The 242,238-nt window shown below is 41.4% G+C and overlaps 6 protein-coding genes and 1 long non-coding RNA gene across 15 annotated transcripts; 3 read left to right on the top strand and 4 right to left on the bottom strand.

The window, feature by feature from the left end:
- The first annotated feature begins 7,852 nt into the window (after positions 1 to 7,852).
- Positions 7,853 to 27,894, top strand: Fbxo40 (F-box protein 40). 2 transcript variants are annotated; one of them, XM_060370353.1, is made up of 4 exons: positions 7,853 to 8,107; positions 20,240 to 20,269; positions 22,106 to 24,028; positions 26,259 to 27,894. In XM_060370353.1, exons 2-4 carry the CDS (start codon positions 20,267 to 20,269, stop codon positions 26,469 to 26,471), a joined length of 2,139 nt encoding a protein of 712 aa, XP_060226336.1. In that variant the 5' UTR covers positions 7,853 to 8,107; positions 20,240 to 20,266; the 3' UTR covers positions 26,472 to 27,894. The 2 variants fall into 2 exon arrangements, with proteins under 2 accessions (XP_060226336.1, XP_060226337.1); XM_060370354.1 differs by lacking the exon at positions 7,853 to 8,107 and adding an exon at positions 16,246 to 16,381.
- Positions 27,895 to 30,661: 2,767 nt separating this feature from the next.
- Positions 30,662 to 55,395, bottom strand: Hcls1 (hematopoietic cell-specific Lyn substrate 1). Its single transcript, XM_021661755.2, has 14 exons — positions 55,260 to 55,395; positions 53,121 to 53,204; positions 52,530 to 52,603; positions 42,887 to 43,016; positions 41,229 to 41,339; positions 38,767 to 38,821; positions 34,909 to 35,019; positions 34,281 to 34,336; positions 33,613 to 33,682; positions 32,821 to 33,032; positions 32,253 to 32,369; positions 31,603 to 31,828; positions 31,397 to 31,459; positions 30,662 to 31,201 (listed from the first exon to the last, which is right to left on the bottom strand). The coding sequence occupies exons 2-14, from the start codon at positions 53,202 to 53,204 to the stop codon at positions 31,068 to 31,070; spliced, it is 1,443 nt and encodes a 480-aa protein (XP_021517430.1). The 5' UTR covers positions 55,260 to 55,395; the 3' UTR covers positions 30,662 to 31,067.
- A 2,810-nt stretch (positions 55,396 to 58,205) lies between these two features.
- Golgb1 (golgin B1) lies at positions 58,206 to 113,400 on the bottom strand. Of its 4 annotated transcripts, none has more exons than XM_060370349.1 (22): positions 113,255 to 113,400; positions 105,156 to 105,256; positions 103,675 to 103,827; positions 103,355 to 103,507; positions 101,160 to 101,288; positions 96,649 to 96,774; positions 94,720 to 94,842; positions 93,121 to 93,234; positions 89,365 to 89,767; positions 87,734 to 87,846; positions 85,629 to 85,743; positions 82,958 to 83,031; positions 73,863 to 79,012; positions 71,084 to 72,971; positions 66,292 to 66,470; positions 65,241 to 65,403; positions 64,213 to 64,350; positions 62,906 to 63,049; positions 62,570 to 62,667; positions 61,752 to 61,886; positions 59,628 to 59,733; positions 58,206 to 59,448 (listed from the first exon to the last, which is right to left on the bottom strand). In XM_060370349.1, exons 2-22 carry the CDS (start codon positions 105,246 to 105,248, stop codon positions 59,314 to 59,316), a joined length of 9,732 nt encoding a protein of 3,243 aa, XP_060226332.1. In that variant the 5' UTR covers positions 105,249 to 105,256; positions 113,255 to 113,400; the 3' UTR covers positions 58,206 to 59,313. The 4 variants fall into 4 exon arrangements, with proteins under 4 accessions (XP_060226332.1, XP_060226333.1, XP_060226334.1 ...); XM_060370350.1 differs by having other exon boundaries at positions 94,720 to 94,827; XM_060370351.1 differs by having other exon boundaries at positions 94,720 to 94,824.
- Positions 113,401 to 118,682: 5,282 nt separating this feature from the next.
- Positions 118,683 to 165,273, bottom strand: Iqcb1 (IQ motif containing B1). The gene is made up of 15 exons (XM_060370345.1): positions 165,148 to 165,273; positions 164,617 to 164,686; positions 161,939 to 162,051; positions 161,562 to 161,724; positions 158,665 to 158,794; positions 155,161 to 155,254; positions 153,778 to 153,877; positions 142,774 to 142,952; positions 138,869 to 138,978; positions 137,250 to 137,359; positions 132,002 to 132,144; positions 129,763 to 129,911; positions 124,434 to 124,565; positions 120,016 to 120,172; positions 118,683 to 119,212 (listed from the first exon to the last, which is right to left on the bottom strand). The coding sequence occupies exons 3-15, from the start codon at positions 162,036 to 162,038 to the stop codon at positions 118,983 to 118,985; spliced, it is 1,797 nt and encodes a 598-aa protein (XP_060226328.1). The 5' UTR covers positions 162,039 to 162,051; positions 164,617 to 164,686; positions 165,148 to 165,273; the 3' UTR covers positions 118,683 to 118,982.
- Positions 165,274 to 165,342: 69 nt separating this feature from the next.
- On the top strand, positions 165,343 to 195,315 carry Eaf2 (ELL associated factor 2). 4 transcript variants are annotated; one of them, XM_021664602.2, is made up of 6 exons: positions 165,374 to 165,559; positions 168,919 to 169,013; positions 180,638 to 180,774; positions 184,186 to 184,331; positions 190,151 to 190,408; positions 195,143 to 195,315. In XM_021664602.2, exons 1-6 carry the CDS (start codon positions 165,454 to 165,456, stop codon positions 195,187 to 195,189), a joined length of 789 nt encoding a protein of 262 aa, XP_021520277.1. In that variant the 5' UTR covers positions 165,374 to 165,453; the 3' UTR covers positions 195,190 to 195,315. The 4 variants fall into 4 exon arrangements, with proteins under 4 accessions (XP_060226329.1, XP_021520277.1, XP_060226331.1 ...); XM_060370346.1 differs by lacking the exons at positions 190,151 to 190,408; positions 195,143 to 195,315 and adding an exon at positions 189,055 to 189,956 and having other exon boundaries at positions 165,343 to 165,559; XM_060370347.1 differs by lacking the exon at positions 180,638 to 180,774 and having other exon boundaries at positions 165,518 to 165,559.
- Positions 178,784 to 205,572, bottom strand: LOC132648550 (uncharacterized). Its single transcript, XR_009586967.1, has 4 exons — positions 205,466 to 205,572; positions 204,851 to 205,016; positions 184,155 to 184,282; positions 178,784 to 178,890 (listed from the first exon to the last, which is right to left on the bottom strand). It is a non-coding gene; the product is annotated as an uncharacterized LOC132648550 (long non-coding RNA).
- Positions 205,494 to 236,460, top strand: Slc15a2 (solute carrier family 15 member 2). 2 transcript variants are annotated; one of them, XM_060370344.1, is made up of 22 exons: positions 205,494 to 205,801; positions 207,946 to 208,033; positions 208,654 to 208,795; positions 213,805 to 213,897; positions 215,105 to 215,204; positions 217,237 to 217,327; positions 217,592 to 217,669; positions 221,613 to 221,695; positions 222,063 to 222,149; positions 222,319 to 222,408; positions 222,501 to 222,545; positions 223,911 to 223,943; positions 224,726 to 224,814; positions 226,118 to 226,199; positions 226,643 to 226,777; positions 227,554 to 227,718; positions 227,865 to 227,911; positions 229,482 to 229,592; positions 230,214 to 230,310; positions 233,620 to 233,766; positions 234,352 to 234,456; positions 234,776 to 236,460. In XM_060370344.1, the coding sequence occupies exons 1-22, from the start codon at positions 205,664 to 205,666 to the stop codon at positions 234,950 to 234,952; spliced, it is 2,223 nt and encodes a 740-aa protein (XP_060226327.1). In that variant the 5' UTR covers positions 205,494 to 205,663; the 3' UTR covers positions 234,953 to 236,460. The 2 variants fall into 2 exon arrangements, 1 of the variants encoding a protein (XP_060226327.1); XR_009586966.1 differs by lacking the exons at positions 224,726 to 224,814; positions 226,118 to 226,199; positions 226,643 to 226,777; ... (5 more) ...; positions 234,352 to 234,456; positions 234,776 to 236,460 and having other exon boundaries at positions 222,260 to 222,408.
- Positions 236,461 to 242,238: the final 5,778 nt, after the last annotated feature.

The following is a 242,238-nucleotide window of genomic DNA, read 5'->3' as shown; positions in this document are numbered from 1 at the left end:
TGAATACTATTATAAAGAAGTTAGAAATAAATTGCTTCAAATGCCAACATCTCAGGCTCCCCTTGGTTTATGCTTAGGAAATCACTTTTAGCCAAATAATAACTGTTAAGAAAACATTACCATTAAATACACGTGTTACATATGACCTGATTAATATAAAAAGAATGTTTTATTTATAAACATATTTTCATCTAGGAATCAGTGGATCACAATAAGCGAACATTGACTTTATACTAAACCCATTTTGCTTGAGTAGCTTTCCAAAGAAGGAAGAGCATGCCAAACACAGGGAGAGAATGGCTGATGTTCTAAAATAATTAGGGTACAACAACTGTGGCGTTGAGCCAAATGGGGAGTTAAATTTGATTTCTTCTTTAGAGTAATGGCTTATCAGAATTGCTGTGCATTCTATTATCGCATTCATTGTGTTTTAGTGAATAACCTTTGTTGGGTATCGTTTGTTGACAAAGCAAGTCATCAGTTAATCTGGTTCATTACTGTTTCATTACAGCTAGAATTTGATGCTGTTTACATAATCAATAAAAATGAAGTGTAAAACAAAAGGTTAAGTGTTTACACCACCAAGCAGCGTTTGCTTCTATCACTGTCTATGGCGCACTGAACTTTGTAGTCAGTCCCTTCGGAAGATTAGCACTAGCAGCCCAGAAACCTGAGCGTATGGAAACTTCTCTCCACTTCTCCTAGCCTGGAGAACACAGTTGTTGATCATAAAAGCTTCGCCTCAGCATGTGTCTGCACTGCTAAAGGCTGCATTTTATTATATTATATATGGACATTTATTATATATAACTACATTGTAATGCTACATACATCTATGTGTTATGTACATTGTATTATATAGACATGTTAATACATCATATCGACATTTTCAGATTTAAGAGAATAAAGACCATAATGAATTCTCATGAGTTTGTCACACAGTCTTCACAAATATTTCTTCTCATTCATCATGTTTTTTGGAGTTCATCCTGGCATGAAATGAGCTAGTCATTGGTTCCCTTTTATCACTGAGTAACATTTCACTGTGTGGACATACCACATTTTGTATAGTCATTGCCCAAGGGCAAATGGACTGCCCTCAGGGCTTGGCTCTCACAAACACTGCTACTATGAATAGTTGTGCACACATCCTTTTGTGGGTTCATGCTCTCATTTCTTTTGGGTAGATTTCAAGGAACGGAACTGCTGAATCATGAGTCAAGTTCACGCTAAACTTTTTAAGAAATTACCAGATTGTCTCCCCAAGTATTTTATATTCCTGCCCCAGCTTATGAGGTTTCAAATTCCCACTCTCTCCTCACATACCCTTTAATACTCTTCATGAAAATATGTTTCAAATCTTTTGTTCATTTTGTTGGTGCTGGTGGTGCTGGTGGTGGTTTTTGAGACAGGGTTTCTCTGTGTAGTCCCTGGATGTCCTGGAACTGGATCTATAGACCAGGCTGACCTTGAGATCTACCTGCCTCTGCCTTCTGAGAGGTATGTACCACCACCTCCCAGCTCTGTTGTTCATTTCTAACTGGGATGGTTGTATTGTTATTTTTCAGTTGAAGTCGTCTGATACTGCTCTAATTTGCTTTTCTGTTGCTGCGGTAAAACACTGACCTACAAAACTTGGGAGAGGGGGAAAAAGATTTATGTTATCTTACAGGCTCTAGTCCATCATCAGTGAAGCAGAAACCATGGAGGAATGCTGCTTACTGGCTTTCTCATCTGGCTTGTTTGGTTATTTTTTTTTTTTAATGTATTTGGAATTAGCCAGCTGGGCTTGATGTAGATGCTTCCAATTCTGCTGGCAGTATCCTGAGTATCATGATGGGGAGGCAGCCAAGCACAGGGCTTCTTCTCTCCACCAGGTCTTATCAGGTCATTGACTTTGGCCACGCAGGTGTCACTGAGTTTCTTCACAGCCTGTTTCATGTGGTGGCTTGGTGGCCTTGACTTCCACAATGGTCACAAGTGTGTCATTGTAGTCTCTCTTGTTCGTGGCTGACTCAGTGGTTACAGGGACCTGAGGATGAGGTCATAGTCAAACTCTCTCTCCTGGGCCCTCTATTGTCAGGGTCTGGGCTGCAGGAAGGTGGGTGACAGCTGAGTCTTTCTTTTGCGGCTGTGGACAACTTTCAGCACTGCTTCTTCACCGTCAGACCTCAATGCCCCCTCTCCTCCTACTCTAAGGTTGGTTCCAGAACAATAGACACTAAAGCAACCAAATCAGATCATTACAACAAAGATTAAGCTGGCTTTACCCAGAATGTCGACCAGTCTTCCTTCCCCTCTTTTACTCTCAGAGTCCTACAGTTTCCTTCTGAGGATTGAACTCAGGGCATTCCATGTGGTAAGCAAGTATTCTAGCACTGAGCTAAATCCCAGCCTGCCTGCCTGCATTCCTTCCTTCCTTTTTCTCTTTCTTTCTTTTTTGTTGCTGTTTTGTTTTGTTTGGAACATGGCTTAGCCCTGGCTGGCCTCAGACTCATCACAGACATCCACCTGCCTATGCCTATGCCTCCTGAGTGCTGAAATTAAAGGTTTATGCCACCATGTCTAACTCAGTCTTTTGTGTCTATCTGTCAGTGTTCTTTGATTTCTGTGAAAAGCCTATTCTTGTCCCCTCGTATAGCTCAGCACAGCATGATCAGCCACAGGGACTCTCAGGAGAGAGGCCTCTAGAAGGCCAGGAGACTCCAAAGTTCCTCTCACCCAAACTACCTTAAAGTTTTGACAAGAGGGACAGAAGATTTAGGGGTCATTTACTTTTAATGACTGGAGGTTGTAAGGTTCTGTTTCACTCCTAATCTTCAGTTTATAGGCTTTCCTCATGGGATTTTCAGTCGAAGTTTGAGGGAATCCCCGTCACTACTGAGTTTAGTACAGTGTGAGAGTCGAGACACAGAAGAACTGGAGGAACCAATATAGGAAGACAGAGATTTTTTTGAAGAAGCAATGTCTGGGAAAACTAACAAAACTCAATAGTCTTTTAAATGGTGCTCGGTATATTTTCTAGCCACATTAAAAAAAAAAACCATACAGAACCAGAAACATTGTGAATACATGTAATCAAATGAGAGATTCTCAATAAATAATATGCTGAAAATGAAATAGAAAAGGTTTTGAATACAAATCATATGGTGTCATAAAGTAATAATTTTTAAAAGAGATTATAATGTACAAAATATATTCTTCAGGCACAGAGAAATGAAATTGGAAGTCAATAGCATGAGAAAATCTGGAAAATCACAAGTGTGTGGGCAGTAAGCAGCATGCTCTATCAGGGACGCTGGAGAATGATTCGAAACGCGTGAAAACAGAGTGTGTGCAACCTCCCTAACTCACTCTCAGAAGGAAGTTATGGCTCCAAACAACTGCACACAGGAAGGATGGCATCTCAACGCCTGTCAAACTAAACATTAAGAGAAAATACGGGATTAGATAGAGATCAAGCATTATAGAAAATGACCAGGCAGATGGTGGTGATGCTCACCTTTGATCCCAGCATTGGGAGGCAGAGGCAGAAGAATCTTTATGAGTTTGAGGCCAGCCTGGTCTACAAAGTGAGCCTAGGACAGCCAGGGTTACACACAGAAACCCTGTCACAAAAAAAAGAAAGAAAAGAATAGAAAAGAAAAAAGGAAAGAAAAAGAGAATGACCGAGAGAGATAATTAACTTATGAAAGATACAATTTTAAATTTATATACAGTTAATAGTTTATACACAATCTAAATGAAGCAAACGTTAACAAAAGTTTGGAGAGACTTGAACAAATATAAACTCACAATATGAAATTGCCACACAGCAGTCTCCATAATGAAAAAGTCAAGTGGAGAACAATTTTATATGAATGGAAAAGATTTAGCTACATAATTAATGATGTAGCAAAGAGTATGCCAATTTCCACATCCAGCTGTGACGAGTGCACATTCCCGGAGATAGGGATATAGCTCGGCAGGGGCTTGCCTAGCATGATCGAGCACTAGCTTTGATTTCAGTACACTACCAAGGCGAGCATGGTGGCACGCCTGTACAGTCTGAGAAGTTCAGGATCACCATCAGGTACATAGTGATTCCGTGGCTAGCCTGGGCTACTTGAAACCACAGTTCATGGCAGGCCCCACACCCAAGAGTAGTAGGACAACTAGACTTGATGGAGGTTTTCAAAAGAAGAAGAAGGAGAAGAAGAAGAAGAAGAAGAAGAAGAAGAAGAAGAAGAAGAAGAAGAAGAAGAAGAAGAAGAAGAAGAAAAATCACACTTGGATGGGTGGAGAGGTCAGGGCAAAGAATGTGGATACGGGAGGAAGCGACAGGAGGAGGGTGAATAGGATCAAAATAGAGAGTATGAATTCTCAAAGAATGAATAAAATGTTTATAAATGTATATATACATAGATAGATAGGTAGATATAGACTCTTTTCAAGCACATGCTAGACCACAAAACCAATCTTAGCTCAATTAAATGAGTAACATATACAAGTAGCTTTCCTTAAGCACAGACAGCAAAGTTTACAGAAACTATCATTTGTCTTTCTACTTAGAAATTAAATATTAACTGAGGAAGGGCTGAGGATGGTTTTACAGTAGGTACAGGGAGTCCCCCTGAAACCCCTGTGTTCACAGCTTCCCCCAAGATCAGCACCTTTCACCGGAGAGACACGTTTGCTATGATGAAGCTATCTGACACATCCTCATTCAAAATCTCTAGCCTACATTGGGCTCCCTCTTAGTGTACAGCCCATGGATCTGACAAATATGCAGCACTACATATCTAACACTGCAATATCACACAGACTGAGTCCTCTGCCTTAAAAGTCTCTGCTGTGCCTACTCATCCCTGTTCATTTGACAACCACTAACCCTTTGTCTGGCCCCAACATCTTGCCTTCAAATCAAAGTTTTTACCTGAGAAAGCCAAAAGGGTATAAAGCAAACCGCAAAGGAAGCAGAAAGAAGCAAGTACAGACCATAAATAAGTGAAATATAAGACAAGAAAAAGAAAGCAAAAAAAAAAAAAAAAAAGAAGAAGCCAAAATTTGGCTGTTTGGAAAAATCAATGGGCTCACAAATATACACTCTTACTGACTAAAGGAGGAGAAGAGAAAGGAGAGAAGGGAGGTGAATAAAGCTGCTGAACCCGAAATGAAATAGGAGCTGTTACCACCAATTTCACAGAACTTAGAAGCATTTTAAAGGAATCCTGTTGCCAATTCTATGCCAACAAATTCAGCGACTTAGATGAGGTGGACAAATTCCTTGAAACATAAAACATCAAATCTGACCCAACAAGAAGCAGAAATTTTGTAACTAAGGCTAGACAAGTGAAGAGATTACAAAGACTCCCCACAGAGAAGACCCTAGCCCCATGTGACTTCACTAGTAAGTGCCACCAAGTATTTAAGTCTTTAACCATCTCTTTCCAAAAACTAGAAGAGGAATGTGCTGGCTATTCTTGGAGGTCAGCTTAACTACATCTGAAATTAGCTAAAATCCAAAAATGTCTGGGCATACCTGTGGGTTTGTTTGGTTGGTTGGTTTGGTTTTTGGTTTTTGTTATTGTTGTTGTTGTTTTGCTTAATTAAGTCATTTGAAATGGGAGGATCCACTTTTAATCTGTTTTATTTTTTGTTATATGAAGATACCCCTTTAATCCAGTTCTTTGGAGGTAAGAAGATTCAATTCTAACCTGGCCACACCTTCTGCTGGAAATTTTACATAAAAGACATGGAAGAGGGAAGCCCTCTCTCTGCCTGCTTCGTCCTGCTCTCCCTAGAAAGTTCATTCAATCACTGGCACTGGAGCTTATTTCTTCAAAAATCTGGCATATATTGAAAACCAGCTGAGACATCCAGCCTCATGAACTGAACAATTACTAGATTCTTGAAACTTCTGTAAATAGGCAGCCACTGTTGGATTAGCTGGACCACAGCCTGTAAATCATATAGATGATAGATAGATAGATAGATAGATAGATAGATAGATAGATAGATAGACTCAGTCTAAAAGTTCTGTTACTCTAGGAAACCCTGACGAATACACAGGAACACTCCCTAACTTGCTCTACGACCCCAATACTGACCCAACACCACACCAAGCAAAGGCATCCCAAACAGGTTACAGAGTAGGTGCAAAAATCCTCAATAAAACACACTAACACATCAAAGCTAGCAACACAGGTGTGCTGGATAGTTTTATGTGTAGTTGATCCAAGCTAAAAGAACCTCAGCTGAGAAAGTGCCTCCCTAAGATGGGGCTGTGGGCAGGCCTGTTAGACATTTTCTTACCTGGTGATTGATGTGGGAGATTCCAGTGTATCATGGGTGGGGCCATCCCTGGACTGGGGGTCTTGGGTTCTATAAGAAAGCTGGCTGAGCAAGCCATGGGCGGTAAGCAGCATTCCGCCACGGCCTCTGCAGCAGCTCCTGCCTCCAGGTTCCTACACTGCTCGAGTCCTGTCCTGCCTTCCTTCAGCGATGGACTACGATGTGGAAGTGTAAGCCAAACAAGCCTCCCCAGGTTGCCTTTGCTCACAGGATTTCATCACAGCAATGGTAACAGAGCTGTGCACCAAACCAAGTGAGGCTTCCCCAAAAATGGAGGTTTGGGTCAATATACAGACGCCGGTCAATGAAATACAAGAGGTACAGAAAAACCAGCTGGTAAAAGACCACAGCCTCTCATGATGAGAACAATCACTAAAAAACTAAAACTAAGCTACCAATTCCCTGCCTCAACCACCAAAAGCCATCTGAAAGATCCACAGGCAACTTGTACTCGACTGTGAAAAAATTCCACAGGTGACGTATCAACTTACCAATGGAAGAGCCCGCTGTCCCAGACAAGTCAGGACAACCACTGTTGCCACTCTTGTTCAATGTAACACAGGACAATCCAGGCCAGGCCTGGAAGGGAAGGAAATACAAGGCAACCAGCCTAGAAAGGAGCTAAGAGTACCTCAATTGACAGAGGCGTCGTCTGCAGACCATCCTAACTGCATTACAAACCCAGCAAAGTCTTTGCAATACAAAATGCATATAGAATATGTTGTAATTTTTGTCTCCTGGCTTTTCACCCAGGTAAGTTTACCTACACAAACAAATGTGCAGGGAAGGATGGGGTGGAGGGGGGATTCAGAGACTGCCCATCACAGCAGCATTTGAACACATTTTTTCCCCTCAAGATATGTCCACAATCAAATAGCAGCTAGACTAAACATTTTATATGTAGCAGACATTATGTGTTATTTTAAGAGAGACAGAGAGATGGAAAGAACTGTTTTGAAGAGGATTAATGCAGAGAATACTAAACTATCAGAAGTCCTCCTTCTAGCTCTGAGCCTTATGATAAAGATGAATCGTTTACCCTCCCTGATCCTGTGTCTTTTCGTCTGTAAAGAGGGTCTTGTATTAAATAATAGCCAAGCCTCCTACCACCTTTCTAATTATTCTCTTTGGACTTACTCTCTGCCTGGTTTCTGAATGACAAGCCGTCCCTTTCCCAGCCACCAGGAAAAGGCAGGGGCCAGAGGAGGACAGACGCTGGCCTGTCAAGAGAAGAAATGGGAGAAACAGGAGCATGACACATGTCACTCGCACAAGTCACTGCTCCAGCCAGTGAGGGGCTTGGGTGGACGGCAGGGTTATTATTAGAGCAGGAGCCCAGCTGCCTCTCCCCCCAGCTCCTGGGCACAGCTGGACCTGCCCACGGCACCCGCAGGACTGTGGCTGCGCTGGCCTTGCCCTGACCCTTCTTTCAGAAGCTTTCCTCCTTCCTCTGGTGAGAGAAAGCCCGTTGGTATAAAGCCCTACTTCCCATTGGCTCTCCTCGGCCATTCCAGCACTTAGACGCCGGGTGTTGATAACATACAGACTGTGAAGTCGTAAGCTGAGCCTGGTCACATTGCCCTTGCGATATAGTTTTATTTTTAACTTTGAAACACTTGAACTATGTCAGTTGATGTTTTCTGCCTTTCGCTTGCCTTTCCAGCAGAACTGGGTCCTCCGCTGCAGCGGGCACACCGGCAGCCACCCCTAGACCTGCTTGCTCGCTGTCAAAGCGCGGGTAGCTGCAGATGCTGAGTCAGCTTGTACCATTAAGGTAAGATTTTTTCAAACCCGGGCAGGTGCCACCCAGGCCATTCAAATGATAAACATGTGGACCAGACCGAGGCTCTCTGAGCCCTTAGGGTGGGTTGTTGAACAAGCTTAGCTACGCACCCGGTGATGGGGAAAAGGTTGGTACTGGAAAGCCCCAGGCAGGTGTAAACTGTTTTGGCTTTTAAATCCTACAGCAGCTTACAGGGTCAGCAGCCTTCCGCCAGCTTAGCCTTCTGTTCTACAGTCAACTGGGGCAGTTCAGTGTTATCTCAGTCACACACTGGTGAGAGGGGAGGGCAGCTGTGTGATGAGCAAAGAAGGGAAGACCCGAATTGGCCCAAAGGCTGCAGTGCTTTCTCCAATCACCTTTGCTGTCCTAACTAACTGCAAGTCATTGTCACCAGGCTTAAATTCCATCTGCTGTGCCACACTGCAGGCAAGCATAACACAGCTGTACTTCCCCGAACTCACTGTCCATGCTCTACCTGAAATTTGAAACCCCCTTCCCCCCCCCCCAACAAAACTGCCCAAAGGCAGCTCTTTCCTGCCGGCTTCTCTTGAATCCAAAACACAGCCACGGAGGTTAAGTGAAACTTATACACAAGCTGAAACTCATATACAGGCTTAGGGCACCCCGACTCTAAACTGTGGCAGACGTGAGGCACGCATACCCAAAGCAGCAGAAGCGAGGTGATGAAAGATACCCATGGACTTAAAGGCTTAGGAAGGCAGATAGATTACTCCTAGTTCCTGGAATAACTAAATACCTTCCCAGTGCTGCGACCCTTTAATTCAGTTCCTCGTGTTGTCATGAACCCCAACCATAAAGCTATTTCGTTGCTACTTTATAACTGTGATTCTGCTACTGTTATGAATCCTAATGTAAATATGTGATAGGGAGGATAGCTGATATGCAACCCCACAGGTTAAAAGCCACTGCTATATCCTGTTGTGTGCATGAAAAAAAGTTAGCAACAGCAAGAGGCCCTGTCTATTTTCTTATATTGCTCTGGTTCAGAGTTCAGCTGAGGTCATCCTGGGAAGTGGCCTGAGCAGAAAAGGATCTGAGGCGTTTGGGTTCAAGCCACCGATGCTGAGTCAAGGAGAGTAAGGGTAACTACTCGGATGCCCTAACTTCTGGTTCCTTGTCACCCTCTGTAGCCTCCACTGTACAGGACTAACCCCAAGTCAGTCCAGGAGTCCAAGTTGGTCTCCTACCCTGTTGCTCAGGCACAATCAGTTTCACTGTGGCCTTGTCCTGATTTAATATTACCACAGTTTCCAAGCCCTGAGTCACAAATGGATGCTGGGCTGCAGTCCCCATGAGACTCAGGTATGTTAGCTTGGAAGTCATCAGGGAAACCTGACAGCTCGCCCCTTCCCTCCAGTTAAGTACTTTCTGAGCCAGCACCACGGAGGGTTATAATACTGATCTCAACATATACCGCCTGTGAGGATTAAATACTAACAAGTAAAAAGCTTTTAAGGCAGAGTGACTTCTAGAAGCAGACCGTAATGTCGACAGGATCTGGGGGAGCTTGTTGTATTTTAGGGTATGGTAAGGTCACTGGAATCACAGCCTAGAAGCTCGTGAACCACATGTGGGGTTTACCTGCAGATGCCCAGGTGGGTTAATCTCGAGGGCAAAGAGACGAATCTAATGGTTAACTTTACACATTTTCTCTCTCTACGTAGCAGGGAAGCGGGTGAACAATGAATAACTAAATGGCTAACTGGTTGGTGAGAAGCTTAGAAAATAACCCTTATGCCCTTTGCCCTTTAACTTTGCCACTTTCACTGAAGCTGAACAGAAATCAATCATTATTGTGAGCGCTGGCCACATGAGGAGTCAGAACAGTCACACCTATGATGGGGGCTTGAGAGGCCCATTTGCCTAAAAATATCTCCCTGACATCAAACCTGTTTGCCACTAACTTTAATATCACAGTAACACATGTTCAAATTATCTGTTAAGCCCATTCTCTCTTGCTTGATTTAAATCTGTTGTATGACCTGCTGTATGCGTTGTCGGCTCTGTCCCCATGGCACCATCTGAGCTCTTAACATGCGCATGGTGGCTGCGTGGTGCTAAGAATTTCTACAGATTTAACAGGACATCTAGGAACCTGTGACTAGAAGCAGAGAGTGTCAGAGTACAGTCAGACACGGTCCTTCTGAACTTCAGAGTGCCCTCCTCTGGAAACTGGAGAGGTAAAACTTGGACCATCGACATTGCCCAGGGATTATGGGAAAATCTCAGGCTTCCCTCCAGTCTAGTGAGCTCTGTTACAAAGACGGCTGCAGAAAACACTATGTACACAGAAGTCAGAGAAGTCCTACAAGAGGGGGTTTCTGGTTTTCTATCTGGTCCAAGATGTCTGGTTCAGGCATTCCAAAGAACAAGGCCTGGTGACAAGTCTGGCAGCACTCAGCACATGAGTTCCAAGTCAGACACCCCTCAAGTGTCTCCTACTCAATGCAGGCTTCGTTTGCCTAAGTTGAAAAGCTTTCTCCTCCTGCCTCCCCCATCTTTAATGAAAGACTTAAAAGTGACATATAGCCAACATCACTACAGTTTCTCCCCAAATTTGCTTCTAATATTCCCCGAGGCTTTTTTGGAATGTCATTTAGATTAAGGTTTTTAGCATAGTACAATTCAATCCTACTTCATAAACATCAGTTGAGGAGAACCTACAACCGCCATTTTACCAAACCAGCATAATCCCTGCCATTCCAAATATTTGTTCTTAAGCTTCTTTATTCTTTATATGTTTTTATTCTTAAGTATTTGAAGGTTCTGTGTTAGGGATGCTTTGCTCCAGCTCCTATTCTAGTATGTTCCCTGGGACATATTTGTGTCCTTCATTAATATTCTGGTCAGAGGTTGTTCCACTGCCTGGATATACCTGTCATCTGCTCCAAGTGGCTCATCTAACCCTCTCTAACCATTCCTAGTGGCAAAGGAATCATATATATATATATATATATATATATATATATATATATATAAAAATATAATATAATATATGATTATATATATTATATAATTGTCCCCTTTCCTTTTCTCTCTCCAAGCCCTCCCATGCACACACTCTTGCATTTACTCAACTACAAGTCATCTTTTTAACTTTTGCTCTTTCTCTCTTTCTCTCTCTGTCTCTCTCCCCCTCTTTCTCTGTCTGTTGTGGGTGTGTATATTTCCAACCTGTCCAGTTCATATAATGATGTTACTGTGTATACATATGTTTTCAGGGCTGACCATTTGGTATTGGATAACCAACCTTTGGGCTCCTCCCTCTCAGTATTCCTTAGTTCCCTTTGTGTAGTTCTTTGTGTAAGGTTGAGGCCTCCTAGCTTTCTGCCTTCCATGATAGCATATCTACTGGTTTTCTCCTTTTTTCAGGTCTGGATTGTCTTGTTGTTTATGCAGCCACACTGATGAGACTTTATGGGTATAACTTCTCTGACATTTCTAAAAGACACAATCCTGCCTCAAACTTCCTATTCCATTGGCGATTAATCTTTCCACTCCCTTTTCCACAATAATTCCTGAGCCTTAGGTGCAGGAGTTGTACTACTTGAGACTGGGCTCCACACCCCTGCGTTTTGATCAGTCATGGCTGCTTGTAATGATCTCCATCTGTCTTAGTTACTGTTCTACTGATGTTTTGTTGGTATAAGGAGACACCATGGCCTGGCCAAGCATTTAGGAGCTTACATATGGTTTGAGGTTAGTTTGTGACCATCGTAGCAGGAAGCATGGCAGCAAGCATGTGGGCATGGCACTGGAGCAGCAGCTGAGAGTTTCACATCTGATCTGCAAGTTGCAGGCAGAGAGGGTCAGAGACTGGGTCTGGCTTGGGCTTTTGAAATCTCAAAGTCCAAGTCAGGAGCCTGACACAGAGGACCTCTGAAAGGCTCTGCCCTGCAGATTATCAATGCAGATGCTGAGACTTATGGGCAACCTTTGGGCAGAGTGCAGGGAATCTTAGGAAAGAAGTGGGAAACAGTAAGATCAGGAGAGGACAGGAACTCCACAAGTAGAGCAACAGAACCAAAAAATCTGAGCACTTTCCTCAGACTGATACTCCAACCAAGGACTATGCATGAAGATAACCTAGAATCCCTGCACAGATGTAGCCCAGGGCAGTTTAGTATCCAAGTGGGTTCCATTGTAATAGGAACAGGGACTGCCCCTGACATGAACTAATTGGCCTGCTCTTTAATTACCTTCCCCTGAGGGGGAAGCAGCATTACCAGACCACAGAGGAAGACAATGCAGCCACTCCTGATGAGACCTAATTGACTAGGATCAGAAGGAAGGAAAAGAAGACCTCCCCTATCAGTGGACTTGGGGAGGGGCATGCATGCAGAGGGTGGAGGAAGGGAGGGATTGGGACGGGAGGAGGGAGGGAACCACAGGGGGGATACAAAGTGAATAAAGTGTAATTAATAAAGAATTAAAAAAAAAAGAAATCTCAAAGCCCACCCTCAGTGACACACCTCCTTCTACAAGGCCACCCCTTCTCCTTAGGGAGGAAGCTTTCAGGTCAGTTCTAGCTTGAGTCCTTTGGGTCTTCTGTCTAAAAGGCATGGTGTGTTCAGTATGGGGACTTACCTTCTACCTCAGGGGTCAACCAAGGGAAACAGCACTAGCCTACAATGCTTTGGGAGTCTCTTGGACAACGCTGACCAACAACTCAAAAGAGCTCTTCTCATGCCTGGACGTAGGTTTTGTTTTGTTTTAGTCCATAGCTCTTGAGAGGAGTATTGTTAATGCAGATGGAATTTTTTCATTCAAAATTCATATATATATATATATGTATATATATATACAGACATATATCATAGGGGCTTTTAAGTAGACAGTTAATAACTCCTTTTAACTTTTCCACACATCCTTATTGTTATTTTATTCCTCCCTCATTCTTCTGCACTTATCTCCTTTCCTTTCTCTAATTAAAGCCTCCCCATTTTTCACGTTCCCCCTTCGGATCACTTGTACCCTGCAATTCCCCTCTCTTTGCTTCCCCACTCCTCACCTCCAAATGACCCCTTTTACTTCCTTGGTTTTTGCACTTACTTTATGTTATGTGCTCACACCTGAAGATTTGGAGCTAGGAACCTCAGATAAGAGGGAATATGAGAGTTTTGTCTTTCTGGGGCTGGGTTACCTCTCTCAATATGGTCTTTTCTAGTCCCATCCATTTACCTGCTGCAAGGCTCATAAGTTCATTTTTCTTTCAGGCTGAAGAGTAATCCATAGTGTAAATGCACCAGATTTTCATTTTCCATTTGTCAGCCATAGGACATTTAGGTTGTTTCTGTTTCTTAGCCATTGTTTATAGGGTAGCAGTGAACATGGGTTATCAAGTATTTGGGAGTAGGATGTCGGTTCCTTGGGCATATACCAAGGAGCAGTATAGCTGGATCCTATGGTAGAGTTATGAGTTCTCTGAGGATTCTCCATGTTGGTTTTCAGACTGGCTACTGTCCCACCAACAGGAAAAAAGGTCCTCCTCTCCCTACATCTTCCCCAGCATTCGTTGTCAGTTCTTTTGTTGGTCTTTGCCATTCTGACTTGGGTAAGGTGAAATCTCAAAGTTGTTTTGATTTTCATTTCCCCACTTGTTAGGGATAATGAGCACTTTCTTTCCTTCTTTCTTTTTGTTTTGTTATTTTTTTTTTTATGTGGATTGGTGTTTTTCCCGTATGTATGTCTGTATGATGGTGTTGGATCCCCAGGAACTGGAGTGACAGACAGTTGTGAGCTACTCTGTGGGTTCTGGGAATTGAACCCGGGTCCTCTAGAAGAGCCGTCTCTCCAGCTTGAGGAACATGCTCTTGATGAACAGGGCAATACGGATAAGCACTAAAGGTTATGAACTTCATTCTAGGGAAGAAAGAGGTTCCCTGGGTTATCTTTATGGCCTTCCAGAACGGTCCATACCTTCGAGACAATGAGAGTCCCTAGATACCACATCAAAGGCCAGCGTGTACAATTTGCCATCTGGCAGTACTTAAGAAATGCTTGTGGTGACCTGTTGGAGAGAGAATGAGAATTCCCATTCTTTAAAAAGTTAGGCAAGATTTTTTTAAAGTGAGGTTCAAGGATTATTAAGACACCCACACTGTACGACACTGGAGCAAGGAGAAACTGGAACCTGAAAGATCAGCCAAGGGCTACAGAGATGACACAATGAGAAGAGACGGTGCAATGGGCTAGGGAGGTAGCCCCAAAATATCATTCTCTTCCACGAAGGATTGCAAAAATGGAATGGTTTTGTGATCCCAGAACATGAGCTGATCCCCTCATGTTCTGAGCCCCATTTGATGGATGAATCAATTAGCCTTTGGGATATAGCCAAGTACCTAAGTAATTGGAAGGAGCATTAATTGGCTTCTCTCATACTCAAGTTGTCACAGGAGCTTCTCTGAAGAGCTAACATATTAACTGAGATACAAATACCAGGAAAGAGCTCATGATGTAGGGATGAGGGGAGCATGGTCCTGGTAGAAGGAGCAAGGGTGTATCCCCTGCTGGCATAAGTGACAAGTCAAAGCAAAGGGCACAAAGCCGAAGGGAGATGAGAGGGACAGAGACAGTTCATGCATGGGTTTGTCTACCATGGGAATGACTTGACAGTTTCTTCCTTGTCTTGGAAATGGCTGGAGGTGTTAAGCAGCAGAGTGGTGTCATCATTTTATAAGTTGTTAAAGTTATTTATTTTTTTCTTCTGGGAAGGATGGATTATGGAATGTGAGAGGGAGAAGTGAACCTGATTATATAGCCGTGATACTAGAGCAGATGACAGATTGCAGGGTTTGGACAATTAGCAGTGATGCTAATTGTAGATGTGAGCACAGATAGAGTTGCCTACTGCCTTCTCTAGGTCTTTCATGAAGACCATTCACCTTGCAGGCCAGCCTAGGCTACATAGCAAGGCTGTCTCAAGAAGAAACATAAAAGCCTTCTACTTGTTTCCACCTTGTGTTGTAAGCACTGTAACAAGCTTCCTGCAATTCAGTGATTAGCAGATCTGAACTTCCATAAAACTGGTGATAATCAATGGGATAGATTCAGTAGATTTGGGGTCAGAAACAAACAAGACTTTTTACCAGTTCTCAGACAAAACTGCTCCTTCTGTTTGGAAACCTCTCCTTAAAAGCCTTAAGAGACACTGTTCTATGTGCCTTGCCTTGCCTTAGCAACTTCATTACTTTCTAATGAAAGTATGCCAGCACCAGCATCTAGTTAAACTACTATCCCAAACCTGCCAGGTTCTATCTATCTATCTATCTATCTATCTATCTATCTATCTATCTATCTATCTATCTATCTTAGACAGGGTCTCTCTTTGTAGCACTAGCTGTCCTAGAACTCACTATATAGTCTAAGCTGGCCTTGAACTCACTGAGATCCACTTGCCTCTGCCGCCTAAATATTGCGATTAAAGGTGTGCACCACCATACCCAGCTCCTGCCAGGTTCTAAATACTCAATTTCTTCATAGATATATCCACTCCTTTAACGCATGCCTGCAGCCACCAACTTCACTCAGACTATATCTAATACAGCCAATAAAGTTGAGTACATGTAAATCTTTTTCTTGTTTGTCCTTCTCAAAGGGAACACAATGTAGGACCTGATTGAAAGGCATACAAAAATATCTCCTTGGAGACAGACATATTTCCTGTCTAGCTCCTTTCTATTCTGGAAGGATTACACATGTGAACCCTCTACTGTGCCCACTCCAGCTATGGCCTTGTGTCCTCCTCCTATGATGGAGATGGACCACAAACATCTCTGAGAAACACAGTAGAGTGTTGGGTTTGAAGCCTGAAATCTAGATCTCTTTAAGCCTGGGATTCTTGTTTGTAAACTGAAGATGGCCACACCCACCTCATATGGTTGTTGTGAGGACTAAATAAGATGTTATAGATAAACACCAAAACCTTCCTTCTTGTGCCAGCTAATTTTATGACACAAGCTAGAGTCTTCAGAGACTGAGAAAATGCCTCCGTAAGAGCTGGCTGTCAGAAACTTTCTTAATTAATTATTGATGAGGAAGGGCCTATCCCATGGTGGGTGGTGCCATTCTGGGCTGGTGTTTCCGGGTGCTATAAGAAAACAGGCTGAGCAAGCCATGAGGAGCAAATCAGTAAGCAGCACCCCTTCACGGCCCTGTCTCCAGGTTTCTCCACTACTTGAGTTCCTGTCCTGACTTCCTTTGATGATGAACAGTTCCATGGAAGCATAAGCCAAGCAGGATGTGGTATGTGATGTCTTTCCTCCCCAACTTGCTTTTGGCCAGGGTGTTTCATCATAGCAATTGTAACACTAAGACACTTCTCTGCCTCTGTGATACTCAAAACAGAAATATCTTCAGTCCAGCTAAGTCAGACGAACTCCAAAGAGGAGAAGCATCCAGTCACTGAGCATAGAACCAGAGAGGATGAGAGCAGCTTTCTTGTGTCACAAGGCAACTGATGTGGTATCTAATTTGATTAATTTGAGGCAACACTCATTATATGAAACTCACTGTGCAAATCTTCCTGGCCTTTGGGGGTTTCTTGAGATGAGTGATTTTCAGTACTATGTCAGGAGAGCCCCAGGAAATAATTTAGAGTATCAAGAGTTCTGGATCGACCCTTATGCCAATGAAAAGAATTTCCCCCAAGTATACAAAAAAAGGTTAAAATTCCTTTTTTTTTTTTTTTTACATCGTTAGGTTATGTCTAGCTTTTTCCTTTCTTTTACTGCCAAGCTTCTCTAGGGTGATCTTTGCTCAACACTGGTCCTATCTCAAGGTCACTCAGCTGGTGTTATTCTAGAGTGTGGAATGAGATCTTTAAATAGTGACATTTAAAAGGCATGAAGGGAGCATCTTTGTTGACAGCACATTCTATTTTCTCTTAAAAATATTTTTTCAAACAACCTCACAGGGCTAGAGAACGGCAAAGCTTTAGTAAAGTCTCACCTTCACTGATGGTTCCTAAGAACCATACTCCAAAACACTTCAGGGGAAGGTTGGGCTTAAAGCCCATCACAGTGCCTGCAGCCAAGCATGCCCTTGCTGGTAAGCAGAGGTCTCACTCCTGAAGTCCGGTGAACTAGGCAGACTGTTTTTCTTCCCAGAAATCGAGGTCAGCATTGTGACTAGACAGGCCACCAACATGAAGCCAGAAAGTCCTGGTGTTGGTAGCTTTTTTTTTCTCACACGCTCACACCCTGTGCGTCCAGGCTCTTTTCTACCTGAAAGCCAGAAGGGATCCAGAGTCTTCCAACCTTATTGGTCAGCTGCTATTCTGAACAAGAAGCAGATGGTGTCATTCCTCCTGACAGGCTACAATCCTGTCATCATGAAAGTCTGTGCCTCTCCCCTCTTATCGAGCACCAGTTTCAAATGGGCAAGAGTCCCACGGCTGAAGTGCCACACGAGCTGTGTGGGGATTGCTCATGAGCACACGGAGCCATGGCAGTCATCGTTCTTTGACGCGATAGAGGTGGCATTACTCACCTTTTCCTTTATATCCGTGACAACATAGTCCTGATTTGCTCAACCTTCTGGTCTCTCCTCTGGCTGCCCTTCTTCCTAATGTCATCAAAGTGGTCACACATGCCTTGTTATCAATAGTTCGTGTCTCGGCTATCTTTTCTGTGTTCTCATTTCCCACTTAGAGCTTTCTCTCTCACTTGGGTGGTTCCCACATCATCTTCATCATCTCTGCATCCAAGTTCCTCTTCTCAAGGCAAGATTGCCATCACCTTGAACAATTCGTATCAGACTTGTTGGACTCATCTTGCCTCCTCAAATAGTTCCTTCATAAACTTCTGTTTCTCTCAAAAATTGTGGCTAATCTTTCTTTCTCTTGGTTTAGAATCTTGGCATCAGCTTTAACTCATTTCCACACCCCCAGTCAGAAACCAACCAGATTCTCCCCTTATAATGTCTCCCGTCTGCTTCATCTTTCTGTTTCTGTTGTCTTCAGTATCACCCCTGCAACTTCATCATATTCTCTACCTTATCTAGCTCCTCTTACTCCATCCCAGCTAGCTCCCAGATCACAATGTAAAATGTCTCTTTGTTGTGTACCAAATAGTTCCAGATTCCTTAGTCTAATATTTAAGAATTTCTACACTATGTCCACCACAGACTTTCCCCTTAGGAATGATCTCAAACACACCAAGAGTCAATCTGCACATTAAACTGGTGTTAGGCAATCAGTTAGCTGGACCATTGCATTACAAAAAAAAAAAATATATATGTTCTTTGAACATATTCTATTCTGCCTCAGTCTATCATAGTTCATTTTGGTTACTATAATAAGACACCAGAGGGAGGCTAGGTAACTTATAAACAACAATATGACAACTTATTTCTCACTTGCAAGTCCAAGGTAGAGATTGTGGCAGATTTGCTGTGCTTTGAGGGCCTACATGCTGGTTCACAGCTGTCTTCTTTTATGTGCTGATATGACAGAAGTGATGAGGGTCCTCTCTCCCAGACCCCTTTTATGAGGGCACCAGTTTCACTCATGAAAGGCCCTGCTCTTCAGACCCAATTGCTCCCCAAAGATCTCACCTCCAAATATGATCACATTGGTGATTAAATTGCAACATTAGAAACTCTGGTGGGCATAACATTCAGCCATTAATGCAGCCCAACCCTCTCAGCCCTCTGACTCTGTCCAGCTTCTTTCTGGCTCCCATACCCTGTTTTTCTGCTACCCTCAGCCTATTTGAGGTTCCAAGGTGCAGATTCATATCATGTCATGTCTCCTGGTTCAGGGTGACAGGAGAGTGGAGCACCCTGGGATGCTCCTCCATGATTACTCAGTGAGCCTGGTGGGGTCTAGAATGAGGGTTCAAGATAATCAGATCAAGACAAAACCATCCAAGAGGAGGCACAAACTGTCAAGGTTGGCTAACAATTGCTGTAGGGGTACGTAGTGAGTTGCTTATTGTATATGTTTGTTAACCTTTTGTATACATTGAAAGAATCAATGGGAGAGAAATCACCCACAACAAATTACCTAACGCTAAATAAATAAAAAATAAAGTTCTGTTCCTTCTGACTTTTGAGCACCAGCCTCCCAGCTTTGCCCCAGATGAACACACAGCTGGAACTGTCCTGCTGATTCCCTAGACAGGAGGTGGAAACTCACTTGCCTGTCTCACCTATCCTGTGTATACTTTGTCTTTGTCCAAATAGAATGTTGTTTTCAATTGAATTGATTGACAAGACTTAAAATTCTAAGTGTTGTTTTGATATATTGTGTAGTAAAATATATTTTGCACTATGATGAAATAAAGAATACTTATTTTATAAGAGCAAATATGTAGGTTACATAAACATTGTCCTAAAATTGTTATGTGTTGTTTATCCCTCTCAGTAGCACTATGAGGTGGGTATTGACCTCCTTCTCTTTTATAGAAGGGCAATGGATTTAAGAGAGGTTAAGAAGTGTTCCCAAAGCCTCATAGCTACTGGCCTGTAGAGCTATGGGACAAATCTACGTAGTTGGTCTCCCGGCCACTCCACTGAACTGAGCTCACAGAAATCTCTTTCCCATCTTTTCTTGAGAACAGAGAAGATACTGCAACACATTTTCTCATAGACGCAAGCAACCAAAGCTGAGTAACTTCAGTTCACCCAAAGGCAGAACAGCTTCTGTTCTGTCCCCACTGTAGCATGCTTCTAGAGTTTGGGCGATTTGACCCCTGACCTAGCCCCAGCCCAGATGTAGACACTAGATGAATGGCATAGGATAGGTATGCCCCAGGTCAAGCTGGACATCAAGCTGGTGCCTCGGTAGACGAGAAGCCCCATAGGGAGGCAGATGAGCCTGGGGCTGGATGGGTAACTGAAGGTATACAGTGCATCATTGTAAGAGCCTGGGCCAGCATGGCCTGACTCGGAAACTTGACTCCACACTTAGCAGATGAATGAACTTGGGTAAGTTACTTAGCTTTTCAAGTCTCCACTTTCTTAACTGAAAAATGAAGCAATTCCTCCAAGGTGGTGAGCAGGATTAAATGAGAGTCTATGTGAAGTCTCTTTAGCCCCAGATCATATAAATAACTAAACACTTTCCTTTAGTGATAATTCATATTTTCATATTTCCCCTAGACTTAAGAAGCCAGAAGTTGGGAAGACATGGTAAGTACCAGGATTTTGTTGGAGCTTCATTGTGTAAAGCTCCAGGTCTAACTCTGTTTATCCCAGAGCCCAAGCCAATGTCTATAGATGTGGCTGTGTGGGTTAATGATATTTATCTCCAAGAAATAGACACCGACTAAAGGCAGCGTTGAGGAACATTCGTAAAAATGAATTGCTAAACACATAGAACTAATAAATGATGAGATAGAGATATAAAGTACTCTGGTGCAGTCATTAGCCATTGTAATATCTACTGAATTATTATGCAATGTCAATACTATTTTTAAACTAAAGATAAAATATTAAAAATGCCAACAATAACCTAAGTGGCAGACGGCCCCATCATTTAGGAAGTATTACTGAATACTACAGTGGCCTATGTCCAGAGCTGGATGTCAGCCGGGAAAACGTGAACAAAACCTCCTGGAAGGTCCTGTGGAATATTGGCTAGATGAATGGCAGCACACTCACACTCAGGAGTGTCACTTTCACCTTCACGCTGAAGAAAGTTGGCAAAGAATAAATTCTGTTTTGCTGTTGAATTACATTATCTACAAAAATATAATCTCAATATACTGTAGATCAAAATGGAAAATAAAAAAGAAACAAAGACTCCAGAAGCTATATAAATGCATATCTTCATGACCTTAGGCATACATTTTAAAATATTTTAATTAGTTCTTAAAAAATTTTATGCAACACATCTTGATCATATTTATTCTTCCCCCATAGGCTCCTACATCCACCCTTTCCACTTTTTATGTCCTCTTTTCTTTTCATCTTTAGAAGAGATTATCTCACAAAAGTAATAAGCATAATGAGAAATATTGGTAACTTGAAATTCAATAAGATTAAGAAACGTTAAGGTTTTTTTTTTTTTAATCTAGTCTCATGTCTTAAAAAAACAAAGTGCAAAATTTTATTCAGAGTTGTGCTGGTTAGTCTTATGTTGACTGACACAAGCTAGAACAGTGCTTCTCAACCTGTGGGTCACGACTCCTTTGGGGGTCACACAGCCCTTTTACAGGGGTCACATATTAGGTATCGTGCATCTTAGATATTTACACAACAATTCACAGCAGTAGCAAAATTATAGCTATGAAGTAGCAATGAAATAATTTCAGGGTCGGGGTCACCACAGCATGAGGGGCTATATTAAAGGGTTGTAGCATTAGGAAGGTGGAGAACCACTGAACCCCAGTGTCCTGAAAGGAGACTCTCTATTAAGAAAATGCCTCCGTAAGATGCAGCTGTGAGGCATCTCCTTAATCATGGGTGGCACCATTCCTGGGCAGGTAGTCATGGGTTGTATAAAACACCAGGCTGAGCAAGCCAAGGGGAGCAAGCCAGTGAGCAGCACCCCTCCATGGCCTCTGCATCAGCTCCTGCCTGCAGGTGCCTGTCATGCTTGAGTTCCTGTCCTGACCTTTGATGGTGAGCTGTGACATGAAAGTATAAGCTGAAGAGACCCTTTCCTTCCCGCGACTTTTTTTTTTTATGTGATGTTTCATTACATGAATAGCGACCCCAAGACAATAGTATTATCAATGTGTTACAAATCACCCATAATACATTGTTGAAAATAATAGCTGTCAAATGTAGTCTTACAGTCAGGTCTTCGGGCTCCGTTTTAAACACACACACACCACTTACATAGCACAAACTGCTAAAAAGACTCCCCCAAAGTTCTGTGCTCCCAGTTGTCTGTGCATTCAGGTTGCCAAGGTGGTCTTAAAGAGACAGAAGGTAAGGGCCTTAAAACTCACTGTAGGAGCGCGTTCAGCCCCCTTCCCCCACTCACCTGTGTCCTCTGCCTTTGTTCCCCGCTGTGTCCAGGGCCGGGCACGCAGGCCTCAGCCTGCTCAGCACAGGCACTGTGAGGGATGTGTCAACCGCCACTGCCACGTCCCGGTGGAGCCCAGCGTCTCCTGCCTGGTGATAAGCTGCCGCCTGCTCTGTGGTGCTACCTTCCACATGTGCAAGGAGGCCGAGCATGCGCTCCTCTGCCCTCTAGAGCAGGTCCCCTGCCTCAACTCCCAGTACGGCTGCCCGCTGTCCATGGCGCGCCACAGACTGGCCAAGCACCTGCAGGCGTGCCCAGCCAGCGTGGTCTGCTGCTCCATGGAATGGAACCGCTGGCCAAACGTGGACTCGGAGACAGTCCTTCACGAGAACATCATGAAAGAGACCCCCAGCGAGGAGTGTCTGGACACAGCCCTGGCCCTCCGGGACCAGAAGGTCCTCTTCAGATCCTTGAAGATGGTGGATCTTTTCCCAGAAACCAGAGACGCCACCGAGGAGGAGCCGGCCGTGAACGGTGACACCAGCTGGGAGGAGACTGGGGGCGCGGTGGGGGGAGTGGATGGCAGGCCGGGACCACACCGTGGCCTGCCGGCCACCGACGGGCAAGCGATGGAGCTCAGTCAGGAGGAGCGAGCCGCCTTGGCGAAAACCAAAGAAGGGATGGACCTGGCGAGGTTCGGCGAGTGGGAAAGCATGTTCAGCAAGGAGCATGCGGCCTCCGTTTTAACAGGCTCCTCGGCCGAGAGTGAAGACAGGAGCGGGAAGGCGGCTGGGAAGGGCCAGGGTCCCGGTGATGGTGGTGGTGGCGCAGGGCACGCCGAGGGCTCTGCGGAAGGGAGAGGACCGCAGGAAAGCCAGAAGCCCCGGGATCTTCCCGCCGCCATGGAGATGACAGGCCTGGCCCCCTGGCAAGACGGTGTCCTGGAAAGGCTGAAAACAGCCGTGGATGCCAAGGACTATAACATGTACCTGGTGCACAACGGGCGGATGCTCATCCACTTCGGCCAGATGCCCGCTTGTACCCCCAAGGAGCGAGACTTCGTTTACGGCAACCTCGAGGCCCAAGAGGTGAAGACGGTTTATACCTTCAAAATCCCCGTGAGCTACTGCGGGAAGCGAGCTCGCCTGGGAGACGCCATGCTGAGGTGCAGACCAAGCGAACACAAGGCCGTGGACACTTCCGATCTGGGCATCTCGGTGGAGGACCTGCCCAAGTCCGATCTCATCAAGACCACCCTCCAGTGCGCTTTGGAAAGGGAACTCAAGGGCCACGTCATCTCCGAATCCAGGAGCATCGATGGACTGTTTATGGACCTTGCCACCCAAACATACAACTTCGAGCCGGAGCAGTTTTCCTCGGACACGGTGTTGGCCGACCTCCTAGGTGCTGCCCAACCCGGGGGCCTGCACGTCGAGCTCCACAGCGAGTGTGTGACCCGAAGACACAATAAAAGCAGCTCAGCTTTCACTTTCACCTGCAACAAATTCTTCCGCAGGGATGAGTTTCCCCTGCACTTCAAGAACGTCCACACAGACATTCAGTCGTGTCTCAACGGCTGGTTCCAGCATCGATGCCCGCTGGCCTACTTGGGGTGCACGTTTGTTCAGAACCACTTCCGCCCCCCTGGGCAAAAAGCAAAAGTGATCTACAGTCAGGAGCTGAAGACCTTTGCCATCAAGCCAGAGGTTGCGCCGGAGCTGAGTGAGGGACGGAAGAGCGACCATCTCCCCGGCCGCGGTGGGAAAAGCCTGCATTCTCTAACCAGCCTGCCCCTGGAGGTTTTACAATATATTGCTGGGTTTCTGGACAGCATCAGCCTGTCGCAGCTGTCCCAGGTGTCTGTACTGATGAGGAACATCTGTGCCACTTTGTTGCAAGAGAGAGGAATGGTCCTCTTGCAATGGAAGAAGAAGAGGTACTCTCATGGAGGCACCTCCTGGAAAGTCCACAGTCAGGCAAGTAAACATCTGTCACTCATTCGTTCAATAAATATTTATTAAGGGCTCTCTTGGGGACAAGTGCTGTACCGGGCATTGGGAAGGGTGCTGGAAAGAAGACTCTCTCAAGCTCAGTCTAGCAGGAAAGGCAATATATAAACAGGTTCGGCAGTACAGATGCCAGTGCCTGCTTATGTGCCTTTGTGTGCCTTTCGTTTGCTCACTCATTCATTCCACACTGGCTCTATTCTCCACTCTTCTCCACCACAGACTTCTCTCCGCAGCTGGCCTCAGCTGGCTCCCCTGCCCTCCAGCTTCTCCTTAGGCTAATCCAGCCTGAATGTTTCAGTGCTGAAGGGTCCACTCTCCTCAGCCCACCCCTCCCCTTCAAGACGCCACAAAGTGGCTCTGTCCCTCAGCCAGGTGGGTGTCCACAGCAGGTGACTTGTTCTACACAGCTGCTTGTTCTGGCTCTACTGAACAGCTTCCCTCTTTCCATGCAACTCTAGGCTTCTAGCTTCGGATATTGCCTCCAGATTTGTAAACCATCCCCTTCCTTCAATCTTACCCCCTTCCCCCCCAAAAAAAAAAAAACCCCAAACACCCCATTGAGTGTATCGATTACTCCCTGCTTGGACTCTGATTGATGTAATAGACAAACAAATTCATCTCAGTCTCGTGCCAACAAACCTTTAGACACAGGTTTTTTTTGAAATCGTATATGAGTTTGGTTCATTGACTTCCCATGGCTGCATTGCCTATTTGATATAAAACACTGCAGTATATAACGCAAATAATCTTTTCCTTCTGTTAAACCATGTTCCTTTTCTCAATTGAGTCATCTTCACTGAGTTACAACTTCTACAGAAGCAAGACATCTAATTTGTTATCTTGAAAGTGTTTGTAGTATCTTTTCCCATGGCAAACGTGTTGATAATATGAATATAAGATGTCCATTTACATCATTAATATCACTGTTGTGTTTGTCCCTAATAGGTAGATCTTCACAAATTGGTAGGGAGTATTTAGAGTTTGTATCTATTTTTATAAATTATATCCAAAGTATCCTGTGTATTTTCCTTAATTATTCATTAAGCAGTCCTCCTGGAAAAATAATTATAAGACTCTCTTATGTATCTATGCCTGTATTTGTGTGTTAAGGACCAGCTGTCACCAACCACATTAGTGATAAACATTTGTGAGAACTGTTTACTGCCTCTAGAGGTAATCTAAGACCAGCACATCTCTTTCTCAAGCACAATCAGATGTCAATAATTTACCTTACAAACAAAAAATCCTTACTTTTTTTTTACTCATATTTGCCCCAAATTCAAATATTTCTGGTCCACTTTGGGATCTAACTTGGAACAGGCTAATTTCCTTGCAGAAAGGGAGAATGAATTTACATGAGGCTAAAGGATACTCATATGAAAGTGGCTTTTTAAATAAAATGGATAACAGTTGCCCAGGAACAATGATCAAATATGGTGGTGGAGCAGTCAGGCCAAAAGGGCATCAGTGTGTCCAACCTCAGACCCTCATAACAGGTGACTTTGCTACCCCAACCCATATTTTAAAAATATCAATGTTTGACCGAGCGCCATATTCACCAAAATCTCCTTTGAGGTCTTTATTCTAATAAGACCCTTCTTTGCTAGGATATTGTAATTTTAAGTCTTAGAAAACAAACATAAAGAAGGGACATAAATGGTAAAAGAAATGTATTAACTTATGTAACCAAAACATCCAAAGACAACAGCTCCAGGTAAGGCTTAATCTAGCATCTCAAAAATGACCTTTGTTCCTCGTCTCCTCAGTTCTGCGGTACTGGCTGCATTCTAAGCTAGCTCTTTCTCAGTGGCCCTGGCAGCTGCCTTGGGTTCCTCAGACCCCAGCTTCCTCCTAGTCCAAGTCCCAGAGCAGAGCCCCAGGTATGGTCACGGTGACTTAAACCGTGTGTCTAGAATTAACACCTGCTGCTCACTGGGGTGCTGGGGAAGGGGTGTCAGTCGTTTTGCTATCAGGCGTCACAAACAACTACAAAGCTGGCTGGGAAGACTACTAATTAGCAAGGTTCTAGACATTAGATGGAGGAAAAAGAACTCATGAATGTCCCAACAGTCTCTGGGCACTGGGGAAGCTGGACGCAGGGGCACAGAGCCACCTCACACACTGTCCAGATCGTGCCACCTCTGAGCAGGCAGGGCTCACTGCCTGCACTCACCTGTGAGCTTCTCTCTCCTGACAGATCTGGCAGTTCAGCAGCCTCTTCTCCAGAATCAAGAGCTGGGAGTTTAACGAGGTCACCTCCATGTCTGAACACCTGAAAGCCTGTCCTTTCAACATTGTGGAGCACAAGACTGACCCCATCCGTTTGACCAGCATGTGCCAGCCCCAAGAACAGGCCCAGAAGAGCTTAGTGTCCACGTTTAGGGCCCGACCACGGGGCAGACACACCTAAAGATTTGCACACCATGGCTCCTGGCTTCTCAGAGTTATTGAAAGTAGGACAGTATGGTTTCAGGATGCCGCTCTGAAACCTGCGTATCTGCTTCACTGGGTCTAAAGAATGTGAAGTCCTTCAGGCCTTACCAACTACACTAGGAGAGTAGTTTTCTGAGCTATGGCTTGTATGATAGTGACACACACAAACAAACACACACACTCACTATATCCTTATCTTATTCCTTTCTTATTTTCATTTCCTAAAATAGATCAGACTGGGGAGAAAATAAGTAACTGAAAGCCATTCAATAAATGAACCCAAATCCTTAATTCTGTAAGCAGCTTAGACTGTGATTCTACATTGAGCTGTCCAGTTCATAAACCACCTTCAAGTTCTTGGAGTAGACAATACAAGGACACGGTCTGAGGTGCAGTGTTCTCCCAAGGTGTCTTGAGTAGAGGGAACATAGCTGGAAGGTTCTAAAGCTTTGTCTGTCTTGACAACTGAGGGCTTTTAAAATCACCCTACTGTATCAAAGCCCAGATGGTTTCAGTGCAACCCAACAGAATGGACCACACTGGGTAAACCCAGCAGTTTCAAGGCAACCCAACAGGATAGACCACACTGGGTAAGCCCAGCCGTTTCAAGGACACCACAGGACAAAGCAGAATAGCTTGTTGTACAAAGTTTTGGCAACACACAGAAAGAACATCTTTCGAATGAAGAAAAGGCCAAAGGTCTCTAAGAGCAAAGTAGCTCCCAGCTGAGAGCCACTGTCGTAAAGGATGGTACACCAGCAATGGTAAGTTAGGATGCACGCACTCTTTAATGTGACAAATCTGATCTCACACAGTTACTCGGTGGCCATAATTCAACGCAGCTCTTACTTGTTTGCTAAATAAGTTTTAAACATGTGATGATGCTAAATTGAGAGCCAGATGGAGCTGATCTACCCAATATGGTTTTGTGTCCCTGGGCCACAGTGTAATATGTCCTCCCTGCCCTCTTTAGGGAAACGTGAAACCAGGAACGTAACTTATCTGAGGTTAAGCTTCCCTTCCCTCAGTTGGTACCATTTTCCAGCAATCCTAAAAGTTCTCAAGCTAAAGGAAAGCAAGGAAAGGGGAAGGCAAGCATCCTAGGGAATCAGACAGCCAATAATTCAAATGATGAAAGAGCCTCGCCAGTAAGAGAGCTGGTGTCTGGGCATCTGTGTCTTGACCATGGTTCAGAGCTGATATAGATGAAGAAACTGATGCAGATGAAGAAGATGGTATATATGAAGAAGCTGATAGAGATAAAGAAGCTGGTGCCTTTGCAAAGGGTCCGGAAGGCAGCAGAGCAAGTCCATACTGAAAGTGTGCTCATTCTCTGCTTTACTCTTCTCATGCTATTGTTAGCACAACGCTATTATCTATGCCTACTCTTTAGAGTTTCATTTGTGTTTTACCACTGTTTTGTGAGTCATCATTTTCTAAAACTGAAGAGGGTTCTTTAGGATTTTTATCCAGTGAATATAAGTAACCGAAAACAGCTAAACAATGAGATGGGCAAAAGGGAAGGGAGTTCTTCTGGCGTCAGTTTGGTGCATTTGGAATCTGGTTCTTGCCTCATGGTAGAATGAGGTTCTCAAAGCCTCTCAAGGTTTCTTATTAGAGAAAGAGGGGAGTTCAAACCATGAACTCTTGTGTATCTAGGACTCCTGATACACAAGCCAGGAACTGCAGAAACACAGGGAGGGCCAGAGGACATGGCTCTGCCACCATAAGCCACACTGCTGGAGGCGACCTGGCCAAGGAGAGCAGTCAGGACACACTTTCCTCCCCCAGTTTCTATCTCAGGGCAGTATTTAGATGATTGACATCTACAAACATTTTTATAAGGGAATTCGTAATTTATGCCGAAGGAAATCAAGACACCCCAGGCACTCCCTGGTCCCTATAAATACACTCACTTTGTGTGAAGAGTACAGACCTAGCAAAAGGGACCTTTTCTGAGATACCAGGCTTGAGAGAAGCAAGACAGCTCCTCATGGCTTCAGTTTAAGCAGTAGCTGAGGAGGGTGAAGAGGGCTGTACTGCAAGCATAGAGCCTGGACAGGAAGATATCTATGAGCGGAAACCTGTGACCAACATCACCCTCAAGAAAGGTAGCCTAGAGGTGCAAAGCAGCTGAGTGCAGCAGGGGAAGGCTATAGGACTAAGCCCCAAATGACCTGTGGCCTCAGCAGCATAGGGACTTGAGAAGGAAGCTTGTCTTACAAGAAAAGGTCAGATGGGAAGCAAAGTGAGAACTAGAGATAGGTTTAAAGCAACAACAAACAGCGCTGTACAAGCCTAACGGACGTGTGATGCCAAATCAAACTGAAACGGAGAACAGTTTTATGTATCTACGATGACTTATCTCAATGTCTTTCTAACAGGAAATAAAACCTTTTCTGCACACTGAAAGGAAAAAGGAGTAACTCTTGTAAGTTAGGTCTAGAGACAGACTTATGACTCAGTGCCATAAAAGTCATCATTAAAATCCAGCAGTGTTGGTCTTGAAGAAAGGCCAACCAAAAGTCTAGACTATGCGGAGCTCTGGAAAGGAGGGGCCGCCTCTAAGAGGCCCTGGGGCTGCTGTGATCTCAGCTATGAATCGTAGTACTTCCATCCAAATGCCTTTCCTTTTTTGGGAGCTGAAACCAATGTCAATACCGCTAATGGCTTTGGCTACTATATCTATCAACCAACAACGCCCTACTTCAGTCCCTGACTTTCGCCTGGATTGTATGCCAGCATCTTCCATCTCTGCCTTTGCTGGGGCTGGTTAAGGCCACTTTGCCTCCCTCGTCCCTGTATTGTGCTTGGGGAGCCATGTTTTACTCACTATGGCTACCTGCATGTCCTCATCTCTTCCTACCCGTTCCCACTCTGGACTACACGGAAGCCTCATGAACTTTGTCCATCTATCCTTTCCTGAACATGGGTTCCAGTCGTCCTGGTATCAGGAAGCCTGGGTCTTCCCGAGGCCCTAGGCACTCTTCGACCTCACCTAAATTTGTTCTTTGGTGTTATTATTTTCTTTTGGGCAACCTTCCCTTCCTACTCCCAATCTGTGCTTCTCCCTCAAGAATTCCCATGTGCCAGGAGAGGGGGGAGATGGCTCAGTGCTTGCCTACCAGCCATGAGGACCCAAGTTCGACCTCCAGAACCCATGTGAAATGCCAGATGTGGCAGCTTTTGCTGACAATCTTGGTCCTGAGGAGGCAGAGACAAGAGGCTCCCTGGGGCTCCCTGGCCAGCAAAGCCTAACTGGGGAGCTCCAGATCAAAGAGAAATCCTGTTTAACAAGGGTGGGTTGCACTCCTGAGGACAGACAGCCAACGTTGCCCTCTGGCCAAACACACGTACACCTGAACACATAAGTGTGCCTGCACACACACACACACACACACACACACACACACACACAATCATCAATCATCAAGTGAGGAAAAGGTCTGGTTGTTTTCCCAGGTAGGAAGCTAACCTCATACAACTGCAAAAGCCGGTAGAGGCTGAACCACCTTAATCTGGCTGTCCCCTGACTCCGTTATTCCATATTGATGACATTCACAAGTGTGACTGACACAAACCTAGACATATAGGAAGAAAAATTTTAGTTGCGAAAGTACCGATGTAAGATTCCCCCATAGGCAAGTCTGTGGGGCATTTTCTTAATTAGTGGTTGCTGTGGGGAGGACCCCGCCCACCGAGGGCCATACCATCCCTGAGCGGGTAGTTCCAGATGGGATAAGGAAGCAGGCTGAGCAAGCCATAGGGAGCAAGCCAGCACGCCTCCCGGCTTCTGCTCCAGCTCCTGCCTCTAGGTTCATGCTCCGAGTTCCTGCCCTGACTTCTCTCAGTGGTAGACTGTGACCTGAGAGCTGTAGGCTGAAATAAACCCTTTCCTTCACAAGCTGCCTCTGGCCGTGTACTTTATCACACCAACAGAAACCTTGACTAAGGCTACAGGCTTGTCTGTTTTGAACTGGGGCTAAGTTACAGCCAAATGAAAAGGCCTATCTCCAGACCTCCAAGGCACAAGATTTGGGCAGTGACGAGAGGACCACATCCTCATGGCCATGTTAGAGGGGTCTTCTGGGTGTACCGGAGAGAGGGACAGAAGGTCAGGGCCAGGGAGGCCTGTGTTTAAAATCACCACTTAGCCCAGTACAAAGCTGAGCTGTAGTCTCACTTTATTTTTAGTCTTAGGACTAAACAGAAGGGCAGTTCCAATTTGTCTCTGATGGGAAAAGAAAAATGAGCAAAACCGTAACCAGGCAGATCAGGCAGCCTAGCGAGAGATTCCCTCTAAGCTAGCACATGGGGAATCCCGTCAATCGAGAGGGAAGAGAGCGGAGCTGGAGTGCTGTTGATGGAGGCAGGGTTGAAAGATGATTCCATGAGCTACCCCAGGGATGAGTGGACACAGAGCAAAGGCTGGTTCAACCCAAAGCTCTTGACGAAGCAGGAAGGGGGGGACTGCCAGAACCTCAGGCTTCCCTTGTTCTTATCAGGTCCTTGCAGCGGAACTGTGGAGTGGGTAGAGGGAGGCAGTGCAGCAGAAGACAATGGGCTCCAGTCCCTAGAGGAGCTTGACATAGTTTGCAGGAAAGAGTCCAAAGTGGCCATGGCAACGGCCCCGCCACCAGCCTTCATCCACCATCTCAATGTCAGTGATGATATCGTCTGGGTCAAAGGAAAGCTCATCGCTTCCCTCTGGGGAGGAAGTTGAGGAGACATTAGGATGGTCCCACAGGAACCCCTCTATGCCTCCCTGTGTCCACTCTAAGCCTCAGGGAAAGAAACAAGCCTGGTCTCCTGGGCCCTTTCTTGACCCGCAGAATCCACCCCTTTTCCTACGTATCAGGGGCCACCAGGTGTTCCAGGCCCTTCAGGTGGCTTCGAACTTACCTCCTTGGTAATCATACAGGGCTATAGCAGAGGCACCCAAATCAGCAGCCCCAGCTGACGATCCTGAATAATGAGAAATATAAACATCAACACGGAGAAGGGAAACAGATCCTGTTGGGCGGAGGGGAGAGTCCTCCTCCTTCTCTGCTGTCCCCAAACTGACCAGATTTGGGAGGAGCTTTCCCCTCCCCATTCGCCCCACTCACCAGCCTGGTAGGACAGAGAAGGGGTGTCCAGGGGCTCCAGGACATCCTCGTAGTCTCCCTCTGCTTCTTCATCCTGCTGATCTAACTCTCCAACATCCTCATAGTCATTCTCGGGTTCAGGTTCAGGTTCAGGCTCAGGCTCAGGCTCAGCTTCATATATAGGCTCTTCCACCACCTGGAGGCCTTCTGGAGTCCTAGGGGGCAGCGCTGGGGGCTCTTCGTTGTCCTTAGGAGAGACGTGTGGACCAGGGGGATTCAATGATGGCTTCACGAGGTTGCTAACACCCTCACCAGCAACCTCTCCCCTGCCGTTTGGAAGCCTTTCTTCAGGAGTAGTCTGTTCTTTATTCCCCAGCCTCCTAAAATGCTCACCCCCTCACATCAACTCCCCAGAAATGACAGGAGGGGAAATCAAGGTGTGAGAGGAGGGTTGTGGAAAGCAAGGCAGAGGCTGTGGAAAACCAGGAGAACATAAAAGCGAAAGCACACTATTGGGCTACCACAGCCAGGAGAACCGGCTGTCCAGGCCTGCCCAGGACTGGGGAGTTTCCGGAATGCGGGACTTCCAGTGCTAAAACCAGAGCAGGCAAACAGCCCTCCTTCTTAAGACGTGAGAAGATGAGTCAGGACAGAGAAGCTCTGGGGCTTACCTCCAGGGGAATCTGTGGTGGACTCTGCCTCACAGGCAAAGAGGGTACAGTGTGGTCTCTTCTGCTCCTCACAGGCTCAGGTTCTGGTGGTGGGCGAGTCTCTGCTGGAGGCCAGACCTGAAGAACAAGGCATCTCTGCACCGACCACACCCACCTGCCATGTTCTTTCTTATACTTACCAAGAACCGCCCTCCCATCCTGCTGGTCCAGTACAATACAACCCCCAAGATAGGGTCCACACTGGAGGTGTTGGTGGCTTCATCTTTCGTTGGTACAACAATGACTACCTGTTGCAGCTGGTGACCTGTCGTCTTAGATTTTAATAGAGACCCTAACAGATAAAGTCTATAATCTTGGTGGCTTTGGTTTTGATTTTTGTTTTCTTTCCTTTTCTTGACTTTTGGCTACATGAGGCCAAGTGCACATACAATGGGTTCTGCTCAATGAGGAGGATGCCTGCCTTATTTATTTATTTATTTACTCATTTATTTATCTATGCCTATCACTTGGGACCCTGAGATGCCTGTCTGGGAAAGAGACCCTGGACTCTCACTAGCCAGGCACTCACCTCTGAGGAGATCTTCTTAGGCAACGGGGCTGGCAATACAGGCTCTTCCACAGGTGCCGGTGGCTGCTGAGCTTCTCGGCTCATCTTGACCACAGCCTTTCGCTCCTGCTGCTGCCTGGCCATCTGCTGCGCCTTCTCTTCTTCCTCTCGTTTCCTCTTCTCCTCAGCCATGGACTCAAATTTTGCTTTCAGCCCACGAGCACCACTGGAAGCTACACACAGATGGAGAAAAATTAAGGGTGTCCTGGATCGTGAATAGAGAGGGGGTGACAGTACTTGTAAAAAGGAGAGAACTTGGTTAAATATGCAGGAGGAGAGAGGATGAGAAGGAGACCAAGGAGGGGAAGGTGCAGAGGTAGTGAGAGAGAAACAAGGCTTGGAGATCCTACAGCACTGAAGCCCACAGTCCATATGACAAAAGACCATTTGTCCTCTCAAAATTAAGAGTTCCCGAACAGGCATTTTTCTCTGTCCATATTTTTTAAACCCATGTGCCTCTACCCACCACCATCCTATTCCCCATCCCAAGGGCCTACTCTCTCTGTCTTTCCCAGTAACTCCTTACTCTTCCTTCTGTGTGTCTCTGCCCCTAGTTTCTTCCCTAAGGCCACGCCCCTCACCACCCATTGGTCTGAATTTTATAAGAGACAGAATCTGGAACTATGCGAGTAGGGATCTCAATTTCCTTGGCTGATCTCAGTAGTCAAGGGTGTACAAGGGATAGTCCGGAGGAGAGAAAGCCAGCAAAGAAAGAGGCTGGAGGCGACAGAGATGGGAACGGCGAAGACTCACCAGCTTCTACAGGAGTTGTCTTCTTATAAGCTGTGGTCGGGGCCTCCATCTCATTGAAGCCAACAGCACTCTGCAGGCAGAAGAACAGTGTTTATAGTGTGAGCTAGCAAGAGGGTACTGACCCACAAGGCAGTGCTCGGGGGTGGGGCCACCCTGGGGGGCATCCATAGCCACGTAGTAAGCAATGGTTGGACTGGGTTCTCCAATATTGTCTGGTAGACGACAGAAGGGTAAAAGAACTCCATTGGTGGGCTCGGCTCTCCCTTTGAAAGACCAATGGACTTACAAGCTCATGTTTTTCAGCCCAGTTACCTAAAAGGAAGCAAGGCCCATGCTTATGTGGGAAAAGGAGCTGGTGAACACACAGGACAGTGATATTATGGAGCAGGGAGAGACTTAAGATATGATTAAGAAATTACTGAAATGTCGTCACATCCAATTTCCCTAGTGTCTATCTTTCCTCTCTGTCTCTCTGACACCCTCTGCTCTTCTCAGTTAAACCTCAGGGTGCGGAACTCATGCTCCTTAGGTGTTAGAACCCAGCATGCCAGGCTCAGGACCCAGCTCCAAGAGTTCCATTTTCCTTCTGCTTCTCTCTTCTCTTGCCAGCCTCTGTACATCCCTGTTACCACAGAGACACTCTTGAGACCGTGGTGTTCTGCATTTACCTTATCCACTCGGTCTTTCTGGATTCCATACTGGCCACCAAATCCCTTGGCATAATCTGTGGGAAAGAGAAATTTGAGAGTGAAAACAGGAGATGAGAATTCTGGGAACAGGGAGGTACAGGAGCAGCGGGGATTATGAGACAAGAGTATGGAAGGTGTCAGAGAAAGGGGGAAGAAATGCCAGAGGTCAGAGAGAGACATGGATGATGGAAAGAAAAGAAAAAGGGTTGGGGTGTGGGGGAGATTGGGAGAGAAGGAAGAAAGAGGTGACTACCAGGGTAAAACACAAGGAAATAAATAGGAAAACTAGGTGAGCCCTCCAGCCATTCCTGCTGTGTCCCTGGAAAGAGCTCTGTCCCTCCCTGAGGCTGGCCTGTGAGACTCAGGTCAAGCTACCTCCTGCCCATCACCCAGCCTGGCTCCACTCCTTCCTCAGTCCCCTTTCTTCCTTGCCCCTTCTCTGCCCTGCTTCCAATCCTGCTGTCTATTCCACACATGGTGACGCCCCTCACACCCCTCCTCTCCTCATCTGCCTCTGTATTCTGGGACCCTAGACCAGCTTTCAGAAAGGAAGGAAAGTGAAGGCTCTCTGCTACCCAGTGACCTCCCTCCTCCCAACCTGACTTACCTGTCTGAGACTCGTGCTTCTCCGTCTCTCCCTTGTAGTCATAGCCTAGAGCTGCTTTGTCCCGTTTATCCTTCTCTACTCCATAGCGGCCACCAAAGCCACGAGAGTAATCTGCAATACACAGGGAAGGCCCAGAGGCCAGCCTCAGCCCACTGGAAGAGGTTAGAGAGAGACTTCTGAAGGAACGAGTGCAGAGTGACAGGGAAGGGCAGGGAAGGGCTCGGGCCTCAGAGACAGGTGAGCTACTTTAACATGCACAGCACCCTGACTTCCAACCCAAGATGAGAGGACCGCCTCCATGTCTTCCCTTCTTCAAGGAAAGGCTACGCACGGAGAATGTGAGAGGCAGACATATCAGCCCTGTGTTGCTTCTCCACTGCCCATCTCTCAGAAAACAGCCAAATCTCAGCCAAATCTAGTAATTTTGTAAGTAGTGAAGCTCGGAAAGAAGGAAGAGGGAGAAGAGAAGGAAGAGATGGAACTGGAACAAGAAGAGGAGGAAGGGGTGGAGGAAGAGGGTAGGGGAGGAGGATATGATACTGGCTCCAGAAAGAAATATAAGAGTCAGAGCTATGCAAATGTGAGGGTGACTGTGAACAGACAGTGGCAGAAAGCCCAAGTGCTTTAAAGTCAAAATGTAATGAGCAGGGATTAGGTCCTGGGATCTGTGGTTCTAAAGTCTATACAAGAGTGGGAGGGAAAGGGCATGGAAGCTGAAAAGGAGTTCTGCCCAGTCCTGTAAAAATACCTAGGAAAATCCTGCTCACTTGTATAGAGAATGTCAAGGGGTCTTGTAATGTGTTCAGTATTTGACACAGGGAAATTTTACCAGTAGCATTTGGAACTCCAGTCCTATATATCCAATCGTGGATAATAAGGTTTGTTTTGTTTTTCAATTACAGGATTCGGAAGTCTAAGCTAAGAAATTAACTTAAATACTGACCTTAGCAAATACATACATGGTGGGTTCTGGGAGATGGGTCAGTAGAGTGCCATGCAAATATGAGGCCCCGAGTTCCGGTCCCCAGCACCCAGAAGCTGGGTGTGCTAGTGTATGGCTGTGATTCTGAAGCTGGAGAGGCTAAGACAAGATGTCCTGGGCTTGTTGACCTGCTGCTGGTCTTGTCAACTCTGTGATCTCCAGGGTTAAGGAAAGACCCTATCAGCACTGACACACATGAGCACATACATGCCTGTGCATTCACACACAGGTGCAAGCACAAGCAAAGAAACTATATTCATGGAAAGATTAGCAAATGGGAGGCAGCATGAATACACAAAGTAGACGGCAAGAAAGAATGCATTCTAAAAGTCAAGAGGGACACAGCAAGGAAGAGCCAGCATCCATCAAGAATAAGGAGACACTATAATTTATTGGGCTATCTAGACAAAAATGGGACAACTTCTTAAAAATCAGAATATTTTATAACCAACCTAAGAAAACACAGAAAGATTCAATAGATCTACATCTAGTGAACGCAATAAAAGCAAAAACAAACTTAAAAAATGGTCCAAAGTAATAGTCCATTACGATGAACACCTGTTGTACTTGATCAGAAGCAGAGGAAATTTTTCTGTACTCAACTTGGGTCACAAGAAACTCCCAAGAAGAAAGAAATCCCCTTTATCATTGAAATATGTTCACAAACAAAATTAAAAACCATCAAGGAAATAAATAACCACGAAGAAACACAAACTAACCCAACAGACAAATTTGTGTACCTAAAAACTATAATAACATAAACTATGAGACTTTAGAGCAGTAGTTTTCAATGTCCCTAATGCTGCGACCCTTTAATACAGTTCCTCAGGTTGTAGTGAATCTAACCATAAAATTATTTTCATTGCTACTTCATAACTGTAAATTTGCTACTGTTGTGAATTGTAGTGTAAACATCGGTACTTTCTGATCTTCTTAGGGGACTGCTGTGAAAGGGTCTTTGGGTCCCCGCCCGTAGGTTTCGAACACTGCTAAAGCAAGTATATTTCAAGTTAGTTCCTTAAAGGGGGCAGGAGCCATAATGACAAGACACGGGAAGAAGAAGGCAGTGTTGCAACAGAACCAAAGGGAACCTCCAGGGAGGAAAAGATCTTAAAAGTAAAAGTTTAATTAGATGTTTAAAATATAATTAACTCAATGGCTGGCTCTTCGGCCCCTCCTCCCCCAAGGGAGGACCAGCCTTGCTAGGGCACAGAAGAGGACATTGCAGCCAGTCCTGAAGATAGCTGATAAGCTAGGGTCAGATGGAAAGGGAGGAGGTCTTCCTTTATCAGTGGACTTGGAAAGGGGCAGGGAGGAGATGAGGGGGGGATGGTGGGATTGGGAGGGAATGAGGGTGCGGGATACAGCTGGGATACAGAGTAAATAACCTGTGATTAATATAAAAAATAAAAATTATTATAAAAAATATAATTAACTAGAGTTAAGAGTTAGGGAACTCCGTAAGGATCCAAGAGAATTACCCAGAATCCAGCATGGGGAAATAAAGACATAAGAAACAGAGAAGAAAGAAATTGAGGAACACTGAGAAGGGAATTAAAGGTCTAACAAACACCCTGTAGGAGTTCCAGAAGAATGAGAGAGAAAGCTGTAGAGGAAGAGGAAAACCTAGCAACCTTCAGAAAGGAGGCCACGACTGAAGAGAAGCAGAGAGTCTCAGATGATAATAAAAACAACTAGAATCAAGTATCAGAAACAAACAAATAAACAGAACTCACCTTCTTTTAATACTGCCCACTTTTTTTACTACTGATGTTCAACCCAGGGCCTCATCCGTGCCAGGCAAATGCTCAGTGACCCACTCCTCCCCCCACCCTTTTAACTTTGAGGGAGAGTTTCCTTAACGTCTATGCTGGCCTTGAACCCACTATGTAGCCCAGTCTGGCCTTGAACTTGTAATTTTCTTGCCTCAGTCCTCTAAGCAGCCAAGATCAAAGACCAGTGCCACCAGGCCTGGCTTAACTTTTATTTTTAATAAAAAAAAATCTATTACCTATAAAAATTAACAATTGGACTGACATGAGAGAGACCCCAAACAATGAAATAATGTTTTCAAAGTAATGAAGGGAAAAACCATGATGGAAAACACGTAGTCCAAGGACTGGGCCAGGGGCAGGGATTCTTTCATAGGCTTACTACAAGAATGATCAGGAGACACATTTCCCCAAGAGGGAAACAGAAACAGCATAAACTGTGAGATGTGACGAATAGCTAAGAAGTTGGCCACCGATACTCAGTTTAAGCGTTCATCAGTATATATAATAAATTTATGATATATGATATATATAAGGATTATATATATATAATCTCCCCATATATATAGGTTTTGTTGTTGTTGTTGTTTTGTTGAGACTGGGTCTCCCTATGCAGCCCTGACTGTCCTGGGACTGGTTATGTAGACCAGGCTGGCCTTGAAATCACAAAGATCCACCTCTCTCTCCCTCCTCAAGTCCTAGGCATAAAGACATGTGCCACCATGCCCAGCACTGTTTTATTTTATCATGTTTGAAACTAAGATATAAACACTGTACTGGACAACAATAATACAGATGGTAGAAAGAGTATAACTAAAATACTGTTTCTATATTATTCACAAAGATGGTGGTTATTTTAAAAATTTTGGTCAAACGTTTGTGTTAAGTTTTAAAAATAACAAATTCCAGAACAAAGGAGAATACTGTACCTTCGACCCTTCAACCAGGAAAAGAAAGGGTTAGACAGACTTGATCAAGCTCCGGGAATGAATTGAGAGAGAAGCCAGCCCCCAACCGGAACTGAAAAGTGTCCGGAACAGTGTGGCGCTAGAAGCAGGGAGGTGTGAGCAGGGAAGCTGGCTAGCCAGGGGCCCAGGTGCTTGCCTTTCTGAGATGCGTGCTTCTCCACTTCTCCCTTGTAGTCAAAGCCCACTGCTGACTGCAGAGAAGGGAAAGAGAAACCGTTAGTCATTGCTCTTTGCTTCCTCCCTCTTGACTTAGCCTTACCTTCAGTCCCAGAGGCAGCGTTAGGGACCCGGGGCTAGGTTTGGAGGTTTGAAGTAGAAACAGTGTCACAGAGCAGTCGGCGTGGGCTCTGGACATTAGACCTTCTAGATCCAACCCCACGTTTCCTGTCTGTAGGTGTTTAGCTTTGGGGGAATTCCTTAACGTCACTGAGTACTGGTCTCTAAAATAATGTTAGATGTGTCTTACCCTCCACAATCTCTCTGTCTGAAATACTACAACAGCTAAGCAGAGCAAGGTATCTACAGTATCTGCTCTGAGCTACTCAAAGAAGGGGCACTTTTTTCCTAAGTAAGCCACACACAGAGGCTAAAAGAAGGCAATGGGTAGAAAAGGCTTTGTAAACTGAAAGCTTGTGTGCACCTGGGCTAGTCATCAGCGTGGCCTCACAGGGATGGAAGACACAGGTTTGGTGGGATGGGAGCTATGAGTCTCTAAGTAAGGGTCAGTTTTTGTCTTAAGAACTAACTAGTTTCTCAGCCTGCCTCCGTCTCCACTTTCCTCTCCCTCCTCTTTCTCTGTCTCCCCTATGTCTGAGGCTGTCCTCAGATTCCCTCCATAGGCAAGGATGATTTTGAACTTGAGGGAAGACCGAAGATAGCTTAGATGAGTGGACAGCTACGGAGAGGGGTCCTGGATGAGGCCAGGCTAATCCCTGAGTGCTTCCACGTTAGATCCAAAACAGTTTATTCTAGGACTCTTGCCCAGAAGAAAGCCTCTTATTGCTGTTTTTGGTTTGTTTGTTCTCTCTCTCTCTCTCTCTCTCTCTCTCTCTCTCTCTCTCTCTCTCTCGCAGGCTACTGGTCTAACTCCTAGCTGGCAGGCCAACTTCGTCCTCACCCTACTTGTGGGCCATAGATAACCCACCAGGTAGGTTTAGCTGGGAGACCAACTCCTCCCCCTTCCCACTACACTGCAGACTACTGACCATGAGGCCCTTCTTCTCTGCAATTGCCAAGGCCCCCACGAGCATCTTGCTCAGTCAGATCCTTGCTGTCATTTAAAATGACACAATCACTAACTGCATCCTGCCTAGACCAGCACAAGAAGAAGCAAGCTTTGTTCCACACACTGTTAAGAAGTGTATACAGCAAGACCCCTGCGGAGCAGGCGCTGTTCCCTCTCCAGACACACGCCATTATGCAGGGGGCTCTGGCTCTGTGTGTCACATGCTAGTCCTGCTGCAATGCCTCTTAACACGTGTGGACAAAGTGTACACTTCTCATCCTGTGATTCTTTACTCGGTGGACAAATAGCTCTCCTTCTCCGATTCTTGATTTCCAGGACGCATTGGGTTGCTTAGGTGATGCAATTTGTGCTTGTAAAATGCCAGCTCACAGCAAGGAATTGGACGGAGACAATCAGGAGGAGCCAAGACATTGCAGGAAATTCTCTCTTCTTTCTAGAACCATCTGTGCGCCACATGACATTATTGTCTCTAGACATGTTTTCTCTGCTTTCTCTTTCTTTTACAGCATGCTTTGAACTTCCTTGGTTTTGTTTGGGTGTATTTTCCCCAACAGTGGAAACAATTACCGTTCTATCACTTAGCTGACTTAACTGCTTGGATTTAGGCCTACCTAATGAGCAACTGCTGCGGATCATCATCCTCATCATCATTATCCTCATTATCATCATCCTCCTCATCCTCCTCATCATCATCCTTCTCCTCCTCCTCCTCCTTATCATCATCATTTCTTACCCAGGTGTAAAGAGCCTCCACCTCATTCCTCTCTCATTCCACATCTTATTTATCTCCCTGCCCCTTTCCTTCTTCCTAATCGTCTCCCTTCCTGTCCTATGTCATTTCCCCTTTCAGAAGAGACTCCAATCTGTACCATGAAAGAGAATTCGAAGTTGATATCATAAGGCAGAATTTAAAGCATCAGAAAGCCGCCACCCTTGCTCCTCCCACTGCACCACCCTGTCCTCCATTAGTAGTGTGCTTTCTCTTTAAAATTCCTCTTGGGCACAAAAGAGTCTCTATCAACACTCCAGCTTCACAGATTACTGTTCAGTCCTTCACCTTCTCAAAGCACCGTGGTCCTAATTAGTTGACTGGTTTATTTGCTTAGGTAGGAGATTCTCTCTTCTCTCTGCTAATGGCCTGAGGAACCCCAGACCTGCCAAATTAAATGGATAATTTGATGTTCAGCACGCAGCCCTCAGCAGTAGCTGTCCGAGCTCAGTGCCAGCACCAGATACCGCTGGCCCACTCTCCTGTCTTTCACCTGAGAAGCACGAACCTACACTTAGGGCTGGGGTTTGGTAAGGTCCACATAATTTAAGGAGCGTGGTAGAGGGAGAACGCTGCCACCTACCTTGTCTGCCCGGTCCCTCTCAACTCCGTATTTGCCCCCGAAGCCTCTGGCAGCATCAGTCTGAGATGAGTGTTTCTCCACGTCAGCAACATACTCGTGGCCCACAGCACTCTAAGGAAAATCAGGGATGGAGTGAACAACAGAGCAGAAACAGACCTCAAGAAACAGATGGCGATGGCAAATGAATGTTGGGATTCAAGAAATTCCATTCTGTGTCAGATCCATTGCCTCTGACAGTGGTTTCCGAGGAGCCTATGATGGGGGATAATGTTGCTAAAGAGCCATTGCTCAGAAACCTCCAGGAATGTACTGGCAGGCAGAAAATAGAGAAGAGACAGCCAGAGATGAAGGGAGAGGAGAGCTCCAATGGGGGAACTGCAGAGCAAAACGCATGAGCAAAGCCTGGGCACACCAAAAGACACTGACTAGATACTGTGACCAATATCTTCACTCCATCAACCCGGTATCTTTGTCCAACTTTACTTGTGTGGACAATCAAAGTTCAGAAGTGAATTCTGAACTTTCCAGTGTGTACACAGAAGATCACTAAAGAGCCAAGGAGAGGTTCTGTAGGCAAGAATCCTTGCTCTGCCAACATGAAGACCTCAGATCAGATCTCCAGCACCCACAAAATAAGCCAGGCATGGCTACTTGTACCTAGAACCCCAGCATGGGAGGGTGGAGACAGGTGGATTCTGGGAGCTCCCTTCCCCAAACCAGCCTAGCTGAAATGATGAGCTTCGCATTCAGTGGGAGATCTGTCTCAAGGCACTAAGGTAGAGAGCTGGAGAAGATGACATTTGACATCCTGCTGTGCCCACCACACACCTATGCACACATTCATGCACCATACATAATACATGCATACACACACGATCACATAATGCAGTAAAGTGGCGGTTCTCAGCTTTACTAATGCTGCATCCCTTTAATACAGTTCCTCATGGACTGTATTGTGGTGACCCCAACCATAAAATTATTTCATTGCTACTTCATAGCTGTAATTTTGTCACCATTATGAATCATAACGTTGATATCTGATTGTAGGATATCTGATATGCAAACCCCAAAGGGTTATAAGAGAAGGTGCAGTATAGGGAGAATACACAGCCTTTAAAGGCAACTAACCATCACAAGGGGTCACAGTATACCAGGAGCTGAAACAGGCCAGCTGCTCCAATGTCCTGACTTTCTGTTCTATATCTTGTGTATTGAGATCAGGGAGAAAAAATTATATATATATATATACACACATATACATATATGTGTGTGTGTGTGTGTGTGTGTGTGTGTGTGTGTGTGTATACATATTAATGTTAGGCCCAGCATGAGCCTAATTTCCATAAGGGATGAAGAGAACTCAGGAGACCGGGTCTCATCGATACAAAATCGCAAGAGGTTTATTTTAACTTTGTGCAATGGGGTCACCCATGCCGGTCAGCAAACACATACACACACACACACACACACACACACACACACACACGTATATATACACACATATATATGTATATATGCATATATCACACACACACATAGAACATAAACATTCTGCATTAAGCCAAAATGGACACGATGTTTGGAACAAGTTTTAAACCAAAGCACCAACAAGTGAGCCAATTTGGTTTTTTCATTATTTTTCCTCCTTTTTAACTCACCTTGTCCATCCGGTCTCTTTCCACTCCAAACCGACCTCCATAGCCATGGGATGCTTTAGGCCCTGACTCCAACTCTTTCTTCTTGAGAATGTCATGCTCCTCCGACACTTTGTTCCTCAGCTGGTGGATGCTGCAAGTAACCGTATACCTGAGACTCGCCTCCATCAGAGAGGTCAACAGACCCAGGAAATGGAAATCTTCTGTAGTGAAGCTCTGAGTCCCCCCAAAAATATCAGTGACAGGCTTAGAGTAAGGGGCTGGTTCAACCAACATAGCCTGATTTAAACACTCTAGAAGCCAGGACCCTATGGTCTGTCCTATTTCTCACTGACATAACCTTGTGATCTTTAGATCCATTTTCATGTTCGTCTGTATCACAGGTCAAATGAAACCTATATACTAACAACTGAGGAGTTGTTGCTTTCTCTCCAAAGAGACCTGCCTTTGACCACCTGGGTGGTCTGTCTCAAGAAGCATAAAGATATGCAAATACCTTTAAATATATACATTCCTGGTCCAAAAGCCTGCCCCCTGATAATTCTAAATATGGAAAAGCTTAATGTTTAATGATTGAAAGATTACAGATAATAGTAAAAACAACCAATCAGTATGTTTTACAGGTGTTTTCCTGTAAGCAGAAAACACCTCAGAAAACGGAAACGCTACATTTCAATAACAGAATGGGGGTCCTTCAAACTGATGCTTATGAAAATGGAGCTTGGGGTAAATTTATTTATTCATTAGTATTTGGATGTTTTTTTCAAGCGTTAACATTCTCCAACCTGAGCCCGATAAGTTGGGGAAATAACAAATCGAAACGAAGCCACAAAATCCACTCATCATCTGCTAGAACAGCTTAAAGTTCCCCATCATTCAGATTGGGGTTCTGCCTCTGAGAGCAAACGACACTGACAGGGACAAAGGCTCTCAGTCCTCTTGCTTGCTTTATGCTCGCTTCCATCTCTACTCCCGTGGAGGCTGCAGCACCAAATAGGGTAGAGAGCCACAATCTATTGAGCCTGAAGATATGCGTTGACAGCTCAGAGGCCGTACCAACAAGTGATTAAGCAAGGATTCGCAAATTTGGAAACGCAGAAGGACCCCTGGCACCACACAGAAATATCTGGATGAGAGAGCTCTACATTTTAGAGACCCGACTTTCTGCAGTAAGCGAAGGTAGTTACTGTCCCTGGGACTCCACCAGCTCAGGCCCAGCAGAAGCTGGTCTCAGGCACAACATCCACTTCACAGTAGAGACGTTGTCCTTTCATGGAAGATTAGACCCATCTGCTGGTCTAGTGGGATAATCTCACCGGAGGCTTTTAGAAAGCCTTTCGGCTTTAGCCACGGTTAATTTTAGAGAGCTGGCGATGAATCAGATGAAATCCATCCCAGTGCTGGAGGCACCCTGTGTCCCCATGCCTCACCTGACCCGTCTGGCAGCAGTGAAAGCAGAGATCCAAGAGCTTGTGAATGGCTGTCTGAGGTCCCCAACTGAAGTATTCAAGTGAGAAAGGAAGGGTTGGGGAGAGACAACTGAGAAAATATGCAAATCCACCTACTGAATGGCAGGCTAGTCAGAGGACTGTGCCAATCCACGACAGTATCTGAATGAAAATGTTGTGGACCAAAAGAAATTACAAAATATTACGTTTATTTGTTTGGTTTTATTTTTGAGAATCCAGGATAGCTCCTACCTCCCTGTGTAGCCAAGGTTGACCTTGAACTCCCGATCTTCCCACATCTCTCCAAGGACTAAGATCCCAGGCATCTGTAGCCACACCCAACAGAAAATCCAACTTTTTATAAATTTCTTTAACCATATAGCTGAATAAATCCTGAGTAGTTCTTAATACACAATAATTTTATTTGATAAATATCAATTAAACAACTTTGAGTGTGAAGCATTTAGAGGCTCCGAGGACACAAAAGATCTCAAGTATGGGGACAGTGGACAAAGGGAAGTGACACAGGGAAGCAACATATTACATTCAGAGTGACAAGGATTCTATTTACAGAGCAAGACAACCTAGCAAAATCCAGGACTTCAAATGTGAAATAGAAGAAAGGACAGCACTTTTGGGTTTTAGTGGAAACAGCCCAGTTGAGGAATGGATGCAGAAATTGTGGTACATCTACACAATGGAATATTACTCAGCAATAAAAAAACAGGGAAATCATGAAATTTGCAGGTAAATGGTGGGATCTGGAAAAGATCATCCTGAGTGAGCTATCCCAGAAGCAGAAAGATGCACACGGTATACACTCACTCATATAGACATATAATATAGGATAAACCTACTAAAATCGGTACACCTAAAGAAACTAATCAAGAGGGAGGACTCTTGCTAAAATGCTCAATTCCTATCCAGAAAGGCAAAGAGGATGGACATCAGAAGGAGAAAAGAGGGAACAAGTCAGGAGCCTGACACAGAGGACCTCTGAAAGGCTCTGACGTGCAGATTATCAATGCAGATGCTGAGACTTATGGGCAACCTTTGGGCAGAGTGCAGGGAATCTTAGGAAAGAAGTGGGAAACAGTAAGATCAGGAGAGGACAGGAACTCCACAAGGAGAGCAACAGAACCAAAAACTCTGAGCACAGGGGACTTTCCTGAGACTGATACTCCAACCAAGGACTATGCATAGAGATAACCTAAAACCCCTGCACAGATGTAGCCCATGGCAGTTTAATATCCAAGTGGGTTCCATTGTAATAGGAACAGGGACTGTCTCTGACATGAACTGATTGGCTTGCTCTTTAATTACCTCCCCCTGAGGGGGAAGCAGCATTACCAGACCACAGAAGAAGACACTGCAGCCACTCCTGATGAGACCTAATTGACTAGGATCAGAAGGAAGTAAAAGAAGACCTCCCCTATCAGTGGACTTGGGGAGGGGCATGCATGCAGAGGGTGAAGGAAGGGAGGGGTTGGGAGGGGAGGAGGGAAAGAACCACAAGGGGGATACAAAGTGAATAAAGTGTAATTAATAAAGAAAAAAATAAATAAATCCTTTTAAAAAGTAAAATAATAATAACAATAAAGGCATAAGCTAAGCAGTTATGACTATAAAGTCTTTATTCACAAACAATATGATCACATTTGGAAAAGCCAAAATAATCTACAAAGAAGCTACCAGAACTATTAAGTATGTGGGGCACAGTTACAGGATACACAGTCACTGTACCAAAGTTGATTGCATTTCTATCTACCAGCCGCAGACATTTGAAAACTTAGAGGTTAAAAGGAAGTTATACTCATGACATAACACGACAGGAAACATTTTAAGATAAATATAACAAAATATGAATAAGACTTGAACCCTAACAATACTTGTGAAAAACACTCAAAGACGATCTAATAAGTAAAAGAATGCCTCAGGCTCACAGAATGGAAAACTCAATTTTCCCCCTAAGCGACCTACATCTCCAGTGGAACCCCACTCAAATCAAAATCTCAGCAGACGTTTTCTTTTCCGGGAGCTGATTCTAAATGTATGACATCATAAAACCCTGGGACAGTAAAGAAAACGTCCTGAAGGAGTACATGTTGGGAGCCTGTCTGGGTCCAATGACTTAGCACCCAACTGCAGCCGCCACTGCCTTGTGGTGTGCGCTGCCAGGGCAACCACATTGCCTCATGAGGCGGAACAGAGTCCAGAAGCCAACCACACAGAAGGTCAAAGAAACCTGCTGAGTGACGGGGAAAAGGACAGAGTTTGGATTGTGCTTGGCAACTGGATATCCGTAAAGAAGATGAGCCTTAGCCTCAGCCTCATGTGCACATAAATATTAAAAGATACATGTTTAAACTGGGTCAAATGTTAGAGATGATCTTCACGACTTTGAGGTAAATTTTTTCCTTAGATATTAAAAAACCCCACTAGTGATAAAAAAAATCTTTTTATATAAATTAGAATTATGAAATAATACTACTAGAAAATTAAAAGAGCAATCACTACTCTTGGATAAGATATTTATAAAATACACAATCTTACAAAAGTTCCGTTTCTAAAATACACAGAGAACTCAGTAAAAGGACATTCTAAAGGTGAGGAAATATTTGCACACATGTTTTAGAAAGAAGATAGACGAAGAGCCATGGTTGGCAAATGAAAAATGCTTAATAATATTTACTTACCCAAGAAATACAAATTAACATCACCACATATGCACAGAGTGGCTAAAATTCAAACTACTGACGATAACAAGTGTTGGCAAGGATACGGAGCAAGTGAAACCCTTACATTTCTGGCAGAAATCAACTATAGTAAATTCCTTTTGGAAAAAAAAAAACAGATTGGCAGTTTCTCAGAAGGTAAACACACACTGACTATATGAATAAGCAATTAGATTTTTAAGTATACCTTGGGAAAAATAAAAATATGTCAACAGAGAGTCATGCTCATGGCATGTTTTTAATAGACTTAGATGTTTAGCAATACAGCAATAAAGAAATGTAATGTACTACACAATGCATGCTATTTGACAAAGGCAAGAAACCAATACAGACAACATTCTAGCTAGAACATTTTAAAACATGCTCAGAAAACCAATTCAAGAGAGTACAATATTTGTTATTCATTTCCTGAAACTCTAGAGAGACCAAACTAACCACCCTACATTGATAAAAATAATAATAATAATAACTCAGCATTTCTGTGTGGACTGGGCAGGAGGCACTGGCTATAGAGACACGGAGGACTTTTAGTGGTAACTGAAATCTTCTGTGTTCTCGCTCACTGTGCTGGTGGTTCCTTGTGCTATTATCAAAATTCACTGAATTACATACATGATTACATACACTGATTTTTAAAATAGGAAATGAATGAATGGTAGCTTTTATGTACTCCTAAAGAGGTCCACGTGTATGAAGTTAGCATGGCATGTTGTTAGAGCTGAACTATAATATAGGTGGCTGCTTTAAACAAAACAGCAGCCTTAGGGAAAGGGGACAGTTGATCACGGGAGTTCACATTTCAAAAGGAGAGTTGCGGACATGGCAAACCATGTTTATTAGAAACAATATGACAGAATGGCTAAGTATGCAGCCAGATTCAAATTATTATTTGTCTATATCATGTCTATATCCTTAGACGAATTGTTAAAATCCAGAATGAACATCTTACTTTTCTATGCTATCAGAATGACATCATCCTCTGTGACAGGCATGACTGACTGCATGACAAGTCACAACTCAATAAATGTTGCCCTTTGTTCTCATGAAGAGCCATGGATCCTCACAATACCCCTGTGAGGTAAGGAGGGCCAGTGCTATAATCTCCAGTCACCTGGGGAAATAGAGGCAGAGTGGTGAAACTGTTCTCTTAAATGCCCTGGGTGCGGGCATGGCAGAAATGGCACCAGTCGCTGGACCTCCAAGGTTCTCTTTCAGCACACGCAGTACTGTGTTATTCTTCATTTCCACTTTGTGAGAAACGGCAGGACACAAATGTAGGCTAAGCCACTGAGACCGGCCCTTACAAGTACTTCAGTGAGACCTAACCTAAAGACCTCAGGGAGCATCAAAGGCCTTGTCTGCTATCGTGTTGCCCAGTACAGTCTGGGAGCTGACGTGTTTTGTTGTTGTTGTTGTTTTTTCACAATGAAATAAGGTAAAAATCAAGAGTATGATTTTAGAAACATGAGCAAAAGTTTTACATGGTGATCCCGTACCTGTTAACTATAAAACTAAAAAACAAAAACCAAACCAAACCAAACCAAAACAAAACAAAACTGTGCTTATGTCTTCAACCTCATTGTTTTTCAACCAGTTATGTTTTATTTTACAGAAGTATCAATCTGTAACAAATCTGATAACAGAAAAACACTTGTGCTTGCCAACAGAGAGTTTAGGAATCACTGCTCGGGGCTAGGAAGGACCCTTTACTAACCATGGGGAAAGATGGCGAGAAGGCATAGACAAACATGGAAAGGACAAAGGGTGATGGATAACAGTGAGCTCATTTCTATATACAACGGCTGAGAGATGTCAGAATCACTTAAGTTAGTCTCGGCATTAGAAAGCCATCCCCAGACTAAATTTATTCAGGGCTGACCTAGAGGCAGTGCAGTGGTGAGGGGGCAGGTGGCACGCCTACTAAGAACCACAGTCACTTCCCTTTCCTGTTTTGAGTCAGCTCAGTCTGGCAAGAGCTCTCCTCTCCAATTTCCCCTAAACTCCCAGCGTCTTGGTAATTTCCCCCTCACCAGGATGGGTACTTTAGTGGGCACCATGCAAAGAATATCACAGACTTTCTGTTGAAATGCCCCCGGAGGGCAATTTGATCTAGATGGGAAAGCTGAAGCTCAGAGGGGGATAAAAGATTTGTTCAAGGTCACCTAGCCCATTCCCAGCAGGGTCCAAGCTTTTGTACCTGGAAGGCTCTATCAAATAGGAATGGAGTAAGCTTTTGTGGCAATGTCGCCAACCTTTACTGTAGTGGATGTAGATCCGGTTGGGTTAACAGGAGGCCTGCAGAGTCATCACTGTACAGGAAGTCAAGGTGATGTGCACAGCAGTCTGCAACAAAGCCATTTGTGCAAATTCAACCATGTAGGAAGAAGGGAGGTATCTGCTGCTGCATACTCGTCAGGTTTGGGGGATGGAAATCTGACAAGCTATATTAACAGAGCATAGAAATAACATCAGCAGTGTGCTAAGAAGTACCAAGTGCCAGCAGACCCTCACGGATCCTATTTACTGAATTCCATCCTTCAGGGTAGCTGTCATGCTCCCCATGCATTAACAAAATGAGCTGCAAAGGCATTAGCTATGACTAAGTTTACACGGCTAGGAATGACAGAGCTGTGAACCCAATCAAAATCTCCCAAGCATTTCCCAAGGGCTCATGGCAGGATTTTAGAAGTTGTCCTCAAAATCTTCTACTCCTACATAACATGCAAGATGTAGGCACTGCGAGGGGAGAGCTCCTCAAAAGTGGTCCCTCATCTTGGCAGCTCCCAGAACACCAGAGCCCATGTCCTTCACTCAGGAAGGAAAAGAGCTTTGACCTTCTTGGAGCTGTGAGCTCTCAGGGGAGTGAGAAGCTTCTGGAAAGCTCCCTCTTCCTGTGCTTTTTCTTTGTCACTCTACATACTTTCCAGAATTGCTTGATTTGTTTGAGGCTAATATCCAGTTGGGACTGGAGAGATGGCTGAGGAGTTGACAGCACTGTCTGCCCTCGTAGAGGAGCTGGGTTTGATTTGCAGCCCCCACATGGCAGCTCTGTAACTCCATTGCCTGCAACTCCAGTTCCAGCAGCTCCAACAACCCTCTTCTGGCCTCCATGGGCAACAGAGCCACATGTATATAGACATACATACTGACAAAAGACCCACCCGTATAATAATGGCTAAAGAGAATACAAAGTAAATATTTAGTATAGCTATTTTAGTCCAACCATTGACCGTGTTCAGTAACATTCCAGATCTACACACATGTGCCAAGTTTCCTAAGTCTATGGCTACTGCAATATGGGCATTACTGACACTTTAAAATCTAGGGGGAAATGAGCCTAAAATATTGTTAGAGTGTGGGAGGAAGAAGAGGAGTTGGGAATCCAGCTGAAAAGTGTCTTAATCTTGCCAAACCTAGTACTATTGAGTCATTACTTTCCAACTTTCACTCTTACTAATGAAAATATTCATTGTGTTTACTTTGCTACTAAAACATGGCAGCCTAGTGCTACCCCAAACCAACAGTCCTCATTAGATGAGCCTGAATAGTCCATGGACCAGAGATGTGATTCTCTCAGTTGCCTCGTACAATAATCCACAGAAAATCCTAGATATGCCCATATTTACTTCTCTCTCTTTGAGACAGTCTCATGTGTTGTAGTGATGCAATATTCTAAAACTAACCCCTAAAGTCTAAGATATTAAATTTTGCTGGACCTCACAGCCAGTGTATTATTAACTTAACACTTAAGACTGCTAGCCTGTTAAACAGACCTTTAAGAGAACAATATAACAACCAAACTTCCTTGCCATGCCGTCAGTTCTTAGAACCTAAGCTGACACACAGCTGCAGTCTTGAGCTATGTCCTCTTCCACTCCCCTGTCCCAGACAAGGCATATGCATCATTTACTTAAAGCAGCAAATACAGAAGCTGAAAACAGTTTCCTAAAATCTAACACAAAAGTTGAAAGCAACCATTTATGGGTATAAACAATGTTATCTGCTATCTGAGTCAGCTGGAGCCAGTGACTTTATTCCTTGTAAAACTCTGTTAAGGATTTTTGTCACATATCCCTCATGCCTTCCCCTGTGTGATGCTCCCTATGCTGTTTAATAACAACAGAGCAGAGGCTTTTGTTAGGGAGGTACAGGCACCAACACACAGCAGTCACACACAAGGCAGACACACGAACAGACAGATTCGCAAGTCAGCCTTCAATCAGCTAATGGATTCAGACACAGACAGCAGACAGACCAACAGAGGACCGAAGACACAGAAAGCCTAAAGTAGAAAATTCAAATCCAGACTCCATCTTGGTTAGACAAGGGAAAGTGCTTTCATTTCTTTCCTTAATGGGACACTGGTACATTACCAGTAACTCAGAGTTAATCACTGTAATCACTGTAATCCATGCAATGTAACCCAGGCTAGCCTTGACATTGAACTTCTGATCTTGCTGTACCCCGTACTCTCCCCACAGCCACCTCCCTCCATCCTGCAGTGCTAGGATTAAAAGCATAAACTATCACATCTAGTTTATTTGGTGCTGGGAACAAACACAGGGCTTCATGCACACTAAGCAAAAATTAGCCTCTTGAGCTACACTGCCATATTGATTTCAAGAAAAATGATAAGTTGTGTCATTGACTTGAAGATTAAACATCATTTCTAAAATGGTTTTAGTCATCAGCTTTTCTGGATGTTATATTTCTTCATATCAATCTTAAGGTATGAGAGCTGATATTGGTCTCACTACATCATTTATAGAGGAGTTCTTTTCTTTGACATTTTACCGATGCCTTCCTTCTTTTGTTGAGACAGCATCCGTTATGTAGTCCTGGCTGGCCTGGAACTCACCATGTAGATCAGGCTGGCCTTGAAGTTACAGACAAGTCCTTGCCTCTGCCTGATGAGTGCTGGAATTAAAGGTGTGTGCAGCCATACCCAGCACTGAAGTCTTTCACCCATTGGCGATCACCCTATACTCTAAGCACATGTTCTAAACGTATATGAAGGGATAGATGAATGGCATGTGATAGATAATTGATAGATTATAGACAGATAGAAGAGATAGATAGGTGATAGATAGATAGATAGATAGATAGATAGATAGATAGATAGATAGATAGAGAATGAGAGAATTCAGTATTTGTGCCACTTCTCTGACTGCCTAATATCTGATTGAAGGAAGGGAGATAGTTGATATAACAGACTCCCCAGGGAAGTGATAATGCTGTTATATATAAAAGACAAATAATAATAAGACAGATGGTAAGATGAGAGAGATGAATTGAAAACACACGAAGACACAAAAACATACAGCGACAGATTCTAGCAAAAAAGAAATAAATACAAAGATTCAGACATGGCTGTTGCCTTTCTGCACACTCCCAGAAGCAGCAGGGTTTCCATCAGCTCTTCCCGGGAACACACTTCCCCCTCCCAGTCCTTCTGGTACCTACTTGATGTGCTCCGTGCGTCCGGAGCCCTCGATGGTCTTGGCTCCCCACCGCTGCTCCTTCTCAGAGATGTCATTCTACAAAAGACAGCAACACAACACCGTCAGCAGAAATGCGCTATGCTGCAAGGCCTCTCACCACACCGACACACACCCTCTCTGTCCCCTTCTCCAGGGTCTTTACTCTCACTCACAGCTGCATGTCTCCCATCCCAACCCCACAGGAAGGTTAAAATTGAGCTAGTGAGCTTTGGCATGTTGGTGCTTACTCTCAGTCATCCATCCTTTCCTCTTTCGGTTTCCCATGACATCTCAAATCACAGGCCAGAGGAATTCAAGGCTCAACTGATCATCAACTTCAAGACAGAATCACCTAGTCCTGCAATGTCACTCTAAAATGCCTCCATGCCCCTCCTCTTCTGTGCTTAACAAGAGCGAACATGCATTCCTACTAAGGAAAGCTAATGGTTCTGAAAGTCTGTCTCACCATGAAGGCTGTCTTAATCTCAGATAGAGCCCTTTCTTAGCCCCTTCAAAAGTCAGAGCGGCTGAGACACACCCTCCCCTGCATTGTCCAAGCGACTTCCCTACTCACCACAAAGTCAGGGTCTGTGTCCCAGTCATCACCCTGGGTCTCCACGGAAACAGACACATCATGGCCCACTACAGACTTCCACATCTGAGGGTGACAGTTGGTGGACATAATTAGGAAAAAAAAAAAAAAAGAATCAAGAGAAAGGATGACGTCAACTATATGAGCAATCGGATGTTGCTTACCATCCTTCCTCAGAAGAAAACGAGAGCTGGAGCAAAGCAGTTAGAAGCTCAATTAGAAGAGAAAGGGGTGGGATTTATTTAAGATAAGTCAGTATGGTCTGAGCACGCCCAAGTCGGCAGAGATCTCACTATAGATGCAGGCAACAGCAAACAACCTTCTGTCAAAGTGCTGGGATTGTTCACTATGTTGCTAGCTTGTAGGGGTGACCAGGGGTCATACAATGTTCAACCATAGGATTGTGGTGGCAGTTCACCCAGATTTCTCCATGGCCTGTCTAGCTTCAGGACATATGAGTCCCGGGTCCCTCCTGTCTATAATCAGCTTTAACTGACTTCCCACCCTTCTGAAGCACTGCCCCCCCCCCCAAGGCAGGTCACCAACTAAACAGCTGTGGGTCATCTGTAGACGCAAATGGTTTGAAATTCACTAGTTGATACACAGGGAAAACTTAAGGGAAACGAATCCTCAATTTTATCTTATTGATCAATTCTTATCTTCTAATAAGAAAACTGAGCCTTCTGCATGGTGGTGAGGGGAGGCAACAGGGGACAATGCCCATCTGCCCTGGTAGCCTTTGGGATTTCCTGGCCCAAAGACCCTGCCCATCCTGCCTTGTCAGATGGCTCCACCACTGGAGACCTGCCTGGTGCTCATTACTCTCTCCCAAAGGACACCCTCTTCAACCACTCGTCCCCACATCTCTGTCCATCTCGGCCCCAAGGCTCCACTTTCTATACCTGCCTGGAAACCTTCATCCCACATTTGCTAATAACCCCTAGAAGATCAGCCTCAGAGAAATCTGAAGTAGATGGGTTAAAGAGATGCCAAGGAGCAACTGGAGAAGTGGTGAGCTAACACAGCTGTCACTGTGAGCTACTAAGAACAACTCGGCCTTTTCCCGGGGTAATAGCTACTGATAGGAGAAGTAAAAGAGGACCTGAGACCCACATCCTAATAGCCTCTGTTTGACATGTCCTCGCTCTTAGGCTGTTCTGCAACAGAAGGAAACTAGAAAGGAGAAGTCAAATTTGCATGAGAAATAAGGGAACAGTGAGGTCTGATGGTCTCATCTTGTCCTTCTGTCCCCGCCCCCAGGTAGCCTCGGCCCAGTAGCCTCAGCCCATCTCTCCCATCAACTCTCACACTCATTTCTAAGAGTAAAATAACTTAATATGCTTGTACTGTTGGAGGCTGGACAAGAAACCTGGCGAAGGACAGTGACTGCCAGGCACCTCCGATGCCTGATGACAGGGCTGACTTGTGGCATCAATAGTCAAGAGATCCAGGGACACTCAGCAATAGGACAGTCCCTGTGGGGTACCCCCAGTCACAGACTAAGACTAAGCAATCCACCGATATTAACTTCCTCCGGCAAATCACTGATTTTTCTGCTCTTGTTCCCCAATGTTAAATAATGAAGCATTTAACACAGCTGCACTAAAGGCCCCTCTCTGGCACTCTGGGATGCCCACAAACATAGACACTTACCCCAGCTGAACAACCAATCACGTTTGGATTTGGCCCCTGAGAGCGCTTGGCTCAGCACTGGTGTTCATCTGTGGTTAATTCCCATCCCCTTACATTTCCCGTGTGTATTTTGTGTCCCTGTCAGACCAGACAAAGGCACACTTTGTCTTCGTCTTCCCTGGGTCTCTTTCAGCTTTAGTGCCCAGGGGCAGCCAGCCTTTTAGAATGGACCGTGTAGGTCATCAACAGAACCCAGGGCACACTTGGCCGGGCCCACGGTCCTAGACGGCCGATCAATCACATTCCTGAGCGAAGGTCATTTCCTTGTTCCCATCCTCAGACGTTCATTGTCAGCCCCCGCACACAGGCCTTATGACCATCAAGGGTTCAACGCTATTAGCCTCCCTCAACAAGGACTGAGTGCTAAGCAGACTTCTCACACACACTTCCCCCGAGCTCCCCAAGTATCCTGCAGCTCAGAGTACCCACCTTGACTGTGTGCTTGGGCTCTGGCTCTTCACTTCCGCACCCGGCGACCCCTCCAGCAAGCTACCACTTCAGGGCAAGAAACAGAGCAGCTGCTTCAGTTCCGTTTTCAGGTTTTCTGTCATTTCCTGCCACACTGTCCTCACAGCTACTTCCTGAAGTTTGAGTCAGTTCCTTACGCTTTGGGTACTTAAAAGGGTTAAGGGATTTTGTGTCTAGTATTTTGCAAAGTTTTTTTTTTTCCAGGTCACGGGAAAGTTATAAAAATGACCGTGGAGACTCATCCCAACCAGTTAAGACAGGTTCCAGAATGCTGTAGGACCACTCTGTGTCCTACCCAGGACAGCTGCACCTAAGTGAAAGAATTCAGGACAAGGCAGGTGGGTGTGGTAGCAAGCATCTGTGACCCCAGCACTCAGGTGTAGCCTGGGCTACAACACTGTTGTAGAGGCCTGGCCTGAGGCAGGAAGACAAAAATATAACATTCCGTATGAGCTGTAGCAATAAAAATTTTAAAAAAGCTTAGTGGGAAAATGATCTGTATGTGAATTTTGAAGGGCAAGCCTTAAAAACAGATTCTCCTCTTCATTATCTGCAGCACCTAAAGGGAGGCTCACGCATACACATCTCCTGATACTCAGGAGAAAGGCAAGGCGTGGAGGGACAAAATTCCCTAGCTTTTGGGAAGCTGTGTGGAGCCTGGGCTCACTGATAGAGATCTGACTCTGGACGGCATTCTCTGAGAAGCAGATGTGAACTCTGGCATACTCAACATTGGGAACATCTGTGGCCCTTCCCTTCCATCTTCAGGTCAGGCATGTTCAGGCGACTGTTGGGCCCATGGCATTAACCCTTTCTGGTGTGGAGGCCAGCTTTGGTCTGTTTTTACCAGCTCTTTTATCCCTTCTCCCTTCCACCCCAGTGTGGCTCCCCTGGCAGCCTGGGGCACCAACAGATAGTCAAGACAATGCAAATAAAGTCCCAAGGACCTTTGGCTGAAAAATAATCCTATCAAGAATTTGTTATTGAGTCTGACCCTGGCTCTCATCTTGGTCATCTGTGGAATTCTGACCTGATTGTCTTACAGATAATGAACCCCGAGAAGGGTCCCAGGACAACTGGTACATGACAGAAGAGAGCATCTCTGAAGTAACAGAACACTTCTAAGGTCACTTCCCAGTGGATGCTAGACCTGGGACATTTTATTTGTTCTGATAAAGCTATTTTAAAGTAGAGAAATAACGTAGAAAGGAGCAATCTTTTTGCTAACTTGGAATTCTAATCCAATGTCTAAATTACAAGTATTAGGATCATGTATTATCACACACCATACAGCAATGGAGCTCTCTGGAGAAACCACAGAACTTCAGCGATGACACCAAGAAAACTCATTTCCCCTTTACAAACATCCTATGTTCATCCCTGGAGGGGTGAAGTGTAACATACAGGAAAAGCAAGGCTTGAAACCAAATAGATCAGGTTCAATTAATCCTCTTCTACTGAGATAGTGGGCCAGCTTTTTCCAAGCAGCAACTTCATATAAAACATTCCCCTCCATGTCTTTCTGTCTTCCCCTTCTTTCCTAAGATTCCCTGCACTTTGCCCAAAGTTTGGCTGAGTCTCAAGCCTCTGCTTTGATACCCTGCAGGGTAGAGTCTTTTAAAGGCTCCCTGTGGTAGGGTCCTGTCCTGTTGCGTGTTTTCTCCCTCTTCTGATGTCCATCCCCTTTGCCTTTCTATATGAGGATTGATCATCTTACCCAGGATCCTCCTCCTTGTTTAGCTTCTTCAGGTGTACTGATTTTAGTATGTTTTTCCTATCTTTTAGGTCTAGTATCCCCTTACAGGTGAGTATATTCCCTGTGTGTCTTTCTGCTTCTGGGATACCTTACTCAGGATGATCTTTTCTAGATCCCACCATTTGCCTGCAGATTTCATGATTTCCTTGTTTTTAATTGCTGAGTGATATTCCATTGTGTAGATGTACCACAATTTCTGCATCCATTCCTCAGTTGAGGGATACAGGAACTCCACAAGGAGAGCAACAGAACCGAAAAATCTGGGCACAGGGGTCTTTTCTGACACTGATACTCCAACCAAGGACCATGCATGGAGATAACCTAGAACCCCTGCACAGATGTAGCCCATGGCAGCTCAGTGTCCAAGTGGGAAACATAGACTGTCTCTGACATGAATTGATTGGTCAGCTCTTTGATCACCTCCCCCCGAGGGGGGAATAGCCTTACCAGGCTACAGAGGAAGACAATGCAGCCAGTCCTGATTAGACCTGATAGGCTAGGGTCAGATGAAGAGGAGGAGGTCCTCCCCTAACAGTGGACTGGGGGAGGGGCATTGGAGAAGAGGAAGGGAGGGTGGGATTGGGAGGGAATAAGGGAGAGGGCTACAGCTGGGATACAAAGTGAATAAACCAAAATTAATTAAAAATAAATTAAAAAAATAGTCCCACTAAATGTTCATGAAACTCCTTCTCCAGCACTGTGTGTGTGTGTGTATGTGTTGGGGTGTCCTAGGAGCCTGGTTTTTGTTTGTTTTCTTTGAGACAGTCTTGCCATGTAGCACAGACTGGCCTGAACTTATTATACAGACAAGATTGGCCTTGAACTTATGATCCTCCTGTCTCAGCCAGGCTCCTGAGAACTGGAATTACAGGCAAGTGCCACCATAGTTGGTGGCTTAATGTTTCCCAGAATTCTCTCAAAACTATAGACAAGGCTTTATGAATTTCACACCCTGTGATTCTGCTCCTTTAAGTCAACCTCAGGGTGGATTTTCTCCGCTATCCCTTGCCTGTTAGGAGGCCCACAGCCACATGATGCTGGCCAGTGAGAAGAAGGACTTTCAGAACCTTGTACTCCAGGAGCCTCCCCGTTCCCTCCCTCCCCCCAGTGTGCAAACACATCCGTGCCGACAGACAGTCTCACACAATTCCTCATTCTGAAAATAATTTTATTATTTTACAGTAGTTGAGGAAAGGTCTTGGGATGCTGTGACTAAAATTTAATCACCACAGCACATGGAGCTGACCAGTGAGCCGACCCTGTTTAGGTGGTGAGAACAGGAAGGAAACGTATCGTGTCCACAGTGAGAAAACACCGGCTGGCAAGGGGAGGACAGGCACAGTGCGATCCACTCCTGGCCACTGCTGTCAGGTCTGGATTTGGGAGCTTTGCCTTCTCTTTCCATTGCCTCAGTCCTCTGGTCCCAGAGGCCGGTGACAATGGCGCTGAAGACACAGAAGAACAGAGCAGCAGCTCGGGTAGTTCCTGAGGCGAGAAGTCACGATGCGGTACTCAGACCTGACCCCAGCTCACCTTGGCACGGCTCCTGCTGGCCCTTGCACACTGTCTTAGGACCCCTATGAGGCACATCCAGAAAATAGGACTACAGAATTTGAGCCTTGCTGTCCATAGCCAGTTCTTCCTGCCTTTCTGTACGACGAAATAATACCGCTTAATAACTTATCTACGTGCAACCAAGGGCATAAGTGACAGGTCTTGTCCTTATGCTCAATGGTGATAGAACGGCCAGGAAGAAAAGGCCTTCCCAGTGTGAGCCAACAACTGACACCTGGGAGCCCTCCAGTTCCCACCTGAGTCTCCACGGCCTGCTCACGCGTCCTTGGGAAAATGTGTTCATTGCCCACAGCTTTGCCTTCTCCAGGCAACAGGACAAAGCCAGTTACCAAGAAAAATACTACTGGATATTCCAGATTGCTGTGTTTATTGGAACTATCTTGTTGGCTTGGCCGGAAGGCCTCTCCCAGCATCCTTCAGGATCCTACAAAATGTGGGTCTACGACATCTGAAGAAGCGCTGGTCACAGCACATCTGCAAAGCTGCTCACACCAGCCAGAGGCGTTTAAAGAGTGTGGATGCCACAGGCCTTCCCGCTCCTGTCCCCATGCCACCTGTTTTCACAGGCACTTTCCGAGGAGAGGTGGGCGGGCTGAAAGGGAGGAAGGCTGCTCTGGAACTGACAATTCTGATATTAGAGATGAAGGAATGACAGGTTCTGGGAGTTGTGCTCAAGCGACAAGTTTATAGGTGGCCCGTGAAACACAGAACAAGCAGGACATGGACCATCAGGATGTAGCTGGCCGCGAGCAGTGGCACTCGGGTCCGGGAATGGCAGAGTGAGCGCAGAACTCGCTTCCATCCAGCACCGTTCCGGGTCTGAGACAGACAAAAACGGGGAAATCAGAGCTCCTCCTGAAGGCTCTTTTCCTCCACCAGTAATCCTGCACGTAAGCCAAGCTGAGCCCATCTCGCCAGTCTCCTCAGTGGCTGGACACCTCCATCCCTGCAGCCCAGCCCCACAGCACGGGGCCCACCCTGTATCCTTTGCCTCTTACCCGTCGACAGCTGCTGCCTGGGGGATCTATCAACAGCGCTTGCTCTTGAGAGCCACACGAGCCAATGATAGGAGTCCGGGCCGAATCCCACTCGCTCTGCTCCAACCTGTGTTGAGGAAGGAGATCCAACAGGGGTTCCCTGGATGAGAATCTTTCCAGTCATCCCAGAAAGTGGCCTAGGGGCCTGGCAGCAAAGGCTCCTCCCACGGTCCTGGCCCTCACAGTAGTAAAGAAACTATTTAGGACGCTGGCTTGGTTGCTTCCGTTGGCAAAACTGGTTAGTGTCTTGTCCACAGAGGCATGGCCAGCAACCACTGCAAACAGAATTCAGTGCCCGTTTGTCTTTATGACTCTTGTTCTATATACGCCCCCTGAGCCAATCTGGTTCAGAAAATCACTAATTTCCATTTTCCCTTTGTCCTCTCTTCCCCTACTCCCTTTTTTGAGGGAGGGGCTTACTATATAGCCGAAACTAGCTTTGAATTTACAGTTCTCCTGGCTGTGCTTCCCAGGGCTGGGCTTACAGGCATGTGCCACACTCGGCACATTAATATATATATATTATCTATATAACAGGCAAAAGCACTCAAGACATTCTTTAGGGCTCTCAGAACGAAGCTGAACTGGCAGCCTCCACAGCTCTCCGCTTCCCTTTCTGTTGATTTGCTTATTACTGCATTTTGGAAATTCTCCATTTACTGAGAAGCTGCCATTACTCAGTGGCCTCTGGAAACAACAGAGCAAGGCTGTGACTCATCACTCATTCGCCTCCCGGGACACATACTTTAACTGCGGTGGACAGGATGCACCTCCACTTTCCTCTGCATGTTTCTTCCCCATGCAGGTGCTCTCCACCAGCTGAACACTCCTTCTCTCTGTGGGCCGCTCTTCCTCAGCAGAGAGGCTGTCATCTGAACCCAGTCTAGGCAGGCCACACTTAGTTACCCTGCTCTCCACGCTGCTCTCGGCCAGAAGGAAAGTGGGTGGGGCTAACACTAACTAATTTGGTCCAGGCACAGGCTCCCGGTCATCCTGACAAAGCTGTCTCAAGTTGTCCAGATAACTGACACCTAAGGGGAATGAACTTCTCCATGGGCCAGGTTTCATAGACCTAAACCATTTCCTATGCGGCAGAGAAACGGCTATGAGCAAGCAGGCCATGACGCCATGCTTCACTGTGCTCCTGCAGAGCCCACCCTGAAGGCTACCTAGACAGGTATTGAAAACAGAAAAGCTGTGAATATGCCGGATGGAAAAGAAAGAAACCTCAGCCAAAACCTGCTCCCCGAGGAGGGCATGGCAGGGAGGCAGTAACACCCCCAGTGCCATTTATTCTAAGGGAAGAGCCATCAGACAGGGTGGCTTGCCCTTGCAGACATAATAGAGATGCCTGCTACAATGTCTCTTTCCACATGAAAGGGATTCCAGCAACAAAACACTTACAGCCACACTACTTCTCAGACACAGTAAGTTTCTTGACTTACAATAAGTACACAGCTGTGTCCTTCCAATCACACTTGGAGACAACTGCCCACAGTATCACACACACAGATGACACCTAGCTGGGCAAAACAGTCTTCCACAATGCCAGCAGACACTCCCCCAGTAGAGCCTGTGACTGACAGCACAAGGTCAGAGTTAGGCAGTGCATCTGCCAATAAGCCAAGTCACACTCTTTCTTAAGTGGTCTTTTTGTCTCCCTTAGGTTACAATATTTAAATTTTCAATTGGCTAGCTAGGTGGTGGAACAATCCTTTAATCCCAGCCCTCAGGAGGCAGAGGCAGAGGCAGAGAAGTGGACCTCTGTGAGTTCAAGGCCAGCCAGAGCTAACAGAGGTCCTTTGGCCTGGCCTTCCTGTCCCCCACATGCACAGACACAGACACACAAGCACCGTTCAGGCTTACTTGTGCAATATGAATGGTAAAGATATTATTGACCCCCTATGGAAGGCCCAGTCCCCAAAACTCCAGAGGTACCCTGCATTTTGGTGATGACGATGAAAACATGGTCAGACCAGGCCATGGGGAGATTAAGATCTTAACTCACCCTGAGCCTGGCCACACAAATGTGCAGGAGCAAGGTCAGGAAGGGCAAGAGTGGACAATGGCCTCCCCACACCTTACCTTCTGATCTGCTCCTTGGCCAGGGAGAGCGCGCTCTCAGCCGTCCATCTCTGGTCTCGCTCTTCATCCAGCAGCTTCTTCAGCTCACTCACTTCTTGTTTAGTGCTGCAGAGCTGCTGCTGGGCCTCAGAAAGGCTTGGGGTGAAAGGCAAGCAACGGCATCATTAGATGTAAAACCACTCTCCAATACACCTTCACAAGGCTGGAAGAGTTTCTTCAAACAAAAGCCAACACACAGGCATGGCCACAGAGGGTAAACAAAGCAGAAAACACCTACGGAACCATGTGAGATGTTTTTCCTGTTGCTGTTTTTTAAAGTGCTCTGTCTGCATGTACACCTGCAGGCCAGAAGAGGGCATGAGAGCCCATTACAGATAGTCAGGAGCCACCATGTGGTTGCTGGAAATTGAACTGAGGACCTCAGGAAGAGCAGCCAATACTCTTAACCACTGAGCCCTCTCAGCAGCCCTGCCAGAACAGTGTGGTGCTGTGTGTATGTGCTTGTGTTAGAGCTGCTGCCCGCCTCTTACATACAGTATGTTAGTTACTGTTACACTCAATCTTTACATCACTTCTGTGACACTAGTCAGATAACAGGACATACTAAGTGCACACGGCACATTCTATTTCCACCAAGATTAGAACCAACTTCTTCAAAATGATACCCATGGATCATACACAACCACAGGTTTCATTACGACGTTTCCACACATGCCAAGGATGCACTTAGATCACGTTCATTCCCATCATTCTCTCTTGTCTATCACTCAGTTTCTCTGCACACAGTACATGCTGGAGGGGCAGTGCTGCTCCTCTACCTTGGCTGCTGCTCCCTTGTAGCCTCAGGCTCACTCTTTCTGTGAATTCCATTCTTTTCCTGGGGCGCTCCTGGAGCAACATCGGCATTTAGGGGCCCCTGGAAAAAGCAGCAGCTTAGGAGTTGTGATGGAAGCCCGTATGGTACCGCATGCCTGCAGACTGAAAGCCTGCTCACGGCAGAAGGGAGGGACAGTCCTTAGCCACTGCCCGCACATCTCACTAGCGCTTTTCTCCCGTCATTAGGAAAGCGTTTGGTCATTTTTGTTACGAGTCTTCCCCTAACCGTTGTAACTCCCCTCCTCCCGCCTTCTCCCCAGCCTCTCGAGCTGCCTTACCGCCTGCAGCTCCTGCACCTGCTTCTCCAGGTCAGCACAGTGGTTGAAGAGGTTACTGTAGTGGTGCTGGTTCTCACGGAGACTCTGGCTGGCGTCGCTGAGCTGGATGGAGAGGGTGTTCTTCTCCTCGAGCAGCTGAGAGAACTGCAGCGGGGGAGCAGGGAAGTGTCACCCCAGAACTACATCACCAAGCACGGTGCTTACCCAACCGGCCTGAGCTTCCTGGACTTGATTTGGAATACAAGACCTACCCTAGAATCATACCGCGGTGTATTTCTTCAAAGTGAAAAAGGCCTAAATGTTTCAACCATAAAAGGAAAACAATTCTGGAAGAGTAGCAGCAAACTTTTATTTTTAATGGTGCCAAGGTCTATGAACTCAAGAATGATTAAGCAGAAAACTCTAACGAAAACTCCAGTAGGACAGGGTATTCCAGAATGCAAGCAGAGGACATCGAGTTGGGTCCATGCTTAAACTGCTAATAAATAACAAGCCCTGGAGCTAAAAATAACCAGAGCAAGTGTAAGAGCATCACTGGGCAGGTATGTTTCCAACAGGGTAGTAAGATATCATCCTGTGTCTATGTGTACTGGAGTGGGAGCCAAGATCCTCACACAGTGGAGACAGTGCAGCTGCTCAAAGCCAAGCTTGCCTCTCGTTCCTGAGTGACAGGCAGTGGTCTGCTCTGTTCCTGCCCAAAGTCGGTGTCAGGGCACTCACTACCTGCCAAAGCAATCTAAGCCGGGACAGCCCTCCAGCACTCATGCCCTTGTGGGCCACCTGCAGCTGGGGGTGGGGGTGGGGAGCTGCTGCCACCATCAGGGCCAGCCCTACTGTGCTGCTCAGATGAGGCGTGGGGCCACTGTCCTGAGTGCTAAAGCCACTGTTTCATAATCAGAAAATATTGTGGATTTTTGTTTGTTTTTTGTTTTGTTTTGTTTTAGTAGCCATGGAGATGCTCTCCTTAAGTACCTACCAGAGAAGCACACAAAGGTTTGTGTCCTGGGAAATGGATGAATGTGTGCGAGTCTAGCCTTTTCTTGAGGAGTCTTTTCTAAGTGTCTGTGTAAAAAGTATCAATGTTTTAGAGAAGCTTTCTAGAAGCATCCCAGAAAAAGACATGGGAGGCACAGAGAAGAGAATCCGCACATGATCACAAATGTGCTCCGTAACTGAAAATTGCCCCCGATGACTGTGTATGGTTGCTGCTCTGAAGATCAAGTTTCTGAAGCTGGGCGCCTGTGTCGAATTTTACCTCCAGGAGGAGAGAAAAGAAACCCAATTTCAGTCTATCAGGAAACACGTACCTTGCTGTTCAGCTGTTGAATTCTTAGTTCCTTCTGGTGAATTTCCTTTAAGCTGTCATTGAGCTGAGTCCTGAGAAGTTCTGTCTCATAAACTAGGTTTTGAGACCCGTCAAGGGAAGCTGATGTCTCTGGGGATGCCTGCCAGAGCACAAACATCACTGAAATGGTCTCCTAAGATTGCTCAGACTGGCTCAACATGAGACCCAGCCCATGGGAGAGAGCCAACCCCTGACATTATTAATGATACTCTGCTATGCTTGCAGACAGGAGCCTAGCCTAACAGTCTTCTAAGAGGCTTTATCCAGCAGCTGATAAAAACAGATGCAGAGACCCACAACCAAACAATAGGCTAAGCTGGGGGAGTTTTGTGGAAGAGTGGGAGGAAGGATAGAGAAAGCTGGATGGTCAAGGCCACCACAAGAAGACCTACAGAGTCAACTAACTTGGGCCCAAGGAGGCTCACAGAGACTGAACCACCAACCAAATAACATGCATGGACTGGACCTAGAACTCCTCCTTACACACATATAGCAGATGTGCAGCTTGGTCATCACGTGGATCCCCTAACAATGGGAGCAGGGGCTGACTCTGAACCTGTTGCCTGCCCTGGATCTCTCTGTCCTTGCTGGGCTGCCTTGTCAGGCCTCAGTGGGAGAAGATGCATCTAGTCCTCCTGCATTTGAGGTGCCACGGTGGGTTGGTACCCCTTGGGGGACTACCCTTCTTTGAGAAGAATGAGATGGGGGGATGGGAGGAGGGGTTCATGAGGGTGGGACTGTGAGGAGAGGAGGGAGGAACTAGGATTAGGCTATAAAGTGATTAAATTAAAAATTTTTTTTTTCAAAAAACATAATTAAAAAACAGAAGAAGCATACACACAGAAAAGATTTAAATCCTCCCCTCTAGAAGAGAACGTGACCTCTGAAAAAGGCGGGAGGCGGCTTGCCTAATGGTAGCCGATAAGCAGCTACAGGAGGCTGATCTTTTGGGTAGCGGCACCTGAGTAGAAACCACATTGCTCGCCTCACCTGTCGTTGGTACTGTGCTGGGAGAAGCTGAGTCTTCGGGGAAGACCTCAGCTCCCTCAGGAGACTCTGCAGATGACTGAGCTGCTGATCTTTCTCTGAGATGGCCATGAGGTACTGCTCCTTCATCCTTCTCTCATGCAGTTCCCAGGAATTCTTCTCCATTCTACAGCATGGAAACAAATGGCTCAAATATACTCATGACACAAAGAACAACAACTCCATATTCAAAACATTCGCATGTCGTGTGAGCAATGCAGCAAAACCAATACATAGCAGAGTGAAATTTATTCTGCAAGTGGAAACATGCAGTAAGGTGATGACACAGGAAGAGAAGGAGAAACTCCAGAAAGGCTGGCATAGGATTTGGAACCTGAGCAAAGAGCTGGGTTTCCAAATGGGAAAAGCAATTCAAAAATCAGTGTGAAAGCTCAGTCCTGGGCACCAGTACAAATGCAGAGGGTGAAGTTCAGAATTGTAGGAGTCAGCGTGTGGAGCAGATATGTATGGAATGAGGACGGTGAGACCATGCAGGGCATGGGAAACCCACAGTCCTGCAGCAGTCACGTCCACGATGCAGAATTAACATCAGTGTCAACTCTGCAGGACTTAGAATTCTGGCTCTTGCACATAGTAGGTATGAGACCTACTATGTTAATGCACCAACATTATGGAGCAAATGTTAATGTCACCAAGTTTCTTCAATAAAGTAGAATAAACTAGTTATTCCCTAAGACTATTACATGGACTAAATGAGAGAGCATACATCAAATACCAAGCCCGGGACATATTAAACATTAAAGAATAAACATTAGTTATTTTTATTTGCTTATTTTCCCAAATTTGGTAAAGAGTGGGCTCCCCCTGAACACCAGCTATTTCTTTGTCACACATGAAGGAGCTGGGTGTGATATATAATAGGGTGCTCTCATGGGGGAAAACGGGGCAATGCCTACTCAAGTACTATTTCTGCAGCGTTCTATAAATCCGTAACTATTTCAAGATAAAACGATAAAAGACAATTAAAAGGGTCAAAATGCAGGAACAGTCCTACCTGAGCTGATGCAGCTCATGCTGCCAGGAGAGGCTTTCCTGCCTCAGTTCCTCCTTCATCACCTGCAGCGCCTTTGCCTGATCCTGATGGTCCTGCAGCTGCGCTTTCAAGGGCCGTACCTCCGTGAGCTCTTGGTTCATCTGTAGGTACTGCTGCTGCAGATTCTTCAGCTCCTTCAGCTTTAACCAGACCAGAGCAACGGGTGACTCACTTCTCATTCCTTATTGACCAGTAGCTCCTACTGTCACCACAGGAGCGACAGGCCCCACAGACTGTCAGCACCTTCCCACAGTCCACTGACAGCCAAGGAACTGCCTACCCATCCCTTTTACTGCTACCCTACAACTCCTGAGACAGAAATAAAGGACCTTCAGATTCACTGTGAATGGGAAACGAGTGACTGTCCGTTGAGCCATGTGCCCTCCTCAGGTGTCTTTCTTGCATAAACAGCAGCAACGTTTTCTTTGATGCTGTTTGTTTGTTTTACGCATCCCTGCTGGACTTCAGTCTTAGGCTGAGCTGATGTCCACTACAAAGAAGGTGTGCACTCCGGTGGTTAGGGCACCTGGCTCTAGAAGTAGATGTCTTACCATTTCTTCGATGTGAGATCATCGAAGCCCTTATTTCCTCACCTATTAAATGAAGATAATTACAGCACTTTTCCTCACAAGAATATGAAAATTAAATAAGAAAGTTAATATGTCTCATACACAAAGTTAATGGATTTTATGATGGACTTGTCTGTAGCAAAACTGCATTCTATTTTAAAACTCTTTACCAATACTCAAAGTTTGATGAAGAAATAATATTGGGACATCTGGGAAAGACAACAGCCTTACACACCTTTCACCCACTCCGAAATATTAGTGCTGCCACACTGGTAGCTTTTTAAAAAGCACCAAACACAAGAACGGAAGACAACAAAGGTCAGCAGCAACACAGTCTTGAGGCTGACAAGCAGATGAATGACAGTGACTAACTTAATACATCTGGGCGCTGCATCTTCAGCTGGTGGTCGAGAAGCCAAGGACCAACAAAACTTACTCTGCAGCATCTTCAAAGGGCTCAGGAATTAAGGCACCAGCCACCTCTGGAAAAAACGGCGATAGGGTTGAGGGGAGCCAGGAGCTGAGAAAAGGATGATTGGAGCAGAGCTACTTCCGAAGGAATTGCATTCTAAATCCCTCTCAGTTCTGACATTTTGGTACCTTCACTGAATGGCTAGCTGCCTCGAAAAGGTAAAGGACGTGGACCTGGAGTGTGAAACAGGCTGTAAGTAAGAGCACGGCTCTACAGTAACAGATATGGGTGACATTCGCCATGAGCACTACCCGCCGGGTCTCCTTCTACACAGGAGACTAAGGAGCTCTCAAAGATATGATCAGACCCCGAGGAGATAAAGATACAAACTTGGGGAGCACGATCAACAAGCTCGACAAGATCACACGGCAGTGAACCCACACCAAGTGAGTTCCCTGGCAGGCTTCTTAGTTCACTCCACAGGCTTTTTAGATTCTGCTGTTCGTGTGAGGATGAAACAATGATTGCTCTTTGTCTAAAGAAAGGCTAAGATGAGGGATGAGGAGCAACTGCTGAAAGAGGGTGATTCAGCACATTAGGAGAGGGAAATCACATGTGATTAAGAGAGAATGCTAGCGATCAGAAACATTATAGCAGCAATAAAAACTTACAAAAAACAAACAAAAACCAAAACTCACTAAAAGAAGTCTGAGTCAGTTACGGAGGCACAGGTCTGTAATTGAGAGGCTGGTGCAGAAAGACTTTAAGTTTGGGGTCAGCCTGGACTACACAGAATCTTCTAGGCCAGCCTCAGCTATATAATAAGACCTTGTTTCAAGAACAAGATAGGAGATGGCTTAGCAGTTAAGAGCTCTTGCTGCAATTCCAGGGGACCCCAGTTCAATTCCCATGTTGGGAAGCTCACAATTGCCTGTAATTCTGATGCCCTCACCTGCATGTGTCAGACACAGACACATACACATAAATTAAATATCAACAAAGCAAAACACTACAAATTAGACAATCTACCCATAAAACAAGAAAACACATAATAAACAAGAAAAAAAGGAAGTTCTTGCAAATAAAGAACAGGGCTGGAGAGATGGCTCAGTGGTTAAGAGCACCGTCTGCCCTTCCAGAGAACCCTGGTTCTATTTCCAGCACCCACATGGCAGCTCACAATTATAACCACAGTCTGAGGGCATCCGAGGACATGCACATGGTGCGCAGACACACATGCACACAAAATGCCCATACACATAAAATAAATTCAAGTAAAACAACATGATGGCAAAAACAAAAACATCAAATGGGGTCAGAAGATGGAGCGGAGGGCTGGTGAGATGCCTCAGTGGCCCAGGCACTTGTGCGCAGGCAACGTGAGGCAAATGGTAAGACAAGTACTTGAGACATGGGGAGGCAAAACAGGATCAGGCAACAGGCAAGTGTGGCAAGAGGATCTGAGCTCTGGAATGACCCCCAAAAGAAAGCCGTGAGGAAGACACTCCAGCCAACAGGATGGCAATGTGGGTCGGATGCGCTTGCTGTGCGCACTGTGTGCTGAGGAGGTGGCCTGCATGCCGAGGAACAAGGACAAAGCTGGAAGATGAGGAATCACAGGTCTTGAGTGGCAGACCAAAAGAGGGGCCCTGAGACTCTTCCAGCCCACCATGTTCCTCTCCAAGCGTCCTGGGCAGGGCAGTCCTAAGAAAGGAGGAGTTTCCAGGAGAACGCTTATCTACTGGAGGGGTTACACGCTGGAGGCAGTACTGTTACAAATGGTGAACAAAAGAAGCTTACCATGGGATGCTGAAGGTGAATGGATGGATAATTTGAACAGAATAAAATACCTGATAGTTAGACAGAATAACACCAGAGTGACCGTTTTGGAAACAGAGTATCACTACAAGTTACAGAAGTAGGGAAATAACTTCTTCAAAAAGGTCTGGCTCATCAATAGTCAGTAGACAAGTGTGCAGGTGGGCTGAGAGAACAAGATGCAGTGTCCAGTGTTTACAGTGCACACATGTACAGTAAGCAAGTCCCCCAGCGACACACAGCTAACTCTGCTAACTCTGCACCTGCTAAAACCCCTCAGGAAACGGACTTCGGCTTAGAACACAATGAATGGTACAATGGCACAAATGTGTATCAACTGTGTGCACGTCCACGTGGGTGCAGGCACATGTGTATATGTGTGCCTGTGTCTGCCTGGGTGCCAGAGGACAGCTTTAGGTGTGTTCCTCTGAGGCCATGCAGCGTTTTATTTTGTTTTAGTTGTGTTTTCAAGTGAGTGTGTGCATAGGTATGTGGAGGTCAGGAGTTAAAGTTCTCACCCAGGGATAATGTATCAGAGAGCCTGCATATCAGGTATTTACGCTATGACTCCTAATAGTAGCAAAATTAAAGGTATGAAGCAGCAACAAGACAATTTATGGTTGGAGGTCATCACAACATGAGGAACTATATTAAAGGGTTGCAGCATCAGGAAGGCTGAGAACCACTGGTTCTCGGTGCTCGGGCACATGCAGGCCAAGGTTGACATCAGGTGAATGCCTCTATTTCTCTTCATGTTTTGAGACAGGGTCTGTTATTTCTTCACTGAACCTGGACATCACCAGTTTGGCTTGGCTGGCTGGACAGTGGGCTCCAGGGTTCTGCCTATCTTCGTGTAGCACTGGGATCGCATGTATGTGCTCTACGCTTGGCTTTTTGTATGCCGTGCTGGGTATCCAAACACAGGTTTTCATGCTTGCACAGCAAGCACTTTGCTTGTCTTAGAGACAGAGCCTCCCCCTGGCTTGGTGCTTGTCTGCACAGGCTAGGCTGAATGGCCAGTGAGTTTCAAGGACCACCCTGTACGGCTTTCTAAATAAGGATTCTATGAATGGAACTCAGGTACCAGACAAGCTCTCTCTTCATTTCTGAAAAGGTTAATTTAAAGAACGTGAGCAGGAACAGGCATGGTGCTGTGTAGTTGCAATCATATCTATGTAGGCAGCAGAGGAAGGAGGATCCTGAGTTTTAACATCTGCGTGAGTAGCTTACAAAAGTCTGTCTCAAAATGTATGAACCGGGCTAGGGATGCAGCTCAGCAGTAAAGGGCTTGCCTAGCATCTATGGCCCTGGGATCAGTTCCTGTAGTGGAAAATAAAGATAGGAAGAAAGGAGGAAACGGGCACTAGTTGGTTTGCAAACAATTAGTGACTGAATAGTGATTTTAAGAACTGTTTTTGAGACAGCCTCACTACATAGCCCAAACTGGCCTGACATGAGCTACGTAGTCCCGGCTTGTCTTGAACTCAGACAAAGTGCTGCCATGTCTAGTGACACTTTAAGAAATCCCTTTTACACTTAACTTCTTTCTTGACAAGTTAGGGTTGACAAGCCAATCCTTACTATCCTGATGTAGCAGATGATCAAGGGCTCAACTGCCACTGAGAAGACACTGAGCAACTGACCCTGTGCTTTCTTCCAACTAGCCTGCTTTACATTCTGGAACCATTTACAGGATGTGCAAAGCAGCTCGTTATCTTTTAATCCTTTATAACCAATGCAGATTCTGTGCAAAGAAAAGTCCTCAGGGCTGAAAGTGGTATCGGCACATCTGCTTCCCGTCAGCCCCAAACCATCTGTGGAATATGCAGCAATGCTGGTGATTTTATACAAAGGCTTTACAAACAGAAACATTTATCTTTTTCTATGGAAATAAGAACCAATGTAAAGAACGGCCCCCAAACCTCTGAAACACAGATCTGAAATGGACACTCACTAATCGATCCCTGTCGTTCTGGAGTGAAGACATGGCCTTTTTCAAGCTCTGTACTTCAGCTGGGCTGGAGGCAGAAGAAGGAGCTGCAGCCCTCTGCTTCCCTTCCTCCGACTTCCGGAATTTCTCCAGCTCACTCCACAGGTGATCTCTCTCATTCTGCAGACTGGCCATGGCCTTAGAAAAGGACTGCACTTGGTTGTAAGAATCTTCTAGTTGTGAAGATAGGTGAAGCAATTGCTCATCTTTGGACATGAGCTGCTGGTTCAGTTTCTCAATGTGGGACAAGCTGTTCTCAGCGGTGGTCAGGGGAAAAGCAGCCTGGGAAAGGACGTCACTCTCTTTGCCTGAGTCCTTCTGCTCTTTCAGCTGGGCCAGCTCCTTGAGACTGGCATCATACTTCTTCTTCAGGTCACTAAGCTCCTCAGTGGCATGATCTCTGCTGTCCTGCAAGGAACTCATTGACCTTCCAAAGGACTGAATCTGTGCTGTAAGATCTTTATTCTCTTTAGTTACTGTAAGTAACTTCTGCTCCATCTCGACCAGATCTCTCGCCAGCTCTGCCACCCTCTCTTCTGCTGTTTCAGTTTCATTCCGCATTATCCCTGCATCATGATGGAGGTGCTTCAGCTCCTTCTTCAGCTTCTCCTCAATTTCACTTACCTTCCTGGTAGCTTCCTTCTGAACACACACTAACTCCTCTTCCAGATCCGCAGTTCTCTTCTGGGAAGAGGAGAGTGCCACATTTAACTGCTGAACCTCCTCTTCTTTTACTTTCAGTTGGGCAAGATAGATACCTACGGTACCCTCTTCCTGCAAGGCTGTCACCTGTCTCGTCAAGTTCTCGATCTCTTTAGACAAACCTTGTTTCTCCTCTTGGAGGGCATCAGAAAACCTCTGTAGGCTTTGCTTTGCGTCTTCTGACCCCTTCAGCTTTTCTTCTAATTTTGCACATTCACTTTTCAACTCTTTGTTTTGCTGTAGTTGAGCCTCAAGGAGTTGCTTTTGCTGACAGTCCTTGATGGCTATCACCTCCTTCAGGTCCTGCCGGTACTGGACCAGCTCGGCATCCAGCTTGGCATTCTCGGAGTTGAGATCATCCATGTGACCTCTCAGCCCTCGAATCTCCTCCCTCAGTTTATTGTTCTCAGCAGCAGCATCTTGGATGAGCTGGTCTTTTTCCAAGATGACAGAGAGATGTCGCTCTTCCAGCTGCTGATAGTCACTCACTATGCGGTCTCGGTCATCCTGGAGAGAGGAGATAGACTTAACGAAGGAATCCAGCTGTGCCTTCTGCTCAGAATTCTCCTTCTTGACGGTTTCTAGTGTTTCCATGACCTGACTGGTTTTCTCAACAGCCTTTCTGTTTTCCTCTTCTAGGGCCGCATTCTTCTGTTCCTCCTGGGACAGGAGGTTTTCTAGCTCCTTGACCTCTTTACTGTGTTGTTGGCGCAGTTCTGCCACAGCTCCTTGGATTGCCTCCTCCTTGCCAGAAAGCAGGCTTATAATCTTCTGCTCCTTCTCGTTGATTTCATCATGCAGCCTAGCGGTTAGCTCTCTGGAGGTCTTCAGATCAGTCTCTAGTTGCTCATGGCTGAACTTGCGATTTTGGATATGAGCGTCTTGCTGCTTTATGATCCCCTCCAAGCTTTCTTTCTGTTCTTTACATTTTTCTAAAGAGTTATTTAAATCAGTTGACTGGTCTTTGAGATTCTTGAGTTCTGATTCCAACCTAGTTAGTTCATTCATAGAATTGTGGTATAGTTGTTGAGTTTCTTCTAGCTGGGCCATAAGTTCTTTGTTTTCCCCTTGAAGGTTATCACAAACCTTCTGTTGATGCTGGAGCTCTGAATGGGCCTTGGACTCCCAAGTTTCCTTGTCATGTTCAAGCCTGGGGAATGGGGACAGAGGCCGGGGAGAAGGATGGGAGAAGGAAGGAGGGAAAAAAAAGTAGAGATATTAACTATATGACTTACACCAAACTGATCTACAAGTTAGTCAATATTCATGATTGGCGTTTTAATAAAGATCTTAGTTCTCTGTATCTATACACATGTATTGACCACACAGAAAAATAACATATTAAAGACATATCACAGAGCTCTGAATCATGAAACTGTTTTTTTTTTTTATTTCAGCGATCCAGTTTAAGACACTGAAAAGTAAATCAGCTCCCAACCCCCCTATTTTATTCTACTTTGCTCCAGACAAGCTAATGTCTAGTTTCCTTTTCTTTTTTCTTTTTAATGTCCAGTTTCTTTAAAGCTCTAATCCTGGCAAAAGAAACGGTAAGGAAACAGAAGGGGAGGAGCAAAGGGTTGAGTCACTGCGGGTTCCTGACCTCCAAAGGTGACATTCTAGAGTCTGAGGATGGGATTTCCAACTGATATACAGAGGCTAGTTGACACCAACAGTGGCGGAGAGAGAGAGGAGAGGAGCACTTAGCCCACTGAAGCAATCCTTTGGGTGTAAGCAGGTAGAAATCTAGACAAAAGTAGTCAGGTTGTCAAGAAATCCAGAAATGAAATTGCAAGGAAGAGATATGGGGAAAAGATGTCAGCGATTTTATGTTAATGATTTAATGCTAATACAAAATCATAACAAGAAGTTACAAAAATGGCAAAAAGTATCAGAAGGGAAAGGACATATGTTCTAAGGGAATTTAAAGCAAAAATTGGTTCAGTAATAAATAAATAAGTGAAATACTGAAACAAATAAAAGCAGTTTGAAAATTGTCTTTGCCTTCACCATTTTCTCTGTGGGGAAAGGCTTTGTTGCTTACCTGGAGATATTGATTTTCAATTCCTCCACATGGATGGTCATTTGTCGAAGCTGATCCTTTAGAACGCTGCAATTCTCCTCTTTGAGTCTGATCTCTTCCTCTTTGGTTTGAATGGCGTCACCAAACTTCTGCTCCCATTTCTTAGCTTCATCGATCACTCTGTCACGGTCATCCTGGAGGGATGACATGCTCTTAGTGAAGGCTGCGAGCTGGGCTACAGTGCTGTGCAAGTTCTCCTGCAGCTGCTTCATTTCCTTGTCTTTCCTGGTCAGCGTGGCCTGGACTTCCAGAAGCGTGTCTTCCACGTGGGCCTTCTCCCTATGCAGAGCATGCAGCTCCTCTTGGGCGCTTGTCTTCTCTTTCAGGTGTTTCTCTTCTGCCTGCTCGAGTTGGCGCAGGAGGGCTTCATCTTTTTGTTTCATCTGGCTCTTGACGGACTCTCTGTTTGCCTGAAGTTCCTTCTTCAGTTTGAGGTTGTCCGCCAGCACTCTCGCGGCTTCACTTTGGGTGTCATCCAGCAGCACTTTGAAGCTAGATAATTCTGCTTGTGCCTTTTTGCGCTGTTCAACAGCCTGCGCCAGATTCCCTTTTGTTACGTCCAAATCCTTTTGGGATTCAGCCTGAACAAACTCTAAAGCCTTGACCGTCTTCTCCAGAGCACTGATCTTCTCTTGGTACCTAATGCAGTCCTTCTGCAGTTGCTTTACCTCTTGCTGTTTTTCTTTCAACAGCTCCTGGAGCTCCTTGGCATGGCTTTTATTGCCAGGCCCTTTCTCGGCACCCTGTATCTTCTCCATAAACTCCTTTCGTATTTCTGACTCCACCATGCTTTTTTCCTTGACCAGCTGCTGCTTTTCTTCTTCTAAATCACTCACGCACTTTTTAAGGTTCTGCATTTCGGATTCCAGTTGCTCGTTTTTTATCTGGGCATCTGTAACATCCTGGTAGTAATTGCCAATGCTGCCATTAAGTTCTGCCAGTTGATTCATCAGCCTCTCTTCTAAGTCATCTTTCTCCTCTTCTGCCGTCTCTTTCAGCTTGGTAACTCTGGAGAGTTCTTCTTGGATTTGCTGATTTTGCATGCTTATTTTGGCGACTTCTTCCTCAAGTAGCTTTAGGTCACCATCTTTTGCAGAGAGTTGACTTAATAGGGCATTTTTCTCATTTTCTAAAGTCTGGCTAAGTTCCTTTTCCTTCTGTTGCTCCACCTCTAATTCACCAATTCTTCTCCTAAGCTGATCAAGCTGCTGTAGGTAGTTATTGATGTCATCATGGGAGCCGAAAGTCTCACCAATGCCAGGCTTGGCACTGTGAGTTGATGGAACAGCTTCCGGATCTTCAAGCTTAGCACTGAATCTCTGTGATTCTTGCTCTTGAGACTTGCCCACCACAGCTTGTGTTACATCTTCAATGACATCCTTCTGTTCATCGGATTTCTCAGTTGCCTCTAGGCTAGCTTGTTTCAGTACATGATCTTCTACCTGATGCTTTAGCTCTTGAATCTCTTCACTCAGAATGTCTTTCTCTGCCATTAAAGCCTCAAACTGCTTAGACAGGGTTTTATACTCCAATTTGACCCTTTCTAGTTCCTCCTTCAAGCTAGAATTGGAAGAGAGAAGAGCTTCCATGCTTTCTTTGGCTCCTCCTATGGGCTGGGCCTCTGCTCTAAGCCGGTCATTTTCTTCCTCCAGCTCAAGGATCTTCTGTTGTTTAGATTTAGCAAACTTTCTCATCTTTTCTCTCATCTCTTCCATTTCCTGTTCTGCATCCTGCAGCTGTTTTTCTGTCTCTCTCTTGTCTGTCTCTGTGCTTCGTAATTTCCCATAAAGCTCTTGCTTCTCTTGCCTCACACTTTCCACCACGTGCTGGATCCTTTCTGCTTCATTGCTCACATTCTCGTAGGACTGCAGAAGAACTTCATACTCTTTCTGCAGTTCCTTGTGTTTCTCTTGCCATTCGTTGCTCTCTGCAATCTTAGAACATCTTAAAGATTCAAGCTCCTTCAACAGCTTTTCCTTGTCTTCAGTAAGACCCTCCAGAGCTAGTTTTAGGCTTTCACAAGAGCCACCAAGGCTCTGATTTTCCAGTAAAGACCTGTCCATTTCTACAATGAGTTTGTCTCTTTCTTCCTGAAGAATGGCTAACTTCCCTAGGAGTGCATCTTTCTCTTTATTCTGAACAGATACCTGGCTTTCTACATCTGCCAGAGACTTGGTCAGGCGTTCAATGGCATCTCTGGCTAAAGACAACTCCTCTTGCAGATTCTTGTTTTCCCTGAGTGCCTCCTTTCGGGAGATGAGGGCAGCCTGCAGTTTCCTCTGAATTTGTTGCTTTGCTTTAGTTTCTTCCTCGGCTTCGTTTGGCTTCTGCTTCAGTTCACAAAGTTCCACCTGGACCTGCTTTAGCCTCTCCTCGTGCTCTTTGGCTTGCATTTCCAGCTGTGTGTGCAGGGCCTTGATTAAATTCTCCTGCTCCAACATCTCGGTGTGTACTGTGCTGAGGGTCTGCTCTTTCTCACTAAGCTGTCCAGAAAGACAGCTGACCTCGTCTTCCTTCTGGCGGAGGTGCTTCTGCAGTTCGTCTAGCTCAGGCTGAAGGGTTTTCAGATGTTCCAGGCTAGCAAGTTTTAGTTGACTGCTTTCCAGTTCCTGCTTCAGCCTTTCCATGTGGGCCTCCGCCTCATGGGATGCTGCCTTCAAATTCTGGATTTCTACACCCTGTGTGCTTATCTGCTCTTGTAATAGGAGCACTTCTTCTGACTTTTTAATCAGCTCACTTGCTGCAGAACTAACTTTCAATTCCAGCTCTTCTTTCTCAACCTCCATTTCTTTCAACTGGGCCTTAATCTGGGCAATAGAAACAGTAGCCTGGAGAGCTGCTGTCTCTCCAGGGTGAGAAGGCTGAGTTGTGCCTAAATTAGACTCAAAGGCAGGCTGGGTGGGCTGCTGTTCTTTATCTTCGAGCGAAATTCCTTCTAACCCTTGTGCCAGCAGACCAGGCTCCTGCTGGTCAGCGCCTGGGAGCTGTGTGTCCACAGACTCCCGCGCTTGCATCTGCAGCTGCCTTAGCTGGTCCCCGATGTGCTCATTTTCCTTCCTCTGCTCATCAAAGTGCTCCTGGAGGCGACAGTAAGCATCCTGCTGCTCTTTGAGCTCTTCCTTCAGATGTTTCTCTTTCTCTTGTGCCTTTTTTAGAATTGCCTTGCGGGAAGTTAAGGCTTCTTGGAGCTTCTTTTTGAGTTGTTCCTTTTCCTTTTCAAGGTCTAGTATCTTTCCCTCCAACTCTGGCTTACCGTGTTCCCCACCACCTGCACTGGGCGGGCTGCTCACCACCATTTCTTTTGCAGGCGCTGCTGCATCTCCATGCCCAGCATCCTTATTGCCTGTGGCTAATTTCTCAATAGTTGCTTGGTTTTCAGTGATCTCAGCTCGAAGCAAATCTATTTGCTTGGTCTTCTCCTGCAAGCTCTGATTCATCTGTTGAACCAAAGCCTGTAATTCTTCTTCCGCTGCTATCTTTTCTTTCAAATCTCTCCTTACGTGCTCTAGTTCCACTTCTTTTTTGGATATTGTCTGTTTTAAAGAAACTTGTATTTCTTGCCACTTAGAGGTCTCACATTTTTCTAGGTCATCTTTGTTCTCTCCATCTTCCTCCAGCTTTCTCCTCTCACTCTCTCCGAGTGGAGTCTCTTTCCTAGACTCCTCTTTCACCTTGGCTAACTCTTCCTCCAGAGCACTGACTCTCTGGAGTAGCTCCTTTCTGTTAATAAGTGCTGCCTGGAGCTTCCGCTTTCTCTGCTCGCTTTCTTTCTTCAGGCACTCCAGTTCCTGCTGAAGCCCCTCTTTACTCACCAGCCCCACTGGTGACTCATCGTGGCTATGGTTAAGGTTGGAATCACCTCCATGATCCTCTACCTGCTCTTTTTTTGCTTCTTCAGCTCTGGACAATAAATTGAGCTGCTCCTTCAGAGTCTTAATTTCAACCCCGAGAGAAAACTTTTCTTCGTTAAGCTGCACCATTTTCTCTGTCATACTGAAGCTGAGTTCCGTCACTTGCTGATCCTTCTCCTGGATGGTTTGCTGGAGTGTCTCCACATCTTTTTTTTTCTCTAGTAAGAGCTGGTTCATGTTGGCTATTTCCAGTTCCTTCTGCGAAAGAGCCTGGGACAGGCCTTCCATCTCATTTGACATGTCCTTCACCCGTTCTGCCCCCTCGAGCACTTCCCTTTCCTTTTTCTGCAGCTGGCTCTGCAGGCTTTTTATCTGGGTGCCCTGCTCAGAAAACTGTAGCTGCAGATCATCCAGCTCTCTCTGGAGAGCTTCGATCTTCACATCTTTAGACCTGGCCTCTACGCTTAGGCTGTGGATCTGCTCTGTGAGCACGCTGTGCTGAGTCCTCTGGCTTTCATAGTCCAGACTTCTTTGCTTCTCTGCTTCTGCAAGGCTGGTTTCCAGTTCCTGGACCTGAGCCCGAAGCTCTGCTAAGACATGGAGCTCCTCCACCTGGGAAAGCAGCCGGTCTCTTTCTTCAGACACAGCAGTGAGCTTGCTGCGGGCACCCTCAGCACTCTCCTTCAGTTCTTCCATGAGCTGGGTTAGGTTGCTAATTTCCTTAGCTTTCTCATCTAAATTTTTCTCATAAATGTCTTCTGCTTTATGAAGGCTTGTCTCAAGCTCCAATACTTGAGTCTTCAGCCTTTCTAATTCTCCCTGGTGACACTGGCAAATATCTACAGGGGAGGATTTGTCTGTACTGTCCAGCTTTGGGGATTTCAGGTCCATTCCAGCATCATTTAGAGGCCCTGCCTCAGATGTTTGCTGCTGATCTTCAGCACTTGCCTGTTCCTCTTTTTCAGCTGCTGGGATGCTGCTCTCCTTACAGAGGCTATCTCCCGCTATAACTGAGGGCGGACCTTCACTCTCCATCAGCTTCACTTCTTTCTGGTCAAGGAGCTCATAGTCCCCCTCAGGCTTCTTGCCCTGGAGCTGGGACTTAAGAAATGCGATTTCCTCTTGGGCTTCTTTCATTTCTGCTAATAAAACAGATAGTTCTTTATGTTTCTGAGAAAATGTGTTCTCTAGGACATCTCGGCCACTTTCTTCAGTATTAAAACTGCTCTTGTTGAGCGAAGTATAACCAGCTGTGCCGACCTATTAAAAAAATAAGCAAAAGAAACACCAAGAAAAGCCTTAATCAAATATTTCATATAGCATTAAAATTAGCCCAATACAGAACTAGCATTTCATGAATTTTCTAAAACTTGCAACCTTTTGGTCCAAACTTCTTTTATGTCATAAAACTGTTAAAATTTGTAAAACTCTGTAACTCCCAAACTGAACATCTGGGATTCAGTCAACTCCACTCTGCGGTCTCTTTCTAGTCAAAAGGGCCCATGGAAGCTTGGAATCCATTTTCTCAATATTTCCAATTAAAAAAACAAAAAACAAAAAACTATTCTTATATCTTAGAAATAACTTAGTTATTTAAAAAATTAGGAAATGAATTATATACCCCTTCCATACCAAGGAGTAAGTTATAAGATTTCTTTTCCTAAGCAATTTACTGAAATAAAGTTGTAAAACTAAACAAAGCAAGCATTAGCACTGATAAGTAGACTAGCAAACAAGCAGATCCAGAAAAGTTACCAGGGTCAAAAACTTCAAAATGAGCTCTGCTGGTGCTTGGTGTGGCATGATGGACCCATGAGGTAAATATGAGACAAGGTATTATAAATTATGTGTTAGGATGCTCAGTCCATGCCATCTCTATAGTTGTTTGCTTGGGAAGAAAAACTGGTGAGTCTCAGGATGTATTTAATTAGTTCAGTGAGAAACCCTGTCTCAAAAAGTACAATGGAGGGCAACCAAGGAAGAGACCTGACACTGAATGGCCTCTGGCTTTCACCTGCACAGGACATGCACACACACACACACACACACACACACACACACACACACACACACACACACGACTTATACACATGCATACAAACGGTTGTGGGGGATGTGGGCATGGCTCACTGGGGAAAATGCTTGTTGAGCAAGCATCAGGAGTTTAGATTCTCAGTGCCCACATAAATGCCAGGCATGGTAGCACATATTTATAATTTCATCGTTTTTCATATGTAATATCTTAATGATCTATATTTCTTTGTTTCTTGAATTATGGAGACATAATGAAAAACAAAAGAAGCAGGAAATAAATAGCAAATAGTAGTAAAGAAAACATAGAAATTGCATAGAAAAGCAGACTGGCAATCTCTTGAGATCACAGATATTAAACAGAAAAGATTTATAAAAGATGAAAGTTCAGTGAAAGAGGAAGAATAATGGGAGTAGCCAGAAAGAGCAGCGTGTTCTCTCTGCCCTCCTGGTGTGGGATGACTTGATTCACAGAGCTCTGTACTAGGCAGAGGGAATTCCTCTATAATTTCTTCATGTCACAGTCTTATGTTTCCATCCCTACAGATAGGAAAGTGTGATACAGTGAAAAAAAAAATTGTCCCTGCCACAGGGTTCACTATAACCTACTGCTTTTTGTTCTATAAACCAAAGTGTTTTTATTGCCTTTTTCCTAACTCTCATGCCATTCTTTCATTCTCTCTGCTCACTCCCTACAAAACTTCAGGATTCAGTTCAATTTTTGACTAAAGAATCAAGTCATCCCACACCAAGGGGGCAGAGAAGCAGAGAACTTTGCTCTTTCTGGAGACTCCCATCATTCTTTATTTCTCTTTCACTGAACTTTCTTTCTTCTCTTATGAATCTTTTCTACTTAATCTCTGATCAAGGGATATTCCCAGTCAGCTTTCCTATGCAATTTCTGTAAGTATTCCTTTGGATGAACAGGATCCATTTTTTTTTTTTTTAAGTCGGAGTCTTACCATTTGTAACTATGTAATACTACAATTTTCTAAATTCAGTCTCCTTTGACAATTTTGTGAACAAGGCTTCAATGGTTCCATAAAAAGGAATTGAATGTAAGTTTGATGATTAATTTTATGTGGTAACTTGGTTAGATCATGGTACCCAGATCTTTGGCCAAACATTACTCTAGGTCTTTCTATGAAGGTATTTTAGTTGGCACTGACATTTTAATCAGGAAGACATATATATGAATATATGTGTGTGCATGTGTGCACATCTGCATGTGGTGGGTCCACATATATGCATGCACGTGTGTATGTGGTGGGTCCACATGTATGTGCACCTGCACGCAGAAACCAGAGGCCAACTTTCGGAGTTGTTCCTCAGAAGCCATCACCTTGTTTTCTGAGAAAGGCCTGGAGCTCCCCAAGCAGGCTAGCCTGGCTGGCCGCCAAGCCCCAGGGATCTGTCTATCTCCGTGTCTCAGTGTGAGATTCACAGGCCTATACCATCATGCCCAGGTTCACAAAGCTGCTGGGGCTCAGACTTAGGACTGGACATTGTACAGCACACTTTACCCCAGTTATAAATTAGGAGAATCTGAATAAGACAGAGTATCCTCCCTAATTCAGGTGAACCTTTTCGATCAGTTGAGGTCTTGGCAGGGTTAAAAAAAAAAATCTGTCCTACCTCCAAGAGTGAATTCTACTAGCAGACTATCTCTGGACTCAAGTTTTAATAATTTTCTACATCAGGTGGCCTTTGACTCATTTGGGAGATTCTGAATTTGCCAATGTCTAAAACTATCTCTCTTTGGGTCTACGCTTAGTATTCACTCTGTGTCCCTAGAGATATAGGCTAACATGTTCTAAGCAACATTTTTGTTAAGAAGCTACATTACTCCCAAATACCACTTATGGTTATCAATTGATAGTATGGCTGATTAAATACAATACAGCTGACAGTGACACTAAATCAACAGAATGATAGTAAGCAGTGTCGCCTGTTATAATAAATTTCAGTTGGTCCAAGTGCCAAGAAGAGGCTCTAAAGAGGACGTCTTTACCACACCGCCCTCCATTCCCCTAAGGCTCAGAAGAGGTGGGAAGACTGCTGGAGCTGGAGGACGTGGTGAGAGCTGTGGGATGCTGTCTGCTGGACACCACATGACCACCTCACTCACCCACGAACCACAGCAGCTGTGGGTCCCTGAACAAGGTCAAGGCAGAGAGAATGCCAGCACAGATGGGCAGCAGCTCTCCAGGCCCCACCCCTTATTAGGGAGCTATCAGCACTGATGGCTGCTCTGCTCAGGGAGGGAGAATCTTTTGTCCTGAGGGTGTTCCCACTGGTAAGTTTCCTGTGTTACAATAGATCGCCCCGTACCTATGATGTACCAGTAATACTAACTGGATTTAGTGGGCTATCAAAAAAGAAAAAAAAAAATGAAGTTGCGGAGATACATGCTAGGGGGAGCTGAAGTGGGGAAACTGGGGTGTATGTAATCACATTTCATACATGTGTGCACGTGTATGAACTTAAAAATATGGAAAGTAGAATAAACAAATACATTTCAGGTTACAAAAGCCACAATTTTGTAAAGGCTCCTTTGAAATGCACTCCTGAGTAAAAACTGCCAACTGGGAGACATGAGAAATTCAAGATATTTTGGTTACTCTCTACGAAGAAACAAGCTGTGGTGGTTTGAATACAGGCTCAGGTGTTCCAACACTTGGCCCCAGTTAGTGGTGCTCCTTGGAGAGGTTTAGGAGGTGTGGCTGGTGGAGGAGGGTGTCACTGGAGTAGGCTCGGAGAGTCTGAAGACTGGAGCATTTCTGGTTCACTCTCTGCTCTAAACCTATGATGAAGGAGGCGATCACTCTCCTTCCTGCTCCTGCAGCCATGCCTACTGCTTGTTTTCTGTGCATCAGATGGACTCTTACCCTCTGGAACAGTAAGCCCAAATAAACTCTTTCTTCTATAACTTGTCTTGATCATGGTGTTTTATGATAGCAACAGAAAAGTAGCTAATACACAAGTACTTGTGTTGGTTTAAGACAAAGAATTCCAAGTACTTGGAAACGAGTAAATGAAAAAGTCTAATCCTTATGACTCTCTTAAATGTTATTTCACTCCATGGGTAATATCATCTCTGTCAACACTAGTAACTGCTGGAGTTAGCCCCTCTTAACCTAGGCCCCACTGTGACTGCACTAAGTAAGCACTTACCTCACAGACTGTGCCATCAGCCTCCCCTGCTCTAGTCTGAGCCTCCAAAAGAGTAATCCGAGAAAAGAGTTTTTCTGAAAGTCAAAAAACAGTATCTTTAGGGCAATATATGTTGAGCATTTGAGAAAAAAGAGATGTAGTTGTACCAAGGCTACTTGAGGTATCAGGCATAATACAACTCAGTATGATAATGACTATGAGAGAAATATTCTGAACAGTGGAAGGCCCTGAAAGGCCACAGGTGCAAAGACGTGAACTGGGGCACTCACTTTACTGTATAATCTGGAATTCTGCCTTAGTTTATCCATTCTCCTACTGTTTGAACTGTGCAGTTTTGTGCAATTGCACGTACAATGTTCTTAATCTTCAACAGATGTTCAGACACTAAATTTTAGCACTAGAAGGGAGCTTATGCAATTCCCATGACCAAATGAGGAAAACAAATGAGGAGGTTACAGATCTAGACAGACAGCTGGGACAGAATCTTAGCACACAGCTCTAACACAGGCTATCAATGCCTTGGAAGAGAAAACTATTGAACACTGGTCCTGGAGATACTGCAGGAAGCTTATGTTCTTCCTGATAGACTAAATACATAAAGAAAAAGATCAGTTTTATCCAACATCTCAATGCCTTATCATGATCTACTGGGGCTCAAATGTTTAGCCTCATACCTGATCCTCCAACCTCCCCTTGCACTGCCATTTTTTTCACTCTACAACAGAAACTCAGAGCTTCATTTTGTTCTGTAAACACATCAAGTTCATTCACACACCACATTTGTTCTGCTCTTTTCCCCAATTAAATGTTCTTTGCATGACTGCCTCATCTTTAGTCATTCAAATGTCAAGTTCCCAGAGAGGCCTAGCCTGACTTCTAATACTGCCTTTCTCTTACCACAAGATATACTTGCAGGACCCTGTTTCATTTTTATCCTGATATCTGTTACTCAAAAATGTTCTTTTTTTATACACGTTTATGGTCTGTCTTGCATTCTAAAATGTTCACAGCTGTATCTTCAGCAAGTAGAATAATGCCTGGCTATAGGAAAGGAAGACTATTCATGAAACCTATGAATTCAAAACAGTACTCAACACATTTCATTCCCCTGAGAAAGCTGTATAGCTGTAGAAATGACATTGCAAAAGTGAGATAGAAAAAAAAAAAACAAAAAAAAAAAAACATGACACAGATGGAAAGGTAATTTATGATAGCAGACACAAAAGCAACTACAGAAAACTCTTAAAGCCAATGACCCCTGAGGGACAGAGAGTGGAAATCACAGAACCTGCACAGCACGTGCAAATCATGTGAATGGATAGAAACTGCTTGTAAAATGGTAAAATAAGTATCAAAAAAAGTACTTTAAGTGGGTTAAATAATGAGCTAAATTTGTGGCTTTACTGGCAATGGTGGGAATATTTTTAATAATTATGTATTTAATAATGTATAATTTCCAGGTAGGAGCTAAGTGGAAAACTATAAAATGGTTGCATGAAAATATCAGATCTAGTTTTGTGAAGTTTACATAGTGTCCCCTCTGACTCCCACACAGTACAGCACAGTAGGCAGATGCTTTAGACCAATGGTTTTCAACCTGTGGGGTGACCCCTTGGAGGTCTAATGATATCTTCAAGGGGTCACATCAGACATCCTGCATGTCAGATATTTACACTACGGTTCACAACAGTAACAAAACCACAGTTATGAAGTAGCAACAAAAATAATTTTATGGCTGGGGGTCACCACAACACGAGGAACTGTATTAAAGGGTTGCAGCATTTAGGATGCTGGGAACCACTGTTCCAGATGAATGAGAGCAGTAAAACATCACCACATGTTAATACTACTGAACTAAGGAGGTTCTCATGAAGCACGTGATGAAGAGAAGATTTGTCTGAGGCATGCCTTCATTCACAAGTCCAGAAGAATAAAATGCTAATATACTCAGCTCACTCCAGCAAGGTTTTTACTCAGAAGCTGTTATTTGTCAGTTGTTATTAAGTTTAGGCAAAGCAAATTAAAAAAAAAAAAAAAAAGTTCTCTGCCCCTAAAAGCTCACACCATGTCTTTAGAAAGCTTATAATAAAAAGATAAACGCATAAACTGACCATCCTAATACATCAGTAAAGGTATAAAGGCTTTTATAGGCACACAAAGCACTTAATCAGGATGAAGACTGAATTCCCAAAGAAGACAGTGTCTTGGGTGAGGGCTGAGAGAGGAGTGGCCAGAATGAGAGGAGGAGGAGTCCAAGCAAGGTGTTGACATGACAAAGGCCAACGGAAGTCTACCTCTAGCTTATTCTCATTTTGCTTTCCTCATTTTTTCCTTTGTTTTGCCCACTGAAAAATTCAACATCTTAATAAAGTCCAACTCGGTCATTCTAGGGTCATTCTCCCTAGAAGGTATCTCTGCCATTCCCAAACGAATATAAACTACTCGGAAATCCTGCAGCATTTGCAGTGTATAGCAGAAACTGTGACAGTGATACAGGCACCAGCACCGTGCTCAGCGACCTGGTGTGCACTGGTTTTATCTTGGCAACTTCCAGCTCTGCTACCTGAGATCCTGAGAGCACAGCATCAATTCCATGTAGGCATGCACAGTGTTAAGAGCAGAGGCACACACCAGATAAGAAGACAGAATTACGGTTTTTATTTATACATACCATTCTCAGCTTTCAGCTCCTCCAGCTCTACAGAACTTTGGAGCAAGGCTTCCTTTTCATTCTCTAGCTCTACCACTCTCTTCTGCAAACAGGTGTTATCCTCTTCCATGACTACCTACATTGTAAAAAGACAGCAAATTAGTGATTCCCCCCGTGCAAGCTCTCACACTGATGCCCAGAGGGCCTCTAGCACATGTGCTCCAGCCACGAGGATGCATCTACTCCTCTGCTTGGGGAATCTTTGGAGATTTTTTTTTTTTTTTTTAATTCTGAAGATAGAAAAAGAAATAAAATACATCCTATAAGCTTCCAGTTCCTTGGGTTTTGAATCCAAGACAGAAGCCTGCATTACAGAGATAGAAATCCCAACTCAACTGTGCATGACAGAACATTTTAAAACTTCACAGGCAGTATCTGAGATGAGAGTTGACTAAAGCCAGCAAGCGGCAGGGCCTGGAGGAAGATGAACACGAAGAGAGACTTCTCAAAATGAAGAAGAACTGTGATTTCTGTATCATTGGGTTTTTTCCATTTACAATAAAATGTTCTTCTATTTATGTATCCAGAATGCTTGTCTCTTGACAAGAAAGAATCTATATTAAATCTTTATATATTTTTTTTGTCTTTTTACACATTTTTATCCTGCAAGGGGCTTATTTTATACAATTTCCATGTAATTTCATGGAAATTTCCATGGTAGGCTATAGAGTTTTCACTTTCAAGTTTCATGCTTGATCATAAACCTTTGCTGTTGATTAAAGAAACTGCAGGACATATGTTTAAGGTTTGGGATGTCTATCTAGAGGAAGATTTTTAGGTTGTACTATACAAAGCAAATAAAACTCCAATAAAATAGCTACAGGCACTCTATCTTGAACAATAAGAAAGCCTTGGGGAGGAACAAAGCTGCATTGTGTGTGAGGTAACTGAACAGAGGAAGAACATCAGTCCAGTCAAGAGGCATTAATTGCCTGTATAAATTCCTACATTCCAGGTGAACAATGAATGATGCAATGATGGGGCTGACTGAGGGGCTCTCTGCCACAGGCCAGAGTTGATAAGCATGCATCCATGCTACTGGCTGATAAAAAGTAATCAGAATGCTTCAGAATTTTAGAGCCAACAAAACAGAACCTCCCAAACAAAATGTTTATAGCAAAAATACAAAAATCACCCATGACAGAGAGAAATAGGAAACTGTGATTCAACCTCAAGGAAAAATATAAGCAACAGAGTCTAATTACAAATGATGCAATCTTTGGATTCACAAGCAAGAATTTGTTTATTTATTGTAGTGATATCAAACCCAGGACCTTTTGCAGGCTCAGCAAGTACTGTCCCATTTTTGAGTCAGAGCCTCATAATACAGCTCAGCAAAATGGCTCTGAACTTGAGATATCCTAAGTTCTGGGCTTACAAAGATATGCTACTATGTCTGGCAGCAAGCTAGGATTTTCAAGATGATATTATATCTATGATAAGTCATAATATGTTAGAAATCAATGAAAAGACAGGAACCTTTGGTACAGACGAACAACTCTAAAATGCAAAGGTTAGAATAGAAAATCACAAACATCAAATGAATATATCTGTCAAAACTCATGGTGTGCTTGTGATTTATGCATTTAATGGTTTGTAAACCTTACCTCAAGAGAAAAAGAGGAATCGCTCAACTAGCATACCTCAACTACTAACAAATCCTAAAATCTAGTCAATAATACACATGCTGAAATATCTGGAGAAAAAAAAAGGTCCTGATGTCAACAGCCTACTGTGAAATTTATAAAACATTAAGAAGAACTGATAGACAGAGATAGACAAAAGGATAGCCAGTAAAGCAAAAACACAACCTCCAGGAGGGAATGTGAGCATTCAGCATGAAACTGATCCTATCTGAATTGCTGGAAAAGGTCTTATGTTATTTATTTATTTATTTACTTATCCTTGCTGGGAAGCTGCTTTAACACCTTTCAGGATTCCATTCAGTAGACTTATACCCTAAAAGCATTTCATAGGCAGAAAATGCACATTTACACTCTCTCTGTAATACTCATTAGACTCTTCAATACAACACATATAAATAGATCATACAGAAGTCCATTTACCTGTATGCCCTCATTATAAACATCTGGTGAAGTCTGAGATGCTGTTTCTTGTTTTTGCAAGTCTGGTTTATTTACAAATTGGCTAAGTTCTTCAGATTTTTGCTGGAGTTGATCTAAGGAAAAGAAAACAAACAGATGTGACACCTGAGGAAACAAATCAAATACACAGCAGTGAGATCTGTCTCTACTCTGAAACCCTGAAGGATATACCACTTTGAACTTGACTAGTTCAGCTACCTTAATTAAGATTATAGTACCAATTACATTTTATACTGTTTGGACCAAAGAGCATTTCAGTAAACTACTTCCTCCAAATGAAAACTAAGCACACGGAATGCTACCAAGTCACAAAGAAAAATGAAATCCTGTCATTTGCATCAAAAGAGATTGAACAAGGGACATCATGTTACATGCAGAAAGCCAGACAACTGCACATTTTCTCTCCTCTGCAGGAACTAAAGTGGAAGAGCCTCAGGAAGAAGAGTGCTCACTCGGGACTTGGGAGGGGGAAGGGCATGAGAGGACATGTCGGGAAGGGAGGCTGGAGGTTTCGAACACACACCGCTTATCTGTAGGGAATTCTCACACTGAATGTCATTAACATGCACAACTGATAATATGTTAATAAAGACAGGCCTTTCCTTTTTCCTTTTTCCACCTTAAAAATGGCCTTGGTGGGGCCAGGCATGGTGCTGCATTCCCTTAATCCCAGCACTCAGTAGGTGGAGGCAGGCGGGTCTCTGAGTTCCAGGATAGCCAGGGCTACACAGGGAAACCCTATCTTGAAAAAGCAAACATAGAAAAACACCAAACTAAAAAAACTTACAAACAATGCAACCCCCCCCCAAAAAAAAAAAAAAAAAAAAGGAAAACTGGCTTTGGTGGTTTATATGTTCTTCACTGTCCATTTAAGCACTATGGGCCATCAAGGGTCCCGGCAAGGCTTAAACATGAACATGGCTCAGGGAAGGGGACAATGTACTTAGATATTTCCCCTGGCCCTCTAGATTTTCTGGTTGAAAACCTATTTTTTAGTACTTGTTTGCAAGCTATTTTTTCCTAAGCTCTTTCCTGGGCATGCATAGTCCCATCTATCATCTACACTGGTATGCTGAAGAAGACTGGAGAGATGAATTATTGGTGCCAAGGGAGTTGCACTTTTTTATAAACTTTTAAACTGTAAAACTTCTAGAGTTATTTTCGATTTTAATAAAATATTTCAAAATGTTTCATAAAACCTGTTTAGAGAAGTTTTCTCAAAAGGAAGTTATCATCTATAATAAAAGCAAGAAGCTCTACCTTTAGACTTATGAATGACTTCTTGCAATTTAGTCTGCGTACCTACATGTGGCCTGAGATTTCCAGAAATGAATCCCAGTCCTACTCATGCCAGTCATGCACTCCTCAGGTCAGTTGCGTTCACACTCGACTACTCAGTGCCCAGTGCATAGCTGACCAGTTTCCAGTACTGAGATGACAATGTTAAAAACACCGTGACCTGAGAGACAAGACCAGGCTAAGAAGATGCCTTTTATATCCTTCTGACCTTGCCACTAACAGAGCCCTGAAAGTAGCAGGTACAATCCACTAAGGGGCTAGAGGTGTGGCTTTCAAAGCCACCAAACACTGACCTTCCAGCTGCTGCATGGCCTGGGCTGACTCGGCAGCCTGTTCCCTCTTCTCCTGGAGCAGTTTCGCATTTTCCTCCTTCAGAACATCACAGGCAGACTGCAGTTCTTGCTCCGTCTTCTGAAGAGTCAAAATGTAAGCTGTCTTCTCTTCCATTTCTGCTTTATGCCTTTGCTCGAGAGCACTGTACTGGGTCTCCAGGTCAGCCTGGGCTTGGCCGGCTCGCACCAACTGTCCCTGAAGCTGCTGCATCTCTTCCTGTAGGTTATGGAAGGATAACTTCCTCTCTGCCACTTCAAGTTCTACCTTTTCCATCAGGACCTTGGACTCCTGTCTTTCTGTTTCCATGGTGTTCTTTAACGTACTATGTTCAGCTTCCAACTGCTGTAACTGCTGTGAAAGAGCCTAAAATCAAAAACAAAACGTGAAGCATCACAGTACACCTCCTGCATTCTTCCACTCAGGGGGCACACTGATGCACCCCTAGAAGGCACTCAAGGGCGCTGAACTTATGGAGTAACACCCGCCACGGTTGGTTTCTAGACACTTTGGACTGTTTGTACTCATGTTTACCTTGCTCAGTAGTTCTTCAAATTTGCCTCTCCCATTAGAAAACAAGCTCCGTGAGGGAAAGAGGCATGCCATTTTATCCTAGTCTCTCGCACCAGCACAGTCTATGGCAAATTGGACTCAGTTCACAACAAACCAATCAAGCCAGTCCATACCCTGAAGGAACTCAGGGTCAGGCACCAAAGCAGGCTGAGCACCACACAAAAGCACAGATGGCACTACAGGAATTTCTGGGAAGAGAAGAAGGGAAGAGAAGAAGGATGGGCTACAGCGGCCTTCCTTTAAGAGACAGGCAAATCATCTAAAAGTTAAAAGTGAGCTATCAGCCAGGCAAGGAGGTACTAAAAATGGTACTTCAGAGCTAAGAAAAAAACATGACTACCAAGGTAGTTTGGAGTCAGTAGAGAGAAAAACTCCAGTGATAGAAGGAGAGAAGGCTGGAAAAATAACAGTACAGCTTTGTAGACACCCTATCATTAAGAAAAGTGAGATCTGCTCTTTGAGTAATAAGAAGACTGATCACATAATTTTTTGAGACAACCCTCTTCATGGAAAAAAAAAAGCAACAACCCCCAAACCAAACACAAACAAACAAGCAAGCAAGTAGAGTTCTTTATGTGAAGATATTCCCTGAACAGAGCTAGGAGCTGACATTATTGAAGTATTGTGCAGAGTCTAGAATTAGGAGACTAAACCAGCAGGACTGATAATTAATAGTAGGGATTAAAGAATACAAAAGAAACAAGGAAGCTTGAGTTTATTCTTTTGAGTGAATAGCCCATAAGAGAGTAGATATGGTTAAAATATTTTTAAATGTGGTTTTGAATTGGATATGTAACCATTAAACCTATTTGTAGGGTAAATGCAACATTTCAATATGAGGCACACAGGTATGACAATCAGATCAAGGTCCCTGGCACGGCATGTCAGCATATATCTTTTGTTGTGTTGGGAACATTCAAAATCTTCTCTTCTAGGAGTCTGAAACCTCTACGGTCAAACGCACCTGTCCCCTGTGCTACAGATGAAATGTTGTCCCTCCGATCCAAAGGGACCTTGTATCCATTTATCACCTCTTCGCTCCTTCCTCCCTTGCATCCTTTCCAAGCTCTGGAAGCCACTATTCTGTTCTCTACTTCGAGATTAGCTTGTTCAGTTCCATATGTAAATGTGAACATGTGATAGTTGCCCCTTGTATGTTTAATGTGTTTCACTTATTCTTATTTATTATTATACACTTATTATTTAATGAATACGTCCTGTATTCATTCTCTGTTGCTGCAAAAACACAGACCTTCATTCCTTTTTGAGGACTGAGCAACGTCCCACTGTGTGCATACATTACGTTTACACTTTTATTTGTACTAGACACCCACTGGCTGGCGCGCAGGCTGGCTCTTTATATCTCAACTGCTGTGAACAGCACTGCAGCACACAGGAGAGTGCAGGAGCCTGCATCGTCTGGCTACGTATCCAGCAACGGGAATGCCAGACCATGGCAGCCCTGTGTCCGGTCTTCTGAGCTACAAAGAATATGCTTTAAGAAGGAAGGTGATGCTTTTGTTTTTTGTTAAGTTCTTAAGCTTGCTAAGCTTGTAGGTTAGCCATGTGTCGCCAGACAATTGTATGCACACCAAAAACACTGGGGAGAGAAATAGTCAGGAGATCCCAGTGGCAGGGGAGATAGTCACATCTACTATTAAGAGGGAAAGAGATAAGTATGTACCAAGTAAGATGACTTGGCTGAGGCTAGTCCACTAGCAAGTACTGTGTAATGGGCAGGAAGAGATGCCTGTAAAGGAAAAGTAAATGAAAGAAAAGCTCCCGACAGCTAGGAAGAGAACCGAGATGTGCTCTGTGCAATGGGAATACAATGAACTTTGAGGACGCTTTAAGAAATAAATGATAAACAGTAACAAATTCCAGCCAGACACAATGGCACAGGCCCAGAATCCCAGCACATGGGAGAATCATGGATTCAAGGGCTGCCTGGATTACATAGAAAACCTATTTAAAAAAATGAATAAATAAAAATAACGAACAGACAAGGAACAAATATTGCAGAAAAGTCTAGTAAAATAAGGCTTAAAAGACTCTCGTTAGATTTGAGAATTATAGGTGCTTCGTGATTCTCTGGAATGACTTCAGTAGTGTGGTAGTAATTTTAGCTACCATAATGTCCTGTGCATCTTTATATGCTACTCCATGCCATTCTACAAGAGGTCCTTTATATAAATGCTACTACCCTTAGTTTGCTGACAGAAAACCTGAAGCCTGCCAAATCCACCAGGGGTGTGTAGGAACTCTCTGTGCCTGAGTTTCTTTGTTTGTGATGAGAGAACAATGGTACCCACTACAGCAGGGAGCAGTGAGGGTTCACAGTGCACGAACTGAGACAGTCTGACCAAGGTCACACAGACACAGCCATCTATGCACCGATGGCTTAGTAAGTACCACAAGGAAGGCTAGACACTTACTGTCCCAGGTCACCCAGAGAGGATACCTAGAGTCAGGTTCAGGCTTTGTGAGGATGAAGGGAGGGGAACTTTTCTACACTACAGAGAAAAAGCTGCCTTAAGAAGCATGCTGAAGATTAAGGAAGGAGGATGTGGCTTAGTTTACCAGGCATCAGACAGCACCCAGGTAAACAAACAAAGGCTGTGTCACTAGAGCCAATTCTGCATTAGAATTTGGCTACCTGGATATAATGATAGGACTAGGGCACAGGGAAGCCAAAGGTAGGTAAGAGGAGCCCAAATGTGAAGCATGGGCCCATACTGTATAGCAAGACAAAGGGACTATAATGCAAAGGGACTATTGCATTATAGGATCGCTTCAACGGAGCAGGAAGTTGACCAAAGTAGAGACCATACACCAAATACAAGAACTACTCAAGACAGTAAATGGTAAAATGAAAAAGAAACTCACTAGAGAAAAATAGGAAATCCTTCAGAAACATTCTAGAGCTACAGGGATGATGGAAAAGTGCAATAAAGATGCAAACCGAAAGCCCAGGACAAGGAGCTGTGTTTGCTTTACCACTGTTAAGCACAGAGCGTTTGCTGAAAAGAATGACTAGATGGCACCAACCCTCTGCAGGCTTACAGGCTTTTATACCTGCCCCCCACGACCAACCAGCTCAGGTGGAGACGAAGCCTCCCCCAGCAGACAGTGGGGGCAGACGGTACCTGGTTTCTCTGCTCAGCCGAAGTCAGCTCCTGCTGCAGCAGGTCTACAACCTGAGCACGGCCCAGCAAGGCTTCTTCATGTTCCTCGAGCTTCCTCTGCATCACCCTCAATTTCTGGAAAGGAAACATTTCCGGTATAGTTACAGATAAGTAAGGTGAGTCTTTGCCTGCCGTCCAAACAGTCATGTGCGCTTGTGCAGCTAGTTGCAGAGCGTGGAGGCTAAGAGACCAAAGAGTGGGCACCAGCATGCCATGGCCCATCCGGCAGCAAGGGAGTCTCCAAAATGCCTTCTCCAGAGTGTGGCAACAACCAAACCCAAATGCAAGCAAGGCCTTGAATCAGGGAGCCTACTACACTTAAGGTAAAGCGACACACACTCACTTTCAAAGTTATCTAGTTCCTGGCCTGTCCCTAAATAAGCATAGGTAACGTGCATTTCTTACCTACAAAAGAGAGCAATCTGTATAGGCAAAAACCATTTCTCTTCTGTTTTCAATCACAGGGCAGGCACTTGAAAAATACCCATTAAATCAATAAATCAATATATATAGTCAATATTCTATTATTCAAAGTAATGAACTCTGAAACTCCATGTGGTAGTACATTCTCAAAAGACTGCTCAGAACTTGGAACAAGTTTTCACTCAAGACCAAACAGATGAGAGGCTGGAAAAGATGGCACAATTGGCAAAGTGCTTGTGAGGGCCTGAGTTCAACTTCCAGAATCCACATAAAAACTCAGGCCAGGTGGAACGAGCCTGTAATCCCAGCTCTGAGGTGGAAACAGTATTCCTCAGGCTTGCTGGCCAACCAGTCAGCCTAGCCTGGCCTAATTGCTGAGCTAGGCTGACGAGAGGCCTCAAGAGCTAAAAACAAAAAAACAAAAAAAAAAACAAAAAAAAAATCAAGACAAATGGCTCCTTAGGAAGGAATGACATCCAAAGTTGTCCTCTGGCCTCCACACACGTACAGGTGTGCATGCACACATGTATGTGTAAACATGCATCTGCACATACATGAACATACATCAAACACAGATCAAACAAAGTACCACTACAGCACCTTTCTTTACCACACAGTCCCACATTCTAAGTACATGTGAGTTAGTACGTGGTAAACTCCAATACAATGAAGTCAATTTTCAGTATCTACTCAATGAACTTAAAAAATACTGATTTGATAAAGGACATTGTGGCTTCAAAATCATTTTTTATCTCCATTGTTTTGTTTGTTTGTTTAAATACAAAACTGACTTCATCAATTTGAAGTTTTGGATCAGGTTTAGAGCAGGAATGGTAGCTGTAAGTCGGCAAATGAAACAGAAATCAGCCCATGGCTCCCACGTATGTGGGGACTCCCACTAAGTCCCCAAGTAAATTCAGGTTTAAAGTTCCAAGTTCCAACCTGATGCAATAAGGAAAAAGGGAAAGTAAGGACAAGACAAAAAGATGATAAGCAACAAAAGACAGGGGCACCAATGAGAAGCCATGGAGGCCACGTGGAGAGCAGGGGGCAGGGTAGTGGCTAGAGGGCGGCTGTGAAGTCATGATTAAACATTGACTAAAATGACAGTCATTCCGCGGAGTCTGAGCAACACACCTGTTGCATCTCTGTCTCCACATCTGACTGGGCCACTAACTGAAGCAGCTCATCTTCATGCAGACGAACCTGTGTTTCAAAGCGGGCGTCTTTCTCTCGGACCACCTGCTGCATGGAACTCAACTGAAGACACACACCAGAGAAACTACACAAGTTACACTCCAGAGGATTTCACAGACAACTCATATAGCCTACTCTCCAAAGACGGGCGCACAGCACTGACTGGGAGCTGCTCCCTAAACCTCAGCTCAGAATGCCAAGGGCCAGAATGTTGGAAGAGCAAGAGGCCCAGCAGTAACTTCAGACGTGAGAGAGAGCCTACTATCAAATTCAGAATCAACTCATATAATTTTAATTAGAAATTTTCTTGGATACTAAAAATGCTTTAAATATGCAAGAGTATTTTTCTTATAATTTCTGAAAAGACAGAAAATTAAACACAAGAGTGAAGTCAGACTTCTGGTAACCCCTGGTACTTCTTTCAGTATCAAACATGCTCAAAGAGTCCCAGAACTTCATGCCTGTAAAGATGCTCTACGAATAGAAATCTATTCTTTTTTGTTGTTGTTGTTCTGTTTTCAAAGATTTGCTTTGATTAAAGAACAGGGTATGCTTACAAGGGCACACTGCTTCCCTAGAAAGCTGTGTCCGGCTGTCATTTCCCGCAGGCTTCCCTGTGATGTGCTGCTTTCTTCTTCTCTGCCTTTCCCAGCTCTGCTCCCCAATGAGAACGACACTTATCTAGAGTACTGTGTATCTCTCAGGTTCTGTTTAAATCCCATGTATAACTTCTATAACTGCCATGCTCACAAACTAAGTTCTTTCTCTCAAAATACTTTGATACTAATATTACTTTTATAATTTTCATTTTTTGAGACGGGGTCTTGCTGTGTGGCCTGGGCTAGCCTGGGCTAGCCTGGAACTTGCCATGTAGCCAACACTGGTCTCAAACCTGTGATCTGTACACTTTAGCCTTCTGAATGCTAGAATAAGGACTTATTCCACCATACTTGGCCTTTGGAATTTTATTTGGAGTGGCTTGCTCCATGATGAACCTGTTAACATATTCATATCTTGGTTGTCTTTGTTTCAAGCAGTTTATGAGATTAAAAAATGTGTAACATTTTCCTACCCTATACTGTATATTAAAGGCACAACAGAAGCTACCAGGATGAATTTATCAATTTCTGGATATATAATTCTAACTGTGTATATAAGCATTGGCCATTTCTAAACAGAAGATACCCCTGTTATCATTATATGTAATGACTAGGATCAGATGTATATGTGTCCCATGTGCAAAAACCCTCCAGGGTTAAAAATGTGTCATGATCCAAAAGTATTCTCAAAGGAGAACTATGTGGTAGGGTGTCAGGCAGGAAACTGAGAAAAACAGAGAGTTAAGGGTTCGAGTACAAACAGGCTGACTCTGGCTCACACTACAGCCATTAGCAAGAAATTTCATATCCTTTACCATTTCTTTTTTATGTTCTTCAAGTAACTTTAAAGCTAAGATGCATCTTTCTAACAAGACTTTATAGAAACAACAGAGCTAATAATTTGTATTTCTTTTGGTTTATCTATTAGTCTCTTTCTGACCCCAGCACAAGTCCACTCCTAAGAGACAGAATCTCTGTGTGCTATTAAAAAAAGGAGTACTGGAACTAGGAGTCAAAAACAGTCATCAATAAAGCTATAGCAAATTCATCAACATAAATGTCCCGGTGTTTCTTATTACTGTATGCACCACCCACCATACTTACCATACTTCTAATTTCTTCCCCTGTACCCTCCTAACTTTGACTTTAGCATCCTGGCTACCATGCTTTTACCCAGCAAGCTTTTGAAAGTGACTGCTGGGACTGACTTTCCACATGACAACACTGGATCCCATGACACTTTATTCTAGTAAAGGTGCCATCATCCTACCTGTGCAGCTTGCTCTGCCTGTGTTTGGCTGAGCTGAGTTTGCAAAGTGCTAATGAGTTCTTCCTTTTCTTGGAGCTGCTGCTTCATCAGCATGAGGTCTTCCATCTCTGCAGAACTCTTATCCAACTGAAGGGAAAAATACTCACTTAAGCAAAGGGGTTGGCATTATTAGTTCCTTGACTTCCTCATTTGTCTTGAACATCTACTGTATTTCCTTCTAATTTCTACTTTAGCACAAAAAAGAATTCCACATACTAATTTTTAAAGTATTATTGAAATGTCAAAATTTGTCAGGAGAAGACAGAAGCGATAGCAGCACTGTTTTCAATATCTTTGCTCATATAGTAAAGAGACAAACTAAACAGTGAATGGAGGAACATGGACAATATTGACAACATAGGTAGGAAGATACCCTACCAAGCACAGACTGCAAACAAGTTAAGGGCAAACCACGGAAATCTGGATTTGTTTGGCTCGAGAAATTGTATGATAGCTGGGAGTGGTGGTGCACACCTGCAATCCCAGCACTCAAAGGCAGAGGCAGGCAGATCTCTGTGAGGCCAGTCTGGTCTACAAAGCGAGTGAGTCCAGGACAGCCAAAGCTACTCAGGAAAACCCTGTCTCGAAAAACAAAAAGAAAGAAAGGAAAGAAGGAAGGAAGGAAGGAAGGAGAAAGGAAGGAAGGAAGGAAGGAAGGAAGGAAGGAAGGAAGGAAAAGAAAGAAAGAAAGAAAGAAAGAAAGAAAGAAAGAAAGAAAGAAGGAAAGAAAGAAAGAAAGAAGGAAGAAGGAAGGAAGGAAGGAAGGAAAGAAAGAAAGAAAGAAAGAAAGAAAGAAAGAAAGAAAGAAAGAAAGAAAGAAAGAAAGAAAGAGAAAGAAACCGTGTAATAGACAGCAGCAGACCTCATCTGATCACCCTGGGGGGAAGGGGGCCGGGATTTACAAGGTAGCCAAGAAGTATTTGTTGGAATAGATGGTAGCAGCATTGGAAAAGCTGCAGCACTTCCTATTCTTTGACTTGAGTAAATGCAGGGCTTCTACAGGAAGGAAGACAAATAGGGCTGAGGTAATCTAGATCCTCTCTCTGATATCTTAAAACTGAGTCACGGGGCTCTGTTCTGAGACACAGATTTGCAAATACAGTTAGAAGAAACTGCTAGGAATGACAGAGCAAACTGGTTGACTATCTGCCTTGCATGGTCAAGGCCCTGGGTTCCAGCTCCAGCACTAGCGAAAAAGGCTGAGTACAGTGACATACGCTTGTGAATTGAATGAGAGTTCATGAGAGGCCTGGGCTACACAGTGAGACCCAGCCCACAACAAAAACCAGAACAAAGATAATATAAAGAAAAAAGGGAAATTGTATGAATATGCTGCATAATTTAGTATCAACTAACTGTTACATGAGGCTAAAGAAGTCTTAAAATGTGATGCCTCCAAAAGTATTTCACTTTAAGTAGTATCATTTAACTAAAATTTAAAGATTATAAAATATTTTTTATTACATAGTTTTGTTCTGGTCTGACTACATGATATTATCAGTTATATCAAATAATATATATATATATTTTAAAGATGTAAGATTTTTCTATGTGTGTGTGTGTGTGCGTGCCTACATGAGTTATGTGCACTGCATGTATACAGATGCCTGTGGAGATCAGCAGGCATCAGATCCTCTAGAGCTGGAGTTACAAGTGGTTATGAGCTGCCTGACGTGGTTGCTGGGACCTAACCTTCCCTGCAAGAGCAGTAAGTGCGCTTAGCCACCAGCCATCTCTCCAGGCCCTCAAGTAGGAGGTTGCCACGGTGGTGTGCAATGGCCAGTGTAAACAAAGTTGACATCAATAAGCTGATTCAGTTTGAATGATTTTTTTTTCTGTACTTGTATGTAATATTGTAATGTGGTTTTTGAATATGCATATAACATCAGTAATAGCTGCTAGCAAGATAAATGAGAATAAAATATAAAGTTAATTATGATAATTGAGTAATTTTTCTAATTCAAAAGTAAGCATACAGTTTGAAGTTCAAAAGGAAGGCAGACTAGTGATTTAACTAATTCCTGTTTATTTCACTGAGCAGATGCTCCACAGTGCAGATATTCATCTGCTGATGGAGAATGAGTTGACTCCAGTGTCTGGCTGTTAACATTGGACCATGCTGGTACAGATCTAAGTGAAGGGAGGGAGGAGGCAAGCTGCAAATCTGAGAAATCTAGCTCCTGCATGTTTGAATAGAACAACAACAAAAACTACAAAACAGAGTCTATAAATTTTTTTCCCTAAAACACGCCTAAATGTTTAGAAAAACTGATTTCACACAAAAATAGGGCTAGAAGAGGATCCAGTCCAAATGCCCTATGAGAGAGTTAGCAGTGGCTCAGTGGCTCTGAGCACTTGTTGCTCTGGCAGGGGACTCAGGTTTGGCTTCCAGCACGCACACCCATCTACATGTCTAGTTCCAGGGGATCTAATGTCATCTTCTGACTTCCATGGCCACTAAGCATGGATGTAGAACATGCACGCAGGCAAAAACATTCACACGTAAGACAGAATGACTAATTATATAATATCATTAAATAGCCAGGCCTGGTGGCTCACACCTGTAATCCCAGCACTAAAGAGGCCGAGACGAGAGGACTGCTATGAATTCCAGGGAAAACTGGGCTACAGCCTGACACCTTGTCTCAAAACCAATCAAATAATTATGAAGTCTAAGGAACAGAACAATATGCTGAAAGAAATTATAATTTATTTCAGAGTTAAAAATGTTTAGAAAAACTGTATAGGACATGAAAGGAAAATCAAAATTAGAAATGTTTAAAAAAATGATAAAATTCATGAAAAAAAATTGATATAAAAGAAAGCTCATTGATATAAGAGAAAACACAAAACAGAATGCCTTGAGTTAAAGAAGAAAAAGTATCTTAAAAACAAATAAAAAATAAATACTTCATACAAGTCTTTGACTTGCTTGGTTGGAGTTACTCCAAGGTACTTTATATTTTCTGTAGCTATCGTGAAGGGTGTTGTTTCCCTAATTTCTTTCTCAGCCCATTTGTCTGTTGTATACACGAGGGCTACTGATCTTTTTTGAGCTAGTTTTGTATCCAGCCATTTTGCTGAAGGTGTAGGAAAATTGGGAATTGTACTACCTCAAGATCCAGCTATACCACTTCTAGGCATATATCCAAAAGATGCCCCACCATTCAAAAGGACATTTGCTCATCTATGTTCATAGCAGCTTTATTTCTAATAGTCAAAGTCTGGAAACAGCCTAGCTGTCCCTCAACTAAGGAATGGATACAAAAATTGTGGTACATCTACACAGTGGAATACTACTCAGCTATGAAAAACAAGGAAATCATGAATTTTGCAGGCAAATGGATGGAACTAGAAGAGATCATCCTGAGTGAGGTAACCCAGAAACAGAAAGACAGGCATGGTATACCTTCACTAATGAGCAGATATTAGCTGTATAATATAGGACAGTCATCTACAGACACACAGAAGCTAAACACTAAGGAGGACCCTAAGGAGGATGCTTAAATCTCATTCAGAATGTCAAACAGGATAGATACCAGAAGCGGTGAAAGAAAGGAAACAGGATAGGAGTCTACTATAGAAGGTCCTCTGAAAGGATTTATCTAACAGGGAATCAAAGCAGATGCTGAGACTCAGGGCCAAACTTGGGCAGAGTGCAGAGAGTTTATGGAGGAAGAGAGGAATGGGATTAGAGGGACATGGAAGAGACAGGAGCCCCACAGGAGACCAACAAAGCTAAAGGATCTGAGCCCATGGGGTCCTGCAGAGACTGATGCACCAATAGAGGACCATGCATGGAGAGGACCTAGATCCCCTGCTCAGCTGTGGGCAATGCTCAGTCTCCATGTGGATCTCTGAGGGAGGGGAAGAGGGGCCTCTATCATGAACTCAATTGACTGCTCTGTGATCACTCGCCCCTGGTGCAGCCTTGCCAGGCCATGGAGGAAAAAGATCTAAACAGTCCTGATGAGACTTAACAAGCTATGGGCAAATGGCAATAGTGGAGTATTCCCCCTTTCAGTGGACTAGGGAAAGGGGATAAGAGGAAGAGGAAAGGAGGGTGGGACTGTGGGAGTTGAGGGAGGGGGCTTTAACTGGGATATATGATAAATTAATTGTGAAGAAAAAATATAAAAATTAAAAATAAATAAATACTGAAGATAAAGATAATATAAAAGTTATCAGAAACTGAAATCTGCAAGGAAAAAAACAAATGCTGTAAATCATGTGAACCACACACGGAAAGAATATATTGAGTGTGCTCAAATATCCACTGAGAACGCCACACACCAACGCAAACTCTAAGACAATTACTAGACTTGGAATTAAGGAAAAGAGGGAGGGACAGGTAGGGAGGGCTGACTAATGGGAGACAGCTACTGCCTATCTAAAAAGAGGCATTTACCATCTATGCCCATTGGCCATTAGTTATTTGTTGAGCTAATAATGATGAGGTAACTCACTCCTACCTGCAAGGCTCGTTTGGACTGTGCCTGGTCCAGCTGGGCTTGCAAATTGCTAATTAATTTCTCCTTCTCCTGGAGTTCATGCTTTATTTTTTCTACTTTCATCTCTTCTTCCATATAACTCTTATCATGCTGAAAAAGGTCAATAGATTAAAGTCACTTACTTAAAAGTTATAATTAGCATATATTTTATCTTTTACAATATTGGCCCTTTAGAGACATTTAATTTCAGCTTCATTAAAGAGACAGGAACACTCAGGAGGCAGAAGCAGGAGGATCTCTCTGAGTTAGAATCCAGCTTGATCAAGAGTGTCAGAACAGCCAGAACTATGCAGAGCAACCTGTCTAAAACAAATAACAAACCCAAACAATGACAAGAGCAAGGAAAAAAAAAAACAACTAACAAAAAGCAATGAATTTGGGGCTGGAAGGTAGCTCAGCTTAAGAAAGCTTGCTATACAACCATGAGGACTAGGGTTTGTATGCCAGACCCAGAAAACAAGCCAGGGGTCCCACAAACACCGGTTATTCCAGCTCCAAGGGATCTGACACCTTCTTTCCTTGATCCTTCTCTCTCTCTCTCTCTCTTTCCTGTCTCCCCCGCACCCAAACACACTGCACTAAGTTTACCATGGCTAAAGGGTCACTGGGACTGACTGGGACTGACTGGGACTGACTGGGACTGACTGGGACTGACTGGGCATCACTTATTTAACAGAGAGGAAGACAATGGTATAAGATGCGAACACTTTGAAGGCCTAAGGGCTACGGAAGAAGTAAGCAAAAATTTTAAAAAAAGCAAGATATAAAATAGACAATTTAAAAATCTAACAACATGACTCAAGGGAGGTTTGAAAGAACTTGGAAAGAAAAAAAGTCAGTGCATGCCACCACAGCCAGGGGAAGAGTTACCATAGGAACCATGAAGGAGGAAAATAATTCAGACAAATTACCTTGCTTTTAAAATCAACTGTGAGAGGCTAATTGTTTTGCTTCTCTTCTTTCTCATGCCCTGCTGTGCTAGGAGCTAAGCCTACACACACTACACAGGTGCTCTTCCACTGAGCGACAGCCCCAGTGCCAACAAAAGAAAGTGCTGTCTTCTGAGTGATTAGTCCCTGTAGGGCACAGCTAAGCACGGCACTGGGAAGAGCCCTCAAGGGCTGCGGCTCTAGATCTGAGCCTGAGCCCAGGCCCCTGTCCCCTCCCCAGGAGCTAATGTTTCTGAGAATAATAATACAGCGAGTCAGAGTGCAACAGACAAATTAGGAGAACAAAAAGATGTCGGTGTGCAGTGAGTGACACACCTGCCCCAGAATAATCTGCACAAATGCTCCAAACTACGGGTGTTTTCTGTTCTCTAAACAGATACCTGAATGCGACTCTGAGTGGCGAGCTGAGGAGAATGCGCACTGGCGCGCTACCACACTCCTTAAAGACAGCTTAGGTCCCTCTGCGCCCTGACTACACACTGCTTTGTGGTGACAGCCATAGCCAATGGAGCCTCTGTACAAGGAGGCCAGGGTGATCCCGGCAACTCAGCCACAGCTCATGAGACATTAACCCACCATTATTTGCTTACAGAAGTAGAAAACATGCTGTATTAGTTAATGAATGAAAGGATTTCAGAGCAGGGCAAAATCTTAAGAGATTATAGTTTTGTTTTAATTTATTTTTATTTATTACAGTTTATTCACTTTGTATCCCACCTGTAGCCCCCTCCTTTATTCCCTCCCAATCCTACCCTTCCTCTCTCTTCTCCTCCCATGCCCTTCCCCCAGTCTATTGATAGGAAGGTCCTCCTTCCCTTCCTTCTGACCCTAGCCTATCAGGTCTCACCAGGACTGGCTCCATTGTCTTCCTGTATGGCCTGGCAAGGCTGCTTCTCCCTCAGGGGGAAGTTTTTAACGTTCTAACCAATAATCAAACTCATCCACAAAGTATATGTTTCCCCTCTGTCTCACATTAGTATTTATTTCTTCCTGTCAGCCCTTTAAAATTCTGACAGTCTGGGTAACCACTGCCCAGTCAAGCCCACATTTTCTGCCAGCCTTTGCTCTCCCTGTGTGGCCTTCAGTCCATAAAAACCACAGGATGGTAGGACAGGGCAGCATTGCTGTGTAGATGCTCAGCACAGACCCACTACATTGGAGGGCTCCTGGCTCAGGAAGCGTCAAATCTGAGCCCAGTCCTCATACCTTGGAGAGCAGCTCCTCTGCCTGGGGCTCTGCAGGCAAGGTGGTCCCTCCTTGAGCCTTCATTTCTTCTATTTGTTTGTTCAAAGATGTGAGCTTGGCCTTTGCGTGAAGTTTTATTTTCTTAACTTTGTTTTCAGCAGCTTTTCTTTCCTCCTGCCATAGAGCAATGAAGACGAGAACTGAATTCACCAGCTACCCAGCACACTTACTTACTTCTGCCACGTAGCATGCTAAACTTAGAAATAAGAAGCAGGTTCTCTGACACTCTGAGCTAATGCCGTCTCTATCACACGCTCAGCAAGTGACCCGGACAGCCATACCTGCAGATCTTCATCTTTCTGCTGGAGTTCAACATCCTTCTGTCTAATAATATCCTTTAGCTCCACCACTAACTTCTCTGCATGAGCCAGGCGTTCCAAAACATCCTCCTGTGTGCTATTATTCAATTCCATGTCAGATGCCTGGGGTAATTCCTGGCATTTAGAAAAGACAGAAAAATGTTCAGGGAAAAGGCATTAGCTACCCTCAGAAAATTCCCACAACTTCACCTCATCCTTTGCCCAACTCCTCTCTCTAGAAACTTTTGAGTCCTAACTAACCCAATAACAGTTATCCTCAGTATTACAATGTAGTAAGCATCTTGTCTAACCTAAAGTATTACTACCCTAATTTTATCAAAAGGAAAATTAAATAAAGGGAGGCGAGAATTACATACTATTAAGTGGAGGAACCCAAAGCTTAAAAGTAAAGCTGACTTGAGGGCTGGGATGTGGCTCAGCTGGTAGACTGAATGACTCATGTACCCTGAGGCATGACTTCAGGTCCCAGCACTGCACCAACCGGCAAGGCTGCACACACCCATGATCCCAACACTCAGAAGGCAGAGGCTGAGAGATCAGGAGACCATGGTCATCTCTGGTTAGCTACGTAGCAAGCATGAAGCCACCCTGGGACACATGAGACCCCATCTCAGATGAAATAAACAACAACAAAAATTAAAAGATGTCGTTTGAAAATTGAAAAATATTTCCCTTAACCATTTGGCTCACTGCTTGCCTTTCAAAAAGCTAATGGACTTCTTTTGATCCTTAAGGGATGGAAGGTACAATGCAAACTACAAGAAAGGGGAAACTGGCCAGGTTAGGCGGGTCACACCTATAATCCCAGCATTTAAGGAGGCAGAGGTAGGCAGATCTCTGTGAGTTCGAAGCCAGCCTAGTCTACAAAGTGAATTCAGGACAGCCAAGGCTACACAGAGACACCCTGTCTCAAAAGAAGGGAGTGAATTTATGGAAGTAAACAGATGTTTTCAAACACAGTGTTCCAGTTCCCCGTTTACTTTTTCACCTTTCCCATGGAACAGAATTATATCCCCAAGGAGGAGGAAGGGGAAGAGTGGGAGGGGGGATGACTTTTATTTTTTTTAGTTATTATTTTTTTATTTTTTAACTTATATTATTATTATTATTATTCACACTTTATTCATTTTGTATCCCCCCTTAAGCCCCTCTCTCCTCCCCTCCCGATCCCACCCTGGGAATGACTTCTTAAGACATTGTCCTAAACAGGCCAAGGAGACAACAGAGCTTTTCAAGCTCATCTAGATTTGGTTTCCACGGCCACAGCTTTCTGGCTGACAATCTCAGCAGAGGAACACTGAGAGAGTCATAATTTTTTTCCTTACACATCATCACTTCTGCTTTGCACGAGGGAGGTTGCTCACATCCCTCTACCTTAAGTCATTCTCCTCAGAAGGGCACAGAATGTAAGCTCATCTGTTTGGACCAACAGAGCTACTCACAGCTTCTAAGGGAGCCGACAAGTTCCCGTCAGTGTCATCTCCTGACAGTTCATGCAAAACTACATTTGCTAATCCGGACAAGCGGCTTAGCATCTCTGCAGGTGAAACAGAAAAGAAAAAATACAATGGATCAGTCAACACAGATACAAGCTGCTAGAGAATGAACAGGGTAGACAGACGCTGTTAGACACTGGGACCCATATCATCTATGTGAAATAAGAGAACTGTACCAGTGCTACACACTAAATACAGCGTGGAGCCACGTGGTACATACAGGGTAGCCACACCCTGTCCTGCTCTGGTGCCATACTATAGGATCAATTTGAGAAATAAAGTGCAAGAACACTTTAAATACAAGAACATAATTGTCTTTAAATACATCTTTAAATACAAGAACATAATTGTCAAGTACATCTTAGTGACTGTCTTTAATGTCTTGTTATCATAGTTCCATTTATAAGTGAAACCTTAAGTTTTCCTTCTCTCAGATTTATCCTTTTCTGATTTTCCAATTAAACTCCATGATTCAGCAAAATTTCCCTTTTCATGTGTTCCCAGAACCTCATTCTTTCATGTAGCTTTTCTGACAAACCATGTGATTTCAGTGAAGAATCGCTGCTCAAAATTGACTATAGATCTTTATATTAAGACTGGAAGGAATTAGAAAAAGAAAACAAAAAGCAACATCAGCAGAAAAAAAGTCAAATAAAACCTGGGGCAGAAATCACTAAATAGCAATTAAAAACCCATTAAAACAAAAGAAGTTCTTAGAAGAGATCAATAAAAACAATAAAGCATGAGTATTTTTTATATTACTGACATCACAAATGAAAATGAAACAGCGGTACTGATCTGGCATACATTAAGAGAGAAAAGAGAAAGGGGAAATTGAACTAAGAAAACACAAATACTCCTACATCCATAAGTTCATAACACTAGGCTAAATGAGCCAATTCCTTAGAAGGTACAAGCTATCAAATTTCAAGAAACAGAGAGAGCCTAAGTACATTTGGCTGAATGTGTGGGAGTACATCTATCTCTATATAAACACACACACACACACACACACACATACACAACTATGAAAGTGAGTTTATATTTTATTTCAAAATTTCTGAAAAAGAGAAAATCTAGGTTAAGGGAGCTCAACTGGTGGCAACCAATAATTAAGGATTGAATAATACTAAGTTTACAACATTTTCAGAAGATGGGAGGAGCCTTTGCAACTCATTTCACAGGGCAGCAATACAGCATTATGAAGAAAAAAAGATGAGAGACGTCAACTTACTTTAGGCCAATATTCCACATGGTCATTACAAAAGATTCAAATTCTTTAACAAAATTTAAGCCAATCAAACACACAAGTATATAAAAGGCTCCTGCTTGAAGAAGTGGCAGGTTATTCAGTGTTGGGGCAGAGAAGATACAAGGCAAGAGTGACAGGGGTTTTCGAGACAGGGTTTCTCTGTGTAGCTTTGGCTGTCCTGTACTCACTTTGTAGACCAGGCTGGCCTTGAACTCACATCAATCCACCTGCCTCTGCCTCTGAGTGCTAGGATTAAAGGTGTAGTGGTTAATGTTAGGTACCAACACATGTGGCTGAAACTATATATGTTTTATAGTGTGGTTTTCTTTATCTGTGTTTTGTTTTATAATAAGAAGTGCATTTTTTAAAAGAAAAATTAACAGAAATTGTTAAATAATTGTTTAGAGGCATCCATAAGGAAGTTTTTATTGGTATCTGTATAGTCCATATGGCCCATGATACTGGGATTCAGGCATAAGGTAGGTAGTAATAAACTCAGGCTAATTAACACTCATAAGGGAGTTTCAAGACATAAAGCCAGGCTCTGTTACACACCCTGACCTATAAACAAACACTTACCTAGCTGGCTGCTTTCCTTCACTTTTGGCTCAGATTCCTCAACCAATCCCCAGCTTTCCTCTATTGCAGTCCTGCTTGTCACACCTACACTTACTTCTCTAAGTAACTTGGACTGTGGTAGTACTACTTTTAGGAGTAAGGAGGAAAATGCTGCAATCTCAGGCATAGGATTGCTCATCTTGCTCATCTGTTTTTAAGCCATAACTTCTTCAGAGAAACCATTATCAGGGTGCAGCACGTGTGAACATACTCAAAGCCCTAATCCTTAAATACTTTACACATTACCATTAAAGAAAATAAGATGGACTGACTAAAAAAAAAATCTAGAGGTTGATGCAAACGGGATGGCATGGCAGAGAAGGCACCGATACGGAGCCTTCTGGCTCAGCAAGCAGCAGCGTCACCATATTATACTCCTAAATCAATGTCAGTTCCCCCACCTCAGGATGAAGAATAACAAGGTCAAAAGAAACTTTACTTGCCTATTTCAATTGTCTCAGAGGATTACTGCCTCCTTCTGCTAACATAGGCCTAGTCCTAGGAGCTTCTACTTTCCATACAATCTAACCTAGGCCTAGAATGTTTTCAACCTCTGAGACTTACGGCTTAATAAACTCACCCTTTCTAGTTCTTTTTTTTTTTTTTATGTTTTTTTATTTAACTTTTATTAATTACACTTTATTCACTTTGTATCCCCCCATAAGCCCTTCCCTCCTCCCCTCCCATTTCCACCCTCCCTCTCCCTTCTTTACGCATGCCCCTCCCCAAGTCCACTGATAGGGGAGGTCTCCCTCTCCTTCCTTCTGATCTTAGTCTATCAGGTCTCATCAGGAGTGGCTGCATTGTCATCTTCTGTGGCCTGGTAAGGCTGCTCCCCCCTCAGGGGGAGGTGATTAAAGAGCAGGCCAATCAGATTATGTCAGAGGCAGTCCCTCTTCCCATTACTATGGAACCTACTTGGACACTGAACTGCCATGGGCTACATCTGTGCAGGGGTTCTAGCTTATCTCCATGCATGGTACTTGGTTGGAATATGAGTCTCTGGGAAGACCCCTGTGTTCAAATTTTCTGGTCCTGTTGCTCTCCTTGTGGAGTTCCTGTCCTCTCCTGATCTTACTATTTCCCACTTCTTACATAAGATTCCATATACTCTGCCCAACAGTTGGCTATAAGTCTCAGCATCTGCTCTGATAGTCTGCAGGGCAGAGCCTTTCAGAGGCCCTCTGTGGCAGGTCCCTAACTTGTTTCCTGTTTTCTTCTTCTGGTGTCCATCCTCTTTGCCTTTCGGGATGGGGATTGAGCATTTTAGTTAGGGTCCTCTCTCTTGATTAGTTTCTTTAGATGTACAGATTTTAGTAGGTTTATATCCAGAAGCTGGAAACAGCCCAGATGCCCCTCAACTGAAGAATGGATACAGAAATTGTGGTATATCTACACAATGGAATATTACTCAGCAATGAAAAATAAGGAAATCATGAAATTTGCAGGTAAATGGTGGGACCTGGAAAGGATCATCCTGAGTGAGCTGTCCCAGAAGCAGAAAGACACACGGTATATACTCACTCATATAGACATATAATATAGGATAAACCTTTCTAGTTCTTACTGAGCTCTGGGATGGCTGGTTCAACTCAGCTGTCCTGGCGCAAACTCCTATCCCAGCTGACTTATTCAATCGGGGCTTCTCTCTTGGCCTCTGATGCTCTGCTTGGCCTCAAACTAACTCCAGCATCTGTTCTAATATTCTGGCTCCTTCTCATCTCTGGCTACTTCGGTCTTCACTTGTAACCTGTCCTGGTAAAAGCTGCCTCCTTTCTCTCTGCACTGCCCATTAAGTAGTTTCTCTTTCCTCTCTCTTTTTGTGAGAGTTGGGCACATCCTATTCTGTCACTCAATTAGACATCACTCTCAAACATGGATGCTTCCTTCTGCAAACTAACTTTACCTTCATTCTTTGGGATTAAAGTTATGTATCATCACACATGGACCTATGCTTCTCTTTACCTGAAATTTGCTCTGTAACAGGCTGGCCTTGAACTCAGATATGTTTGTCTTTGCCTCCTGGATTAAAGGCCTGTTTGTATTCCAGCCGGATCACACAGACCTGAAAGGTCTTTGGCTGTGAAGTCTTGCCAGGGCAACCGTGTTCTGAATTTCCTCTACCAACAAGGACCAGTTAAAGATAACTAATGTGATTCCATGATCCAAGAGTGGGCTCTGTAACTGACACTAAAGAATGAAAGGCATCTTTCACACAGCTGAGAGCTTTGTATAGCTCAAAGCCTAGGAATCCAAGGGCATGAACCCTAAATGGAGCGAGATGATTATCTTCTCTATAAGGCTCATTGCAAAACACAAATGGCAAATATGAGTGTAATATCAGAAATCAGGAAAATATTGTGGGAACAAATTCACACAAGAAAATGTGATTGCTGTCACTTTGTCAAGCGCCAGAATCACAAACTAGATAGAAGACTAAAACAGTGCTCCATGTGAAGGCCATGCTTCCATAAAACAGGGAAATAAAAACAAGCTCTCAAAGTCCATGCTCAACACACCTTCCCTGCCACAAGACCTGACCTTCCATGAAGAAGCACCATGAATTAAAATAAAAAGCCTGGGGCTGGCGGGATGGCTCAGTGGTTAAGAGCACAGGCTGTTCTTTCAGAAAATCCTGGCCTGATTCTTAGCACCCACACAGTGGCTCATAACCATCTGTAACTCCAGTTCCAGGGGATCTGGCACCCTCCTTTAGACAACAGAAAGCAATACAAATACAGGCAATAGAAAGCCATACAAATAAAATAAAATAAAATAATAAAATAAAATAAAATAGGAACAAAGAAATTTAAAAAGCTTATTTTCTCAGAGCCTTCACTGTTTACCGACAATTATTACTTTAAAAATATGTATATGGTGTGTAGTGTTTCACTAGGAATTATAAATCGATGATACATCCCTAACCATAGAGAACACAGTACAACATACACAGGAATAGGAGCAAAATAATCAAATAGCAGAAGAGTGTGCCTGTGTGTACATACTTCTGCGTCACTTGCTTTGAAATCTGAATCAATGCCTACAGAGCATCACCGAGCCACTCCTCCAGTTCATATCAAAAATCATGCCTTTTTCATTGCATCTCAGGGGTTTAAATTTAATTTTCAAAGTGATCCATAACCAGGCCAAAGAGTTAATAGGACAGCGTTGCTTCAACCACCAGAAAAAATACACTTGCTATTAGGCTATATCTTTACAATTAGAAAAAAAATTTAAAAACATCTCATGATGGAAAAGAGGTTTTTATTAATTTAGAAATAAATGGTAAGCACCCAGCAGTGCCTAATAAGCAATGCTCCAGGCCTTTACATAAACCTGTTTAATCTCATTGTTTAATTCACTTTACCCAAAAACACTAACAGGAAGGTACTATCAATATCCCTGATTTTAAGATGAGAAAGCCAAGGCATGAGGAACTTAAGTAATTTGTCCAGTAACACAGTTCTACAAAACTTCTTGGCTGGTGGAGACACATAAAAGACATCCTTGTTTTCTAGTAACTTCCTCGCCCCACATTCTTCACCCAGGTTGAAAAGAGGGGTGTGTGTGGGAGGGCACATGTTAACCGTGATGTAGGTGGCCTTTTCTCAGTACATAAGCTAAAATGACGATTCATAGTATTATGCCCCCAAGTAAGTCATAATTTTCCCACAGCAGGCTCACACAGACAGACGTGCACACAGGTACAAGGATCCCATTACAGCACTGTTTGCTGCTCGTGACTGGAAACAACCTAAATGCCCATCAAGGGAAGATCGCTAACTGTATTTGTTGCATTTCTACAAGGGAATCTGTCTAACTGCCTGAAAGAGCGGGATAGTGTTTTATGTGCATCTGAAAACGCTTAATATAAACTGAATGTGCTGTGTCAAGATTCTTGGTTTCAGATTCTGAAATATTTGTACACATATAAAGAACCATCTTGGGGACAGGACCTAAGTTTAAACACGAAAATCATTTATATTCCATATATACTTTATACACGGAGTCTGAAGGCAATTTTACATAGGATTTTTAATACTTTGTGCATGACGTAAAATTTCATGGTGTTGAACTGTTATACTGTTCCCATATGAATACTCACAAGGCTTTATTTCTGAGCCCTTTGTGTTTCAGGCACTAAGACTCACATGGGGCAAAGTATGTGTTCACATGTGTTTTGGCGGTCAGAATGCTTCTTAGGGACAAATTACTTACAATGCTTATTTCTGGAGAATGGAGATGGAGGTAAGCAGATAGAATTGTGCTTTAAACGATACCCCTCTGTTTTGAATTTCCTTTGATCAAAAGCACATATAACTGAACCCGGTGGTTGGTGCCGCACATCTTTGATCCCAGCACCCTAGAGGCAGAGGCAGCTGATGGATTTCCATGAGGTCAAGGACAGCCTGGTCTACAGAGCTAGTTCTAGGACAGCCAGGGCTACACAGAGAAACCCTGTCTCAGAAAACCCAAAGCAAAGCAAACAAACAAACAACAACGCACATATAACTGACCCTAAAATATCTAAAATAAGAAAGGGTACTACAGGGCCGTGGGTGAAGCTTAGTAACGGAATGCTTGCCCAGCACGCATAAGGCTCTGGGCTTGAATCCCGGCCCTGAAGGGGATCAAGGAGTCTTATGCAGTCCAGCTTGCTTTATCACAGGGTTTTTAATAACAGACCGTATGTAATGAGCAGCGGTGAGATGTCTTACAAATAATTTATTCCTAATAGGTAACCAAGAGAAGTTAATGATATATTTTATAACCAGGGCAGGAGCAATATCTCTTTAATTCAAGTGGGCTGGGGCGGGGAAAGAGAGGTGAACTGAAAAAGTCAATCAGAAAGCTAAAAAGAAAACCTTCTAAAGATGATTACTTTTAGGAAGGAATTTATTACAGCAGAATGGAAACCCCGCCTCCCCAAATCGTAGGACTCAGAAATGTCCACAATCGTCTTGAGAAACCAAGGAAGCACCTTTTATGTGATCTTCAAATTCTGCTGAGTGTCCCACCTTGTGGGCCAGATTTTTTGAATTTTTCATTTAATTCTCTTAATTTGCGATAACTGTGTATTTTATAATGTGGTGTATTTTCAGAGGTATTCGTACACTTTCCAAATTAACATAAAACATACTTAATAACTGTAAAACGAAATAAACACACTTAAAAGGAATAGGCTCAAAACGGTATGCAGTTAAAAATGTCCAGGGACTACTAAAGTAGTCAAACAAACGTAACTGCAGTGGAGAAGGAAGCCTCAAACGGTCCTTCCAGGATCAAGGAAGTAAACACTGTAATCAAGACACAGCGCTTCCACCCAGGGCCTCCTGAAGGCAAGAGCTCTACCACTTGGGTACACTTTTAGACCCTGCAATTTTTGAGTTGTCAGTTTTCCCCGGGTCTACTTCCACTGTCATCTTGCTCAAATCTGGAAACTTTCAGGGGTTGGAGAGCTGCCAACTATCTCCGAAATTCAACGTGTTTATCTGTGATTTTAAATGCCTGTCCCACTCTCAAAACTGTCCTCTCCCCCCAGGACCAACTGCAGAGCTTTAAATAAACCGGGCAAATGTTTTCCCCCATCGCCCTGGGACTCTCCCTCCTGGTTCGCATTCCTGCTGCGCATCGACAAACTCACTCCACACAATCCAACCTTTTTTTTTTTTCTTTCTTTCCTCCAGGTTCCCCCTTCCTCTGAACACCCTGACTCCTGCCGTCCCACCCTGGTCACCCTCCCAAGCCGTCAGCACTAGCGGGCTCCCCGGCTGCCCCGTGCCTAGCTCGGGTGCCGCCCCCCACCGCCGGGACACTAAGTTTGCAGAGGGCCCGAGCGAGCGAGCGCAGAGCTGGGGCAGGCTGCCTCCGCGTCCTCGGCTGCGTGCCCAGGCTGGCTGCCACAGGCCGCTCGGGCACAGGGTCGGGCACGCAGGGCTGACCAGCTCGCCCGTCTCCGGGGCCCCCCGGGCCGGAGCGACCCCGGCCGCGGACAGACTGGGGGAGGGGGTGTGTGTGCCCCCCGGGGGACCGCGTACCGGCGGCGGGCACCGGGCCACCACCTCGGCCGGGCGGCTGACGGTGGAGGGGCGGGGCGGGGCGGCGGGTCCCCGAGGCCCGCGGCCGGGCCAGGGCGGAGCTCCCCGCGGAGCCTGCCGACCCCACTCACCTGCAGGTGGCCGTGGCGGACAGCTCCGGCCGCCCCTCTGCCCAGCCTAAGCCACGTCAGCTCGGGTAGCCCGAGAGCGGCGCCACCACCGACGCGCCCCTGGGACTCAACCACTCGCAGTGGGACGGAAGCCGGGGGAGAATCAAGGCGGCGGCCTATCGGAGCCGCGCACCGGGCGTTGCCATGGAGACCAGGCACGCCTTGTCCGTCACCAACCGCGTCGGCAACGACGGAAACCAACCCAGGCCCTCGAGCCCTCCACTTCCTCAAAGGCCGAGCCAATGGAGTCTGAGAAGGGCGCTGCAGGGCGGAAGCATAGCTTGGGCTGTGACCCGGAAGAAGATCCGAGAAGGCCTGGAAACGCCGGAGAGGATGGGTAGTCTGCGAAGATCAGGTGTTTGCTGTGTGGGTTCCAGGTTCCGGTTCGCCCGAATTTCTCACCTGCCAGCGACTGTGGCCTAGGCTTCTGAGGATACTTGGATTCTAGGGCACCAGCTAGTGTTGGGATGTGTGGGAGAACCAGCCTGGGGTAGAGCCTGAAACTTGATTTAGTACGGCAATTTTGCTTTGTGATGAAAAAAAAAAAAAGAGAACCACAGCTATGACTAGCCAAAGACAAACTGCAATTTAGTAACTTTTTTTTTTTTTTTTTTTTTTTTTAGCAATTTAGACTACAACCTGACGTTGTAAAGTGCTCCTTGGGAAGTGGCGCTTCAGCGGGGATAAGCAAACTGGGATTTAAGGGCTCAAGCTCTTTGATGAGTCAGTGAGGAGCCTAAAAAGAGACAGAAAACACTCGTCAAGCGCTCCTTCACCCTAAAGGGGGACGGAAGGGGCAGAAACCCAGACAATTCCTAATGATTCAGACATTCTTCAAAAGAATGTTAATAGGAATTACTGAACCTCGTGGAACACCAAGCATTCAGCCCCCTGTATTTGCAATCTCATCCTAATGATCAAACAATCATCTTTTTGAGGCCCAAAAAGCTCTCATTTAACATTGTAGATCCTATATTTACTATGTCTTTTACTACCTAACATAACAGATTTGTCACTAGTTTATTAATTATAAGAAATCCTGAGGTTTTTTTTCTCTTTTGATCTTAGTTGTATCCCAAGTCCCAGAATAGTATACAGTAGAGTACTCAGTGTCCCTTGAAGCAATAATGACATCTCCTTATAGAAGAAGTTAGGAAATTATTTAGTAGGTGTGGCCTCACCTTCTCTTGGATGAATCTAGACTGGTCATTCACAGAAAATGGCAGTAAATACAAGGGAAATGTGAAAAGATGAAAGCTGAGCTGAGCTTTTTAAAGCTCCTTCAGAAATGGAGTAGAGATGATTTAAGATGCAATTCAACAACTGCAGCACATTGGTTCTAAGAGGTTGAGGGAGTAAAAAAAAAAAAAAATGAGGAATTTTCCAGGTGTGGTGGCATATTACTTTAATCCCAGCAGGCCTTTAATCTCAACACTAGGGAGACAGAGGCAGGCAGATCTCGGAGTTTGAAACCATTTTGGTCTGTGGATGGCCATTCCAAGTCAGCCAGGACTGCTGAGTCGGTCTGTGTCTCTGTGTCGCTCTCAAAAGCAAATAATTAGGAACTGACAAAATGAAAGTAAATAGTAGTGGGGGTAGAGGCAGCCTCATGTGTGGACTGCCTGAGACAATGGATGATGGTTATATGAACTGAGAGACAAGGGGCATGTTGCCTATATAAAATTGTATTTGATATTTGGATGTTATTCTGAAACCACCGAAGTTTGCATCACTCAGATGTCGCTCAGAAGAATGACCATGAGATGGGCCCATGAAATGGTTTCAGAGGTAAACCTTTTCCCATACAAATGTGATGATCTGAATTCGAACCAATCCTGGAATCTAAGTGAAGGTGAAAGGGAAAAAAACAAAGTTGTCCTCTGCCCTCTACGTGTGCTGTGGAAGTCATATACACACATCATACTCACACAATGATAATTATTTTTTAAAAGGATGACCATTTCCCCAATTAAAAGTATAGTGAGGAAACGCTGAGGGCAAAAGTGTTCTACCCGGCCGCACACATGTAATATTAGAGAAGGAATAGAGGGGGTGGAGAAGGTTTAGGTTCAGGGTTAGAGATGTGTGGAGGAGTGCTGGAGACCAGCTCTCCACCTTGGGTGAACCAAGGTGGTCTCAGCATGGGCGATAGCTAGCTGATGTCTGGAGCTTCTGTACTTTTAATGCTTCATCTTTCAGGCTGTTAGCCTTGCTATTCTCTATATACACTTTAATTCTTGAACTTCTAGGCTGGTAGTCTTGCTATTTGAGGCTCTCTCTATATACAGTTTAATTCTATATATACAGTTTATATGCAGTTTAACTCCCCATGACCGCTGGTCACAAGATCCTCTAAAGAAAAAGACAGCAGAGGGTCTTAATTAGTCAAGCCAGGTGGCTCCTTTACATCAGTGTCTGCATGATGACTACATCTCTCACCCCTTTGGCCTAGATCCCATCCTCACCCATGGGCTGGACCCTTGGGAGAAGGACCATCAACAGTGGACCCTGCATTCTACAATACTGGCCTGCCACACAATAATGGCATGTTTTGGGGGTTACCAACTCCTTTCTGGTTGGATTTCAGGCATGCTCTAGAAAAGGTAGTTCATATCTGCTAATCTGTCCAAAAGCCCAAAGGTCAATGACACTAAGAAGGAACTTCCTACTGTTGTTTTGCTGAATGGGCAGGTGTTCACACTGCCTTGATTAGTGATGCTTCTTTTTGCAATGACCAAAGGTGAATACAGAAATTTTTTTTTTTTTCAATGCAGTTTATTCAGGAACATTGAACAATCCTCGGACCCCGGGGAAAGCCAGCCCACAGCTTAAATAGCCTCTGGGTAGCCAACCCAGGCGTGCCACGGGGGCAATGCAGATAGGTCCACATACATGGAAGCAAGCCAGATCCTCGGCCTTAGCCAAATGTGGAGTTGTTCGTGACAGAGAGCACTCACCATCGGGAAGGTGGAAGGCGGAAACCAGCTCCATCTTTAAGGCATAGCATTCCGCATCTTAACTAGTCAAAGGACTAAAAATAAGGGACCATCAAGTAGCCTTGAGGACATCTGTGTCACTTCCCACCCTCATGGCTTAGAATACATCACAGAAGAGGAGGAAGAAAGGGTGGAGTGCCTTGAAATGTTGCCCCCAGGACATGACATGGCTGTTGCACTCATGAGTTAACCAGTAGCTTTAGTAACGTGCATAAGATTGCATAAAATGAAGCCTGCCAATATCCCTGCATGGATGGAGGGGCACATGAGGTACCACTCCTAGATACTGGTAGTTAATGCCTGTTAAGGGAGGTTTTTGCTTTTGTTTTTCAATTATGTCACCTCTAGTAAGTTGCCCATTTACTCTTCAGTAAATAATCCCTGATATATGCACATGCAAGCAACCCTAATTAAACTGGATGTGTTATTATTTTTTAAGACATGAACATAGAGGGGGTTGCTGGGAGACTTCTCTAGAGGAACTGAGAGGGAGATAAGAGTATTCCTGATCAAAAATGTATTGCATATATGTATAAACTGTCAAAACAAAGAAGTAAAAAAAAGAAATGGTCTCTCTTCTCAGTGACTGTTACCCATTCTCTCTCCCCTTAACAGTTTTCTCAAGGCCCTTCCTTATCTTCTATGCCAAATAGACATCCCAAAACTTTCCTACACCCTTTGTGTCATCCATATATATATATATATATATATATATATATATATATATATATAATCTTCCACTTAACATTTACTCAAATATTTGTTATATACACTGCATATATTTCATATATGTAAGAAAAGTGTATACCATATTTACCACAAGTATAATCTGTACCAATGAATCACTTATAGGTTAGGAAAAAATGGCTAATTAAATGCTATTTCATTGAAAAGCAGTATTTGAGGGCTGGGGAGATGGCTCAGTAGTTAAGAATACTTGCTCTTGTTGAGGACCTGTTGGGTTCCAGTACCAATGTCTGGTGCCTCATAGCTGCCTTTAACTCAAGCTCTGCACATACACACTTACATTCAAAGAAAAATAAAAAACAGTAATTGAATGTGTTTTCCATTGCATCATTTCTAAAAGGGAATACACAAATTCAATGGCCAGACATGGTAGCATGTGCCTCAAATACCTGCACTGCTAAGAAGCATGTAGATCTCTGTTAGGTCTATTGAATTCCAGGCCACCTAGCACTACATAGCGAGACGTTTTCTTTAAAAAAAAAATGGACGATTTTTCCTACAATATAAAAACTATAACCTGTTTTCCAGACAAGGAAGCGTCCTTTAATTCAGCACTTCTTTTTCTAAACTTTGTTTTTTTCTTAAATATGTGTTTATTTTGTTTATGAGTGCTCTACCTGCATGTACACCTACATGCCAGAAGAGGACATCAGATTGTAGTGTAGATGTTTGTGAGACACCATGTGGTTTTTGGGAATTGAACTCAGGACCTCTGAAAGAGTAGACAGTACTATTAATTGCTGAGCCATTTCTCCAGCCCTCTTTGTCTAAACTTTGTCATGATCAAAAACATAAAGGTAGTTTCTGTGGTGGTGATGGTGGGGTAGCACATGCCCTTAGTCCCAGCACTCTTGAGGCAAAGGCAGGTAGGTGGATCTCCTGAATGCAAGACCAGCCTGCTCTACAGAGTTCCAAGACAGCTAGGGCTACACAAAAAAACCCAGTCTCAAAAAACTCCCAATATTATTACATTATATGATATATATATATCATATAATATATATATATTACAGCATATATACATGTATGTAATAATGACAATAGTAATAATAATGGAAACTCTGAATAACAAATGTAAAATGTTTCAGGATATTTGATCCCATTGTGAACTCCAAAACTGTGAACCCTGATCTTGTTTGGTGTGGTTGAGTCTAATCACACACCTTCACTCCAAGAACTCTGTTTATTGTAAACCTGTGATTATGGTGTGGTTCACTCAGCCCTGCACACACCTTTAATCCAAAGCTTTCTGTACACAGGATTTAATAAAGTTAACCCAAGAGGCAGAGCAAGAAACCAGATGACAGGGATTAAAAAGTGGGAGGGATTTTGACTTCAGGGGTAGTTATGACAGCATGGAGAAATAGAAAAGGTTTTTAGCACAAACTCTGGCTTTTTGGGCCCCGAGCTAGCAAGCCTTTGGCCTTGGGTTTTTGGGCCTTTTGCTCCTGCACTGTCAGCTGAGCTAGTGAGCCTTTTGCCTTTTGTTTTTTTTCCATCCAGACCTGAACTGAGAAGGAAGGTCAGCTGGGTGCTTTGTTTGCCTCTCTGAGCTAGCACCGCAGCATCTGGTGCCTGAGTCTTTATTGGTAAAACAGTTGGGATTTTCATTTTTAAAAAACTACTATAAAACTTGAAAGATTCCTGACAAGTTTTTCATAAACACAATATTTATTAAAACTAACAACAACAACAACAACGATATTTCATGTCAACAATAATAGAATTTCACACTGAGTTCTCACAATAAAAGCCCACAACTTTGACTAGAGACAGGGTATAGAGAAAGGGAAAGAACTGAGAGTGAGGTAGGCAATGTTCTGCTTTTTGCTTTCAAGTGTCTCATGAAGATCCTTTAGAGAGTCACTGGCATAGCCCTAATCTTCCAGCATGCCAGGGACAAAACTAACAATCTCCTAAAATTTAAGATTGCCAGCTTTCATGGTAACTCTCTAGGGGGGTTTGATTCCACCAATAAATAAAGTTCCTAATTCTATACTAAGCTCATCCTTTGGAACATCAATCTCATCGCCTGGTTCTTCTCCAAGCTTCTTCCACCAGGGTGCTTGAATGTGCTTCAGGGTGGTGAGATGGGCCTGTTTGGCCTTGGCTGCCACAGGCCTCGATCTACTTAGGAAGTGTTCAGGTTCCTTTCCTTCTGCCTCCTTCAGACTTGGTGCCTCTGTAACAAACAGAAAGTAAACTGGTTAGCAGAAGTATGAGGCAAACAGCAACTTGGAAATAGCAAAGCTGGAGCCCAACTACAGTCAGGACAGGGTAGAGTTATGACTCTGAACGTGCTGTCACTGCTTAACTATAAAGGTAAGTTTCTTGTTTAGTCAAAAGTTACAGTTATGAGTCTGGTGCTGTGACATATGCCTTTAAACCCAGCACTCAGGAGGCAGAGACAGGTGGATCTCTGTGAGTTTGAGGCCAGCCTGGTCTACAAAGTGAATCCAGGACAGCCAGGGCTACACAGAGAAACCTTGTTTCAAAAAAAACCAAACTAAACCAAAACAATAAAAAACTTGTTGCAGTTGTTGAGTGTCAACAACAACCCCAATTCCCTGGCAGCTTTTAGGCTTAAAAGAATAAAAGACAATAAATTGTGTTAGATAGCTTAGAGACAGAAACTTTGGTGAAAGCATTTCATTAAAAGTTATGTTGTACAAGTGCATTTTTCACTGTAACTACTGTCACCATCTACTTCTAAAATATGAAAAACTTTAAAAAGGCTTTTGGTAGAATGTGGCTAGAAGGACACATCATCTTTTGAATTAGTAATTTTTCTGGAGTTGAACTATTTGAATTGATAACAAACACAAATAGAAGCTCCATAGCCTATATCATTGAAAACTGGATGATGTAAGATTTCCTGAGGGCTGGGATAAGACTTTTAGTAAATTTTCCTTGTAAAGATTTTGGATGCCACATCTCTTGCATGGGGTATTCCTTTCATGAAACAAAAATAGAGGCAGAGCATACTCATCAACTGTTCAATATTGGTGTTGATCTGAGCCATCAGAGCTTCTCTATGTTGCTCAGCTCTTTCTTCTATGGCCCTTCCCATAAAATAATGCTGAAGTTGTTCTTGTGCTTGTGCATGGAGCTCTCTGCTGGCCACATCTGACATCTGAGAGCCCTGAAAACACATGACAGAAAGCTTGTCATAAGAACATATATATCAAAATATGCTTCACCTAACCACCATAGTAGAGTTTCTAGAATTCTTAGTCATCTCTTATTTTATCAATAGAATCTTACAGCTCTTACTTACCTTACACTCTGGTGCAAGTATTAAGCTATCTTTAAAAATAGCTTTAGTTGGGTGTAGTCATGCCTGTAATCTCAACAGAGGCAGGACAATCATGAGTACAGGGCCAGTCTGGGCTATATAGTGACACCTTGTCTCAAACAAAACAAAACAACAAAAAAACCTAGAAGCAAGCAAACAAACCCATAACAGAAACAAAAAAGTAGCCATTCAAACCAATCAGAATTTAAACAATAACAATTTCCTATATCCCAATTTTATAAAACAATGTAGGTGGGCAAGTTCCTCTTTTTAAATTATTTTTTAGCTTTTATTTTGTATGTATGAGTTTTACCTGCATGTATGAATGTGCACCACATGTGTATCTTGAGAGGCTAGAAAAGGATGTCAGATCCTTTGGAACTGGAGTTATAGATAGTTTGAGTCGCCATGTTAGTGCTAGGAACTGAACCTGGAACCAATGTTCTAAAGCATTGAGCTATCTCTCTAGGCCCAAGTTTTTGGTTTTTTTGTTTGTTTGTTTGTTTGTTTTGTTTTTGGTATGCTTCCACACATCATTCTTCAAAGATACGATAAGTAATGAGAGCCTGAGATTAGAAGACCACCATGAAAATTATAAATGGTTTAGTTAAGTCACTAGTCTAGAAGAGGAGAAGAGCCAACTCCTTTTGTTTTGGGCCTCATTTGAAATACTATTTTATTTCTGATTCCATCCCTACTCCAAATGCATCTATATCACAGTGTTATAACTGGTTCTGGTTTCACAGAACAAGGGACAAAATCAGCTAAAAGACTCTATCCTTTATGCTACTCACGGAACTTAAAGGGGAAATTAGTGACTAACTCGGGTAGAAATGAAATAATCTTAGCCATTTAGCTGATAACATGTCTGACACCACAGCTTTATCAAATACTGATGTAGTTCTGTTCCAGTTAATGACTTCCATTTCAGCCACAGATCTTCTCACAGTGTACTAGAATGTGGCCAAAGCAACACTTCAAAAACAACAAACTCAGTATTCATCAGAATTACAACCATCTTCCATATGTATAAAATCTATACTCATATTCATCTAAAGAATCAAAGTACTAGAAAATATTCATATAAGCTAAATTCATACATGCACAAAATTTCCTAAAAGGTACAGTCAAACAACAATTAAAACAGTCATTACCTTGGATTAGGGAATGTAAGTAATCTAGAGGTGGTTTAGAGTATACACAAGGATATACATAGATTACATGGAACATATACCATTTGATAAGAGGAACATGAGCACCTCTAAATTTTTGTATCCACAGAGGTCCAACAACAGTTGGACCTACAGAGGACACTGTAGGACTACTAACCAGCTCACAGTTTTAAATATTTTTTTTATTTTAATTTTTATTAATTTCACTTTATTCACTTTGTATCCCCCCGTAGTCCCCTCCCTCCTCCCCTCCTAATCCCACCCTCTCTCCACCTTTTCCACGAATGCCCCTCCCCAAATCCACTGATAGGGGAGGTCCCCCTCTCCTTCCTTCTGATCTTAGTCTATCAGGTCTCATCAGGAGTGGCTGCATTGTCATCTTCTGTGGCCTGGTAAGGCTGCTCCCCACTCAGGGGGAGGTGATCAAAGAGCAGGCCAATCAGTTCATGCCAAGAGACAGTCCCTGTTCCCATTATGATGGAACCCACTTGGACACTGAACTGCCATGGGCTACATCTATACAGGGGTCCTTGGTTGGAGTATCAATCTCAGAAAAGACCCCTGTGCTCAGATTTTTTTATTCAATTGCTCTCCTTGTGGAGAATTGGTCTTACTATTTCCCACTTATTTCATAAGATTCCCTGCACTCTGCAAAAGGTTGGCCATAAGTCTCAGCATCTGCTTTGATACCCTGCAGGGTAGAGCCTTTCAAAGGCCCTCTGTGGCAGGCTCCTGTCCTGTTCCCTGTTTTCTCCTTCTTCTGATGTCCATCCTCTTTGCCTTTCTGAATAGGGATTGAGCATTTAGCCAGAGTCCTCCTTCTTGATTAGTTTCTTTAGGTGTACAGATTTTAATAGGTTTATCCTATATTATATGTCTAATATCCACTTATGAGTGAGTATATACCCTGTGTGTCTTTCTGCTTCTGGGATACCTCACTCAGGATGATATGTGCAGTTCCCACCATTTACCCGCAAATTTCATCATTTCCTTGTTTTTTATTGCTGAGTTATATTCCATTGTTTAGACATACCACAATTTCTGTATCCATTCCTCAATTGAGGGGCATCTGGGTTATTTCCAGCTTCTGGCTAGTATAAATAAAGCTGCTACAAACATGGCTGAGCAAATGTCCTTACTGTGTACTTGAGCGTCTTTTGGGTATATGCCTAGCAGTGGTATAGCTGGATCTTGAGGAAGCACTATTCCTCACTGTCTGAGAAAGTGCCAGATTGATTTCTAGAGTGGTTGTATAAGTTTACATTCCCACCAGCAATGAAGGAGGATTTCCCTTTCTCCATATCCTACCCAGCATGTGTTGGGATCCTAACTGGGTTCCACTGAAAGGGCAGAAAGTATTCTTAACCTCCAAACCATCATTCCAGCCTGATACATATCTGTTTAGGCAACTACCAAATTACTTTTATATTCTTATGAGAATCTGAGCAATCACATTTCTTCTATTTGCTTGCCAATACTTAGAGTAATATTTAAAAATTGACTAGCTGATAGCAGGATGAATAATCTCTGACCCAAATTTGAAATTGCCAAGGAAGAGGAATATGGGGAAGGACTTTTAAAGAGGAAACACCACACAAAGACCTTCAAGCAAGTCAAAACTGTTCTATTCTGCCAGGTTAAGTATTTATAGAAACTCAAAACAGTATTTAGGTATCTGCATAAGCAAGTTACAGAAGCAAAGAAGCAGTCATAACAAGTAGGTAGTCACGGCTGTACATTTTGGGTGTGTGTGTGGGGTCACTGAACTGAAGCTACTAGGAACTTATCTTCCAGGGACTAGAGTCAGAGACAAGCAGCTGGGGGTACTAAGATGGATAAAATGGAGTTTCTTTAGCTGTATCAGTAGACTAGGCTGGCCTTGAACTCAGATATCCATCTACCTCTGCCTCCTGAGTGCTAGGATTAAAAGCAGGCACCATACTTAAAGAGTTTTAATCTTTTAAGATCTAGCCATTTTAGCAAGGCAGTGGTGGCATGTGCCTTTAATCTCAGCACCCTGTAGGCAGAGGCAGATGGATGTCTGTGAGTTCTAGGGAGCCTGATCTACAGAGTGAGTTCCCAGACAACCAAGGGTACAGAGAGAAACCCTGTCTTGGGGAAAAAAAAAAATCTAGCTATTCTAACCGCTGTAGATTACCTTATTGTGATTTTAATTTGCATTTCCTCTAATGAGTGTTGTTGTACCTTTCATGTGTTTGTTACCTGTATGTCTTCCTTGGAAGATCTGTCTTACTAGGTCTTGGAGGTTTATTAACAGACTAGTAAATATAAGATCTTATGCATGTGTTTGAGCATATGAATGTAAGAATGAATATTCACTGATTGACAACTAACATTCTTTTTTTTTCTTTTTTCTTTTTTTTTCCATAATTTTATTTTTCTCATTAGTTACATTTTGTTAATTCTGTATCCCAGCTGTATCCCTCCTTCCCTCCCCAATCCCACCCTCCCTCCCCAATCCCACCCTCCCTCCCTCATCTCCTCCCTGCCCCTTTCCAAGTCCACTAATAGGGGAGGACCTCCTCCCCTTTCATATGACTCACTTTTGTCAGGTATTTTCTGGACTGGCTGCAAAGCCTTCCTCTGTGGCCTAACAGTACTGCTCCTCCCTTGGGAGGTGGGGAGGTCAAAGAGCCAGTCATTGAGTTCATGTTAGAAATGACAACTAACATTCTTATTAGAAAAGTTAAAACACAACTTTACTGTACTATTATAAAAGAAGCAATATTTGCTGACATAGTACAGGAAATAACTGATTTTAAGTCAGGTCCCCATTTACCACAAACTGAATTGGATCCTGTAAAGTCTACTCACTCCACTGAACTTGCACTGAACATTAAATGTTAACATACATATGGAACACTACCATGCAATGGATTAATGTAATGTGTACTTCAGCACAGAAACCTACATACCGGATGTCTTTTGACATAGTCATCCACTTGTTGTTTTAGTTCAGCTCTGCGTGTATCAGTGAGTTCTTCAAGTCCATGCCAAGGGGCAAATAGTTTCTTTTTCTTACGGCACTTTGCTAGGAATTTAAGGACCTGAGTAAGGTAGGGGGAAAAGAAAGAGCTTTTGATTCTGTTCCCTTTAATAGAACTTTTTGCAATCTATGTTAGTATTCCTACTGTTGCATTAGATAATTGAGTACATATGAAGAAGGGAATGAGCCTGTGACAAAGTAAAGAAATATAGTGACTGATTTTTTTTTTTTTTTTTGTCTTGTTTTGTTTTCAAGACAGGGTTTCTGTGTGTCCTGGAACTCAATCTGTAGACCAGGCTGGCCTCGACCTCAGAGATCCGCCTGCCCCTGTCTCCCAAGTGCTGGGATCAAAGGTGTGCACTATCACAGCCCAGCAATATAGTGACTTTTTAACTGAAAGATCACCCTTACTTCTAAAAAAGATATTTCCCAATAAATTCATTTTAAGTTGAAAATACTGATAAGTTGCAATTATGGTTAATACTTCTACCATCACAGTCTGGTTTCTACTAAGCACACATCACTTTCTCATCATGGTAGGGTAGGACTGTCTGTATACTCTTCCACTTTAATTGGTTTTTAAGGATCTACCCAAATATTACTATCACTTTTGGTTTTGGTTTGCCAGGCATCACATAGGTTAGGCAAGCCTTGAAGTAACAATGTAGCAAAAAATGACCCTTTCTGGTCCTCCTGCTTCCACCTCCTAGATTCTCTCCACCTCCCTACCTATATACTGTTCTCATTCTTTCTTAAAAAAAGAAAACCCAGATAAAAATCCAGTAAGACAAAACAAAACAATAAGTAAGTAAATAAACAGAGCCCCCCCCATATACGCACACAAATAAATAGAAACAATTTGTGTTGGGCATGGGGTTTGTCCTGGAGTATGGTTAATATACTCAGGGACACTCTTTTGGAACAAACTGAGTTTCCCTTTACCAGCAGGTATCAATTCCAACTAGTTCCTTGGTTAGGGATGGTGCCCATGTTAATTTTCTACTCTCAATTCTGGGACCTCATCTGGCTTTAACCTGTCTAGGTCCCATGAGTACTGCCATAGCCTCTGTGAGTTCATAGAAGCACTCATATTTATTTCTGAACTAAGAAATGAGTATATAAAAGGAAATAACCATTAAGTTATAGTCTCAATCCTCATTTCTTATAAACTCTATTAATATTCTGGGCAAACTACTGGTTTCCGTAGGACTCTAAAAAACTAAGGTCCCCAATTTTACATGTCTTACAAATATAAAAAGATAATATTTATAAAAATAGGCATGGTAATGATAAAATATTTTAAAACTTTAAGATATGAGACTACTGCTCAAAGCAAGTTTTCTGAATGTTATTTCTCAAATCTTTAATAATAGACATATAATTTTGGTATAAATATGAAATTATTCTTTGCAATTCTTCATTTTTCTCCCATGATTTTATTTTTATCAATATTATATACTGTTTTAAAGGCACTGATTGGCAAGCCATGGCCAATGAGAGAGAAGGATGGGTAAGAGAGTTTCTCCAAACAGAACACTGAAAAGTAAAGAGTCTCTATTTTGTGGGGTCAAGCACCATACTAAAAATGAGTGTTAAGGGACATTTTAATACTCAAAACATCCACCCAAACACCTGTCTTCTCAGCCTTTAAGCTTATAACTGCAAATAGTAGAGTGGAAGCATTTTCTTTATGAAATCTGAATAGTCAATCAATAAAGTCAAAGTTTACTAACATTGAAGTAGCCAAACAAAACATGCTTCATTAGCCCTGTGTTGAAGTGCACAGTAGATGAGCCCTCTACAGCAGCTCAGAACTTCTAATCAGCCTTTTAGTGCTCAGCCATATCAGACAAAGGCAAATGTCATTGAATATGAGGAAAGTTGCTTGATAGAAATAGAGAACTTAATGCTCAGGATGTACCTCAGAGGTAGAATACTGTGTATTAGTATTCTATAATCAAACAACCATTCTGGTTCTAGAGACCGATTACTACTTTCTTTCTGGGCTGCTGCTGCTGCTTTTTAAAGAGGTGAAAAAGCAAGGAAATATCTAAAAACATTCAAATAGAATGGGCAGCTAAATTCAAATTTAGTTCTAACATTGCAATACTATCAGAAACTCTTAATTTGTCTACTCAAATAAAGATGTCTAATTATTGTATTTTCAGTGTTCCTTTATTTGCGGGGCATGTCTTGCTATGTCCTGGAACTTGCTATGTAGTCTAGTTTGACCCTAAATATAAGGTCCTGATTCAGTCTCTTAAGTGCCTGGATTATAGATATAAGTGACTATATTTCATTTTGGATTTTTTTTTCTTTCTACTTTTAACAACTAAAAAAGCAAAACAAAAATAAAAAACCAATGTTTCAACTAGGAGTGATAGTGCACTATCATATTAGCAATGAGGGGTGAAAAAGGAGAATTTAAGTTCACGGTCAGCCAGGGCTATATAAGGAGACCCTATCTTAAGAGGGGGAGGCTTCTGTACAAAGCAAAAGAGAAACATGAGGTAGGCAATGATTTCACTGTTCATTTTTGCCAAGTACCTGAAAACCCAATTATTCCTAAGAGATAAATTTAAAGGATAACCTTACTAATTTGTATACTTTCAATGAAATTGATGAATTATTTCCCTTTCTCACTTTCTTCCTTTGAAATAGGACTTGCTATGTTATCTAGGATGGTTTCAAGCTTAAGGATCTTGGAATTCTCTGGCCTTCAGCTTCCACACTACCATGCCCAGCTTTTCTCTTTTGTTCTTCTTCTTTTTTTTTTTTAACAAATGAGAATGTTAATGAAAATATAACACAAATCCCAAATCCTAGTTATTTTACATTTCATGTAGTAATGTTGTAAAGTACAAAATAATACTTTATATCTACGGAGTTATATAAAACATAACTATATGTGTCAGATAGTTTTTACGTTACCTTGATATAGCTAAAGTTATTTTGGAAGAAGGAACCTCAACTGAAAAAATGTCCCTACCAGACTGAACTGTGGGAAAGTAGTACACTTTCTTGACTGATGATTAATGCAAGATGCACTGTCTTGATATGGGTGGTGCAACTCCTAGGCTAGTGGGAGTTATGAGAAAGCAGGCTCAGCAAACCATTAAGCTAGTAAGCAGCATTCCTCCATCACTTCTGCTCTAGTTCTTGCCTCTACAGAGTTCCTGCCCTGACTTCCCTCCCTTAGTGATATTACCTGGAAGTGTAAGATGGAATCAATCCTTTCTGTTGCTTTTGGTCATGGTATTTTATCACAGCAGTAGAAATTCTTAAAACACGATATGTGAAACATTAATACTCTAACTTGTTGGCAGTATGAACATATTAATGAGATTTTTAATACATATTTTATAATATTACATTTTAAAAACCTGGTGGGTATTAAATACTCAAGTGAATGAAGTGTTCCACAGCGATGTGCTGTAATTGCCTGTTGTACCAAACAATCAAAACCTATGGTATATCTTAAAAAAACGAAGCTTTCTAAAATGTGGCTTTATTAGCCACTGCTCTGTTCTAATTTTCCATAGTACTTTTCTTTTTTCTTCCCTCTTTTTCTTTTTCTTCCTTCATTAAAAGTAATCCTCATATTTTTTCTTTCCATTTTGCTAGCTTTGGTCCATTTTTCTTTTTGTTCTGATTTTAATAATAATTTCTATACCTTTTTCAGACTTATCAGGTGTGAAGCAAATATTATTAATCTTTCTCACTGAATGTTAGTGGAAAGTAGGAAAACCAAAATAACTTTGTCAGAAGGATCATTGCTTCTCTAGGGAATGCACATAAAGTAGACTACCTCAGAGAGCCTTTTACAAAAATAGATTCATTTAAGTCAAGCAAGTTAGAAAGTCAACTATATAAGGGCCCACCTAATTGTCTCACTGGGAAGACTTTAAAAAGGAGGCAGTTATTAAGTAGAGGTTTCACAAAGAAGGCAAATTTCTCCCAAAAGAAGCATCCCCAACCTGGATATACACGAGCTATCCTCAGGTTGCTGCTTAGCTCAGGGTGAATATCAGGAGTGTATGTACAACTCATAATGGTACAGGACTGTCTGTTACATATAAGGGAGAGAGGAGACACACAAATCACTCTGTACATTTCCCTAGTCTTCATTCTTCTGGTTTTAATTTACAAATATCTTCATAGGAATAGAGAGATAGCTCAGCAGTTAAGATTGCAAACTGCTCTTGCAGAAAACCCTAGGTTTAGTTCTGAACACTCATGTCTGATGGCTCACAACTATGTGAAATGCTAGCTGCAGGCACTGTGATGCTTCTGGTGTCAGTGGGCACTGGCACTCAAGTACACATACCCACACACAGGCAGACACACATGCTCACATATAATTTAAAAATAAATTACAACATCTCTATAAATGTTAATCCACATTGAGTGTTCAAAATTTATCACTGTAAGAAAGGAGAATTAACAGCAAAACTTACAAAAAAGATTAAGCTATATGCTTTAAGACTTGAAATCTAGAGGCCTAATGATATATAAAAGAAGCAAGTGTTAGAGAGAAAAGGTTACTCAGTGAAAATGAAGCTTTGTGCTACGTTTTCCCAAGATAACTATTTACTATACATAATTCCTAAGAAAACTATTATTTAAGAGTACCACTCTACAATTCAAGAGTTATAATGTTCTAATTATAACTAGTACTTCTCCTTCAACTTGATTACTTTAAAAGAATTAAATAAAATGATAGTCTGCATAGGACTTTGCAATTTACAGACTTCAGAATCATCATGTATATCCTTTGATATATATATATATATATATATATATATAACAGAATAAAAAAGACAGAAGAAATATAAATTATATAAATATAAGCTCTCAAGCCTGTTGAGAGCTATAAGAGAAAAATAAATAACAAGGTTGTGCAATGTCATACAAGATTCTAAGGCATACAAGATGCTAAGGATTTAATATCTAAATCAGCTTGAGCAAAGGCAAGAACATTGTTATTATTACTAAATACATACATATATATGTATGTATACAAATACATTTTTTAAAATTTATGCTGCTAGGGATTGAGCCTAGGGTTGTGCACATGCTAGGAAAGTACTCAACCAATAAGCTGCATTTCTAGCCCTACATTCTTATTTTACAAAGGAAGAACAAGGTGGCAAAAGCGAAGTGGCTTGAGCATGGATTTGTATCTGGTAAATAGCAAACTCAATATTGAACCCTTGTTTGCCTCCTTATGTAGAGCTGGTATACTACAGCACACTCACTGCTCTTTGAAGTGTGACAGCTGCTTTATACTCAGTGAGAGAGGACCTCTGCTGGCGAAAATTCTTCCTTTCCCTGTACCCTCGCCAATGTTTCTGGATAATCAATGCTGATTTCTCTTCAATTTCCCTATTGTACTTCTCCACTTGACCTGAAAAGATGACAGATATTATTATAACATACTCAGCTATGTTGTATCAAATTCTGAAATGAGGGCAACAGCAGTAATAATGATTTTACAGTTTTTAAAATTTTTTCAATACTGTTCACTAATCTGCTCAATCCTTAAATGTTATAATAGTTCTAAGACTGTAGAAACTAAAGTATTCCTACAACATGCGGTTTCTTTCCAAAAAGGACTCATAATATTTTTGTCCCAGAGTAATGAGAGAAGTGATGAAAGGTCAACACCCAAAGCAGTCTGACAAAAGAGTCATGAATTCATGCAGAACAGCATTTGGTATGATCAGGGGAGAAGGACGTATTTATGTGCTTGCTCTTTAATCTATACTGTGTGTTTCCAAACTTCTCTTTAATTGGTTATACAAATAGCTTTCTTTTAACTTTTTGAGTTGGTCAGCATACAGCTCAGGGTTCATAGTAGTTAAATGAAAGACCTAAGCTGTAGTGGTTAATACAAAAAAGGTATCAAGAAAGAGGAAGGAAGAGAGAGAGAGAGAGAGAGAGATTAAAAAGGTATTAGGATTTAATGGCTGACCTGATATAGAGAAGTGATAAAAGGTAAGGATGCTGAATGGGAAACTGAACAGATTTTTGGTGCCATTATCCGGAATGGGGAATCAATAGGGAGAAAAGATAGGAGATATGACTTTTGGCAATACCTGTGGATAGCAAAGAAAACTATCCAACAGGCAAAAACTGGTCACAGCAGCATTAGATACATGTGGCTACTAAATAGATATAAAGCAAAAGTAAACATTCAAGTCCTCAAATGCAGAAGCACATTTTTGAATAATTCAATAGTTACTTCTAGCTATTGCAATTGTATTGCATGGTGCAGACAAAACTTTTCACTGGTAACATAAACTGTTTTATACTTAGGAACTTAAGAGAGAAAGTAGGATGGAGAGAAAGTCAGGTATGAGAGTTCTTTTGCTGATAACTAACATTGTAGTTATGGATGGGACACATCCATCAGGGTAACATGAAAATAACTGGGAAAGGACCAACTTTGGAAAATATATTTAAAGTGAAAGAAGGGAGGGAACTAATGAAGGTTCTTAGGAATGAGTTAATAAAAAGGGAAGTAAATGAATAATAAAAAACCTGTGAGGAGATAGGCATGTTGAATAGTTACTAAGAGTACTTATTTAGAGTACATGAGGTTCTGGGTTCAATTCTCAACATGACATAAAATCAGGAGTGGTGGCCTATACTAGTGATCTAAGCATTTGGGAGGTAGAGGCAGGAGGATGACAAGTTCAAGATCATCTTTAGCTACATAATGAAGGCAGCATAGACTATATGAGATCCTGCCAAAAACCAAACCAAACCAAACCAAAGCACTCTAGCGAAATGAGGAAATTGATAAAGTGCTTACCATGCAAGCATGAGAACCAGAGCTTAGATTCTAATGTCTGTGTAAAAATCTGGCATGGTGGCACATGGCTGTAACCCCAGTTCTTGGGGAAGACAGGACATGTCCAAGTCAAGCAAATTTGGAAGGTTGCTAGCCAGCTAGCCTAGTGAATCACTGAGTTAAAAGGGTCAGTGAGAGACCCTGTCTCAAGAACTAAAGTGGAGAGGGATAGAAGAAAATACCTAATATTGACGTCTGGCCATATACCCATATGTACCTACTACACATTTATGCACATGAACATGTACACACAGACACACCACCACAGTGTGTTATTAATTCAGTTTTGTCTACGAAGATGTCACATTTTCATACTAGGGATTTTATACTAGGGAATGAATGAAAATCAGATGATAGACTGTGTTTCTTTCAATAACTTTTATTGCCAACGATCATTGCCAATGATCTTTAATTATAAACATTTATGTTTACCACGTGTATCTAAAAGTAAAAAAAAAATTAAAATTAATACATATGACTCAGAAAAGCTTTAACTTTTGAATCCAGAGCTTTAATATGACTTATCTAGGAAAAAAAAAAAAAAAAGGAAGAAGAGAAGAAAGAAGTTATCAGGTAGCCAGAAACCTTGGTTTAAGATACTCTAATATGCTAACATTTATTAAGTTGGTACTAATACTCACCTGGATGAATCATTTCAAGCATACTTAAGCGTGACTCTCGGGAAAGCCTCATGGCTCTCTGTCTTTGAAGTTGCAATCTTAATCTGAGATCTTCTTCTTCTTTCTTCCTATTTAGCTCCAACAATGTCTTTGCTCTTTTAGACCTGTGGGGAAAAAAAGGAGTAAGTTTCTTACATACAATTTTATAAGCCATGTCCAGCAAGAAATGCATGAAATTCTTGATCTCATGAATAATCAAACAAATAGAACAAAATGTTTTAGAAGCTAGGATATGATAAAATACATTGTTGTTACGTATAAATTTCTCTAGAGGTATTTGGATAAATACATCAACAAGTCTGAAGAAATTCTCAAATACATATAAAAAAGGCTAAAAATGAAGATCAATCAATTCACTTCTAAAAATTTTCCTATTGATAGAATCAAATATGTAAAGACTTATGTTCAAGAATACTGTAACATAGTATTACAGTGGTAACAAGCTGAAAAGTATCCTGTAACAGTGGATTGAATAAATAAGAGTCGTTTAACAGAATTTCACTAATTTTGAATATAGAAAACTTGCACATACTATTTACTGACATGTACTGTTAGGTGAAAATAAAATCAAGATATAGTAGAAGAATATGACTTTAATCCCAGCACATGGGAGGCAGAGGTAGGTAGATTTCTTGAGTTCAAGGCCAGTCTGGTCCACAGAACAACTTCCAGGACAACCAGGGCTATACAGAGAAACCCTGTCTCAAAAAAAAAGAAAAAAAGAAAAAGAAAAAAGGTATAGAAGAACACAAATTATACTAAAGATGTCTTTATTTACATTGAAATATAAATTATTTAAAAACATTAAAGTTTCAATAATGATTTTCACTGCATGGTTTAACTTTTACGTTTATGTTTTATGTTTAACTTTTAACTTCTTGGGTTTATTTTTATTTTTCTTTTCGTCTTAAAGTTTGGGGTAGGCATCAGAATGGCCAAGATCAAAAAATCAAGTGACAACACATGCTGGAGAGGTTGTGGAGAAAGGGGAACCCTCCTCCACTGCTGGTGGGAATGTAAACTTGTACAACCACTCTAGAAATCAATCTGGCGCTTTCTCAGACAAATAGGAATAGCGCTTCCTCAAGATCCAGCCATATCACTCCTAGGCATATATCCAAAAGAGGCTCAAGTACACAATAAGGACATTTGCTCATCCATGTTTGTAGCAGCTTTATTTGTAATAGCCAGAAGCTGGAAACAACCCAGATGCCCCTCAACTGAAGAATGGATACAGAAATTGTGGTACATCTACATAATGGAATATTACTCAGCAATGAAAAATAAGGAAATTATGAAATTTGCAGGTAAATGGTGGGAACTGGAAAGGATCATCCTGAGTGAGCTGTCCCAGAAGCAGAAAGACGCACGGTATATACTCACTCTTATAGACATGTAATATAGGATAGACCTACTAAAATCTAAAGAAACTAATCAAGAGGGAGGGTCCTGACTAAAATGCTCAATTGCCATTCTGAAAGGAAAAGAGGATGGACATCAGAAGAGAAAACAGGAAACAAGTTAGGAACCTGCCACAGAGGGCCTAGATGCTGAGACTTATGGCCAACTGTTGGGCAAAGTGCATGGAATCTTATGAAAGAAGAGGGAAATAGTAAGATCTGGAGAGGACAGGAGCTCCATAAGGAGAGCAACAGAACCAGAAAATTTAAACACAGAGGTCTTTCAAGAGACTCATATTCCAACTAAGTACCATGCATGGAGATAAGCTGGAACCCCTGCACAGATGTAGCCCATGGCAGTTCAGTGTCCAAGTAGGTTCCATAGTAATGGGAAGAGGGACTGCCTCTGACATAAATTGACTGGCCTGCTCTTTGATCACCTCCCCCTGAGGGGGGAGCAGCCTTACCAGGCCACAGAAGATGACAATGCAGCCACTCCTGATGAGACCTGATAGACTAAGATCAGAAGGAAGGAGAGGGGGACCTCCCCTATCAGTGGACTTGGGGAGGGGCATTCATGAAGAAGGGGGAGGGAAGGTAGGATTAGGAGGGGAGGAGGGGGGTTTATGGGGGATACAAAGTGAGTAAAGTGTAATTAATAAAAAAAAAAAGTTTGGGGTGGGGACTAAAGAGATGGCACCATAGTTAAGAGTACTAGTTCTTCCAGAGGTCCCAGGTTGGATTCCTAGCACCCACATCGTGGCCCACAAATATCTGTAACTCCAGGTCCAGAAAAATCCTATTCTGGTCCCCACAGGCACCAGCAATGCATGTGGTATACAGATATACATACAGGCAAAACATTCATACATATAAAAACTTAAAAATGAATGTTTTTAATTTTACATTTGTCTGTCTGCATGCCTGTTAAGTACAGCATATGCATGGCTGGTGCCTATGGAGGCCACACGGGGGTGTCCGATACCCTGGAACTGGAGTTAGGGATGGTTGAGCCACCATGTGGGTACTGAGAATTGAACTCAGATCTCCTATAAGAGTAGCAAATGCTCTTAACCACTGAACCGTGTTTCCAGACCCCTGAACTGCATCTCTAGACCCCTATTTTTTCCTTTTTGTTAAATTTAAATTTTTATTACATTTATTTATTGTCTCTCTGTGCGTGCATGCCTTGTATTTATGTGCACACACCAGCCATGGAGCATGTGTGATCAGAGGGCAACCTAAAGGAGTCCATTTTCTGCTCCAAAAGTTATCAGACTGAATGACAGACATCCTTACCCCTCTGAGCCACCTAATCTAACCCCAGGTTTCAGTATTTTTCAACTGTTGACTAAATATATAGTATTTTATAACTGGCTATTCAGTTTTCTGTGTTCAAAAATGTTTTATTACAATTTCTATATTTTCTGCTGTTATCTTTCAAACTGCTTAACTCCTGCAACCCAGTCTTTGATACTTCCTCTATGTCACTATGTAAAGCATCACAAATATTGGTATATAGCATATACACTCAAAATATCTTTAGGTACCCATAAAGGAAAACCCGAAAAATATGGAAAGAGAAGCAGGATATATTGTTTATTTTACTTAGATTAATATGCATGTCTCCCTCCAGAGTATGTTTTTTTTTTTTCCTCTCAGCAGCAACAACGAAATAAATTCCTCAAAAACAAAACAGAGGTTTGAACCCAGAAAGGGTTACATAGTGTTGAGATCCTGTCTCAATAAAGGAAAACAACACTAACCCTCAAGCAAATTAGCCTCCAAACAAGTAAGATAACATACCAGGGAGATGCTTACATATCCATGTTAATTGACACACTATTTATTTACAATGGCTAAGAAATGGTGCACCTAGATAAGATGTCTATCAATAGACGGAAGGATAGAAAATGAAGTAACATATATAGAATGGTTTTATTCAGCCACAAAGAAAAATGAATCCATGACACTTGCATAAAATGAAGAAAACTGGAAATCATGAAGTAAAGTAAGCCAGACTCAGGTAAATATGCAGAACCTGTTAAATTCTGTGTGGATGTTTAATGAAACTAGAAAGAGAATCAGGAAAAGGGAGAATGACAACTTAAGGAGGGTTAACTAAAAAAAAAAAAAAAAAAAAAAGTCTATTTGGGGTAGGGAAGAGAAGCAGCCAGAGGTGGAAGCAAGGAATATGATGAGGACAGTGAAGGGGGTGAATTAAAACACAGTGTAACAGCATGTATGTGGGGAAATGCTACAAAGAACCTCATTCCTCTGTACGCTAACTTAAAAATAAACATTAAAAAAGAATAGTAATTATTCTGTATGTACATTTCTACACAGACAGACTCATAACCCTGAGATACTGTGTTTTTTCAATGTAGTGATGAGATTCTAAGCTAATGCATTCTAGCATGGAGCTAAACCCTAATCTGGAATTGTAAATTTTATGGGCAGAAATTATTTTTTCATCACATTATTTTTAAGTGCTATATACTAAAACCTTTAAAATTATCTCAAATATTTTATTTCAACCTTGTGAGGTACATAAACTTTATTTAGTCATTCATTCATTTAATATTTGCAGTGCTGCGGAGTGAGTTAACCTAAGGTCTTTTTACTCTTGGAGACGGTATCCGCCAAGCTGTTCAGAAGTAGTAGCAGACTTGAACTCATTCTATACTCCAGACTGAGTTTAAACTTATGTTCTTCCTTCCTTAGTTTCCTGAGTAGCCGAGGCCTGTGCCTCAAAACACAGCTACTATATCTATTTTCTAGCTTTGAAATTTGAGGCTAAGAGTTTTGATTGCATGCCCAATAGTATTTAAAATCTACCTTTAAATTTCTCTAGAAGAAATTTTTCATATAGAATCCACTAAGTAACACAGCCAGAGTGATTAGGTGACAATTTTGAGGACTGAGGTATTTTTAAATGTTTTTATAACAGAAATGCAGCTGCAGTTATTTTAAGATTGGTTTCAGTTTTTAAAGTTTACTTCTGTAATATGTCAGTTTCATTTTGGTGAGTTAAATTTGGCTTTAAGTAATGATGAATAAAAATAAAATCACCTCTGAGATGTCTCTACTTTATAATCAATGTTAAATAAATACATTTTTGAATTTACGTTTGCTATAGTTTGCTCTGTAACCTTTAACAATGTGCCTAGGTTAGTCATATCAGAAAGTGACCCATATCTTCAGTATTTCATTTTTAAGTACAACCGAAGTAGAAACCAATAGTTTTGTCATATCTAAAGGATAACATCTACCCATGCTATATTTACTCAGGAAAACTTGGTTAATGTGTTTAATCTTTATATATCCACAAATATTATAATTATATATGAGCACTTATGAGAACTGTTGGTTTTGAGAATTTAGTAATATGAATTTCACTGGCTCCCTCTTCAGGATTGGCCCACAAACCTAGACAGGAAATGGACAGGGCTGAATACTGGATTTCATTAGATTTGTCATACTGTGCCCTTTGTTCTGCAAGGGTACCTGGTTACTTGAATGTTGGTACTCAGTAGCACTATGGAACAGAATAAACGCAAGGACAAAACAAAACACATTAGGAAAATAATAAGAAAACAACAACAACAACAACAAAAACCACAAAGCAATACCCCCCTCCCCATTCAACTGTGTCCTGATAACACTCTCACATTGTTTTTTCTTCTTTTTCTCTCTTTCCTTTTTTTTTTTTTGGTGTGTGTGGGGGAGGAAGGGAGGAGGTTAATTAGATTTACATGCAAAGCCAGATCATCATTTCAATCAACAATTGTTTGGTTTGGTTTTGCTACCTGAAACTCCTCTGCAAAGCAATCACAGCAGATGGAAGCTTCTTTAATCTCTTTCTGGTCTGGAAACCTTTCCAGTAGGCTTGAATCAAGCAAGCTGCTTTATGTAGTTTCTGAAATTATATACCAGAAATAATTTTGATACATCTTTAGAAAAGTCTTTTTGAGAAGGTTATCTCTTAAAATACTAGGCCAAGGAAACAGAGGGTGCAGGTAACATGAGGTTCATCAGGCCCAGAATGCCCAAGTATACTGTACTTTACTGTGCAGATACTAGGTATGTTAAAACTCAGGTAAGAGCTGCAACATATTCAAGATAGTCTGGTTAGCTCCAAATTTTCTCTCTGATCTCACTTCCCTCTCAAGGACTTCACAATTCTGCCTAATCTTTCATAATCTATTTTGAGTTAATGTCTTTTGTTTCATTGGTTTTGGTTTTTTGAAACTAAATTTTGTTAGGTAGCCCATACTGATCTAAAATTATGATCCTTCTGCCCCAAGCCTCTGAAGTACTGGGATTATAGATGAGTGCCATCATGCCCAGGGAGCTAACTTGTTAATGTTATTTAGTATTTTTTAAAGATTTATTTTTATTGTTTTTAAGTGTGTGTGTGTGCACACATGTACCCACCTGCAGAAACTAAAAGCTTCACATCCTCTTGGAACTAACTGGAAGTGCAGGCACTTGTGAGCCAGCCAACATGGGTGCTGACAACAGAACGCAGGTTCTTAGCAAGAATAATACACTCTTAGCTGCTGAGCCACTGCTACAGTCCAGTCCATTTAGAACTCAACAACTTGGTTAGGCTTAGGCTACATTAGCTATGCTGGGTATTCGTGGGTAGTTATGTAATTCTGTTTGCTGTTCTGAGTCTGTTCACCACATTTATAGTGTTGAAAATAGTCTATGAAAGCAAAATTCTTTTCATTTGCTCTTTTCCTTCCAAATTTCTCCTTTCATCCTTCACCTAAACTGGACTTCCTTTCCTTTTGGTTTAGGACTTTAGGTATATAATAATCTCATTTTCTTTCATTCTAAAAATATCTTTTATTATTTTAGACTCTATTTCCATATTTATTTTAAGGCCTCACCTGACAATCATAAAAGTGTATCTCTTTCTCCAGAAATTAAGTTATCTGGAGCCTTCATTTTATGTACATGTTGAGGAAGTATGATAAAATGAAACCTGTTACAGCTCAAACATAATTATTATTAACATATGAAAATATACTAATAAGTACATTTTCCTCTTTTATGAGAGAAAACATTATTTCCTATCAATGAATAAGAAAGTTCACCATAGGTGGCCTTATACAGATTGCTACAATTAGAGATTTTTTTTAATACAAATGAAGTTTAGCTTACAGATAAAGAGAAAATAGGGGATTTCATGAGACATTCTGAAAAATATTAACTTACTCAAACCTATAAATAGATATAAAAGGGAGACTGAAACTGTTTATGGATAGACTTAATGAACCAATGAAAATCTTAGAAGATTTCTATTGTTTAAAGATAATGTTTTGCTTAAAGTGCTAAGAGAAAGAAAGTGAGACATATTCAAGGAGAACCATGGTTCAATACAGTTAACAAATATCATACAAATTATTTTTTATAATACCTGTTCTTCTTCTTCCTGATAAATCTTAGGGGTTAAAAGATCAACAAGCTGTCTAAGTTCTCGACTAAATTCTGTCAGACTTTCCTGTTTGTTTAGCAGACTTCTAAGTCCTGAAATACAATAACAAAACAAAACAATTATCAACAAAGTAAGATTTTGTTATGTAGTAAATTAATAAAGTTAGTCTGGTTTAGATATGAATAAATATAACAAAATGATTAAGTATATGATTTTTCTTTTTCTCAAATTCTTTTATATTGAAGTCTTCACAATCTTCCTCTGTTCTAAGAATTTTTATATTTCTCACTTGTGAGATATGAATGCAAAAATGTCTAAATAATCTACTTTTTAAAAGGACAGTAGGCTCACAGCGTTAAGTCAGAGAAGAGAGAGTTTGTTTCCTTGTCAACACAAACACCTTAAAAAAACATTCTTAAGATAAATTATTATAAGCACATACTCTATGTATGCCTAAGTTGTGGAAAAACTTAAGCAGGTTACTATTAGTCACTATTAATTAGAGACAATTTTTATTAAACAGTTTTTATTACACTAACATCTATAATTTGAAGCCAAGAGGTTTCTGAGCAAATACAGAAGTGCTAAAATGCTAGGATAATGCATTTGAATTCCCAAATAATACAGATGTCATAAAAGGTACAACATAACCTTTGTATCCAAAGCATGTTGAAATTACGTATGATATAATAAATATAAATAAGCAAGTAAAATAGTGTACATCTGGGGCTACCATCACATGGATTTTTGCATGCCTTATGTATTCTTTAAGATCCAAGTTCTAAGCACCACTTACAATTGAAAAATATCTTGGTAAACCTGAGTAAATTCTTCTGCTACAATTTTATCCTCCAAAGAAATGGAGAGGAATTAAGGTAAAATTAACCTTTTTTGTTGTTTCTGTTCTTTTACTGGGCGGTGGAAGTGAGACAGGGTCTCACTACACAGCTCTGGCTATCCTGGCACAACACTATGTAGACCAGGCTGGACTCAAACTCACAAAGATCTGCCTGCCTCTGCCTCCAAAGAGCTGGGATTAAAGGCATGTGCCACCACACTAAGCATGGACATTCACATTTCTGTAGAAATCTAGTTGCAGTATGGAAGAAATATGCCTAGCATAAAAACAACTAGAGGTCTATTAATGGTGCTAACTGTATCTCTTTTCTTACAATACAGAAAATAATTAAAATAGCTATATTAATGACAGATCTAAGGAAAGCTGCTAAAATGTCTTTTGAATCATCAAGAATGACTAAAGTCTATTTTAAATGATTAGTAATTAAGCATTTTTTAAAACCCTATTTTAGGCTTCTCATAATATTTCCTATAAGCCCACACCTGTTTGTTTATATCCCCCATTTTTATTCATTATTAGCCAGATAGAGCCAAGTAATTGTGGTAATGATACTTGCTTTTTTGCCCAATGCTGTAATGCTAGTAAATTTACTAGCTGGTTACTCGCATGCCTCGCTGGGTGCCTGTGCCCGTTGATGCCCTCACGCTATGACTCTCTTCAGACAGAAAAGGGATCCTGGAATTACAGCTGCCATTGTTACTGCCATCTCATTGGCGGCTGTTGGAGCTACCACCACAGTATTAGTCATACTGGGCAGACTGCTCAGACCCTGAATAACCTTTTAGCCAATGTAGCTCATGCCTTAGATGTACAAAAAGGAATTAATGCTCAACTAAAAGGAGGTTTGATGGTGTTCAATCAGAGGATTGACCTCGTACAGGAGCAAATTGATACCCTATGGCAAATCGCTCAACTTGGCTGTCAATGAAAGTATGCTGGACTTTGAGTCACTAGCATACAACATGAGAATTTTCCCTGTGCTGCAAATCTGTCTAAACAATTGTCGAGCTATATTTTAGGTAATTGGACTGGAGAATTCAATACTACGATGGAGTAGCTGAGAGTGGCCATTGTCATGGTAAATTCTACCAGAGTGGACGCAGGACTAGCCACAGGATTATCATCATGGATTGCTGCAGCCATGAATCATCTGAAGGAATGGGCGGGCATGGGAGCGTTAGCAGGCCTTCTGGTGTTGGTCACCTTGGTTTGCCTGTGGTATATATGCAAGATTAGAGTCTCACAACAGTGTAATGCAGCCATGACCATTCAGGCCTTTACAGCCATTGAAGCAGGACAGTCTCCCCAAGCATGGTTGGCTACCATAAAAAGCCAAAATGTTACGCTCAGGATGCGAGGCTAAGCACTGCACTCAGGGTCAGCCGCTTTGGACCCAGAGAAGAACATGTCTGATTGCATGCGGGTTGATGCCCCAGGTCCCACCTCTGAGAAAAAGGTATCAGACGGGTCTGATGCTCTTTGGGTGGATGACACCTAAATGAACATCAGTACAAAGTCCCAATTTATTTCTAATATCAGAGATCAGACCTCTACTCTTGCCTGATGCGTCCAAAACAAAAAGGGGGAACTGTAGAGAGCTGCGTAATGCCGCGCCTTAAAGATGGAGCTGGATTCCGCCTTCCACCTTCCCGATGGTGAGTGCTCTCTGTCACAAACAACTCCACATTTGGCTAAGGCTGAGGATCTGGCTTGCTTCCATGTATGTGGACCTATCTGCATTGCCCACGTGGCATGCTGAGGTTGGCTACCCAGAGGCTATTTAAAGTGGGCTGGCTTTACCCAGGGTCAGATGATTGTTCAAGGTTCCTGAATAAACTGCATTGAAAAAAAAAAAAAAAAAAAGATACCTGATAAAACAGGATCAGATGAATGGGGAGGAGGTCACCCCTATCAGTGGACTTGGAAAGGGGCACAGTGGAGATGAGGGAGGGAGGGAGGGAGGGACTGGGAGGGAATGAGGGATCGGGACACGGCTGGGATACAGAGTTAATAAAATGTAACTGATAAGAAAAAAATAAAATTCAAAAAAAAAATTCTACATATTTTACATAATTTACATATTCTACATAATTAAAAGTCCTACATATTTTAAAAATCCCATGAAGCATACGATATTAAGCATAATTAATGAATTAGAAACCCATATTTACTATACTAAATATAAATATATTGGTTAACAAAGAAACAAGATAAAGCTAACATATTATTTTGGCTGATAGTTGGGAAAAAACCCAAGTCTTGAGTAAATGACCTAATTTTTCCATGCCTCTTATTCTGTAATTGTAAGTAAGGATAAAAATATCCAATATACCAGCTGGGCACAGTGGTGTGTTCCTTTAATCCTAGCACTCAGGCAGGCAGAAAGATATGAGTTAAAGGCCAGCCTAAGTCCAGGACAGCCAAGGCTACACAGAGAAAGCCTGTCTAGAAACAAAACAAAACAATACAAAACAAAACAAAAAGCCAACAACAGAATATCCAATATACCAAAGGAATGTTATGAAAATTAAATACTCTTAGAATCAGTAAGTGTTCAATTAAATGAACATTCTCAAACAAGATGGTAGTTAACAATGAGTTCATTTATTCTCAAGGTTTATAACTTTTTAATCAATGTGTTTGAGTTTAGATATAAGAAATATATAATATATACATATTCTTTTTTTGAATAAAGGCAGTGAAAAGGGATTAATTATTAACTGATAATAATGCACAGTTCTATTTTCTTCTTTAGAATAAGTTCTGATAAGGTCACAGACATCTTTGGTCATTATTTTATTACACTATTTGGAATATTCAATATGAACATTTTTTGTCAGAGAAGAAATAAACACATTATAACCCCTTTAACAAAATATGCATGCTATCTGTTGACCATACAGTGACATTTTTTGGAATGGCATATGTTGTAACAGATATGTCTGCACAGTTCAGCTCCTAACTTTTCAAAATACAAGAATACATTTTTGTCTTTGAGAATACCAAGAAAAAAATATGTACATCCTACCTTTGTAGCAGGCACTTAGTCTCAGTAAAATCAAAATTTCCTGATGGGATTCAGCTAGCACTAGCAGAAGCTTTGTGGCAGTACTTCTTATGACTGGACTAGGAGTTGACAGAAGCTTGAAAAGAATTTCATCTAAAATAGAATGCAGGGTTTTTGCTTCTACTTTGAGTAAATCACCACTAAGAGGACAGAAAAAAAAGTTCAAATCGTTAAATCGTACATGGTTATCACAAATTTAGAATAAAAGGTTTATAAGTTTATAAGTTAAATGCCTGATCAATGAAGATAGTCACTTTTTAAAAGTATATAACTTGGTTCTTAGAATTTAAACTATAATATATTAAATCAACTAATATTTCTGATTTTCTACTGTGGTCAGGGAACCACATTAGGTCCAACAGAAAATACAAAGTAGATGAAGCTCCCTTCTTTCCTCTCAGAGAAACCTGTTACCAAATTGAATAAAACAACAGAACAAAACAACAAAAAAACTACAAGATTAACCAAGTACTTCAAAAACTTCAAGGTGACAAATCACAAGACTGCAATAAGATTTGACACTTAAATGATATACAAGACCATGTGCTTAATCTATAAAGAACATTTTATTTTCTTTGGCATTTTTTAATTATCATTTTGTTTTGTTTTGTGTGGGCTTTTGTCTTATTGGTCCCTTTGCTGGTTTGTTCTAATGTTCATTTCTGTGTTTTAGTGGGGTTTTATATTCTTGATTTTTTTTTTAAAGACAGAAAAACAACAAAGTTTGGTGAGTTGGGAGAGGTGGGGAAGAGGAACTGGGAAAACAGAAAAAAACTTGATCAAGTCAGACAGGTAGTGGTGGTGCACAGCATTAATCCTAGCTCTTGGGCTGCAGAGGCAGATAAATCTCTGAGTTCGAGGCCAACCTAATCTGCAGAGTGAGTTCCAGGACAGCCAGAACTACACAGAGAAACATGTTGTGAGGGGAGGGGGGAATTGGAACTTATTTCTTAGGCTTCGAACCCGGGACAAATGGCTGAGGTGCCTATTTAACATATCAAAATAGATGCTGTCTGCCACATTCTCACTGTATCCTTTAGGAGCAACCTATTACTGCTGGCATACTGTGACCCCCTATCCTAGACTACTCTAGCCCAGATGGCTGGGCTTCCCTTCCTTATGTAATACAAACCATTTTGGTTACCAGACTTTGTGTCTACTCTCTGGGCCTTCTGGCTGCTGCACCTGGTTCCCTTCTCTCCCTTCTCTTTCCCTCTCCCCTTCTCCTTACATGGCTGGGGCTTATGTCCACTCTGGACTCTCCCAGATGTGCTTCCCTCTAGCTATGCTCTTCCACATATCTATAACAAATTTTCTGTTCCACCATACATAGGAGCAGTTCATTCCTTTACTTTTTTATTTTTTTCATTCAATATTGTATGACAAATTTGGAAAACAAAGTGTTAAAAAACAACTTGTCTATACCATCTAACTTGTTGAGTTTACAAGCCTAAGCTGTTCACATTGTACCTCTGTGATTTTTAAATGACAGTAAATGTTATACTTCTAAATGTTTACATTAGTTGCTGGCAGCTGAATTTCCATCCTGACCACTTTAATGTAGGTTCATTTCGTTCACCTTTTCAGCTTATGGTTTCATTTTTTTATTGTTTTCATGGACTTTATTGATATTGATTAATTCTTTCATATTTTTCTTTCTTTGTCTTAGAGTTTAGTTTTCCCTTCTGTTTCTAGTTTACATAAAGCAGAATTAATGTCATAATTTGAGATTTTCTTTCCCAATATACATATCAGTAATATAAAATTTCTCCAAAGTACTGTTTGAATTATGATGTACCCAGAAATTCTCATCTGTTATTTTTATATCCATTTATTTAAAAATAATTTCTATTTTTTCTTTCAATTTCTTCTTTGTCTTATAAAGTTATCTAGATATGTATTATTTATTACATATCTTCGTATCTTATCTATATATTATTTATTACATATCTTACATTTATTTTGGGACTTGTCAGAAATCTGCTCATTTTTTTTAAATTAATTAGTTTATTCACTTGTATAGCAGCTGTAGATCCCTCTCATTCCCTCCCCATCCTACCCTCCCTCCCTCATCTCCTCCCATGACCCTTTACAAGTCCACAGATAGGGGAGATCCTCCTCCCCTTCCCTCTGACCCTAGCCTATCAGGTCTCATCAGGACTGGCTGCACTGTCTTCCTCAGTGGCCTGGTAAGGCTGCTCCCCACTCAGGGAGAGGTGATCAAAGAGCCAGCCAGTGAGTTCCTGTCAGAGACAGTCCCTGTTACCCTTACTAGGCTACCCACTGGGAGACTGAACTACCATGAGATACATCTGTGCAGGGGTTCTAAGTTTTCTCCATGCATGGTCCTTAGTAGAGAGTATCAGTCTCAGAAAAAGAGCTCTGTGCCCAGATTTCTTGGTTCTGTTGCTCTCCTTGTGGAGCTCCTGTCCTCTCCAGGTCTTTCTATTTCCCCCTTCTTTCATAAGATTCCCTGCACTCTGCCCAAAGTCTGGCTATGAGTCTCAGCATCTGCATTAATACCCTGCTGGGTAGAGTCTTTCAGAGGTCCTCTGTGATAGGCTCCTGTCCTGTTCCCTGTTTTCTCCCCCTTCCGATGTCCATTTCATTTGCCTGAGTGTGGATTGATCATCTTACCCAAGGTCCTCCTTCTTGTACAGCTTCCTTAGTCATATGGATTTTATTATGTTTGTCCTATATTATATGTCTAATGTCCACTTCTAAGTAAGAACATACCATGTCTGTCTTTCTGCTTCTGGGTTACCTTACTCAAGATGACCTTTTCTAGTTCCCACCATTTGCCTGCAAATTTTGTGATTTCCCTGTTTTAATTTACCTTTTCAGCTTATGGTTTATGAGTAATATTCCATTGTGTAAATGTACCACAATTTCTGTATCCATTCCTCCATTGAGGGGCATCTGGGTTGTTTGCAGACTCTGGCTATTACGAATAAAGCTGCTACAAACATGGTTGAGCAAATATGCTCGTTGTATAATTGAGCATGTTTTGGATATAGGCCTAGCAGTGGTGTAGATAGATCTTGAGGTAGCACTATTCCTAATTGTCTGAGAAAAGCACCAGATTGATTTCCAAAGTCGTTGGACAAATTTACATTCCCTCCAGCAATGGAGGAGGGTTCCCCTTTCTCCACATCCTCTCCAGCATTTACTGTCACTTGAGTTTTTGATCTTAGCTATTCTGATGGGTGTAAGGTGAAATCTCAGGGTTGTTTCAATTTGCCTTTCCCTTATCATTAAGGAATTTGATATTTCTTTAAGCTTTTTTTCTGCCATTCGATATTTCTCTATTGAGAATTCTCTGTTTAGCTCTGTACCCCATTTTTTAATTGGATTACTTGATTGGCTGCTGTTTAATTTCTTGAGTTCTTTATATATTCTGGATATTAGCCCTCTGTCAGATGCTTTCCCAATCTGTAGGATGCCATTTTGTTCTGACAGTGTCCTTTGCTTTACAGAAGCTTTTCAGTTTCATGACGTCCCATTTATTGTTGATCTTAGAGCCTATGCTGTTGGTATTCTGTTCAGGAAGTTATTTCCTATGCCATTGAGTTCAAGGCTCTTCCCCACTTTTAATGTTGAGGTCTTTGATCCACCTGGACTTTAGTTTTGAGCAGGGTGATAAATATGGATTTATTTGCATTTTTCTATATGTACATCCAGTTAAACCAGCACCATTTTTTGAAGATGCTATCTTTTTTCCATTGTATGGTTTTGGCTTCTTTGTCAAAAATCAAGTAGCTGTAGGTGTGTGGGTTTATTTCTGGGTCTTCTATTCGATTTCATAGATCCATCATTATGTTTCTATACCAGTACCATGCATTTTTTTACTACTATTGTTCAGTAGTACAGCTTGAGATCAGGGATGGCAGTACCTTCAGAAAATCTGTTGTTTTAGCAATTCTGGGTTTTTTGTTTTTCTATATGAAGTTGAGAATTGTTCTTTCAAGGTCTGTAAAGAATTGTGTTGGTGGCTGGAGAGCTGGCTCAGAGGTTAAAAGCACTGACTGCTCTTCCAAAGGTCCTGAGTTCAATTCCTAGCAACCACATAATGTCTCACAGCCATCTATAACAGGATCTGATGCTGCCTTCTGGCATGCAGGCAGAATACTAGGTACATAATAAATAAATAAAATCTTTAAAAAAAGAATTGTGATGGTATTTTGATATGAATTTCATTGAATCTATTGATTGTTCTTGGCAGGATGGCCATTTTCACTGTTAATCCTACCAATCTATGAACATGGGAGATCTTTCCATCTTCTGTTATCTTCTTCAATTTCTTTCTTCAGAGACTTGAAGATTTTTTCAAATAGGTCTTTCACATCCTTGGTTAGAGTCACACCAAGGTACTTTATGTTATTAGTCCCTATTGTGAAGGGTGAAGTTTCCCTAATTTCTTTCTCAGCCCTTTTGTCTTTCGTATACAGGAGGAATTCTGATTTTTTTTTTTTTTTTTTTTATATCCAGCCACTTTGCTGAAGGTGTTTATCAGCTGAAGGAGTTCTCTGGTTGAATTTTTGGGGTCACTCATGTATACTATCATATCATCTACAAGTAGTGATACTTTGACTTCTTCCTTTCCAATTTGTATCCCCTTGATCTCCCTTAGTTGACTTACTGTTCTAGCTAGGACTTCAAGCACTATGTTGAAGAGATAAGGAGAGAGTGGGCAGCCTTGCCTTCTCCCTGATTTCAGCAAAATTGATTTTAGTTTCTCTCCGTTTAGTTTGACATTGGCTTTAGGCTTGCTGTATATTGTCTTTACTATGTTTAGGCATGTGCCTCATATCCCTGATCTCTCCAAGGCTTTAAACATGAATGGGTGTTGGATTTTTGTCAAATGCTTTTTCAGCATCTAAGGAGATGATCATGTGGTTTTTCTCCTTCAGTTTATTTATATGGTGGATTACACTGATGGATTTCCGTATAATGAACCACCCCTGCATGCCCTGGATGAAGCCTACTTGCTCATGGTGGATGATATCTTTTATGTGTTCTTGGATTCGGTTTGCAAGTATTGTATTGAGTATTTCTGCATCAATGTTCATAAGAGAGATTGGTCTGAAGTTCTTTTTATTTTGTTGGATCTTTGTGTGGTTTAAGTATCAAGGTAACTCTGGCTTCATAGAATGAGACTGGTAATGTTCCTTCTGTTTCTATTTTGTGGAACAGTTTGAAGAGATTTGGAGTTAGCTCTTCTTTGAAGGTCAGGTAGAATTCTGAGCTGAAACCATCTGGTCATACGCTTTTTTGGGGGGAGACTTTTATAGAAATAGACTGTTTCCATTTCCTTGGGGTGGGGGTATAGGACTATTTAATCTATTTACCTGATCTTGATTTAATTTGGTAAGTGGAATCTATCAAGAAAATTGTCTATTTCATTTAGATTTTCAAATTTTGTGGCATACAGACCTAATGATTGTTTGGCTTTCCTCAGTATCTGTTGTTATGTCCCCCTTTTCGTTTCTGATTTTGCTGATTTGAATAGTTTCTCTCTGCCTTTTAGTTAGTTTTGCTAAGGGTTTTTCTATCTTGTTCATTTTCTCTAAGAACCAGCTCTTGGTGTCATTGAGTCTTTAAAGTATGGTTATGTTTCTCATTCATTTATTTCAGCTCTGAGTTTATTTCCAATTATCTACTCCTTTTGGGTGTGTCTGCTAGGGCTTTATGGTGTGCTGTTAAGTTGCTTGTATGAGAGGTCTCAAACTTCTTTCTGGAGGCACTTAGTGCTATGAACTTTCCTCTTAAGCTCTGCTTTCATTGTGTCCCATGAGTTTGGGTAAATTGTGCCTTCATTTTCATTGAATTTTAGGAAGTCTCTAATTTTTTTTTTCATTTCTTCCCTGACCAAGCTGTCATTGAGAGTTGTTTAGTTTCCGTGTGTGTAAGCTTTTTGTTATTTCTGTTGTTGTTGAGGTCTAGTTTTAGGCCATTGTGGTCTGATAGGATACAAGGGATTATTTTGATCTTCTTGTATCTGTTGAGGTTTGCTTTGTGTCTGACTATATGGTCTATTTTGGAGAAGGTTCCGTGAGGTGCTGAAAAGAAGGTATACTCTTTTACGTTTGGGTGAAAAGTTCTGTAGGCATCTGTTATGTCCATTTGAGTTAGGATCGTTATTTCCCTATTTAGCTTTTGTCTAGATGATATGCCCCTTGGTGAGAGTGGAGTGTTGAAATCTCCCATTATTAAGGTGTTGGGAACAATGTGTGATTTAAGCGTTAATAATGTTTCATTTACAAATGCAGGTGCTCTTGTATTTGGGGCACAGATATTCAGGATTGTGATGTTTTCCTGGTAGATTTTTCCTTTGATGAGAACGTAGTGCCCCTCCTCATCTTTTTTGATTAATTTTGGTTGAAAGTCTATTGTATTAGTTGTTAGGATAGCTACCCCAGCTTGTTTTCTGGATCCGTTTGCCTGAAAAATAATTTTCTAGCCCTTTACTCTAAGGTAGTGTTGGTTGGATGAAACAGAATGTTGGATCCTATTTCTGCAACCATTCTGTTAGCCTGTGTCTTTTTATTGGAGAGTTGAGTCCGTTCATGTTGAAAGATAACAGTGACCAATGAATGTTAGTTCCTTTTACTGTGGAGTTGGATGTGACTGTATGTTTATGTGCTTGTTTTCTTTTAATTTTTTTTGTATGAAAGTTATCTATATCCTGGTTCTCTTGGGTTTAATTGATTTTACTGGATTGGAGTTTTTCTTCCAATATCTTCTGTAGGACTTGGTTGCTGTGTAGATATTGTTTAAGTTTGGGTTTGTCATGGAATATTTTGTTTTCTCCATCTATGTTGATTGAAAGGTTTGCTGGGTATTCATGTCTGTGTTGGCATCTGTGGTCTCTTAAGAGTCTATGACATCTGCCCAGGCCCTTCTGGCTTTCATAGTTTGTGTTGAGAAGTCCGGTGTGATTCTGAGAGGTCTACCTTTATATGTTACTTGGCCCTTTTCCCTTGCTGCTGTTAGCATTTTTTTCTTCTGTAGATTTAGTGTTTTGACTATTATGTGACATGAGGAGTTTCTTTTCTGTTCTAATCATGTGGTGTTCTAAAGGCCTCTTGTATGTTTATGGACATCTCTTTAGGTTGGAAAATTTTTCTTCTATAATTTTCCGGAAAATCTTTTCTGGACTTTGGAGCCTGGAATCTTCTTTTTCGTCTATTCCTATTATTCTTAGATTTCAGCTTTTCATGGCATCCTTAATCTCTTGAATGTTTTCTGTTTGGAACTTTTCCCGATTTTACTTTTTGAGAAATGTATCAACTTCTGCAATTGTATCTTCGGCGCCTGAGATTCTCTCTTCCATCTCTTATATTCTCTTGGTGAGGATTACCTTTGTGGTTCCTGATCTTTTCTCTAAGTTCTCCAGTTTCCAGTGTTTTCTCTGTTTGTTTTTTTCTTTATTGATTCTAATTCTGTTTTCAAGTCTTGCACCATTTCCTTCACCTGTTTGAAAGTGGATTTCTGTCTTTCCATGATGGCCTCTTTTTTTGTTCCTTTCCTTTACTTGTGCCTGTATTTGTTTGGCTGTATTTGCCCATATTTCTAAGACCTTTATTTATTTCCCCTCTATATGACTCTATTTGTGCCTCTATTTGTTTGGGTCTACTTGCCTATATTTCTTTGAGAGCTTTGTTTCCTCTTTATGTGCCTCTAATAACTGGATAAGCATAGATTTGAGATCATTTTTCTGTGTTTCCAGTGAATTAGCATATCCATTGATATTTGGAGTTGCTGGTAAAGCCATGATGTCCTGATTTTTGTTGGATGTGTTCTTACACTGACCTCTAGCCATCTGCTTATCAGTAGTCTTCGCTGTTTGTTCTTGGAGACTTCAGACTGGGTCCGTCTGTCTCTGCTATCTGGAGTATTCTTCAGAAAGATGGAGAGGTCCACTGATTTGAGAGTGGATGTTGGTGTTTCAGCTGTAGCTAAGGGAGGAAGGTCGCAGGTGTATGTACACAAATGTGTGCATAGGAGTGTGCCCAGAAGGACAGGGTGCTAGAGCATGTAGATGCCTGGAATGTGGCGCTTAAGCGCAGGAGGGGGAGCGGGTGCTGGTGCTGCGCACAGGTGCAATGGGTATGCGCAGGTGCCCTGAATACTTCAGTAGCCTACAGGCCTGTCGTAGTGTCCTTCTGGTATTCATATGTCTGAGCTCCAAGAATTGTTTGCCTGGACTCCACTGAACTCCATAGAACAGGGACTTCAATGTTGAGAATCTGTCCCAAGTATTCCTATGTTGCCACAGTGGTGGTGTGGGTGGGAGGGATTCGATGTCTGGTTGCTAGTGTAGAGGGACCCTGGATATGGGGCTTTTCACACACTCACTTGAAGGTGCACTCACTCACTAGCATGCCTAACTGAAAAGCACAGGTGTTCCCCCTGTTCTCTATTCTTAGATTTGGGCCCACGGGGCAAATCAGAGTGTAGGAGATCTGTCAACTCAGTGGCATCCACTATCTGCCAGGCAGGAACACTGGTATATGGGGGTAGCCACCACTGCCATCTCAGTCACTGAACATGGAGGCTCCTGCTTGGGCTAGCCACCACTCCACCTCTGCAGACCGGGGAAGCCGGTTCAGCTACCAGTTGGGAGGCCCATGCAGCCGCCTGCCTCTGCTGTCTCAGTCACCAAGCTCATGATTGGCATAATCACTACTAGCTATGGCGAGCAGGGAGGCCCATGCTTGGGGCTAGAGGAAATGCAGAGGGACTGACTATTCGCCACTCTCAGTACCCAGTGACATCCATGGGTGACCTGGATCCAAACAGTACCAGCTCACAGGTTGTCCTCTCTCACCCAGGAAGCCTCAATGTCGATGTTCTGGCTTTAGGTCCCCCTCCACTCACCAATTTCAATTTCGGAGTTTCGGATCCCATGTCTCTCAGATACATTGCGGGCTGGTTGCCGCCATCTTGGACCTAGCAATCTACTCATTTTTACTCATTGCTCATTATAACTCATTTCCAACCTGATTCTATTTATAGCACAATTTTCTGTTACTTGAATCCTTATTGAGTTTATTGAGAGTTGTTTAAAGGCACTGGTATGTCTCTTAAAAATGTTCCACGTTAAAAGAAATGGGTAGCTTTTTACATATATGAACTGATTGGTACTCTACTGGCATTTTTAAAGAGAACCCTTTGCAGATCTCTGATACAGATCTCCTTTTTTCAGTATTCTGACTTATGAAATTTGGTCATCTTGCCTTCCTAGATTCTGAGCTTTATTTTTTTAACTCAAGCTTTCCTGCTACACCACATCCTAAAAACGTAGTACTAATTCAGGGCAACTGTGAAGATTTTTCTATAATTTAGATTGTGAATGTTCTTCAAAGGCTCATGTATAAAATCTTGGTCTCATGAAAGGAGCTATTTGGAACTGTTGGAATGTTTAAGGGGTGGGAGGTACTGAAAGGTCTGTTGATTCCTTTTTTTCTTTCACTTCCTGGCTAGAAGGTGAATAGCTTTGCCCTTCTACCTGTTCTCACTGTGATATGCTAGCTTACTACAGGCTCAAAACCAGAGGACTAATTACCATGTACTTATTGGAGGTTCTAAAAATCGTGAGCCAAAGTAAACCTTTTCTTTTTATAAATCTGTTATTGCAGCTATTTTGTTACAATGACAGGAAGCTAATTACCCCAAACTTACTTATTCTATTTCCCCCACTCTGGGCTTTCATTCATACAATGAGTCATGTTCAATTTATTGATAATTGATCCTTCATGATTTGTTTGTTTCTTTTCCCCTAATGGTCCAGTAAATTCATTCCTCTAATTCTATTCTAATCAAAATTAGAAATAAAGGTCTAGTGATTTTAATTAAAAATTTTATTCCCTATTACCATTGCCATGATTTTACTACTATGTTTGAATTCCTATGGTTTCTTCCTCACTTTTTTCTTTTTGTCTATTGGTTAACAAATTTAGGATATTTATAACATCTAAGCCAAGTGTGGCACCACTAGGATACTTCCCTAGTCTTCCAATTGTTTTCTTTATCTAGAGTGTTGTCCTCATCTTCTCTTTATTAGTTATCAGAGTACTAAAACTGAAATGTAAACATATCATATTCATATACTTAAAAAAAATCTGCAATGGTTCCCATTGCCTACAGGGTATGATTGTTTTCTTAACATAGCATATCAATTTTTCATAACATAAGTCTTTTTAAAATTTGCTGGCTACACCTGATACTGAACTTTAAATCCCAGCAAGATGAATTTTCCCTGCCTTTCACTCTCAGCATAATGCTTCTTTCTTATATCTGACTTTTGCTTATGTTGTTATCTCTGCCTGGAAATACTGTTTTCTCCTCATCTTCCCTAGGCAACTTATCTTCAAAGTTTCATCTCAGGTTTACTCAGTTTGAGTTAGAAACAACTTTTAATACTTGTGGATAACTTTAACATTGCAAATTAATATATAAAAACATAACTGTCTCAATACTCAACTATCATAAGATTTTATCTGAATAAACACTGTACATACTATGAGAAACAGTCACTGTGGCACAAGGTAGTCGATGAGAAACTCATACTCGAGTGAAATAATAGATAATTTCAGTAACTATATTCTTTCTGCTTTGACCTCAAGAATTATCTAGTACTTCTTTTATGCTATTTTTGCATATACCATTGCATTTAATTTGCTGCTCATTAAATGGCTGAGTAAACATTTTTTACTGTGGTTCTAATTATTTTTCTTTAGGTATCATACCAATTTTATTTCTAAGCCTGAGCTTTCTCTAGAGCTCTGAGATACCAATTTGATAACAAATTTCTAATTTTTGTAGTATTTAGTATACTAATGTTTTTTAAAAGTCAATCACAAGAGAATTTAAATTTCAGGTACATGTTATATGTAGTAGATTTTGAAAAATTTTAATAAAATTAGTAATGCTTCAGATTAAAAATTGTGCAAATTAAGTCACCTGTTGATCTGTAGTATATTCTGTAGCAGAGTCATGACTGTAGCTCCTATTTGAACACTGTCAGTTTGCAGTAAGTGTAAGAAATGATCACTCTGCAGTACTAAAAGAACAGAGAGAAAAAGAAATGTTAAAGATTCTATAATAACCTAAGAGGATATTTGTGAGATGCTGTAAAACAGATGCTACTCTTTCATGCCTTTTTCATTTATTAGCTAGAATACTTCCATATACTAAAAATTTTTCCTTGATGTATAAGGCAGAATAAAAGCTGGATTCAGATTCATTTTACAGTTTAAAAACAATGCCTTCTCTAGCTGGCTTCAACAAAACATTTTGTATGTTTAAATTTATTGCAGTTATTTTTGTTATTATAGCTCAACTTTTCTTTATTTGGCTATTAGAAGCCTCTTAAGCTAAAATAAAAGATTCTCTCTTTATCCGCTGAGCCATTTCACCCATCTTAGTAGAAGCCTCATTATGTTGGCTTCTGAGTCCTTTTAATCCTGATAAATTTCAATTGTTTCATTTACACCTGGTATTTTTGTACACACTTTCTATTCCAGGGTTAGAGATCAGTAAATTCTTCATAGGTGCAAAAACATTATTAAAAAACATTTCAATGTATGCATTTGTTTTTTTTCGCTCATTAATTTTATAAACATTTAACAAACTTTTAATAATTATATAATGGTTTCCTATTAACCTTAGACACAGTATCATTTTTATTATAATACTTTTCAAAATGGAATATGGTATTTTTTTTAAATTATTCAAGTATTCTTTTTCTCCTTTATATAAAGTCTAAGTACTTTATATTTTTTGGTTAAACAGTCTTTAAATTGGTAATTTGGAACAACAGCTAACACATAATAATAAACAGATAATTCTTTAAATAAAAAATATTTAGGCATTCACTTAGCAATATGAATAGAACTACCAAAAGTACTAGTTACATTAATTGGAAGTAGTTGCCTTTAGAAAATAGAAAATGGTATGCATTACAGATCCAAGAAATGTGTTTTTTATACTTAAAGAACTCTGTGACTTTGCATGCATGAATGATTCTGAAAGGAAAAAGTAGAATTACAGATTCAAATGTGACTACCTGGAAAAAAAAAGCAATGGTGTTGTGTTATGTAATGTGAAACTGTATTTACTCTGTACATGGGGATTTTTCAAGAAATCTAAAGCTAAAGCTAAATTCATAATACTACAATTTTAAAAATTACTTTCCTAAACTGTTCAAATTATTAATCAATACCTCAGATTTACTAAATAGAAAAGTTAAGGAGAAAGTTATATTTCTGCAAAAGTTCCTTTAATTTGGCATTTGTATGGTCAATGCTGTATGATTATTAGTTATATTAAACAGTTTTTTCTTACCATTCTGTATGAGTTGAATATGACCTCCCAATAGCCAGAAGAGAGAATCAGTCACAATTTGAAAAAAATGTAGTAATTTATCTTTCTCTTCACCCTTAATACAAACGACAAAACCAATTTACTTTTCCATAATATACCTTACATAAATAAAGAACAAGAAAAGACCTCCCTTAGAGTAGTCAGCCAACTTGTAAAATACATGAACTTCTATGCTTTGTTTCTTCATTTGTAAAACCTGTGGTTGCAGTATATGAATTCTGTACTATTTATAGTAATTACCCAGACAAAACAAAACAAAGTAAGTATCCTAAGACTTAGAGATGGAAATACTAGAACTTCTTAAAGCTTGATCTGCATCAAAATGACTTATGAAAATTTTAAACTACCCCTCTGCACATATCCAAATACACAAAGTCTCAATTTCCAAAGCTAAAGTCTGGACATCTGTGTCTTCACAAAGTTTGGTGAGTGACTTCATTATGCAGCCAGAGTAAAAACCATGGTAATATGAAAATGTAAGCATATAAGGCATTATTAATAGAACTTTTCAGTTCCAGTTTCTACTCTAAGGCTCTATGAGAGCAGCGAGCATGCTTTTTACTCCCCATAACTCGCTGTCTATAATTCTGATGTATCAAAAATATTCCATTAATACATACTAAGAAAATAAACAAAAAAGGCCAGTTCTCAAAAGAATACATACAAATGGCTTACGGGCTTAAAAAAATGTTCAATAGTAATAATCATCAGGAAAGGGGAATAAAAATCCCAGTTGGCCAAATGGCCATTATTAAAAAGACAAAAGTAACAATTACTAAAGAGGATATAAAAAAGGAAATATAAATTTGTTACAATTATATAATGCCATTTGGTAGTTCAACAGCATTTATAAGCAGTAATTACATTACTGGATTTATATCTAAAAGAAATGAAATTATTATCAAGACATTTGTATTCATATTTATTACAGGACTATTTACAATAGTAAAAAACACTAATAACCTAAGTAACTATTGGCCAGTGAATGCATAAATAATGGAATACTTTTCAGGCATAAAAAGGATGAATTTCTGCCATTTGCAACACCATGAAAGGAAGTGAAGGTCAGTAAGTGAGGTAGGCTAGGGCATAGTCACTACTGTATGAATTCATTCACATGCAGAATCTAAAACAAGGTAATCTCATAGAAGTGTAGACTAGAAAACTGGTTACCAGAGGCTGGGGATAATAAAAGAAGAAAGATGAGGAAAAGTTTACCAATGGGTATTTTGTAATATTTAGAGATAATCTGAGGTATTCTATGGTACATGGGATGATTATATGTCAAGCATAAACTTTTACTTTAAAAAGGAGCAATTTTATCTTGAATATTAAAGAAATTAACAAATAGTTGTCTCATTATTATATAAACTAATTCTGCTGAAATAGCTGAAAGCTCATATAGTTTCTAACAACTCCTAATTAGCCATTAAGAAAATTATAGACTGAAGTGGCTCAAGCCCATGGTCTTAGCACTTGGAAAACTGATTCAGTAGGACTCCTAAGTCTCAGAACAGCCTGGGCTACTCGGTGAATTCAGTGACAAACAATACAAGACATATATACTTACATATATGACATAATCATAAACGTTATGTGTGTAGGAAAAAACAGAATTTGCCAATTGAGATAGGAAGATGGCTTTTCCCCCCATTTGTTTTTTCCCATGTTTCTCCTGGAGTGGTGCCTTACTACAAGCAATGCTGAACTTACAATTCTCCTGATTGCTGGAATAGAGATGTGCATCACTATACCCTGCATAAAAGGCGGCTTTTTGTAAGTGAAATATTTCCTAACCATGAGTCAGGAATTTAAAAAAACAAAACAAAACAAAATCTTATTGGGCATAGTAGCACAAGCCTTTGCTCTTAGAGCTCAGAAGGTAGGGCAGGCAGATTTCTGTGAATTTGAGGCCAGTCTGGTCTATATAGAATTCCAGGTCAGCCAGGATTACAGTAAAACCCTGCCCCTAAAATCAAAACAAACAAACAAAATAATAAATGAAGGTAAGAAGTATTTGGTATTCAAATTAGAATCTGAGTTCTCTGTCTTGCAATTCTGGCCTAGTTTAATGCAACTGGTTGAAAAAGAATTGAAAATGAAGAAATTCTTAACTTCTGACCCTATTCCTACCTTGAGGGTTAGGACTGAGGACTAAGCACAAATACACTTAAGGCTTGAATGTGAGGGCAGGGAGACAATTTGGAGGACAATCGCTTAAGGTTTATGAATCAGCTGACCAAGCTGTTATGAATCAGCAGATTATCTCTATCCTGGGGCCCTTTAATAGAGTGCTGAGGAAAAATGTGCACCACAGATGAGAAACTGATAAGTTAGTTATATAACTAACTAGTTATCCGCAAGAATGGAAGCAGAAGCTGCCAATGCTATCCAAGAGATAAAAGACATGACTCCACTTTTACAGGCAACAGTGCTAAGTAAATTCCTAATGATTTCTCATTAGGCAGGCTTCTCTGTTTATACAGCATACAGTGGAAACTACATGTTCCACATTATGAAATATGTATACAGTATAGATCTAACAGGCTTGCACACTTAAAAGTGGCACAACACAAGGTCTTCAAAAAATTGCTTTTCTTGTGATGAAAAGGTCTTATCACAAATTCAAAAAAAAGTACAGCATTTGCTGCTGTCCCAAAGTATGATCACAGAGTTTATCAGTCTGATGTGGCACTTCTTTGCAGAAAGTGGACTAGAGGCAGAACACTCTTCGATACTAGAATATTGCTTTCTGTAGACAAGGCATGGATTTTGCCTACAGCTCCCTAATCTCAAGAAGGTACTTGATAAGGCAAAGAATCATTTTCTCCATTCTCCTCTCCTTTACTCTTCTCCCTTTTCTGCTCCTATTCCCTCTCTCTCCCCCCTCTCTTTTCTCTTTGTATATAAACACTGCATAAAATATAGTTATCAAAATATGACATAGTCCCCTTAAAGTATGTACTACTTTATGTGTCAAGTAAAAAATAAAAGCTATGGTCTAGCAAGCCTTAGGTGTGAGAAATTAAAAGTATAAAACAGCTACCTGTTAACAGTCTGGAAAGAAGTGAGGTCATGGATATAAGTATATATGGGTGTTGCTCAAAATTAAGTGGTAAGACAGACTCTTCAAAAATCATACAGTATTCTTTAGCTAGCATTTACATAGATTAAGTTCTTGGTTGCAAGTTTTTTGGATAAAGATATTTAAATTCACTACTCTAAGTTTTATGTTCAGCCAGATACAACATATTTGAAAAATTACAGGGGACAACTTAAGAAGGGCTAGGTATGGTATACATCCTTGTGATCCCAGTCAAAAGGCTGAGGCAGGACTGAGACTCTGAGACCTGCAAAGATATACAATGAATGTAAAACTAGCCTGGGTTATTTAGGAAAGCTTATTTCAGGAGAAAAAAAAAAAAAGAATGAAAATTTTTTGGCAATACAACACTGAAAACCTGCCTTAGTTGCATTGATGAAACATGTTTGCAATCGTCTCCCCAAGACAAGAAAATTTTCGGCAGCTGATGGAAGTAATTCCTTGTAAAATTCCTCTCCATCTTCTCCTGGTTCTAAGCCCACACAGCAATGGCTAAAATGAGAATACAAGTTTGTGTTAATAATGAATATCAATTGAATATTCAAACTTCCATAAGCATTGTGCCTTAATAAGAATCTTAAGTGGCATTCTTTTGTTAACAAGACAATTAAAAACTTACTGGAAAAGTTCTATTTTCTAGAAAACTAATCTGTGATATGGACCTTGTTTGCATTTAGTTCTAGGGTTCACACATTCTAAAAACAAATATGCTGACTCTTTGTCATTCAGGCCTTTACAGCCATTGAAGCAGGACATTCGCCCCAAGCATGGTTGGATACCATAAAAAGCTAAAATGTTAAGCTCAGGATGCGAGGCTAAGCACTGCACTCAGGGTCAGCCACTTTGGACCCAGAGAAGAGCATGTCTGATTGCATGCGGGTTGATACCCCAGGTCCCGCCTCTGAGAAAAAGGTATCAGACGGGTCTGATGCTCTTTGGGTGGATGACACCTAAATGAACATCAGTACAAAGTCCCAATTTATTTCTAATATCAGAGATCAGACCTCTACTCTTGCCTGATGCGTCCAAAACAAAAAGGGGGAACTGTAGAGAGCTGCGGAATGCTGTGCCTTAAAGATGGAGCTGGTTTCCACCTTCCACCTTCCCGATGGTGAGTGCTCTCTGTCACGAACAATTCCACATTTGGCTAAGGCTGAGGATCTGGCTTGCTTCCATGTATGTGGACCTATCTGCATTGCCCACGTGGCACGCCTGGGTTGGCTACCCAGAGGCTATTTAAGCTGTGGGCTGGCTTTCCCCAGGGTCAGATGATTGTTTAAGGTTCCTGAATAAACTGCATTGAAAAAAAAAAAAAAGAACTGAAAGATATGCCTAGGTGAAGGTGAATGCCTTTGATCCCAGCACCCTGGAAAGCAGAAATAGGAAGATCCGAGTTCAAAGCCAGCCTGGTTTACATAGTTTCAGGTCACCCAAGTTTATATACAGTGAGACCCTGTCTCAAAAAAACAAAAATACAGAAGGGGAAGGGAGAGAAAAAAGTAGGGGAGGGCGGAAGAAAAAAAGAGCGAGCATGAAATACACTGGATTTACAATAAAGAAAAATGAGAGAAGTGAATTGGCTACAATCATCCTAAAGCCAAAGAATACTTCAACTGCTTATAATTCATGTTAATTTCTGTTAGCTGATGTATTTTAGAAATCTAATAGCTAAAAAGACTTAGGATGAGGCTAATCCTCAAGGAACAAAGATAAAAAAAAAAAAAGCAAACACTTTAGTTTCATACCAATTCTTCTTTCCAAAACACTGCTTTCTTAAGATCCACAAATTATATGCCTGTCTATTCCTTGTATCAGAAGGGAAAACAGTAAAAGCATTATCCTACCTATAGTAGGAATATTTTATAATACACAGTTAAAAAGAAAAAGCCCTTTTTGGCAGTATATCTTCTTTAAATTACACATTAAAGCTAACCCTTAAAGTGAGTTGAGTATTTTCAGAAGTATCAATAATAAAAATACTAATATAATAGTTTTACAAAAATAAAAAACAAACTTTCAACCCAAAAGTAGGTAGTAGTATAAGTAAGCACTATTATCTAAATCTTTTCAGCAAAATGTGTACACAGTGAAAAACAATTACAAACTGAGCATGCAGAAAACCTAACTGGCTAATGCTTGCTATCAAGATTTTATTTCTTTTTAGTTTAAATTTAATTACTCAGCATGTCTATATGACAGACAGCATTAATAAAAGAAATTATATTCAACCAATATTGTCATGAGCTAGCATATCTGATCAAAACTAAAATATAAGCACTTACTTATGTTTAATCACTATTGAAAATAAAATAATATTAAATGTTGAAAATTAAAACATAAAAGAGTATTACATAAATTTGTTAACTTTTTTGTAACTGTATACTTTGAATTAGGCCTGTATGTAATAACAAAATAGACTTAAGCAGTTTAGAAAGTTAGGATCTAAGTCAGAATATTTAAGTATGAAAGGTATCTCTCCTGTGAGGATAGTTTATTTAAAATCAAACAGGATGGGGCTAGGGAGATTGCTCGGTTACTTAAGAGCACTTGCTGCTCTTAAAAAATACAAGAGCTCAAATTCCAGATATCCACAGGCCTCTGTGGGTACCTATATTCATGTGCACATACCCGTACACAGACACCCACATATAGACATAATTAAAAAATAAATTTCTTAAAATCAAATGGGAATGTAAGATTACCTCAGACACTGAGAACACTATCATTTAGCATCTTCTTTTAAAAAAATAATTTTGATCTTTTAATTTTTAACACAGCAGTAGAAAAGTAAATGCTGCTTCTAAATTTCATGACAAGATTTGGGCTACCTGATAAATATACAGTTTAAAAAGCTATATCACTACAAAGTGACTGAAGTGTCTATATTTAGTCTTTTATAGTACTTTGCTATACACTTTCATTTTGGCTCCTAATTCACTGCATTTGTAGCAAGTGTCATGGCTATTCAATTCTCTACCATTAGTTTTTCAAGTACAGAGTTGTTAATTCGTTCTTCAAATATTTCTGAGTTAATAAAGAATATATTAGCTAATTGGGACTCAAGTGATAAACAAAAAAAACATGATTATTGTTCAAAGAAATATTAAGACAATCAATTACAACTGGAGTTACAACAATAGCATAATACAATGTGAAAGAAAAGTACAACCAAACATACCATGAGATTCCAGTTATTAGAATGACAAATAAAAAACATTACTGAAAATTAGAACAAACTAACCTATTTGCTTCATTTTACCTTAGTATCTGTGTAAGCTGGGAAATTGTAGCCCAACCACCCTGGATTCGAGAACAATCTTGACTGAGAACTAATAGACAATACTGAATGAGATCATAACAATAAATATCTTGTTTGACTTTCTTCAACTCTGAGCTTCCCAAAGGGGTGTTGTTTATTATTTCTAAGGAAAAAGAAAATGAGATAGACTTATTTTTGTTCAACATATCTAAAAGATAATTGTATTTATATACTATGATCATTAAAAATATGGCAAAAAGAAAAATGCTATTCCACACTGTTAAGATTTCTCTAAACAAATCAGAACACTAACACTGTATCATGATAGAACCAATACTTACTTAATGTCTTTCCTAACTATAAAAGTATTTTCTTACCTTTTAACTTCAACAATATAACAGGAACATTTTGTTCAGGACTTTTTGCTACTTCAGCAGCTAAAGACAAGATCCTTGGGTCTGTACCTGTTGGCTTCATTTTTCTCTACCACCTATGTTTAAACAGTTTAAAAAAAAAGTCAAACGTACTAAGAATCAGAAATTGTATTAGCATTACATTCACTCCCTATACAATAATTCTAAAACAGAATTCATATAGGAGAAACAGATTATATAAGAGTTGATATGGAAGTCTTAATAAAGCTATTTCGTCAGAGGTCATCTTACAAGGTTGGCCCCTGGCTAGTATCCAGAATGTGGATTTGAGGAGGATTTTTATTGTTCTATTATAAGCCTGGGTCACTGTACCTAAACTGTTTTAAAAATAATGATTTGTGGCAAACATATGCTTTCCTTTTAGAGTCTGAGAATTCTGAGATATGCTTTGTCTGAATTTCAATACTTAGTGAAATACCTGAGGCCAAGTAATTTACAAAGAGTTATATGACTCACAATCCTAGAAGTTCAAGGAACTTATGTTAGGGCACTGGCTTAGCTCTGGTGAGAGCTGTCTTGGCTTTGTCATATGACAGACAGTATCAAAGCATGAGTGGAAGATATCATATACCACAAGATACCCAAGAAAGACTAAGGAGGAGTATTACTTTTTTATAATAGTCTTCTCTTAAGGACTATAAAAATTACAAAAATTTTATCAATTCTTTTAAAGATGGTCAACCCAATGTTTCCCAAGAGGCCTCCCCTCTTTATGGCATTTATCATTCATTGCCATAAAGGACCAATTTTTCAACACAAACCAATAAAAGTTCTGGTCACTGGGAATCTAATAAGCTTCCCTAGTAGAAGACACTTCACAGATGCGGTCACTACTATTCTGCTTGAGAAATTATGTCTGTTCCATAATTCCACTGGGAGAGGATCTTGGAAGACTGTGCCTGGTTTCCTCTGGATATACCCTATATGACTTTCCCTTTTGATGACTTTAATATCTTCATTATAAATTATAGTGGCAACTAAGGCAATATATGTGCTGAGTTCTGTGAGCTCTTCTCCCTAATCACTGAATGTGGAGATGGTTTGGAAAGCTCCAACATAGTAGGCCTCAAAAATGTTATGTAACTATAACAAAATTAAAAACTATTCATAATGAATCAATTCTAAAATTTAAAAAGTCCATATCTCAATTTTCTTACCAAACCTTTTCTATATAAGCCATAAGTATCTGAAGCTCAAAGTATCATTTAATATAAAACACTTTTACTTAATAAACTGATAACATAGTCTTATTATGAGTTAAAAATATACTAAGTGGGTTTTAATGAATTATTTTATCTTCACAATAGGACTATGAAGTAATGCCCATAATCGAGATTCCAGTGTGCAGTTAAGAAAAATAAAACTTGCTGGGATAGGTGGCACATGCCTTTAATTCCAGGACTCAGGGAGGCAGAGAGACAGGCAGATCTCTGTGAGTTCGAGGCCAGCCTGGTCTGGTCTGGTCTACAAAGTAAGTCCAGGACAGCCAAGGCAACACAGAGAAACCCTGTCTCAATAAAGAAAGACAGAGAGACAACTTTGTTGGATATAGTGGCATATTCCTTTTAATCCCAGCACTTGGGAAGCAGAGGCAGGTGGATCTTTGTGCATTTGAGGCCAGCATTTGTATAGTAAGTCCCAGGACAATCAGAAGTACATAGTGAGACCCTCTTCTTGAGTAAAATATAAATCTTTAATAGACAAGTTCACTAAAGCTATTTTAAAGAAAGACCAATAAAATTCCTAGCATGTAGAAGAGGCAAAACGTTCCTACAGAATGCATGTTAATTTCCTTATTCTTTCTAGTCTACATTATTCTATCTGTTCTTTGTAAGGGTGCATCAAAATATTTTTAAACATTCCCTTTACTGAAGGTCATTCAGGTTGCAAGTTCTTTTATCCAATATGGCAATAAAAATCAATGTGCCAAGTACGTATGCACTCATTTGTCCTACAGAACAATCCCCTGGACATCAGCCATAAAACCAACAGCCTGCACTTCTCTAAACCAATATTTTCATCTGTGAACAGAGCAGCCATTCCTAGTCCCTAGAATTTAGAATTTAAAAAAGGCCGCCACCAATGATGCCTTAAACTATTAAAGTATAGCTGGACTCTAAATAATCATTCAGAGAGCTGTGTGTATTACAAATTGTTCTACTTCCCTACACGTATTAATTGACTTAACCATCTCAACGATTCTAAGGGACGCGTATTACTTTTTACGTAGATATCATCATTATTTCCCCAATTCTAATAATAAACACATTTGTTAGATTTCGCATTGACAGTATGAAGCTGGAGTCCAAACCCAGAGATCCTGGTTCCAGAACCTTCGTGCATAAACATCACATAAAACAGTGTCCACGCACTTTTAAAGGGTTGAAGGCAAACACAATCACCCACCTGGAAAAATAAATTGACAAATCTGCTTAAGGTTTTATAGTGGAGGAGACGGTCACACAATTAGCCTGAAAAACCACCCATCGGAGCAACTCTCTGTAAATTTTCTCTGAATTCTCCTCCAATACAATAGCCGCTTTCTCCCACTTTAAAATGCTCCCGTGAGGTGTCAAGGGTGGGGGTGGGGGGGGAAATGACTTATCAATGAATGTGCTCACCCTGTTGCTAGACTGATCCTCGAGGAATCAAAGAGTTCCAGGCCGTGTCCTTCACGGCCTCCAGGAATCGCTAGGGTGTAAACGAACGCCAGAAACCTAAAGCAGTCAGTTACTCCTAATCCTAAACTCCAAGGCACCCTCCCCGCCCCCCCGGAAACGCCCCCTTCCTCAGGTCCAAACCCAGGCGGGGAGAGGCCTGCGGTTAAAGCTTTAAAAGCCGCCATCGAAGGTAACTGCGTCGCCTTCGGAGGCTTCCAGTCCGGTCCCGGCACCTGAGGGGGCGCGGCCGGGGTTCCAGAACCCGCCTCGGGGGCATCGAGACCTCAGGGAGCCAAAGGCCTGGGCCCAGCCGCCTCCTCCCCTCAGGCGTCCGTTTCCACAGCAAACCTGCGGGCCGGGCGCCAAGGAGGCCCACGCTCGCGTTGGCAGGCCCCGCCACGCCGGTGCCCGAGGCTTCGGGGCCCTGCGTCCCAGCTTCCCCGGGCCCCCGGGGCCTTCGCCCACCCCCAGCCGCCATCTCAGGCCTGTTACCTCATCCCCGGCCCGCGTCCGTCCACCTCAGGGCCCAACCCGCACCATGCACCTCGGCGCAGCTGCGTTCGCCGAGCTGCGTGCGTCGCGACGCGGGAAGGGGGTCTAAGGGGCGGGGGCGGGGGCGGGGCAGGGCAGGGGAGGGGCTTCAGGCGAGGAGGCGTGGCGACTGTCTCCAGACGGCCAATCAGGACTGGAGTAGCTCCGGGGGGCGGGGCCACGCATCTAGACCGGCCCGGCCCTCCCGGAGCTCAGGCTAGCAGCCTCTGCAGCCGTTCCAGAAGGCTGCGGCGGCGGACGACGGGGATGAATGGACCGGCCGGACTCGCCAACCTGGACCGTCGCGAGCGGGTCCTCCGATTAGGGGAAAGTTTTGAGAAGCAGCCGCGCTGCGCGTTCCACACCGTGCGCTGTGAGTGCGGACGGTCCGGGGCAACCCTCCCCCCCCCCACACACACACCGGGGTACCTCTTGGGATGGGAGGGGTGGCGCGGAGAAGGACTCCTCGGAGTTCTGGAGTTCTGTCCCCGCGCCCCGTCGCTCTCCGGGAGACCCGGGGGCAGCGTGGTCCACCGTCCTGTCCCCCGGCCTCGGTGCGGACCCCCGGCGTCCCGCCGCTGCTGGAGGCGCCTGCGAGGGTGTGAGAGGGACTGACAGGCGGGAGGGGAAGTTCTGTGGCGCGGATCTGCTGGGGTGGCTGGGGAGACCCGCGCGACAAGCGGAGGGGGCGGACGTGGAAAGGTGACAGATGGGACAAAGGACGGCCGGACGCAGGGCAAAAGTGATGCCGAGAGGCCGTAGGGTCCTCTCTTCCCGGTTTTCACTTGTCCTCCCTCTGGCGGGTGAGGGTTCTCATTTAGGTATTCGTGGAAGAGGCTGTCAGCTACCCCAATAGTCTGTATCACTTTCGGGTTTCAGACTTAATGGTCAGCCAAGTAATTACCAATTATCAAACACTGAAAGTTTTCTTTTTTCTTTTCTAATTTCTTTAAGGTTTTGTTTTGTTTTGTTTTTAACCTCACAATGATTTCAACCCTTTGGTTTTCTTTTTGCTCTCTAGAATTTATTTTAATAAGTTTTCTTTAATATTGTTGGAAAAAAGGTTATAATGGTCCTTTTCGCTGTAGAAAATAAGTGATATAGATGCCAGTACGAAAAATATAACTTGATTTTGTATGTAAAACTCCTTTTTTTGCATAACAGACCTGAGAATTCTAAAGCATAAAGGAAACGGCACTGAGTCGTGACCTCTGGTGTGTGTATGTGCGTGCGCGCGCACACGTGTGAGTGCGTGCGTGCGTGTGTCTGTGTGTGTGTGTGAGATAAACTGTAAAGCAGATTTTTTTTCACATATTTTCTCCAGCCCAGCTCTTCTTTACTGTCTCATTGTTCTACATTCCTCAATCATTCTGTCCTTTTTCTTATATACATTATATTCTAAAACCACCCAATTAAAACTCAGTCATCAAAGTGCAGGTTGTAGACAATCTAGTTATAATAACTCAGTAAGTGCAGAAGAACCGATGGTTTTAACATTCCATTGATATATTTAAACTTTATAAAAAGCTTATTTTATCAAACTTTTAACAGGCTATTTTTGCTTAATAATTTTTTTGCTTTATTAAGCAAAAATAGCCTGTTTTGTTAGAAAAAATGAAAGAGATTTACCAACAGAACTCTGATGTTGTCCCTTATTTGTTTTGCTTTGGATTACCATCCAGAGTTCCCCACAATGAAACAGTGAGCGCTGTGCAAACCTTGCAATTTCTCTCTCTTGCTTTCAAAAAGCAAGATACTGTTCTTATTTGATCTCTCAGTGCCCTTTTCCCAAGTAGCATGTCTTTTTCCTCTTCCTTCTCAGTATGCAGTAATATTTTTTTTTCAAGCTACAAGGTTTAAATTTGCAAAAATGTCATATGGAGATACATACATATTTTTAAATTTTACATGGATACATGTGGGCCTGAGTGTACCTATATACATCTTAGTGTGCAGGTGCTCTCAAAAGCCACAAGAGAGCCTCAAATCTTCTGTAATGTGGTCGTCAGCAACCTGATGTTGGTGCTGAGAATGGCCCAAGTTCTCTGCAAGAACAGCAACTGCTTGTAACTGCTGAGCCATCTCTCCAGTCCCTTGATGTATATATTTTTATAACTTAGGTGTGCATTCTCTTCTTACAGATACAAATCCAAAATTAAATGAATGAAATACAGCTTTCTAAAAGTGCCTTGCACGTGTTTTAAAGACTTTTATTTATAGATTAATTGATTGATTAATACGGTGTCAGAAATCAAACTCAGGGCCCTTTCATACTAGGCAAGTGGTCTTTCACTGAGCTGCATCCCCAGTTTTGCAAAATTTCTTAAAATGTTGAAAGCATATTTTCCCAATCAGAGTCAAATCCAGCCACAAGAAGGACAATAAGCAAGAATGTGCAAAAGGGTAATAATAATAATAATAAGCACAGAATAAACAAACTTAGATTGCACACAGTCCTGCAGAACACATTAAAAGTGTTTTCAGTCTTTTTTTCCTTTCTTTATTGAATTAAGTATACTATCACACAATCTTTTTAGATTTATTTAAACAAAACTTGCCAGTATCATGAGAACAGGTTCATTTCCTGTGTGACCCTTAGTCTTACTAACTCAGTGAGAAATGGAAACTATACAATAGAGAATTGGGCATTTACGAGGAGCAGATGAACCTAATTTATAACCAACACTCAAACCAATGTTATTTGAAATAAATTATTATTTTGTCTCATATGCAGGGTAAATTTTGCCTGTCTTTTATACTAATGCTCAGATAAGCCTGGCTGTGAACTGTGACCTTCACCAAATATGTACTAATGTGACTTGGAGAACATTCTCCAAGCTTCCAGCCACAGTATTCATATGTGAAAATGCTAATAGCTACCTTTTGCATTCTTTTCTAGAGGATTTGTGGCAACATAAAAACCTAGCACATTATTTAGAACATGGTAAAGAATAAATAATAGTTTTATGAGTTATATTCATAGATGTATGAGGAGCACTAATGCATGTAACTTACTTAATTGTAACAATGACAATATTTAGCAACATAGATTCACTACATAGAGTCTGAATAACTCATTAGAATTAATTTTGGATTTGGGCTACCACCAGCATTGTATTTTACATCTATGTAAGAGCTAATGGTCAGTACATTTCCTGTTTTCAGTGACACCATTTATTATTGTCACAAAATGCTCTGAGAGATAGTGACTACAGAAAGGTTGTCTTCTATTCAAGTGGGCTGACCCGCCAAAAGTAGTAAAGCTTAATGTGAGTAAATATCAGAAATTACATTAATTTAAAATAGGATTTAATTAGAGTTAAGGCTCTTTGACTAGTGTGAATGTTGACATCCTTTCCCTGCCTGTAATGGATTGTACTCCTTACACCACTGACCCAAGAGACTCTCAGCATTTAAGAACACTTGCTGCCTTTCCAAAGGACCTGAATGTCATTCCCAGTACCCACATGGCAACTAACAATTATATCTAACTCCAAACCAGAGGATCCACTGCCCTCTTCTGGCCTCCTTGGGCTCCTGCACAGAGGTGCACATACATACATGGAAGCAAAACATTCAAACACATAAAACAAAAATAATTAAAATAAACAAAAGCAAAAACATCAATGAACTAAAATAATCCTCTTTTAATTGCTTCTGTCAGTATCTGTGTCAGTCAGAAGTAATACATTGTTCTATCTTATAAAAATTGATATTTGTATCTATTTTTAGATGACTTCAAACCTGCTTCTATTGATACTTCTTGTGAAGGAAGTCTTGAGGTTGGCAAAGATGAACAGGTGGCAATAACCCTACCAAATATAGAAGTAAGTAGCTCTATGTATTAAGATAAAAGAGATCTATTTTTACAGGATTTCCACTAAGGTTCGATGAAAATATTTGTATAATTCATATAATAATGGTTGATTAAAATGACTTAGAGACAGTTGTGAGCTGCCTTGGGGGTGCAGGGAATTGAACCTGCGTCCTCTGGAAGAGCAGCTAGTGTTCTTAACCACTGAGCTATCGCTCCAGCCCCCAAAATTATTTTGAAATCAAGAATAACTTCAAGTTCTGATGGTTCTTTTGATAAAGAAGATTTTTAAATCCATTTCTTGTCTCGGTTTTTGTATTAACAAACAGAAAAAGCAAATAAAAATGAAGTCTGTAGACCAGTTAAATACTGTGAATTCATACATTTTATAAGCATTTTTTGAAAGAATAAATAATAATGATGGCAAACGTTTATTGAACATGGCATGGATGGTCTCATATACTATTGCTTAGTGATTTTTATATACTACCTACTTAATTTTATTTAATCTCTACAATAAGTACTAGGAGTTCGTGCTTATTTTATAGCGAAGGAAACCGAGGCTTGAAGAAGGTAAATAGTTTGCAGAAGAGTATAAAGCTGATAAGTGACAGTCAGGACTGTACTACCGTGGAATGTGCGGTTCACCATATTACCCATACCCTTCCACATACATGTACCTCCACATTGCTCAGTCCATGCCACACGCTGTCTCAAGGACTTTAATGTTCATAGTCTGGAAGAGGAGGTATTACCATTCCAGTTTTAACTAGAGGAACAGCCCCAGAGAGGGGCATTTTCTCTCCTATAAGTAGCTGGCAGAACAGGTCCCCTGAGTTGTAAAACCCTGTTGTTTGACCATATTATTAATCCATCCCAGGGATCACATCTATCCCCCCTCCCCCCGCGTTTGCAGCAAACTTACCTCTCAAGCAGTTATGATGGTCATAGCTTTTTAAATAAACTATCTGAAACTTCTTCTACCTGGCCTTGCTTGGGTAGCTCTTCTTGTCCCACACCCCCAGGCAGGTGTCAGGGGACGGCGCGGGGGGTGGGGAGCTTTAACATGCTGGGGCCTGCTGTTTTCCTGTGGGATCTGCTTCCCTCTGAACATCTGCACGTTTCATTTTCACACTCTCGGTAAGTCTGCTTCCAAGTAGAAGGGCTAGGAGGACATAGAGAAGTCCAGAGTTCTAAGAGGCTCACTGAGCTCTTTCCTGTCCAGCCGGTTTGGGACAGTTTTATTTAAGGACACTGCACATAGTACCCAGCACACTTAAACAAACAAATACAGATACTGCTAATGTCAAACATAGAATAACAGACAAAATGTTCCTCTAAGACTTCTGATATGGTGTAGAAGATGAAGTTGAACTACAAATAATTTTTTCTTTTTTTTAAAAAAAAAGATTTAATTTGGGGCTGGAGAGATGGCTTAGAGGTTAAGAGAACTAGCTGTACTTCCAAGGGTCCTGAGTTTAATTCCCAGCAACCACACGGTGGCTCATAACCATCTGTAATTAAATCTAGTGCCCTCTCCTGGGATGCAGGCACACACATGCAGGTAGAATACTTTATAAATAACGAATAAAATAAAAGATTTAATTTATATTAGTGTATAGCTGTGTGTGTGTGTGTGTGTATACTTAAATGTAGGTGTTAGTGGAGGCCAAAAGAGGGCGTTGGATCACTGGGAGCTGGAATTATAGGCAGTTTTGAGCCACTCTTGATAGGAACTATACTCAGGTCTTCTGCAAGAGCAGTATATGCTCTTAACTAAGAAGCCATCTTACCAGCACCAAAAGTAAACAATTTTGAGGGCAGAATAGAGATTCTGTATAGAAGACACCACATACAAAACCAGGCCTGCCAATTCTCTCTAGCTTTGCCAAGAAGGGAAGCTCTGAATTTGTCCCTTTCTGGAAGGGGAAGAAGGAACTCTCCAGTGAGCTCCACTGCCTTCTATACTGTCACAAGCAGGTGTGGGCGAGCTATTTCTGAGACAGGAATGACTTAATCCTAGGGTGTGACTCAACCTTTGGGAAAGTGCTGGGCAGATAACTGAGCATGGGAGACTTGAGGATAGTGGCTGTGTGTCTGATGTGGCAGAGCCGCTGAGGGACCAGACATCAGATAGGCTAAAAACGATAACCATAGATAACACTGAAACAGAGTTGCTCACTTAAGCAAGTAGGTGAAAGGGTATATGGAGAAGTATAGGTGAGATTTTATTTCTTTGAATCCATATTTTCTCTTATTGAAAGAAACACCCCTGCCCCCAAATAAGAGATACCATGTTACAAGTTTGCTCTTAAGTCCCCATTTTGCTAAAAAAGGAAGAGTGTCCTGGGTCCAGAACAGCAGCTAATTCTACTTATACCTGCTTTGGTGTATGTATGTAACCATGAGTATATGCTTCATATAAATATAGATGGTTCAATTATTAGTAATCCTTGCCCGACATATCACAATATTATAAAGTTCACACACAGAAACACATATATGTCACCTTTTTCCTACTGAAAGAAATTCAGTTTTACCCCAGATCATTTGAGCATTCCTAAAAGTGGGCCTTGCCATCCTCATTCCAAGTCTTCATTCATGGCTGTGACACGTGGCTGATGGAATGAGACGTGGGAGTCAGGACCGGATTCCAGCGATGAAATCCTTGCTCCACTCTGTGACTTTGGGTGGGGATGTCTTCCCTTGCCATTCAGAGGCTTTCCCTATAAGCTGAGAATAAGTGTCTCAAGCGGCTACGGTAAAGCATGCATGAGATAATGCGCACAGGGAAGCTTTTGTAAAGATGGAATCAGATACCGGAGGTGGACCCATAGGTCACATCAGAGAAGTGGTGCCTTGTCTTCTGTGCCATAGGGAATTACAGCAGTTTATGTAGAGAAGGAATCGAAATCGTTGTCTTGGCTTCTCCCTAAGTTTCCCTTCCCATCGGAATCTACCGAGTTTCTAGGACTTTAATCTTCTCTCCACTGTTCCACATCTATTAGTTTCCGGAAGTAGAACAACAAGGAAGTTGCTGACGAGTGGCTACAGATACCTCAGAGTTGGTGGACTAATGGAGGCAGTCAGACTGGACTGAAGTGACTTAATACTTAAATGTTTGATCCTCTTTGTATAACAAGTCATATCTCCATTTCAAAGAAGTTAAAAGAAAGAGATCTGGAATCAGACTCAAAGGAAGAAGGTGGCTGCTGTTCTCCCTGCTGCCGCCCCCTGCTGCTGCTAGTTCACCCTGCTCCTGTTTGGCTCTTGCTGGTTTGCTGGACTGTTGGATATCCTGACTGCGAAGATTGGGCTTGGCCTCCGGAACTAAGTCTAAAGAGGTCTATGGCCCCTTTCCTCTCTAACCTTTCTCTTCTACCTAGTGTTGGGAGCTTGGAAGGGAGGTAAAGTTATAAGAATCCAAATAAAGTAGATATAAACTATGCCAACAAGTACTTTACTCATATTAACTCATTTAGTCTTTATAACAACCTTGTGAGACAATTGTTTTGTTCATATGAAGTGGGCATCTTTATGTGTTAGCAATTTCTTTTCTTTTTCTACCTTCAGAATATTCTCTTTTTCCTGCGACAGCGTGGCTGCCTTTTGCCTTTTGGCAGTAAGTTACCGTGTGGTAGACATGAGTTAAATCTGCGTGGTCCTGTTCGCTTTCCTGTACCAGGAATTTCATATCCTTCTCCATATTTGTTAAGCTTTATGGCGTTCTCGGTTCCTTCTTAAGCTGTAAAAACCCAAATGTTTGTTTTTTAAAGCACTATATTAAAATTCCATAAACCTTCATTTCTTTTCATTCCTGAAACTTCTTTCTCATTCAGTTGTATAGTTTCTTTAAATGTTTTTAGATCTATTTATTTTATTTTCTGTGTATGAATGTTTTGCCTGGCAGTATGTACACATACCATCTGGTGACTGGTGCCCATGAGGTCAGAGGAAGGTATTAGATCCCCTGGAACTGGAGTTACAGATGGATGTGAGCCACCACATGGATGCTGGGAACCAAACATAGGTCCTCTGCAAGGGCAACAAGTGCTCTCAATCCCCGATTAAAATAATGCTCATTTTTTTTATTCTGAAACTTTCAGTGCTGTGGGCATTTTAATAAATTTTTTAGAAATTCTATGGGCACAGGATATCTCTGCTTTCTGTATCCTGTCTAATTTCTTTTATCAATGCTTCATAGTTTATTATTAGCCAATCACCTGTATATTTTCAAGTAGAGGTTTTCAAGCATATCAATTCTTTCTTCTGTTCGCTCTATCCTGTTACTGGTACCTCCTGTACAGCATTTAAAAGTTTTCTCCTGAATAAATTTTCAGCTCAAAGATTTCAACTTTCAAAAATAAAAATAGTTTCTGTGTCTTTTAAATTTTTCTGTTAGGCTGTTACGCCATTTCCTTGTGTTTCCCTTAAGATTATGAGATTATTGAGTTTCTTTAAATTCTTCACCTGAGAGCTCCCTGTCTGATTACTTCCTAGTCAGTTCCTGGCATTTCATTTTGAGTTGTACGTGTACACGGTTTCACGACAGTTGCTGTTGCTTGTACTGTGTGGCATCATCAAGGCATTAAAGAGCCTGCCATCTTTTTCATTTCCTAATTGACACCCCTCCCCCCTCTCCAGACATTCTAAGCAGGTTTTCTTTTTTTTTTTTCTGAGCCTGTGGTCATTCCCACCATTTCAACACTAGATGGTGCTCAAGTCCAGATTTTTCCAGAGGTTGACTGTGGGTGACTTGTCCCATTTCAATGCTAGAGGGTAATCCAAACCCAGATTTTTACTAAATACACCGTGGGGCTCTGTTCAGAAAGAAATAACGTATGTTTTCTACTTTGGCCTTCTGATGTCAATGGTGCCTATGGAGACTGGAGAGAGGTTGTAGCAACAGTCTTTTCGCTAGGAAGGCTGCTGTTCAGTTGGCCTGAAGCCAACTCCCATACAAAGAAATAGAGTATGTTCTTTGGTAGAGGGTAGGCCTGATGCCTCAGATACCGTAGGCTGTAGTCAGAGCATTCTGCCTGACTCTAGATACCCACTGTGGATAGACTGCACCTAGGTTTTCATGTGATGTCTGTGAATACCAACCCAGTCATCTCTCAGCCTGTGCTTCACCAGCCCAACAGCACAGCCTATGTCGCTATGGGTTGCTCATTGTAAGTGGACCTGTGATCCAGATCTGCTATGATCAACCCCAGAGGCTGTTGGCTGAAAGAGTAGAACGGGACTGCATGTTTTCCCTTGGAACGGTGGCTATCACAGACAGGCCCGGGGAGTGGGACTATTAGCATCAGTCCAGCATCAGGTGTCACCAGCACTGAGTTCCAGGGGGGGAAAAAATCTTATGCTTGCTATAGGTTCTACCCCCACTGAGAAAAGTCTCGCAGTATGTTTTGCATCTTGGGGTTGGGGAAGGCAGGCCGTGGGCCACTCAGGTTGATGTTATTAAGCTAGATCACATGAGTCATACAGCTACGAGGACCCATGCAGTCTTAAACTGTGTTGTTGTTCACAGTGGAGCTGATGAAATGCAGGTCAAAACACAAGTCTGTCCCACCAGGACAGAAATCTCAACCACATAGGAGGTTCAAAAGCCTCGTCTATGAGCTTTGGCCTTCTGATGTCAATGGTGCCTATGGAGACTGGAGAGAGGTTGTAGCAACAGTCTCTTCGCTAGGAAGGCTGCTGTTCAGTTGGCCTGAAGCCAACTCCCATACCTTAGGAGGAGATGACTGTGCTCCAAGCTTACACCATCCCTAGAACTGACGCATTCAAAACTGTTTGGGCCCTTCCACACACAGGTCTAGAAGCTAGGGCCAATCTAGAGTTTCTGTGAGTTCGAGGCCTTCAGTTTTTACTGGGTCTCAGTGTGGGGGGGCCTGGCACTGTGCTCCAAGACAAAGCCTTTGTTTATCTTTTGTTTCTGCCCCTCAGTGGGGAGAGTTCTGCTTTCTGTCAACTGGCCACGCAAGAGATGTGGGGGAAGCAATCAGCTAACTGACCTAACCCAGTCCCAGGTTCGGTCCCAGGTATTAGTCACGGGGAAAGGATCACGGAGCTTTGCCCAACACTGTGACTTACTAGGATGGGCCTGATATTGGTTTTTAGGTCTGAGGACTGAAATGAATTCTCTTTCCTTACCCAGAGATGGAGGTGTTCTTCTCCTTGCAGGGTTGCTTACAGACAGAGTGCTTCAGTTGTCTTTTTGTGGTAGGGTGACCTCTCACCTTGCTTCCTTAGCTCTTTTAAAGATAGTTTAATACATGAATTGCTGTTCAGCTTGGTGTGTCTGAAAGGAGAGATGGTCAAAAGATCTTATTATGCCTCTTGTTCCTCCTTAACTTTTATTTTTGGTCCTGGGGTTGAGCCTAAGCCCTTGCAAATGGTAGGGCAGGTGCTCCATCAGTGGGCTATACTCCCAGCCCACCTAATTTATCCTTTTATGTTCTTAATTAATATTGTTAAGCATCCATTATCTTTAAATTTTTATCATTATTTTGTGTTTATTTCCCTTTCCTGTTATTTATAATCAAACCTGTAATCCTCTGTTATTTATAAAAAACTGTGCTCCTCCAGCTCTTATGAAATCATATAAGGGGGCTGGAGAGATGGCTCAGCGGTTAAGAGCACTGTCTGCTCTTCCAAAGGACCTGGGTTCAATTCTAGCACCCACATGGCAGCTCACTGCCTATAACTCCTGTTCCAGGGGAACTGACCTCTTTACATATGCAGACAAAACACCAATGAAATCATATAAGAAGGGTGTTGGGGATACAGTACTTAGTAGGCCCCTTCTCTCCTCCTTCCCACTGCCATTCTCTGCCACTTTGGCCAAACATGTTTGTCAATGTAGCATTTCAATGCAAAATATCTTTAAATGAAGATTTTTTTTTAGCTTTTACATTATACATTTACAGTCTATTTAAAAATTAACTATATAAAAATGACCAAATTCCTTTTGTTCAATACTGCTATGGCTTCATTCCCATATACTGAGGTTTTGTTCTGATTCATTTGTCCGTGATTCAGAGCCTTTGTCAGACTTTTTCTTAGATCTCAGATAAGCTACGTGCCCTCTTATTTTACATTTTCCTTTGCAGTATGTCTTTTGTCTGACCACTTTATGTCAGTCATCTGTACTGTGTCACAAATGCCTGTGATAATCAGTCTGTAAAGGGAAAAGGTTTCTTTTAACTTCCAGTTTCATTTTACTATTTTTAGTTAGTCATAGCAAAAAAAAAAAAAAAAAGAAAAAAAAAAAGAAAAGAAACCAAAAAGTTTATCTCATAGTCAGGGGAATGACCAGAATCCTCAAATCTCTTTCTACGGTATCCTCTAGTAACTGAAAACCTTCTATAAGGTCCCTCTCCTCCCAAAAGTACCAAGCTAGGTATGATACATGGTCCTTCAGGAACATTTCAGATCCAACTGGAGCATTCTACCCTAGCTCCCAAGGCTCAAATCTATCTCTCAATGCTATACTTGTAGTATACCTCTAAAAGTTCCCGGATTGTTAAATGTTCAAAACTCCAAGTCCATAGTCTTCTCATAAATTTCAGAGACACCCTGGGGCATTGTTCTTTTCATCCAGGTGCAAAGCATTTGGCTTCTTTCTAGTAATATTGATCTTTTTAGCAACTGCCCTTTCATAATGCACCTGTTTCTAACTAACCTGCAAATCTTTATACTCCATTCTTTTCTGGTTCTCACTATAAGTCTGGTTAAAAACAGCAAGTAATACTCATGCTGTAATCTAGGTGCTTTTCTGCCTTGAAGTTTCTTCCGCTAATAAATTCACATTTAAGCTCAACCTCCTGCAAATTCTCAGGGATTAGGGAAAAAAGGCATATATTTATCATGATGATAACAAGAATGGTCTCTAGTTTAATTTGCAGCAAAAATCCTATTTCTATCTCAAACCTCATTGACAGCATCTTCACTCTCCCATATTTCTGTTGGTATTACCGTATTGTCAATTGTAGTTCCAGCAATGACCCCACTTCTTGGTATCTTTGTTTTAGGTTAGCCAGATTTCCATTAAGAACTCCCCTGAGATAATCAGTTTATAAAGAGAAAGGGAAACTTGTATCATGGTTTTAGAGGTTTCATCTCAGAAATTCAAGCTCCAAAGTATCACACATACAAACCAGCTATGCATCATCCTGGATGAGGGTATTAGAGAAGAAATGAAAATATCACGTTGGACCCCATGTATTGGCTTATAGAATATGACTCTTATCCTGAGTATATAATATTTCTAAAAGCATAGAGATTTTAAATCACAAGAACAATATGATTTGATTTGCTTATCAGCGTAACTAGTAACAAAAGTAGAAGGAGAGTAGAGAGAATGATGACAATAATCTAGGTGAAATGTTGATTGAGTCCTCAAGATGAATAAAAGTGAATATGGAGATGTAGGAATTCTTCATGTACTTACTTACATACTTATATACTTGTAAGTTACTTGGCACCTTAAGGAAATGAGCAGAAATTAAGTGTTAAAGGTTAGGAATGACAGGAATTCCACAAGGACCTAATATATCTGGGCACAGGTATCTTTTCTGAGACTGTATCTCCAACCATGGACCATGTATGGATATAAGCTAGAACCCCCACTCGGATGTAGTCCATGGTTGCTCAGTATCCAACTAGGGAACTTGGTTCCCTAGTAAGGGGAACAGAAACTATTTTTGAAATGAACTCAATGGCTGATTCTTTGACTTCCCCCCATCCCCATCTCCGAGGGAGGAGCAGCCTTGCTAGGCCACAGAAGAGGACATTGCAGCCAGTCCTAAAGAAACCTGATAAGCTAGGGTCAGATGGAAGGGGAGGAGGTCCTCCCCTATCAGTGCACTTGGAAAGGGGAAGAGAGGAGATGGGATTGGGAGGGAATAAGGGAGTGGGCTACATCTGGAATACAAAGTTAATAAACTGTAACTAATATTAAAAAAAATAAAGGTTAGGAATGGTGGGTCTGGAGAGATGCATCAGAAATTAAGAGCACTGGCTTCTCTTTCAGAGGATCCAGGTTTAATTCCCAGCACCAACATGCCAGCTCATGGTCTAAAACATCAGTTCCAGAGAAGCTGATGCCCTTTTCTAACCTCTGTGGGCACTGGGCACACACGAGGTACACAGACATGCATGCAGGCAAAACACCCATACACCTAAAGTCAAATGTTAAAGGAATTTTTTTAAAGATTTATTTATTAGTTATACAGCATTCTACCTGTGCACCAGATCTTATATAGATGGTTGTGAGCCACCATGTAGTTGCTGGGAATTGAACTCAGGACCTTTGGAAGAACAGCAAGTGTTCTTACCCTCTGAGCCATCTCTCCAGCCCCCCCAAAGGAATTTTTTAAAGATTAAAAATGGTGTTCAGTTTGATGAGAAAGAAAGTTTCTAAATTTCCTAAGATATAGCAACAATGAGTATGTGAGAGCTGTGACAAGACTTTGTTCCTATTGTTCTTTTTCAACATTTGGTTGAATGTGTTTGTAAAGTCTTACCAAGGGGGACAATTTAAAGGAGTAAGGAGTCAGTTCTTATTCTTTAAGAGATCAGAGCACAATAATACATTGTAACTTTAGAATGTACTCTATTTTAAGGAATAATAAACATCTCTAAGAAAATAGATTGTGCAAATCTGTTGTCAACTATAGCTTGACATTCAGAGGTTTCTATTTTAGGATAGTTTACTCACTTGTTTTTAGCCGAGTCTGAAAATCAACTCTCCAGATGAGTAGACACAGTTTTGTTTGTTAGTTAGCTGGGTTTTTTTTTTCCGTTTTTTTGTTTGTTTGTTTGTTTGTTTGTTTTTTGTTTTCTTCATAACCACACTGCTGGCTCTCCAGTTCAGGAGGGTCCTAAAAAAGTGTTCACATTTCACTATTCTGGTTCCAGATCAGCTAGATTTCCATTTTATGTGCTACTCGGTCTTGATTTCTGTAGGTCACTTTTGCTTCAGGAAAGGCTGAGAAAGTTTTTCCTTCCTTTCTTTCCATTTCATCATTTCCAGTCCACATCTACTTCCTGTTTGTGGCATTTCCAATCACCAGACTTATCTCACAGTGCTTTCAGTAGATATCTGATGGATCTCTAATAATTGTTAACATACTTAATATGATGTGCCGTTAGCTTTCTTAAGGTCACCCTTTTCTAACCTAATTGTTCTATTGTGCTTGATAAAAGTTAGTATAAAAGTGATTTAAAATTTGAATGCTCTTTTATAAAATTTTATAAAAACAGGTGAACTATGTTTAGGAATTATATATGTGAGACTAAGAGAATACTAATGTAAAACTTCTTCATGTTTGGAGGTGGCAGTGACAAACAATAAGGGAATTTGCAGAATAATAGTAAAGGGTTGAGCTTTTGTAAGGTGTGTGTACATGTGTGCGTGTGTGTGCATGCACACGTTTGCACTTGTGTTGAGGCCAGAGGTCATGCTCACATTTCATTTCTTAGGAGCCATCCACCTCACTTTTTGAGGTGCACAGGTTAGGTGAGGCTAGCTGGCTAGCAAAATCCAGAGACCTCCCTGTCTCTTCTCCAGGGCAAGGATTATAAGTGCATCCCAACCTGCACTCCTCTGTATATGGGTGCCAGGGATTGAACTCAGGTTCTTAAGCTTGCATAGCAAGCATTTACCAAGTGAGCAATCTCCCACATCCTCTCGTTAACCTGCTGTTAAGTATGACATAAGAGAAAACTTAACTGTTACTGAGTAATTTTTCTCTTACCACTCCCTTCTGATATATTTTAAGGAAAAAAAAATCCTAAAGTTTAACTCATTTCTTGAATCAGTGTTGATGAATTGCCAAGAAAGGATTTTTCAATTTTTAATTAAGTATATGTTGTTATCACGTAAGAGAATTAGTAATAAGATTTGCTCTTTATTGATATTTTCTTGCTCATCTCAAAATGGGAATATGATTCAAGGTTTCTGTTTCCTTGCCTGTAAATACATTTTTAGATTAGATTAGGTTAGGTTAGATTAGATTAGATTAGATTAGATTAGATTAGACTGAATCCCAGTTGCCTAACAAAAATAGAACAGATCTTACTGTTTCAGGGTAATTGCTTTTTCTTTCTTTGGTCATAGCAAGTTTGAGATCTCAGCTCGTGTGTGTGTGTGTGTGTGTGTGTGTGTGTGTGTGTGTGCATGTCATGTGTATGTGTGTATATGTGCATATATGTTTGGACTGAAAGGTTCATATGTCCTAGGCAAGTGCTGAACTGCTGAAATGAATCCCCAGACCTCTTCTTAAGTTTTTGTCTAGTGGTAGGGCCCCACTAAATTACCTGACCTGGCTTTGAACTCATTCTGTAATTCAGACAGGCTTTGAACTTGGGACCCTTCTGACTCCGCCTTTTGAGCAGCTAGAAATAGAGGCCAGATCTGGCTTGATCTCAAAATTTTTAAACCACCTCTATTTTTGTAGTTTTTAAGCCACACTTTTTGGTTTCACAGTAGTAATTTTAAGTCGTTTATAAGTGATTGATGTGTAACACAGATTAAAACCAAAACAAAACAGCACCAGAAAACTCAGTACGCATCCCAACTGAATTCCTATTGTAAATGTCAAGTAATGAGGATAACTTTTTAAACAGGGTTCGACTCCACCAGTTACAGTTTTCAAAGGTTCCAAAAGACCTTACTTAAAAGAATGCATTTTGATTATTAACCATGATACTGGGGAATGTCGCCTAGAGAAGCTCAGCAGCAACATCACCGTGAAAAAAACAAGGTAGGTGCTGCACTGAAATAAATTATCCTGTCAACAGATAAATTTCTAAGGAAAAAGGAGTAATGGACTAGGTCAAACTATAGTATAAGGTGTGTGTGTGTGCGTGTGTGTGTGTGTGTGTGTGTGTTCATCTTTTAGTTAAGGGCCACAAAGATGGCTCAGCTGTAAAAGGCACTTGCTGCACGAGCATGAGGACTAGAGTCCCACCCCCAGCGCCTGTGTAACGAGTGAGACATCCTCTACATGTCTGTAACCTCAGCACCACAGCAGTTTGAAACAGGAGGATCTTGTGCTCATTAACCTCCAGCCTCGCCAAAAAAACTCACGCTCCAAGATCAAAGAGAGCCCCTGCTTCAGAAGAACAGAGTGATAAAGCTGCATACTCAATGCCAACCCGATGCACATGTTATGTGTGCATACACCACACACGCGCGCGTGCACACACACACACAGGTACACAAAATGAGGTCATTTTTTAAAATGTTTTAAATTTAGTAGTGATTCCTAATGAAAAGATCTTACCACACTGCCTGGTGATGCATGAAGGGATTTCTATGTATGTGAGTATACCTTTTATACTGTTGGAGAAATTTTCAGAGAATTGGGCTGAGCAAACCCATTATCCACTCTGCAAAAGAACTTCATCCTTATTAGTAAAAAGGTATTGAGCACTTAGAATATGGAAACACAAGAAAAAGGAAAGTTTGCTATATAAAGACTAACCTTAAGACTTCTACATTTTGTACATTTTAATCACACTTACAGATCACTTAATTTAAAAATCAGTACACTTTTAACCAGATCATATGAGAACACTTACACCAGAAGCTAAACAAAGAGTATAGATGAAAATTGCTGTGAGAATTAAAGTGAGGGGATATGGTTGATAAAAGCCTTCAGGAAATTTTGTTTAAAATGTTACTTCAGGGGCTAGAGAGATGGCTCAGCAGTTAAGGGCACTTGTTCCTTTTGCAGAGGACCCAGGCCCAATTCCCGGTACCCATAGAGTATTTCACAACCATCTGTAACTTCAGTTCCAGGGGATCCAATACACTCTTCTGACCTTCACAAATGCCAAGCACTCATGTGGTGCGCATACATAAAGACAGAGAAAAACAAACATAAAATAATCTAAACAGATCTAATAATAAATCTTTTAAAGAGAAAGAAAGAAAAAATTTACTTCAAAGGAAGTTAAAATCCTAAGAATTACCTTAAATGTGTGTTTAAAACAGAAGTTCCTGTAATGGAAGAAGGCAAGGGAGAGGTATTGAGGAATGAACATTCTCAGAGAACATTATACATGTATGAAGCTCATTATTTTGTGCAACTCATACACACTAACAAAAATGTGCTTTAAAAAGTAGCCATTCGGGGACTGGAGAGATGGCTCAGTGGTTAAGAGCACTGTCTGCTCTTCCAAAGGACCCGGGTTCAATTCCCAGCACCTACATGGCAGTTCACAACTGTCTATGACCCCAACTCCAAGGGATCTGACACCTTCACACTAATACACATAAAATAAAATTTAAAAAAAATTAAAAAAAAAAAAGTAGCCATTCCCAAAGGCAACCTCAATGGAGAGAAGAAACCTGAGAACCTCTGTGTTTTTTTTTGTTTTTTTTTTTGTTTTTTTTTTTTGTTGTTGTTGTTTTTAATGTCCCCACTGCTCCAGCTACCTTAAGCTGACCAGAAAGGATATGTGACTATAAAAGGCAGCTGTGAACACAGGAATATAGCTGATTCTTTCAGGGCTGGTAAATAAGACCTGTTTAAACAGAGCAGGTACTTGTCTCTGCAGCCATGAATAAGAACTGGAAAGTGGGGGATGATGTTGGTACTGGATTAGAGTTTAGGTTGTAAAGGTAGGCTGGGGTTAATCCCTTGAATATTAACTAAGAAATTAAGACATTTCCTTGCTGGCAGTGGTTACATATTAAGATCTTTCAAACTAGGTATTGGCATGTTTACAGTTCTTGTCTGAAACGTTAGTCTAGCAAAGAAACTGAATAAAAAGAAACAATGTGGAAAACTAGAAAATGCATAAGCCAAGATTTTGCCGAGTGTAAATAAATGAGAAAAAATGAGGGGCTTAATACTTTGGGAAGGAGGAACTGGCAGGATTTGATCACAAGAAATGGGAAAGGCAGACCTCAAATGTAATTTTGAAGTGTACTCTTCATTAAGATGTTGAAAAACAGTATGTAGGTCTCCATTGTTACATGCCTGTTTTAAAATTATGAATAGGAAATGTGGAAATGATTTAGTTTTAATAGAAATGATAATTTATACTTATATTTTTCTTTTTATTTTAGTCATTTATAAATGTACTTTCTGATCAGTTTGAGCAGTAATTTTGTTTTGCTTTTGCCATTGTTCCATTGTGTCCCTCATTGGACCAGTGTGTAGACCATACATATAGAAGAAATCAATAAATATTTGTTAAATGAATTAACATTTTAAATAATTTTTTCTTTATTATTATTAATTACAATTTATTCACTTTGTATCCCAATTGTAGCCCCCTCACTCATCTCCTCCAGTCCCATTTTCCCTCCCTCTTATCCCACTATATTCCTCCCCTAGTCTACTGATAGGGGAGGTCCTCCTCCCCTACTATCTGACCCTAACTTATCAGCTCTCATCAAAACTGTCTGGATCCTCTTTCTCTGTGACATAGTAAGGTCATTCACCAGGGGGAAGTGATCAAAGAGCAGGCAATCCAGTGACTGCCAGTGAATGCCAGGGACTGTCCATGCTCCTCTTACTAGGGAACCACATAGGGACTGACCTGCCCATGGGCTACATCTACAAGCATGGTCCTTGGTTGATTCATCAGTCTCTTCAGGGCCCCCTGGACCCAGACTTTTCGGCTCTGTTGGTCTCCTTGTGGAGCTCCTGACCCCTCCAGGTCTTTCTATCTTCCTATTCTTCCATAAAAGTCCCTGCCCTCTGCCCAAAGTTTGGCTATGAGTCTCAGCATCTGCTTTGCAGGCAAATGGTAGGAACTAAAAAAAGATCATCCTGAGTGAGGTAACCCAGAAACATAAAGACACACATAGCATATACTCACTTATAAGTGGATATTAGTATAAACATTCTAAAACCTATAGTCGTAATAAGCTAAACAACAAAGAGGACCCTAGGGAAGAGGCTTAATGCTCATTCAGAAGGGCAAACGGGATGGACATCGGAAGTAGGTTAAGACAGGGAACAGGACAGGAGCCTTCCACAGAAGGCCTATGAAAGACTCTACCCAGCAAGGTATCAAAGCAGATGAATTAACATATTAATTCTTAAATGTCATTTGAGAGGTTCTAGAGAACAAGTGATACAGTTTAGTACCTTAGTAAGTTGAATTTGTGACATTGCTGTCTCACCTGTTTTGATATTTAATTTTCTTCATTGTAGAGTTGAGGGAAGTAGTAAAATTCAGTACAGACTGGAACAACAGCAGCAACAAATGAGGAATCCACCCAGGACTTCCAATTTTGTACCACATTCTCCACTAGAAGACAAGATGTCCCCAACGTCACTAATGGATGATATTGAAAGAGGTAAAATCTAAATGTATATAATGTCAATTTATAAGAGGTAAGTAACTTTAAGTGCAAGTTTTAATTTTCATTAGCAGTGGAACTAACCATAGGTCTTTGTGAGAACACAATATAGTTTATGATTGTGTGCTTTTTCTGGAATAACGATGTAACATAAATTAGCACATTCATTTAAGTATATTATGTCAGATAATTTCTTTATTATTATTAGTTAGCAGCAAAAAGTGTTTTATATTCAGTTCTCCATAGCATCTGCCTGTGAAATTTATTGCTTACAGTAGCTTGTAGACATCTCAGGCATCACCTAGCCAATAAAAGCAGAGGAAGTTCCATTCTATTGCTGTGTCCCTTTGAGCAGGAAGGCATTTCTGGGGAGGTATAGAATGTTCAAAAGGAAGAAACTTAAATCTCCATCGTTGTTTCTAGCTATGGTTAGGATGCTGATGTTACAGTGATTTTAAGAGCAACAAGACTCCAGTCATCAGAGTAAATCATTTGCTTCTATACTTTGCCATCATAATTTCCATGTAGCTCAATAACTACAAAAAGGAGTCCCTTTTTAGGCTCAGGAAAGTACTTAATCCCTAATAGATTAGTCTGCTGTATACAACAGTAAGGAAGCTGCTAACTCCAAACTCCTGTTAAGAGAGATCTTGGATTTTGTCTTAACTTATGGCTACTCCCAAAATAGACCTGAATCGTGGTATCATTCTATACCTGTATGTAGTTAGAAATAGTGATTCTTGTGGTGTAAATAGATGGTCCTTCATGTAGCACTTCTGTGGCAGATGATTTGAAGTCATAACTCATAAGAAAGTTGCAGAGAATCAGTCAATATGAACCAAGAACAGTTTTCTTGTTCTGAATTTGAATGGCAAGGATGAACATTATCTACCTGGAGATGCATATATGGCATGTTTCTTAGTCTATATTCTATCAAATATTTTATTGACCCTACAGTACTGCTAACTTCTTTTTTGAAAAAGATTAGTTTTAAAAATTATGTGTACATGGAAGGAGGGGTGAGGATGTTCACATGTGTGCAGGTGCCCACAGATGCCAGAACAGGGCATCAGATCCCTCGAACCTGGAGGTATAGTGATAGTGATCCACCTGACTTGAGTGCTGGAAACTAAACTTAGGTCCTCTGGAAGAGCATGCTCTTAACTCTTAGCATGTTGTTAACTGCTCTTCCCATCTTCCCAGCACCATTACTGACTACTCTCTGATGACTGAGTCATCTTTTCCAATTGATAACCAAAAGTTGCACTAGAAATTTTACACATCAGTTTTTGCATTTACATCTTTCAGTTATCTGTAATTTGAGTTCTAGAAATTAGACAGGGCCTAAAAACCTCCCCTTCCACTCAGGGGAAACTGAGTGTAGCAGCAAAAGGAAAAATGCCACACGAGTGCTAACAGTCTTAACGTGCTCCTCGGTGCTTGGGTTGAGACAGTTCTTCCCCATCAGGAGCTGCTTGGGCAGAAGGTATACGAATGTGGCATCACACTGTGACAAACACGTGTTCCCCCTCCATCTCCCAGATGCCTTCCCAGACTTCAGATTTTGCTCTCCAGTTGAAAGGTACTGCAGTGACTGGGTGACACTGGCAAGAGGCATCTATCAAAATAACTGCCTCGTTGGGAAGAGCTTCTCACTTTCCTCCCCCTTAATGGGATCTCTCTCTCTCTCTCTCTCTCTCTCTCTCTCTCTCTCACACACACACACACACACACACTCAGCCTTGGAAGCAGTCTTTATTGTATTAGGCCACAGACTTCCTTTTCCCAGGAACTGGGCTTCAATGCAAGTAAAGCTCCTTTGTCGAGTTCACCAGTGGGAACTCCAGTTGCTGGAGATTTACCAAGAAAACCAAAACAGACCCTCTAAAGGTCTGGCATTAGAGTGTCATTTGAACCGTAGCTCACAAAAGCAGGCAAGCATCTGCATGCTAAACCTGCATCGTGACTGCCTGCTAAACCAAAAGATTTAAACCAATTGTCCCTAGAACACACACCAAAATGAAGGTATACTGGGAAGTTATACCTATTATACTGCAAATCAGGAAAATCATGACTTGAATGAGAAAAGTCTACATTAACTCCCAGAGAAATTAGATGTTAGAATTATCCGATCATGCTCTTAATATAGCTTTCATGAAAGGATTTAATTATAAGTTCTCTTGAAGCAAGTGAAAAAGTAGAATTATAAAGGAACAGAAATTTTAAACAAGGATCAAATGGGAATTATAAAACTGACAAACAAAACAGCAGCACAAGCTCACTGGGTAGGCCCACTTACTGAAGAGTGAATAGACTGAAAGAACACACTTGATCTAAAACAGAAAGTGTACTGAAACAAAGTGAGCAGAGCCCCGAGGATTTGTTGCAGAGTGACTAAAGTTCCAAGATTTATGGCAACTGAACTCTCAGAGGACAAAGAAAAGGGGACTGAAAAATAATTGGAAAAAATAATGCCTGCAAGCGTTCCAAGGTTGATTAATGACATGAACCCATAGACTCAAGAATTTGAGCAAATCCCAAATAAGATAAACCAGCAAACCAGCAAGGTGACTGCCTGCCTCTATCTCTCTCTTACACACACACACACACACACACACACACACACACACACACACACACTCACAGCCCACATATCACTAAACACAAAATAAGAATGCATCTTTAAGTGTACATCGAGTGAGTATTTGACAATGTAAAACATGTCTTTGGCTATAAGAAAAATCTTAATTCATTTATTTCAAACAAAATCATGAAGACTGTACTCACACCACAATACAATGACACTGAGAGTCGATAGCAGACAACAGTGACTCTATGAAAACTGCTTTGGATCCTTGCTTATTAAAAAACTAAAATTATAAGATATAACTGAAAACTGTCAGGTTTTAATGAAAACAAACCAATTCTTTTCTACACAAGAAAAATGAATACATATGTCACAAAAAGACTTACAATAGGCTTTACAGAATAGCCTTATTTATTATCACAACCTTGTTTCCACTAAAAATGGAAAACAACCTAATTATCTATAAATAGAAAGTTGATAACCAATGTATGTTGTACTTATATAATGGATATCTTAACAGTTGAGCAGAATGGGCTGCAGAGTCATTCAATAACACAAATGAACATGAAAACATCATGTTGATAAGAAGTATGCACAAAATAGAACATGTGAGAGACAGCATTTATATGAAGTTTAATAACAAACCAAAAAAGTCTTGGTAATAGAAGTCAAAATGGTGGATACTGACTTGAAGAAAAGCACAGAAGAACATTCATGGGGATGGGTTTTACTCAGTTGCAGATACACTGGATAAATTAAGCTGAAATTCATTTAGCTGCACATTTTTTAGCTGCACATTTTTTTATTGTAATGGATTGTGTATTAAAAACACACAAAAAAGCAAAAAGATCTGGATGGTCTCTATCCCAAATGACGTAAAGAGCTAGTGCAAAGAACTTAGGGTGAAAATGGAAAGCCAGTGGGTCTAGAGAGAATGTGGGAGTCAGCCAGGTGTTATCAGCTAGCTTGAGATGGTACTGCCTTAGTGAGATACTAGATGACAACGTGCTGACTAAGTATTTTATAGTGTTTCAGGCTAAAACTGTGTTCACTTATTTGATGTCTTTATAGAATGCTAGAAAAATAAAGGCTTGAAAATAAGCAGACTTGGTTCTACCCCTAAATATGGGTCCTTTGGTTTCTCTGCTTCAAATCACTTATTTGAAGAATGATGCTGATCTTTCCACCATAAATTCTGTATGTTTTTAAAAGGACTTTAAGAACACCAAGGAAGACACCAACATTAGTATCCTTCTTGTCCATAAAAATATTCACAAACAAAAGTCATAATGGAAATTGGCTTTTCAAAAATGCTGGAATATTTTAAATACCCTTTAAAGAACCAGGGCAGAAACCTGAGTAACAAAGCTTTATCAAAACTTTCTCTAGAACAGCTAGGAAAAGAATGAAGTTCTTAGGATGAATGACATTGCACTTCAGGGACTAAGTGCAATTCTTAAGGGACTAAGAAAAAAATTAATTCCTATAAGATGCATTTTGTATTTTTACACTTTTAAACTTTTCATTATTTATGATACATGTTTATGCATATAAAGTTAGACTTAGACTTTGTTTGCGTCCCTTTTTCCCCTTTTTTGAGATTTCATTTGCTATGTCGATGAGTATATTGCCTACAAGTATAATTGTGAACCATATACCTGCAGTACTCATGGAGGCCAGCAGAAGGCATCAGATTCTCTGGGACTGGAGTTACAGATGGTTGTGAACCACCGTGTGGGTGCTGGGCTTCAAACTCCAGTTCTCTGGAGGAACAGCCAGCGCTCGCAGCAGCTGAGCTTCTTTCTCTTTTGGAGGAAGGGTCTCCCTGTTTAGCTCAAGCTGGCCTTTGAATGTGGTATTCTCCAGCCTCAGTCTCCTGACTGCTAGGGTTACAAATTATGATGCTTCACCCAACTGGTTACCTATGCTTTTATTCTCATAATCTCATTATTAAGACACAGCCTCCTTCAAATTCATGGCCTCTTTTTGAACTAATTCCTATTGCATACATATACGTACATGTAAATACACATATATTCCTGAATATAACCTGTTTAATCCATATATTGCTGTGTGTGTGTCTGTGTGTGTCTGTGTGTCTGTTTGTCTGACTGTCTGTCTTTGTGTTTTCAGGGCTGACTATTTTGCACTGGACAATCAGTTGGTGTGCTCATCCTTGGGGAAGGCTTGTTGTCTTCATGATCAGCTTTCCTTGGTTGCCTATAGTTCTTTGTGTAGAGCTGAGACTTCATGCATTTCCCCTGTCCAGTTTGGCATCCTCGTTTGTGTCATCCTTGTTTAGCTAACATTTGGGCAATAGACTGTATAGCTTCTACAGTTACTAGGAGACATAATCTCACAGCAAACTCCCTGATCTTTTTGTAAGATAATAAGATCTGGAAGTCTTACTGTCCCGTCTTCCCCAATGTTCCCTGGGTCTTAGGCACAATGGTGTTTTGTAGATGTGTCTATTAGCACTGGGCCCCACAACTTTGCATTTTGATTGGTTGTGGGTTTTGTTGTGATCTCTGTCTGCTGCAAAAAGAAGTTTCCTGGATGAGGGGTGAAGACTACACTTATTTGTGAGGGTAAGGGCAAATGTTCATAAATTGTTGTTATTAAAGATTATGCTGGTTTTTAGTAAATTGGTGATTGTAGAATCTCCTCCAATAACCATGACTACACTAGCACTGATTAATTTATTAAGTTTCTGGTCTCTCTCTGGCTGTGTGAGTCTTCAGTTCAACTAGAGAGCTGCTGGTTACCACCATGGTGTATGCACAACTACTGCTCTCTTAGCGTTATTGCGCCAAGCTAATCATTGATGTGGTTCATAGGCATGGCAGCATGATGTGGTTGCCTCTCTCCATTGGGAACTTGCATGCCACCTCCAGGTACCATGAAAAAAGCTAATCCTCAGGGAGGGGGCATTCAGGTTAGTTCCAGCTAAGAGATCTCTGGGCCCTGTTTCTGAAGTGCATGGTATCTTCAGCAATAGGGACCTACCTTCCACCTCTGGGGGTCACCAAGGGCAAGAGACTGTATATTTGATGAGTTTCTTGGATAGAAATTTTTTTGCTATAGGAATTTTTAAAATAAATGTGTTAAATGCTGTAATATATGTCTTAGTTTGATTAATTCCTTACGAACGTCTTCTTAAAAGCTAATGCACTTATATGTTATTGTGTTTCTTTGTGTTATTTATTTGACCTATTATTTCTATTTTCAGAACTGAAGGCAGAAGCTAGTCTAATGGACCAGATGAGTAGTTGTGATAGTTCATCAGATTCCAAAAGTTCTTCATCTTCAAGTAGTGAGGATAGCTCTAGTGATTCCGAAGATGATGACCGACTGTCTCCTTCAGGTGCAGGGAAATATAGCTCAGAGAATCCCGGCATTTCTGCCGGGCCACAATACAGGACTTCAGATACTGATGCTACTTGTAATAAATTTTATGACAACAGTGCCCTCCTGATGAGTACTTTACGTAAGTAACTAAAACAAGACTCGCAGTTGTAGCCACATTTGTTGTGACTAAAAGTTAGTCAAAGAAGAGTAATAATTTATATATTTTATTACTATTATCCGTTTTTCTCCTTTGCAAGTTTAAAATTTACTCTTTCGTTATAGTTGGGGCTTCTCAAAGCTTTTTCATGGGTTCTTTTTTCTTTTTATCCTGTCCTCTTTCCTTGGATAACTCCCCCAATCTTTTGTTTAGATCAGCAGTTATATGTTGATCATGTTCAAATAGGCATTTCCATGCAGACCTCTGAGTCCTAGATAGGCCTAGCTTCATCTCCTAGTAAAATGCACCTCAAATATACATCGTCCAAAAACCAACCCTTTATTTTTTGGCTCACTGCATTTCTGCCAAATGGATGACAGCATTTGTCTCATTATGTAAACCAGTAGGCTGATTGTAGTCTAGGATTGAGTTCCTCTCTTTCCTTTCTGTTTAGTCAATATTTCACCAAGTTCTTTTGGTTGGTTTACCTCCTAAATATTTTTTCAAATCTATCTACTTCTTTTCCTTTCTACTAGTGCCACTGTAGTTCAGCTCATTTCCTTGATTCCCCCAACCAGCACCATCAGGTCTTCCTCCCACCTCCATGTTCTCCCTTTCTCTTAACTGCTATATCCACTTGTGTTGCCAGTATGTGTACATGCACGACCGTAGATCCATTCACAGACACAGGGGCAACATTCCAGGGCTGCAGCTCTGAAGATAATGGAGTTCTGCTTCCCTAGAAGCCATCAGCTGACAATCGCTCTTCATCTCAGGCTGGGGTTTTATGAGGCCCTTCCACCTCCATGTTTATTTTTTTCACTGACTTGATCTGATGCAAGTATGCAGTCAAGGCCATTTTGATCCAAAATGTATATTATTAGCCATGTTGATCTTTTAGTGATTCAAATATAATTTATCACCTCTCCTGCTTTAAACTTTTGAAACTTTACAGTTTCTTTTGCAATAGAGGGTAGAATTTAACACAATTATATTGCTATCTTTATTATTTATTTACTTACATATTTGCTCGTGTAAAGTGTGCATGTATGTATACGTGTGTACACATATGCATACATGTGTGTGCACATGCATTTGGAAGTCGGAGGTCAGCCTCAGGAGGTCTCCCTCTATTACTTTCCACCTTTTTCCTTTTTTAAAGACAGTTTCTGTCACTTTGTCTGCAGGTCACTCATTTATCTAGATTAGCTAGCCTGTGAACTCCAGGGATCCAGGGTTGGGGGTACACACTACAGACATGTCCAGGGGATCTGTTCCCTTCTTCTGGCTCCCCAGGGCTTCCACAAATGTGGTGCATAGACATGCATGCAGATGTCTCACATGCATAAAATAAAATTAAATAGTTTTTTTTAAAATAGAATCAAAATGAGATTTTTTTTTTTAAAGAACTAAAGCACAAACATAAAAAATCTGGCTTGGTAAGGATATTGGTTTTGAGTTTAAAAGGATGTAGTAGTAAGCAGGCGGATACCTTTAAGGATGGTTAGTGTAAAATGGTTAGTGCTTGAAATGGAGGTTGGGTGATAGCTCAGTCGGTAAAGCACTTGTCACGGAAGGGTGAAGACCAGAATTCAACCCCAGAAGCCATGTAAAAAGCTGTGGGGTTGGGCAGGAGGAGGCATGTGTCGGTAATCCTACTGCTGGGGAGGCAGAGACAGGCAGTTCCAGCCAGTTTAGCTTAACAGGCAAATTCCAGTGCCTGAAGACAATAACTGAGGCTATGTTCTGGCTTCCACATGCAAACACAAACACACGGGCACACGCACAAAGTGATCAGCGTGTGGCTAGAAAGAGGGCTAGGGAGAGAAGGCGTCTGGAAGACTTTAGTTGAATCCTTCAAATCCGTGTTAAAAAGGCAAAAACAAAGCCTGAGTATGGTGATGCAGAGACAAGCGAATTCCTGGAGCTTGCTGGCCAGCCAGGTAAACCCACATAATGAGCTCCAGGCTAAGCGAGAGATTTTTGTCTTCAAAGAACACGTGGACAGACGCACGGAACAGTGCCCGAAGCTGTTCTCTGGTTTCCACGTGCACACACACGTGCACAGGAGCACAAACAAAGTTGCTTGGCATGTGCAGGGAAGTTACGTTCTCTGTTGGAAGCCAGCCAATGTATGGCAAGGGCAAGGGAAGATGGGAAAGCTTAGTAGATGTGTGGATGTTCTTCAGTTAGTGAAAGGAGGCAAAGGAAAAAAAAAAAAAGCAACCATTTGCATTCTTACTGTGGCTGTGGTTTCAGAAGTCATAGTTTGTAGAGTGTTGTTACTCTTGGCTCCTTGAAGGGACCTACCATACCTCCAGGAGATAACAATCTTCAAATGTGATTGTGAAACCTGGTTCTGGTAAGTGGGGCCATAAATTAGGTTTAGGGAACCACAGAATCCTGAAAGAATATATAAAAATAGAAAAAGAGAGAAACTTCCTTCCCAAAGTGGGTAGACAATTCTGAATCAAGAAAAAAATGTGATGATAAGAAAAATTTTTTGTTTTGTTTTTTTTTTTTTGAGACAAGGTCTCATTATGTAGCTCTGGAACTCACTTTGTAGACTAGACTCACTTTGTAGATAATAAAACAAAGGAAAGCAGAAATAAAACAGAATCCAATAAATTGTAAATGAGAATCAAGTAGGTCAACAGAAGAGCATTTGCATGGAATACACAAGACACAGAGGTTGAACTCCAGCTCTTAAACAATTAGCATCAGTGGGATGGCTTAGTGCATAGACACATTTGCCACCAGAACTCAGAAGGAGAGAACTGATACCCACAAATTGTCCTCTAGGTCCCACAAGTGTGCATGTATGTACAAGTAAAATTGGGAAGGACAGGCCATGAAAATTGTTTGAAAAAAATCAGTAAATAGGCAAGATGGACATGGGTGAGAAATAAATTAATGAGGTGGAAGGCAATACTAAGGTACTATCCCAATATAAAATAAAAAATAAGAGAGAACAGTTTAGAGATAAGAAAAATAAATGGAAAGGATTAAGCATTGTATACTAGGAATTCCAAGTAAGACTAGAAGGGATAGTGCAAAAACTCTACCTTTAGAATTTCTCTATTGAAGCCCGCCATGAATCTACTCCAGATACTAAAATGGGTAAATGAAGATAAAGGCATGCCTTCACCCTTAAACTACACAGCATCCAGGACGAGGTGACAATTCTGCTGGCACACCTGGGTCAAAGCTCGTGTTTGCTTCTGAGAAGCCGAGAAGACTCAGCTTCTCTCCCTGCCTCGATGCTTCTTCTACACCATTGCCATGTAGTCACTGGCCTGGAGTTAGGTTCAACTTAGTTGTCTGTTAAATTTGTCCTTCTCATGATGTTTCAAATAGTCTTTACTGCCTTTCTCTGTATCTTTCTGACCACATTCCCTATTGTCCTCCTCATTTATCCTATTCTAGCCACAGTAGCCTCTTTACAAGCCGTCAAAAAAAAAATCTTACCATTCCCACCCCTAGCTTGGCAGATAATGGATGCTAAGTGAGAGAAAGCCAGTTTTCTTCAGAAGTGTGACCCAAGCTTCAGTAAGTGGCTCTACACCCTTGTACATTTGGGAAAAACTAATTGGACTCCATGGGTTATTTTTTTAAAAAGAGGAAGATAAAGAAGAAAAAGAAGATACAGAGTTTAGAGACAGATGTAGTGTCAGGGTGAGGAGATCCAGGAAGAGTTAGTTGGAGGCAGATATAATGTAACTACATTGTATTCATGTGTGAAATTACCAAAAACATATATATAATAAAAAATCACAACCACTCTACACTTGCTTTGGTGGTATTTACATTTCTTCTTTTAGATTAGATACTCTGCCTCCATTTTTATGACTTTCTACTTGAGATTTCTGTTCAAACACTGCCTCTCATGTAGCTTTTCCTGCTACAGTATCTATAATAGCACTGCTATCCTCTCCACAGTTCCTCACAGCACTTATCTCTACTTGACATTATGCTGGATATTTGTTTCCCTTCTTTCTGCTCCCGTGACTAAGCTCACAGAGGATTCACAAGAGCAGTTGGTGATTATTCTTTCCAGTGCTGGGAACTGAACACAGGGCTCTGTGCAGAGTAGGCAGGCATTTTACTACTGACTCATATCTAGTCTAATGTTTCTTGATGTCTGTTCCATAATGATTTGGATTGTATCTTAGGTTTAAAAAATTATAATGTTTTTCACTCTTGAAAATGATAGTCTGATTTTTTTTTTTTTGAGACAGGTTTCCCCACCTGTTCTGGACTCACTTTTTAGACCAGGCTAGCCTCAAGCTCACCGATATCCACCTGCCTCTGCCTCCCTGTGTGGTAGGATTACAAGCATGTACCACTCTGCCCAGCTTAGTCTTGCTTTTGAAAGCCTCTTTTTCTCTCATTTCTTGATGTAATTAATGAGTAGTGTAAAGAGGAATGATGTCATTAGTATGTGAAAGAAGGCTAAAATAAATGCCATGTGAGGGTAAAACAATGCTGAAGTTTCCTACTGTGTTTTTCACTTTCTAGGCAGTACTGATTGGTTTACCAGGTTTGTGGCTAAATTATACTATAGGCAATCATATTAGCAACCATAAGATGCTAGACTAACAAGTTCACTTTTGACATGACATTTGCACATTTATTTTGATAGACTAAATGATTATATTAAATACTAGTAGTTCAAATTTTTACTTACTACAATTTTGTCATTTTTTTTAATTTTAGGAAGTGATTTGCAGCTGAGTGAATCAGAAAGTGACAGTGATGACTGAAGCAATATCGAGTTGTAAATAGAACATTTGTAAGACTGTGCTAATGTGTTTTGTATTAAGAATAAATTCTCCCATTTGTAACTTTTGCTGAAAAAAAAATTAAATTTGATTCAGAATTTTCAACTACTTATTGGTTATTCTCATGTGTTATTCTTTATTTACTCAGAACAAAACTGTCATCACATTTGATAGATGAGGAGAGAGACTCAGAGAATAGGGAACTTGCTGCAGGTATTGCTAAGGAATGACCTGGAGACCAAGTCTTCTAGAATCAGAGTCCAGAGCTCTGTTCTACCGCTTGGTTGTCCCAAATTGTCAAATGTGAAAACAACTGATGTCTACTAAGAGTCCGTGGTTTTCATTAGAGTTGAACCTTTTCTATCTGATATTCCTTAAATTATGACCGAAGATACTTCAATTCTTGCCAAATGTACACATTAATTTATATAAAAGTGAAGTTAATTGTTCTATATCATAGGTTAATTATATCTATTATTATCTTGTTAGATATAAGTTAATTATACCTCTTATAACGTATTTTGCTTTCAAGAGAAGACTTTAAGTATAAAGGACTTGATACTTTTGAATTTGAAGGAAATACAGATATTTAGGTATAGCTGCAATCTACCAAACAACAGGCTATTTTTAAAAGCAGTTTAGGTTCATAGTAAGATGATAAGAAAGTTGGGGGAGGCTTTTTCCTTCTGGCCCTCCTGCCACCAGAGGGGCGGATATTTGTTATAACTGATGCCCCGCCACTGATGCATCATCACCACCAAAATCCACAGTCTATAACAGGGTTCACACTTGATATTGTACATTCTATAGATTTATCCCAAATGTATACCGTCAGAGCATACATCCATCATGTAGTAATCATGGAGTAGTTTCATTACCTTAAAGATCTTCTGCGCACTGCCTTCAGGCTAGCCTCAAATATGCCTCGGTTCTCCTGCCTCGTGCCCCAAGTGCTGAGGTTAGACATGAGTTACTGTCATTCCTGGATTGACAACATGTTACACAGCATTGTCTCCGTAGTTCTTAACCTTTTCCTGTAGTTAGAATCATACAGTGTATGGTCTTTTCAGATCAGCTTTCTTTCGTGATTCAATAGGGTATTTCTTTATTTTTTTTTATTTTTTTATTTTTTTTGAGAAAGGGTTTCTCTGTGTAATAGCTCTGGCTGTCCTGGACTTGCTTTGTAGACCAGGCCAAATTTACACTTTAATTTATATAAAAGTGAAGTTTAATTATTCTAATAGTTGTTTTGTTATCCCTTATAACATATTTTGCTTTTAAGAAAATAATTTAAGTATTAAGGATTGATATTTATATAATACCTTTGAATTTGAAGGAAATACAAATATTTAGTTCTAGCTGAAACTGAGGTTAGCCTCAAACTCACAAAAATCTTCCTGCCTCTGCCTTAACAGTGATGGGATGAAAGATGTGCACTACCACACCTGGCTGCTAATTTCTTTTCAGTGCTGAATACTATTCTATGTCTACAATACCAGAGTTCATCAACTTGCATATTAAACAGCATCTTGATTGCTTCAAAATTTGGCAATTATGAAAAAAAAATCAAACGTCATCTATTCTTACTGATAGTTCTTTAACAGGAATTTATGCACAGTCTTAAGTTCTACCTTTACTACTTTTTTCTAATTTTTCTTCTCTCTAGCCTCCCCTCCATTAATTTATCTTCATTTTCTGTGTAGCTGAAAACTACCATTATGTTATTTAACTAAAGCAAATCCGTATATTCAATGGAGCTAGCAAACAACTTTTATCATGCTATTAAAGTAATTCAAAATATAAAGTTTTTACTCAAAGTTGTGCTGGAATTCATTTTGTTACTGTTAACTACAAGAAATGAGTATCAGTGAATGAGCTGGGAAGCTGGCTCCCAGGCTTTATGTCCTATAATCGAAACAGCTCATCTGTGTCCTGCTTTTATTTTCCTTGTAAATGAAATATTAAGACTTTTTGGGACGGTCATGTTTTGAGACAGTCTCAGTACATAGCTTAGGTTGGCCTTCAACTCAGTCTGTAGTCCAGGCTGGCCTCAAACTCATGATCCTCCTGCCTCAGCTTCCAGTTCATGGATTAGGCATACATCACCATACCTAGCTTAAACACCATTTTATCTTATTTTACTTTTTATCTTCACATACATTACATCCCCTCCCTCCACTACTCCCATCACCCCCACATCCTCTCTCCCCCAGATCTACTCTTCCTCTATTTCCCTTCAAAATGGGAGAGGGGCAGTCCACCCAGGAATATCAACCAAAGAATAGCATAACAAATAAACCCTTATATCAAGACTGGACAAGGTGACCCAGTAGGAGGAAAAGGGTCCCAAGGACAAACAAAAGAGTCAAAGACACTCCTATTCCTACTGTTGGGAATTCCAAAGGAGTGTCAAGCTACACAGCCATAAGGTATGCAGAGAATAGCTCAGATACAGACAGGGTCTGTGGTTATCAGGTCAGACTTTATGAGTTCCTATGAGTCCTGCTTAGTTGATTCTGTGAGTCATGTTCTTGTGATGTTCTTGACCCCTCTGGTTGCTAGAATACTTCCTCTTCCTCTTCTGCACATTTCCCCTGGCTTCACCTAGTGTTAAACACCATTTTAATGGATTCATTTTTTTTTATTCTGTATACCCTTCAAGAGGAAGAAAATAAGGTTTTTTGGTTTGTCCTATAGTCTCACATTGTCAAAAATCAACTAAAAGCAAAAACAAACAAAAAAAATTTGTGATCCCAAAATGTGTGATGGATTTCTCTTAAACAAGTAAGCAAGCATTTCTGCATCGGGCACTAGTTGTATGCTTTCTATCCAGTTTGGTTATAATACTACCTGACGGGGTAAACATCAGACCAAACAGCATGAGGATCCCAGTCCCCGTGGCTGCTCCCTCTCTCACTTCAGATGTTTAAACTCGTATTTAAGACCAACTGGCTGTAAATAAAGGTCACTCTAATCCCTCCTCTTGTTAGGTTGTTCGCTTCACTGGTTCACAAACTCATAAACATATTGTTATGAAAGGTAATATGAAGAGGTGAGAGGCCAAGCTATGGGCAAGGGGTGTGGTGAGTCTACACCTCCATTCTGGGCACACAAAGTTCAGCAATCTGGATGTTCTCCAAATCATGTCCTTTTGGATTCTATGGAGACTTCATTGCATAGGCACAACTGCAAAGAGATTGGATGAAGAACCCTCACGAGGCCTGTCTGCTCAGATTCTTCAGTATTTCTTCTCCATGGGCCTGGAGCAAGTTCTTCTGGAGTTAAGAGAACCTAATGACCTGCTGTTACACAAAGAAGACTGTCTCTTTATGACCTGCTGTAAGAACAATAGGATAAGATTAGGATATATTTTTAGTCTCCATGGTCTGCCTTGTCAGAGTGAAATTCTAGTTTCTCTAGTCTGCCTTGGGGAGAAAAGCAAGCAGGTGAGAGGGCAGAATAAAGGACAGACAGAAGGAGAAAGGGAGAGAGTGGGGGAAAAAGGAAGAGAGACTGCCTTCTAAGACTTGCTTTGGAGGTTGAAAATATCCTAACATTATTCTGTGATTTAGAAGACTTAGAAAATAAGAATTACAGGACCTATGAGCCAAGAGTCATGGATGAAAATCAATGTATATTATAGTATCACAGACACTCTAAAGTACCTAAGAAAAAGAATACCTAAAAGACCTGAAAGCAGCATGCACTTCAAATGCATTGCCCTGCACTTACAGATCCACCAGGAGAGACTTACAGAGAAGACGATTCTGGGAAGCAGTTTCCACTTTAAAATAAGTTGACAATTGCCAACACTGAAGCTGGAACCAATCAAGTTTCCATCAATGTAAGAAAGACCTTTGATCTAGCCAACCAATGACTGGCCCAACTTGAGTTCCATGCGGGGGAGGGGGGGAGAGGGAGAGAGAGGGAGAAGGAGAGAGGGAGAGGGAGAGGGAGAGGGAGAGACACAGAGAGAGACAGAGAAAGACAGAGAGAGAGACAGAGAGAGCGAGAGAGCTCATCCCTGGCACTACTAATAATATTCTGCAATACTTGCAGACAGGGAGTTAGCATAACTGCCATCTGAGTGGCTTCACACAGCAGCTGCTGAAAATAGACCCACAGCCAAATAGGCAGAACTTGGGGAATCTTATGGAAGAAGGGGAAGAAGGATTGAAAGAGCCAGAGAGGTCAAGGACACCACAAGAAAACCTACAAAATCAACTAACCTGAACCCATAAGAGCTCACAGCGACTGACCTACCAACCATCCATGGGACAGACCTAGGCCCTCACACCTATGTAACAGCTATACAGTTTAGTCCTCATGTGGGACCTCTAACAGCAGGAACAGGGGCTGTTTCTGATTCTGCTCCTTCCTTTGGATCCCTTTCCCCTAACTGGACAACCTTGTCTAGCTTCAACAAGCGAAGATGCTCCCACTCTTACTTAATATGCCAAGGTGGGTTGACAGGTTTCCCCTTCTCTAAGAAGAAAGGGAGAGGTCATACAGGAAGAGGAGGAGGGAAGAAGAAGAGACCGGAAGGAGAGGAGGGAGGGGAAGATTCAATAGGGATGTAAAGTTAATTAATTAATTAATGATAAAAAGAATGGCTAAATAAAATTATATATTTGTATAGTAAATTTGACCAAACAGAAGAAAAAAATCTGCTTTGGGCAACAACTTAAATGAATCTCATCAATGTAGTCCTGAATAGCAGAAATAAGACACAGGGAATGCAAACAGTTCTATTTACGTGAAAATCAACGATGATGAAAGAATAGTGATTACTCTGGTAGAGGAGAATTTGCCTGGGAGGCAAAAGGCAAGCAATGGGTATTATTTTTTGAAGGACTTCCAGCAAGGAAGTGCTAGAGAATAATTTTTAACTTGTCTTTGTGGTAGCTGTGTGAATTTTACACGTGTGAAAAATGGAATTGTATTTTTATGATGTGTACACTTTGTTGTCAGTTATATTTAATTATAAACATCCATAAACAAAATCAATATAAAAGACATGGCAAGACAAAGACAGAGGATGGCAGTGTCAATATCAATATTCAAATATATCTTACAGATTTACAAAGCATAACAATTCAATAGAAAAAGATAAAGAAAATAATAAATCATTTGAATAATTTCAAAATAATTGATTTTAGCTCAGCAGTCTCTGCTCTATGTATCATTGCTTTTGATAGATACATTATGAACATGTTCTCCCACTGGAATGTACTTTTCATTTTTTTATAAAGGGTTCTTTTAATTAAGATTTATTTATTTATTATGTATACAATGTTCTATCTGCATGTACAGCTGCACACCAGATCTCATTATAGATGGTTGTGAGCCATCATATGGATTGCTGAGAATTTAACTCAGGACTTCTGGAAGATCAGACAGTGCTCTTAACCTCTGAGCCATCTCTCCAGCCCACTTTTTCATTCTTAATGGTCTCTTTTGGCAAACAGTTTTAATTCTAATATTAAGTACATCATCTTTATTTTCTTTTTTAATATTTAAATTCTCAACCTAAAAAGAATTGATTTATTTTCTATATAGTCTTTAAGAAATTTTAGCTTATTCCACAGTTATAAACATCTCTTATGTTTGATTTCAAAAACCTTAATTTTGGCTTTAAAATTTAAATCCTCAACCTATGAAGAATTGATTTGTTTTTTTTTTTTGTATAAGGATAAAAATATTGTTCTCCATAAACATATCATCCAAATAGTATGTTTATTGAAAGCACTGTGACTCTGCCTCTTGCAACTGCAGTATTACCTTTGTTAGAGGCATAGTATCTGTGGATCTTTCTCTGAATTCTGTTCTGCTCCATTGGTTGTCTTGTCTATTTGTGAATTTGTTCTAACTACTTCATAATAGCCTTATAGTTGGTATTGATTGGGCAGTTCAAATCTTCCACAGTTGTTCTTCAAAACTGACTTTGTTATTCTCGGCTTTTTGATTGTTTGAACTGTTAGAATCAGTAGTCATTTTTTTTTTATTTTTTACATTCTTAAAACCTGCTGAGATCTTGCGCTGCAGATAGTAAGACTATTGACATTTTTATAATATTAGCCTTCCAAATCATGAATCGCCAGGCCTCCATTTACTCAAATCTCTATTTTTCTGTTTCTTTCACTAACATTTGATAGCTTCAGGGTTGAGCTCTTCAACATCTTTCATTTCATTCATTTTTTTTTAAATATTATTAGACTGGTATTCTAGGTTTCTTTATTTATCCTTTGCTGATATTTAAATTTTGTGTAGAGAGTGATTTTTATATTTTGAACTTTACTAAACACACATTTACTTTTAATTTCATATTTGATTCTTTTCGTTGACTGCTCATTTTCGAACTCATTTTTACAAGTAACTTAAAGCTTTACCCTCTGCTGTCATCTCATAGCGGCCACAAATATATTTTCATTTCTGTCACTGCTGTTTGATTCTAATATGCAGACTCTTCTATTTCTATTGTCTTCTATGTCTCTAAAGAGCTTACATTGATCCTATGTCAAAGAAGTTTCTCTTAGGTATCTCTTAGACCGTTACCCTTCCATCTGAGGCTGACCTAAAAGAAACAATAGAGTACTGCAAAGTCCTTAATATGATCTTGTGCTAAATGATTCTTAGCACCAGGGAAGCCGAATTTACCTAATGAAAGGCTCAAACTTTTAAGATTCCTTACATCTCTGATATTATTTCAAGTTAAACTTGGCTAAATAAGGAGGCAGTAAGACCCTCTTTGTCTTACCTAAAGGCAAATTTCACAGAAATAGGTTTGAAAACCAGAGTTCATGCTCTGGAGTTTGGTGATCAGGAAGCCTGTGAGCATGAGTGAGTTGGTGCATTGCATGCAGGTGCTGCTTCATCTTTCTTCCAAATTAAAGTTCTGTTGGTCTTCTTACGGAGCTCCTGTCCACTCTGGGTCCTTTTATTTCCCCACTCGTTTCTACAACTCCTTGAGCCCTGCCCAAAGTTTGGCTGTGAGTCTTAGCATCTGCTTCAATTCCCTGCTGGGTGGGGTCTTTCAGAGGACATCTATGGTGGGCTCCCATCCTGTTCCCTCTCTTCAACCTCTTCCAGGGTCTAGTCTACTTGCCCTTCTGAATGAGAATTACGCATCCTCCCTAGGGTCCTGGGTATTAAGCTTCTTTACGACTATAAATTTTGTATGTTTATCCTGTATTATATGGCTAATATCCGCTTATAAGTGAGTATAATGTGTGTCCTCCTGGTTCTGGGTTACCTCCCTCAGGATGATCTTTCTAGTGTCATCCATTTGCCTGCAAATTTCATGATTTCTTTGCTTTTAGTAGCTGAGTAGTATTTCATTGTGTAAATGTACCACAATTTCTGTATCAATTCTCCGGTTGAAGGACATTTATGTTGTTTCCAGATTCTGGCTTTTATGAATAAAGCTGCTATGAACATAGTTGAGCAAATGTCCAACAGGACGAACAAACCTGGGCACACGGGGGGTCTGCAGAGACTGATGTATTAGCCAAAGACCATGCATGAAGGGAACCTAGATGCCCTGTTTAGATGCAGCCAAAAGGCAGCTCAGTCTCCATGTGGGTTTCCTAGTAAGGGGACCAGAGGCTGTCTCTGACATGGATTCTGTTACCTGCTCTTTGAAAACTTTCCCCTGGGGTGATCAGGCCACAGAGGAAGAGGGTGCAGGCAGTCCTAATGAGACTTGATAGGCTGGGGTCAGATGGTAAGGAAAAAGGATGCCCCCTTTCTGAGGACTAGAAGAGGGGAATAGGGGAAAAGAGGGAGGGACCGGTAGGAGATGAGGGAGGGGCTACAATTAGGATATAAAGTGAATAACTTATAAAAAATAAATTGAAATAAAAAAAAGCCATTTACAAGGTCAGGGCAAGGAAAGCCAGTGACATAATATGGTCTACAAGACACTTGTGCCTGTGTTAGTTTACTTGACCTCTTTTAGATTGTGCCTCTTTTAGATTCAGTATTTAACCAAGGTAGGTCAGGAGGGGCAATATTTCCTAAAAGAATAACTACCGATTAATCATTAATGTTACAGCAGAAGTAAAACTGGACCATTCTTTGGGTAAAGGTTGGTGGGAGGGAAAACAGATGAAGAGTGTACTAGAAGCTGAGAAAACCTGGTCAAAGTCCAAGCTAAAGTTTAGAGGGGTTGAGGGAAGGCTTCATTTGTTGAAAAGTCATTCAAATGCATAATGTAAGAATTTTTGGAAGAAATAAGGCCATAGATTTTTCTATTTTTTTTCTTTTTACTGTTTTTTTTATTAATTTTTAGTGAACATAGAAAATAAAGTATTTTTTTTATAAATTTTTTATTTGCATTTTACTTTGCTCATATTTGCCCTTTTTACTCTTTCTTTCTTTCTTCTTTTCTTTCTTTCTTTTTTCTTTTGCCCTGTCATTCTCCTTTTTCTCATATTCAGGGTCAGGAACCCTATCAATTGAGTTGTCCAAGCCTTTTCTCTTGGATCCTCAAATGAAATTACTCCTTTGGGTGTTGCCCGACTTGGTGGTTAGTTCACACCGTGTAACCTTCAGGTTAAGAAAATTTCTCTTACAGCTTTGGGCAGTATTCTCTCCTGTTCTTTGTGCTTACATCTGTATGGGCTCTAGGTTCTTCTGTGCTTCTTTCTCCCTCTTTGAATTAGTAAACATAACACCACATGGGGAGTACGAGAGGGCAATGTTCACAGCAGATACTGTGCACGTGAGAAACCGTCACAGTGAAAGCCAGTGCTTCTGTACAATTAATACATGCTGCTAAATTTTCAATGTTATACATATTCAAGTCAATGGAGAGCATAATATATCTCTTGTCACCATGTGTATTCTAGCTGCTCTTCTGATAGGGACTAAGTGTAGCATTCTAGAGTTAGAGTAAAACACACCCACTGGAAGTTAAGAAAATGGAACGTTTGCAGATAATAACCTAGAAAAAAACTGGTTCATAATTTTTACACAAATTAAGTTTCATTTCTTAACAAAGGAATAAATTGATTTTGAAGGGAGAAATTGAAAATACAAGGAGTGGATTTACCAAAGGACATTGCCAACGCTTTTTTTTTTTTTTTTCTGTCATTTTCTTTAGTGCTGTATATTTTTGCTTACAGGATTTTCCAGCTGAATGTTATGACTTTGAAAACCCAAGCTACAGGAACTCCACAAGGAGAGCAACAGAACCAAAAAATCTGAGCACAGGGGTCTTTCCTGAGACTGATATTCCAACCAAGGACTATGCATGGAGATAACCTAAGACCCCTGCACAGATGTAGCCCATGGCAGTTCAGTATCCAATTGGGTTCCATTGTAATAGGAACAGGGACTGTCTCTGACATGAACTGATTGGCCTGCTCTTTAATTACCTCCCCCTGAGGGGGAAGCAGCATTACTAGGCCACAGAAAAGGACAATGCAGCCACTCCTGATGAGACCTAATTGACTAGGATCAGAAGGAAGGAAAAGAAGTCCTCCCCTATCAGTGGACTTGGGGAGGGGCATGCATGCAGAGGGTGGAGGAAGGGAGGGATTGGGATGGGAGGAGGGAGAGAACCACAGGGAGGATACAAAGTGAATAAAGTGTAATTAATAAAGAAAAAAAAAAGAAAAGAAAACCCAAGCTAGTCTCGTACCTATTCTCAAAGTGAGTTTTGTGATGGCTTTCCGTCTTCTTTGATTTCCCTACTTTCTGACGTCTCCATTTCCGTGGCATGGCCTGCAGTCACTGCTGATATCCATCTCTGCTTTTCCTATCTGTTGCTGCATAGTGAAAATTCCAGATCTGCCACTTTACTGGCCCTGTGATTTTTAGATAAGTTTCTCAATTTAGTCAAACAATAATTTCGGCGGGATGAAGATAATAGCAAAATTTACGATCAACAAATGTTTCCGAGGGTCTGTGTGCACACATATAACATACATGTAACTCACACACGTTAACATGACACATATGTGCCCCAAAGCAGCAGAGATCATTAACCTGGAGTCAGCCTTCAGTATTTAAACTGTTGTATCCTTTTACTTCCCCCACATCATTAGGATCAGATCCAGGACCTGAAAAGCACGGTATATAGTGCTCTACAACTGAGCTATATGCCTCACGGAGATGTTGCATTCCTGAGTACTGTCGAGTACTCATTCACAGGGATACTTTCCTTAAACAGATAACCCTAATCAATCCTCTAGCACTGTTCCTTTTCATCTCGTGACTTGTGACGTGTTGCTCTTACTTCCCCATGCCATCATACCTTCTGAACAATCATTCTTTGGCATTGGAGTGCTGGCCTCCTCTCCTCCTATAGCTTGCAGCTCTGCTCTGAGGCAGGCCGCTACTGAAACTGACACCCACAGGGTTAAACCTAGTTGCTGAGCTAGTCCTCCTCCCCCCACCCAGTCCCCCTTTTCACTGTAGGCTGGCAGCAGTCCTAACTGCCTACTGAAGCCAAATGCTTGAGGAGAGGGGAAGTAAGGAACTAGCCATGAATCCTTTCCAGAAAAATGAGTCCAAAGAAACTCTTTTTTCACCTGTCTCTACTGAAGAGGTGCTGCCTGGACCTCCAAGCCTTCCAAAGAAGTCACCTCCGGTGAGTCTCCAAGTTCAGTTTGTCTCTGACAGTAACAGCGTATTCTTTTGAAGTTCCTCCTTGGCTGTTGGAACTTTGTGCTGAGCTGTACTAGAGCAGAAATGCTACTCTCTCGTGGAACTCGAATTCACCTGAAAATTAATTCTAGTTTCTTCTGTTTCGGGAAGGAACCAACAGGATAGGTTAGCCAGATTTGTTTTTTGTTTGTTTGTTTGTTTGTTTTCAGTTTGGGCCACCAGAGTTTTGCTCTATTTCATTGCATAGTCCCTGGGGGAGAAAGCACTTTGAATGTCCAGGCAAACTTGGCAAGCATTCCCATCTGGAGAACTGTGTGTGATTGTTCTTTCCTTACCAATACAAAAACTCAGCCTTTAGCTCCCCTTGTGTGCAGAGCCTTCTTTTTTTGGACACCAACAGAAACTTTAGAATAGACCCACTCTGTGTTACTGAGTGCCCCTACTTAGTAACAGAGAGGTCAGCTAGAGGAACAGAGAATAATACCTTGCGTTATGTACTCGTTAAATCACTTCCGAATTTATTACCTCATTCAATCCTCATATCATAGGAAAAATCTTCTCAATAGAAAGGCTACAGGAATAATAGCCAGTATTTGCTGAGTTCTTACTGTCAACCATGAAGTTAGTATGATTCTTATTTCTTTGGAATAACAGAATTGAAACACAGAGACAGGGTAGTAGTGTAGCTTAAGCCGGGTTTGAATGTTAATCCAATTAGTGACGGTAAACACAGCGAATGTTAAATAAATTCTGTGTTACGTAGTTCCCAAGCTGGGAGCTGCAAAGATAATAATTTCAATTCATTGCATCTTCCAAGCAAGTTATTATCATGCAGTAGTGTGTATGTAGAAAGATGGTTTATTCCCATCTACATGGTTAAAACACGTGCTGAATTTATCATATATAGTTAATCGTATTAGGTCTTGTTAAGGGTAGTTTAAAAGAGGCACATACCTATGAAATAAGAGGTAACATAAATCTCATGTTAGCGTTAGAATGTCTCAAGGGGCAGGTTACCTCTGTCCCCTTTCCGTGTTAGTAAAGCTGTTGTAAGGAAAAGAGATTTGAACTAAAACGTTGTATTCTTTGCTTTATATGATGCACGAGATAGCGAGTTACTCTAATATACAGGCTGCAAATGAAAATCCTGTTTCTGGAGAGATGGTTCAGCAGAGAGGGCATTTGCTGTTCTTCCAAAGGACTGGAGTTTGGCTCCAAGTTCCATGTCAGACAGTTCACAGAAACCTGTAACTCCAGCTCCAGGAGCTCCAACATATTTTTCTAGCCTCTGCAGGCACCAACATACAGATGGCTTACACTTTCACATACACAAACACATATACACATGAAGGTAAAAAATTAAAAAGGAAATATTATGGAAGCATACTTATAGGAAAGGTGGTCACTTAATTTCAGAGGATTTCAGAATTCTTTTCCCAGAGTTAAGGTGGTCAATCAGCTTACCTTTAGGAATGTCTGGCCTCCATTTTGAGCTCTGTGCCTGGATCCTGCTGCCTATGAAAAGGAAGCCATCATATTGTCAAGCTTCCCCCCAGAATGGTGAGCATGGCAGATGGGAAGAGTTGGTCTCTCTCCAGTGGAACCAGTGATGGTGAGACCTGGCTCTGACGGCGCGGAGATTGGGTGCTTCGAAGGCCATCTTTTCATTTTATCCTTAGCAATAATTATCATCATCCTCTTGCCTCAGGCCATAGATTCTTATTGAGATACTGTGGGGAGATGCTTGCAACTCCTCCTCATCAAGGAATGTCTGGCCAGTTCCATGTTAAATAAAGGACAAAGCAAGATTTGGACTTTTTAACTCCCACACCAGTAATATAAACGTGATCAGTATGACAATATATACTTTATGAAGAGACCACTGCTTCATGGTAACAAACAACAATTTAAGGATGAGTTTAGCCAGGCATGGTGGGGTTCACCGGAAGCCTGAGCTCTTTGGGCACATGAGGCAGGAAGATCACAAAATGGGAGTCAGCCTGGGCAACATGGTGATAACCTCTTCATATTCATATAGTTGAAGATAACATTTTCAATTGTAGGGTAATCGCATAGTTTAAATGGGAAAAGGGCTCATTCTTCAACTTTTGCCTTTTTGTTGACTAGAAAATCTGTGGCTCCAGCTATCCACTCAGCATCGCCTTCATTGTGGTTAACGAATTCTGCGAGCGTTTTTCCTATTATGGCATGAAAGGTAATTCGCTGTCCCAGAGTCGTTGCTGTTGGTGTTTATAGCGGCCAGGTCCACTTATGTGTACTTTGTCTATTCTTTCTGCCTTGGTGTAAATTAATCCTTTCTTCTGGCCATGAAAGTAAATGCGTATTTAGTTTTTATATTAAATAAAATTATATACTTAATTTATATAACTTATATGTAAGTTTTATACTAAATAAAAATTTATTTAATAACTCATGCTGGTTAAGATTTCTTTTTAAAGGCCGTTGGAACCAATACCCAACCAATAAGAACATAAGCAGAAATGCCCCTTTGAACTATTGTTGTTGGGAAAGAAGGGAGAAGAGGGCATTGGAAGGACCACGCTAACTTCTCACAGTCTAAATGATGCCATGGGCAGACAGAGATTGGAGGGATGGCTATTGTATTTGTGTATCCAGCATGCCTCATTTATTTTCATAGTTCTCATGGGTGCTGCTTCTACTGCTTGGCAGTCATCACTCAGTTATTTCACCAAGAGGAATGCCAAAGGCCAGGGTCACCTTTAGAGCCCGGAGACCCAACATATTTCTTTGTAAATTCTTTTATTGCATCTATCTTACTGTGTCTCCCATTTGTTTTCTTCTGTTTCATCTCAGCTGTGCTGACCCTGTATTTCCTGTATTTCCTGCACTGGAATGAAGACACCTCCACATCTGTGTACCATGCCTTCAGCAGCCTCTGCTATTTCACTCCCATCTTGGGAGCAGCCATTGCTGACTCGTGGCTGGGAAAATTCAAGTAAGAACAATGGCAGGTCACAGGCTCAGGAGCCTCACAAGGGCACTGTTCAGAAAGTTACCCACAATGCCTAATCTTTTGCCTTTTAGCAAAACAAAACAAAAAACAAAAACAAAAAAACAGCTCATGGCTGTGACAAATAGGTACCTCTCCAAGACTGACAACACAGAAAATCTCCTTCTGTGCATGCCCCTCCCCCAGTGTTTTCACATCCTTTTAGTCAAAAGTTCCCTCTTAAAATCTAATTTTAGTCTTCTATTCTGTAGCTTAAGACCAAATTTTATTTTATCTTAGTGACGGTAAAGATTGCTACCCACTGGCAAATTTATGCTTGTGAAGACTTACTTTGGTTATTTGGTACTTTCTCCACACCATCTCCAGACTTAACCACCCCACCTCCTTCGGGATCTTACAGCTCTTTCTTTTCAGAGATTTGAAAATCATTCTTGTTTACCTTCTTTGCCTTCCTGAGTTTCCTTCTTTGGAATCTAATAAAGATTTACACAAGTTAAAACAATAATCGATTTAGAGCCAGGCAAGGTGGCACATGCCTGTAATCCCAGCACTCGGGGAGGTAGAGGTAGGAGGATTTCTGTGAGTTCGAGGCCAGCCTGGCCTACAAAGCAAGTCCAGGACAGCCAGGGCTACACAGAGAAACCCTGTCTCAAAAAAAAAATCCATTTAATTCAGTTCTTCTGTTCTTAAAAATAGAAGCAGCAGACATGGTATAATGTTATAACATTGTCCTCATGGGCTAAAGAAATTTTTGCTATCCATTATGTAGTGATACTCTGTAAATTTGTCATCCACAGATTTTTCTGAATTAGCATTTCTCAAAATATACTTTAAAAAACTTGACAATATAAGATATAATGAATTATGTGGGAAAATAAAGCCTTCATGGCAACATTAGATTAAAAAAATGTTGTTTCAGAAACATTAACAAATGTTTCCTTACCGTATAACTTCTTTCAGTCTCTAATAAGTTAATACGTACTGTAAAATTTCCAAGTGAAAGTTAAGTGTGTATTGTTTTCTAGAGTAGTTTGACCCTGTGGTATTGTGTTTATAGACCTAGTGTTTGAAGGAACTTGTCTTTGTTCACATCTATTGCTATGACAAATATCCTGACAAAAAAGCAACAGGGAAGAGGAGGCTGATTTGGCTTACAATTCTTAGTTAGTGTCATCATTTTGACAAACTCAGGGCGGGAAATCAAGCGGCTAATCCCATCACTCCTTGAGCCAGGAGCAGTGAGAGAGTAAACTCAACCCCACTTGTTTCCTCTTAGCTGGCTTTTCCTCTAATATGTTCAGGGTCCCCAGCCTAGGGAACAGCACTGCCTACAGTGGGCTGTGATTTTCTACAACAATTAAGAGTCAAGATAGCCTCCTCCCCATAGGCAAGGCTAAAGGTCAACTAGATGTAGATAATTCTTCATTAAGTCTCTCTAGTTTTGTCAAATTGATGGTTAAAACTGACCACCATGAAAGTCTAATGGTGAACACTGATTTATGTTTTAATTTCATATATTGCGCACACGCATGCAATATATTCATATATGTGAAGATGTAAGTCCAGTCTCTTTAGAGAGGCATGATGGGACAGTGGCTATATTTGTTACTTATGTAGTAGCAATCATTGAATCCATTCAGATGTGGATTGGAATTACACAGAGAATAAAAAAAAAATGCAATCCATGGTCTATTCATTTCGTTGTAGAATAAAGGCTGATGCTGCAGCTGCATTTTTAAAATAAATTCCTTTGAGTTTGAAGAAGTACAATTTCAGGATTTAGCTTCCTGAATATATGGGAGGAAATTTAGTACTCTTTGCTTGTACTCTTAACTCAATTTTGCTTAGTTTTTTTTTTTAACTTACCCTTATTGAAGTATAATTTACATAAACTACACAAACCCAAAAGTCTTATGTGTACAACCTGAATTTTTGCAGAGATGTTACCGTTACGTAAACTATTTTCTCTAGCTTTCAAATTCTCCTTCAGAACTAAAGTATTTTCCTGTACTGGAATCAGGTACAAGTCTCTAGCATCTTCAAACAAACAAGAAAAAGTCTTGAATTCTTTTCGTATTTTCTTTCTCATATAGTCACTCCTTCAATTTTTTAAAAAGCATCTATATGTTAGCCTTTTTTTCTCTTTATTACTATTTCTTATGAAAAAGAGATATAATTCAGTGTAAAGGACACAATTTAACTCAATCTGATCCAAAGTTAAATGTTTGTTGGACATCCTTTATTTATCCAAATAATCATGAGCATAAGGAGATTAATTAGACATAATATGTTTTCACATTGTTAGAGTTCAAATAGCTCTAATAAGAGCACATTGTGGTAGTTTCAATAGGAGATAATGTAAATTATCTTTCTTTTCCTACTAAAATTTCTCAGTATACTGAAAATGGCCTCTGTTACCAAATTACAGTGTTCATTTCTAAATTTTTACTCATTCTAAACATATATTTTTTAATAATTCAGCCTGTTTATCATCCCTGAATTCTTGAAAATTTCTTGCCTTCTTTAACACTGTATTTCCTTATTATCTTACTTTTATATTTCTGTTTTTCTAAATATACTCCTTTTGATTTTTTGTTTACTTAGCTCTTTCCTAAGTGTCAGATTTCTACCAAATGATAACTCTCACTTTTTTTTTTCTCCAGACTGACTACCTCTGTCTGAGGAAGTCTGGAGGTATACATCTCAGCCACATGCAGCTACTCAAAACATTGGAACCTTGAGTTCAAATCCCAGCACGCACTCATAATTGCATACTCCTATTCAAACTGGCTTCCTACGTCGCCACACTGAATCAACTGTGTGATTCCACAAGTTCTAAGTATATCCTGTCGGTCACGCACATTCATCCTCTTCAGTACTAACTCCAACTGCTATCAGCTGCCACCACTTTGTCTGTATAATCATCGTCTCTGAACTGAAAGATGGAAAGGGACACCTGAAATGCTTTCACTGCTATCTTTTTTTTTTTTTTTCTATAACTGAGTCTATGTACTATTGTCTAAAACATAATTGAGCCTGAAAGTAGGTGTGCACAATCATGAAGATGATTTTTTTTTCCTTTGGGACCTTGTTTTGTTTTTTTAAAATCAACATACTTTGGGGGAATGATTTAACAACTCCTTTAAAAAAAGGGGGGGGGAGGTGATTCAAAACTCGGATAATTTTTTCCATTGTAGGCATGTGTGTGTTTGTGGACATATATGTGAGAGCCCTCATACACAAATAGAATGATGACTATAATCTGCTGTTTAACTTGGTATTCCGGCTACCATACTTTATTCCTGATTTTTAAAAACTGGAAGTGCCTCTTCTTTTTAAAACCTGAAATAGCAGCTTTCCTTCAATGGAGGAAAAGGAATACTTATATGTTCAAATTTGTTCTCCTCTCTGTCTCAGGCTCTCTTTTTGTTTAATGCTGTGCTAATTCCCTTCCACCTCGTGTGTGTGTGTGTGTGTGTGTGTACACTCTTTTCCAATGTTATCTCAGAGGGAGAAGACTTACAACACTAGAAAGATTGTTTAAACATTCAAGAAACAATTTTCAGAGCAACTACTAAAAGCCTCTCTCTGCTTAGTGCCCCAGAATCCAAGCTATGTAAGAGGAAATGAGCACCCCGAATCCCCAATTTCCTCTTGTGGAGGGAAATCTTGAAGATTATTATTTTTATGTGTAAGCGTCCGTGTGAGAGAACGCCACATGTGTGAGTGCCTGCAAGGAGCAGGTACCAGACCCCTTGGAGCAGGAGTTACAGGTGGCTCTGAACCACCAAGTACATTACAATCCAAACTCCAGAAAAAACAGTCAGAGCTCATAACCACTGAGCCATTTCTCCAGCCTCATTTAGTTCGTTTTTCTCTAACGATTTGGCATCATCTCCTTGAGAAGGATCTCCTTGACAACTAACTTTCTTTCAGTTTCCCTTGTTCCATTTCTTTGTATTTGTTCCCTTTACTTCAATAATGATTCCACCCCAGGATTCCAACCAATCTAAAAAGATTAAACATTTAGAGTGAGGAATCTCCAAGTCGAGGTTTCTGGTACCTCTAGAGGCTTTCTGGTACCTTCCTTGCATTCTTTATATTTGACACCGGCATAAAACACTTTGAGATGATAAAGACAAACTATATAATTCTAAAGGTTCGTTATAACATTAACATTCCATTTATACGTACACAGCATACATCCCACTTACAGTAATACTCATGAAGAGTATAAGCGGTATGTGCCATGCTCTACATATGTTTGTATTGGAATTCCTTAATCTGCTACTTATTTGCTATTCAAGTCCCCTGGGGGTGAGGAAGGGAACCACTCAATAGGCAGTTTTTACCAATTGCATGCTTTTTCTTTTTTTTTTTTTTATCACCAAAACAACTCAAGTCCTTCCCTATTTTTGGTAAAGTATCTATGTGGAAAATGTCACAGAGTTTGCAGTTAGCCCAAGTGCCCAAATTACGCAGGTGGAACCTGAAATTCCTTCGCCTTTCTGCACACCTCAGTGTGTTTGTATTAACACTCCTATTTACTTGCCACTCAGCTTCCATCCATCCTGCTCCCTAGAGCCAAGAGACATTGCTTGACGAAAACGGCACGTGGAGGCGTCCTGTTCTACTGATTTTCCTAATCGAAAACATCACTGTGCTTGCTACAAATCCACCTAGTTCCTGTCCTGCCTGTATGAAAGTAGGGTTGCTCTAAGGATATGAGGCAGAGCCGAGTGTAGATCTGAAAAGAGAACTTAGAAGGAAACGTCTGGAGCCTCCAAGGAAATGCTACAGGATGAGGAATCACACTCCCTTTTCCTCTTCCATTTACACCATTCACCATTGTTTCCATCCATGCTTTTCCAGTTCATTGTTTCCTCCTCCACTCCGTTCTCCTCCTCCACTGTTTACTGAGAAGAGTGTGAACCCTAACTCTGTATTACCCAAGTCTCTGAATAATACACTGACAGATTCAACTTTCTTCACAGGACAATCATCTATCTCTCCCTGATCTATGTTCTTGGCCACATATTCAAGTCTTTGGGTGCCATACCAATACTGGGAGGAAAAATGCTACATACGTGAGTAAAATCATGGAGCCAACTGAGCCACGAATTAGGCAGGTCTCTCAGAAAGCCACTACAGGTAGATTTCTATTCTATATCAGAGGTTCTCCTTTATTTTCTAACGTACAATTTTATTGCCAAACATTAAAATAAAAGCTTTTACAAACAACTGAACCTTTCCCTACATTAATGGATCTCATTTTTTTTTTATTAAGTAAACATTTGAAAACAAGTAGAATGCCTAATTACTGTCCTTTTCATAAAAACTCTTCATTTGCGCTGGGCAGTGGTGACACACACCTTTAATCCCAGCACTTGGGAGGCAGAGGCAGGTGGACTTCTGTGTTTGAAGCCAGCCTGGTCTACAGAGTGAGTTCCAGGACGGCCAAGGCTACAGAGAGAAACCCTGTCTTGAAAAATCAACCAACCAACCAACCAACCAACCAACCAACCAACCAACCAAACACAAAAACCCAAAAAACAAAACAAAAAACCCTCTTCATTTGTTTGAAAATAAGAAAAACTTTATACCTATTGTGTTCCTTCTCTCATCTATGGGTCCGTACACCATTACAAATTTTAAAAGTCATATTTAAAGCTTGGGGTTTTTCTATGTAGTTCTATATGTTCCTATTTTATGATCCCGCTTTACTTCAGGTATTACTGTTTATTGAACAAAAGTATTTGATAGATTTTAGTATACATAATCAACACAACACACACATATACACTGAGTTGAAATGTTTATTTTATTTGAAAAGTAATAAATGTTAAATACCTTATTATTACCTTTCCATAAAATTTACTGATGCCATCCCTATTTATTGTGATAAATTTCAATATTTTACTTTGTGTTTAGTAAGGGTATGCACGATTAGAGTCCATAAGATCTTTCGATTGAATTGCTAAAGTAATATTAAAACCTAGTGTGCTAGATTCCAAGTCCTTGCAGTGCTTTCTTCCACTTGATGCGTGCAAAGGACAAATGGAACTACAATATGGAGGATCTTCCCGGGCAATACAATTCCTAGCAGAGGCTCAAATGGGAAGATGATAAGTTCTCATGAGTAGTTCTGGGATTGAAGATAAGTAGAAAGTACCCACGAGGTAGATGCCAAAAGATGCTATCTTTGAACATCATTTCCCTATGTGTCTTTATAGCCTATCTTTACAGATGGTTTGGTATCAACATGGTTATAGCATCCTCGCCTCTCCATTTCAGGATCTTATCATTGGTTGGCCTGAGTCTAATCGCTCTGGGGACAGGAGGTATCAAACCCTGTGTGGCAGCTTTTGGTGGAGACCAGTTTGAAGAAGAACATGTGAGAGTCTTGTTGTTTCTGTTTTTCAAGAGTGTGTAACGAGCATCAAAATGGGGAGCCTGTCAAGTAGCCATTTGCGGAGACTGAAGTAATTCCACTGATCAAGTCTTATCTGGGGAGCTGAGTTCTGCAATGGATGCTAGTCATCAGCTGAGAGAAAATTAAAGCTCAGTTGAAGGAAAGTATTCAAGGTGGGAGGTAGACATGTCATATGATGGAAGACTGAAGACAATGAGGGCATAAAGACTCAATAAGATAACCAGTGAGGGAGCTTAGATGTGGCTCAGTTGGTAGACTATGTGAGTAGCATTCACAAAAACCTGGCTTCAGTACCCAGCAGGTACAAAGTGAGGACGGTGGTGGGTCTATAATCCCAGCATTTGAAAGGCGGAGGCAGAGGGATCAGAAGTTCAAGGTCATCCTCAGCTATATATGTATTTCAAGGCCAGCCCAGGATACACAAGATGCTGATTGAAAAACAAAACACAAATGAACAAACACAACCCAATAGGAAAATCATATACATTTCTTCATAAGTATTGGGTAATGATCATGCTTAAATCTGAGCCTGAGAAATGAAAGCTGTAGAAAGTTAGGTGCTTGCTTCATGAAAGGGAAAACTTCACATGGGGTTGGAAAGAGTGACCTTCTTTCAATTGAGGAACCTAAGGATTAACGTAGTATGAGTACTTTAGGAACAAGAAGTATAGTACAGAGATGATTTTGTGAAAGGCAGAACTATCCATTGGAATGAAACAGAATTCCATTTGAGAGATGGATTTGCCTGTTTCTTAACACTGTCCATTGAATAGAGGGTGTGGGGGATTTATGACTAAAGTGAAAATGAGCCTATTTGAGGAAGCCATGACAAATGGTCAAGGGAACAATTTATTGATTCTTGACAAACACTTAAATCCCTCACTTTTCACAGACACACATGCACAGAGAGCCTTCTTCATGAATCTGTTCCTTCTCCCACAGCTGTTTATCCTGGGTCTGTTTCCTATCCTCTTCTACCCTCCCTAATCTTTATATGTCCTCCCCTATCTCTCCTCAACTTTCTCTATGACACCATGTCTGATATCTTTCTGTCTCTATTTCATCGCTGTGTGTCTTCTCTTCCTCTGCATCTCTTGCCTTGGTTATTTGGCACACTTTGTTCTGGCATCAATGGATTCTGATTATTTGCTGTCATTGGAGAAAGAATAGACCTTTTGCAGGTCAGCTTCTGTATACAATGGACTGCACAAGTCAGACGAGCAGGTACAGGTAAACAGGAATGAGTAGAGGGAACAAAGCACGTCACGAATTGAGCGTAGCGCAGGACCGTTTGTTCTAGTGAGTTAGCCAGAGCCAAAGCCAGAATGAAGTACACCCTATGTAACGAATCACCTATGAGAAGCTTTATTTGAAAGCTGTAGTTAGTAGCTGGCCCACAGACATACATATTTCAATTAACAGAGCAAACTCACCCCCCAAACTTATGCACACCACTTCTCAGCCAGCTGATGACCTTCTAAGCTCTCAGGAAGATCTCCCTGAGACACTAATTTTACTTTCCTCCTAGAGCAATAATAGTTTCCTACACTGCCCTACCGCACCCTTCACAAAATACATTCTTTAACTCAAGGACTCATTTGCTTGTAATACAGTCAATGAACAGTTTTTATCTATGTTAGCATTTGTTCTAGATAGTAGGCATTACTAAGTAAAATTTCTGCCCTGAAAAAAAAAACTCACAACACACTGAATGAAATAGATATTTAATACAAATAAATTAATAATATAATAAATATCTACAGGGCACAAGAGTTGTATTGGGGATAGGTTGGTTGCTTTTCCCCAGGTCTTAAAGGGCTTGTAATGGAGTTTAGAAGGCGAATAAAAGCTTGTCTAGGGTCAGTCAGTGTTAAAGAGCTAATGAGATGTTCACATACCACGAAAGCACTATCTGAACCTGTTGCTTTGTATGTCTTCATCTGAATTTAAACATGAAGCAGGGTAGAGCTAAGAAACACATTTCTCGTTCCAGGCAGAGGCACGGACTAGATACTTCTCAGTCTTCTACCTCTCCATCAATGCAGGGAGCTTGATTTCTACGTTCATCACACCCATGCTGAGAGGTTAGGATTCTTTCTATGGGGCTGGCTGTGTAGGGTGCTAGCCTGGCCAACCAAAAAGCCATTCACAGCTTCAGGTGGTCCAGCTTCTCCTACATATGGGCTTAGAAATATATGAGAGGTTATTTTAGTTTTGATTTGTCTGGCTTTAAAATAGGGGTTATGGGTTAGACGGCGGGAAGAAAAGAGGATGGCTATGTCTATACCGAGAGTAAAATATCACAGAGTTATGATTCGTGATTGCTTGTCCCTCTCTGTTTTCTTCAGGAGATGTGAAGTGTTTCGGAGAAGACTGCTATGCGCTGGCTTTTGGAATTCCGGGACTGCTCATGGTACTAGCACTTGGTGAGTACAGTGGGAAAAGGAAACGAACAGCCGTTGACCCCTGCCACTTGGAAAGCATCATTAAGGAACTCCACACAAACTATTTCATTTAACCTCCACACTAACCCTATTAGGCAAGTGTTGTAGTGATTTCCCTTTGAGTTTTGAAGACAAATTATAAATGGCATCAGAAATTAATTTTTAAAATTTTCTAGGCATCAGCATATGTTTGTGTCTTACATGCACGCTTTGTGCCCGCGGAGGCCCAAGCAGGGCATCAGACTCTCCGGAACTGGAGTTACAGAGGGTACAGAGTTACAGAGGTCACAATTGCAAGCAACCCTGTGGGTACTACGAATCCCCCCCAGGTCCTCTGAGAGAGCAACAAGTACTCTTAATGTCTGAGCCATCTCTCCAGTCCCACAAACCATTTTTTTTAAAGTGTTACAGTTCCATAGTTAGAAAACTTCAAAGGAGCATTAAAACAAACAAACAAACAAACAAACTCCAACCTTTGGAGTACATGTAGGACTGCCAATCAGGAGTTTGAGTGTCTAAAGTTTTTAAATATCTCAGGTAATTTTTTTCCTGCCTGCCTCTACCTCCGGGATACTGGCATCAAAGGCATGCACGACCATGGCTTGGTGTTCTCAAGTGATTCTTGTGTGTAGTCAGGATTGAAGCCCATTGCTTACTGCTGAAATATGAAAGGAAGGAATGAAGATAATTCAGCCTCTGTCTCAAACTAGTTTATGTTATCTGATACTTTTTTCTTCTGGTAAGTAGATGCTACCTTTGATTGCCTGGGCAATTTAAAGCAGCTTCCAGGATTAGTATTTTTTTTTTTCCTCCCCTACTCTGCAAAGCTCCCAAGGAATTTTCTCTTGAACAAAGAGAATTAAAGAGGAGTTGGATAAATAGCTAGGAAGCAATGCAACTTAGATCAAGTGGCACTCTTTTTATCACTGAGAACCTTGTCCTGAAAAAGACGGGGGGCTATGTGGGCCTGTTAGTTTAGGCAATTCCCCTAAAGGGAGGCTTGGGTGTGATTGTTTCTAGCCATTGACCTGGAAACCTGTTCTCACTGTGTGCCTCGGGTGACACCCTTCTGGATGATATCCAGTCCAAACACAGCCGAGCTCAGCCAAGGCAGAGGAGCCCAGAGACTACACGTTTAGTCTGATTTTTTTTCTTACCAGAAAGACTGAAAGCAATACAGCTCCCAATTCTAAAGAAAGTTATTCTGGGAGATGATCAAATACTCTAGGTTTCCTTCTCCTTTCAATGTAAAATATTTTCCACAAGCACTTTCTTGTTTGTTTGTTTGTTTGTTTGATTTTTTCATTTATTTGTATCATGGCAGCTTCTTTATATTACTGCCCAGTAATAATATTTAGACATTAAAGCAATGATGGAGCTCAAAAAAGATTCTGGAATTAGAATGTTTTATGCTCAGTGGGTGGTACCTGTCATTGTTACTCAGCTGATGACCTTCATGGTGATAACATTTACTCTATGACAGATTTTGTGCTAGGTCTTGGAACCATACTAGTGATTTAGACCATTATAAAGTTCATATTCTCAAAGAATTTATACTGTACAGGGAGAATAATCCAGACAGATAAACTGTCAATGTCATAACCAGGGAGGTATAGAGAAAGCTGTGGGGCTCATAGAAGGGCCTTCTGAGGAATACTCTGGAGGTTGTAAGGGTTTGCTTACAGAGAAGACTAAGATAAGACCTCAAGGATAAACAGCAGTTCTTCAAGGAAGGGAACTTAAGAAAAAAAGATATAGTTGATGTCTTCAGATGAGAGACGTCATGGCTGTTCAAAGGCCATATTATCTTGAATAATTCAGGTTATCTGGAGCAAAAAAGAGAAGGGGGAAGAAAAAAAACTGCTAGAAGCAAAATAACAAAGATTAATTTAGACCAAGAAAAAATTAAAACTTCATTGTGAAGACAATAAAGAATAAGCAAAAAATAATAATTTTTTTTGAGCAGAGAAATGATTGTTAGACTTTTCTGTAGTGTTTTTTATTATTATTATTTTTCAGTCGTTTACACAGTGGAGAAGAAATTAGGTTGAGGTTGAGACAAGGCTAATGTTGAGCTCGTTTGCTCCATTTATCCTACTAATTTAAATTTTGTACTTGAGGTGAGAGCCTTACTCAGCTCATCTAGTCTTTGTCCCTGCTGAATTATCCAGCCTTGGTATGGCTGTGTCTGTGAAATAAAAAGAAGAGAGAAGACACTGTTGAATATAGGGTTCTGACCTGAGCTGCAGGCTAGATAACAGAGTCACTCATTGAGACAGTGAGGATGAACAGGCCAAGGCAATGTTGATGGACTTGTTTGGGACAAGTTGCATGAGAGGTGCTCTCGGAATATCTAAATGCATCACCAAATAGTTATTTGGAAATACTGTTTTAGGGTCCCTAAGAAGAACAGTTGGGTTTTAGATACAGATAGGGATTTATAAGGTGTAGCCAGCAATTAAGCCTTGAAAAGAGAAAACTCCGAGAAAATAAGAGGAAGGTAAGAAGAAGATCTAGGCTCAAACTCTAAAGTCACAACAGCATTTAAAGAACAGATAACAAAGCAAAGTCCTCAAATAAAGCCAAGAGACTCCAAACGTAGTGACAAGTTTGTTATCCTAGCACCCTGGAGGAAGAGCCAGGAGGATCATGAGTAAGAATCCAGCCTAGGCTGCATAGTGAGTTCCAGGCCAGAGTGAGCCATAAAGGGACACCCTGTCTCAAAAATGAAAGGAAGGAAAAAGAGAGTGGAGAGAGTGAGGGAAAGAAGGAGGGCTAGCTCATTGCCAATTACTTGACAAATAAAAGGAAAACTAAGAAATGAAGATGTGGGTTATGATACATAGAATGAGCTGAAGAATTATAATGGTGTAGGATTTTGGGAATGGGGACAGGAAATTATGGATAGTGGTTAGAGTATAGGGTACTTAAGGGGGAGTAATGAAACATAGAGTAAGAAATCATAGGTGAAGTGAGATTCTTTGAGGGGAGGGGCCATATGTTTTCTACCTACATTCCTGCTTTAAGCCACTAGTCACATTACATTCACAGTCAAGAGCAGAGAGCAATGAGCTCAGAGATGCATGCAAGTGCTCAGGAAATGAAGCAGGTCTTTCCACTTCAGTTAGCCCAATTAAACTAATCCCTCATAGACGCTCTCAGAAGATCCAGGTTTGGTCAGGCTGACAACACTATCCATCACAAATGCTTCGAACATAGATATATTTTTTTTAATTGGCCTCATGTCAAGAATAGTATCTATGGCAATTTCTACCTGTGAAATCTTGTACATGGTGCTTCATTTCTTTAATCTTCAATTACTCATCTTTAAATGGAGATAGCAGTATATATTTTGTTAGACTAAATCAGTTGAAGCATAAAAAATGATCAATGGATGACAGGATAATGATGAATTTAGGAAGGCTTTTCCTGGCAAGAGTCTGTTTTTTTGTGTTTGTTTGTTTTTTTGTTTTTTTTTTTTTTCTCTTTTTAGGCAGATCATGGAAAGAAAAGTTTAATTTGGCATCAGACTAAAGAAGAAATTGCCTAAAAAATGAGAACTAAGCTGATAGATGTTTTAATATTTAAGGGTAGAAATTACTCTAGGCAGAATAACAGAGGTGGCAATGGTGATGTAAAAGAAGGGTCAGCTGAGCTACGCACTCAGGAAGGAAAAAAGTAATCAAAGTTGGTGTCATATCAGATGTGGACATGGACAAAAGGGGCAGGCATGGGAGGTGTGAGGGAACCAAAGATGGCTGCTCTCTCTTGAAGGTGTCAACGAATATCTCTCAATGGTTGACCACTATCTTCTCTTGGCTACTCTGAAGTTAGGGAGTGAAAGTCAGTTCTCTGTGGGATTTGAGGTAAACACACTGACTATTCTAAATGAGGAACTAAGAGATTGTTTGTGTATCAACTGCAGCTGTGTTTTTGATGGGAAGCAAGATGTACAGAAAACCACCTCCTGAAGGGAACATAGTGGCTCAAGTTATCAAATGCATATGGGTAAGTTCATGCATCGCCTGCCTGCTTGCCTCGTACTGATTGTGTGGTTCTCCACATGTGGGTGGATGTTTTTCTAACAGTCTTCCTCCTGTGTGCCTACCTTTTGGCAAATGGAGTTCGATTGATCCTCCTTGCCTCTACTTGACCATTACATTTTTAGAAGTAGTTACTTTTTTAATAGGCAATATATATACAGTTATATGTGACACTAGCAGGAAATGAGGGAAGATAAAAATTAGGCCTCAGATAATTGGAATTCAATATTTGATAAAAACCCTGAGTACGTGCATGAGGGATAAGATACTGAATTGGGAAAAACAGGATGCAGTTTTTTTTCATCTGTTTCTGATTCTGGATTCTTCCCTAGTTTGCTCTCTGCAACCGCTTCAGGAACCGTTCTGGGGGCGTCACGAAGCGACAGCACTGGCTAGACTGGGCGGCAGAAAAATACCCAGTAAGTGAAAACTGCAGAGAAACCTCACAGTTCTATGAAATCTTTCCAATTCTTTTCTTTGGGCACATTTGACCTCTTCTTTTACTGTTTTTGACCATTTCTATTCTAAGCAAGAAAAGCACATTTGGAACTTCTGGCAATTCTGCCTGCTCTTTCTTCCTTCCTGCAGAAGCATCTCATTATGGATGTGAAGGCACTGACCAGGGTACTGTTCCTTTATATCCCACTGCCCATGTTCTGGGCTCTTTTGGACCAACAGGTAATAGCGGTTTTTGGAAAGATATGTCTTCCCCCACCCTCTTTCTTATCATAGGAAAAAGGATGTCTCACAACACAATCTGTCTGCCCTAGGGTTCGCGATGGACACTGCAAGCTAACAAAATGGATGGGGATTTGGTGAGTTGAAAACGTTTCCAAAGAAACGTGTCAAGTTCTTCACAATACATAACTTATTTGTGATTAAGTTAATTTATACAAGCATGATTTTTCTTTATTTCTACATACATTCACTTATTTGTGATTTAAAAAAAAAAAAAAACTAACTTAAGATCTTTAGAGATGTATGTTAAACCCCCAAACACTGCATAGGTAAAGATAACCAAAGTTATGCTAGTAATAAAAATCTTGTCTTTAGAAATTGGGAGGGGAAGGGCGGAGAATGCACAGATGCTCCCCCACTCCACCCCCATAATGTGCTGAAAGGACAGCAGATGAAGGAAGCAAGCCGGGTTGGTGGTTTCTCGGATATAAGCCTGTCTTAGAACACAGCAAGAAAAAGCCTGTTGGCGCTTCTATACATCTTGTCCTGCCCCTTAGGCAGGGTCAAGCAGGGGACCCATGGGAATGTGGGAAAATTAATAAAAGGCCTCCTTGTGGCTATGGAAAGAGTGAGAAAGTGAAATTATTATTTTCTCTTTTCCCAGCATGGCTTCTTTGGTCCACTCCATCCTTTGGTCCATTCTTTATTCTCAATTGTTCCATCTCTGGATTGTTATACTGATAGTTTTGAAGCAGACAGGGAGGGGTGACACCAGTAGCCTCCAATATAATTTTACCTCTCCCTTCCAGGAGTTACCATGGCAGTTCTCTTGTTGAGTCTCTGGAAAGCAAATTTGGAAGCTAAATATAGTGTATTGGGGGCAACCTCACACAGCCTCTCCTTTTGATATTAGCACCTCTAACTATGTCGGGGAGATTAACTAAAACATAGCAACTCTATCAGTCTCAGGCAAAGTCTAGTTCAGCTCGAACAGCCCTAACCCAAAAATATGCCATCCTAATTGCTCTAAAAGACAAAACTGCTCCTGAGAATTACCATGCTATCACAGGTGAACATTTACACACCCTAAAACTTCCGTGAACAAAATTCTTGCCAATTAGTGAGTAAATTACCCTCAGGCTAGTGTATGAGACATGTATAGAACATAAACGAATTTCATATTTAAACTTTCAGCCTTACTGCCTCTCCTCCAGCCTCCAATATGCACGACAATTGCAAATTCCAAGCATTTTGGAGAACAGATTCTTAACCCATACACCAAAAGCAACCTTCTTCCTGGGATTCATCTGTCTTTAGCAAATAGTCATGATTTCATCCCCAGTCTCTTTCCTGCCCAAATATCTTTGCCAGTAAACCAAGTGCTGCAGAGCCAAAGATTTGATGAGTTTTCTTTTATATGCTTCTTCTCTGCTACCAAGATGGGTAACAGGATTTCCTCGTCTTCTGCTGCTCTCTAACTATAGCTTATTATAATGTTTCAGGGATTTTTTGTGCTTCAGCCGGATCAGATGCAGGTAGGAGACTTCTCTGCAGGCATAGGCGTGTGTCTCTTTCCTTGTTTGTGCCTCTACCTGCTGCGTTTGGGTTAAGGGCCATCGCCTGATGCATTCCTCATTGTGTGCCGAGAAGGCCCAAACGTAGAGATGAAAAGAGTTCCTTTGAGTCACACTCTGCTTTCTCACATCCTTTCCTAAGGAGGTAGTTCTACCCAAGTCCAGAGAAACTGGGTATGAGCCCACAGGTAATGTGTGGTGAGCATTGGATTTTCTTTTTACGTCAAGGTAGTATAATTGGAAATATTGTCAGGAAAGTGCAAATGCAAGGCTATCGCTCCAGCTCAGCGGTACAGCCCTTGCCTATCATGCAAGACACCCCAGGTTTGATCCCCAGTACTACCAAAACAAACAAAAAGAAAGCATAAACTTTTGTTGTATGAGCAACAAAGTCAGACTTTGCTTACTGATGGCGATTTTCAGGATACTTTTTAGCACCTTATTTTCCCTTTAGGCTGTGAAACTAAAGACAATGGACAATGGGAAAGAGTGATTCTTAATTTGATTGACGGAAAAAAAAAAACAGCCTCAGAAAAATGATTCCCTTAGTATATTTGTAGGTTAAGATGTTTTGCAAGAGAGGTAAGCTTTGGGTATAAAGAGATTGAGAAATGTGAACTCTTTTACCTCCTGGGGTGAAAGTGAATTAGATATAAAGAAGGTGCGTACAAACAGATGAGAGCATGAGCTCACACCCAAGACAGAGGACGCTTATACTAATCTTTGTTGCCATGGTGTTTCAGGTACTAAATCCCTTTCTGGTTCTTCTCTTCATCCCATTGTTTGACCTTGTCATTTATCGGCTGATCTCCAAGTGTGGAATCAACTTCTCGTAAGTGCTCACGAGGGTATGAATTATTGCACACTGATTCAATGTCTGCCCAGTTTTGTGAGGATTCAAAGTTGGGATGTTTCTATTTAATTAACTATTTATTCTGATTAATCATCTATTGGTTTCTGTTTTTCCATGTTTGACAAAATTCTATTGGTGTGGAAAGGTAGAAATTAGATCTTACTTGTTATTATCAATGGCAATGTTACAGACTTGAGTATATGATGCTTTAGGGGTAGATCTAGGCAAGTATGTGGTATTGGATTTCTAAAACTCCATGCTGCCCTTGAATGTTGCTCTCCAAAGAAGTCTACTTACTTACTTATTTTGTGTGTGGTGGGGGAGGGGGTAATGTGTGTGCCATAAATGTGTGGAGGTCAGAGAAAAACCTGAGGGAATTGATTCTCTCCCTCTGCCATGACAGTTCTGGGAACTGAACTCAGGTCTTCAGCCTTCACCACATTATACTCTGGGCCATCTTCCTGGACTAAGTCCTAAGGTTTTGGTGACAACTAGTTCTTTTGAATCTCCTGTTGTTTCTATGAAACTAAGAAAGGACCTGGTAGGACTGAGTGCAGCATTATTTTTAGTTACTATTCACCGGAACCTACCCCATGCTGAGTAGAAAGTACTGTTTCTACAGTTTGAGTCTCCTCCCGTCTCTGATTTAACAGCAATCTAGTTGTGACAGTAAAATGATCAGCAACTTTACCACATACAAATGCCCTTGACAGTTACTTATGGAGCAGGAACTAGGGAGTCTAGTGCCACATTCCATGAAAGTGTAAATCAAGCACAGATCCTTCTTTTTCAAGGTGTTCACTACTTAGAAAGGGAGGTAGAGCATAGCCAAAGATAACCGTTACATGGCAAATACCGGAGGCAATACCTATGGTAAAGACCCTAGGAAGGGAAGATGGAAATGCCACAGAAGAGCAGAGGAGAGAGTCCTTCTCAATTCTCACACCAACAAAGACCTCCAAAGGAAAAAAAAATGAGTTGAAGAATTATAGCAGTTGATATCTATTACACAACAAACCTGGTTATATTGCTGTTACCATTAATATTATGGTGTAATGGCTAAAGTCATTGTAATCGTAAGTAAAGGTGAGAAAAGTGGCATATTACAGAGAAGAGTTGCCAAGTGTGACTTGAGTGAAAGGGTGTTTGAAGGAGAGTTCTAGAAAACATTTTCAAAAGTAATTGGGATGAACTAAGAAAGTCTTTAAAGAAAGGCTAAGGATCCTCGACTCTGTCGCATTGAATAACGGGTAGATATAACGGGCTCTCCTTTCCCCCACAGATCGCTTAGGAAAATGGCTGCTGGTATGATCCTAGCATGCCTGGCCTTCGCAGTTGCTGCACTTGTAGAGATAAAAATAAACGTGAGTTCAATCAACGTGAAGCTTCCAGTCTCTTCCATCCACTCTTCTTACATGTCCAATCATGATTCCTTGGGACACACCAAATTATTCATTTCACAGGACAGTCATGCTGAATATTTAGGTGAAAAGAGCAACAGTGCTACGAAGCCCGCTTTCCACCCCAGTGATTCAGAGTTTATCTTCAGGAAAGTGCACAACACAAATACCCAAGACATCTAGGGAACAAAGGTTTATCCAATGCCTCTGTAGCGACATCAAACAGCCACTAATGAGCTGTAAGACCACAACTGAAGAAATGTGCTCGTTACCTACAAAACCATTTGACGCTTCATATTTCTAAGCCAAATGCACTTCAGAGGGATGAACTTGTGTGGTGTTGGCCGGAAGGCTCTGCTGTCAGAGCTAGGACTCAGGTGTGTGTTCTTGTTTTATATGTCTTTCAGGGAATGGCCCATCCGCAGCCAGCTCCCCAAGAGATTTTCCTACAAGTCCTGAACTTGGCAGATGGTAAAATAAAGGTGACAGTGCTAGGAAGCAGAAATAATTCTCTCCTGGTGGAGTCCATCAACTCTTTTCAGGTGAGGTTTGGGGCCCAGGTGAATTAGAAATTGTATATGCTACAGTAACCTTGGGTGTTTAATGACATTAATCATCTGATCATACAACCTTGTCCCGATGGCCTTAAATAATCTCTGATAACTAACACATTATTCTAGTGATCGCATAATAGTCTATCCCTCAGATATAGTTCATTGAAGTGTTTTCTTATAGACACTCAAGTTGGGTGTTGTTGTTCCTGTCTTTGTGGCTGTGCTGGGAATTGAACCTAGGGCATCAGGCATGTGGTGTAAGCACTCTGCCACTTGGCTACACTTATAGCACTGCAATTTTTTTTAAATTTTTATTTATTTTTATGTGTGTGGATGCTTTGCCTACATTCATGCCTGTGTATCAGTACGTGCCTAGTGCCGGCAGACATCAGAAGAGGATATCAGATCCCCCAGAACTATAGTTACAGGTGGTTGTGAGCCACCATGCAGGTGCTGAGAATTGAACCAAGGTCCCCTGGTTCAAAGCAGCCAGTGCTCTTAACCACCGAGCCATCTCTCCAGCCCTGATGCATTTATTATAATAAACATTGTTCATTATATTATAATGATGCACTGTTATAATGAACCTCCCTTCTTGTCCTTTTGTACGCCTCTATGTCTCATGCTAGTGTCCTAGAAGTGAAATAACTGATTTAGAGACAGAAATGGCTAGTGGCTGATGAGGTGACACATCCCAAAGCTATGGAACTGTAATGTCCACACTGGCGTAGAACATGAGTGTAACAGGTTCTTTGTCCCCCCAGAACACAACGCACTATTCCAAATTGCACCTGGAAACAAAAAGCCAAAATTTACATTTTCATCTGAAGTATAACAACTTGTCTGTCCACAATGAGCGTTCTGTAGAGGAGAAGAACAGTTACCACCTGGTTGTCCATGAGGATGGGGAAAGCGTCTCCAGTATGCTGGTAAGTCAGGGAGTCGCTCCAGTTCTGTTTGGAAGTAGGATGACTGCCTCATCAGAAGTCACCAAGGGTCTGCCTGAGAATGGGATGTTCTCACTATAGGTTTCCATTAGTCAGCTCCTACTGATTCTTGCTTTTCTCGGTTGCAGGTAAAGGATACAGGAGTCAAAACAGCCAATGGGATGACAGCCATCAGGTTTGGGTGTTGGGGACTTCAGATGAAGAGGCCTCACATTTCACTTGCTCCGAGCAAGGGTTTTTACTTCTTAGAAAATCAGGGGCACTGGTGTCTGTGACATTTTCTGGGACACTGAAAGGCAAATGTGCCAGCACGCTCCCTGCCTGGAGGGCTGGCAGAGAACCCTGAGTCAGTAGATGGCCTCTGCTTCCCACCACAAGAAGTCCTTCTACTTACTGTTATCCATCTATCTTACTCTCAGGGAAAGAACTGATAAACATTTAGAAGTGAGCAAATGTTCCTACCTTCATTTTTGGTACCTTCATTTATTCTGTCCTATACACTATAGGTTCCTATTTTAAATTGACAGCTAGCAAAAGAGTTGGTTTTAAATGCTGATAGGGCTAAAGGTCTTGTCATACAGCACAGGACAGATAGAGAGGTGACCACCTGCTCTCTGTGGCTGGAATTGGGTATGAAGCATAGAGAAATTGTGGCACCAAGACCAGGTAGTTATTATTTAAAAGTAGATGAGAACCTGTGAAGAAAAGTCTGAATTCACTGGGAAGTAAAATACATGTAAGAACTTGCCCTTGAAATGTTTCAGAAAAGACAAGTCACCCAAAGTAAGTAAAGCAAGAAGGGTCAGCAGGCATAGATTTTTCTGCATAAATGAGAAAAACCCAGGAATCAACTTTCAAAATACTAGAAGAAACTGCCCAGTTTATCTCTAGAGCAAGACCAAGACTAAAATCATTCAAACAGAAATTAATCAAAACCCCATCTGAGGGGGCCTTCCGGTCAGAACACTAGAAAGAGGTTTCTGACGACTGAAATATAATGACAGCGCCTTCTGTGGGTGGGGCCTCTAAACTTTGCCCCAGTCAAACTGGATTTCTTTTCTAAGAAGCTAACTGGTTAACGGAAAATGTTATATCTTTACATATAACACATTGTACGCAGATTTGTATTGTTTTTCTTAAATCTCAATTGAGAAATTCCACCATTAGGAGGGGGAAAAATGGCTGGGGAAGCAGTTTGGTGGGCAAAGGGCTTGCTGCACAAGGTCATCAAGGTCAAGGCCAAGCCACAGAGCCCATGCAAAAAAAAAAATAATGTAGTGGCATGAACTTGTAATCCGTCTCAGATGGCAAGGTGGAGAGCTATCATGAGAAGCAACATCTGTGGTTGACTTCAGGCTCCCACCCAACATGTGAAAGTATATGAACATGAACACACACACACATACACGCACATGTGGACACACATGCATATAGTAAAGAAAGAAGTTAGATATCCCTAGACTTGATTAGAAAGGAAGGTCAGATTGCCATGTGTGACTGTAGTAATCTACCTGGCCATTTGATGAGTATGTGTCAGCCATACACTAGAGAAAAAAAAAGTTTGTTTTTCCTAGAGTAAGTTAAGGCTGGTGATCACCTCTTACATTCGAGTTCATTTGTTTGTCTATTTGTTCCTGTCCCAGCCACTATTTTACACACTTAGAATATAGTTATGAGCAACACAGTATTGGCTGTCCCTGTTTGGATATGTTTGTCTGATGTGTAAATAATGTGTCTTCCCGCAGATTTATCAACACTTTGCATAAAGACATCAACATCTCCTTGGGCGCAGGTGCTCCCCTCAGTGTGGGCAAAGACTACGGAGTATCTGCATACAGAACTGTGCCAAGAGGAAAGTAAGAGCCTTTGTGGACATTTTACTTTTATCAAAACAATCATTTTCAAACACTATTTTTGTATTCAGGTGATTGACATCTGTGTTAATTTGGGGTGTGAGGATATTTCTGCTTCTTCTTAATTGTAACCTCGCCATTTCAGGCTCATCTTATTTCTACGTTGGTCAGCTGAGATTATGATTGCTGTGATGAATGCACTGTGTAGTTAATACAGCCCACCTCTGTGAGGCTCAGGAAGTTTAGTGTTGATTTTGGCTCCTGCTCTTTTATACCTGTCATTGGTACCTCATTACTTAGAATTTCTCTCTCATGTTCCCTGTTTTATTGTATTTTAATAAGTCATAAGATTCACGTGAGGAAAGTTCATGGGCTTGAAATGTACAAAAGTTGATCTGTGTAGTCTTTCTTCAGGGTTAGAATTTTTATGTGCTTATAAGGCAGTAAGAAGTGCAGATCCAAGGCAGAAACATGGCACGAAAGTGGCTCACTCCTAGAAGTGTCTCTCTTCAAAGACAAGTGGCTTCGTTATTTTCCTCAGTAGAGTTGAGATCTCTCTTCCTGGGGTTGGAAGTGTGTCCTAAACAATGCTGTTTATTCCAGCCAAATTTCATCTTGTTGCAGATACCCCGCAGTGTACTGTGAGACAGAAGACAAAGGCTTTTCTCTTGATTTAGGTCATCTAGACTTTGGTATAACATATTTGTTTGTGATCACTAATGTAAGTAGCTTACAACCGACCGCCTTCCTTCTGTCTGATTGTCTGCCTGCCTATCTCTTTGTCTATGTCTCTTTTACACACACACACACACACACACACACACACATCTTGGAATCTTCTTAATGAGGACAAAGTGCAAATGAGAAGACTTTGCACAAGACAGGATCATATACTTCTTTCTTGCCCGCTATAAGACTTTCCACCACTGTGACAAATGTCTGAGAGAAATGGGTAGAAAGGCTGAAACAGTTTTCTTGGCTCATGGTTTCACACGGTTTAGTCTATGGTTGGATGGCTCCGTTGCCTTTAAGTCTATTGAAGAAACATCACAGTGGAAGGACATGATGGAAAAAGGGTGTCAGGGATGCCACGGTGATCAGGAAGCACAGAGAACAGCAGAGGAAGGGATCGGGGACAAAATATAACCTTCAAAGTCATGCCCTCATTGATTTACTTCCTTCATGCTTACTGGGGGCCTCCCCTACCAGTGTCTACCATGATGCAATTGTCCATTCAGAACTTAAATCCATCAGTCAGTTCATGTATTGATTAGCTCAGAGCCTTCATGAATTAATTACTCCCTTGAAGTACCACCTCTGAACATTACTTTGGGGAACAGTCCTTTAAAACATATGTCTTTGAGAGCACATTTCCTATTGAAATAGCAATAGGTCTGCAGTGGCTTTAGAAATCCCACGATCTCTATAGGGAATCTCAAAATGACATAACAGAAGCAGGCAAAGAGTGTTGGGAATGGAGACACAACGTGTCCCAAGCTATCACTATGAAATCTCAGTCAGCTTCAGTCTCCTTATACCTTAGGTAGCCAAATACTATTCATAGAAAATTACTTTTTTCTTGTTAGCTTGATACATAGGTCTCCTGGGTCCCTGGAATTTTTATCTACTATACAACAGTCTGAATACCAATCCCCACACAAAGTTTTGGAATTAATTAACTGGGGTCTATCAAAAGTAATTGCCACTGGCATGGTGGTACACACACACACACACACACACACACACACACACACACACACACACACATCTTTAATACCAGCACTTAGGAGGCAGAGGCAGGCAGAGCTCTGTGAGTTTGAGACCAGGCAATGGCCTATGTAGAAAGCTCAAGGTTTGCCAGAGCTACATAGTGAGACAGTGTTTCAAACAAACAAACAGCAATTGACTCAGAAACTAGACCAAAGAACTTTTGTCTTTATTTTTGTTTTCAGAGACAGGGTTTCTCTGTCTTGGAACTCACTCTGTAGCCCAGGCTGGCCTCAAACTCATAGAGATCTGCCTGCCTCTGCCTCCCAAGGGCTGGGATTAAAGTCATGTACCATCACTGCCCAGCCTGAATCTTAATTAAAAAAAATATTTTTGTGTATGAGTATTGTGTTTGCATGTATGTATGTGTACCACATGCAAACCTGGTACCTGTGGGTGTCCAGACAAGGGTATCAGATTTCAATTACTATTTTTATGTAATAACCTTTCATTAAAGGTTCATATTCTACACTTTCACACACAGGGACAAATAATTCATATGTATGAATTATCTATAGTCATTTTAATACAACTTATTGAAAAGACTGTAACTAAACTGATGCTCTTGTTGAAAAGCGGTTGAGCAGAATATGATGTCTTATTTGTAGAATGCTTTTGTAGTTTCCAGAGACTACCGTTTATATTTACTTTCTCACACTTATCCTCAATTAGTTTTATTATTTCTTAATTTCATTTTTCTATTGGTTATTTTAAGTCATAAAATATAGCTAATTTTGTGTGTTAATCTGTGTATATCATTATGAACTGTTATTGAGCTAATTTGTTAGACCCTAGCACTTTAGTGGAGCCCTTAAACTCTCTACATACGAGGTCATGTCATCTACAAATAGCGATAGCTTCACTTTCTTTTCAGTCTAAATGCCTATTATTTCCTGCCCATTTGCTCTGGTGTATAACATGAATCAATTTTTCAAGTAATAAACCAATCAAGTAATAAACCAACCTTTATAGGGCTGCTGTGATAAGCTAATATAAGCTAAGGGCCTTACAAAACAGAAGTTTAGTGTTTTATACCTTTCCGTATCTCTCTCTCTATCATTTATATCTTTACCTATATATCCTACACGTCTGTAAGGATTGTTCATTCTGAGACCTGTGAGGAAGAAACTTTTCCATGCCTTTCCTATGGCTTCTAGTGGTTTGTTGGGAATTTGGTATTTCTTGAGGTACAATATAATCACCCCATTGTCTAACTGTATCTTCGAAAAGCACTCTGTGTGCCTTTCTATCTATATTCCCCCATTATATGTACGTATACCCATCATATTCAAATAGCCCACCTTAACACCCCATTTCACTTGATTAATTACATCTATAAGCACCCTATTTCCAAATAAGCTTACGCTGTCAAATACTGGATACTATAACTTTTAACATTGAAGTTTTTAGGGACACACCTTGACTTGGAAAAGTTGTATTTCCTGTGTTAGTCCAGTCTTTGCTTGTTCTGTCTCTCTAGATGTTTATGAATCTCGATGGCTCTTAGACATCTAAAATAGATGTCAGAAATTGAAGGTTGTGAACCCAATTCCTTCCACAGTCCTAGCTTGCTTGGGTTATTTGGTGTTGACATTAAGTAATAAAAGAATTAGTGGCCAGAATTTAGAATTCCATAGATTTTATAGTCTGACATTGTAATAATGTCAGAAGATCCTACGACAACTACGACCATGTCACATGACTGGCTCTGCCTTTTGATGGTTCAGTTCATCGAAGTCCTTATCATTTCCACTCTTTATGTTTCATTTAGTTAATTAACTACCTTAGAACATCTGAGAGCTGACCTTTTAGGGGCTCTTGTCATAATATGTTCTTATGCTGAGAACATACGCCCCTGTACCTGCATACACACACCACACACACACCACACACACACCACACACACACCACACACACACCACACACCATACACACACACACACAGATTCCTAGACATTATGTACATACATTTTTAACTAAAGAAAAACCAAGATTCTTTTGCGTCAGTGTTTTGAACCCAATGCCCCAAAGACTCTTTAATTTCAAGGACTTTTACTGTAATTGACTGAAGTCAGGAAGATGAATGCAGTGTTACCAAGAGAAGATTCCAAACACTGGAATTGTATGGAAATGTCTAATGTCTTGATGGTATCAGGGAAGTGAAACTAAAAGGAAGGAATAGACACAGCTCATAGAATGCTGTAGTTAGGTGTACTTTTTCTTAAGATTACTGAGAAGTCCACTTCTTATTTCTCCCACTAAGATCACGAATCAGGGTCTTCGGGCTTGGAAGACAGAAGACATTCCAGCCAATAAACTATCCATTGCGTGGCAGCTACCACAGTATGTCCTGGTTACAGCAGCAGAGGTCATGTTCTCTGTCACAGGACTTGAATTTTCTTATTCTCAGGTAAGATTTCGCAAGTAGAAATGGTGACATCACTTAGAAGACAATGAGTGTTAAGTCCTGTGCCTTAAATGGGCACATCATCCTAAGACCTCCATCTCTTTGGTTCATGACTTCCTTGTATTTGACCCCGAGCAGCCATCTTAATGTACTGGATCATGACAATACAGCATTTGAGTTTATGGTGCAAAAAAATAAGATGAAGAGCAAGGGCTATGAGATTAGATTACTTATGTTCAAACACTGGCTGCCTGACCTGCTGTGTAACAGGAACCAGTAAATTACCTCTCCAATGCTGTTTTATTTCCTTTTCTTTATGCTCTTCTTGTATTTTCAGAGTACCACAGTAACACAGCTTCTTTCTTAAGTTTGGGGTAATAATTATAGGATACAATAAAATAAAAAGATTCGATAATCCACTTTCTTCTTCCTGTTATATTATTACAATCTCTTGAAACAATGCAAGAGCTGAAGCCAGTGAGGAAGATGAACGACGGTAGGATTTTAGGGGAGATGTTCCCTGGCTAGGTTCATGGAGCAGGAAGGGAGAATGGGTAATCTCAGTACTAACAAATGTGTCCTCCCCAGGCACCGTCTAGCATGAAGTCTGTGCTCCAGGCAGCCTGGTTGTTGACCGTTGCCGTTGGGAATATCATTGTGCTTGTAGTGGCACAGTTCAGCGGCCTGGTACAGGTATGGATCCGAGGAGAACGTGAGCTCGCGTCTACGCAAACTTTCCCCTCCAACTTCCTCTTCTTTCTTTTCCCAGATCTTGGCCTCCAGGTCCCCTATCAGTGACATGAGGCTTAGATGACAGAGTTGGCCAGAAAATAGACATATGTGTTTGGCAATAATCACCATGTACCTGGGGGAGGAGAGGCCGGGGAATCTAGTGTTCTGCCAAGAAAAGTGCCTCAAGCAATGATTCCTAGCCATCTTATCCCTCTACAGCCAGATTCCCCTATTTAAAGGCTACTCCATAATCTTCCCTTCCGGTTATTTCTCCCTGCAGTGGGCTGAATTCGTTTTGTTTTCCTGCCTCCTCCTGGTGGTCTGCTTGATCTTCTCCATCATGGGCTACTACTATGTTCCTCTAAAGTCAGAGGGTGTTCATGAGCCAGAAGATAAGCGGATTCCTCACATCCAGGGGAATATGATCAACCTGGAAACCAAGAATACAAGGCTCTGACCACTCACTGGACTGATAACTAGTTCCTGCCACTGACTGCAGCCATCACTTACCTTCAAGCATATTTTTTCCCCTCCTACCAGATTAGGAGAAGGAGATAACATTTTATCTGAGTGGATCTCCTCCATTTTTTTTCCACCACAACAGAGGCAATTCTAGGGCTAGGTTCTTCAGGTGCATCTTTAAACAAGGATCCAAGACTTTGCATCCTCCGGGCTGTTGCTAAACTTAGTAAACATTAGGCAATGTATCACAAGCTGGCCCAGGATCTCCCCATGCCCATGAAAAGACAAATGTGTGAAAGAGATAAGTCTCTGTGGGTATGGTATTCCAAGTTTCTTTATCAATAGTATGATTGCGCTAATTCATGAAGATGTCAAAATGGTATGTATGGTATGATGTAATCTTAGAGCTTTGCTTGTCAGCTAGCAAGTTTAATATGATTTTAGATGGCAAGCGACAGAGCGGCACTTTATCAATAGATGGAAGATACATCTTTCTGCTGTCTCAGAAAGATACAGCGTTTTATCTACTTGTCCAAACATCCCTTTCTCAGCACTGACAGATCCTGGAGACCACAATTAAAAACAGTAAGCACAGTCATGGAGACCCAGGAACGCATATAAATTACTCATTTTCCTTTACTGCACATTCCTCTAAAGAATTCTACTGTTTCTGCCCTGGGCTGTGCTCTTCTGTGAACATCTGTCTAAAAAACTAACAAAAACTTTGCAACCCAGCCTTTTCAGTGTTGCTGGAGCAGCTTTATCTTACTGGTACATCTTATTTTGCTTATTACAGCAAATCTTTCAATAACAAAAATTTTTTTCTAATCAACTTCCCTTAATTTTTTTCTGTTTAGCTTCTTTGTTATGTATTTTTACTTCTTCCATAATTTTTGTTTACATTTCTCCCTTTAGCCTTAGAAATGTCCTGTTTATTGAAAAGGGATACTAATTGTCCTAGGTTTGAAGCTCTAAATCATATTATTCAACAAATTGGCAAGGTCCTGCGTGAGAAAACTATCAGACTCTGTGGGGGTGGGCAGAGAATGTTCAGTTTCCACTTGCGTGTGTGAACAAAAGAGTTGACAGACATTATCTCACATGCAGTGTGTGAATCGGGACAAGCCTGGGGTTATCAGGACTGTGCCATGTGTCGCTAGGGGAAAAAATTCCCAGCCCCTGAATGAAAGACCTCGTTTCTATTCATCTTGTTCTCATCTGTAGCCAAGTTGGATTGCACACTATTAATAATGTAACATATTCTTAAGATAATTTGCTCCAGTTCCTCAAGCTTTAAATACTTTAGTTTTAATGACTAAAATTTCAGAAGCATAGAAGATGCTGCAACATCATCCAGTTTCCCCAGATATCTTGATGGGAACCTGTCCAAACTCCTTCAGAAGCTGTTCATTTTTAAGAAGCTTTAACTCAAACTATTTTATAAATTTTCTTTTCAGAGTGGTTAACACTGATCTGTGAATAAAAGTTTTTGTGAACAAGTAAGTTTGGGAAATGAGATATGTTACTATTCTCTGTTAAGTATTCCATCACTGGGTTAAAGTCTCTGAGATGTCCCTGAATTATCTGAACATGTGGTAGTTTCTTCAGGACCCTGGTTTCAGAAGGACCCTTATGCTGGCTAACTGCTTCATTCCCAAAGCTCTCTGCTATTGAGCTGTGGGCATAGCTCAGCAGTACAATTGCTTATTGTGCACAGGGTCCTGGATGCAATCTCCAGAACCATAATCAAATGGACAAACCAACACCCTTCTAACTACACTGATTCTGTCCTTCATCACAAACAAGGATAAGCATGGCTTTCTCTTTGGGGTCTTTGAGGCATTTGGGAGAGACCACTTTCAGTGTGAATTCAGGTAAGTGAAATGTTCTCAGTTATTGTACCACTTCCTTACAAGGCACAGCTCTGTCTTTTTACCATGATAGCTCTTTTTTTTCTTCTACAAAAAAAATCTTTACATGAAATTTAGCAGTTAAGTTTAAGTTATGTGATGCCTAGGACCAATTACAACAGCACAGATGTCGTCTGACTGGCAAGGTTAGCACCATCCTCTATACAATGCATTTTTATTAAACCAGATAAGGTAACAGTTGATGTTTTTCAAAACCACTATTACTGGGTGAAATTATTATAAGTTTTAAAAAGAATGCTATCATTCATATTTTGAGTTCTGCTCTGTGCTATTCAATGAATTAGCTGAGGGAGAAACAAAACAACAATCCACTATATCTATGCTCAAAATTGCCTTTCACATCTTGACTGACAACTGGTGAGGTCTTGGTGAACAGATCCTTAGGCAATCAATGATGTAATGAGATAGAGAAACAAACAGCACTGTAAGAGTAGAGAGTATAAGAGATAGAAGGCTCATTTAGAGGAATTCCAGGGACCAAATCCTGTGGGGCTTTGAGCCCACGGGGGCTGGAGAGATGGCCCAGTGGGTGCAGAGGTCATTGTGTAAGTGTGAGGACCTGAGTTTGGATTCCTAGTACCCCCATGAAAGCTGGCCATGGCAGTGCCTTTGTAACACCAGTGTTAGGGGTGAAACAGGCAAACTTCAGTGGCTTGCTGGCAAGCCAAAACAGGGAACTCCGGGTTCACGAGAGATTCTGTCTCTCAGTGTCTTCTATATGTGTGAGCTCACGTGCACAAGCACATACACATTCCTTTATTGTTTTATTGCCATGTGAGTGTGTGTTGTGTATGTATGCATTCTTTGCTTGCTGGTGTGTGTGTGTGTGTGTGTGTGTGTGTGTGTGTGTGTGTGTTGAGTGTCCTTTCCATCACTCTCCATCTTATGCCCTTGAGTCAGGGTCTCTCATGAAACCTGGAGCTAGAATGTTGGTCAGTAAGCTCCAGCAAGCCTCTTGGGTCTATCCCCACCTCACAGCACCAGGGTTACAGGCATATATGTGACTATGGCTGGCTTTCAACATCAGCTGTAGGGATTTGAACTCATATCCTCAGGCTTGTGCCATGCTTAACTACTGAAAAAACTCCCAAGGCCCCAATTTCCTTTTGAATAAAGTATAATAAAACATTAAAGCCTCCAAAGCAGAACACTTGACATTTATAATGCAAAATCAACTTAGCAGATCTCTAATTGTTACAAAGCTCCACCTTTAAAAATACTTATAAGCCGGGCATGATGGCGCACACCTTTAGTTCCAGCACTCAGGGAGGCAGAGGCAGGCCATCTCTGTGAGTACAAGGCCAGCCTGGTCTTCAAAGTAAGTCCAGGACAGCCAAGGCTACACAGAGAAACCCTGTCTCAAAAACCAAAAAGAAATACGCACACACACACACACACACACACACACACAAATAAACAACAACAGCAAAAAGTGTGTAAGCATAGAACGTTAGGACAGATCGGGAATGGCAAATTACTCCATCTCAAATGTTGGTTCCAGCTGCTTCATAGTGCCTTCTCAGAGAGCTCTGTTCACATGGACTCTGGGGCTTTGTTCAAACTCAGCAGGAATGGGGACAGAGAGGACAGGGAAGTGGAGTGTCCTGATTATTCTCAACTTTCTATTTTTAACTTCCTCTTACATCCTCTAGCTTCATCCACTCAGCTACAATAACCCACTTATCATTTCCCAAAAACATTTTGCAATACTTCTTGTTGTTATAATTCCTCTCTTTCATTGTCGACACTGCTCTTGTCTAAGCTTCCTCAAGTGAGACTCTTCACCTTCTTCCTGAAGTACTCTAGCCACTACTTACACCACTTTAGAGCATGTGTCAACATCCTTTGCTTCATAAATGTCATGTGTATAAACTATACATTGTGAGCATTTCTGCTTCTCGAATTGGGCAATAAACTCGTTGAATACGGTGGAGAAAAACAAAGTCACATGCAGCTTTGTAAATTGACCAACAGATGAGTCGCCAACAGGAGAATTTCTCTTCGTTATAAAAACAAAGTGTGTTTAGCAGAAGTTGCAAAGATTTTCAGTCTTAGTTCCAATGCCTCTCTTTGTGTGCCTGTAAGAACCGGCTTGTGCCAAAAGCTCACCCAGAGCCCAAGGCTGGAGCTAGGAAATGGGGACTGCTGCTCCCTGCTCAGTTTGCAGGACAGTAGCTTGGACCCAGGGCCTTCACCAGCACATATCTGAATTTCTAGACTATTCCAGCCGTTGTTTAAAGACACCAACTTTCAAACTCCAGAGACAGCTCAAGTATTTGTCATGCTCAGACTCTGTTGCTTTGTGTCACGTGACATCCTTTGCATGTATTCAGCACTGGCTGCATGCCTCTTAGTTCAGCCACAGCAGAGGACTTAGGAAGGCCCATCGTTGTACAGAAGTGTTCTCATTTCTCTTGAAAATCTTACATAAACTCATAGAGGCCCTGAGTCACTGGCAGTCAACCCGAGCAATCGTTTGTTTTGTGAAACTTGAAGTAAAGGTGGCAAGAAGAACCTAAACCTCTTGACTTAGGGCTTTTTGGTCTATATCTGATTCCAGCTATTAGCAATTACTGTTTAATTCTGTATTTCTCCAAAAGTGTGTACCAAGATACTATGGGCACTGTGACAAAGTCATAGCACCAGGCACATTTTTCAGTTTTCAAAAGCAGCAAAATCCTTTGGGTATTATGTAAACCACTATCTCCAGAGAGTTCACAGTTTCAACATTAAGTAAGACTGTATTCCTATTGGTGACTTCTCATTACGGAACGGGTATCTTGTTGCTTCCTATGATTAAAAACAAACAAACAAAAATAAATAATTGTGCAGAATAGGAAATGAGGATGACATTGGTCATCTGATTTGAGAGTTAGAAAATGTGTCCCACACTCAATAAATATACATCTGCCATAGCAACTAAATGCTGTTATTTAAGAATGAAATGAAAAATGTTATTTTGCCTTTCAGTTTATGTGTACTTTTCATGGCTATCAAGTTGTTAACACATACTTACTCAATTGTTTAGACTTAGAAAAGTAGAATAATTTAGTAATCCTTTTGGCCTAGAGCCTTAAAACAAAGGCACTGATATATCAGAAGACATCAACAAATTTAAGAAACTTGGGTGTAGTTTCATCAGGGATTAAAAGTTTAAACAGATAAAAGGCTTTATATTCAATATTGTAGACATTTCTTTGGGATAATCCAATAAATTAAAAAGAAAGAGAAATGGAGGAGTGGGGAGCAATACGGAGGGAAGGAAGAAGGAGGAGATGAGAGGATGGTGGAGCGGAAACAGTCTAAGACAATAACTGAGTACTTGCTGAGTTCTAGCATTTGTGCTAAACACTTTGCCTCTGATGACAGTTCTTAGGCTTAGGGCTTATACATGATTGCTATGGCATATTTTGGATTTCTTCTGCTCTGATTAGTAAACAGCCATTCCCCAAACCCAAATGTTTCCTTGTTGCCCTGGCAGTCTAGAGCCTTCCATAGCTAGGTATTACCTGGGCATCCTCATAACCTGGGCATCAGCAATGTAATGAGCCAAGAGAGGCTCCAGTACCTTGTTCCAGCCCGAGCCTGATGTTGCAATACTTGATTAGTATCTAGCCTTCCTAGTGCAAAATGATTAGTACCCCAACCTTCTCCAGTCCTCACAACAGCTCCTATGGAATAAATCACAAGGATCTAAATGGCCGTGACCTTGCAGCAACGTCATAGTTCTCATCATTTGTGGGACAATCAAGAATTTTCCACTGAAGTTTGTTGAGCTGGTGTCGGTTTCGTGGTTTCTAAAGGCACAGTGGCATTCTATTCAATTTTTTAAAATCAAATTTATATACTCTACTGCACAAATTAGAATGCAATAGTGAGTAATTTCAAGTTACTAATAATGCACCAGTGTCAACTAAGGAAATAAATAAAAACCCTTTCCCTCGGAGTTGTACCAAGAGCAAGTCCAGATTTGAATTCTCTCTTTCATGATGTGCCTTCCGTCTTCTGTCCGTTGCACGAGTCTGAATCTGTGTCTGCTTGACCATCTTGGGAATGTTTGTCCCTGTGTCAGTGTGTGTCTATCCCTGTATGTGTTTGTCTATTGTATGAGCTGTGTGGGGGATGTCTGCCTGTTGGACATGTCTGTGTATATGAGTGATGTCTGTATCCAGCTAACAAAAGGCTTTGCTCTGCATTTGCTGAACAGCATCGAAAGCATCACATAGGGAAGAAAAGGGAGACTTGATAGAAGTCTGTAACAGCTTTTACAAGGGATTAAGTCACCAGCTCCAAATTATCCCAACTGACCCAGACAACAAACCTCAGTGTTTGTCAACCAATATCCATAGATATTTGTTTCAGCCTTTATAGCAGATTTTTAGGAAGTTACTTTAAACTTCTGTACTCTCTGATTTCAGCGAACGTATTATCCAAAACAGGGGAGGGAGAATGGAAGAGTAGATGGTTTAATATTATAGCTCTGCATTAGTTTAGGATATTAAAAATGATTGCCTGGGCAAATCAGTAAATCCAAGGCAAGCAATGGTTGTTACATTACTGTCTAAAAGGCAGGTCAGACAAACAGTCTGAGAACACAGTAGGCTAGCAGTCTTAAGTCTTAAGTGACTTCAGAGCATGTTATTAACTCTGGCTGTCAGGCAAGTGGTCTAGAAGCAGACCATAGAGTACATGTCAGAGACAGCTTCTGCTCCACTTGTCAGGAGACCCATATGATGACCAAGCTGCCCATGAGTTTCCTATGTGTAGGAGACCTGGTCTGTCCAGTCCATGCATGCTCTTTGGTTGGTGCTTCAGTCTCTGTAAGTCCCTAAGGGCCTAGGTTAGTTGACTCTGTTGATCTTTTTATGGAGTTCTTGTTCTCTCTGTGTCCTTCTATTCCCTTTTCCCGTCCCCACTCTTCCACTCTTCCAGACTCTCTGAGTTCTGCCTAATGTTTGGTTGTGGGTCTCAGCATCTGTTTCATTCTGCTGCTAGGTAGAGCCTCTTAGAGGACAGTTATGCTAGCTCCTGTCTGCAAGCATGTCAGAGCATCATTCATAGTGTCGAGGGTTGGCTCCCTGCTAATGGGGTGGGTCTCAGGTTGGGCCAGTCACTGGTTGGCCATTCCCTCAATCTCGGCTCCATGTTTATCCCTCTACCTCTTGTCCAGGCTGTCTATGCGGTGGTACTTGAGTCTCCAGCTAGAGTCACCCCCATATCCTCCCAGGAACCTACCCTGTAGCAGGTCTCCAGCTTGTCCCAGAGATGCCCCCTCCCTCAGTTTCCCTTCTCTCTCCCAGCCCTCTCATGTCACCCCTTCTTCCCACAACTGATCCCCATTCTCATTCCC

Source organism: Meriones unguiculatus, chromosome 17 (genome assembly GCF_030254825.1).
Source record: "Meriones unguiculatus strain TT.TT164.6M chromosome 17, Bangor_MerUng_6.1, whole genome shotgun sequence".
Lineage (NCBI taxonomy): Eukaryota > Metazoa > Chordata > Mammalia > Rodentia > Muridae > Meriones > Meriones unguiculatus.
Note: the sequence above shows the minus strand (reverse complement) of the source record. Positions and strands in the feature narration are given on the sequence as shown.

Bases quoted from the DNA above. Each gene is read 5' to 3' on its own strand.
- Hcls1 (XM_021661755.2), bottom strand. From the start codon at position 53,204: ATGTGGAAGTCTGTAGTGGGCCATGATGTGTCTGTTTCCGTGGAGACC. The intron at 52,604-53,120 runs GTGAGTAGGGAA...TGTCTTTTGTAG, and splicing joins ACACAGACCCTGACTTTGTG to AATGACATCTCTGAGAAGGA. The intron at 31,202-31,396 runs GTAAGTTCGAAG...CTTCCTCCCCAG, and splicing joins CCTGTATGATTACCAAGGAG to AGGGAAGCGATGAGCTTTCC.
- Fbxo40 (XM_060370353.1), top strand. The intron at 24,029-26,258 runs GCAAGTAAACAT...CTCTCCTGACAG, and splicing joins CCTGGAAAGTCCACAGTCAG to ATCTGGCAGTTCAGCAGCCT.
- Iqcb1 (XM_060370345.1), bottom strand. From the start codon at position 162,038: ATGAAGCCAACAGGTACAGACCCAAGGATCTTGTCTTTAGCTGCTGAA. The intron at 129,912-132,001 runs GTGAGTATTAGT...TCATCTTTTCAG, and splicing joins GCTTGAAATGATTCATCCAG to GTCAAGTGGAGAAGTACAAT. The intron at 119,213-120,015 runs GTATGCTCTGCC...TGTTTGTTACAG, and splicing joins CAATATTGAACAGTTGATGA to AGGCACCAAGTCTGAAGGAG.
- Eaf2 (XM_021664602.2), top strand. From the start codon at position 165,454: ATGAATGGACCGGCCGGACTCGCCAACCTGGACCGTCGCGAGCGGGTC. The intron at 165,560-168,918 runs GTGAGTGCGGAC...ATCTATTTTTAG, and splicing joins CGCGTTCCACACCGTGCGCT to ATGACTTCAAACCTGCTTCT. The intron at 169,014-180,637 runs GTAAGTAGCTCT...CTTTTTAAACAG, and splicing joins TAACCCTACCAAATATAGAA to GGTTCGACTCCACCAGTTAC.
- Slc15a2 (XM_060370344.1), top strand. From the start codon at position 205,664: ATGCTTGAGGAGAGGGGAAGTAAGGAACTAGCCATGAATCCTTTCCAG. The intron at 217,328-217,591 runs GTTAGGATTCTT...TGTTTTCTTCAG, and splicing joins CATCACACCCATGCTGAGAG to GAGATGTGAAGTGTTTCGGA. The intron at 222,546-223,910 runs GTGAGTTGAAAA...ATAATGTTTCAG, and splicing joins ACAAAATGGATGGGGATTTG to GGATTTTTTGTGCTTCAGCC.
- Golgb1 (XM_060370349.1), bottom strand. From the start codon at position 105,248: ATGCTAAGCCGCTTGTCCGGATTAGCAAATGTAGTTTTGCATGAACTG. The intron at 61,887-62,569 runs GTAGAGGAGCAG...TTTCACCCCAAG, and splicing joins ACAAGGGAGCAGCAGCCAAG to CCTTTCTGAGGCCCAGCAGC. The intron at 59,734-61,751 runs GTAAGGTGTGGG...TCCTCAACACAG, and splicing joins GCCAAGGAGCAGATCAGAAG to GTTGGAGCAGAGCGAGTGGG.